We start from the raw sequence: 288,358 nt of genomic DNA on the forward strand, positions 1-288,358 counted from the left end.
GTCAATGTGACACATCCAAAACATCGGGGTTTAGCCACAGTATACAAGTCTACAGTCATATGATGTCTTCTTAATTGTCTGTTTACATTCAGGCTGTTCAGACTTTGGCACCATTATTTAAAGAACTATAAAAATGAGTCAACCGGAGTGTGTGTGGTTTATATGCATGGCTGAGGTTCTTACCTTGAAGCTGTACTTGATGTTGTATCCAGACTGCCGTATGCGTACGGTCTCCAGCATGCCAGTGTAGCGCAGCTGCCTCAGGACCAAGTCGTCGTTGAAGCGCAAAGGCAGCTGGGGAAAATCGTAACCAGAAGAGGAGAGCTTTTGAAGACCAGGGAATGCGGATTGATCAGGGGGCTAAATAAACCAATTAAAAGTTTGACTAATAAAGTCACAAACTGGTCTTCCATATATTTGTACCTTCTCAGCGTTGGAGCGGATACACTTGACAAAGTAGGGCTCGGAGTGGCCCAGGGTTTCCATTAGCTTGTTGAGGGAAGCCTAGAGAGCCCAACACATACGCAATATATCAGAGACAACAATAATATGCCCATCTCTAAGGATATGATTTAAGATTCAAGATTCACAACGAGGTCTGGATTACCTCAACTTCTATTCCATCACTTTTAGTTAGATCTAGATGAGAGACCCTAACCCAAATACGCTCCTATTGGTTAAGTCCGTTAGCAGGAACAAAAAGCAGATGAAGGGAATTTGAAGCGTTTGAAGCGTTTCCTTTAAAGCTGCACAATGGTCGTTTTCCAATTGGCAACCTCTAGGGGCTGACGTTGCAGCTATAGTTAGATACATACATTTTCTGATTAACTGGTGACCCCCTACCTACATTGGTGGAGGGGGTAGTGGGCCACACTAAAAAGATTTATATGGAACAATTCCCTTGACGGATTTATTTATGGATGGGCGCGTTATATTCTTGAGGAACTTTCTAGACAAGATATTTCTTTACGTCATAAGTTAAAGATTTAAGGGCAGATTTAACATGCCAGCATATTTAGAGAATAGCGATTATTTTAAGGTATTCTTAGGAGTGGGAGGTTAACCAGTTGGGCTTTTTTTGGCACGCACAGCAATACAACACTATAATCGGAGAAGAACCTGGCTGATGCGCTGTGCCCGCTCAAAAGAAACAGCTCATGCTGTTAAGTGATATTTTTGTATAAATAAAGTTTTGAAGTGCATGAAGCACATTGCTGGTGAACATGGAGGGCTGCAGTGTGATAATCCCCAGGCCCCAGGCTCATTCAATTAACTTATAATTATCTTAGGCCAATAAATGTAAGTTGTGTCTTTCTGTGTGCATGGTTTCATTTTTGTGTGTTTGCGTGTATCAGCATGTATTTGTGTGTACATGCATGTGTGTGTGGATCGGCATGTTTGTGTGTGTGTGTGTGTGTGTACGTGTGTGTGTGTGGATCAGCATATGTGTCTCTGTGTGTGTGTGTGCATGGGTGTGTATATGAGCACGTGTGCGTGTCGGAATGCTGCATCCAACCTGGAACTGCGCGCTAATGCTGGGCGGCTTCTTCTTCTTGTGCAGGTGGAGCAGGGACTTGGTGATGCGGTCGTGTAGCGTCAGCTTGCTCAGGTACTTGAGGGACTTGACGTCCAACAAGTGCTGCAGGAGAGGACACGGTCGCCTCAGCAACATGGCTAGCAACAGGACTGGCAGTGTGCAAGTCCCAGAAAACACTCTAGCAGGGTGGGGTAGGGGGGGTGTAGTGTGGGAATTACCTTTGGGAGGAGAGGCTTGGGTTTGTAGTTTTTGTTCCTCCTATTGAAACGCAATGGAAGCATGCAACAAGAAAGGAAGGGTTAGTATTGCCAATGAAATTCTCTCCACATGGCACCAGAAAAATAGAATAGCATTAACCAAATGCTGAGACTTTTCCCCAAGACATAGAAATAAATACTAAAAATACTATTATTATATTCTCATGTTATGAAGTAACAGAGCACATTTGACATCATATGAAAGCCCTTCTCTGGATCAGAGAGTCTGGGGTTGAGGGAGGTGAGGTGTGAGTAAAGTGACTGACATGAGGATGCCCTGAGCTCTCTCCAGCAGCTTGCTGCTGGTGGAGTTGATGAAGATGCCGTCCCCTTCCGTGGTGGAGATGCCGGACGATAGGCGACTCTGCTGGCCCACACGCCCGTTCAAGCCAGGAATAGGAGAACCCCTGTGGTACACACGCACACACAGGATGTAACAGATTTACCTAGTTTCCTACGATTCAAGCCCTAAAACATTCTGGAAGAAATTGCCTTTCTTGAAGATGAGGATTCTTTGAAGATTTCCATTTAGTTTTCTTTTGCAGCACTTTTGGCAGTAAGTGTTATTTCTTCCAGCGATACAACTCATGTCATCACTGACGCCCAGTTCATTACATTCATAATTCTATATGCACGCAAATGTTAGGGCTTTCGTCTGTGGGCCAGAGGCTCATTCACCATTGTGATAACTGATTCGGTGATAGACAGGGACTTAACAGACATTTACAGGAACATCTTTGAGATTGACATGTGAACCAAATGTGTGTGATAAAACAATGTTGTTTATCCACATTGAGCCACAATTTCAACGAGACATAATCCTGTTCAACTCCACGTCACACCACCGGCCATAACCAACATTGCGGACTCTTAACATTGTTGCAATCATTTCTTCAATGTAACATTGTACTGTATCTGCTGGGTTGATTTTTTTCTATGGTCAGAAGTTCATGTAAAGCCTCAAGCCTCAAGGTGAAAACCAACCCAGTGGACCTGAAAGCAAACACTGGTCTTCTTTCTACATAGTGGTCAGGGCTGAGTGGTGAGGCCGGTCAGGCACTAGCTACAACCACTTGGTTTGTAAAGTCCTGGAGCGACGGGATGGGAGAGAGGAGGGGAGCGGGGAGGGCAGGAAGAGAGATGAGAGCTGAGAAGAAAGGATTTGATGAAAGGAGAAGAGATGAGAAGAAAATCCGCTGGATCAGGCCCTTCCTCACGAGGGAAGCAGCTCAGCTCCTGGTCCAAGCACTCGTCATCTCCCACCTCGACTCCTGTAACTCGCTCCAGGCTGGACTCCCTGCCTGCGCAATTAAACCTCTGCAGCGTATCCAGAACGCTGCAGCGCGCCTTGTATTTAACCAACCTCAATTCCATCACCTAGACTCTACATAGCCGAGGAGGCTATGCACAGAGGTCTTAAGTCCCTCCCCTCCTACTGGTTGTATGTTGTACGTCCTGGCACTTAATGTACGCAGTTATTGTGTGTCGTATTTTTTTAGTTATAGTGCTTAGTTATGTTGCATCTTATCATAGCTATCTAAGTTGAACACGGGGAATGGTTTAACCTAGCGATTGTTAGTGCTTTGTTCTTGGTTCTATGAACATCCTTTTTGTACCGACAGATATATATTGTGTCACTTTCTTATGACAAATGTACTTGTACATGTAAGTCGCTTTGGATAAAAGTGTCTGCTAAGTGCCCTAAATGTAAATGTAAATGTAAGAAAATAACAGTGAAGAGAGAAAGAGGGAAAAGGTAGAGGACAAAATGGTAATATAAAACAGAGTAAACTGAACCAGAGAATGAGCATTACAAAAACTAGGTTAACTAAAACGAACAAATATTCTGTGGCGGAAAAAATGCATGTTGTGCAACTAGATGAAACCAAACACTGAGCTCTTGTGGCTATTAGAAATAAGGAAATGGCTACAACAGCAACCATCCGTCATGAATTGGGTCAGAGCAGAGGAGTTTATTTTGACTTCTACAATTTACAGGAATCCACCCTGCTGTTGCCAGCCCACACACAGAGTTACTTTAAGGTCAGAAGTAAAATAAACTGTCGGAACCGAATCAATTGGGAATGCCTCTGGGCGTTCTGGATAGAGAGAGACAGCAACAGGAGATTGAGCGGGAACTTGTATTTAACGTCTCTCAAAAATGGCACGACACAAAAACCCATTGGTCCAAATTTGAGTAGTCAATTCCAATGTGGATTTGATCATTGTGATTCAATTATGACAAAAGTACTTTAACAGATAACATTGTCCAATGCTGTGCACAGAGCCCATCACCATGTCAACTTATAAAGTATCTACAGTAACCAGAATCCATTCTGATCCTTGTGGATTGCATTTGCCACCCAAAAGAGGCTCAGATGGAAACGAGTGATCCAGCTCAGGGTAAGATTGTTTGAGCTCTATCCCTCACGCTCCCTCCTCTACCCTCTATACCTGCCACCTACCATAACGTTACCCTCCAGTGTCTAGTCTCCATCTCCAACTCTATCCTATACCTCAAACACTATTCTCCGTCCTCAAGTGGCGTAACACCATGCACTATAGTGGACAATAAGCTCAGCTACAACCATCACACCATTGATGCTCACAAACGCTGCCAACAGACACATCAGGAAACTTAAACACAAGTCTGTGCAACCACACCCCCTTCTCCTCCTTTATTACAGCATTGTTGAACTAATGCATCTGTATGCATTAATCTGCTTTTACAACATATTCACAGTAGTACATCGATACAGGCTTTTAAAAATCCCTCACAAGAATCACCATTCCCAACCTATCGGACCGCATAACCTCCGCCCTGACCCGTTAAGAACACATCATCTCACATGACCCAGAGCGCCCGCTCCACCAGCCCTGCAACCTCCCAATCCCCGCAGATGCCGAAGGGTCCGTCTTAGCAAAAGCATGGTCCCATCTCGCTCCGTCCTCCACCCTACCCTCTCTATCCTCGTTCCTCTAACCTGGCCCTTGAAGAGGGCCCTGGGAAGTTTCCAGAACGCCAGCCTTCTTCACAGTCCCACGGGTGGAGTATATAGCACATAAAGCACAGGGCATAGAGCAATAAAGGGATCTGGGGTCACAGTAAACATATATAAGGTTTCCTCCAAGCTTGAATCATCCCCCCACACTGCATCCTTCCGCAGTATAGAGAACGCTGCCGTTTAGGGCCTTGCAAGATTGATTTAATGCTCAGCAAAGAACCAGACCAACAGTCCGCAGTAACAAACGTCTCTCCCATTGTCCACTCCATCTGTTGAAGCAGAGATCACTGTGGTTCCACGGTGATGGAACCACATCTGCTGCTGGATCCCTGGGAGTCAGTAAAGCTGTGTTATGTCCACTCTGGATATCCGTTTGCGGAAAAAAAACAGACACACGGGTGCGCACACACACACACACATGCACACCCCAAGAGGCTCCTTAATGAGAAGAGGTATTTATCCCCACCACCACCGACATCCTGCAGCACATGTCACTGGAAGGACATCACTAAGCCACCACCTGCATGGGGGGGAGCCGACTCTAGTGAACACTTAGGAAGCAGCGATGGATGAGAGGGAAGAGGCTAGCCTGGCTATTGCCAGATCCAGCTCAATCGTAGATTGCACGTTGGTTTGGGGAGGCTGCTGTCATTTTCGCCGTCGCTTCCTTTCGTCATTGTGTTAAACCAGCCAATAGCGGCCCAGGGGGAAAAGCCAGCTTGGGGAATGGCTCCCACAAAAACGTATCGGAAGCAGAAAGAAATGTATTGCTCTTCTCCAGACCCTTCTGCAGGGGGAATTCAAATCGCCGGCAGAATGGGTTGGGGGTACCCAGTCTAGGAAGAGGCAGGAAGTGATGGGAGGCTACAAGCTACGGGTGTGCAGATCACATGGGGCAAAGGTCACGAGTGGGATGCCGTTCAACTGTCTTACAAAATGAATGGCTGCGTTGTGCAATTGGTGTCCGCAGGGCTGAAGTAGGGCTCAAACGGTGGGAACCTTTATGACCAGTCCTTCTGCTTTCAGTGAATCATGGACATTCTGTGCAAAAGTCATCCCTTGTAACAACAGGGGCGCTTCCACACAGAAATACTCCCATCTCCAGTAACTGTTTAACACTGAACTAACCAACAGACCAGTACGACCAGAGGGTTAGAAAATATGTTTTTTAAGATTGGGGATTGGTTATCAAGGACATCAGAGGCTCTCACCGTGGCGATCTCTCGTTGAGTGTGTTGCTGCCCTGCAGGTCTGAGAGGGGGGTCCTGGGACTCCGCCTCGCCCCGCCTGATAAAAAACACACACAGGATGGTGATACGTTAAGCAACACACACACACACACACACACACACACACACACACACACACACACACACACACACACACACACACACACACACACACACACACACACACACACACACACACACACACACACACGATTTATGGTGTAGAAAAAAACAAACCAACCAGTAATTAAACTGATGACCAGTTTAGATTAAAAGTCAATATTTCTAAATTAGTGAAAGTTATGGTTTCAGTTTATCCAGAAGAGGAATTGATTGCAGGTCTGCATGGAAATGGGATTAGTTAAGCCTAGTATTATTTGAAAAGAATAAAGAGAAGAATGATAGATTTATTGGCCGTGTTGCCTAGTGTTGGAGGAAATCAAAGGCATTGTCTCATCATGTAAGATGCTGCTGATCAGGCCCGGTGCAGCGAGGGGGAGTTAAGGGGCATCGCCTCCTCAGACGACCATCCTCACCCACTCAGTGAAAATTAATATGTTTAAAATAATTTGTTTTACTTGCAAAATAATATTTCATCTTATTTTGCCCCACAAAACTACTTAGTTCCAAAGTAACAGTTTAGTCTATATTTGCAAATCAATTTCATTGGTTATTGGGGTAGCTAGAAGTTCAAAAAGTCAGAATTAACAGTCACACAATCATACTGTCATTGTGATCAAGCAAGCAGTTGCACTAGTTTAGCAATCCGGTTTTAAAATGGATATCCAAAAATGGATCACATAGGGGGTTTCAAAAGGATATTCTACTGAATTAAGGTAAGGGATATATACTTTTTTACTTTTGTGCTGGCGAGGACTGCCGTCACTTTTAATGTACTTAGCTTCGGTCTATTTAAGCGATATCTTTACCATTGCCATAGCTGATTAACCCTTGGTGTGTCGCATTGTATTGCAACTATGATAAAGTTATTATAGAGGTTCATATAGCATCGGGTTTTGACGGTTTTTGTGCGTATTGGCGGAGCACTGTGTGCGTTTGTTTGATAGCACTACGTCTGTGATTGTTTGTCGGCGTACAACAATACGCGTTTGGTTTTTGGAAACGCCCCCTCTCCATATTTCGTTGCTCCCTTACTGTTTTAAAGCTAACGAAATTGCCAGCAATAAAGCCACATAATACTGTTCCATTGATTTCAGCCAGAAGCCTAGATACCATGAAATCTCAAGGAAACATACGATCTGTTCTTTGGTGAAAGTAGGATACCCCCCAAGTCTTTGCAGCATTCCACTTGCATTAATGACTATTCTGCTTGTATGTTTCATAACAAAGTGACTAGCATGAGGCACTTCTTTTTTTTACATCAAATTCTGTACGTACATAGTATTTTATTCACACTGTGATTTAAGTAGGTGATATAACAAACCACATCTGTATACAAAGTAGGTGACACACACTTTGCTTAAGAGTTTATTAAAACCAAAACCACTTGAGTGTAGTTGGGGTCACCTCAAGGTCAAGAGACGGTCAGTGCAGTGAGTTGATTTTTTTAATTTCTGTGCACAGCATCACCCATGACCAAAACTATTCCACAACAGAGAGGACATGGTGGAAATCCAATCAACACACACACCCCCTCAGCGAAATGTACAAGTGCATCTCAATGAATTAAAATATTGTCGAAAGTAAAAAATGTGAAACTCATTTTATATAGATTAATTCCACCAAAAGTGAAAATATGAAATATTTCAAGCCTTTATTTGTCTTGATGATCTTGATGATTATGGCTAACAGCTCAGGAAAACCAAAAATTGAGTATCTTCGAAAATTTGAATATCACATAAGACCAGTAAAAAAATGATTATTAATACGGAAATTCCAGCCTTCTGAAAAGTATGGTCTTGATTATGCAGTACTTGGTTGGGGCTCCTTTCGAAAGAAATTACTGCATCAATGCGAAGCGGCATGGAATCGATCAGCCTATGGCCCTGTTGAGGTGCTATGGAAGCCCAGGTTGCTTGGATAGCGGCTTCCAGCTCGTCTGCATTGTTGGGTCTCATCTTACCCTTGACAATAACCCATACATTTTCTGGGATTCCAATCAGGCAAGTTCGCTGGCTGATCAAGCACTGTGTTCCTATGGTCAGCAAACCAGGTATCAGTACTTTGGCAGTGTGGGCAGGTGCCAAGCCCTGCTGGAAAATGAAATCAGCATCTCCATAAATTTTGCCAGCAGAAGGAAGCATTAAGTGCTCTAAAACGTCCTAGTACTTAGACCAGGATTTTTCCGCTCAGTGGCGCGCTTGCAAAATCGATCAGTAAGATAGCACCATGTATCATTTGCGCTGGAACACGCCTCCGCTTTTTCGCCGACACGCCTCTTAGGAAGCAAGTGCATTGGCGCGAGTTTGCTGCGGGCGAAAATCTGCTTTGCGCCGGGTGCAAATTAGCAACGATACATAGAAAGTAAATTGTTGAAAGTGTAGAAAGTAAATTGTGCTGGGTGCAAGATAGGGCCCATAGCCTCCTTGTCGAGGGTGTCAACGACTTCTGCACAACGGTCAAGTAGGAAGTCTTCCCCATGATTTTGAAGCCATATGAACCAGACAGAGAGCATTAAAAGCTTCAGGAAACCTTTTCAGGTATTTTGAGAAAACCTTGAGTCTACATTATTCAACTTGTTCACCATATAAAAATGTTCTGAGATACAGAATTTTGGGTTTTCATCATCAATCATTTCTTCAATCATAAATATTAATACAAATAAAGGCTTGAAATATTTCACTTCGGTTGCAATTAAGTAACAGTCTTAATTGCTGACTGTTACAGAGTTTTACTTTAAAAATCGAATTACTGAACTTAATTAACTTTTCCACAATTTTCTAATTGATTGAGATGCACATGAGCCCATATCCGGAGACCAGAGTTCGTTAACCCAAGGTTAAAAGGTCTTAGCCATGCCCAAGAAGCATGCAACAAACAAACCCGGTGTTAGTGAAGGAATGGCAGACCCCTGCCACCATACAGCATGTGACATGCTTGGTCGTAAGAAAGGATGGGATAAGCTTGGCGCAGAAAGAGCTGTGACCAACAAGCATCATTACTCGTCATCATTCAATCAACTCTATTATTAAATGATAGTTTTATGTGGGCCCAATCGCAAAAAATAAAAACATTTACAATCTGGTGATGGTATGATGTTGCAAGCATTCTAGATATGAAGCTTTTGAACTCCTGTGTTGGGAAAACACTTCGAACACTGGAGAAGGCATACTTGCACAAGGCATGGCTGTGCAGACACAACTACAAGATGACAATGTTGGTCTACCATCTCCCTTTAGTTTCCCCCCACCGACACCCTGGGGCTCTAGCTTGAAAATGGGGAGGATAGAGTTATTATGGGATGGCAGCCTTACTGTACTTCTCGTCCTTGCACCTCTGCAGGATCTCTAAGCTCCTCTGATGCACAGGGTGCTGCAGAAAGCTAAAGCTATCCGCAACGCTCAAAACGGCACAGGGAGCAGCGCCATCATGCCCTTGGAGAAGCAAAACAACATCACATGAAGAGAGAACAAACAAAATGAACAGAGGAGGAGAAGATCAACAAACAAAGGGGAGGAAAAATGAGAGGGAAGGAATGGAGAGAAAAAGAAAAGACAAAGATCAATTAGACAGTGAAGTTGAGAAAAAAACAAGAGATGCAATCGTCTACGAGAGAGAAACCTGTGCAAGACTACGGTTTTCACATAGACCGAGAGACATTCAGAACTGAAGGAGGAGGCGACAGTAAGGTTATTAATTCAACTATAAAAAGGTGTGTGAAGGAAGCTGGCAGTCTATTCAACACTCCTTTAGGTCTGGATAAACCATTGGTTCTACTAATGGGGATTTTGCATGACGCGTAATTAGTTACTGAGGTGCTATGATTTTATGTAGGTGGGCAAAGAGCAATCTAGTCACATCTACCACATCTAGCGAGAAAAAACTCTTTTGCATTTCCATTGACCGGCTAAGAAAGAATGCTGAAATAGACTGATTTGACTGAACAGGTCGAAAAAACTAACTATTACTACATTCATGGCAGCACTTTAGTATTGGTTTTCTACTTGTTCTCTACTTCTGAACATTTCTGATACACTACTGTGCAGTAGCGCACTAGAGCTGGCTCAATACACAAGCCATCTTTGTCGAGGAACAATTAAGGAAATTACAGATCCATCATCCTTCACAATAAGTAATGCATTACAAATTTTTCTGAGAATATGTGACGAGCCTTCTTGTGTTTCTACATTATGTAGCTATGAATATAATCCTAAGGACCATGGTAAACTAGGAATTGGGGACCCTGCCTCATGGAGTCCCCAACGCCCTCCTCTGCGGTTCGTCACCTGTGCTTTTTTTGCGCTGGTGTCTCTTCCCAGCCTCCCTGAAGGCAACCAGGGCCCTGAAGTAAGCCCGCAGCACCGCCCAGCGGAACGTGGCCGATGGGTCGATGCCAATCAGCCCACCGATGAAGGCGTTCTTGCTGCTCTTCAGCAATGCCACGATGTCCGGACGCATGTGATCCGTGTTCTTCTCCCTGAAGTCCTGCGAAACAGCGAGAGTGAGAGATTAGAGTATTACATATCACATTCACAAATAGCACAGTTTGAGTCATACATGAGGGCTCTCCGGAAGACTGTTACCAAATTCCAGTAGCATTTGTTTTACATTTCATTCATAAAACATTTATTTTGATATGACAGACAAAGTTCAAGTGGTTGCCTAACAAGACATACTGTACATGGTTGTTTATATAATTATTCCCTACTGCAATAATCAAGGGCGATAAACCACCATGATGGAAAACGGATAGTGTTTTTTTTACTTTGAGGTTTACTACCAATAATTTGAGTACCCCTAGCCTGCCAATGGTATCCCAGGTATCCCGCTACACCTTTGAAAAAACAAACCTCAGATGCACTGATTTGGAATTTGGCCCCCTATGTCGTCATATGGGGCCAGGTAACCTCCCCTTTGAATTTGGAATTTGGCCCGGCACTGAGCTACGACCGGGTGAGTGCCACATGTGTGTGTGAATACACACACTGTAACGCAAGTACTGTACGCTTCTTTGTTATTTGGATAACCGTTCTGCTGTTGGTGTTGTTGCGCATAACATGCAACATTATAACGTAAAGCGTTGGTGAAAGACTAGACTGTTTAGGGTTCTCTAAGTCTCTGGTAGCCACTTCGACAACAGAACTCGTAGTGGGACTTATCTCGGCCTTGGTTGAGAAGCAATTGGGGGAAAGGAACGTTGGTTTTTGACCCCCTGAAATCCAGATTGAACCGAGACATGGAGAAGAAAGGGATTGTTCACCACGATTGTTGCCCGGGCTAGATTGTTGCCCTTCTCAACCATGGCCCGAGATAACCCCCATTATGAGTCTCGTTTTGGAAGTACCAGGAGTCAGCAAATGGCAACAATTCCTTTCACCTCCATGCCCTGGTTCAGTCTGTACTTCAGATTGAAATGGAAGTGGAAGAACCAGAGAAGTCGTTTGAGATTCATAATATCATCCGGAGACGGACACAGCTTTTGGCCCTGATAATATATATAATATTATATAGATACTATATAAAATTATATTATTTAGATATTGAGCTCCAAGGCTCCCGCCGGAGCAACCAGAGTGTTCTGGAATATTTACAGAACACGTCCAAAAGCTGTGTGCGCCTCCGGATGATATTATGAATCCGAACCATTGCGATTCATCCACTGTAAGGGCCACAAGCTGCTCAGGGCCACAACCCCCACCCTCCTCCTTGACCCACCTCTAATAGCAGCACGTTTGTGGAAAGCTCATTGTGGGACTGGCTCGTAGCGGCTATAATTCTGCACCAAGGCGGATATCTTGAACATCCTCAAATACTGTTTTAGGGGCCTACTAACGCCTATATAAAACCATCCATAAAGTAGCATGCCATGGGACCTTTAAGCATTAACAATTTTTTTCATCTTTTCTCTGCTGAGCCAGTCAAGGAAAAAGCGATAAAGATTTCGCAATTTGATCAAAAATCCACCACGGTGCTCATGACCAGTACATTTAACATTCAAGAATTTGAACTGCTAGTCTCCATCTATGTCTGTGAGCATGCCCATTGGTGTCTTAACATAGAGTTATTTGTCTGCGTTCCAAACCAAAACCACCCAACCTACACATACCCACAGGACGTAGTGTAATGTTGCTCTGCAATTATCAACAAATCCTTTAAACTTTACTTAAACGGTTGTTTGTCATTATACAAGTTTGTCAGGCATCCATCTTTCCTCTTTCATCTCTAGGTTTCTTCCTTGATAACCAAGACCATTTTTCGTGGCCTTAGGGCTAGGGGTGTCTCACCTTGATGCCGTATTTGACCTTGCCGGCGTAGTGTCGGATGATGAAGGCAGGCTCCATGACAGCGGGAAACTCCATGTAGCTGTTCCCTTCATGCTGCCGCTTGAACTTGTCCAACAAGGTTTGGTTGCTGGCTTGGGGAAAGCTGAACCATGGGCAACAAAATGGAAATACTGCAAGATGCTGTAGGTAAGATTTAAGAGCTATAAGAGCTGTAAAATGTGAGGAGTGCCACAGCCATCCATCAGCCATAAGTGAGTGAAATGCAGTGTAAGAATATCTGTTTTGAGTTAGGCCCGTCTGCCTCTGTATTCGAATATTCTGAGGATCCATCTTGACGTCAATCACAGGTTTGTGAAATGCAACACATCTCAATTTCAGGAAAGAAACGTGGGGAGGGAGAGAGCTGAGTGATTTTTTCTCGAAAAGCGGTAAGTTCTGAGAGTGGAACTTTCAAACAGCAGCTTTAATGGGGAGAAGATGTTTGGTAGCACTAATCACATCTCATCAATAAGCTGTCAGATGGCACCAGTTTAATTAGTCATCTAAAATGTGATTAGCCTAACACAAAATAACATCAGTTGTCTGCTACTGTCCACTGTTTAACCTTGGTCTATAGTAAAACAAAAAGAGATGAATAATGATTTTAGTCCGGTTAAAGGCATGGCTAGGTCAGGAACGGAACCGAGCTACAGAAACCATCATTCAATTAAGATATCTTCTTTGCTGGATGCCTGAGGTTATGAAGACCCAGATGGGAGAAGAGCCGAGACGGATATCGAAAGCAAAACGGGGCTGACAAACACTACGAACCTTGATACTGTGGCGGTTAAAAGGCTAAAATAATGACTATTGTCATGTCAGCTCTGGATAAGGAGCATCACCATGAGTCGTGCAGGCAGTCAACTCACTTGCACTCTTCATCCAGCAGATGGAGCAGTGCAGTGGGCTTCTTGCTGATCAGGTTGATGCATCCGCTGTTGTCGATGTAGTCGATGTTGTGCCAGGTGATGCCCTCTGCTCTGTACTCCTCCTGGGAGGAGACACAAGGAACACAAAGTAAGGTCCAGGACACCATGACAGTGAGCCATCATCTGCATCATGATTGAGATTTTACTTTAAACGCTCCATTGAGATATTGAATCGAGATTAAGAAACCTAGAAACAAGATAAGGATTGTTGGGGGCCGTGAAGAACGAGAGTCAGTGAACAGGCTTGGAGTAACAAGGGAGCAGGATGTTTTACATTCCCCTAAGTAAACAAAATTATTGGTGGCTGAGTTGCATGCTTTTCACACAGAGCTAGAAAACTCCTTGTGGTGCCCGTCTGGCTTCAAAGCGGTTTTATAATAAGTAAAATAAGTAAATAAGTAAAAAAACATCAAAAAGCATTCTCAGTGTGAAGCGGTATCATTGCTGTTTCACCGGTTCATGGGAACACAAATTAACCAAGAGAGACATAATCCGAGAGAGGCTTATGAGAAATGAAGTGGAAGTGCTTCTCTGTACCATTTTCTCATAGTCCAAAAGAAAGATAAATTCCTGTTGTATAATACACTTTTCTGCAAGAGGACAATAAGATAGTTGTCTAAATTAATTTAATTTTAGAAGGACCATCCTGAAATGAATCCAACAATATTTACTCCAACCACTCCTATCGTTTGCATGCACATATACTTGAACAGTAGATGTGTATGTTCTAAGAATACATGAGTTGACACTTCATCTGGGATGACTCGCATTTGATTTACGAGCAATGGCCTATATGCTCTCATCAACTTTGTTGACATAATTGCTTGCCTCAGCTGCATCATCTAGAGTCAATGGGAAATGATAAAAAAAATGGAGTGAAAGGAAATTTCACCAAAAAGTGTAAATTAATTAATGTCGGAAAGCTCTTATTTATTATGCTGGCATTGGGGTGTATTTGGAGGTACAGCCGTAATGTCAGCCTAAGCTGAACTATGCTCGTCATTTGCATAGCAAGCACAGCACGGTGGGAAATACTTAGAAGCAACAATTTGGTTTACACATGCGATTTTGAGTGACAAAATAAGGGGGGGAAGCAATCACTGAACGTGTATGCTGTAAAAACACATGTTTCTCTAATAGATAAGGGTTGGAGCCAGATGATACAGGAGCACTTATCACCGGCCACTATCATTATCTAAAAGGTGGGCAGATTGCTCAGCTGCAGCGCCTGTTGCAGCCCGCCGTGCAGTTAAAGAGCACAAGGTCTTTTCTTTGGTCATTTTGTCCGTCAAATCCTTTTTAAAACCTGTCAGAGCATAATTTAAAAAAAGTCCCAAGGTACATTCACATATTTTGGCACGCTTTGAAGGTGTAATTCCCTCATGTACTACATAAATCTACTTCTCATGGGAGGATCAGGTCCTCCTCTGCAATTTGTGACAGGAGTATAATTCACAGTCCATTGACTATTTGTTATACCAGAAATGTAAAGGGATACAAGCTGAACGCACTCAAAATTAATATGAACATAACCCTTAGTCTAGCATTATAACTTAAAGAAAAATCTTTCTTCAACCAATTACTGACCATATAGATTCCTGTAAGTAACTACCAGCCACGAGGAAGCTGTGAAGAAGGCGGTGCCAAGTACATATTAAGCTCAACTGTAAGTCTATAAAAAAGAGGAAACAGAAACCTTGCATTGGGTTGGTCAAAGGAGGGTGCTGAGGTGAGTCATACGGTAACATTGCATAATCGTCTTAAGCATTTCTAGATTGCTCAAAATCCACTGTGATGTATGCATGTTGGGAAATTTGAGAGGTGTGAAGAAGCTTTAAAATGAAACCTGTCTGGGTTCTGCCAAGTGAATGCAAGGCAGTGTACTGTACCGTGAGCGCGTGGGCTGTACCTGCTCAAGCTTGAAGATGTGCTGGTTGAAGTAGTGCTGGAGTCGCTCGTTGGCGAAGTTGATGCAGAACTGTTCAAAGCTGTTGTTCTCGTAGTCCTCGAAGCCAAAGATGTCCAGCACACCAATGGACAATATCTGGGAAAACATAACAGTCGTGTTCAACTTATGGTTCGTGCAGGATAGATTTGCTGTTTAACAAATGGAGCGCTTTGTTAAATACCTTACGTGCAAGTCTCTTAATTTAAACAAAATTAAATGAAAGGAAGATAACCCAAATATAATATTTTGGAAAGGGGAAATGCTGTTTGAGGCCCCAAGGATCAGTTAGATCGATAGATAGATAGATGTAGTTCATGCTATCTTATCTCATGGAAACGTCTGCTCAGACTCCGCCGTATTCCACACCTTGTTGTTGTCCTCCAGGTCTTTGTTGTTGAGCAAGGCATGGTTGATCCTGAACACGATCCAGTCAAACAGAGCACTGTACAGCGACTTTGCCATGGAATCCCTTACGGTGCCAGCCTGCAAACAAATAATAAAGCATGCATTATTATTGCAGAATATAGTCAACAATATGTTCTAAATGTTCAGTGGTTGATGATAGGAACCAATGATGTTGTTAATGTACTAAACACTAAACAATTTAAAACAATTTACAAATGCGCTTGACATGACCATCTCCAAAGGAGATGGTCATGTCAAGCGCATTTGTAAATTGTTTTAAATTGGCTCAGAGAAAACAAGCGAGAAAAAAGAACCAATCTTTTAGCATCATAACCAGTGGAGACGTTGAGGGCACCTACTAAACCCTGGGCATGAGCAGACAGTGTTAGCATGACTGTAGTGCCGAGTCCTGCGGTGTAGAACCCAGAATGTGTGGCTGGATGCTAGTCTGACCTCCGCCAACTTGTAGGGGACGATCAGCCTCTCTCCCACAGTCACCGTCTTTCGTGTGGTCAGGGCCTCGAGCAGCGTCCCTTCCTTCACCTTTCAGACGAAAAGGGATGAAAAATAAACGTCCAAAACGGCCCGGTCAAAGTGCTTTCTTTTCCATCGTAGCCGCAGCAATATATCAAGTAGAAACAGTATAGTTTGTCTGCCGAAATTAAACTCCCGATATCCTCCCATGTGACTCCTCCTTTTCCGTGACCTCCATTGGCTCCCTGTAGTAAGTCGCATCAGATTTAAGATGATTGTACTAGCCTACAAGGCGGTCAATGGAACTGCCCATGCCTGCCTCCAAGCATAGAACACACAGCCCAGCTGCCCTCGACTACCTCAGCTGGACGCCTGGTACCGCCGTCGCTAAGAGCAAGCAAAGGTCGATCATCAAAGTCACAGCTCTTCCCTGTTTTGGCACTGCAGTGTGGAACAAGCTCCCTGCTGATGTCATGATAGCAGAGTTGCTCACCAGCTTCCGCAAAAGACTCAAGACTCACTTCAGAGTTCACCTAGACTCTGCATAGCTTCCCCCCTTACACCCACACCCCTCTTACGCACTAATTGTATCTTGTACGTCCTGTCACCTTATGTACGTGCTAAATGTGTGTTGTACGTCCTTGCACAAAAAATTGTCCTTAGCATTGTGCAGCATCTTATCCTAGCTAGCTTTGTTGTATCCGGGAAGGGGTTAACCTAACAACACTTGGTTCTATGAACATCCTTTCTGTACAGACAGCGATATATTGTTTATCTTTCTTCTGACATATGTGCTTCGTTTTTGATAAAAGCATCTGCTAAATGCCCTAAACGTAAATGTATGCAAAAAAACGGATTCTGCATTCAAACTGTTGGCACTGAGAACCTTCAAGAAGCATTTTGTATATCGTTAGAGGTGAGGACCAATGGTTCTGTTGGCCTCATGGTTGATAGAACGCCCTCATCCCAACTATTGACAGAGAAGACTGCACTGTTCTATAAACATCCTGCTGCTTTAGAAATAAGATAGAATAGATATGTTTATTCTGTTCAAATTGCACGCAAAAGTAAAACCAAGAGAGGCTAGGAATTTACAATCCACTGCACATACATTCATTTCATTCATTTTATCGAGTCTCCTCGGGAGTAACTCGGGAGTACCGATGGGTCACCATCGTCATTCCTTTCGATAGCTTATACAGACAGGGGACGCCAAACCTCTCTGCCCAGAGCAGTCCTTTATGCTTTCAATCTGATTTGTGGTGATTGTGTGTGTACGTGTTTGTGCATTATCTTTTATGGTGTGCGTTCACCTTGGTTGCATGCCTGCATATCTGCCTTTCGTGCTTTTGTGTGTGATGGTTACTGTGTCTACATGTGCATGACCATTTGCATTCCTGTGCGTTTTTTCTCTGTTGCGCAACAAGTACCCAGCAAACGTCTATTATGACGCCTATGACAAGTTACAGCTCTGCTGCGCCACACTCACTGCATGAGCAACAGACGGAAGAAGCTTTAAAGGGGACCTATCATACCATCAGGTGTGAGTGTGATTAGCCATTACAAGCCGTTTTCAAAATGTGCAGCATTGTGACATGACAGGTGGGCGTGTCCACCTAGATGTGTGACCCACAGATGAGCAACGTTTACTTCAGTCCACTGGGTAGGCTGGTAGACTGATCTATCCAGCACACATCTAGGTGGACACGCCCACCTGTGATGTCACAATGCTGCACATTTTCAAACCTGCTTGTAATGGCTAATCACACTCACACCTGGTGGTATGATATGCCCCCTTTAACCTCTCACCCTCAAAGCAGGGTCACATGGTTATAGATGAGGTCATTAAAATGCCTGCTGTAAAATTGTATCTTGATTTATTTGACAAGAATGGCTGAGAAACCATCCCGAATTCATCAAGTAAGCAGACCATCTGGTCTGCGTGGTTAAAGGCATTTTAGACGGAGGACTTTAGAACAACTGCAAAGAGACGCGAAGCGTCTTTAGAAACACGCTCCAGTTGTCCCCCTATTTATATAAACAGGTGCATCTCAAATTTAGAATATTGTGGAAAGGTTAATTAAGGTTAAGAGATTTTTTACTGTGGGTGCATTGAATCGACATAATACACGAGTTTCCCTTTTTAAATAGAATTATTGAAGTTAATAATTTTTTCCACAATATTCACATTTATTGAGATGCACCTGTATGAATAGAAACACAAACCAACATGAAGAAAGACAACATGACACCAATGACCAACTGATGGTAACTCACCTCCAACAGCTCCGAGACGATGGGCAGCACCTCCGGGTTGCAGATGTCGATGGCTTCATCCCGGTAGGCCTTCCTCTTATAGCGGATGTTCCCCAGGTGGAGGATGGCAGACAGCAGGGAGAAAATCCTGAAACAACGGACAGAGACAGGTGAGCCAGTGATACTGGTAAATTCTTTGCTCTGTAACATGTGCAATGACAATAAAGATCTATCCATCTATCTATACTAGAACACAACGAGGATTTTAGATGTACAATGACTGCACACTCTCCGTCTGTATGACACAGATCCACCTGGAGAAACTGCCTGCAAGAAGGTGCAACTTTCCACGAGGACCAACTCTGACAGAGTGTGTGTGTGTGTGTGTGTGTGTGTGTGTGTGTGTGTGTGTGTGTGTGTGTGTGTGTGTGTGTGTGTGTGTGTGTGTGTGTGTGTGTGTGTGTGTGTGTGTGTGTGTGTGTGTGTGTGTCTCTTTCTGTGTTGGTGTCTGTGTGTGTCTTTGTATGCATGTCTCTTTGAATGCGTGTGTCTCTCTGTGTCTGTGCGTCTTACTGTTTGCGTGTGGCCGGCAGGAAGCCCACCATCTCCATGGCCAACTGTAGCCTCTCAAAGTCATGCTTCAGGTCCTCCCCCTCCACTGTGAAGCAGTCCTGCGACCACAAGAAGGACACTGCATGTCACCAGGTTAGTTACCAAGACAACGCACTCCCCCACGTGGGACAGGCTACAGGCTATGGTTGGCTACTGCAGCATATTATTCATAAGCTAGACATCTGCTGAACATCTTGGCTGGGCTTCATTGTGAGGTATTGGGTGTAGGGGCATCTGCTAAATTTGGACATCCCCAATACACAAACCCTTTGACATTTATACGGTTGTGTCAAACAGGGTGGGGGCAAAATTTTTCTCGATACATAAATGAGGGTCTCATTCTGTTTACTGTTTTAAAATCGTAGAATCGGACAAGACAAGAAACTGTGGCAAAGCGCAGACAGAGGAAGCAAGTCCTTCTGAAGGGAGGGTTATCATTATGAGGCATGGTTTTGTGCTGGTGGGGGGTGAGGAGGGGGGAGTACTCTGCTTTTTTTGGAAAACGGCGCCCGGCTTTTCCGGCAACGCAAACCATGGAAAACTGGCAAGCCGCAGAAAAAGGCTACATTTGTGAGTGAAGTTTTATATTACTGAGACGCAGGACAAACCAAACTGATGGAAAAGAAAAGGCAGATGAGGGGAGACTACCTCTGCTTAAGACAAGCCAGAGCCACACACACACACACACACACACACACACACACACACACACACACACACACACACACACACACACACACACACACACACACACACACACACACACACACACACACACACACACACACACACACACACACACACACACACACACACGTTTAGCCTTCCAAGGCCTCCTACCTAGGATATCTGGTTACCGTTAAAAGCTGCTCCCAGATCACAGAGTTCTGTCTTAGTCACTGAAAACAAATGATCATCACCCGACGCATATTCGTGATTAATGGTGCATCTAGAAAGATCCTCATTCTATTTTCATACATTTTCGGATCAATATGTGAAGTGCATGTTGATCATCACAAAGGGATATCTCAAGCCAACAACTGTAATCTACAAAGACAGAACTATGTACTATCCATCCATTGTTTATGCAAGTATAACAGGACAATCCTCAGAAAGAGAAAACCTTGTATTCCACACATCCACATGTGTCTGACATTTGTTTCCACATGTCGGACATAAGCAGTTGTTCCTAACTTCACTGTGGATGCAATACTGATGCAACCCTTCAACCATCCTGTTGCAAGATGGTAGAGGATTTCAGACAAAACACCATTCATATTTCCTTTAAGAACCAAGAAAATCCAATTCACAGCTGACGTATATGGACAATAACATGCACCGTATACATTGGCTGTTTACTAGATTTAGAAATAGTAATATATCACGGATTATAACCTATCCTCAACAATATTATTGACACGTCAAACTACCACCAGCCAAAGAAAAAACCCAAATAAGATTCTCTTTGGTAATTGATTATCATTCAATGTAATTTCCCTGAAATGGAAAAAATCTTTTCTAGTTCCCTTTTTCATTTATTATATATGCCTCACAAGTCAGGAGTGCTCTCTACAACATTGTCTTGTTTTAGGATATTGAATTGTCAATGACTAATGACAACCTTATTGAACACAAACGCACTGCGCAGGGTAGAAACGTAGAACACACTGAGTGAACATCAGCATAAAACAGGGGGAAAATCAACAAAAACAAAGCAATCAACCACCAAAACCAACAAGGAAGTGCCCCGAAAGAAACCCACAAAGAACCACAACACAAATATTTAGGCACAGGCAGCTAGGCTTGTTTGTGTTGCTTTGCGCAGAACGTGCAAGTGCTCATGGGAAGTGTTGGAGCACCGGGGAAGGGCACTGTGACTATGGGGGTGAAACTAAGGTGTTCTTCAAACACACTGAAGCCCACGCGCGGTGGGGGGAGGCTGAGGATACTGACCGGCTCGCTCTCACTGTAACTGTCCCAGTGCCGGTGGACTTTCTTTTTCATCTGGAAAGGTTGAGGTAGAGTGGATTGCAGGGTTAGTGTTAAGACAGCAGCATTCTAATGGACACACCAAGGCCGGGATGTGTAGCAGATGGAAAGTCAGACGGAGAGATAAGACTGACAGTAATAAGTATGTGCATTTGAATACAAGAGTGTTTGGCACACACGCACACGCACTAAATTGTACTTATCCTGCAAGCATTTATTTTAGAGTTTGTTCATGAGATGATTCTGTTAGTGTATTATGATAGATGACAATGGCTTGTTTGTGTTGAACTATGAATGAATGTATGCGTGTATATATTTACTATTCAGCCAATTAGCAGGTATGTGTGTGTGAGCCTATAGAGGAGAAACAAAAGTTCCCTGCAGTGTGGAGGGGAGACGGTCTATCGTCCAATCACAGTTGGAGCTCCGTACCAGGCAGAAGTTTCACACAACATTCACATTCCACACATGTAATTGTCTTCTATAAGAGTGTGTTGTTTTTGTGAAACAGCTTTTTGTTTTGACCCACAATGACGATACAAAAGACAGTGTTTTACATATTTCAGAGAATGCATGCGTGTGGGTTTACTAGCCTCATCGCTATGGAGCCAGTCAACCAGTTTTGAGTTTTATTTAGGAATGTGTGTGTGTGCATGTTTTCTCCCCGTCTGCAGTGAATCAGTCCAAGTGAGCCACCCTGAGCTGTATTTAAGAGCAGTACATGGGTTTAACAGTGCTGTGGTGATGAATGTGGTCCATGTACACACAGGTCTTTAAATATGACATCTAAAAAGGAATGAGACCTTTTACACGACCAGAGTGAAAAACAAAACAAACAAACAAACGGAGAAAGAGACCAGGATCAGACGTATGCATCCAGACACACTGATGCTTGATCCAATTTTCTCTCTGTTTGACTCACTCCAAAAGTGAGCATTTTGTTACACACAGAGCAAACACACGTCCTCCAGTCAATGTGAAAGGGACTTGCACATACATCCCAGGTGTGTGGCTGCAAGAGGTGGCGACCCACCTGGTTGAGGTAATGGTATTCTTCAGGCTTCCGGAGGTGGAAGGCTGTGCGCTCCTCCTCGCTCACCCCCGCCAGCAGGTAATAGAACACATGGTAGTTCCTGGAAGGTAGACAGGAAGTGGGTGGCCCCATGGTTAGTCCGGGCCTTACAAGGTTCAAGTGGTTCAACACACAGGATATAGATTATGAGTGATTCTTCTCTCAAGCCATTGAGAAAATACTGGCCACAAATTTTAGGCAAGACCAAATTAATATTTTTTGCAGTTTCATCAGATGCCATTCAACAATAAACCTATTTTGACAAAAAGCAAATTTCAAAACAGCCCCGAGCCATTGGCTGAGATGATTCCCACAAAAAATTACTTCAAACATGGGTCATCGTCATTGATTTTTGCATCCATAGCTTTACGTGCATTTGTATTCTTTGCTGCAAATCTACACAGAAACCTTTAATTCGGTTTGATTGCTTTCCGTTTTAGGCTCCGAGGCTCATGAATCTACATTGTTTTGAACGAAAGTGATGGCTCTGATGAAATAGTGAAATTATTGCACCTAAAGTGGCAAAGTCCTTGGCCACTTGGGAAAAGAGGAGAAGAACAAAGGGTAGACACCACCGCTCATCTCTTACCGTTCGTTGTGCTCCTGATAGACGAGTCTCGACTTCTCCAGGAGATACTTTTCAACGTAAGCTCTGGTGGGGGATCAAATATAGTTTATCATTAAAAGCAACTTGACACAGAACAAATGTTCCATTTGTAACTGTAACAACTGTTTACGTGTGAGAGAGAAACTATGCATGCATGTACGCATCTGTCTATGGAACACAATGCTGATAGACATGACAGTGGAAACCCCCCGTCCATTAGAAGAATAGCCTCACCCCCTCACGGTGCCACTCTCCTGGTAGTTGACCTGGATGAACTTGCCGAAGCGGCTGGAGTTGTTGTTGTGGGCTGTCTTTGCGTTTCCAAAAGCCTGCAAGGTGACAGTTAGGAGGAGGGGAATAAAGGTTTAGGATGAGTCCTGCACAACATGAACTTTGAGACTCTCTCTCTCTCTCTGTCTGTGTGGTTGTGTGTGTCAAATTGGACAGAACATTCAACACATGCATAACATTTCCAATCCAATAAACTTCTGAAGAGACTGATAAGGGAGAATGATAGCCACTACCAGATTCTCTCAGGCCTTTCGGGAAGACGTCCAGTAATGTAGACAGGAATGAGGTCATTTGTAAACATATCAAGAAACAGTATTTGTGTATTTCAATAAGGTCCTTTCATCTGGCATTCAGTATTTTCAGTTCAATACACATTAGCTCTCAAAAGTCACAGAGATCAGAGAAATATAACTAACTGTACGGATGGAATACAGATTTAATCGACGCCTCTCTAACAAACCTTACATTGTACATGAACAATGTTCGATGTAAGCATCAGTGAAAGCCATTCCTACTGAAACAAATGTTTCAAGCCCCATATCAATATTGTTGCTCTGAATATTAAGCAGCAGGTTAAGACATAAAAACCAGATAGTCAACATTTTAATCCAGATAAGAGAAATCTGTTAGTTTCTTCTCATTGGCTGTTACCACAGAAATGACAGATTTCAGTACAAAAAAACGCTACGCGGGCGATAACATTAGACGGGTTTAAAAAACAAAAACAATACTAATGGAGGGGCTTATAAGATATGACTTCCCCCCCTTCTCCCATACTGAGTTGTGACTCATTATCGGCTTGTAGCCTAGTGGGAAGGACCCTTTAATTCAAGGCTTCATGGTGTGCATTCTTTTTATAACATTAAACTCCTCCTCTATTCAGTTTTAAAAAGCACCCAGTCGAGGCGGTCAGTGGCCCGGGCCTGGGGTCTAGGACAGAGCGAAGCGAGTGCAGCCCTGATTGAAACATTTCCCCTCTCCGGGCCGTGGGCTCCATGTGGCCAGCGAGAACATGTGTAGCGGTGGAGGTTGTATAAGGAGCTGCAGCACTGCCTGTCCCTCGGCTCTGTTTATGTTGTACGGGTGCCTGGAGGGGAAGTCGTTCTTAGGCCTGCATAAAGTTGAAACCCTGCAGTTATTTGTAGCTCTGCTGCTCCAAGTCAACACAAATTCCTGTGCACATTGCGCTGACATGCCCTAGTCGACATAGCGGTGGCGATGGGATGCTAATAGTATTTCAGGGATTCCTATCCAGGTCTACTCTCTTGGGTGACCTCGTTGCACTAGGTACTGTGAGAGGACGTTAAAGGGACACTGCAGCATTTTAAGTAATAGCTCAAATCAATGTCTTCATTCATTAATATTTTCTCATTGGTGTTAAATCACCTCGGCCAATAATCAGACTTAACCTCCTGCGTGAAGACTTTCTTATTTTTATATTATAGTACTTACCATACTACTTCTTATATTACTACGTTTTGTGTAATTTCTTTCATAGGCAGCATAACAGTGAAACACGTTTAGTTAAAAGCCTAAACAGCCTCGTTGGTGGATAGCAGCATAGGCTACCTCCCGCCGATCCGCTGCCTCTCTGACCTCGCCCTCTCGGTGAATCTCCTAATGATGATCACTGACAATGCATGCACATCGAAAAATAAAATAAAGAATGTATCACTACTAAATAATTACAACAATATAATGAATTATTAAACATGGCAACATAATTTACTATCATTATTTAACTAGTTCGGAGTAATTCCTACACAGTGTACCTTTAATACTAAGCGAATGCCAATGCTGCTTACCTCTAATCGGGGGGGTTCATAATTGTCAAAAGACTGTAGCCGTAATATGAAAGATCGTGCCCTGAACAAATCAAGAGTATTTCCTTGATTTGTTCATTTATTCTTTGAGTCCCCCAAAGTCACACTAAACTGTATTGATCGGAAATCGCAATTTTACCACATGTAGTCTATGCGGCCTTTGCAATTGTATTGATCATAGCTCCTGGCAAAAAGTTGTTTGCGTGCAAGTTGTGTTAATGTTGGGGATGTGGGCACGCCGTCACACAGCGAAACCACCAAAGCTGACCTGTTTATTCAGCGATGTCTTCCAAGGTTGGAAATCTACAGTGGAATGACTAGTTACCAATATTCCCACATTCAGAGGACACAAGAAAGCTCTAATTTTTAGCTCCGAGAGAGCAACAACTCTGTGATGGGGGATTACAGGTCCCTCAAGGACAACCAATCACAAGCAGCTTCGCTAAGCAGTGAGCACTTCCTGGGTTTCCAGGAAATAAAAAAGGAAGCCTCAGAAATTAAACACACCTCAGTGGAAAGAAAGTCGGGTTTGACTGGGCGGGATATTTCTTGCAGTATGGCCCAGTGATCATAACTCTGTGGACTCATCCACCTGCCCCGCGTGAAAACAGGTCTGCGTTTTTCTCAACCATCTGGATTCCTCTCAAATATGTTGCATGCCTTTAAATAGACCACATTACAGAGTTTCGAGATCACTGGGATACAGCATAAAATGCCTCCGAACATAGAGGCAACACATGTTATTCTATGTTTGTTGGATTGAGACCAAATGTGCAAATTACAGACCCACAGAGGTAGAATTAAATAGGCTAAGAGGAATCAATGTTCGGCGACCTGACTGCAATTTAAATAGTAGGCCTATATGTTGTTTATTTATAGACCTGACACCAGCTCACAGGTATGTCGCCAAAACTACCTCATATTTACAGAATGGCTATAGCTAACTTCACATTACACAGTCATCTGCAGGGTTTGGAAACCAGCTCTACCAGAGCACAGAGGTATAAATAAACCTTTGTACGCACTGGGGAGAAAAAAACTGAATAACACACGCTGAAAATGATACTCAATCATAGCAGAATGACTATTAGTGGTTCCTCGGAAAGAGGACGGGAAAGAAGAGACAAGATTGTAGAAGACGATAGGAAAGAAGAAGAAAAAAAGAGAACAAAATAATAGAAGAGGAGGGGGGGATAGGATAAAATATCATTGTAAAAATAAACTGCTCTAGTCCAGACGGTAGCCTGTATCACTGTTGGGGCTAGCACGCAATAGTCATCTATACAATTATATTAATGGCTTACAAATGAATTTGTTTCTGTTGTGGTCGTTTTAAGCTTCTTTGTCGGGTGAGGTTTACAAGTTTATTATAAATAATAATGTCCAATAGTGAAGGGAAGGCAAGGTGAACTTTTTATGATGATGCAGCACACCTTCTAGTCAGAAGCTGGTAGAATGAAAGGTTGTCGTTCATTAGTCATGCCAATTTCAAACCGGAGCCATCAAACTGGGAGTGAAAAAAAGTTCAGATGTTGCCTGATATAGCCTGGATTCTGTGTATCTGTTTCCTCCACAAACACAACAGAGAATACAATCTATATCCAGCCACCTTTGTCATATCATTACTACTTTCGATTCAACACAGTACGTTTTTCAGAAACAATTCTATGATTTCAAAACAATGTCAGAAAAAAAACAGAAAGAGTGGGAACAGTCTGAGCCCATTAGGAAAATATTCTATAGTAGTCAAGTAATTTATTTGTCATACCAGGGATTTGTCATAAAGGGATTTGAGTTCATTCAAGAAACGACATGTGGTTGCAATTCCCACACCTTACCCAGGGTGTTGGCTTTAGTATGTGACCAAATTATGTTATTTGTAACAGAGCTAAAATAGATTGATTATGATAGTGCTTGGCCTGTGCATGCGAGCATGAGTCAGTAAGTGTGTGTGTATGGAAGAGGACGATGGGTTTAGAATTTCACCTGTATTTTGTTAAAATGACTCACCAACTGAACAAACAATACAAATAGAGCAAATAGAGCTTTCGTACATTGTGCCTCTAGAAGACAAATCACAACAGATTAAGTACCAAGTGATACGCACAATTGAAATGATACATTGATTTGATTAAGATTGGGAAAACCTTCTGAGAGATTTACATGAAAAAAAGTATTTTTATAGTGACAGGTCTGAAATACCACTTCATCTTGTAAGGAACTCCATATTGTGTGCTCCTGAAAAGAGCCTTAAAACAAACAGGGCAAGTATTTGACATAGCTGGCAAAATGCTAAACGCGTACATTGTTCACAGTGTAAGTGTACCGTGTCATCAGTAGCCCTGCAGCCGTATTACAGGTTTTCCATCAAACATTGTTAAGATGCCTTTGATGCAATGTCATCTCCTGCCCATGGCCACTTCCTTCCCTTCTATTCATAGTTAACCTTCCTTTCTCAACACTCTTGTTGTCGTTGATGCCGTTACTCTAGACCATTCATTCTCAGTGTGGTCCACCAGTGGTCCGTGACGGTACTGCAGGTGGTCCGTGGAAAAACATTAATTTTAGCCGGAATTAACCATAACAATTTAAATGTGTATATTGATATAAAAATTTAAATTAAATTGAAGTTATTTTGTGATTACTAAAATAGGCTGGGGCAAAGATTAAAGCGTTGTAGAATCTTTGGACTAGTGGTGCTAGGCGGGAACGTTGAAGCCCAGTGCCGTCAGAACCAAAAGCTAGATCGGTGTCAAGGGGCAGAGTCAGAGGCATCTATGAGCCAGATTCCTCATAAAGAAACAAAGAAAAGGAGGGTGAAAAGAAAATACTGTTAAAGCTACTTAGCATTAGGATTCCCTGGCCCCGGTGACAAGCATTTGCCCGTTTACGTTTGTTGTTACGAGGCACTGGCTAACGAGAGAAATCTTCGCCAGCATTTCGGAACCAAACATGGGACACTAAGTCCAAGCCAGTTGAGTTTTACAAAAGCAAGCTCCAGGTATACTGCACAAGCAAGAAAGTAATGCAATCGACATCTGCTGGTGGCGCTACTGCTAAAGCAGTGGAAGTCTCGTACAGGGTGTCCCGACTCTCAGTGAAAAAAGGTATGCCAAATACACTCAAGGAAGTGAATTGAAATGGACTTGATTCCATTATCATACAACACTGTGCAGTGCAGAATGGAGGAGATGGCCAGGGATCAGCTAATATCGCGGATAAAAGCCAGTACATTTTTGCCCTTCAGTTGGACGAATCAACCGATATAGCTAACCTTGCCAACCTGCTCGCCTACGTATGGTATGAATACAAGAGAGAAATAGAGGAGGACTTTCTCTTTTGTAAACTTTTGCAGACATGCACAACCACAGAGGCACTTTTTGACATGTTGAACTGTTCCATCACAGAACATGGGATTTATTGGGCAAGATGTGTGGGAATAGGCACAGACGGGCCAGCAGCCATTGTAGGCTGACACAGCGGCCTTCCTAAACGTGTGCAAGAAGTTGCTCCGCAAGTGAAATCTATACACTGCAGCATCCACAGAGAGTCCCTTGCAGCCAAAATAATGCGTCCCGATCTCAAAACCGTTGTGGATGAAGCAGTGAAAACTGTCAATTTCATCAAGGCCCGTCCACTGAATTCAAGACTGTTTTCAGTTTTATGCGACGAGATGGGCACTGAGAACCGACAATTGCTGCTCCATACCAAGGTGCGGTGGCTGTAAGAGGGAAGGTGCTTGCACGGCTTTACGAGCTGTGAGATGAGGTGAGACTGTTTCTACTTAACACCAAGTTCAACCTTTCTGGACGATTCAATGATGCAGACAGGTTTGGCAAGTTTGCATATCTGGCTGACATTTTTGAGGCCCTGAATGGACTAAAAAGGAGCCTACAGGGGAAGTTGGTTACTCTTTTTGATACGCAAGACAAAGTTGAAGCAGCAATCAAGATGATGGGGATATGGGCCAGGCGGGTGGAGGACTTTTCTCCGCATTTGTGTATCAGGAGGTTCGACCGTGAGGGTCATTCACACTTGATGCCCGATATGCAGACATTGGTGTCGCTCAGACATCAATACAATCAACAGGGGGTTTAGGGGGGTGGGCTTGCAAGGGGTGGGATATGACGTAGGATCGAGGTTCACAAGAGGTGGGATAAGGACGGCCGCTGTCACTCCGGTTTGTTTTGGTTGGAGGCAGAACGGGCAAAACTCATCGCGATCATCTTAAATGTTGCTGCAGCGATGCATCATATGTTCGAGACCAATAGAAGAAATTACGAAGAAGAAAGGCGTCATCAACCACTGGGTTACCGAAGAAAGATATCGCCTTATTTTGCATCATCTCACATCTAACAAACACTGGACCAATTTAGTTGATTTCTGTGTTTAACTGAGAAGACAGGGAGTGGAAGGACGGGACACTAGAATGTTCAGCTAACTGGTAAATAATAATTGTTACGAGAGTAGCGTATGTGTGTGAGCGAGAATGGCAGTGTGTGTGTGAGGGACGTCAGCGAGTGAGTGGACGAGCGAGGAGAGCAAGCGGTAGCGTGTGTCAGTTTAGTGAAGTAATGAACGAAACAGGTTGTTTAAAAAAAAAAAGAGCAATTTCTATATACGCGTGCAGCTGTGAACCCATGTGATGTTATTTATTGTATGATGTGTACTTTTAGGGTTAAGATAAGACCTATCATTTAGCGTTCACCACAAATGACTCTAAATTAGTGCCACATTTAAATATTTTTGAACCATTCAGTGAACAAAAGGCAACAGGCTGTCATTTAGGGTGAAACTTAATGACATTCCACTCCTCATTCACATATAAGGTAATTAACATTTCCGCCGGCTAAAATACTACCTCAATCAGGGCCAGGGGTAGTATTTTTTCGGGAGGTTTTCAAGACACCAATGTCAGGATATGTCGTTCACATATACGGCACGTCTGGAGAATAACTGGCTAATAGCAGGCATTACGTGTATGTGTAAAAGCAGCTTAACAATAATTTCCAAATCGTTCTGATATTTTAGGCAGCTCAGACACGCATCTTTCAAGTGCTGTGCATGATGACATCATACAGCACTGTGCTGAAAACTCAGCTACGGAATTATATCCCAACCCCCGACACAACAGCAAACTGGATAAGAAATCGGTTTGCCACCCTGGACGACTCAACCATGACAAACCTCACCTCCCGCGAGCAAGACAGCCTGGCAAAACTGTCCAGTGACAGTGCTTTGAAAATAGACTTTTCTGAGAGATGCCTGCCTGCTTTTTGGCTGAAAGTTGACAGGGAATACCCCGAACTGTCCGTCAAAGCCCTGAAGCTGCTTTGCCTTTTCCAACCACTTACCCCATAATCCCGATTTTCAACCATGGTCATGTTGAAGACAAAATATCGGAACGGACTCAGAACAGATCGTAAATCAGATTGAGGATATTTTTGTAAATTAATATTATGAAATAAATGTGACTTATTTTATTATTCTTTTTTAACCAGGAGTAGGCCTACTGTGTTTTTAAATTTGTATAGGGCCAGAGTCAAAGAATGTTCGTGATCACATCACATGCATAGCCTTTATAGGCAGTTTATATAAAAAAAAACAGTTTTAAATTATAAATGAAATGGAAAGGAATAAGGCCTATTGTTAGTGTTTTCCAGTTAGTTGCTTGACCTCCTACTCTTTGAGGACTTGTATAAAGAAAAATCTCCAAAGGTTTTGATATTTTGACTATATATCCAAGTGTTCTTATTACTGGAAATAAGCCTGTTGATCAAATGAACCGGATTATGTCCTCGGGTGCTTGAGTAAATAAATTAAATATGGGTCAGCCGTTGTTGGCAGTTGAACTGATGCTTTGACTGATGATGAGTTATTTTAAGTGCTAGAAGGCCTATTAAGAGGTGCGGGTAATTTTGGTAGGATTATATTTGTATATTGTGTATATTTAGGTAGTCCGCGAAAATCCTTGATTACAAATAGTGGTCCCCACACACACCACACCCACACCCCATCACTTCGGTTTAGTGTGGACATTTCTTATTATTGAAGCATCACTCCAGCATAGAATTCTCATAAATTGAAGGTCCCTTTAACATGCCCGGTTCAGTGTACAATCACGAGTATGCTATGCAAATAAAACATTTCTGAGAGCTCGCCCTCAGTATCTGAAGGACTGAGAAGAGGCGTGTGCCGTGTGCGTGTTGCACTCTGGACTACTTAGCTTGACTACTTAGCTACTTAGTCTTATTGGCCTAGAACAAATGATAATGGGGGGTCAGAGAGGTACTCCTCTCAAAGAGAGCACCCGGAATACAAATTGAGAACCTGAATGATTTTATAGCATAGTGATCCTGATGGATTGGGTTCAATGGATTCACACAAATATGACACAGAAACCCAGCCACTGATCCAACATCATATGAAAGATTCTAATATAACTAATGTGTAAATTGTAGAAGGAACCCTTTAACCTGGTGCATTTCAAAAGTAATAAGGGTTACACTAAGAATTAAACCCAAAGCAGTTCCATAAGCAGTTCCAATGTACTTTCTAGTTAATAAGGCCAACACAATACAGCTTTCAACACAATATAGTGCAAGTTGTGTCCAAAGGCTGGCCAGGAAAGACCAACAGGGTTAAAGCCTCAATCATCCAAAGGAAAAAGGCATATGTTTAGAGATCAACCTCTGGGGCTGATCAGTGGTTCAACACGCCTGCTCACAATGTTAGACATGTAGTTCCCTCTCTTCTCCAACTGCTTCCTTTCCTTTCCCTGTCCATAAAAGACACATCTCTTGTAACAAAATTGATGTGTAGGGATCGTTTTTTATACCACCAATCAATGTAGCATGAATGCATATTTGTAGACATGCATGATCAGAAGCAGTACAAAAAACAGTCATTGTGTGGCTACCGGAGAGGAGTTGTACACGCGGTTCCCCTCATTCTTTCCACTGGCCCACACCACGTTGGGAGGGACCACAGGTGTGGTTCAGCTCATTTCAGATCCGTCCAACAAAGGGACAAACAAGACCTGATTTGTTGCACCAAGCATCTAGCCCACCATTCACAACGCCTGCTACTGGCCGTCACGGAAACGCAAAAAGTCTGAACGTTTCCCAGAATCTTGCTCCTACACTGAAAACTGTAGTTACCCTCAGTTCGCCCAAAGGTAGACCGCCTCATCTTCTAGGTGGAAATAAAAACGTTGGTACTACACTCATTTCTTTAAAGAGGAAGCTTTTATCAAGTCAAGATATACATTTCGACAACATAAGCAAGAGTCTTTTCCTGACCACACATCCTGGGTTACAACTTGTTTTAAATGGAATGCTGGTGCACAGAGCAGCCAAACAGCTACTCACTGAGCATAACACCCAACAGGTATGGCACTCAAGTTTGCAGTGAGGGGTTTTGCCTTAATGTGACATAAATGGAATTTCCCTATAAACAATGCTAAATCTGCTTCAGAAAAAAGACTACTATTATAGTCAATGGGAATAACCTTGAGCTCTGCCAAGATCCAAGTGTGCACCATTTGGCCCATTAAATACATGGAAAAATGTACTTCAAACGAGAACAACACTTTCATCGTTTTTAACATCTCCACCCCTCGACTCATTCCAGCAGCTGACACTGAACAAGTCAACAAAATTATTTCATAGAAGCACCTTCTTGTTGCCAGTTGTTTCACCTGTCATATTTATCCAAATGTAAAAGCCCAAATGCACTTGCACAATCACAGTCACTACCGACTACAGAGGGCCTACACAATGCACTTAGCTGCAGGGCCAGATGGATGCAGCGCTTTCTGTTGAGGAACGTTGCAACCTAGCTGGCTCCAGTGTGGCAACACAAATTTCAGGCTTCTGTGGACACACACTGTCCTGCGGTCATGGAAAACCTAAAATGTTAAAACTTTTCCCAAGATTCCATGTTCAACGGAACTTAAGGATATCAGACCCATAGCCCTTACCTCAGTAATTATGGAATCTCTAGAGAGAATTCTGCTCCGACATATCATCGGTACAACAGACAATCGACCCATATCAATTTGCCTATGAACAGGGCTGTGGCACTGAAGACTGTTGCCTACTTAGTTCATATTATTTCGAAACATTTAGACAAACCCAAGACCTATGCAAGAGCCCTCTTTCTAGATTTTTCATCAGCCTTCAATACCATACAAGCAGACATTCTGGTGGCAAAAATGGTCCAGCAGAAACTGAATCCATACCTGATACATTGGTATGCTTTATTTCTCACCAATAGAGTTGTTTGTAAAGGAAATCAAAACCCCTACATCGGCCATTACAACCAATATTATCTCTGTTGAGTAACTCCGAAAAAAACAGTTTCACCAACTTGGCGTGAACAAACTGGTCGAGTGGACTGACAATAACGCACTTCTTATAAACACCAAGAAAACAGAGGCGATTGTATTTGGCTCACCACCAGTCATTGGTTTCTATTGTCATACATCAAGAAAAGAAAAATCCAAAAGTGTCCTCAATTAGATACTTGGAGGTAACCATAGACCATCAGCAATCATGGAAACACCACATTGACAACATTTGCAATAAGACTAAACTTTGTTGGCTTACAACATTTCCTCCGACCCTAACCACGTCCTGAACACAGTGTACAATCTACTAACATCAAACTATAGGGTTCCAAGTCAACATTAAAAAAGGTTAGACTGAAGCACTCTTTTGTTCACCAGTCAATCCTAGAACTGAACCAGGCACTTAATCCCACACCGAATGCATGCTGATGGGCCTTAGATCGTGTTGTCTACTGCTGTAATGTTATAATGAATGTATGTACTTTTACTTTAATTGTGGGTCTTGTCTCGATTTCCTGTTTTTGATGTCCTGTCCTAATGTCTTGTCTGTGATGTTTGTAAATATAGGTGCAAGACAAATTTCAGACTTGCTCTGACTATTATCGTATCGTAGCACTGCAGCCATGTTGGGCGTAGCTAGATTTTGCAGTCGGTATCATAACCTTGTTTTGCGATTTATGTGCCAAATCGACAGGACTATATGCTCCAAGCTAATGGTTGTTTGTGCAGAATGGAGGCAGTAAATGAATTATAGCCTATAGAAGACCTTGAACTTGACTTGACACACCCTTAACAAAAGGGCAGGGGTGGTATAGCTAGAGGCAATAACCAGGAACAAGTGACAAAAAAGAAAATACCCACCGTCATATGAAACGGAAAAACATACTAAAACTATAATCATTGTCCAAGATAATTCATTGCCAAGGATCCTGAGCCGGGAATGTAAGGGTGAGGTTTTCAGGGTGGATATAACACGATCTGGAAAACCTTTTCGACGTGGATTTTACACTGAAATTTTTTCAGTCAAAATGTCAACTTGATCTGTTGTGGTCAGTTGGACCACACCAAGAGTGGTCTTTGATGTAGATAGAGAGTTCAGGCAATTTGGCCCCTTTGTTTAGGAAGTGTTTGACCAGCACTGAGCAAATGTGCTCCACTACTAGGAAAACAAGGCTATCTTTTAGTTCAAACACCAATCCCACTCACTCTAGTAGCTTGTGTCAATATGGAATCACTATGCTGCTTGTATGACTTGGGTTGAAATTTGGCATAGGGTGAAAATAATAATCTCCTTATCCAAAAGCAAGAGAATTGTCATGAAACAAGCAGTCCAACACTTCAAAATAGCAGCCTGAGGTATCTTTGGTGAGGAGAACACCTGGTCGCAGGGCCTGCTTAACGCTAAGCGAGGAGAGGAGGGAGATCCTTCTCCATAAGAACTCCCACACACACACACACACACACACACACACACACACACACACACACACACACACACACACACACACACACACACACACACACACACACACACACACACACACACACACACACACACACACACACACACACCACCAGAACAACAACTCAACATGATCCAGGGAGTAGGGCTTCGGTTGAATTCGCCGCTAACAAAACCCAACCCAAACAACCACAAAGGGAGGAGGGGAGGGGCTTCCGTGTTTTCATGGAAAAGGGAGAACCAGCCCAGACACCAGCGGAAGGAGAGGAAATGCAGGAGGTGCAGAAAGGAGCTTCCCAAATCTGGACGCCGTACAGTGTGATGGAATGTTAGGGTGAGGGGTTGAGATGCAGAGCTCTGTACAACATGAAGCCAGGGCCCAACCGACGGCTCTTACGAGCGGAAAAAAATAAGCCTGAACCAAATAACTCGAATAGACTTTGCACTCAACGCTTCCATGTTGAATTCAGAGAGAGAATAACGAATAATTTATAGTTTAGGCATTTCATTCTTTTAAAGGAGACATATTATGGTGTTTTCCCAACAAGTAAACATAGTATTTGAGTTTGAGAAAACATGTTTTTGGAGTAATTTGCTGGAAATAGCTTTTAGAAAAAAAATATCTCGCCTACCGCTGTCTCAGTCCCTTCAGAATGCGCTGTTTCTGGAGTCTGTAGCTTTAATGCAAATGAGCTGCTGCCCATTGACCAATGAGCTGTCAGACTGAAACACAGCATGGAGGAGAAGGGATTGTTGCCGTTTGCGGACTCCTGGAGCTCTATATCTATATCATATAATATAATAATAATAATATTAGATATGGGTATTTGTATAATATTATATCTATCACGGCCAAAAGCTATGTGCGCCTCGGATGATATTATGAATCATAAAGACTGCGTCTGACGTCTCTGGCACTTTCACAAAACGTAAAGACTTGTAGTGGGGGATATCTCGGCAATGGTTGAGAGGTATTGGGGGAAAGGAACTTTGGCCTTGACTCTCTGAAGTCCATGAACCGCGACATGGAGGAGAAAGGGATTGTACTACGTAAGCTGAGCTGCCGGACATGCCGCAGAGCTCCCCGCGCCGGATCTGCCAGACTGCCAACGAGACCTACCCCCGCCGGACCTGCCAGCTTCAGCGGCAGTTCAGCTCCCGGAGTACACCCGCCGGAACAGCCGGAAAGCTTTGGCCGCAGTTCAGCTCCTGGAGTACACTGCTGGAGCTACCCCCGAATCATCGGCGGCGGCCAGACGGCTTCGACGGCGGCCGGACGGCTTCGACGGCGGCCAGACTGCCGTGGCAGTCCGGCGGAGAAAGGGATTGTCCTCCTGGAGCTGAGCTTAACTCTGCTCTGATTGGAGGGGAGTGGGGAAGTGGGAGGTAATATTCAACTCTGCCCCCTTCCTACGAAGGAGGGGGTGCCAAAAGTGACTCGCTCGTTTGGTAACTGTAGGCGGGGTACTTTCGGAAATGCATATCTCACTCAAATAATCATGTACAGACTTTTTTCAAATGCGTGTGGTATGCGTGTGGGAGCACCAGAGACCCAAAACAACACCCCAAATCCCAGGAAAAGTTATGTTTTCATAATATTTCCCCTTTAACTCTCTTGGGTTATAAGAATGCCACACATCAGTGCATGGCAGTTAGAAGACCCTGGTGTCTCTTACAGTGAGACAGGGTCTATATGAGCGACAGAAATATAAGGCACTCATGCAGAAGAAAGAAGCAGACCAACAGACAGAAATGTTTAACTGTTCCGATGGGGAGTGTCGGACCAACGGTGAGAGTCAAGCAGTGTGGGACAGAGAGGGTTAGAGAGGATTATTCAGACTGAGAAATGTAAACATCGCTCACTTCAAGTGTTTAGAAAGTCAAAAGTCCCCAATATGCTAACAGTGCAAAGCTATTTGTTAATTGTTATTATAGATCACTCACTGTTGGTCAAGGCAGAGCTTGGCTAGGGCCCCCCAGCATTCCTCATTGCTCAACTTAAAATAGAGGGACAGTAGCCCACGCTCAACGACAAGTGTGCAGCACAACACTGTGGCCCAACTATGTGGCTGTAGAGGCCTGTTGTGGAAATTAAGGTTTTTAATTATTTTTTATATTTACAGTAATTAAATAAACATTTTAGTCATATGAAAGAGAAAAGAAAAAAGAAAGTGACTTAAGGCTTTCCATATTATAAAGTAATATTAGGGATTAACCTGCATACGCCTCAATGCAATATTGATGATCATACAAAAAAAATACAAAATTCGCTAATCTTGCAGAAACACTCCAAAGACTGCAGCTGGTGCTTCAATCATATTGATATGTTTTTAAAAGCCTAACCTATCTGTCAAAAAGAGCCCAGCCGGAAAATGAATGAGTAGCGCCTTTTGGCCCAATCTCCCACTCCCTAAATTCAAATCATAATCTGAACCTATCCTCCATTCTCCACTGTGTACTGCACAATGAAGTTGTGGTTGTAGTTGTGTTTGAGTAGCAGCTACAGCTGGGAAAGCAATCAGCGGTTTAAACAAATCAGTGCAGGGACAAATAAATTGCCATCATCGTTGATGCTCCCGGGATTTCGACAGGATTTAGTTTAAGGGTGGCCTGGATCCTTTATATAGTGGTTGGCACGCCCAAGTCCTGTAGGACACAGAGGAAGATTGACGGCTTTGGCAGTCGCTGTCACCGTTCACGTCAACAATACATTTCCTTCCCTCCGCTTTTCCAAGTGTGACTCCATGAAATGTCTTACCTTCCTCTCCTACACATGGGCCAAGTTTACTTTGGACCGCTTCCCATTCTCCTAATCTGAGCCCAGTGTTTACCCAGCTAACAGCCTTCAACAGCCTCACACCACTGTTCTAACTGGAGCTCCTGACTGGATGGAACTCCACAAACACAGGGATGCAACCAAACCCACATTGCTCTTAACACAGATGAATGATTAAAGCACCATGGAACAAACATTTATTAAAATGAAAACCGTTGGTATTCAAATGTAGTATGCATGAATTACTAATCATAAGGTCAATTATTGTCAGATAATTAATTTTTTCTTTTCAGGAATAATTAAAAGAAGGACTCGGAAAATGAAGCAAAGATATAAACTGAACATTGAAGTTAACTGAACCCAGTGGGCTAATGATTTTGAAGTGTAATGCAGTATAACTTTCATAGGCTTCTGCGTGCGTGCTGCGTGCGTGCGTCGTGTCCTCTTCTTGTCATTAGGTGTATTGGAAAAGCTCTCTCGATTTAGCGATTTATGCCGAGGCAAAGCCGAGACAGGTGGTCTTATCAGCTACCCGCCCATATCTAGGCCACATGGCAAGCATTAGCTTGCCGATACTAGGCTAACTCCAAATTGACGCTTGCCTAGACTAGGGCATTGTGCCTAGAGGCAAGGTGAGAGATGTGATTTAGCACAACTGCTAAGCTAAAGGCTAACAGCACGTGTTCAATGCAGAATACGAGGTCAATCCAATTAGTGGAATCTCAGAGACGCAAACCGCGGGACACCACCGCCCACTCCTAGAACACCCGTCTCCTCAGTCTCTGCAGCCACCAGCAGGCTTTTCTTAATTGCATCAAGTTACAACCACTCTTAATAAAAAAAACGTAGATTTTGAAGGTCAAATTACATCATAAGACATGACAAAGATAATTTATCTGTAAACTCAAAAGGTTAATTTTTCATAATTAGACGCATGACAATTGTGATTGTTAGCTTTGTGGAGATGGGCTTTGAACTTTCACTAGGTACTTTTGTGCCTAGTACTTTTGTAACAAGGTGTACAAGTCTTGATTGGAATGAGGAACAGCAACATTACTGACTTTGCTAAGCTGCCCTGCTGTGGCCTCACAGAAGAGAACGGCATCAAGTCCTCAAAAACACACGTTCTGAATTAGTGTGCATGTCTTAAAAGACCTGGAATGGATGGGCAAAGTTAGGGTCATTCCCCTGTGGACTTGAGCGAACAAGGGCTACTACCTCAAGCCGGCAGGGAACCGTTAAACCTGTGTGCAGAGGAGATTACGCTTTCCAAGTTTATGTAACACTTTAGCTAGATGGTTCAAGACGAAGGAACACGAGTCACAGGGAAGTGGAGACCTTGGAGTTCAAAGTGAGAGAAGCTGGAGATGGCAGGGGGAGTTATTTGCAGTGGGAACGGGTTGTTTCTTTCAACTTTGTTTGCTATTTATCTTGAACATTGTAGGAGGAAGAAAAATAACCAAACAAAAGACACGGTTTCACTCAGCAAAATACTACTCGAAGTACTACTCGACTCCAAGTCTGAGTGTCCAATAGAGTCACGAATGTTATCACTGTGGAAGATAAGAGTTATGTTGAGGAAAGGTGGGTAGCCTAATGGAAGACTCTGGAGCACAGGACTTGCTGGATTTGCTTTATCCTCTGCCCTACCCCAGCAGGAGGATCAGGAGTGGGGGAGGGCTCCTCTTGCCATGGAGGACGGGGGAGAGATAGTTCCTGTGAAGGGAATGGCAACATCTAGCCAGCTGTAGACAGACATGGTCAAGGCCAGGAAAAAAGTATCTGTCTGTCTGTTGGCAGGTTTTGGGTTTCAGCAGAGGGAAAGCATAGTCCCTGAACAGATAATTACCTTTAATAAGCTTGCTGTCTTTCAGACTGAAAAAGAAACGCAACTCAGTGGAGAGTGGTAACCTTTCAATCCAAGCTAAAAACTAGCAACAAAAATGAACATCTGTTGTTATTTGGAGTACATGAAGTCTTAAATAGCAAAGACGGCACAAAAGAGCAGCAACTGCGTCTCATTTTGTCTATCAAAGAAGGCGTCTCACACCACCTGTTTTGACCCTGGTAGATCATCAAGACATCAAGAGCTCACTGCATCGTGCACGAGTGTGTACATTTCCATCTGTGCATGTGTGTTCTGGCAAGCCCCCTACACACTGTGGCATAAATAAATCGTACAAGAGTGGATAATAACACAGGGACGTTGTAAGGGCCACAGCATCTGTTACTGGACATGGAATGAAGCTGGGACTTCCGTGTGAAAGGGGGTGAACGAAACAGTGTGAAGGGTGCGCAAGCCTGCTACGTGATTCAATAAATGCCTTGACCTCAACAACAACCCAGCCGCTGTTCATGTTATGCACTGTCAAATTAAGTTTCATCTTCTCACCTAATGTTCAACAATTTGCTACATGCCGCAAAAGTACCAATGGCATTGTGTAAACCAAGTCTATTAAATTGAATCATTGAATAGTTTACTTTGTTGGCCTGAACTCAAGTGTAAGGAGCGGTCTACTGTGGCTTACTAAACAGGAAGAGCGTGTACTGTTTTCTGTGTACCGCCTTTGTCTAAACAGTGTCTCCAAAAAGGTCAGTGGCGTATAGAGGAAAGAAATGTACAGCTAATATAGTAGTATCTTTCTATATTCCATGATCTCAAATAATGGTTTGCTCTACCCGTCATCCCAAAAAATTTGTGACAGTCATCTTGATTGAAAACAAATGTTGATTCAGAATTAACTTTACGATAAACTGGTAAACTGATGTAAGCACTGCTGACCATGTCCATTGTGTGTTGGGTAAACACAGTCCCTGCACTGGACTGTGTGCAGGGACGAACCATAAAAGACTACTTGTAGCTAGAACCTTTTCAAGGCTTATTGCTCTGTGAAGAGCGGTTTCTTAGCCATTGTTAACCTTAAGATTCAAAACATTGGTAATCAAGAGGGAATATCCTGTGAGATTTCACTTTGAAGCACAGAACCAGGAAGATCAAGTCCACTGAAAAAAAAAAAAACAGACACTCAGTGTCTGTTTTTTCCAGAGAATCCCCTACAATCGTTGGACATGTAAGCCTGTGATTCTGGGCAGTGATTGGCCAATTTGTCTATTTGTCTGTGTCCGCCCATCTCTCTCCTTTTCTTCTCAACTGAGAAAATAAAAACACATGCATCTTCCAAACAGAGTTCATCTCAGCTGACCCAACCCTGTTGGGGGGACTTTGGCAATACAAACTAATCCCGCTCAATATTAGGAAGGCTCTGGGGAGGATGTCTGTATGTCTGTGTACTGCTGATCTGTGTTGAGTCACAATGGGCGTGTTTGGAGAACTCAGAAGGCTAGCAGGCTGTTCAACACACAGCTGCTCTACAGGTTCTTAAGACCTGATGTATGGTCAGTGCGCATGTGCCAAACAGCCTGCAGCTCTCACACACACACACACAGCACGAGCGAGCGCAGACAAACACTGCACACACGCACATGGACCGCATACACACACACGCGTACACGCGCTTGCTGACGCAGACCTCTGTTTTAACAGCCCTGCCATCGACAAACTCCCAGTTCTGTCTAGAGACTGTAGAAACTGCGATAAAAGACGTGATGAGACAATTTCTCACGACGACAACGCAACGGCAGGTCGTACATTTTATCATACAAAAAAGTTAAATTCAAACATCACGCCGACCGGCATATCAACAGACAAGTCGCATGATCTTAAAAGAGACAGCGTCCCTAAAACACAGAACGAAAACATGTCAATAACACAGTATGGTAAATTATGTCTATAGAGACCACCACAAGGCTAGTTTGTTGCTAAAATGTAATGTAACTCTCCTTCTTGAGCCTCCCGAAATGTCTTTACACTTTGAGCCTCCTGAAATGTCTTGCGATATTGATATCCCTCCCTCCTCCCTGCCTACCGTTTTAGTTGTTCTATGTACAGTGTGACTGTAGGCTACTGCTGCCTGTCTTGGCCAGGTCAATTGAAGAGATGTTTATCACTTCAACCTTTTGTTTCTATATATATATATATATATATATATATACACACACACATATAAAGGAAATGTAAGCATCACCAACAAAACAACTGTTGGTGAAAATACAGATTTTTCTAATCTCGGTAACATGCAGATCAAACCTACAGATCAACAGCTTCTTCAAGGAAAAAACATCTGGAATGACGCTCTGAGTGGTAGTTAAATCAGCTATCTTTTGCCTCAATAGCCAGCACACTCAAATAAAGGGATACTTTCTTCCCCTTATCCTTAAACCTCTCCTGGTTTTTCTGAGAAGATAAGGGCACAGGAAACATTTCTTGCACCTATCAATCTGTCAAGAACATTGCCTTCCTGTGTGTAGACTAAAAGTAACATTCGACTAAAAATAGGGGATGAGACAAACTGTGGGATAGTGTTAGTCAAACATGGCAGTTATCTCTCAAAGACGAGAGGATTCTTAGTTTCCTGTCCTAAGCCATCATTACCTGGTATAATGGTTGAGCAAGTAGACACACAGACAAGGACCAACACAGTACAACACAGATAACAAAATACACATTACAGTGGATGTATTGCAATGGCGAGGCGCATACAGCCTTTAGCCGTTTTCTATAAATATTCTAGAACACACGGGAGTCCTGGAGCTCTATATCTAAATAATATCATATAATACATAGATATCTATATCATATATAATACATATTATCACGGCTAAAATCTGTGTGCGCCTCCAGACGATATTTTGAATCACAAACGACTTTGCAAGGGTTCTCCGAAGTCCCTGGTTCTTCCACATCAATCAGCGCGCTTGTGCCTCCGTTTTTTCAAAGGTGAGCAGAACACCTAGTGCTCGTTTTACACCGAACGCAAGTTTTAGCCACTGGGGGACCATAGGCTGGCTAGGGGAACTCATATTTATGTTAGAAAACCTCATAAAGTGAAGAGAAAAAAAAATGGTTGGAGAGCTAAATTCAGGGGAGATTTGGATGATGTGTTGACAACCACAGTAAGGGTTCTGAAGCATGTCAAAGAAGTAAAATATCACAGGGTCATTCCTTTGTTTCCAGTGTCCTATGTTCCCAGGAACATATGTACTTCCTATTGTCCTATGTTCCCCAGATTGTCCCCCTGTAAGATAACGTTTCTCAGTTGTTCCTGGTGGTGGAAAAAGTGTAGATAGGAATTATCTATAAACACAGTGAAGTAAAACCAGTCAACCAAAAGTATAAAGTGCTTGATATATAATGGACGCAAGAATCAAAAGAACAATTACCATCCCATACCCTGTGAACTTAAGTACAAATGGCAAGCAGAGTTTTGGAGAAACAATTGTTTAATATTAATATATTGTATTAATTGTATTAATATATTAATGCTGCTAATTGAACGTCTTTTTACAAGAAGAGGAGCAATAGCAGGCTCTTGGCTGTACATAATGGACTCACGTTACACTAGAAAAGTATATTAGTACGAATCAGATAACTTCATTTAGTTTATGCTACACGTGAACCTCCTAAGATGGCGCAATTTGATCGGTTCGCTATCTCAGGATATTGGGCAATATCCCATGTTTGAGATCTCAAACTCGGGATATTGTTTTCATGCACGTGACGGTCGTCTCGTCAAGATAATAAAAAAAAATAAAGCCCGGCAAAAAGTGTCATCTTGTTTATTTTTGGAGTGTTCACGTGTAGTATATACTAAAACAATAATTCACCTCAAGCTCCGTGAATAATGGGGAATAGCCCATTATTCCCCACTATTCACTTCGCCTTCTGCGAATAATTGTTAATTATCAAACGACCTGTCTCCAAATCCATTTTCTGCATCTGTTTTGAAAACCAAACAAAAACAACCTTGCGAAAAAAATTAAAAAGTCTCAAAAATACGCATCTTACTGTGCAAACGAATAGTTGCCGTCACTACGCATAAAAAAAAAAATCTGTATAACCAGGAGAGCATAATCCACTGTGTTCAAACAGCAACCGTGTCCTTATTATATATCAAATGAAGTAAAAATCTTCAGGAAAATGACCTTCCGTCGTTTTATTGAACTTGTATGTATGTATGCCAGTTCCTCTAGGCCTCTTCTCGGCTCAATGGAGCTATTAAAGGTTGTGGTCATGTGACGTGACAGCAAGCCATAAAGCCCTTGTAAAATGTGACAATGTTGTCAACAATTCTCATCCGGTATCTGCCTTTATGACTGGCTGCTTTGTCCCTATAGTCGAAGGGTGTTACGAAACTTTCAGGAATTCAGTTGATCTCAAGATAAACGAGAACAGAGTGTGTGGCTCTGAACTTCTCAAGGCCCCCAAACGCTGTTTTCCAGACACACATCCCAGAACCTTCAGAAGTGACTGGAATGTTCCAAGGGAAGAGAGGACGGCATGCTCCAAAAAAATAGCAGATTTTTGTCACATTTGACTCAGGTTATGAGTGCTTCCTCCTTCCACCTCGGAAACACTCAACAGATGCAGTACAATAAAGCTGTACAGCTGGTCAGACTGAAATAATGCACAACTCTCACTTCTGATCAGCGGTCAGCTCCAAGAAAAGTCTCTGGTGTAAGTTGTGCTCACCACACATCTGGAATAAAGCTGAAGCAACCGTTGAGAGGTCAGGGCCAAACTCAGGGAGAGCTGTTGTCAAGCCATGCTTATCCACAGCTCTCAGAATCAAGTCTTTGGCTCTTATCAAACAGTGTCCAACTAACCGTTCAAAGTGAACGCCACGACAAACACAGCGCTGATCAATCTGCACCAGAGTTGGTCCATTATTAACCATCAAATCTGTTAAAGACTTGACACACATCAGCCATCACTGCATACTGTACACCCATTTGTCTACACTCTCGGCAATGGTAGCAAGGTTGATATTGCAGGGCTCGTCTAGGCAGGGTAGTCACACACACATATATATTCAAAGAACGTTTCTTTGTAGGATTGCTCATGGTCTTATCCTTATACCTCACCTCCAGTACTGGCCCTGCCCCCAGGATGATCTGTTCCACTCCGCTGGCGAATCCCTTTTGGCTTAGGGCGGTCAGGTGATGAATGAGAAAGTTGGTGCTCTGGGTCTTCCCCGAGCCGCTCTCCCCAGAGATGACCACGCATTGGTTCCGGCGCCTCTGCAGCATGGCGTGGTACGCCACGTCCGCCACTGCGTAGATGTGCGGCTCCATCTCCCCCAGCGTGTGGTTGTCGTACATCTTGACGTGCTTGGGGTTGTAGATGGGCAGGAACTTGAAGGGGTTGATGACGATGAGGATGGTGCCGACGTAGGTGTAGATCCACTCCTGGCGGAAACGTGAGCGCAAGTTGTCCAGCAGCGTGCGTTCGTTGAGCTCGGGCAGCCGACACAAGTCGGCGTGGTCCCCCCGGGGCTCGGGCTGGGGGAGGAGGCCACGCTCCACCATGCAGCGCCGCTCCTCCGTCACCCGCAGCCACATCTGGAGGCTCCCGCCGTAGTGGATGGAGCCGTCCAAGTTCTTTTGCCTCAGCAGGAAGCGGTAGTCGTCGCCGCCGGACAGCGCACGCTGCTCCAATGCCACGCGGGGCCAGAGTAGCATGCGCTGCACAGGGCAGTCGCTGGGGTTGAGGATCCATTCCTCGCCGCCAAACTCCTTGACCTCGGCCAGCACGTAGCATTGGCGCCGATCCAGGCGGAGACGCTCGATGATGCGCTCGATGGCCTCGGCGGCCGTGGTGTTCTTGCGGGCGCTAACGGGGCAATAGATGGTGCCCTCGGCTAGGGCGCCCGGGTAGATGCGCACGGTGAACTCTGAGTTCTCGAACCGCCGCCGGCGACCCAGGGTGCCCTCGCCACCCCCGCCGTCACGAGCGTTCATGGCGGCGCAGCCGTTCCCATCAGCAGCACCCGCCACTGGCACGCTCTCCTCTGGGCTGGACGGGGGGCAACATCAAGACATCATCCCTGCAGAAACAAGAATACAAGGCGCCGTGAGTGGAACATCACGCTGTTTCTCATAGTATGCTTCCCAGTATGCAAGAGGGTTTCAAACAGACAAACTTTTAAAATGTCTTCATATCAAAATATGAATCTGCATTTTAGCAGCAGATCTACCATCCAAGACAGCATTCTTTATGTCGTCCAATTATGGCTAGCATGCGATTAGGTCATCTTTAATGGGTCATTAAATATTAGAAGCCTAATCCCACATGATAAGAATGGATGAAGGTCTAATCATATGGATCTAATGGATAGTCATCGACATGCATGCACATGTGCTCACAATCACACACTTTCTACAAGTTCTCTCCAATATACAGCAGAGATCCAGGGTGGTGTTGGAATCACACAAAACAGTAGAGATAGACGAATGAGAGATTGAGAAGACAAAATATCTCCTCACTAAAACAAAACTGACAACTGTGGAGGACAATGGATTTAGAAGCTGTAGGGAGAGAGATTAAGTTATATTTTAGACATACTCTATCTGTGTAGACTCCAGCTGGGAAGTGATGTAATGCCACACCCATGCCTGGCTACTTCCTGTTGTCATATACTACTCACCCTGCCCTGTTAATGCACAGCCATGTGTTTCCTTGGTAACCTTCATTCACATGTGTTCCATAAAATCAGACCAATAAAAACTAACGGCACAGACATCAGTCCTCTCTGCGTAAGAACACGCGTGTTTAACAGTCTATAAAGCTTGACACACAAGAATATTATCTCATCTGCTATGATGGAGCCCTGTGACAAATGTTTGTTGGCCGTGTGCGTGTCTGACCATGAGCGAGTGTGTGCGTGTGTTTTAGGTGTTTGTGTGCGTTTTTGTATACGTGTTGGTTGTTGCTTTGTGTTTTTTGGGGATTTTGTGTGCTTGCTTCTGTGCACGTGTGTGTATTTGTCTTGCTCTGGGTGGGCATGGGACAGATGGCCAGCTCACTGCTGAAGGATTAGTAGGGGGATTTAGGGTGGTAGTGGTAATGAGCCCGCTGCCACATTGCTTAGCCTCTCTGTTCATCTTCCTCATCTTCATAATAATATGGAGGCAGGTCGGACAATCAACTAATGGAGTGGATGCTTCTCAGCCAGTAAGACATTTCCAATTTATCGCGTTCCACTTCCAATGACATCCCAACAAACAATCGTCTACATGGCTGAAAGCTCATTGGCCAGACTTGGGGGAAACCAGCTCTGCAACAGTCTGAACTCGAAATAATCACAGCATCAATATGGCCGTACTGAGCACAGTATGATGGAAGGACAGGGGGGCCAGAAATCAGGGTGGATGAGAAAAAGTAAATCAATCTCCTGTAGAAGAGGTTGCATATCTGTGTGAACAACAACGTGAGATATTTGTGAAAAAAAAAGATGGATTACCTCTAGCTTCATAGACGTGAAAGCGACTTTATGCAGCCAAAAGTAAAAGAAAGACATAATCCTCAATGACCACAACCCCTAAATACACTGATGTGGTCTGTAGACACTTAAATGTAATGACCCAGAATTATTCCACCTATTAGAAAAGAGAATTACAATTACAATTTAAACTACATTAAGGTGTCCTACAAAGATGTGAGAAGGAGATGGAAGAGAAAAAAAATAAGGTACAGACGGAGGTCAAAAGAGTGACAGAAAAGTTGAATCGCTAAAGCATGATGTCATTACACCTCAAGCCAGAGAGTGAGTGAGTGAGGGAGGGAGTGAGTTTTAACCTGTAGAGCTTTGATGGAGAAGATAAGCAGAGTACAGGCGTCCATTAACTTTTTTCTTGTTTCTGCACTAGTAGGTTTGTAGATAGTATAGCTGCCCAACTGAGAAATGTGCATTTTAGAATGAGGAAGTTATGTGCTTCTATAAAGGTGAATGCTGCAGTGCCGACCCTGGAAAGACCACAGGCTAGCTATTATCTTGGAATCAAAGCCTCCAGGAGTCACAGGTCATTTGTGCTCACTTCAATAGCAGCATGGACAAAAGAAAATGTGTCAATGTGAATGAATGAATATTCAGAGAATATCACCAAGAATAATGCAATATTAACATTGTTTTCTTAGCATACAGCAGTACTAGAGGGATTAGAAAAACCATACAAAAGAGGTAGATATAATCATTGTAAACAAGGAACTTCTACTCACCAGATCAAATGGAGACATTTACCACACCTTCTGAAGGCTGCTGAGATGGCATGGTAGGGATTACATAATTAATCCAATAACTGCCAGAAAATGACTTGCTTTGTGCTCCCTCTGAGTGACTCCTCCTGACAGAAGAGTCACCTGAGAGTGACCTTCTAAAAGTGACACCCAGAAGCTGTACAGCCATTTGACTCAGCCCAGTCTATCGTTGCCATTGTTGGGGAAGAGTAAAATATCAAGTTTTGTCAGCTCTCCAGTACATGAAGTCATCATTTTTTCCTGGGCGCAGTCACAATAAAGCTCGTTGGCTGAAGCTAGGCTGCCTCATCTGGGTGTGTAGGTGGAGGAATCTGTGCTCTTGTTCCCGAGATTGACCGCCTCTTCTTCATTTACATGACACGCCTGACACTTTTAGAGTATTCAACTGAAACCCCACTGACTAAGTGCTACGACTACAATACAATTGTATTTGCTTTCGCCATTAGCCTTCGCCAGTTGGACATTGTCATGGAGGGACCTATTCTTTGCTTATGAATCACATGCAAGTCAGAGTGCAGCCTGAGCCCTGCGGGGCTGGAGGCAGGTATCTGACCACTCTGGAGCCTAGGCTCAAGACTAAAGACAAGTTAACCTGCCCTGTCTGAGCCCTTGAGGCAGGCTGGAGCACCCTGACGGATGTTCTCAACCAGTCACATTTTACTGGCCTGACTTCGTTTCCGTGGGATTCCAACCTGCCTACCACTTATTAGTTGATGAAGTGGTTGATTAAATGCAAGTTAGCATGTTGTGGCACTTCTACCAGGTAGACACATCAAACAAATATATTATGTATAAAGGATGTCATTAATAGGAATTAAGGAGGGCTATGACCAAAATGGGAATAAAAAAGGTAACGTATTACCATAGACCTTTACATTCCTTCATTTGAAGAAACTCATTTCCCGTTGCCTTTAATAGAGCTGAACATGGACGACTTCAAAACAGCCACTCTCCACCCCCCCATCCCCCCCAGACGTTCTCAAGCCGAGGAAATTGCCCTTTAGACATAAACCCCATACAGCACTGCCGGTCGTAAAATTAACTCCAAACAGAGCGGTTGACGTAAACAAACAACTGTTTGGGATATGTCAAGATTTAGAATCCCAAAGTTCATCTGCATTGGTAGCGGCCTGGTGGTAGAGTTTATAGAGAAAGCTAAACAATATATACAATGGGTTTCTAAATCAGTAAGTGTCTCCAAGAGATAACAAAACTTCAGCGGAGGAATGCTTCAAAGAGCGATTCAAACACCCTGTTATTGTATGTATTGTATCATATAGGACTCAACAACAACACTTAATTGTATTGACCACAAAAGTATTTTTTTGGTTCATTTATCACAAATCAAATCTCCCCTAAGAAATAGCCTTGCAGGAGGGAGGTTCAAATGAGAACTTCTCCCACTTCCGAAAGGTCTATCATCCCTTTGTCTATTAGAGACACGGCCTATTTTCATCAGTGAGGATGCTAGGTCGGTTGCTGGTGGAAATACCCTGACATTGAGAGCAGAGAAGCTGGTGCAATGTCCTCAGAAGATAAATAAATATAAAGCTGCCCTGGAGTAACACTTCACCAGCAGCGAGAGGAGACTGCAGCGGTATTTAGACCAGACCCCAAACAATGACACAAATTCCCTGAACAAATCAAAGAGCTTTGTTTTGCTCAGATAGTTGATCAATAACCCAACATCACCATAAAAATGTGTCGACTTAACCTGGTACACAAAGAGGGGATATAAAATGCATGGCCTGGTTTATTAAGTGGTTTAATAACATGGCTGTTTAATTAAACCATCATTTAAATAAAAGGAACGGTCTTCCTTTATTTGCCTCACTTTTATGAATGAGTGCAAACTGGGGTGAATGGAAATGTAAAGTGCTGTGGGCTGACATTGCAAGTCAACATTTCTGTAACATTTAAGCTCTGGCGTCATATTAAGCCACATGAATGCAACTTCAGTACCACAGCATGTAATTAGCCTCAGTTTCCCTATTTCCAATAGAAAAAACGACTGCCTCAATGGCTAAACGTCGGAACAACGAATGACACAAAGGAGGCACACCCATAGAAGGTAAAAGATGCTAAATGATAGTATCTAAAAACAAAAATTTGTTTGAAAATCCATTTCATCTACATCTGAAGAATTGACTATCGGATGTATTATCCCACGAAGGAGATTAGTAACAATACCTTGGAAAGGTATCGTTGCTATATCTTGCCATATGTTCAACCTCTTGGCCTTTCACCAGATTAAGCTGAGGAAAAGAAGAGTTGAGAAGACAAGGCTGAATTATTGAGAAATATTTTTTGTAATAAATGTAATTTCAAAACCGGAATATCGGGTCTGTCTAGCGGAATATCTCTCTGTGCTTCTTGCTTTGATGAAGAAGCACAGAGGGATGAAGGCAGCTTAAGCCTAATTCCGAAGGGGTGGAGTCGTATTGGAGCTTCTCATCAAGTAGTATGTACAAGAACAGAGGAAAATGTTTTGGATTAGCTCAATGCTCCGCAGCTTTCAAATGTGGAAATTAAATTGTGGTTTCATAGGTAGGTTAATGGTAATCCGGCAATTATTGTGTTGTTTGTCAAGTATCAGAAAATGCCTGCGCTAAAAATCTAGGTCAGATATTAACTAGGTGCTGGATTTGAACATCGAAGCAGTGCAATAGGTAACATCTGTGTTTTTCAAGGGTGTTAAAGGGTCATAGTTCCAAAAGTATCTCATTGGTTGAGTCAGAATTCATAACTATGTGAGGCCAGCTAGTTGGCCATCTCCCTGATAAGGATAGGAAAGCTGAAGAATGCATCTGTAGTGTCTGTCCGCTATGGGAGACAACAAATATCATAACAAAATAACAAACTACATAACAAATAAATTAGCAAACTATATGGGTAGACATATTTGTCGAATATTCCTCTCTATTAACTGTATGAGTATCAGATAAATGCATCTTGGACTGAACAACAGGAAGAAGCGGAGGGGGAGGAGAAGGAGCAGGTGGGGAGAGCAGTTGCAGAAAACAAACAGAATCAGATTGAACTTGAACTGGAATAGAAAAATAACAAGAGAAAAAGAAAGACAGAGAGAAGGGGGTGGTTATTGGTTTCCTGAAATCTGAGCTGTGGGAAAGTGATTGAGAGCCAAAGTAATACGAAAGGAAAGAAGTAGCAAGAAATGTAATTGTATAAAAAAGCATGAGTGTATTTGTCCAGCCTTGAACAGACCATGCATACCCTAGAGTCCAATAGTACTGATGGCTCAACATACAGTTAATTGTCACCTCTTACTCACTACTTTCACCATAGTATCCCGACTAGAGGCACAGGTTGGTCAACTTATTCTCTACTCATCTACTCAATTAAAAAAGCTCCATAGAAAAAAAATGAAGGTAGAAAATAGGGTCTTTAACCCGAGAAATATTGCAGCATTATGTTTCCAGAAAGTACACAATTTGTTAGAGAAAGTGGTGGTTTTGGAGTCACTATTGGGAAAAACATGAAAGATTTGACTTGATGAATTTCAGAGAAGCAAACTTAACAAAGAGCTAAACTTTTCATTGATGATTAGGAGAATGACTGTCAATAACATTTCGTGTCCCATATTTATACAGTCTCCATCACACAGCCTTCGGTGAGGCTTTCAACCCCAGTAGCCAAGCCTTGTTCTTCCTTCATGACTTTATCCAGCACTCTAGGTGTCCAACAGAAGTAAAAATGTTGTAATATGTAGCAGAGTTGATGACATGGTATGAAGCATGGTATGGAAACCTCCCCATAACAGTACTGCGCTAAACACCCCCTCCCCCACAAAATTCAGCAGGAGAAAGATTGAGAGAGGGAGGAAGGGGTGGAGGGAGAGAGAGATTAGGGAGATAGGACAAAACAATAGGAGGTTTTGTGTGTTTGCTTCACTGAAAGGCAAACTACAGCATGCATGCAGACACAAGGGGTAGTCCTATTCCTACTAGGGAGAAGAAAACACCTGGACATCACTGAAGACGGGCTGAAACAGGTCTGTACTCGAGCCAATGTCCACACTGTAATTAACAAATAAAAACAAAATAAAACCCATCCACCTAGATGGGTCTCTCTCTCTGTGTTTACACATTGAGGCAGCAGAGAATTCCGGCTGGTCATTCCTCGGTCAAGAGTAGGCCTAAGATTACCACTGCATAAAAGACTCAACACCGACGATGGCAGTGCTTCCAGACTGGACGGAAAAACATGGTGCCGCAAGCCTGTGGACGTGAGCACATCAAAACGAAATATGTGGGCGCAGTTTAGCCCTGTGAGGGTGGCAGAAAACAAGGGAAGGGAAGGAATAAGGAAGAAGGAGGAAGAGGAATTCCTACAACCAACTGCACCAGCGCCAAGGAAATAAGGAATTACCAGAAAGTCATAAAAGCCTGCATTAGCCAACAGCTGGTTTTTATGCTTAACGTGTCCCCATTGCACCCCTTGTATCCTTCTGTAATTAAAACCTATCCGACTTTTCAGTTAGTAAATAGGATATACTCGAATACCTTCATCATCATAAATAATAATACATTTTAAGCTAAGTTGTTACACTGTGAATAGGGATCAAGATTTGCTAAGACAATATTGGTCAGCAATGTCCTGGCACACTGATTAGAGGTCAACTTCTTGGGAAGTTATTAATAAACTAATACCAAATGTTTATATGAAAAGAACACTGAGACGGTTAAGGTAAACAGGACTACTCCTCTATGTTCGCAATGAAGAAATATACTTCCTGTGTCAACTCTCTTGACAATGGCCGCGCCAAAGGGTGAAACAGGAAGTTTGTCAAAGGGGGGCTTCTCCATCACAACACTGCCATTGTTTTTTTTTTCTATGTCTATTATTTCATCACCAAAATAGGCCAATAGAAAAAATGTCTAAAAGTATGCGACCTCAATAAAAAGCGATGCGTGCCAGCTTGAAATAAACATGTTGAAAAACAATGCCCACGTTGTACGTGCAAAACTTCTATGATAAATTGATCACGCAACTCACACGAGCAAAACCCCAAAATGGGTTTGTTACTTACATCATTTTCAACACACCACTAAAACAAACAGCATGCAGAACTTTTCACACGGCTCTTACATTTTTTTAAACTGCAGTTAAAAGGATAAACTGCAGTAAGTTATTTTGACAACCTGTTTGAACCAAACATGTTGAATTGGTAGAATTGCTTCTGGATTTCAGGCTTCTTAAAGGGCTATTGTTCCAATATCCGTTATAAGAAATCCATTAGACTAAGAAGAAATTCAATTAATAAGCAAGATCTGTATAATGAGCGTACAGACATTCCGCATGGGAGCAGCTAAAACTCCAAGTATCACAGTCGCAGTCTGTGTGTCTGTGTGTGTGGGGAGGGAGGGCGGACAGATGAAAGACGAAGACAGGCGATAGTCTAGGCAGAACTTCTGAAAATGTGCTACATTCCATACGACTTTCTGAATAAAATAGAAAGATTACAACCAGTACAAGTACAGGTACATCGGAATACATGTTAGTTATCCTTACAATTATTTTGTTCCTTCACTATTTTTTCACCTCAGTTATGTAAGGGATAATGGACGACACACCGTTGGACTATCCAAAGTTAAGACAAGTCCATTATCCCGCTTATTCTACTGTTGCCACATATTAAATGTTGACTAGCCTACTGATGCAAATGTGACAGAACATGGCTATTCCTTTCCGAATTTCCCTAAACTCATAGCAAACTGTTTCTAGTTCGGCATGCCAAACTAGATTGCTATGGTTGCTATGTCGGAACATTAAAGCAAAATTGCTTTCAGAACCCCTTAATACCCCTAGAAATGTTCTATATTATTCACAATATGCCTTAGGGGTTCTGATTTTGAGAAAATTGACCCTGTCTACGTGAGGAGCCAGGCGGGAATCCCTAGAAGCCATCAGTGCCCCGGATTATCACACAGACACCATCTCCTTCCCAGAATGGACAACTCTCTGGGGGCCGATGGGGCCTCGGCCCTCGGAGTGTGGTGGTTGTTCAGTCAGAAAGTACAGGAGGTGGTGGAGCCTAGAGACTTCTTGTACATGGGCTCAATAACAGACAAACACGCTGAATTAACAAGGAGGACTCATCTCTGCTTTGACAGCTGAGTGGAGATGAGTGTTAATGACTGTAACTAGCTAGGTACGCAACCTGGTGCCAAGATCAAGATGCTGCCAAACCCCTGCTGGTCCGACCTGCTGGGCGATCATCGATGAAAACACTGGTCTTGTTTTTTAGCCTGGGGCTATTCACTCATCTTTATGGTCGATTTGACTTTGTAAAGTTTAATCAAATTAGACTGCTAGGGTGTTAATTTCATGGATATCTTGATGCCCTGAGGGCAAAGAATGAGGACAACGAGTTGTGTCAGACATTTTCTACTAGTGCCCTTTGCATTTCCCCAAAACAGCTATCTTTACATGCAATTAAGGGAGGAACTAAACCAATGTAATATATTTATAATTATTTACATTATAAACCTGATTAATAATGGAAACAAAATAAATAGGCATAATAAAAGGTAGAGGAAAAAACGATGTACAATATCTGACAATATGAAGCAGATAGAAAGCATGCAAACATCAGAGCAAATCAGTCTATAAAATAATTTCAGAACAATAGAGAAAGGGGGCTGCAGTACTTCACCCTATGGGAGGTTACATCCGGAGTGCTACTAGCAGAACCCCTCTGAGCCTGATCAATAGGAAATCGGATTTGAGTGGATTGTCGGATTTCCACTAGCTCAGAGAACACTGAGGTAGGCACTAGGCAGTGAACCCAAAGAAAGGTAGCAGCAAAGTGCACGTGAAGTGACTCAGACATTTTTTTAATCACCCAAATTGTTGGTGTTTTCTTTCATATTTGTTTTCTTGATGTTTCTTTCTTTTGATCAACAAAAAAATACAAGTTAATGCTAAGACACACAAACACACACACAATGTTAAGACACGATGTCATGCACATCTGCTTAACGCATTAGTAGGAAAAGAAACACAGGCGGTAATTACAGGGCAGTGTTACCAAGACTCATGCTCTCGTTCCCTTTTCAACATAGGGGGGTCAGGGGACATTCGTTTGCACATGTTTGAAATTCGAACCTGGTTGAGAGGAGCAGGATAGTGTAGAGGCAGCAGGAGGTGGTGCAGAATGTACGGTGGGGGGCATCATGAGGTAAACTGTATGGAAAGCACGGTGTATGAACTTCATCTTTCTTTTAAAGTGAGTGTTCGTTAACTCTCTAACAGTACACACTGCACTCAGCAGTGTGTACTGAATCAACAGGGGACTCTCCTTGAATGACTGGATTGTCAATGGTTTCAATGAAAATGCTCCAGTGAAGCATCTCGGGTTATAAATAGGAAGGCAGAGTGAAAGCAAACAATCAGACATGGCTGACAAACATGAAAAGGGTTTCTGATTCGAGTTGGAATAAGATCATTAGCATAGTGAAACCATCCAGACTTTCAAGTTTCATGATAAATCTGGTCGGAACATCGTTCCCAGCTGTTCTCATCTCATGACGAAACACCTGGAACGGGATGCACCGAATCTGCATTATTGCGTATAAAGGCCCTGCACACCAACCAGATAAACCGTCGTAGGACAGTCTGGTGAGATCGGTGACCTGAGTCTTTTCGGTGTGTGCTGTGCGATTGGCCGTCCTCAAGCCCGGCATCTGGGTTCTTTTCCGCCGATTGCACACGTTGAATTGGCCATGACACAAACGGTCCGACTGCCTTTCCTGCCGACGATCGGCAGTCGGAATGGAGTGTAAGAGCCATAAGGCTCATAAGGAGGCTATAGGAGGATGGATATTGCATTGAGGTACAGTAGATAGGCATACCACTCCATTCATGACGGTCTCTCAGTCTAGGCAGGAAGTAAAGCAAAGCACAGTCTTTTAAATATCCAATGTGGTTATGTAAAATTAAATGCATGATAGTTCTAAGAATGCAGTCATGTAGAGAAAGTAAAATTTGCCAGACCCTTCTACATGCCTCAAGAGCAACAAAATTATCTTCTTCGGTGTGCAGAGTTCATGCTCTAGAAGGTAACATCCAGGAATATCTTGAGCTAAAATCTTGTAAAACCGCTTTTAGAGAGAAACAATGACTCTCAATACAGTCAGTACTACTTACTATACAGATCAAAAGAGCTTACTCTACTTAGTCAAACAATGTTGTATTCAACCAGTTGAGAAAATAAACCAAGGGTACTTTTGGTCTTCAGTTAGGTGAGCCAAGATTCTTAAGTTATTTAGAAATCTGAAAGAGCTACTTCACCTAGGTGATATAATGCTTAAGTATACAATCAGTTACGATTATTATTGTCATTCTCACAAACTCATTGTACTACTAGGCCTATTCCTTGGTTTCTTGAAACAAGAAACAATAGCCCAATATCTGCATGTGGGATTAAGTTTTCTATTTATTATTCATTCGTTTTTGTTTATTTAACTCCGGAAAACACATTGAGGGAAAAATACCTCCTTTACAATGGTGCCGAGGTTACAGTGAAGGTTAATACATCTGGTAAAAATAAATAAATAAAGTAAATAATGCAATTTCAACGTCGTAAGCAACCATGACGGAGTCCTACTGTATGACTGACCTTATGACATTATGACCGACAGTAAGACCGTATGACCGACACCATGAACCAGTGGCGGCTGGTGGTTTTTAAAGTGAGGGAGGAAGGACTGCGCGCTTGGTTGCCATTGGCCTGCTTGCACTGTGGGTGTATGGTGGCATAAGAATGTGAGACTCAAGTTGTTTCAGGGTGTTTTGGTGAACTACAAAATAGCAGGGAGGGAGTTATGTGAACAAAATGTATACAAAGCCACCAGTGGCATCACTGTAATTTGAGAAGGAAAGGATGCAAAGCATATTAGTCAAATCAGGCCTACTATTGATTTGTAAAAGTAAATCAAAAAATCTGGGCCTACCATTGGGCCTATTTTTGCCCTCACTGTTATTTAGCTATGTTTATTTTCAGTTACAATTGCTTGTAATGCTACCAGTAAGTCATGCGTACCTAGCAAACCATGTAGCACTCACAACACTGACGTTGCCATTACTTCTGGTGACCTTGATTTTGGGAAGTGGTCTACCTCTTTCTTTGGTCGCTAACTTAGCACTGTAACTGAATGAATGGAATGCTTTTTGTAATAAGACGTTAACAATGTCCTCCGTTTCCAATGTTTCCATTGTGCATTTAGGATCGCGCTATCGCAGATTTCACTTGCTCTGCGTCTTTCAGAGTGAACACCGCGGCAATGCAGACCGGGTTTGCTATCGACAGCGTTGCCAGATTGGGCAGAATTCCAGCCCAATGATAATTCTTCCAGACTAACATGGTTAAAAGTAGCCCAATTGGGTGGGAAATCGGACCAATCTGGCAACACTGCTCAACATCCAGGGATCCTGCTTATTGGTTCATAGCGCAGACGGATAGATTTTTGCGCGAATCAGACCCCTTAAGGTCCCACCCACTCAGAGGAGGATTTTCCTCCTCTCTCCCATTGAAACCCATGTTATCCACCGGCCGCCAGTACTTTCGGGAAAATGAATGGGAGTGGACGGCGGCTTCCGGAGGACGTTCCTCCCTGAAGTAATTGTCAATAGGCGATAGGGGGTGCTAATGTCCCTTTACCCAGGGAAACGAACATTATATATTCAAAGGCAATAAAGTAGTCATATTTAAGGGCATTAATTCATTACAATAGTCTGGGCAATCTACATTTTTTATTCTCAACAATGTTAGGGAGGATCTTCCTCCCTCTCCTCAATGGAGAAGCCTCCACTGCCATGAACATATGACCAACAGTAAGACCGTATGACCGACAGTATGACCGAATGACCGTAGACTCCCAGGGCAGATTAGAGTATATTTTGAGAAATAGAAGTCTTCCGTACATGGTGGTATGGTAGTATGGTGAGCTTGGTCGGTATGTTAATATGGCATTTGTATGCCTTAAAAACTGGTTTACTGGAAGTTAACATATCAAAACAATCACCAACCATGTTTCTAAAGCATACTGTGTCAAAATCCACTGTCAAAAAAATGATGCAAAATTACGTATGTACCGCTTTAAGACCCAGCCTGCATCGAATAGAGGCCGCGGTTTAGAAGGGCAACTTCAAACAAATGCATCCAATTTTTTTTTTCAGATATCGACTTGAAATTTGGCATGGGTATACTATGGAATCTACCCTTTATATCCGAACCTATGTGTTCTTGACGCAATGTTAGAGCCGTTTAAACATCGGAGATATGCATGTATTTCACCTTAAAATGTATATCTCTGCCATCTTTAGCCTTATTGCTATGAATTTCACACAATATAGTCCAACATTCACCTCGAACATGTGTGCCGAGTATGCAGCTTTTGATCTGACCATATGGTTCAGACTCTGAAAATTGTTCATCATGAAGAATGGTATAACAAGTTTCATGCATATTGCACTTTCCTAGTGGAATTGGCAGCCTGTTGAGTATGTTGCACTTCAAAGGCTTGTTATAGCACCACCAATATTTAATTCTGGCCCATCCCTTTTTATCCCCAACTCACGAGTTCTACAAGCCTGCCAAATAACTTTGACTTTGACAGATTTTGTCAGGAAAATAAATAAATAATAATAATACTAACGATTACAATAGGGTTCCTACGGATTTAGTCAGACCTCTAATTACAGTCGCTGACGGAGAATTGTGTTGGAAGGGAGATGAGGTTAATAAATTCTCTCAGTGAAACAAAACCACACAACTTCCAAGGATTTTTGGAGCATGTTCCAAATGGAAGGTGCTTTATAACTGAAGGCAGTCTTCCCTAATTCGGGGCAGATATAGGGAAAGGTAGCTCTGGGAACGGGTACTGAGGGTATTGCATTTCCAGCTAATTAGAGGAGAGATACAGTGGTAATAAGGCAATGAAAGAAAAATCTTCCAACTACCATCTCTTTTCACAGATAAAGCTGGCCAGCCATCCAGTACAGTGGTATGTACCACAATTGTCCCCAGTGATAAAAACGGAGGGCAGAATAATACACAGCATCCAGGGGTTTCAGTGTACTGTGAGATGCATTCACATAAATAACATCACCATAGTCTAAAACAGATACGAAAAATTATATTTTCTTATGCATAAAGATTATTGAACATTTGACTATAATACATGAACTTCCTCACAGAAAACTAAAGCCATTTCTATCAGAAAATGATTCTGGTACCTGGGCTTGACCACACCTACTGCAGATGATGGAAGCTCAGCTTTGCCCACTATCCATGGTAGCCAGCTGTCTAATTATTATGGAAATCAATCACCTGAAAGATCCCGGCGCAGAAACTTTGACTTGAATGAGCACCATTGAATCAAACTTTGGAAACATACGTTATCTTGAGAATATTGTGAATGCATATGAACACCATTACCCAAAATTACCTCACCCATGCATTTAGCTTGGCTGAGTCGCAGAGGCCTATTAACTCCCATGATTGTTTCAATGGAAGTTGCCTCCCAAAGATGACCTACCAGGTCCTACCTAATCTATCCTTTCTCATGTTGGGGAGCAGCCGGCAGTGTTTTAGCCCACCGTATCAGATAATGTCTGTCTGTCTATTGTCAGCCTACCTGGTACATCCACTCTGTTCATCCCCTCTTGCTTCATTCTGACACAACACAGGTTACGACAAAATCCAAAATAAGTCCTTAAGATATGAGCAAACCTATATAGGATATAGGCTTGTTTTAAGTTAGTAGTTTATATCTGGTTTGGTATAAAGCTACCATGAAGAAAAGTCTGATATATCCTATATTGGGGACGCCGCAGTCAAGTTCAATAGAAGCACCCACATGAAAACAACCAGTATTGTCCTATTACACAAGAGCACATGCCTTGGGATTAGTGGCCCTACACTACATGTACCATATGGCAATCAGAGGTCAAAGTAGCTAGTCACCTATGTCACACCCAAAAATACACTCAATCAACAGTGTTAGATGCAACCAATTCAAAGACATGGCTAACAATACAGACCTTGAATGCATCTGTATGCTTAATACTATTTGGGATGCGAGACAATAGTTTTTGTGCTTCGGCCACCTTACCAACATCCTTAAAGTCAAATGGGGGTATACATCAAGTTTCCAGGCCTGTATCTACCTCAGTGATTGCCAACCGCAGATCATTTAAAGTTTTATTTATTAATATTTTATTTTTTTACAGAAAACTTTATCAAGAAAACCGTACCTTTCAGTCAAAATGAGAAGCATATAATTCAAAGGCAAACCCATGCGTCTAGTTAGCTTAGAAACTATATAGGTCATGAAAGATTTCAACTTTCGTCGCCACTACACTCCAACAGCACTGAATATAATGCAGTTGGTATATAATGCTAGTTGTTGACCTTAATGTTGGGCCACTGTTTTTCAGTTCTGTGTCATCATTGAATGATTATGTATTTGAGCCCTTTGACTGAAAGAAATACTTATCACTCCTGTTTCTTTTAAAACAAACTTGCTGTCAATTTGTCATTTACGAAGGTATAGACATGTTAAAAAAGCATTTCAGCATGGAAAATATGAAATTAATATATGTAACACACACACACACACACACACACACACACACACACACACACACACACACACACACACACACACACACACACACACACACACACACACACACACACACACACACACACACACACCTTATTTTTTTATTATTTAGTAGCTTCTCTCATATCCGATTAGTTGATGTGTGCGGTCATGTGACCCTCTGATGGTGATCATGAAAAATTGTGGCCCTCTTAATCATGAAAGTTGCCCATCCCTTATCTAACTCAACCGTTACATATTTTTTGTCTGTTGGCTTTATAAAAGTGTTTGGACCATTCAATTATTCAGAGCTTATTTGACTGTTTAAGCAGCAAGTTATGATTACCATTTTATTTCTTGAGAACCACTTTTACTACATGCCCTTTCGGTTTCCTGAGATTGTTACAGCACAAGCTAAATCCCTGTGAGGGTCTCGCAAAAAAGGGGATTGAAAAACAAGACTTAAACCTGCTGCACTTTCCCAAGCACAAGATTGGGATGTGGAATTCACTGTAGTGCTGAAACAATGGCGAACTTTAAAAAAAGGCTTAATCTTTAAAAGCCTTTAACCCAATCCGTTGTTACTTGTCTGCAATTAGGCTCAATCAGGTTCAACTTAAAAAGGGATAAGAAGAAATACTCCCATTCTATGTCATAAGATAACAACATAAAGCAACACAAGCTATTGCCTCCTCCCCATCTCGTCTTCTCTTGGCAGCACAGAGTTAATGAGGGGAAATGCAAAGCACAGGGAAGCTGAGCCTTTGAGGCGAAAGCCTCCCTCATAATGGCACACCAAAAGAAAGGGGGGCTTTGTTTGGTGCAGCACAAGCAGGTTCCTCTTTAATGACTTCATGTGCATGCCAATCAATTACCCCACACAAGCCCATCATGCGCTCACGTCGCTGGTGTGTGTGTGTGTGTGTGGGGGGGGGGAGGCCGCACTGCACGTGATGTGTTCTCTCCTGCCCCCTGAGGCTCTGCTTGGTGGTACTGGAGTACAAGGAAGCAAGAGATTCGGATGCTGACACCATCCATGTTCTTTTGAAATTATGTCAGATGTATGTTCAAACAGCACTGATTATTTTTGGAGCTTGGTTGCTTGCTCAGGCCACCGAAGGTAGTTAGAATTATTAATGATGTCAACATGTCAAAGAGGTTTGTATATTTTTGACCCACAAATCACTTTCAGCAATAAATGTAGAAAACAAAACGATTACGATGCTCAAGTTCTCTTGAAATAACAACTTCAGGCGGTAAAGGCGTATCAAATAAGTGTAATTCAACACGGTTCTGGAGAAAGACCTATTTTAGGATGCGCTTTGTGTAACAATTTCTGTTCACAGGGTTAGGGTTAGTCAAAGAAGACTGTAGTAAAAAGTAAGGGGTCATGTCAATCCACAGAAAGACATTACTGTCCTAGAGAAGGGAACGCTAAATATAAACCAAGGGCTACTTTAAAGTGCTGATGAATTTTTCATGGTCAAGGAGTATAAAACTGCAGCATGACGTGGCTGTTATCTTCTTACAGTGAGTTAGAGAAATAGACAGAAAAAAGGTCCACCGGTACTTTACACACAAACAGCCCCGCCCCCCAAAAAAAAAAATATATATATATATTTTAGACACACACACACACACACACACACACACACACACACACACACACACACACACACACACACACACACACACACACACACACACACACACACACACACACACACACACACACACAAACGAAGCCCTGTGGCTCAGAAATAGAGGGCGAGTCTGGGGGGTTATCGAATGTCAAAAGGGAGCAGTTGGCAGTCGTCTTGACTTGGGCCGTCTCCTTCTCTAGGTCTGCGCTGGCAGCTGGGTCTCCTCAGAGCTCGCATTCCAGCAGGACAGGCCCACCTCACCTGTGCAAATGTGAGGGGGAACCGGTCTCTCCGAGGAGCCATGCCACCAGCCATTTTTGAAACAGTAACAAAGTGAGAGAGAATAGCCTGTTGTTTTGTGGTCCCATTCTGAGCAATAATTACCGCACAGTGAGTAGCAGGCCCCCCATGATTCAGCAGGTTCCTCGCCTCATCAGAGCCAGTTCTTCGAGTACAGCTGCATGCATTATTGACTCTCCTTTTCTACGTTATTACTAGGCTAGATATCGTTGCTGAACTCCACTCAATGATAGATGGAGGCACTACCCTGCCTCGACAAAGCCATAATATTAGGACAGCCCACTCCTCCAATGCCAGTAGCCAAAATCGTGGGAGAGAAAAAAAACAGGATAAAATATATTCTAGTTTGATGAAGAGCACCGCAGCTACCTTATCAGCACAGCACAAGTCAAGAAACCGTTTCTAATTCAGACAAAGAATGAAGATAGATATTAAACTGTGAAATGAAACGACAGCAGCTGCAACTTTTCCAAGTTCTCGTAGCATTCACATCCCAACACACGCCAATGGCCCGTAACGGATAATTCAGGATAGCCTCCCTTCTACCCTTTAGCGTTGCCAGCTATAGCAGCAGTGAGTGTGCAGTTTTCAAGGATGAAGAAAATGAATAATGTGCAAGAAAAAACAAGTGATTCAATTCATCGGCCGCTAGTTACTATAGACTAAAAAGATCATTGGCGGTCCAGTGAGGACGGCTGAGCTGATAAGTGACTACTTAAAATCGTTCTTACCTCCAGACAGCGCTGAACGGAATGTTGTAAAATAACAATCTCGTCAGTCTTCTCTCAAGAGTGGTCAGGGTACTTTTGGTAACACTGATGAAAAGTATCTTTAATGTCCTGTAATCCAAAAAGAACAAATTGTTTAGTTGGCTCTTTTATCTCAGCATACTGTCCAGGTCACTGGAAGTATATATATAGTACGGAGGAGGAGTTCACGCATTTTGTAGTCCAAGATAAATTATATTTTAAAATACTTAAAAGCAGTCCTATCCTCTTCGGTAGGATTCGTAGCAAACTCATCGGTCTCTTTGCCCGAGCAGCTAATCAGTGTGGCGACGCGCGTTCACGTAATGCGCATACATGCCTCCCATGGGCGGAGCCTGGGCGGAGAAATAATTCCAATAACAGGAAGTAGCAGGGAAGTAACTATACCCGGCGGCAAGGGCTCCCATTTTCAACGATAAAGGTAAAGCATTGAGGTTTATTAACTATGTGTTGTTGCCTTTGCCCGTAGCTTTTTCTGTACATTTTTATATTGTAGTGGTGTGCTAAAGATCGTATACGCATGACATGAATGCGTTGGTGGTCTTCACTGAAGTGATGTGATTGGTTTACAATTTGCAAACAGATGATCCAAGTGAAGTTGGGACGTCCCACTTTGTCCATGCACTACTGACGTAAAGTCACATAAAGTCACATGGACCTCTTTACGTATAATACTGCAATGGGTGACACTGTTCCCTCTTGTTGTGTTTTCCATTCGAATTAATGTATAAGGTACGTGATATTAAACGTAGGCCTATCATTTCGAATTAATTTTCTTCGTGACGGAGGGTGGGAGTGAATGTACTATGTGATACGATTCAATGAATACAGGCAGTGGCGCTTAGCTAGTATCGCTTTTGGTTTAGAATAAACTACTTCGATCAAACTTATTGTAAAAAATTACATACTAACATAGTCTAAACGCGTTGCGACAACTTTGCCTTAAGCTACAAGCTTGCTATTCGATCTATTTTGCGATGTCACTGGCGTTTATTTATAGCTGACGTTTTATCTATTCGTCCCGCTAGGTAGGCCATTATCTCTTCATACAAATCTTACTGAAGGTAATTCTGTGTCATTTTCAGAAGCCAACACCTTGTTGTTGAGAATGGACCCCGTTGTGCTGAGCTACCAGGACAGCCTCCTGCGACGCTCGGATGTGACATTATTAGAAGGTCCTCATTGGCTCAATGACCAAGTCATTGGTTTTGCCTTTGAGTACTTTGCCGCGGATCGCTTTAAAAGCCTGGGTGAAACCATTGTATTTATTAGCCCAGAGGTCACACAGTTTATAAAGTGTGCTTCCTGTCCAGAGGAGCTGGCCGTTTTCCTGGAACCCCTGGATCTGGCGTCCCGCCGTCTGGTGTTCCTGGCTGTCAACGACAACTCCAACCAGACCGCTGGGGGCTCCCACTGGAGCTTGCTCGTCTACCATCATGGCGCCGCTCACTTTGCCCACTATGACTCTCAGAATGGGGGCAACTCCCTCCACGCGAGGCGCATCGCTGGAAAGCTGGAGCCTTTCTTTGGTACCGGGGGAAAGGTTCGATTTGTGGAGGAGCCATGCCCCTTGCAACAGAACAGCTATGATTGTGGAATGTACGTTATCTGTAACGCAGAGGTCCTGTGTGAGGGGGCTGAAGAGAATAGCTCCCCAGTTCGCCTCCCCGTGCAGAGCATTACCCCAGCTTTCATAACCCAGCGGAGACGGGACTTGTGCAGGTTGATCGACCGACTGGCTAAAGATTGACCCTTTTCGGGCTGTTCCCAATAGCAGAATCATTGAATGCATTCTTATCAAATGCAGAATGGATACCCTACCCCTATTATACACACACTCTCTCTACCTACACATCGTACAGTATCCAAACAATGCACCGGCATGCCTTTACAGCTTTTACTTTAAGGAGAATGAAAAAAGTATGTGGTTTCCAAGTGGAGAAGAAGCCTTTCTTGTCTTGATGTTATGCATTTAAAGGGAATGTGGAAATGTTTACATATATTATTGCTCAGGGTCATTTTAAATGAACTAGGTTGACATTACGAATTTTCAACAGGGTGGTACTTATGTTTGGCAGCTCAGATTTCCCTTTTTAAAGGATTTTTGACAAAAATAGTGTCTTATTTTAATCAGTTTCATATTTGGTATTCCGATGTCTGATATTTGATGATCGATTTTATCATCACATCATGTTATTTTCTTTGGTTTGTGCATGACATCGTTATAACATTGCATGAAGGCTCAACAAGCTGCAGGAAATCAAAATATGGATCAGAGGTCCCTTTTTTTTGAAGCCCCAATACATTTTCATTATATATATATAAAGTCGGCGCAGTGTAGTGAAATACCTTCTTTGAGGTACATGTAAATGGAGAGTATTCTTGAGTCAATGGTACAATATAACCAAAAACTCAATTCGGCGGGCTTGGAGACTATGCATACATCTTGCTAAGTGTCTATATAGCTTTCCAAATGTGTGTGTATCCATACAAAGACATTAGGTAAGATAACGCTTTATTCAGCGCTGGACTGGAGGTCGACTGCAGGGCTTTGGATTAGGAGCCTTCCCAAAGAAAATGGAGCTAAGCCCTTAACCTTTATCATTTTTCTGTTCTGTCGTGGATGTGTAGAAGGAAGGATTATATTTATGCACAAGAATGTGGTCCCATGATGGTAACCACTACCCTAATAAAACGGATACACCCGAAATCTTGGACTGGATTTTTTGTAACTATAAATAGAAAGGTAAACTACTCAAGTAGAAAAATGTTTGGCCTTCCATGTCCAAATAGTCAATTTAACTGTTTAAATAAGTTGATGAAAAGTGAGAGACAAAGTTAGGAGCCAAAGATAATTTTCAGAGAATTTCCATCAAACCATTTTGCCCAGTTCTATTTAAGGTTGCAGGAGAAAGCTGAATGAAGCAAAGCTATTTTAAATTCAAAACTTCTGTCAGTGTGTGAGTGAGGTGATCCTGACATTCCCAAGACGTTAACACTGCTTCAATCTGCAACATGGTTTAAGAGAGACTGGAACATAAAAAGAAAACACCCTTAAGGGTGTAAATAAAAAAAAATGGGACATGTAGGAATGTGAACATTTGTCTTTGGTTCCTCGAGACTATTATTATGACACACACTGTGGTGTCATCTTCAAAGCCTTGAAGACTATTAATTTGCCATCCTAGTTAAAAAAAAACTGAACACAGCGCATGGTTACTTTTTAACACATTTATTGTGCCAGGATGCACACTTGAGCTAGGCCGTGTTTGTGTGTCTGTGCACGATATGTGTGCGCACATCAGACCTGTGTGTCTGAGAGCCTTAGCTGCTCTTAAATCTTCCCAGGCTGGACTGATTCCATTCTCCACACGGCTACCCTTGGCTCACGGTGCTCATCTACATCCCCTGGTCATATTTCACCTGTATCAATCAGACTGGGGAGTTTTATTTACTGGTGTCCTCGTAAAAAAAACACAAAGCCGGGGCACTCGCCACTCTGGCAGCCTGGTTTATTAGCGATACTGAGCTCAGAGGGAAAGGATACACAGGGGCAATTTGCACAGGGGAGAGCAACAATTAAGATGAATGTAAAAAAAAACGCTACGCATGACACTTACCATAAACCTTGTCTTGGCTTGATTACTACTGATCAAAGTCCAAGTCATGGGGTGGGGGCTGCGCCGTGAGGAATAGTGTTGTGTGGCCTATTGGATCACGACAAAACACAAAAGACCCTTCTTCGATAATAATAAACATATAGATTTATTAAAGAGGGGCAGGCCTTCTTGACGAGTACTTTGCAAAATTGTTTGGATGAATAGATACTGTATGTTCTAATAATACTTGTTTCCAGAGCAGGGAGGATATGCAACTATGCACAGCTCTAAGGATTCCAGACTATCATCAGACCTTTAACGTAAAACTTCTAATTTATAACTTGATATGTACGTTTTTAAACACAGGCATACGCACACACACTGGTTTTTACCAATCAGTGTTGTGTAATGGATACCAGCCAGAGCAGTCAAAGTTTCCTTCACAGTTTTTCCAGGTGTTTTATATTTACTCCTCACAGTGATCCTGCTTTACAGTCTGTAATGCATACATGCATGTGCACAAACACACACTACCTGTATCCTGTTAGACCTACACGAACATCCCACTCCCTTTTCTCAAACCCCCACACACATGCACGCATGCATGCGTCTATCTCCAGCCTCCTAATTCCCGCCCAGAGCACTGGAACAGCACGACTCATCCCTTCTTGGCACATCTGAAAAAAAATACAACAAACCCCCCCTCCCCCCCCCCAAAAAAATATTCTTAACTTTTACTCCTTCTGCTCGCATGCAAATGAGTCCGATTAAAAATCTGTTAGTATACGTGAAAACAACATGGAACAAAAACCCACGAGAAGAAGAAGATTGTGTTTCCCCTTCTCCTCCTCATTGATCCTAACTGGTTTGAGAAGCCATGGTTTGGACAGTTCCTAAAGGGCAGGCTGTACCATCAGGTTATATGGGTCAAAGCCAACATTAAAGCCCCTTCTGGATAAGTACTCAGTCTCAAATCGTTGACACCTCCAGACATGCAAAACCTTTCCTGGAGAGTGGAGGAACTAGCGACGTACACGTAGGATGTTACCCACATATTATTCCTACTAAACGCACAACCATTCTCATGATTTAATCCATACCTAGCTTCTGACACGTGTAGAAAGAGTGTAGAAAAAGGGGGTGTCTGAACAGGTCCCAGGAGGCTTATGAAGAACAGATGGCAACAGAGATAAGTGACTAGCACTAGAAAAATGAAAAGGAGAAGTAGTGAAAAAAAAAAACCACAGGAACACACTACCCAAATAGGTGCTTAAACATATTATCAAGTGGTCGAAAACCCACAAACTTTTGCTTTCCCTCATGTTTTGCATGTGCGCATGTGTTTAGATCTTATCAGACTCATTGCAATCGTTCACAAGTAAATTTAGCATTCAAATAAATCCAGGGAAAGCAACCCTGCATTCAGGTCAAGGATAACGGGTCCCCTGCATTGTCCTATCTGGGAGGCAATAGCAAACCTGAAAGACGAATATGGCAAATCAACGAATACAGAATAAGTATCAGATACCTCAAATGACAATATACTAAATAGACTGTTGCTAAAGTTTATAAATCTTTCTTTTGGTTGAAAGAATCAAATTTTGAGTGAACAAACTTTTTGAGTGAACAAAAAACGTGCAGGCAAGACCGCTTGAATTTAACAAAGTGCCTTCCTCTGTGGCCACTCCTTTAATGTAGGAACAGTCGATCCAGCGCTCATTGTGATTTTAGAATGGTGACAACTATACTGGTGGTATAAACATCACAGTAATGCCATGCATAGTAATTCAACTATCACGAATAACGTCTATGCAACATTTGACAGATAACAGTCATCTTTCAAGGAGCTTTTTTCATTAACTAGCCCAATGCCCATTAGGCGGGCAGTAAAGTAGGCTACCTTGAGCTAATGTAGTGGATCCCACAAAAACTCATAAGAATTTCTCTGGTACAAAAATGAGTAACTTGAACTTGACCCTTGAATTCAGCACAGACAAATATTTTTCCAAAAGTTTTGATTTATTTTACTAGAAACAACACTCAGTCAGTTTAATAAGTTAGACTAATTGCACTGTGTATCCATGAAGCCTTTTGAAATAGCAAAACAGCTGTAGTCTGTAACCAGGTGACTTCTTTCCAATTCCATTCAATACCTACAACATTCTTGAACATTGATTAGAAACAAAGTAATAACTAACTTATAATTAACCCTGATGTGCATTAATACATATTGTCCATATAGCATCCACTCTAAAAAGGTACTTGCACACTAACCGCACAAACGCCGAAAACATCATGCCAGAGGGCCATTTTGGTTGGCTGTTGGCGAACAACTCAAACAGAGTTGGCCAACATTCTAGGGTTTGTTGTTATTTGTTGTTTGCGGGGGCACTGAGCAAGCACCATGACTAGTTCTGTTGTGAGAAAGATAATATACATCTAATAAATAAGCCTCATCGAAATTGGCACAACATTGACTCAAAACACAAAAAAAACAGTTAAGAAGAAAGAAAATACATTGTTTTGAATTTCTGTATTCTTTGCAAACAAAATATGAAATTGAAATGGACGAGGACAGTTTCCTAGATTAGTCTTCTGTGCAACCTTTGAAATACCAAGTGACACAAATTACAGTGATACTACATTAGCATGATAAAAATAGACATCTCATAATAAAATATATTTATCTGTTGACAAGCATCGCCACGTCATTCACATCAAGAAACACAAACGCCAGTGGTGTTGATTGTGTCACAGTTCAATGAAATGTCACCAATCATTGTCAAGTATCTGTGGCCTAACCACAACCTTTCATAATTACCTTTGACCTTTCATAATAGCCTTTGTTAGGACCAAACAGTACCTAGAATCAAGCAAAAAAAATTATAGATAAATGTAGTCTCATAAACTAACAACATGAACATACATTTGAAAACAACGGACATCCCCTCCAAAAGTGCATTGATGTTGGTGTCTTCAACCGTTACATAATTTAAAAACTAACACAAACTTGCATCTACAACGAATGTTACAAAGAACATCACTTCTGGACAAAATAAGCTAACAAAGACTATACACGGTTATTCCTCCATCACTGCCCCCTAGCGTCTCCCAATTCAGCCTTAATGTAACAATCTTGAAAAATGGGCAAAAGAGAATGTTGAAATGAATGTCCCTTTAAACTCTTCCCACCCTGCAATGCATCTGCAGTGTCCATCAGTCACAAGTATCCAGCATTGACTCATGGATGAATCAAAGCTAGTGAGATCCTCCTTTTGCATTGTGAAATTACATTAATTCACATCTCATACAGGTGTCCAGTTTCCTGTGTTTCCATTTTCAAAAAAAATAAGACAAACAGAAATGAGAAGACCGGATTTATAACAAATTACTGTACACATACAGTATTCCAAAAAAAATAAAAAATAGGCAGTTTGCATAGAGAGGAAATAATGATGGGAGAGTAGGATCCATTGTCCAGTGTAGAATTAGAGGATATATCTACCAATGCCTTTTCCAGGGTTAGTAATGTTATTGGGCTACATTTACTTTGCACTGTGCTGAGCAGTAGTAAATTGTTCTTGGTCCCGTTAGGATAGACATCCCCCTGACAGCGGGCAAGTGTCCCAGGCTGAAGCAGCAGTTACCTTGAAAAACCAACAACTCCGTTAAGGCTTGATAAGGTTATGTTATTTTTCAGCTCAGTTTTCTCATCTCTGAAAATGCTGTACAAAGCACACAGTTTCATAAAAGACGAATTGATGCTAAAATTGCATCAGCCGGGATGCAGGATCCACTCTATTGAGAAGGGCTGTTGCTAACAGGGCTTTGACTCCGAACTTCGTCATTCGAATATAATTCGAATATCAAAAAATATATCAAATTCAAACGAATATTAGGCAGCCCTTAATATTCGAACCTGTTATGGGCAGACCAAGAGGGAGAGACGTCGGAGAACCCGACGCAGTCTATTTGTAATATTGTAATGACCACGGAAGAGGCAGTGAATGAAGTATTGATTAGACAGCGATTTATTAGAAACTTAATAAACCGTTGGAACACGCAAGACCGGTAACCATAGCAACGCCGGTAAACTATCCCTCGCGAAGCCCAATCCAGGTCTTACTGAAGGCATTTAATGGTCAAAATATTAATAATAAATATTCGAATATTAATAAACAAACAAACTTCGAATAGGATTTTTGGGCAAAAGTCAAAGCCCTAGTTGCTAATGACGATGACCAAAATAGGAATGAAAAGGCAAGGAGAGGTGGGTCCGTACTGGCCACTAAACGAGGGAGGAGAACAGCATGCTTGAGAGACCGATGCGTGAGATAGAAGAAGCAGTAGCTTTCTCAATATTCTCGGGGTAGGGCATTCAATTCCCTGCTAAAAAAAGTTCCAGGTTTGATCCCCGATCCCCAAAGCCTACCTGTAGGCACAAGTGACCATGTGAGTGTTTGCTTCAAAAAAGCGTACTGTAAGGGAGGACAAGTATGTTTCATTTGAGCGGTTCGGGCAAATTGAAATATAGTACGACAAGGACCAAAAGATTCCTAATTTTGGCCCATTTTGCCATCACAACCATATAATTATTATAAACAGTGATACTTTATATTTGCGAGACTTGCTTATATAGAAAACCAGCAACAATGACGACTATCAATAATGTCAGTGAATGCAGAGAACAGCCTTTCCTCAAAAATGCAAGGTCACACATTTTGGGCATTCGACGACACGTGTGTCATGTGACACGTGGATGCAGAAAATATGAATCCGGCTTTACAACCAGCATAAGCAAGCAGCAAGCAGTCTAAGTCCTAGTGGCTCACTAGTAACCTTGTATCCGTATTTACTGTAGTTTTAGATCCAAAGACCAGACATCTGGTGTCGAATAATAACAATAATAAAAGCTGGTGAATACTAATAACGTTCCTGATGGTCTGTGCGAGTGTGGATTCTTTCTCACCACTCTCGGAGCGGTATCGTGGGGTTGCTGAGGAAGGACAACTGCTGTTCCAGACTACACACACGGAACGCCAGGTAGCAGGAAGACAGGATGAGCAGGATGATGCTGATGGAGGAGAGATACAATGCGTCACAAAGAAATTCACAAAGAAACTTTCATCCCATTCAATTAAGACAAATAAAAAATAAATGGGAGGTAGGTAGGTAGGTAATGCACACACACACAATGTATAAAACCAAGGGGTGGGGGATCATTATTATTTCTACTGTTTCAAGTTTGATGGGTGACAAGGAGAAAGCGTAATTTCTGCTTGTGAACACCAGGTGGCAACATTTGACACTCGTTTGTAGGGATGAAATCTGACTCATTGCTTTAAAAGGTCCAATGGCTTGAAAATGTCCCTTTATGAGGTTTCTAACATTAATAAGAGTTCCCCTGGCCGTCCCCTAGTTCCCCTAGACGCTCCGATTTCTAAATCGGAGCGTCTGAACCGTTGTGCCTCGGCAGCGGGGGCGGGGCCAGCGCGAGCTCCGCTACATCGTCTGGAGGCGCACACAGCTTTTGGCCGTGATAATATATATATTATATGATATATGTATAAAATGATATTATTTAGATATAGAGCTCCAGGACGCCCACCGGAGCACCCGGGGTGTTCTAGAATATTTACAGAACACGGCCAAAAGCTGTGTGCGCCTCGCCATTGCGATTCATCCAATGTAAACAGAGCGCATGGTACCGTGGCCACAAGCTGCTCAGGGCCACAACCCCACCCTCCTCCTTGACCCACCTCTAATAACAGCACGTTTGTGGAAAGCTCATTGTGGGACTGGCTCGTAGCGGCTGTAATTCTGCACCAAGGATGAATTTCTTGAAAGTCTTCAAGTACTGTATGAGGGACCCACTAACAGCTATATAAAAGCATTCATAAAGTAGCATGCCATGGGATCTTTAAGAGAGAACTGTAGCAGTCAACTACAATCTAAGGTCTCAAAGAGCATTCAAAATATTAACTTGGCTTCAGCTTTTTTCTATTTCGGTAAAGCTATTCAATGTTTATCATTCTCCCTGCAGCAGTAGAGGGTCGGCTGTTAGAGAAAGCTCCCTTTGGCATCACCTTGTAGAGTATCACGATATCAGAACCAAGACAAGACACTCCCATCAGAAGAATTGAGTACTGTTGGAACGGTCAGACTAGGCAAAACCTAGGGAAATTACAATTATAATGACCTTACGTTCATAACACCATTATGAAATACATTTCAATTGAGTTGATGTTTAAATCGGCATGTGAGGACACTGAGAATAGTAAGCCATCTATTGATTACTTGAGAGAGATCCATACACGTTTCCATGGTGCCATTTTAAGATTAAGTGATCCGAGGTCAAAGCCCTTGGAAAAGGGCTTGCCCAGAACAAAAGGACCACATGGATTCATTCAGTTTCCTCATAATCAAAACAGCAGGCCAAATAGGGGTGACTGAACTAGGAAGCTTGAGGATGCTTGAGGTTTTAAAAAATGCCTTCTCAATGACATCAGTTTCCTGCTTCTCCTATAGACTCAGAGGGGAAAAATGACTCAATAAGCAGGGGATGATGTAGTGGGTAGGGTTTGTACTCCCCTTACTCCAGCATTACTGATACACCTCCCACCTTAGCTTATCTGTAGGTGTACTCCTACAGTAGTATCCCCTATAGTAAATATACATGACTAATAGGCTTTGTTATCTGTCAATCCGCTGAATCTATGAGGCAATCTGAGTGTGTGTTTTGTGTGTCTGCTCACAGCAGGGTGAAGAACTTGAGCAGCTGGTATTCCATCTGGCCCAACTCGCCCGTTGGCTCAGATAGAAGACCTCTCTCCGTCTGCAGGGCTCCTTCTGGGACACACACACACACACACACACACACACGCACACACACACACACACACACACACACACACACACACACACACACACACACACACACACACACACACACACACACACACACACACACACACACACACACACACACACACACACTTAAAAAAAGTAGTGTAGCTCTAGAAACTATAAACACGTAAAAAAAATAATAATGTGGCGTTAAAATGAGGATGGAATAGCTGTGTGAGCAGAGTGCTCTGTTTAAATTGCATGAGGCAGTGGCTGTTTAACTCCACCCCCCCATCCGCACTGTTCAGTCACCACTCAGAGATTAAAGTGTTGTTGTGCTGTTGCATAAGAGAGACACTGGCAGCAATGAAAGCAACCACACTGTTCGGATGAGTGTGGGAGGACGGAAATTTGGGCACACACACCATCCTGGTACTCTAGAACACACACACACCAATCAAAAAACCTAAAATTGGCGCATGCAGACAGATTAAGTACAGTTATGCGCTTGACATCTTTTTTGTGCTAGGTCAGACCTATCAATAGAACAAAGCCAAAAACAAATGACGTCACTTATAAATCGGTGTCGTTGATGAGTGACGGATCCACAGTGTTAAATGGCCACAAATGAATTGCTCCGTAGATGCTTGCCAGTGACAATGGGAAAATGATGGCTCTTATTCAGGGTCTAAATATAAATATTATGAACCCAATGGTGCATTATGGTGCAGTACATTATGTTACATCCTATCTTTTCACAGACGCCATCACGCAAAGCATTCGTGCCAATAGTAGACAAGCCTGCGGTAAATAGCGGATCAGCAGGTAACATAATTTACTTTTGAAGAGCAATTGAGAGGGTAAGGGGTCATTTGACATGCAAAAAGCTCCTATGCAGGTAGCGACCAGTTGCAAAAGGACTAACAAGTGATAAAGGCTGAGGAAAAGCTGGGCAGGGACTAGCTCCGACAGGCGGTTGGCGTTTCCTTGTAAAGGCACCTGGTGGTTGCTCACCGTCCAGCGGCACAGCCTTCTGGAAGGCTGGGTCCCCGGTGCTCAGGCTGCTGGTGGAGTTCCCCAGGAGGTCCGGCAGGGTGGAGGTCACGGACACCACCGAGGGCTTCCGGCGCCACTTCAAAACTGCCGGGAACTCATCCACTGCCGGGAACTCATCCTGCCGCCACGACATCATCGGGGGTTTAGTTAGCTATTATGATGACGGACAGATTGATTGATCACACCGATTTTATGTTTGGCCAACTGTGTGAAATTACGTTCACACAGCACATCTAGACGGCAGTCTTCCAGAGCAGCTTACCAGAGACAGAACAGGTTCCTCCATGTATTGCTTCAGGCTCAGACTCTTTCCATTCACCTGGGGGAAAAGGACACGGTGCCCACTTGTTACTTGCGATGTACGTACATCTCACTATCAAACAATAACGTATACATCAGTGTATATGTGTGTGCTATCCCACCTGCAGATGGGTGCATATCCGCCGTAGCACGTCGTAGACGCTGTCTCTGGACAGCAGCGAGACAAACACGTACTGAGAGAACGAAGCAGAGAGCAGCCGTTTAAACACAGAGCCCGACAGCTTGGATTGTCAAGTGTTTGTCGTCTAACTTAACCGGTGCTATAAATTGTTATCACTAGCCCACATTCAGAAGTCCACTGCTAAACCCAAACTAGTGGAAAATGCACTTGCACTTTGTAATCACGACAGACTTCCTACACAAAATATTGCTGAAGCCATGCTTAGATTGTCGGAAATAGATCACATCATTATGTGAAAACATTATTACAGGAAGATTTGGTCGAAACAGTTGAACTGGTTGATCAGTCAAGCATTCATCGGATATTTGAGCTCTATGACATTCATTTTTCACTGATCAAATAGCTCAAGGAAAGACATATGATATATTGTTTTTCTGCCAATCCTTACACACTCTAGTTACGTACGTGAACAATTGCTGGTTAAAATGGAACAAACACATAAACAACACTTTATGAGTCTTCTTCCTTAATGTACCAGGTGCAGGGCTGATAGGGAGTGAAATTATCTGTGCCTGAAATTATTAAATACATTCGATGACACCATAGAGAATTGCCTTCCTTGACAACAATAAAAGGAGCGGAACTCGCACACCATGTAGCCGATGCAACAATACGTTTTTATTGCATAAAAGTGCTACCCAAAGTGCGTGCAAAACGTTTTCAGTCCCATTCAGACCATCCTCAGTGCAAACATACAAAGGTAAAAGATTTCCTTATATAGACTAGTTGGCAGACATGCCCATCAAAAGGTCAGGTAGGTTGACGTGTTGACTAGACATTTTAAATGGCACCGCTCACCTATTTTCACTTTTCTTGACAACATACATGGCCGAGCTCAAGCCTGAATTCAGGCACCGAGCATGAACCCTATCAGGCCTGACCAGGGGAAGGGTTAGTAGACTTGTGTTTAAGGTCTACTTCCCGTGACCTGGTACATAAGAGAGCAGACCCTTAACCCACAGTTATGAGCGACACCTGTCTTTGTTCTATGATGACTCCTCTGTGAAAAGGGTCCATTACAATGATGGATGCTTGGGAGTATTAATACAATCCACCTCCGGGAGACAGTTCTAGCGGTTGGCTACCTTCTGGCTGGTGTCTGTGGTGATGGCCAGACCGTTGGGAACCAGACCAGCTGTCCTGTGCTTCTTCACCAGTCTCACAGAGACCACAGGGATGGCTACCTGGAGGGGAACCGAGAGAAACAGAGGGAGTCGGTATGCATACCGGAAAACTGTTGTTGCGTTACGGGTAATGCCGGGATTTTTTTTAAACCTTTGCAATCACTTCCTTTTTTTTTAAAATTTATTTTATGTCATGCTGTTCAAGTTCTGAGCTCTTCCATTCCACACTGAAGTCACAATCACAAAGACTAGAGACAGGAGAGATACATTAAGCATGCTCATGAGTTGCTATTAAAATGCTGCACAGGGAAAATTAAGTGTGCGTGTTCTCCCAATAGAATTTTTATAAATGATACACAGACTATTATTATTCATGGAATAATAAAGACATAATTACAACTGAACCTTCACATTAACCTAAAGTGAACGCTAAAAATACTTTCCTTTTGTTTTACAGAACTACGTACAATATTGGTCTGCATATGGTAACTGTAGATGCCCTGGAGCCGTTTCCGTGTGGATAGTATATGGACGGTCATACTATGTTTTGATGGAAAGCTTTGCAGAGACTGGGTCTACAGCTTGGGATGCTGTTGTAGGCAAACTGGTAAGTCTCTAGCTGAAATGTAATACTGCCTAGTATCTATACATAATATTAAAAAACAAACTTTTCAACTTTGCAAAAATTAGCTTAAGGCACTACAGTATATATAAGTAGCTTAAACTAGTACTATACTATTTAAGTTGCTTTAGTTACTACAGGAAATGAGCATCAGCCCTAAGGCCAATCCTGCAGACCACATTTGCCAGTTCAAGTAGCCTGAAGAGCTTACATTTTGAAACCTTTCGCCACAATGTACAGCAAGCCGAGCAGGTGTTGGAGCCCCTGGACACTGCACGTGCACGTGCACACGTCACACACACAGCTAGGTAATTTATTTATTTTAGCCTAGCAGAACAGCTAGTTACCTAGACAGTTAGTTATCTAACCCTTGAGAACGCTTACATTTTCTTTTTATTATTTTATGCCAGAGCCCCTTTTGTCTTTCATTTTTTGGAATTTCCGTCGTAAATGATCTGGTGCCTAGCAACCCAATAAGGGAGCCAGCTAACAAAGAGAAGCTGGAGGAGCCAGGTTGCATTACAGGATGCCCAGACACCAGAGAAAGAGGAGCAGATCCTGGAAGACAGAGAGACAGGTGTCTTGTTTCTGCCAGAATGCCTGGAATGCTGAGCTGAACAAGACGCTTATTGTCAGGCTTGCTGGGATTTGATGGGGAATTGGAAGCAGGGCAGAGCATCAAAGGCAGAACATGTATTCCCTAGCTCACGTGCAGGGATTATTTTTAGCCCTTCAGGCTTTCCCTGGCTGTCATTACGATCTGGGTCTCACCTGCCACTGTCAAACGTCTGCCAGTATGTTGGTGTTGGTGTGTCAGTGTTTGTGGTGTGTCAGCGTGTGGACCCTAAGTGGGCTACTGTGGTCGTGTCAGTCAAACATTATGCGCCGTCGTGCCTCACCTTGATGTCCTTGCCGAAGAGGTTGGCATAGAAACACAGCCAGTTCCTGGATATGTACAGTCTGCCTTGCAGCAGGATGTCTCTGAGGAGAGCACAGGAGTACACTGAGAGAGTGAGAATGAGAGAGAGTGTGAGTGGGAGAGAGATTGTAGTAAGGAACAGGTAGACACAATAAAAACACAAACTGTGGTAAAATGCAACATTTTTAACATAGTTACAAAACATAGGGTGAGGTTTTAAGCAGAAAGACCAAGCGTTGCAACATGTTCAACGATAAATTATTAGTAAGGAGGAAAAGCTAGTTAGTTGGAGATCGGACAAGGTTCTCGATTTCCCTTGATTAGAAACAGGAGATATGCAAGTTGGTTAACAGCAACGTTCCCGTGATGTCGATCAATTAATGATACACCCAAGCATCAAACAAATGGTCTGATCTGCAAGCATTAATCTATCAACTGTACATGAGGTCCATCTAGCATGCGCAACCATTGAATGCTTTCAAACTGTTTGTTCATATGAGTTGGTTAAAATACATACAGACCTCATATTATGTAAGAGGGGAGAGGAGAGATGAGGGACAGAGAGAGCGAGCGACAGAGCGAGAGCCAAAGCGAGAGAGAGACAGCGAGAGAGAAGGAAGAGACTGAGTGCACGAGCAGGCTGCCGGTACCTTTCATGAGGATCTCGTCCTTGGGCACGCACTGGAACAGCTTGTGGTACTGGGAGTTGTACTTGCTGACAGTCTGTGCAGAGGGACAGGGCAGAGTCATGAGCAGCTCCTTGGCTGTGCCGCCGGCCTGCACCGCACCAGCCCCAACAACACCACCACCACCACCACCACCACCACCACCACCACCACCAGTATCTCCACCAGCGCCGGAACCTCTGCTGCTCCCGCCAGCCACAGCCGCTACCCTGTCCCGCAGCGGCCGCGAGCTCTGCACCAGGCTCAGCACGTTGGCCCCGTACACGTGGGCACACTCGCGCACATCGAAGGCCTGGAGCACCCCGCTGCAAGACACACACTGCACCCCGCGCCCGCCGCCACCACCCCCCCCAGGCCACGGTGAGAAGGGGGATGGGGGGGGGACTAGCCTACATGCGCACTCGAACCTGCAGGACACGGCTAGGATGGCACTAATGCATAAGCTACCGTTAGCACGGGGGAAAAGTCTTTGTCGTCTATGAGGGAGACTATGCACAACAAGCACAGACACCACACTAGGAAAACTCAGCTAACTTCCCTCACCTGCTCCCCCATCCCTCACCTGCACAGCCCCCTCGGAATGCCCTCTTACTCTTTATCTCTCACAAGAAGAAGTGTATAAGTCTTTCTTTGCATGACATGTTTCACATATAATTCAAACTCCCCTCTTTCATAAGTTAGTAAGGCGATTCTACACAACCAGGCAAACCAGGCCGTTTAATGAAAAACAAATGGTCTCGCCTTCTCACTTTGATTAGCTCCGGCGCTTATTTCTCACTTCCATGTCTAGCCTTTGGTGAATAGCTGTTGTGTTGTATCTACGTATGCATCGTTTCCCAGGCCAACAGCAGTGGCGCTGCAGTACCGGTAGTGTGTTACAGCTACCCACACAGCCTCCTCAGCAGGCTGAGGGACAACCATCCATGGGACAGCCGTCCCTCTTGGTCATAAATTGCCAATAATTGTATTTATAGAAATTTCGGCTACAAATATCCTTTGCTCATTTTCAAGTTAAAATAGCCTCACCGGTGCCCCACGAAAAGGCAAAAAAAAATAAAGTACATCCCCGTCGGATGTAATGGTCGCTTTATGTAGTTATTGACTATGTATGATTCCCTATTCAACAGCCCCCATTCCCTTCCATTCCTTATAGTCACTCAAAAGCTGCACAGAACCACATGTTTAACTTAAAGGAGTACACACTTTTCATCACTCACTAATACATTGAAACGGGTATACATGCCAATTATATTTTTGAAAAACATTTGAATAATTGACAATCAGAGATTGAAATTGCTTTACAGATTTATTTTAAATTTATTTACAAATGCTTGATGTAGGTTCTGAACTTAAAACGCTAACTTGAGGAGGGAACTTTCAAAGAACAGCCGTCTAAATAGAGAAGGTTTAAGATTCATAGTCCTCCTTTAGTGTAAATTACATGAACAATAAGTTCTGACAGGTGTAATGCTTGGATCCTGCCTTGACCTATAACATGGAGCAACAATTTTAGCCCAATGTGAAATTGTTCAAAACTCAAGGATTTTGAGAGTCAATTCATTTGAACCCAAGCATTTGCCGTTTCAAAAAGTGTTCACATGAACCGCAGTTACTAAACAAGGGCAAAGCACAGAAAGCGACTATATTTTGCAATTCTGTTGCGACACCACACTGACACAGTGCTATCTCTGAGTGTGTTCTGCAACCAGCTAGAGTTCTCAGTGTTCCATTCATGACTAAGATTTTAGTATGACATGTGATGTTGCTTTTCATTTCGTCAAATCATGGTTGCAGACATCCTGGCAGAGGAAACACTGCGTGAATGTAAGCCAGTGCACTTACCGAGCCCCGGTAGCATTTCTTCACATCTTCATAGGATAGGTCTTCAATCAGCTGAAACCTACAACCAAATGACAGTTATACCATTAAACAGTTATGCTATTGTTATTTGCTATCAATTGTGTTTCAATTAAATTGTTTTGCGAATGAATGCATGTACCTTCCATGATAGGATTGGTTTTAAGACTGCAATGGCAACATGGGTGGATATTGAATGACGTCACCCAACAATGTTTTTCACTTAAGCTCAGAGTCATAATCCTCTGATGTTCTCCAGCCGGCCAGTTGTTTAAGACTAAGAGTAATGCATTGAGCGGGTCAACGCAATGCGTGGCCACAGAGGCCATCAACACAAGCTCCACTCCAAAATTATAACTAGCGATGGCGTGTGTATGTGTGAATATGAATGTGTTATTGTGAGTGAGTGAGTGAGTGAGTGAGTGAGTGAGTGAGTGAGTGAGTGAGTGAGTGAGTGAGTGAGTGAGTGAGTGAGTGAGTGAGTGAGTGAGTGAGTGAGTGAGTGAGTGAGTGAGTGAGTGAGTGAGTGAGTGAGTGAGTGAGTGAGTATGCTGCTGACTATGTACATTTGTGCACAGCGTGTTTTGGCGCCATACTCCCAGTATGTGGAGTCGGGGTTATAAGGAGTATACATAGACAGGTTAAATGTAGCTGACGAAATATAAAAACCCACAAACGCATTAGACCTTCACACCTTTTTAGACTCCTAACCACCTCGTCTGCTTCAGGGGCACCCACAAGCGCTGCTTTTGTTTTCTCTCTCTTACTCAAATAAATACTCACACTCATATAATTTGATACAAACATAATGCTGAGAAACCCCATCTTCATTGTTCTGATATATATATACACATGTGCCTTGTGCCTGTCGTTTCGACGGACAGAAAAGTGTGTACTTCACAGATGTACCCACGATCAAAGTCAATGTGATTGTATTGCCGGCGTGTAAATGATCGTTCTTATCCTGCGGGGTTGGGTGTCAGTGTCCAGTAATATGGGTTTTTGCAACAGTCAAATGCAACACAAACAAAGCAGTGTTTGTGTACTCCCTGCGAGATGTTTCTCTTCACACAAGGTGCCATTATGCTAAACCTGCCAATGTTCTGTTAAGTGGTTGGCTTTTAAGTGTTGGTACTGAGCCAAGTCAGGGTGAAGGGGACATTGTTGACGTCAGGGGCATCGCCTCACCGGTGCCTCTGTTGCGTGGGATACAGGGAAGCAGGGAGTGGGTAGGGGGGGTAGAGGGAGATAGAGAAACAGACAGAGAGAGTGTTGTGCCATATCCTCGCCACTAATCTTTGGTCTCTCAGGGAGGGGCACGGGGGTGGTCTCCTGACAGTTGGAGGAGTGACCCTGGGGAAGCTAGGGCCCAATGTGCAACGGTGCACTGCTGGTGGCGAGCTGGCAATGGGTTGGTGGAAGGCCAACAACTTGTCCCAGAGTGCAGGAACACTGAGATTGGAGAACTGGCTCATGACTCTGATTCAGACAACTGTGGAGGGGTGTGCGCGCGTGCGTGCGTGCGTGCGTGCGTGCGTGCGTGCGCGTGTGTGTGTGTGTGTGTGTGTGTAGGAAGATCAGAAGCTAAACTTCACAAAAATGTATAAAGTATAAATAGACACACAATGTATTAGATGATTAATGTATGGTGACCAAGAAATGTATTACAATGACAAAACCAAAGAAGAGTGGAACGATGCAAAGAGATGGAGAGAAAGTAACATAATCAAAAGCAGACTTTTGATGTCCACGGGGAAAATGGGGACCTGCTGTGAAGGCCACGCAGCGTTGCGGGAGAGGGACCTGGCCTGTTGTTTACTGCCACAGCTGTGGAGAGGGGCGCGCGGCCAGGTGCTGCGACCCCCTGATGAAAGGCCCGGCTGTTAGACAAACACGTCGGCCCATTGTTCTGCTCAGTGCACAATGGCCAGGATAGCAGTGCTGGCCGTGGCCAAGCATTGTGCGTCAGCTCCATGTTGCTTTTAGTCTGCGCCCCGACCCGCAACATGGCCTGCTTTCCCCCAAAAGGGCCCGTTGTTCAGATACCCCTACTACAGATATTCTACATGAGGTTACAACACACAAAGCACTGCGGCTGCTTCTTTAGTCTATATGCAATTGACCATGTAACAATATAACTGTGATGGAAGATAAAGCACAAAGCCCTTATGGCCTTTGCCGTTTGTTGTGCTTGATAGGACCACATTAACTCAAGGAACGATGGCTCACCCTGCCACGACATGTACACACAACCAGCAAACTCTGCATCTGAAGCCACTGATGTAAAGTATTTGTCTGTAATGAAAGTATTTGTTTAGCGGTATAATGTGGTGCATAATATGTATTTATTAAATGTATAAACTCTGCCCATGCAAGGATAAAACCCAAACTTCCAGTCTAGTCGTGATCCACAATCTAAGAAGATCATCGATCTATTCTCAGGCAAGTCTGTGCCCCTTCCCCTTGAACAACTAGAACAAATTCAACAGCCGCCAAAACACATTCTAAAGAATGTTTTTTTTGTGACTTGAGATGCTAGCACACGCTGTGGTCCTGGACCCGGCGCAGCCCACCAGGAGAACATGCTACCTCCGCCGCCTTGTCTGCCACGCCGGGGACAACAATGGGCCGGCTTGTCTCCGTGTTCTTCCTGCCTGCTGCACGGCGCCTATTAATAGGCTCCGCGGTGGGCCGGCGCTCCCAGGTGAGGGAGAACGCTGCGCTTATTGAATACACAGGCTGCTCTGTTGAGCCGACTCTCCCGTATGCACCTCCCCCACACCCCAAGAGTGTGGGGTGTGTAAACAACATCTAGACTGTCCCGCTTCGTCTCTCAATTCATTCCGTTGTTCAGTCCACAAGAGTCAGAGGTTGACAAAGCAAACATGGCTTTAGTGAGAGTGAGTAGGAAGCTGTGGTTAGAGAATAAACGTATCTTCTGACAACGCCTAAAATTAAGCCGCATCTTGCAGAAGACTTGGCATAAATGGAATATGATATTCATAACTAGAAAATGCATTTCCTACAGAAAATTTGGTGAGTGCTGTAGTGCAAAGTGAGGTTGAAAATAGGTTTTAGTAAAGCCACATCGTTTAAGACGTAAAGAAATGTGAAGTGGCTTAAATCAGCTGAAGGGATTTTAACAGATTCTAAATGGGAGTAAACAATGTAAATATGCAGACCATTCAAAAAAATCATAATGGTTTGAAACAAATAAAGTGAAGAGTTAAACAAATAGCTAAGGTGATCAAGTTTGAATTCATTTTAGATAAAATATAGAAAAGCTGAGCTGGTGTGTGTGTGCGTGTGGTAACTTGGAAAGGTATGTTATTGACCTCATTTCTTGACTAGTTCATCAAAATAAACTCACAAAATGATGAGGCTTATACCGTTGCACTCCTTTGAGACTTAGCTTTCATATGGCATATCGTTTGAGTAGATAGCATGGGGTACCAACTACAGAATAAAAGCTCAATCAACCAACCCGCCCAAAACTAACTTACTACTATATGGGGTACACAAGGAACCCAGTGTTTCCCCCAGTAGTGTATAGCTAAGGCCTTAACAACAATAGGGCCCCGCCTTGACTACCAATGTATAATAAAAATAATAAAAAAGTATGCATTAACATAGTACAAAACTCTCGTAACCCCCGCTGCAGGACCACCTTAACTAAGACATTTTCTGGGGGAAACACTGGAACCTCTCATCTATCTCTCCGCCCGAAAAAGCCCAATCTGGCAACACCGAGCATGATGATAAAAGATAGTTTAAGCATTGTTGTTAGCATGGGTCTTCTACCGCATATGTAGCAAGCTAGCCACTAGCCATATAAATGGGGGTCCCCACAGATTTTTTAATTAAAAGCCTTAATGTCGTAACCATCCAAATGATACGTACCACGCTCCGTTATATTGTTAATTGATGGCAGTTGCTCCTGTAGAAGCCACACGTTAATCGGGGGAACATCTGGTTTTTTAAACGTTTACTGCACCAGAGCCCGTCTACGGAGACTATTTCTATTAGACACTCTGCTGCTACTGAACTCGATCGCTTACTACAGCAACCATGATTTAAATCAATGGAAAGTGAGAGTTGTGGTTAGAGCTGTAGAGGAAATGAGCCATAAAGGTTGAAACATATGTTGATATTGAATAAATGATAAAAAGTACAAAGTACCAAAACACTAGCAGTGCTTTTTAGTATTATGGGCAGTATAAAAGCTAAGGAATAAATAATGTTCAATGACTACATAACTGGAATCCGAGACTGAATTCACATGTATTAAAAACGAGTAACGTTATTACTTGGTGACCGCAGACAGCAAAGGGACGTACCATGTCAATGATAACGCTATACACAATATGAAACACTAACATACACACACAAATAAGCTAACACACACACATATAATATACGACACAACTTCTATTAACAATATAAACAATATAATCATGACATAAGATGTAAGAATGGCACAAAACTATTGGGTTGTAACCATTGCGAAAAGGTCCGCAATGGTTCATGGGATGAGGAGTTCCTCACTCGTTCACAAAAAGAATGTACATGGTCTTGTAACTTTTCTTTTCCTTCCATTATCCAAATTCTTTTTTGGGTCGAATCAAAGATTTGCTGGGCATGACCACTTTGGCGAACGATTGGGTTGGTTCCAGGCTTAAAACTCTTTATATAAGGACTTTACGAAAAGTCGACGGTAAAAATTGCATGGGAAATTAACTTCCGGAATCAGAGCTGTTGAAAAAGGGGATGGTCACTGTTACGCTCTATGAGGCCGACATTTAAAAGTCTGGTGCAACTGCACATATGACAGTACTTCATTTGTTGTTGCACCCATTGATCAACTGTCAATCGTTTAAGCTGGACATTGTGTTTCTAGGTTAAATATTGACGTTGTTTATGCTCTGCAACGTCCGCATTGGTTAGCTTTTGTGATAGCCACTCTTGGTGGATATCACGTGATCCGCTCTAGCTCAAGCTAGAGTGTGACGTCACACGCTCTAGCCTCAACAGAAGACAACTTAAAATATAAAAAGCGGGTATGAAATTAAACTAATTCTGAAAAAAGTAGAAATGATTGATGCAATTCTGTGTGTGTTGATTTTTTAACAGCAGACAGCTTTGCAGTCCTTCCAAGCTAATCTGAACAATTGAAAAGAAAAGAAAGAAAGAAAGAAAGAAAGAAAGAAAGAAAGAAAGAAAGAAAGAAAGAAAGAAAGAAAGAAAGAAAGAAAGAAAGAAAGAAAGAAAGAAAGAAAGAAAGAAAGAAAGAAAGAAAGAAAGAAAGAAAGAAAGAAAGTACGATAGAAAGAATAAAACTTAAGAACAATAGTGGAGTGCTGCATGCTCACCTTATTAGTTTGAATGTTATTCTATAATCCTTTGAAAATAAGAATTGTTGTTTTGCACCCGCCATGTTTCTATAGAAGCCCAGAACGGACAAACGGCTCTAGAAAAAGGTTGCCATTTTTATTAACAATCATAAATCGGTATCTGAATTTTAAGCTATGACATATAGTTTTACAGACTAAATAACTAAATGAAATGTATACATCTATCAGGAACCTCATCACTAGACACTTGGCTACCTGATGCTGTCACAGACGATGACATCATTTTGATGGTACCGATTGGCAGCTTACAAGACAATAAATGCAACCGTAGAGTCTCAAACGTTTAGAAGGGAGCTGTGTGTTTGTACGTGTATGCGTGTGTGTGTTCAGTTGGTAGTAGGGCTGGGCGATATGGACCAAAAGTCATATCTCGATATCTTCAAGCAGAATTTGTTGCGGGGGGGGGGGGTGGGGGCAAATCTACGTGCTCCGCGAGTAGATTTGATATAACTACCGTTCGGAATTGAATACAGTTTGATGGTTGAATAAACCGTGGACTAGACACTGCCTCCGCCTCATATTTGAGAACATTATAATATGCAACATCACGGCCAAAAGCTTTGTGCGCCTCCGAAATATTATGAACGTAACGACTGCGTGGGGGGGCGTTGCATGTCATGTCCCATGACATGCTATTTTATGCATTATTTTTGCCCAGGTATTAGTGGGCAACTAACCCAGTATTCAAAGACGTTCCCGAAATTCAGCCGTGGTGCAGAGTTACAGCCACTCCGAGCCAGTCGCACATTGAGCTTCCCCCAAATGCGCTGTTTTGGTGTCTGTAGCTATAATGCAAATGAGGAGGAGCGAGGCGGGTCAAGGAGGAGGGTGGGGGTGTGGCCCTGAGCAGCTTGCAGCCACGGTACCATGCGCTCTGTTTACAGTGGATGTATCGCAATGGCGAGGCGCACACAGCCTTTAGCCGTGTTCTGTAAATATTCTAGAACACACGGGAGGCATGTCGCAGTTCATGTACTTCAGCGAGTCAAAGCCAAAGTTCCTTTCCCCCAATTCCTTCTCAACCATGGCTCAGATAACCCCCACTACAGTCTCGTTGTGGAAATACAAGAGACGTCAAAGAACCGACAAGAAACACTTGCGTTACAGTGTGTGTATTCACACACACACATGTGGCGCTCGCACGGTCGTGTCTCATTGGCGGGCCAACGTCTCTGGGCGGGCCAGGCAGGGTAAGGGGAGGAGCTTAGATGTTTTGTGACAGACCTAAAGACATTCCAAATCAGCACGCTTGAGCATCCGTTTTTTCAAAGGCGAGCAGAACAGCTAGTGCTCGTTTTACACAAAACGCAAGTTTTAGCCACTGGGGGACCATAGGCAGGCTAGGGGTACTCATAAAGTGAGATTTTCATGTCATGGGACCTTTAATGTTTTATGTTTGGGTCTCGCGGAGTGAGAAACCTTGAAGTAACTGTGGAGTTACCGTTATTATTATACCTACCGTTTCGATTTACAAATACTATTCCTACCGTTCAGAATTGAATACAGTTTGATGGTTGAATAAACCGTGGACTAGACACTGCCTCCGCCTCGTATTTGAGAACATTATAATATATAATATCACGGCCAAAAGCTGTGTGCACCTCCGGAATATTATGCACAGAATTGCAACCCTTTGGTTGCGACAGTTTTTAAGCACTCTCTACAAATTACGTGATTTTGTAATTCGTCAGACACCTTATATCCAAACCATTTCCATACTATGGAGCCGTTGGTCTTTCGCTTGCAAACAAGCTCCTCGGAGCTGCTTGTGCAGGCGGACTCCATAGCTGTGTTCGAAATCGTTCCCTATCACGGATATAGTGCACCATATAGGGTGCTCGCCATTTTGTAGTGGTGTTCGGATTCTCAGTGGTTAAATTCATGCACAATATAGTGCACTTAAAATACCCAATGAATAGTGAACAATTTCGAACACAGCTCATGTTTCGTGATATCAAAAAGTGACGCGAGTCACTTTTCGATATATCGATATATCACCCAGTCCTAGTTGGTAGTCATTTATAACGTCACCCTTGTATGCCACTAAATCCTACTTATATATTATAGAAGTAAAATAATATCAAGTGTAAGGTAAGGTCATGTTAAGTAATAGGGGGAAAATGGTGGGCCAATTCCATTATCAAGACTGTGCTAAATTTTGTCAAACACAGACAACTTAAGGACTTAAGTAAACAATGTAGCACTTTCACTAAACAAAATGTGCCACAAACTGTTCTGTGCTTTGAGACTGTAATGGGACCTCCTAAACAGTCGCGCTGATAACACACATGCACCTCACTGCATAATCTCCTCCCGTTTCACAGGATTACAATGCCCCAAACTCCAATCACCCTTATAAAACCCACGCATGCAAATTACATTTCCCAGACCCAGTTTAATTTAAGCCCCCTTTGGTGATCTGGATACCGTGAACACACAATTCTCTGTGTGTGTGTGTGTGTGTGTGTGTGTGTGTGTGTGTGTGTGTGTGTGTGTGTGTGTGTGTGTGTGTGTGTGTGTGTGTGTGTGTGTGTGTGTGTGTGTGTGTGAGAGAACATTGTTTGACATCAAACAGAGGAACTAGTTCACGCACAGGATGCAAGGGGTGTGTGTGGTTGAGGCAGTGAGGCTGACATTTAAAAGTATCTGGTTTACCCGTCTGATGTTCTGCACACATGAAAATACTTTTTTATTTGTTGTACCAATTGGTTGACTGTCGACTGTGAAACCCACTACAGCTTTAATGGTTCTGATAGATCTGACCACCAAGGTACCACTAAACAGGGGAGCTTGAACGGACATTCAAAATGTGTAGATGAACCTGAAGGGCAGCTCCAGTTAATAATCTTTTCTTCAGGGAGCGTTTACCACAATGAAATACCATCAAATATAAAACATCTCATTCAGACGTTATGTGGCTCAATGCAGTTCAAAATGTACATTTGAATATGTCGTTGGTAGGAACAATATATATGTTATGCAGTAATTCGCTCAAAATGCATAGACCCAAAAGTATCGTCCAAATCCTAATTCTCTCCTTATCTTCCTTGATTGTTCCCAAACAAAATGTAACTATATGGTCACGAATCAATGAATAATATTATATAATTGTCTATCATGTTGGCCTTTCTAACAAAGACAATGGCAAGTAAAAAGCTGTGAAGTACATGATGGCATTAGAGGTTACGAAGTAAAAATAAAGTCATGACTTCACAACAATTTGAGATGATGATCGCGGTTAGATCATCTGATTACAACATCAAGTTGGTGAAGGAAAACAACACTTTAAGGCCTGATCGAGCCCTCAGGCTTTTAAGTGTGAGCGTATGCATGTGTGTTTGGGACTTGCCTGAAGTTCCCATGCGTGTCTTCCTCCTTTGCAGGGTCAGGATCATGGGTTGCGAGCGTGCCTGTCTCCTCTGCCTGCTCCTGCTCCGTCATGCTTCTGGACACACACACACACACACACACACACACACACTTAGCCTTCTACTATTCTCTTTAATTGGTTAGAGGTAGCACAGCTGAAGCACAGACACTCCCCGCCCAGCAATAAGCTCTTCCTGTTTGTAGACTTGTCACTTGATTGGGAAGCTGGGAGGGGACTCGAGGAGTTAGATAAAAGAGATAGAGATAGATTGCTCCTTGTATGCTCTACAATTATTTTATTATGACTTTTACAGCATCTGTGTTCTTCAGAGGAAGATTCTGCTGCTTTCTTTCTTATTTGAACACTATAAAAATTATTAATACACTATCAGAATTCAGAAAGGCCACAAAAATATATGCCCCTATGAGTCATTCCCACAAAAAGTAAAAATGCTGTTATTTATTGTAAACATGATCCAGGAGTGCACCCTATGAAAGATGCAAGTCTGGAATTATGTTTATCTCCCATATAAACCTCTATCAAGTGGTTTGTTGAAGTAATCAGAAGCTTCTCTTTCAGATTGTGAATTAATACAGACCAAGTCATTATGACAATGATTTAAATAAAATGCAATAATCTTGACACTAAGAACACAGAGATGGAAACAGATAGCGTGCGTCCAGACCTGGCATGAAAACAATCGCTGTATTTGTGTTCTATTCTTAAAACCAAAAAGTCACAAAGTCCCGGGGCTTGTCTGAAAATCGTTGTCTGAAAAAAACAAGAAATTGGGAAAGTGGTGAGTTGACGCTAGTGTTCACAATCGAGAATTGAAGCTCTGCAATTTTTGTGTGGACAAAGCCGCAGGATGCAGTCCAGTTGTGGAGCACCGTGGATGACTTACAATGGCGGCGTGTCCGAGATGAATTAAATGTTGACTGAGGTGGAGCTGAGCGGTTAGACGGATCACATAGTTGTGAGAAAAAGATTGTGTGAGCTTAGCTGTAGAGGAGTATAGCTCACAATCTGCTCACATTATGCCACTGCAATGGTTATCCACACACTTTGGGATCCGATGTGTGGTTAGGGGCAACTGTATTACATGCCCCTAACCAGCTTCGGATACGGTTGTGGCTCATTGTGGTTCAGCCTGCGGCCACCTGTCTGAGTCTGCCCTGTGCGGAAATAATATTTAAATAATACGGTGTCCTTATGAATGACGTCTTTATGGAACATCATTTCATCCAAAGGTCATATCTTCTCAAAGCAAACAGGAAAATCTTAGGGGGAGAGGCATTAAGTGAGTGTACGCTAAGCCTTTCCCGCCAGCGACTCACCTTCAGCTATAATCCCATTCATTTGCATAAAGTGTGAATCAGCGTTTATGTGCTTTGAGTGCTTGTGAATTGCTTTAAGCGTTATTTTTAACTATTCCCATCTCATAGTCACGACCGCTTCCATTTGACTTATGCAGGGCTGGTGTCCCATTTGCCAACTAGATTAACCCAGAAATCCAACCAACATTAGATTGATATCTTGAAAGGGCAACGGGTAAACACAGACACAGACGCACACAGACTTTAGACTCAATAACTAACAGAGTTCAGAGAGCAAGAACAACACAGAAAAATGTCAACATCAGGTCTCTTCATTTAATGACCAATGGTTTGAAAGGTGACAAAGAAGTTATCTTTATAGATGCAGGAAATTGTCATTTGATGAAACACTGCTGGGCAGCTGTCCTGCAACCTTGTGTCCTAACAAATCAGCTGATGTTGAAAAATGCTAACATAGATAAAATGTGAATAAATGTATATTATATAACTAATATTCTATATGTTGCAGCAATTGCAGATCATTCCTATAAGTGGTACCTTGAATTAACATATTGGCAGGAGAGTGAGAGAAAAAAAGAGATCACCCTCTAAATTGACTGTGCATCATACTAATGCTAATAGGACACCATCTTATCCTCCCCTCTCCCCCTCTGAGGACGTGTTCTGCAGTGTCACAAGGTGTGGCCAAATCCAATTAACTGTAATCTGGGTAGGCCTCAATAGCAGTGCTGTTAAAGAAACAACGCAAAATGTGTTTCTATTTGTTCTATCTTCTTGTTTGTATGCTCTACAATAACTTTTTTATGACATTTACGGCATCTACTTTACATGCAATATGTTCAATTTATTTATTTTCTTACAACTAGCTCAATGCAATCGTATCTATAGCCAGTTCACAACAGGTGTCACCTGATATCACTCTCCCTAGAGCTTTCCTTCGGCATATACTCAATTGGTTTTGAAGTCTGGTTTCTTGATCATCTGTGCACTTAATTTTAAGACCAATAATGGATAAACTGAGGATGTCCTATACCTGATCATATATGCATCAATGCCTATTAGGCTAAATACAATGACAGCTAATTGTCATCATTCTTTTTTAAAGTTTAAATTGACTTGTGTTCAACAACTGAACACATCCTACAAGTGACATTTACTCAATGTGGAAGCCAACAGGTTCAGCCACAATGGAAGTGTTTGGTGAGTTTAGTGGAGGACATGCGGTACATTTTAATTGGGTTTGGACTGGAAAGCTACCAAGGGAGTAGCAGCACTAATTTGCGTAGAGGATACAGGATGCGTCTCGATGCCGACGACTTAAATACACTTGGTCTAAAGCTGACCAATATCAGGAGTAACAAGATAATTAAAACATACATGTCTGGTGAGCTTCTACTACAACACCGCCCGTCTCGCTCGCCATCGACCTACACATAACAGTATTTGTAAAATATAGTTATGCAACCCAATGTCAGACATTATGCTACCTCAAGTGCTAGATACACGTACGTACGCCAGTACGTTTACAGACAATATACGCGGTTAGAACTACATTAAATTTAATGTTACATAGGTACAATTTAGAGTCCTTACTGCTTGGTCCATTTGCAAAATAGACGTCGTTTATTACTAAAGGTACGTGCCCAATGACTAGCAAGGGAAGGCTGAGATAACGCTTATCGAAGTTAAATGGAACATAATATTGTTATTTTAATCAACACGTAACAAATCATCAACTGCTTAAAACACTACTACGTAAGTAAGTCTAGGCTCCTACAAGCTATGTTGTAATACAAGTATCGACGGCAGCGGAGATAATACAACTGTTCTTCTTCAGACGAATTGGAGTTGAGAGCTACAACTTAGTTTCAGTACGAGCGGCAGTGTATCTCTTACCTGCTCTTTCCCCCCGGACTATATCACATTCACGTCGTTGTATTTTCGCGATTTAACTCATTATACTTGATTTGTCGGACAGCACATTTCCCACGGCGAAGCGGGACACTGCAGCGAGCTTGTAGAACTGAGCTCCAAACGAGCAGCGGGTTATTAACCCATTAACCTCTCGACCACAGGGACTGCCTTTAGCAGACAGAAGCGGTGGATTGAGCTTGCATTAGCTACACGCGATCATTGGTTTCTTGCCTCAGTGTTGCGGTAACGATCAGACATGGCATTTATTCCATCATGTCAATAGTAGCCTACTCAAGAGGCTGCAGTCAGTCTATTTTACTTATTTTGCATGGCCAACCCAAATATCATTGAGAGACTACGTAGGCTAAACAATGTTGCCCAGTGTGTTGTCACTGGTTAATTTTGAAGCCTATTAAAGATCACATGACATGGAAATTTCACTTTGAGGTTTTCTAACATATATGAGTTCCCCTATCCTACCTATGCTCCCCCAGTAGCTAGAAATGTTGTTGGGTGTAAAACGAGCACTAGGCATTCTGCTCCGGCTTTGAAAAAACGAAGCACCGTTTTGGAATTTTCCCCGTACATCATCATAAGGGGAGACCGTGTGAGTGCCACGTGTGTGTGTGTGTGTGTGATTACACACACTGAAACGCAAGTGTTGTACACTTTGTTATTTGGATAACCGTTCTGGTGTTAATGGTGTTGCATATAACACGTCGGTTCTTTGACGTCTGGTAAAGGAACTTTGGCTTTGACTACCTGAAGGACATGAACCACGACATGGAGGAGAAAGGGATTGTGGCCCGCAATTGTCTCCCGCTTGAGCCCCGTTTCCCGCTGCCGAGGGACAACCGCCTCGGCGCTGCCCGCTGCCGAGGCGGTGACCCCTCGGCAGCGAGGCTCCGGCGGGAGACAATCTTCAGATTGATGTGGATGTGGAAGAATCCGAGACGTCGGAGAACATGACGCAGTCGTTTGAGATTCATAATATCGTCTGGAGGCGCACACAGATTTTGGCCGTGATAATATATATTATATGATATAGATATTATCTATGTATAATATGATATTATTTAGATATAGAGCTCCAGGATTCCCGCCGGAGCACCCGGAGTGTTCTAGAATATATACAGAACACAGCCAAAGGCTGTGTGAGCCTCGCCATTGCGATACATCCACTGTAAACAGAGTGCATGGTACCGTGGCTGCAAGCTGCTCAGGGCCACACCCCCACCCTCCTCCTTGACCCGCCTCTCTCCTCCTCATTTGCATTAAAGCTACAGACACCGAAACGGCGCGTTTTGGGAAAGCTCTATGTGCAAATGGCTCATAGTGGCTGTAATTCTGCATCACGGCTGAATTTCGGAAACGTCTTCAAATACTGTGTTAGGGGCCCACTAATATCTATATGAAAGCATCCATAAAGTAGCATGCCATGGGACCTTTAACGCCAATATTTAGGACGCTTGCCTCGATTGGCCTGTATAATGGACAGTATATATATTTTTTGCAAGATAAGGCCTACTCCTGTAGTCGCTGTAGTCACATTTTTCACAAGGAAAAGACTTAAAGACTACAGCGGCTGTCGTGGCTGGACTAAAATGTGCCTGCAAAGGCAACATGGCATCTCAATACTAGGTTCATGTTCGGTTCAGGCCTTTGCCTTTTCAGGGTATTCGAAAAATCCTACAAAGGGAAAATCAAATATTTTCCTTGAGGTTGAATAGAAAGACCATAAACGGAGTACACCCCTTACAAATGTGACTATGCCATTGAATAATTATTTATTTATTTTATTTTAATTCTTAGCACACCCCTCTACACTATCGTAAAAACGATATACATTATGGTTCTACCTACCATCACACAAACATATTGAAAAACATGGTACTTACCATGATATATCATGGTACGTTAGTCATTTTCATGGTGTTCAATTATGCACTATGGTACAGACTGTGGCACACAATATAAGAATTGGGTTCCTAACAGGGAGTACTCGCATGGCATTCAAACCAAAAAGTTTGATCACGCAGATTTACTTGCGCGAGTGTACGAGGGGAATACTCCGGGAGCTCCAGCTTTGTAGTGGGGATTGGGGGTGCGCCAACCCGGCTGGGACGTAGAAGGGGGTGCGCAGGAAAAAAAGTTTGGGAACCGCTGCCTTAGACGGTAAAATAAGGTACTCTTTAAACAATAAGTACAGTAGCCTATTTATCATGATAAAGCTATTAGTACAGCGCAGTTATTTTACATTGTGGTACCAGTGTTGCAGGTGACCGTTGCTTCACACTTCAGACTGTTGGTTAAAGCTGTAGACAGTGTATTGAATTTGGGGGCATCTAGCGGAATGGATTTGGCAGTCTGTATCATCCCATAAAAATATAAATTGTTTTGTTTTCGTTACCTTACAATGGACCCTTCAGATCTACATAGGGAGCGGGTCCTCTTTCAGAAAGTAGACCATGTTTCATCGCCAGCGCTTTAATAAGAGATGTTGTGTATGAAATGCATCAATAATATACATTTGCTTGAAGTGGCGACTGCCACCGAGATAAATATTGATTACGAATCTGGTCGGGTATATCGAATCTTGTTTTCAGTTGCACTTACTGGTACATTTTGGTAATTTACCTTGGTATAATACTGTGGTACATTATTGTACATGGCTGAACATTTGATTGTATTGCTAGATTTTTCCCGTTTGAATGTTGCACTAATTGTTAAACTTTGTACTGGCTCTTAATAGAACTGAACTCGAAATGTACTTTTGTGATAGCGCCAAAACTTTATGAACGTGTTACTTATCTTCTTTTTGAATGATTATGTTAATAGGTTAATATTTTTGGGGGGAATTCTGAGTTTAAAGTCAGAATTATTGGTAGGCTACCTGTAAGGATTAGGGCCACATGTGAATTTGAATTGAGTTTGTCAGAATTCATACTTTTAAACTCAGGACTAAAAGAAACTCACATGCAGCAGAAATCCTCTTCCGCAAATATGTGTATCATGTTTTTTTATTTCACTGTAACATTTTCTGTATTTGTTATGCCGTGTTCACACCAAAAAAAAGGGGCAGCGCAAATCCATTCAAAGTCAATGCAAAGGCATGTTTAGAGTCAAATTATTCACAAGAAAAACCCTGGCGCAATTTGATGAATGACGCGGATTACTTGCGTGTGATTATTGGTCGGGACAGCCAATCAGCGTTCACTCCCTGCAGTGCAGAGTGAACTAGAGCTTGGAGGAGAAAGTGATTGTTGCCATTTGCGGACTCCTGGTCCATCTACAATATAATATATTAATAATATAAAGATATCTATGTAATATAATATATAATAACACGGCCAAAAGCTGTTTGCGCCTCTGGATGATATTATGAATCCTAAACGAGTGCGTCGAGTTCTCCGACATCTCTGGTACTTCCACAACATGTAAAGACTGGCCATGGTTGTGAATGAATTGGCAGAAAGAAACATGGCGGTCACAAAAGGAAGCCTCTCTCCTCTTGCACTCGTGCGAGTAAATTTGCGTGATAAAACGTTCACAAATCAATCCCGCAAGTGATTTGTGACAAGTGGCAGAGTGTTAATCGGGAGAGTCAGGAGAATTCCCGCTGGGTCATTAACGTTTCGGGGCCACCGGGCTGATAACTGCAGGATGACAATATTGCGTTTATAAAATATATTCTGCGCCATTCGGCCAGCCAGAGCTGTGCGCCCGCAGCCTGAGCTGTCCCACATACGAACCACGCAGGCACTCACAAACTGTTAACTAGGGGTGGGAATCTCTTGGCACCTCACGATTTGATTCAATTCAGAGGTCAATGATTCGATTCTAAAACGATTATCGAAAAAATATTTTGTCACATATGACTTTACATGAACAATGCAGCTTGCATTACAACACAATGGAAGTATGTAAAAAGTATACTGATTATTTTTTTTCTTTCTTTTCTTTAAAGAAAAAGCTACTTTTAGTCAATTATAAGAATAAGAACTTGTACGTCATTCTTGTGTTTGGCTGTGACTTTGCGTGCATGCTACGCGTAGGCTGAATCGCAATTGTGTCAAAACAAATCAGATTGGCAAATAAAAGTTGAAGATAAATGAAATCATTTAAAAATTCCTAAAATTATCCCTCTCTGGCGAACAGAATATTGCAGCAGGTGACATTTTTTAATCAAAACAAATATATATATAAATAACAAGAAAATCAGTTTTTTTTTTACAGAAATTCAGATTATTAACTCATCTGCATCGAGGCGGAATCTTTCTTGGAAGAATCGCGATGCATCGAATAATCTATTTTTTTCCCCCACCCCTGCTGTTACAGTTTTTCTCAGTTGCTTTGGTTCATTTCTCAGATCAGAATTGAAATTCTCAAAACTACCTGTTCAATCTTCACATCAGTGTGTCACTTGTGCACATGAAAAAAACAGTTTCTCATTTACTTGAACACGTTGCAAATGCTTTGGTACATCCATGCACATGATTATGTACCATTCTCTGCTCTTTCCTACATTATCAATTGCTTATGTCATGTTGATCAATGTATTGTAATGGTCTCTATGGAATAGTCTCACCCCCACAACATTTAGGTATTAGTTCATTGCATAAGTCTTTACATGCAAAATGGTTGAACAAGTTGTCATAATATGTCAAGCATATTTTCTATACATTTCTATACACTGGCATTAGAATCTTTTTTTTGTTCTTTTTTTATAAATATGTCCTGAATTGGTCAATTGCTACCAGGTGAATCTTGACTTTCTCTAAAGAAGGGAAATGTGTGAAGTGTTAGATCAACCAACGATCAACCAGTACTGGAATAGCTCAAAGTTGCATCTCCTGAACCATGAACTGGCAAGTATATATATATAGCTGGAGCACAACACAATGTTACATTGTCTGAGAATTTGTGGCCCAACAGACAGGAACTGCATCCTTCAGGAGTTGTAGGATGACTGCACTGTAATTCCTACATCAATGCATGTACAGTTTACCCTAAGGAGATTTTCCTATGTACACATTTCTAGCAATCACATGGCCTGTCAAAAAATTACAGTACAGTCAAAGCTCTCTTGCAATCAATCTCCCACATACACTAAGGTGTAACTTACAATTTACAATAATTGTCTTCAAAACTTTTGCCATAGTTTACATCAGAACATCCCTACAGAGTACACTGTTATATTGACAACATGACTAAGCAATTTGACTGTCTTATCCGTAGACAATGACACAAGGACTTGTCATTCTGATGGCACTGACATGTTCATTGAAACAGATATTTACTTTTGAGAGATGAACTAAGGACTTTGAGCAAGAGACTGGCTTTTGCAGGTAATCCATGGTGTTTTGCTATTTGAACGCATTGTTTTGAGAAATGCACCTACTGCTTTGCAAATTTCAATTCTGATCTGAGAAATGTACCAAAGCGACTGAGGAAAAACTGTAACGTCGCAACCAAGTTGATAGGTGCCAAGGGGAATAATTAAGCGGCCCCTCCCCAAGTGGCACAGCCCAGGTGGGCCTTGAATTGCAATTGGATAGAAAGCTAAAGACGTATCAGCTATGACGACATTGAGCTCTATACGCTATAACAAATAAATGGGAGTAGGCAATAGAGAAGATGAAAATGGGCAGGTTTCAGAAAAGGTAGCATGATTTATCAGTACAAATGTTGTATAGTAGCATAGCCACAGAATGTTTATATTTCTGCAGCCAAAGAACTGAGTCAGCCCAGCGATGCTGATGAGACAGGGCTAGGAGTTGGCAGAGAAAACACAGCTACAGGTGTGCACAGCACAATGCTATTAGTGCAACAAAGGATAGGATGCAGTTTGTAACATTGCAGGAAATTACAGGACAAATTTTATGATTGCAACATATGGAGTAATATAAGAAAATATATGCTATAATATGTAGGCCTCAGATTCCACTTCCATTTTTTCTGAAACTAGAATGGGTTCTTTAGTTGATTTTTCACTTGTGTGTCAATTGGTTTGTAGACACGACAGCTGTGTCAAGTAGTCTACAGGGTTTCATTGTTCAGTGGCTCGTACAAAGTAAAGCACCCTCGTCCGCTCCACCCAATTTGGGTGGGCCTGTCTGCATCATGTAACTCCCGGGCTGAAAGGGAGGTCCACTCCGGCCCTGTTTGTGACTACTCGTGCGAGCAAACTCAGGCGACCACGCGAACAGGAGACCAAATTCGCTTTTGGTGTGAACGCACGGTTAGGCCTACTGTTTGCTGTACACGGAAATAGATTGGTGTAAAGAGAGATGGCAAACATTGCAACAATGTCAGAATAACATTTTCAGAAAGAACGAATGCGAAGTCAAGAGAGAATGAGACTGAGACCAAATATATCAATACCGATGAATGCACTATATGCGGCACATTTACTTTTAACATTATGACTTTTGATGTAGCAGAATTTAATCAGTCTTTAATTTATTAAATGTAATAAAACATTGATTCGTCTGTAGCCTATAATCGACTGTATTTGACTGTATGCAAGAGCAGTCGACCTACAGTGATTTCCATATGTTGACCAAAATAGACAATTTGGCCTATTTGAAAATGTTAATTCTAATCTATTAATTTCACCAGTGCTCTTCAAATTAGAATTAAAAAGGACGTAGCTGGTAGGCTATTCTTTTTGGCAGGCACTGCGTGGCTTTATGATAAAGGTAGAGCAAACCAAATTCCAAATCAACATGAATCTCCTACAAATAACTCATAGACACGACGAATAGCCTACAGGAACAAAAATTAACTCTCATTATAGCTACTACGAGTGTGCTTCCCAGAAGCGTTGATTTATTTTCCAATGTAAAGATGTCCTTTGGTAATTTATGCCATGCTATTTTCCCCTTATATTGTCTCATGTCTTTTATTCTGATCCTGCAAAACATGCAATACTAACGTGAGCCATGTTCTACTCGACATGTCCATGATAATATTAATTCGGGCACCTGACAAACGGTGAGTGGCCGGATGCGGCAAGGCGATGACAACTGTACTGACCTGACTCTATCGGCGGTTATCCTCTGGCTGCAGTGACCATGGGGGTGGCGGTGATGCATGTAGTATCTGTCCCGACCAGGGGCCTGGTCGGATGGCAGGCCCTGGGGGCTAGCTGCGTAGATAGTGCATCCCATGTACACCTTCTGGAAAACTGTCCCCCGGTTCAACCTCTTCTTCCGAATGCGAGCGGAAGGTGGTACACGAATAAACGATGGCTTCCTGCAGGATCCTTCCACCAATCTCACTGCCCTGATGCCAACCAGCTGTCCTTTGGAAAAACCATTGGCTCAGCACATTGCTGTCGGTAGCCGGCTGCCCAGCCCACAGCCACTCTCTATCCCCCCCTTCCGTGGATCTGTGGTCCAGCCCTTCCCCTCCCGACCAGAGGTTTATCACATTTAAGATGTACTCGGGATTATCATCCCTAACAAATCATCATCGCCCTATTTCACAACTGCAGCATTATTTAAATGCATCCGTACACAGAATCTGATGATGGAAGATTTGAGTGCAAAAACAGTATCATGGAAGGAGGCTTACACATCGAGGCTTGCTGATACACCTCGATATATCACAGGTATGACAAACGGCATAAAATAAACCATTACGTGTCTATTCCTCAACAATGCTTTCAGATTTTCTACACAATCGTAATAGTCTACTGCGTCGTGTGACGTCTAGTCTGCTACCTGAAGTGAAAAAATATTTACCTACCCTACTACATATTTAAATGGATCCGTAGGCGAGAAAGGAGATGGAGTTTATCGACCTCGAAAATATTAGTGTTTTTGTTTGACACATTGTTCATGCTAACGTTGACGCGCGCACACAGTGCCTATTTTAAGGTAGACTACTGCTCTCATGTGGCCAAATGGCCAAATTACACTCGGAGCGTCGGACCCCATAACCAAGTTGTACATACAATATTGAAATAATACAATTATTTCACAAACATTGAAACATAGTCACTGCAGTTTGTATTGGTTCTGTTAATCCCTTTAAGCATGCTCACAAGGACAGACTATCTCATAAAAAGATTTATTTTTTTTTCAGCCCAAATTTACAAAGGCAAGTTACAGAGTATTGTATAAAAGAAGAACCATGGTAATGTACACTTTACACAAACTCCTGACATGGGGGTTGGGGGGTGGGGGGGGGTTCTGAATTTTGTCACATGGAAAGAAATTAACACATTGTAAACATCCTTGCAAGTACCGGTTGAGTGACAGGTACTCTGAGGTTTAGAGTGACAGTAGGTGGGTCAGGAAAGGACAAACAAGCAGTTGTCTCTGTTTTTCACAGGAGAGGGTTCAGCTAGGCACCAATTGAGACAACCGCCTGCCAATAAATATGCTCTTCACCAAAGCAAAAAGAAAAAAAAGAAATACACTCCTGCAAAATACAGAGCCAAGCACTTTCCATTAGGATGATAGCAAACATAACTGTTTCTGGCTTTTCATACATTTTAAGTATATATGATTCTTCACTGTGTTTTGTTTTAACTACCGAGATAACATTACTACTCTCAGAGAGAGAACAAATGCACTTTTCACAACCATTGTCTGATAAAACTATAGGTATGCAGCTTTCTGGTACTAAACCCCACTGACTTTAAAGACAACATCACAGCTGCCTAGATTACCCTACCAGATTAAGTACAAAGACAGTCACATTCTTCCGATTCATATCACACCACCGTTCTGCTTTGCAATGCACACACTTCAGAGGCTGTGGCTGACCCCTGCAGAGTGACAATGTCCTGGAACCCTTTGAATTCAGATTGGTGCTTCCTGCATGAGAGTGGTGCTCCGGACACCTTATGGGGGCGATGTGACTTCAGAGGGTATCAAAGTGGAGACGAGTTGGTGGCTTGACATAAATCTCGGATCACGTCAACCATGAAACTATCATATATGCAAGCTAGAAACGTACCCCCACCCCCCCACAAAAAAAAGAACACATTTAGGAGCAAGGAGAGGTTGAGAGAATAAAACTTGCTGACCACGTGACCACTCTTTACTGATAATTCGGATGCCTCAAACAAACAGAATTCCGTCAACAGATCATAAAAAAAAAAGGAAATGAATGTTGCCGGGCCCATCATACCTGCATTTTTCACAACATAGAAATCACGACTAACTAATGCATGTGCCATTTCCAATTCCCATGAACATGCCTACAACTAAGACATAAAATCCATGTGAATGGCACGTGAATCAGATGTTACATGAAACCCCCAGAGGATTACAGGGAGTAAAGTGAATCGTAATGTTCACAGAGCCTACAATCTTGTTCTTTCTAGGCCCCATTGAAAAATGCATTTGTTGCTTGGTGTGCAAAATTTGTTGAATGGCTTATGTGGGACTTATTTTAAGGGGTAAAAGTATTTTAAGGGGTTGACATCAACAGGCAGTCCATTTGACATAGTCTGTTCCAAGCTAATCTTTATGCTGTCTATTTTTATTTCTATCTATTTTAAATTGGTTCCTTCTTCGCCTAAGAGGCTTATATTGGTATTAGCAGCTGTTGGGTGTCATCACACCTTAAAGTGAAGCTTCATGTAGCATCAGTGTTTCTTACAATGCATTGATAATGTTTGAATGAAGCCTAACTATCCAAGTGAGTAGCAATGAGCGTTAGTAAAGAAAGAACTAATTATGTGGCCATTTCAATGTGAGGGAAAGATAAACACACACATCTAGGAAAGCAACAATGTTTAAGAAAAAAACAATAATTAATAGTGTTTATTCTCCAATGAGGTGTTTGCGGCCTTTTTGCAAGACATGACATCATCCCTGAAACACAGCGGCGGGGGGGGGGGATTAATCAATAACAATGGAATGGAAACTTCAATCTCAGGCTCTCGAGTCTCTGCAGAAAGTATTCCCTCTTCCCGTCTAATATAGCCAACACATCTGTCAAGTTAAGGATATACTGTTGTTTCTCGACATATAGTTCAATCATTTCAACATGATTCACTTTATTTTGTCATTTGTTTATTGAGTTCGACTCCCCTTTCCTCTCAGCCAACCCCCCAGAAAAGAATCCCTTGCCAATTTCATTATGCGCATGACAAAACAACAACAATGCAGTCAAAACAACAATAATAAAAAAAAATATATATCTGCTGTCAGTTCTCTTTTTGCATTGTATTTGTTGACAGTGCAAAGACTAGATTATCAGCGGGTTGATGTTTCCTCTGCACTTCGGGCAGAGAGCGATGGCTTTGAACCTGGGTTATATCAGTCCTACTACTGTCCGAGGTTTGGAGAAGTCGGGGGGGTCTCATCCTCTTGTGTGGGGGGCGCGCATTCACCAGAAGGTAACAGGTTGAAGGGGTTGCAGGAGGCGGCGAGTGGGGGGGGGGCAACATTCTGTCAGGCATTGGGACAGAAGAACAAAAAAATCTAGACAGGAACACCATTCAACTGATGTCCAAAAGGGAACCCCCCGGGCGAGCCTCTTCCCATGTGATCCAGTCACATGAATCTCTGCAGGGTGGAGCTGTGTCGGTCAGGTTTACCTGTCGGCATGAGAGAAGGAGACAGCAATTGAATGCACCGTTTAGTAAAATCTAAAACATAGGCAAATATGAAAAAAAATAAAACTGAAATAAAAAAAATGGATAAACATATTGTAGGCATGGATCACTCTGTTCATCGATGGGAAACCCCGCCAACCCCTCAATTATAGTCAACAAGCTGTGGTATGTTGCACGAGCCGCCACTAGAGGTGGATGTAGCTCCTGGTAGCTGGGATTGGCAGCCGGTTCCATTTCCCCTGTGCGTCTCTCTATTTTCAACGCAGTGATCCACTTGTCCTCAGAAGACCTGCTTAGAACAGATGAGCCGAGTGGCTAAGTGCTGCACTGCACATGGTGTTTGCTTGATGCGTCGCAGTGAGGGCTTTGTTTGGCTAAGCCTCTTTACAGGTTACGTCTAACAAAAATCTACAACTACCACTCTACCATCAGGATAGAGTATCAGAGGCATTTGACTTTGGTTCAAATTCAATTAAAAACTAACAGGAGAGAAAAGCATTCCCCTGTGTCAGGGGGCGGGACAAAAAATGGTCTGCTCAATAACGCTGCTCAGATTTATACGCCTCGGTGCTCTGTAATGGACTTCCCTTGCAGCATTGTTAATGCACGTGACTGTCTGCTTTGTGCCCTCCTCTTGTTTGGCCGTTTAGCTGACGGCACTGTTGTCCATCTCAGTAGTTTCATCTTATCGTCCACATCAGTCTCTGAGGCGGTGTCACCATTTTTCTTAGACGGGCAGTTATACATTCCTTTGCAAAAAGCCCCATCATCATGCACTGTTTAAAAGGATCTTCTTGTGCAATACATAAAACAATGTCCCATTCGATGTGCACAATATAACAAAAAGATCTGTATGCATAGAATGGTTATCCTATAATAAATGAGCATAGACACTTTGGGCCAACAAACGTCAGAACATAATTCCATGTAGGCGATCCAACATCTAAGCAGGTGTGTGTGGGTGTAGCACTCACCGGTGGCGTAAGACAGGTCATATTGTCCCGAGAGAAGCGGGTAGGCCAGGTGGTGGTGGGAGGGCATGATGCGTTGGGAGGGCGAGGAGCGCGGGCGATCTGCGTCTCTCTCCCGCTCTGTCCCCATCCCTCGCTCCTGATCCCGCTCCCCCCTCTCGTGGGAGGCTTTGTCGCCCACCGTGGGCGACTTGCTCTTGTACTGGCTGGCATGCTGATGCAGGATGTCCAGGGCTTTAGAGTCCGTGGCTGACTTGGTGACGGTGGGGCTGGCACGCAACTTGTCGCCGCCCTCCTCGCCTCCCGCTATTTTGACCCCATATGGGGAAAACGGGTAACCTGCAGGTATGTAAGAACCTGGCAATGGAAATAATTATAATTAATCATTACAAACATATCAAATAAAATAATTGAAAACAAGCTGTAGAGTTGTAGAGATTGTTTTTCTTATTGTATTTTCAATACCTGGGTAATTCTGCATCATGACGGGTGGAATGCCCCGGTACCCTGGGTGACTGGGGTCGTAGCCCTGCCCGTATGGGTAGCCATGCATGTAAGGCATGTAGCCCTGGTGCTGTGCAAGTGGGGATGAGAACTGCATGTGGGCATTGGTGCGCATTGGTGGGTCTTTGCCCATGGCCCGGTGGTCCTCAGAGGAGATGCGGGGGTCACCTCCCCCCTCTTTGCCCTCCTCTTTGGGGCCACCACTAGGGTCCTTGGGCCTTGGGCGGTCGTCCTTAATTTTGCGATCACGGTCCCGCTCTCTGTCCCTCTCGTCCTTCCACCGGGGCTGCTGCTGCTGTTGTTGCTGTTGTTGTTGTTGTTGTTGTTGTTGTTGCTGCTGCTGCTGCTGTTGCTGCTGCTGCTGTTGCTGCTGCTGCTGCTGCTGTTGCTGCTGCTGCTGCTGCTGTTGCTGCTGTTGCTGCTGCTGCTGTTGCTGCTGCTGCTGCTGCTGTTGCTGCTGCTGTTGCTGCTGCTGTTGCTGCTGCTGTTGCTGTTGCTGTTGTTGCTGCTGCTCCTCTTCAGAGTGGGGCTTCTGGCTGTCAGGGTACTGAATCATGGAGAAGATCAACACCCAATGTTAAGCCAAATGATGTATGTGATCCCTGTATAAATATAAGCTCAATTTATAACCATTTATAACCAAATGACTAAGACTAAGACAATTTTACAGTTAAGTGCCATTTTGTGTATTGCACCAGTTTAACAAAGGCCGTCTCAACAAGTAATTAGAGATATGAGAGACAACCGCTTAAAATACCATTGCGCCTTCAGGACTCTTGAAGATGTTGCCAAGCAACAGATAAAATGTCTCCTGACTATAGGCTAGTTAGCCACTTTATATCCTCACTGCAGTGGAGCTGGTTACCTTGCATTCCGTCGAAAGGATGTATATCTACTCGATATTTCATATTTGTTACTTCCTCAAAAGGTCTGTCACCCACCTGTCTGTACCACATGGACTGCTCCATCCCTGGCTGTCCCCTCGGTTCGAGGCCCTGCTTGGTGTCCTCCTTCCCGTGGTGGCTGCCCTCACTCAGCTTCATCTTCAGCCCTTCAACCTGCTGGGACTTTGAGTCCTCTCCCTTCATCGCCGACATGGATTTTGATGAAAGTTCAGAGGGAGAGTCCCGGGACTTGCCGGGGGGCTGTGGTAGCTTGACCTGGTCTGATTGACTGGGGGCTTTGGAAAGGCTTGGAGGCACGGGGCCCTTTTGCTTCCATTCGTCCTTCATGGAGGCCTCTCGCTCTTTTATAGCGGCATCTGACTTCTTCTCTGCAGCACGGTGCTGCTCTGCCATTTGCCGCTGCCGTTCCTCGTACTGCTGTCGGTAGGCGGGGTTAGTGTTGAGTAAGTGGTTATGATAAGCCTGGTCGGGATGGTATGCGTACGGGGGGACGTAGGCATACTGGTTGTAGTACAGTGGTTGCATGTACATGTTGGAGCGCTGCTGGATGACAGAGGGTTGCTGCTGCTGCTGTTGCTGCTGCTGTTGTTGCTGCTGCTGCTGCTGCTGCTGCTGCTGTTGAAGTTGTTGGTGTTGCTGCTGCTGCTGCTGTAGTTGTTGTTGTTGTTGTTGTTGTTGTTGCTGCTGCTGTTGCCCAGAGATGCTGTCAGCCTTGCGCTCTTCAAGAGCTTCAACCTTCACCTTCTCATCCCCTTGGTCTTGGTCTTCCTCCCTTTTGATTTTTATGTGTTCCTCGCCCAACTGGAGGACGGGATTTGGTCCACTGGGATTAGGATTTACATAGTTTGGTGAGTAATAATTATCATAGCCAGCATAGTAAGGTGAATCTTTGTTGGGTGTCTGGTTGGGAAACAGGGCTTTTTTGGCACCCTCCCGAACACTCTGTTCTTCTGTCTTGACTTTGGCGCCTTCAACCTTTCCCTCACCGTCCTCGCCAGCATCGGAGATATCCGAATATGCCGGACTGTTTGTTTTGACTGAGGAATTGTCAGCGCCATTTTGTGTTGCCACATGGAGTGGTGTGAGAGGCTGTGGCATCCCACTGCCATCGTTCCGACTGGCTACACCAATAGAGGGACTGGGGGCATTGTCGGAGAAACTGTATATCTTGTCGGCCTCCGCCTTTATGCTAGCAAGGCGACTTTGATGGGGATCTGAGGAGCCATTGAGGAGTCCCTCGCCCTTATTCCCCTGGTCAGGGCAGTCAAGCTTGCCTTCCTCCATTTTGCCACTCTTTCCCGGAGGCTTAGGGCTGTCAGCCTCCTTTCCCCCTTCTTTCTTCTTCTTCTCTTTCTTCTTCTTGGTGGTGCTGGAGGCTGGATCTCCAATGGCAGGGGGCTTGGGCTGTGTACCTTTCATTTGGGGGCTCTTGGGGACGCCCTGCATCATGGGGGTCAGGCCAGGGGGGGTGTTTGGGTTTCCAGGAGGAAAGGAATATATCTGCTGTGTTGCCATGGCTACGGGGCCAAGAGGTCGGGGTGACTTCATATTTTTCTGAGCCATTTTTTCAGCCTTAGAGCCACTGCCAGTCTTCTTTGACCTGTCTACGCCTCTTTTGTCATCCGAGCCATCATTACTGGCTTCATCAGTAAGGCAGGTTCCATCTTCGCACCCATCCATTGGTGTGCCAGCAGCTTCTGGATCCGTTTCAGCCATTTTCTTTTTACTCTGCTTTGAGCCAAACTTCCCAGGGGATGGGGAGGGACTCTGAGCATCAAACCCCCTTCCCTTTGGGGTGACTGAACGTGCTGGAGACAAGCAGGCTTTCTGGGAGATAGAGGCCCCGTTGCAGTTCCCTGGCTCCGGATGGAGGGTGGAGTCCTCTCCATATTCACTGTCCCCATCCATGTCCAACTTGATGTCGTCATCGTTGTGGGCCCGTGCTTGGTGGTACTTGAGACCATTAATGTGCTTGTACTTCTTGTTGCAGTTTGGATGTGGGCAGTCGATAAGAACGGGAGAAGGACAACTGCGGTCCAGGGGAGGGGGCAGGGGCTCAGTCTTAATGGAAGGGATGGGGAGACCGCTGGGCCCTATTGCCCCGCTGTTAGAGTTAGTCCGCATACGCTTGTTGCCTTTCGTGTCCTCAGAGCTGGAGTTGGGCTCCATATCAGAGGTGGGTTTGGTCTTGCGTTTCCCAGCTGAGGAGGGACTAGCCTTGATGTCCTCTGTGTTGGGGTTGGGTGGCGTGCGGCGATCTGACGGTGTCTGGCTGCCCCTCCTGCCCTTACTGTTAGAGGCTGCGCGTGTTTTGTTGTTGGTGCCTTTGTTGTCGGAGGAGTTGCTGTTCTCATTAATGGGGGTGTTGCTATTGGGTCTCATCCTCTTGCCCCGACCTCGGCCGTTTCTCATCTCCAGGTCACTTGTGGGAGATTCACAGAACCTAGGCGAGGAAGAAAAAGACATCAGTCAGCTATATAACCAAAAACATTTAAACATTTTCCTATATTGATTCAGAAATGTTGGATATTTTTAACAAAATTATTTCCAAAGATTTTATGTCAAGTATTGGGTTGGCTTTACCACTACAGAAGGTAGAATGCGGTTTCGCCATAATTATTATTTTTGGCCATGATAGATAACACTGTTTAGGTTTCCTGTTTTCTTTCATGTACTCTTTTCTTATTTTTGCCCACCTACGTAGTATCTGTTCTTTATCCAAATGCAGCTTAAAGCATTGACAAACTTACTTTGTCTCTTTCGAAAATCCTCCCAGAGATGACAATCTGACATTTAGTGCACTCTCAACTGTATCCATCACCGTACACCACAATACCTCCCTCGACAAAAAAAAAAAAAAAAAACCGACCAAGCAGCACTAAAAAAAACCTCTTCATTTCCCAATAAATACTGACATTAGCTAGACCACACAACACAACGTTGTGAGAAATCAATGTGCTTTCTGATCACTAGATAATTACAATTCTTAAAAATAGCAGTCAGGCCCCATGTTTCTTTAATTGTAATGTTATTATCTTGCCAAACAGCAGTGAAGGTTAGCAATCTGTAACAAGGATGAGTCACAGACTCCCCTACATGCCTCTCCAAACAATTTGAGCCCTAGCAGGGGAATGGGAATACATCCATAGTCTGACAGTGGTGCAGGAATTTAGACTCATTACTCATTGCAAGCCAGAGTTTATATTCAGTCTGCTGAAAGCTTTCTGAATTATTCATATTGTGTCCCTAATGTAGTCATGCTGCAAACTGTATCTTGGTGCAAATAAAGCCTCACAAACCTCACTCAGAGAAGCAGTGATTGCTAAAATCGTCCGGGTACTGCTTGTGCCTGCCATTAGCTCTGCTGTAATATTGATTATTGTTTGTACTGCATTCAGCAATTGTTTTTTAGTACAAGCGTTTACACAGACACTGAACAGGCATTATTTTCTATATTCCAGGGTTTGGAAAATGGATCCAATCCATTCTGCACAATCTGCAGTCTTAGCATTAAAATAAAAGACGCATGCAGGAATTATAAAAAATGTAAGCCCCCACCCAGATGATCTAAAAACATCTCTATGAGATGGGGAATCTGATAGCATGTTGAGGAAAAGCTATTAGCACAATAATTGGATTTCAGAATCTGGCTTGTTAGGGGAGTTTTCTATTTCTATCACTTCCTCCGGGGACGTCAGCAGTTTGCCAGCAAGCAGTGTGTGCCGTTTCCCCTGAATGGAGATAAAGACTAGCATGGACAAAGGTAAGCCCCACTACACATGGGCAGAGAGCAACTGGAGGCTACATCCACAAGCTGTGAACGCTTCTCTGATTCATATCATGGGATGCTCTTTTTTATGAGGTTGGAGACCAAGTGACAGCTTGGATAAAGAAAATAGAATTGATGATTGATGGCAGCCATGTAGCAATACTCTTTTTCACACCCTGACATTTGAAACTACTCTGCGTGACAGTAAATTCTTTCTAAGGCGCAGAAGCTGTGAAAATCCCTGAAGGTAGCTCCATTTTCCAACCAGCAGCAATGTGAAGTGGCACCCCAACACATATTGAGAGGCACAAGTAGGTGCTGCATCATCGTGTGTATCACATATTTATGATGAAATGTCCAGCTAATTTACAAAGAACGAATTATAAAACATAACCGTCGGTAGATCTTTACCTGGGGGGAGCCCAATCATGTCGTGTGCAGTCCAACAAAGTGCCCACATACGTCTTGTTCCTCCAAGTCACGTTGACAACCAGCATCCCTGTGAAGAAAATAGTCTCTTATGAATACAAATACAAAAGGCAAGTCATACACCCGGCAGACTCACAGTGCTCCACATTAGGGCTGCTCGGTTATGGAAAAAATCATAATCACGATTATTTTGGTCAATATTGTAATCACGATTATTCAAACGATTATTTTTGAGTTTGAAAACATGATGTATTTATTCAGCATGTCTCTCCTAAAAACACTTGGTAACTGAGAACTTAAAAAAATACAAAAAATGGTCAAACATAAAATGTTCAAACCTAAAATAATGTACAGTTTTGTGATCGTTTGACGCTAAAATCTCCTAAAATCTCGAGATCAAAATTCGATTAATCGCCCAGCCCTACTCCACAAGCCCCTACTCCTCAAAAGTTTGTTGAATAACATACTATTGTTTTTGTTGGTCAGAGATGGCAGAAACGTATACATTTTTTACAATGACAATTGGGTGGATAATGATGTCATCAGCAACTGCACACTTCTTCCCCAAAATATACATTTAGGTGATTAACCACAAACACGGCAACAAGCCATGTTTTTTAAACCTATTCCTGAAGCAAATCGACTCATGCTCTATGCGCACTGAATATGTGGGGACACCATGGACTTATACAGGAAGTGGAGACCTTGCTTAGAATTTCTCCAGACATATCAGACACTGGCAGCAGGTCCTACTCAGACTGATCACAGCAAGGTTACAGGAGAATATTCACAGAGCCTCCTAGCCATTTAAATAAAACAAAGCCTGGAGAACCAATCTCTGAAGGAAAGCGATGTAAGGAGAAATTGTTTTTCCTTTGTTACCGTCCTCTATATGACATAAGAAAGCATGGAAAGGGTGAAGACAAGAAGAATGCCACACATAGCAATCAGTTCAACCATACATAAAAAACAAAATAAAAACATATTGAACCATAAATGCCAAAGTCATGGAGAATAAAAATCCATTGAATTGAGTGCCCATGCAAAGAGCAGCTTAAGTGTTTTTGCTTAAGGCACCGCCTTGAAGCGCTGAACCTGACGCAGTACATGACCTTGCCTGGACTGCGGAAATAATAATAATAATAATAATAATTGATCAGTTGAAATGTGTGATGGGTATTGTGGCTGGTGTGAATTTGCAAGTAGTCATTGAGAATGAGTATATCTCTGCATGCATGGTCTATCCTTGCATTCTTATTGAAGAGCGACTTCAACAGACTGTGCCACGTGCAGTGTAGCTTTTACCAAGTGGTCAGACAAATACAAATGGCTCTTTTGTGACATAAAGGTATTACATTTAATTTAAAGAAGGGTAGAGGCACCTACACTTTTGACCTTCTAAATGTATTAAAACCCCCACTCTCCCAGAGGTGACCTCTAGATGCTACTCAGGCACTGCAGAGAAAACCAGAGGCTGCAGTCAGCCGACTTATCTAATGGCACAGGAATGCTTGCTGGCAGCCCTTGTTCCTCCAAGCATTTTATTAGCTCAGGAAATCTTCCTGGCTCACCACATATTCTCTCTCTCTCTCTCTCTCTCTCCCCTTCTCTCCCTCTCCTCTTTTCAACAGCAGAACATACCATCTAATTCCCCCCACAGATGAAGTCACTTTTCAGCCATGGCATACACAGGGCATTTATAAAGCTTTAACCAGAACAACTGACACTAGGCGACAAGCCCAGTCACTGCATCCATGTCCCTTGTGCAAACTATCAACCAGATCAAAAGGGGAAGGATCTCTGTGTGTGTGTGTGTGTGTGTGTGTGTGTGTGTGTGTGTGTGTGTGTGTGTGTGTGTGTGTGTGTGTGTGTGTGTGTGTGTGTGTGTGTGTGTGTGTGTGTGTGTGTGTGTGTGTGTGTGTGGAGGGTACACGAGAGGCCAAGAAGTCAAGCTTTCTGTAATGGCGCCAAAGTGGGCGGGGTCCGGACTGAGCCGTACTCGTCTCGCAGTACTCCTCCGTTGGGGTACTGAGACGTCTGAAAGGGTGCCAACAAGTTCAAGCTACACACGGCGTCTGTTGAATCGTCGGCTGAATCGTTCCTTCCGTGCGACAGGGGGATAATGGCAAACAAACAAACACAGTACCCGGAAAGTATTTCTGGACAACGGCGAACGCTTACTTTATTGAAGATAATGTCACGCAAAAGTTTGACATCCTTCTTGGACGTCCTACATTGTGGTTCTTTGTTCATTGTGTCACGTTCTTCTCTATCCTTGGATTTATTAGCAGACTACACTGTGTGGGGCTGCTATGAGGTCACGATGTTTACGTAGCTGCCGCTGCTATCGCCATCCGGCTCAAACCCTGCCCTACCATAAGGGTTCTGTCGGCGGTGGAAGCACGGGCCGTAACTGAGCTGGGCCAAACCGCACCTTCCCTTCTGGGCCAAGGCGTGCTGGGCCGAAGCGCAACCACCGGTGGAAACGCAGCATAACATTTAAAGGACCCTAGCCTGTTTCTGAAATGCCTTTCCCGGCTAAGCCCCCCTCCCTCCTTTACTCTCCAGTCACACTAAGACAAAATGGCTCTGGCAGCTGGTAGTGCTGAGATGAAAATCAAGGCATTAATGACTAGCCTGTCATGTTGCTCAGGATCTTACCTGTATTGCTTCCCCTTGCCACAAGTGGAGCAAATCCCAGGGCATTTTACAAGATAGCATTCCGTTATTTCATGTCCAACCTTGAAATAGCTTTTTGGTAAAAAAAGAACGAAAATAAACCTTGTTTTCCCCCTACCCCATCCTAATTTATATTCAACATTCTCACCATATGGTGTTAACCAGGGATCAGCCTTTGATCTGAGTAGCCAATACACACACATGTTTTCTATTCAGAAATGTAGAACTGTCAGAATAATATATTCTGATTCACATAGACTCGTGAAAAATAAATGTACGGTATCCCTTTTCAGCAAAAAGTGAGCTTGAAGATAATGATGGGTCAAAGGTATAGCTTTAACATCACGGTAAAGTCTTTGATATTAATTGGATTACACTTTGCCCAATGCAAGCTCCATGAAATTGGACTGGAACATTTCCACAACATAGCCTTTAGCAGATGTCCTCATTAGGCCATTATAGGTTTGGGTTTCGTTGAATAGTGAAAGACTTTTAGATGCCATAACTGGCACAACTGTACAATTAGAAAATTTATATTTTACTTCTGTGCTTCAATGTCAGTATGTTTAATCTCAATTAACTTGCACTGATACATTTAATACTAGTATCCTAAAACAAACCAACCAATAGTACCTGGATGGAAATTATATCGAGAATATCTGACCCTATTTATGAGAAATATGTCAAAAAACCAGCTGCCTAAATTATGGTGTTCCTTAATTGCTCAACCCCGTTCACTAGAGACCTATCATACCCTAAGTAATAGGTGTCGACCTGCATGTCATCATTTGGGGAGTGGAGGCTTCATTAAATGTTTAGGCCTTACAATTATCACCCGTGTGTATAAAATATTAAAGGTAATGATATCATTTCATAATATTTTGTGGAGATTTTCTCAATGTGATATAAGTCCTTAGTATCTTCATGGCAGATGTTTTTTCTACAACAATCCAAAAAAGAAAAAAAGCACTTTACAGATTTGACCACTAGGCAGCTCTGGAGACTGTCATATGGTTATGAGCTGCATACGTTTGAAAATGTGGGTGGTGACTTGCTCCCTATATACATAAAAAAAATACTAATATTTTGCAGCAGGCAACATTGTCTTTTTATTAATCAAGGATGGGAGGTCTCTGCTTAGGCTGGTGCTTTCTTTGTATTTTTCATCATTAAATCCTCATAGTTTAATCAACTCAGTAGGTGATATTTTATACGCCATAAAGATTTTGTTGAAGGTTTTCAGGTTACTGAGGTTCTAGACAGGAGAAAGATGTTAATGTCAAAACTGCAGGACGCACCAAACTGATTTCCCTGTGTGAGATTGAGGTGGAGTAAAACTTAGCACTGAGCAGTTATCCCATAGATTATCTGTTTAAACGCAGGGACGATAAGTGCCCCTGTGATCCGTCTCCGCTTGGCATCTGTTTGTTTGAACAGTTGGCACAGACTAGGTCAGAAAAAAAAAAAACACAAAAAAGCGGAAAGAAAAAAAAGTTTCCACCAAGTTCAGTTAGGGTTTGTTTACAGTGGGTGGGCTCGTGGGTGGTGGCAACAAGGTTGCCTTGGGTGGGGGGGATTGGGTATGAAAAATAAAGCCCTGTTCCCAGCTCCGATCAACCCCTGCCCCCCACCTCAATTTTCTTTCACCTCAAGCTCATTAGGGTTACTCTGGCTGGTTGAGTGAAGCCCACGTTAATGAGGAATTGGCCTGTAATTTCACCTCATTTCCTTTCAGTGCTGCTGCAAACAAACGGCACCCCCACCAATCTGCACACTATACTCCGCATTGCACTTGTGCACCATTATTGAATAAAGAGCCTAATAGCAGGGGGAAATCCACTGCTGGGAGGGCTGGTGAGGGGGCTGCTGCATGGGTCAGCGGCTACGGCATCGCTCCAACGCCGGCGTGTTCCATTACGTCTGTTGCGGGGGCCACATTATCAGAGGCCCCCTGCTGCTGGTCAACTCTGTTGGGGCCAAGGGTTCACTGACTGAACTCTGCTCCGCTCCAAAGCGCCTTCGCCAAGGGGTTAATAACATTTTCCCTGACTGACCCTTGTAAAAGGGTCTTTGTTGTCTTCCATGTGATGTGACAAGATCAGTTAAGGCTGGTGAGTGAATAACAAAATTATTCCTGCAAACGAGAGTTTACCATCATTTTGCAAAGGATTTACTATGAACAGTCTAGGTGAAATCCCTTTGAATCAAAGCAAACTACAGAATAGTGCTTTTAGCTACTGGTAATTATGACCTTTTGCACAGAGTGAGATGTTGATTTAAATGTTGCTGCTAATGAGGTTTGCTATCTCCCAGTAAACAGTTTATACATTACAGTTGGATTTTGCATAGTGCTGCAGCCTGAAACAGATTTTAGTCAATGCTTGTGGAGGGAACGCGCGACAGTAACAATGAGAAAAATAAGATCGGGTAGGCCTAACAGGCTGGAAACAAAGAGTAGCTGGGCGCTGCCGTAGGCAATCATAGCGCCGCTGACAAATGAAAGGTTTGAGCAATCAAGTGTGAGCACATTTCCAAGCAGTCCATCTTAAAGGGCTTCTCTGCATTCGTGACACGTGACGAGAGTGGGAGCTTGTCCAAAGAATGCAGTGTAAATATTAAGACTGTTTTAAAACCATGGAGTAAAGTATTGAGGTTCTGTGCAGTGACTTGATGCATATAGTCAATTCACATAGAGCCTAGTGTATGTTTGTTAATTATCAAGTTGATTTAATTGTATCACTTAATGCATTTGTATAGAAGAACATCAACAGTGAAATATAAAATAAAACACCAAAATGTCTAAAAACCCTCACGCTTGTCTATGGATGAATGTCATATGCCTTATATGAATGTATGTCTAATAAAATACACATCAGTGAATGGTGGAAAATACATACACAAAGGCTTTTCCCTTATTGGCCTTAAAAAAAAAGGGATTTCCAAATGTTGAGAATTCTTCCACGCTTCATTTCAGCCTCAAATGTGTGAAAATTCCAAGTCATTCCCATGGAAAAGAGTAACATCCTTTGTAAAATGTCAAATCCCTTACAGTACTTGGAGGCGGTTTTAAGAGCATTAGTATGCTTCCCACATGTTTGCAGCGTTAGTAGTCACCAGGGGCGTAGCACGAAATTCTGGGCCCCATATACAAGAGGTCCTGATGGGGCCTCCCCCCCCGCCCCCAGGGCCATACCCCAACATATCACAAAGCTTACCATTATGACTTAACCATAATTCAACAGCCTACTTAAGCTACTATTAAAGAAAACAGAACCTCACAAGACTGTCCATTTAATACTATAAGGCATAAATCGGCTAAGTATTAATTAAATATTTGTTTGCTTCAAATCAGTAGCCTGCTGTTGCAATATTACCATACAATTTACTTAATAACCAAGGCCTCATCATTTGAATGAGTGTAGCCTATTGTCTTCTCTTGCTTTGGGTTGTCTGTTTGTTTTAGCAACGATAAAGGAGGTAGTTAAATGGGGTTTCATCTTGTGTGTTTAAGCGTTTGTGCTCACCTTTCTTAGAAAAGAAGTTGGTCAGAACCTGACTTCCTTCTTTTTGTCTTCTCTCCCTGTCTTTCTTCACCTTTCTCTTCTGAGAGCCTGACTTCAATTTCTTTAACTGTGGCTGTGAGTGATATATTGCCGCATCTCCATCCAGTTAAAAAAGACTCAGCGTAAGCAAGGTGCGATTCGCGTTGAAATCAGCTGTGTGAACTGAACCATTTGACGCTTTTTGCAAGGGGTGTTCACAGAGTAGTCACAGCAGTCTTCACGTTTAACAATGATATACCAATTGATTAAACTAATATGCTAAGCTTTTATTTAGATCATTATTCATCATGACATTTAATAATGTTATTAAACTATTTCAACAACAATCAAAAAAAAAAATAATAATCAAAACTTCCCTTGGGGCCCCCTCTACCTTAGGCCCCCCAAGCCTGTCCACCTTAGACCCCCAGTCCGTCCTTTTTATCGCTCTCCATAACTTTCATATAATGTGAATGATTTTTGAACAAGAATAATGGGGCGTTCCAGGCAACCCGTAACCCATGTTTTCACAACCTTCTACCCGTGAAAATGCCCTGGAACGGCAGACAAACCCGCAACTCACAACCCGTGAACTCGTACCAGACCGATTCACTCCCAGTTCCAGCTCGTAACTTACAGGCTAAATAGTGTTCCTGGAACGTAGCATGAGGTGTAGAGAAATGCTTGTCTTTATTTGAAGCACAATTATATATAAAAATAAAAATCAAGTGTTTCAAGTTTTTCACTGAGCTGAAATGGAACATTTCAAGCTAAAAAATTAAGCAAAATAAAACATTTCCAAATAAAAGGGCTTGTGCGGGTAATTCAGTCTCTCTGAATAACTACTCTCAGTAGTAGGGTAGGTTGGAACAGTAGGGATGGGGATCATTAATATTTATTGATATCGATACCATTTTTGATACTCCTTAACGATCCGAGTCTTTATCGATACCACTATCGATACTTTTCTATTAATTGGTGGAAATACAAAGCGTTTTTAGTGATGAGGAAAACATTTAGGAAATAAATAGTTGCATTTTAATTTAAATATGCAATTCTTAATAAATATTGACATCAGTAGTTTTTGTTCTAAAAACTAAAATGATTAGAGCACTATACAACTGTATTAGTAATACAGAAACATGAGTAATACAGTATTACTCATGTTTCTCACCAAAAACATGAGTCGCATGTGCGACCAAATTGGTCGCACTCTGGAGCCCTGTATGGCCATTCATACCTCCAAGAGATTTGCTATAGCCAATTCAATGAGCAGGCAGCCCACTCCTGAAGCGGGTAAATGAGACCTTTGATACTTGCTGTTCAAAAGGGCACAGAAGCCTAGCGGCAGAAGGCAGCTCTTTGCTGGTACAGGCGGCACGAATACTCTATTTGGCAAAAAACTATTTTCTCAAGTTTCATGTATTCCTATACCTTTTATCGTGAAAAAAAAAGAAGAAGGAAATCAGTGAGTACAGCTTGAGGAGAAAATACTTGTTTCAAGTCTCAACTAGCTGCAACTCTCTCTCTCTCTGTGTGTGTGTGTGTGTGTGTGTGTGTGTGTGTGTGTGTGTGTGTGTGTGTGTGTGTGTGTGTGTGTGTGTGTGTGTGTGTGTGTGTGTGTGTGTGTGTGTGTGTGTGTGTGTGTGTGTGTGTGTGTGTGTGTGTGTGTGTGTGTGTGTGTGTGTGTGTGTGTGTGTGTGTGTGTGTGTGTGTGTGTGTGTGTGTGTGTGCGCGGTAGGGGCCACTGGCATGGAACTAGAGTATTTTGCCAGAGGGGCAAAATCAGAGCCAGAAGGGTGTGACCCCCAAGCCCTGCAAGTAGGAGCCAAGGCATTCTGGGCAGTGTTTCAACAGCAATAAACATCTCCAGCATTTCAGAGATGACATTTGGAGGTATCAGCATGCTAAAGGCAGGTCTGCCGGCCCTAAGAGCACCTACTGCTATGTCTTAGGATTGGTGGTAGGGAGCTGTTCACTAAATACCATACATTTCCAGCCCCCACCATTGTCCTGATCCTAGACCATCTTCCCCATCCATACATGGCTAAGAATGTAACCAATTTTTTTGATTTTAATTGTCCGATGGCATGCTATTTTATGGATGCTTTAATATAGATATTAGTGGGCTCCTAACACAGGATTTGAAGACGTTCCCTCAATTCAGCCGTGGTGCAGAATTACAGCCACTACGAGCCAGTCGCACATTGGAGCTCTATTATCTAAATAATATCATATTATACATAGATATCTATATCATATAATATATATTATCAGGGCCAAAAGCTGTGTGCACCTCCAGACGATATTATGCACTGCGTTGGGTTCGCCGAAATCTCTGGTTCTTCCACATCCACATCAATCTGAAGTAGACTGAACCACGACATGGGGGAGAAAGGGATTGTTGACCGCGATTGTCTCCGATTGCCGAGGGACTACCGCCACGGCAGCGGGGAGCTCTTAGGGCAGCGCCAAGGCGGTGGTCCCTTGGCAGCGGGCAGTGGGGCTGAAGTCGGAGACGATCGCGGGCAACAATCCCTTTCTCCTCCATGTCGCGGTTCATGTACTTCAGGGAGTCAAAGCCAAATTTCCTTTCCCCCAATTGCTTCTCAACCATGGCTGAAATAACCCCCACTACGAGTCTTGTTGTGGAAATACCAGAGACGAGGATTCAACGTGTTATGCGCCAACAGCAGAATGGTTATCCAAATAACCAAGAAGTGTACAACACCACAGTCCTGGAGCTCTATTTCTAACTAATATCATATAATACATAGATATCTATATCATATCATACATATTATCATGGCCAAAAGCTGTGTGCGCCACCAGACGACATTATGAATCACAATCGACTGCGTCGGGTTCTCCGACATCTCTGTAATCACACACACATGTGGCGCTTCCACGGTCGCAGCTCATTGTCTCATTGGCGGGCCAAATTCTCTGGGCTGGCAAGGCAGAGAAAGGGGAGTTGGCCTCTCCCCTTATGACAACATATGGGGAAAATTCAAAAACAGCGCGTCTGAGCTTCGTTATTTCAAAGGCGGTGCAGAATTTCTAGCTACTTGGGGAGCACAGGTAGGCTAGGGGAACTCATATTAATGTTAGAAAAAAAAAAAAAAAAGACATTTTCATGCCATGGGATCTTTAAACTCTAGTCACCATAGTTGACTGACTGACAAACATTTCCATATCTTATTTAGAGGAAAGACACTATTCAAAAATCATTATTTGCTAGTCCATATATATATACCACAATATAATGTTGGATATTATGCAGGATATTTTTTAGTTACATATTTTCTGTGCAGAATTAAACAAATGTATAGTTAAAAACTGATGCATAATTGCATTGAAGGAATTATTTTTTACATTAAAATCTGTTATGGAAATGGTCAGTATTGCCCTATTGTCCTTATCCATTTCATTGGGTGTCGCCGGGCTAGGCGCAGACAATTATATGGAGCCTGTTCATTTACTTCCACAAGAGCAAAAGGAGTAGGTGGGGAAGCAGCTGTTTAGCATTCTAAGGGAGAAGTGCACACACACACACACACACACACACACACACACACACACACACACTTCTGTATGAGACTTGTCATGCAGAGCGGAGTGGGAGACTGCTCAACATCAGCGCTAATCAGCCCCGTTCTGCTGTGTCTGGCGGGCCTCTGCTTATTGTTTCTTCTCCCCCCCCGCACTGTGCCTGGAGTCGCCTTGATTTCCTCATTTGGTTTTCATTGGTTCAGTTGTGCCCCGCTCAAGAGAAGACCATTTGCTGCGGTCTCTGGGGGAAGAGGACGAGCACACAGGGAAGTGCAGCCTGTCGCAATGAGCAATTGGTCTTCTGCAATATGAAAGCCAGCCCGGTGGGTTGTTAAAGAGGGCATATGGGCATTAGGAAGATGGACGGGGATAACACCTCATCTTGTTGGTCAGTGGACTGTGCTGAATGCCAGGGTAGGTAGTCAGACTGGTAGTGGCCTCTCAGGAAATAAAGCACATTCAGTTCCCGATGTAATTAAAGGCGATGTGTGTACATCATTGAATACAGCTTTCTATCGCACCGCTTCCCACCACTACACCCCCATGCAGACCTTCAACATATGAAAGCAGAGAGTTCCACCACACAGGCTTCAAAGTGAGGGAAGGAGGAGGAGGGGTGTGTGTGTCGGGGGTGTTGTGTACACTCCAGCAGCCCTACTGGGTTTTTACAGCTCTGGAGGCCATAAACCAATCGGGGGCTGACGCCTGCAGGGCTGAGCGCCAACACACCCTCCCTACCCTCCCCCTTCAGAACACTCACTATTCTCCCCCATAACCTCCCCCACACAGCCAAGAGTAGAGTAGAAAGATCAAAAAAACCTGAGCATGTACACGGAGAGTGGGTAGGACAGAGGTCTTAGAGGTGATGTGGGTGACACAGACAGTGTGAGGGGGATGGGAGAGGGAATTGGAAGGGGGAAGGTGCTGTGGTGTTTTGCTGGTGGTGGATGGTTCTAGAATGAGGGGAGATGGAAACGTGCAGAGAATTGGTGTCAGTGTAGCCACACACAGGGAGCCACAAATCACTACTGCATCACCGCCACACATTTTCACATGGGAAACTTGAACACCTCCTGATTCTTGAGCTTAAGTAGGGCCATAAACCGGGGCTGTAATCCTGCAACCCAACTCTGGAATGTGGAAAAGTGACATGCTAAAATAATGGATTTAATAATTGCATTTATTTCTGAATATATTTATATAACAATTATGTAAAAGGATAAATATGACCAGGTGGGTGGTTATCAAAGAAATAAGAGATTATACCTTACACAATTTGTTGTGCTCCTGTAAACACAAATGGTCCTATATAAAACATACATGAGTCTCAGTAATGCCTGGAACGGATTCAGCAAAGTGCCATAGTTAACAGGAGTTTCATATGGAGTAAGAACCTCCCCTCCCCCTTACGACTCCAGTTAATAGAAAAGACCTGGCAACGCAAAAGCATTCTAAACAGTCGCATATGCACAAAAACTTTTTGTTATTTGAATTTGTTTTAACAAAGATAGATTTTCTTCATAAAACATTGAGTAACTGTTTACGCAAATGTACCATGCATGTTTAAGATAGTAGCACCCTAGCAGTTGGCCAGAAGATGATATAGTTTCTTTATTTTGGTTAAATGCTTGTTGCTTGAATGCTTGTTGTGAGTTAAAAGGTTATTTTAGCAAAAAAAAAAACTTGGCTAGCTGATGCGAGTTAAGGAATTGTTGCGCATTGGTGTAGAACACTGATGAGAATCTAGCAGTGTTGGTATCGGAAAATAATACACACCTATCAACACTAAAATGTTCACTGGCCATGGTATAAATAATGGATAATAATCCATAAGGAAGTGTGAGGATATACCATGGTCATATGTGAATCATTAAAATATTAGGGTGGTGATTAAATTCTGTCTGAAAATTTAAACTTTAGCTCACACAATTTAATCCCTGTGCCAGTAGACCAGAAGATCTCAGAACTACTAGCCCTTAATCGGTTAACAGGGTTGTTTTAGCTCATAGAACACTGGCCAGCTGGCGTGAGGTTTAGGAAATGTTTTAAACTATTTTAAAGAGGCGGGCTGTGCTGTAATGTTACGACTACGTCATAGCCCTGTGGTTATAGAAAGTTTTTCAACACCCATCCAGCTTATCAAAATCCAGTTTTCACCCAGGTCAATGTGCAGTGCAAAATACTAAATAACAAAAATTACAGTCTACTGAAGTGTTTTATTAACTTGATTAAATATTAGCATTTCTAACACCAGCATGCCAGATAATCGTTGATGACTCTTTGGAAAGTTGACAGCCATCTCATCAGCGACCATATCAACACCAAGCAACTGTAAGAAACCGTCTGGTACTGAAATTGTTTAGTGTGCTTTAGATTAGGTTAAAATAATTGCCCTAATCAGGTGGCGATAACCTTGCTTACATTTTCCGTACTCACATGAACCCTTCTGCAACGCAGCTGTTGTCTGTCTGCCAACTTTTCATTTAAAGGTTTTACCAGATGTTATATTGTGTTTTTGTTTGTTAAGATGAGTCTGTGAAATTCTGACAATTATACTAGAGTTATACTATATACTATACTATAGTTGATGTCTACAGTCGTAATTTGCCATCAAATTACAGCTTTGACCAGCTGTTTTTACATCCAATGTACCAAAAGTCAGTTTCAGTTCAATGGTTTGAGCAAACATTGACTTAATTAATAGCATCAGTTAAATATAAAACATTTTACACCTCATTTTGGGTAAAAACATTATTTTCCCTCTATTAATTCGAAGTATCAAAATGGCACAATAGTGAAATATCTAATGCCGCTTTTCCACCGCACATGTAGCTCGACTCGACTCGACACGACTCGACACGGCAGCAGCACGGGTCGTTTTCCACCGCAAATAGTACCTCCTGGACGTGGGCGGGGTCGGCTGCGCGAAAGGGCCGTGACGTATTTTTGTACGCGACGCAAACAACACCTACGCAACCCACACATGGAGAGAACCCACATAACAACAATGGAGGACATCGATAACATTACTATTATTAGCTGGCATGTTGAAGAAGTTGAAGAAGTGGAATATGTTGGCTGCGGCGCTGCTATGGCTATTACCAGCATGGTTGCCATGTCGCTCTCGTGACTTCGTCACACTCTCTAGCCAATCAGTGGCCGGCCGTCTGCCGACGTCACCTTTTAGCATCGGCTCAGCCGCTTGGAACCTAGAGCGAGGCGGTACTAGAAACAGCAGCCACTTCAGGTACCAGATACCATGTTTTCGCGGTGGAAACGCAAAAAATGCGAGCTGAGTCGAGTCGTGTCGAGCTGGTACCATGCAGTGGAAAAGCGGCATAAGCCAACTGGTTTAAATAGCAGTGTTTCCCCTACATGCACCTAGCAGCTGCTGAAATATGACCGCCGCTGCTGAATTATTATTATTTATATTTTAAGAGGAGAGGACAGCTTCAGCTTATCTCTTTAAAATACGAATGTTGTATTATTTTGTGCTACGCAAAATAAAGCATATAAAAGGAGAGGAGACCTCCGTCTTATCTCTTTAAAAAACGAATGTTATATTATTTTGTGCTACCGACGCTTCATATCGAGGTCAATTCACACACCTGTGAGTAAAGCAAAGCTATAAACGGAGAGGAACTTCTGCAAAGTCGGAAATAAATAGGCAGATTCAGAGTTTGCGGTTCAATAGATCAGTGAAATATCGTTGCGACACAATTGACACCTCTAGCTAAATGTAGTAACCTAGAGAACCAGCTACAACATTGTTTTCATCCAAACGAGCCGTCTTTAGCGAACTGTGAAATAAATTGGCTTCTATGAGCTGTCGGCTTTCAGCCGCGAGTTTAGGGACCATCTGCAAAGCGCAAAACTGAAAAGAACCACAATTGAAAACTTCAATAGCGTCGCCATTATTGACTCTAGAGCCCCACAATTTCTTCCATAGAGGTATGGTCTCTTTATGGTCCTCCTACAACCTTTAGTTTTGAAAAAATATATCTCTTCTTATTTTTGAGGATTTTCTATCCAGCAACAACTTCAATAGCGACATCATTATTGACTAGAGCCCCAAAACTCGTTCCATAGAGGCATGGCCTCTTTATCGTCCTACTACAACCTTCAATTTTGAAAAATATATCTCATCTCATTTTTGAGGATTTTTTATATTAGGAACAATTTCAATAGCGTTGCCATTATTGACTCTAGAGCCCCAAAACGTTTTCCATATAGGCATGGGCTCTTTATGGTCTTACTGCAACCTTTAGTTTTGAAAAAAATATCGCTACTTAATTTTAAGGAATTTATTTTTAGCAAAAATGTCAATATACATTGTTTTTAAGCAACAATTTCAGTAGTGTTGCCATTATCGACTCTAGAGTCCCAAAACTTGTTCAATAGAGGCATGGCCACTTATGGTCCTACTACAACCTTTGTGATGGGGAGAGGGGAGGGAGTGGAAAGATGCATTGATTGGAGGCACAGACCTTTTCGATTTTTTAGTATTTGTGTCTATCTATATATTTTTTAAATAAATGTAAACAATTGTTTTCAAGATTATACTTGTATTATGTTCAATCTCTCCAAATTTCCCCTGCTCATTATTGGGCACAAATGTACTGTATGTACACCCTTCTGATGCTGGCAGACACATAGAAACCTCTCTGCAGGGTGCGCTTTGCGAGCACAAAAAATAAACGTTTCACCTCCGCTGCCTCAACTCCATCCTAGGGGAAACACTGAATAGACAGATATTTACAGCTTCATGTAAACCCTGTCTCGTTGTTTGATTGCAAAATAAGTGTTTGTATTTAATGGCAGCATGGAAACATCGCCCGGCACAAGAGCACTACTGTAAACGCTGTAAGCAGTGTGATCGTTATGCTTTTTGAATAACAAACTTTGCAATTCATTGAAGTTAAGGACAAGCAACACGCCTGTCTCAGGGATAGTTGTGTCAGACTGGGTGAGCCGTGTCACGTTTAAGTTCACGGGGTTTGAAAGAAAGGGCATTGTGTCACCAACAGAACAGGCCTTGTCCATCTAAACCCCTGTCACTCCGCCTATCCTTACCCTCCCTCTGGTCCCCCAACCCCCTGCTAGCATCCTAGCCCCTGTGTTGCCATCTCTTAGCCTTGCTTGTCGAGGGATGGAGGATGAGTGGCTGGCTGTCAGGGAACGGAGAGGAGCAGCCGTGTAGAAAAGGACCGGTCTAAATCAGACACTGCCTGAGGCAGGGAACAAAATCAAAGAGGGGAAGGAGAAAAAAACCAACAACAGCAAAAAGGCCACACCAATAGCAAGGATGGTGCACTTTGGGAATGCCAATGAGGCAAGGGTCTTTTTTCTATTCACTTCCTGTGAACCGCCAAGTGCTGCCGTGGATGTGTGGGCGGTTTGTGCTCTGTACGCCTACCGGGCGATTGAATGCAAGCTGCTTTGTAGATTAGCAGTGTGCATCATTTCACATTCATGGTGGAAAACAAGGGCGCTGACTGAAGGCCTAGGAAAACAAAATGGTAGCGTGGTGGTAATGGTAGCAATACATCCTATTTCTATCGAATTTTTCGGTCAAAGGTAGGAATGGCCAGAGCGTCTATCAACTTTCAATTGGACTGTGCTACAGAAGGAACTGCCAGAAGGATTTAAAAGCCGTCCTACTCTGTATCCTGAGTGACAAAGTGCTGCTATCTGGGTGCAACAAGCTCCTGTCTGTGTATGCCTAAGGAAAACAGACATAGGGCCACCTAAGAAATTACTGCCAGATACTACTAGAGCATGCTGCATGCATTCTGTGTAAATGAGGGCTCCACACCATTCCCAGAGGCAGCTAAGCATATTCACATTCAACAGTGGAAATGCTTCATTAAGAAAGACTGAGAAATAGCAATTCATTCACAGAGTTTGTTGTAGCCTACCTTATGGCTTCATTTAGAATACCGAGTACTTCATTTATCAATACAAAAATACCATGAAAAAAAACTAAATAAAAAGTTATTTGGTCAGAGCTGTTTTAACTTATGCTCCAAGAGTGGCCCAGATGGTGTGCTCTGGTATCTGTAGCAGGAATGGCTCAGAAGTGTAAACAGCACATGGGGTGAGACCACATCACTTACCGTCTTCAGTTTCCTGCCACACAATGCCTTCCAGATTAACGCTGGTACCTGGCTCGCATGGGCCCAGGCACTCGGGCTCTGTGGCCAGCGCCACGTCAGACGTGTTCACTGCCACAGAGCGCGTGCGGACCATTATTTGCTCACACGGCGAGGATATCTCGCTGTTACCCACTGCGGGTAGGAGATGAAGTGGGGGAGGGGCTGGCGTGGACACCGGAGACTCCATCTGTAGAGCAGAGAGCAGAGGGGGAAAGACAAGAGACACTTCAGAAACCACTAGATAAACAGAGCAGCAGAGCAGATGTCGGCAGATACAGAGGAAGCGGATGCCGCGGGTATAGGAAGTGACTACATTTTCTGTTGAGCTGCATGAGATACAGTGTGGAATTCCGCCGGCCATTAAGGGTAAACCGATGCGGCTCGGTCAGCATAGTGCTGCAGCGGCTGCCATGTAGATAACTCTTTCTTTAACCTTCCACAGAGGGATGTGATGCAGAAGGTTGGGGTCAACTGGTCTCGGCAAGCTCTGCGGTTTATTCAAACCCGCCCCCCCCACCCCTTTTCTTTGCTCTCCCAAAGCCTTGGCAGATAAACCCGTTATTAAGGGCGTATTCACACCAGGAAAGTCCTTTAGTTGGCTCTCTTTCCGGTCCGGACCAAAATACAATGTTTATTATTTGGTTTGGTGCGGTTCTTTTTCACATTGCAATTTTCGCAACAGTCCCTGAATATGACAACAAACCCACATGTGTGCAAAGAACGTTCAATCATTGGACAAAAAGGTCTGGGGGGGGAAAGCGCCGGTGAAAGTAATCAATCATGGATATCCAGCATGATACACATTGATCTGTCTGCAGACCAGTCGGATTCCTTCTCCCTAATCCAGATGCAGAATGTGTAAATGCGTCGGCATTTTTATGCGTGTTCTCCACCTCCAGCATACTTTTTACGTGCTTTTGTCGGACAGTCGTGTGAAAATTAGTCGTGGCACAACGTGGCACAAAGAGGAGAGGGCGCCACAACAAGCTACATTGTAAACAAGGTAGTGCACGGTCAGTATTGACTGTCTAGTTGTACTAATTTATTCTAGAACAGTTGTCCTCAACCTTTGACTTTAGGTGTACCACTAAATTGTCATCAAGTTTTTATAAATAGGCATGTGGTGTCTGAGCTTTTTTGTGTGTGGGTTTTACTTTTTTCATCAAGTGAGTCTTGAACCCGAATTGGGATTTGAATGCCTACTTAACAAACGAAAAATACAAAGAATCTGGTTCATCATATGTCAGGTTGATGGTGGTATTGTGATTAGGGGTGCAACAGATCACAAAACTCATGGTTCGGATTGCGTCACGGGTCGGATAATTTTCGGATCACCAACAACAAAAAATACAAATGTGACTTTAAATAAAATCTTCAAATGTCTAAAAACAAAATAAGTGAACAATTAGGTAATAATCCTGCTTCCTTTAAGCAAGCTAAATATAAAAAAAAAACTTAAAGGTCCCATGACATGCTATTTTATGTATTCTTTAATATAGGTATTAGTGGGCAACTAACACAGTATTCAAAGACGTTCCCTAAATTCAGCCGTGGTGCAGAGTTACAGCCACTCCGAGCCAGTCGCACATTGAGCTTCCCCCAAATGCGCTGTTTCGGTGGGCGTGTCAAGGAGGAGGGTGGGGGTGTGGCCCTGAGCAGCTTGCAGCCACCATGCGCTCTGTTTACAGTGGATGTATCGCAATGGCGAGACGCACACCCTTTAGCCGTGTTCTGTAAATATTCTAGAACACACGGGAGTCCTGGAGCTCTGTATCTAAATATTATCATATAGCCTACACAGATATCTATATCATATAATATATATTATCACGGCCAAAAGCTGTGTGAGCCGATATTATTATATTATACTCAAACGACCGCGTTGGGTTCTCCGACGTTCCTGGTTCTTCAACGTCCACATCAATGTGAATACACACACTGTAACGCAAGTGTTTCTTGTCGGTTCTTTGACGTGTCTTGTATTTCCACAACGAGACTGTCGTGGGGGTTATCTGAGCCATGGTTGAGAAGGAATTGGGGGAAAGGAACTTTGGTTTGACTCGCTGAAGTACATGAACTGCGACATGCCGCCGGTTGCCGCGAGGCACCATCACCCGGCAGCGGGCAGCCGGCAGCGCGCGGTTCAGTCGACTTCAGGTTGATGTGAAAGTGGAAGAAGCAGAGACGTCGCAGAACCCGACAAAGTCGTTTGTGATTCATAATATCGTCTGGAGGCGCACACAATATGTTATATGATATAGATATCTATGTATTATATGATATTATTTAGATATAGAGCTCCAGGACTATAACGCAAGTGTTGTACACTTCCTTGTTATTTGGATAACCGTTCTGCTGTTGGTGTGATGGCGCATTCTCCTCCTTGTCGTGGTTCATGGTCTTGAGGGAGTCAAAGCCAAAGTTCCTTCCCCCCAATTCATTCTCAACCTTGGCTGAGATAACCCCCAATACGAGTCTCGTTGTAGAAATACCAGAGACGAGAGTCTGACGCGTTATGCGCCATCACACCAACAGCAGAACGGTTATCCAAATAACAAGGAAGTGTACAACACTTGCGTTACAGTCCTGGAGCTCTATATCTAAATAATATCATATAATACATAGATATCTATATCATATAACATATTGTGTGCGCCTCCAGACGATATTATGAATCACAAACGACTTTGTCGGGTTCTGCGACGTCTCTGGTTCTTCCACTTTCACATCAACCTGAAGTCGACTGAACCGCGCGCTGCCTGCTGCCGGGCGATGGTGCCTCGCGGCAACCGGCGGCATGTCGCAGTTCATGTACTTCAGCGAGTCAAACCAAAGTTCCTTTCCCCCAATTCCTTCTCAACCATGGCTCAGATAACCCCCACGACAGTCTCGTTGTGGAAATACAAGACACGTCAAAGAACCGACAAGAAACACTTGCGTTACAGTGTGTGTATTCACACACACACATGTGGCGCTCGCACGGTCGAGTCTCATTGGCGGGCCAACGTCTCTGGGCGGGCCAGGCAGAGTAAGGGGAGGAGCTGAGATTCCTGATGACGTCATGAGCACAGAATTCCAAATCAGTGCGCTTGAGCCTCCGTTTTTTCGAAGGCGAGCAGAACAGCTAGTGCTAGTTTTACACCAAACGCAAGTTTTAGCCACTGGGGGACCATAGGCAGGCTAGGGGAACTCATATTTATATTAGAAAACCTCCCAAAGTGAGATTTTCATGTCATGGGACCTTTAACACAATATGTCCTTCCAAAGTATAAATTAAAATCTTAAAATATTTTAAAACAAAATAAAGTGCAGTCCGAGACATTATTCCTTCTTTTTAACATGGATAGTAAATAAAAAACCTGTGTCCAAAGGAAGCACAGCAGACCTTGATATACAACTTTAAATTTAGGATGTCTGCATTGCCTGGGGAGAGTTTAGACTAGTCTACACTCGCCCCAGGCAATGCAGATATCCTCATCTTTTTTTTTTTTGTAGTATCGTAGCGAAATACATTTTCTGTCGTGTTTTATTTAGCATTTTGTAAATCCATTGATTTCTGTTGGAAGACTCGTTGCTCGTTGACCGGAAACGGAAAGGGGGGCTGGTTGTAGTCTTTTCGCTCGGTTCTAGCCCTACTGTTGATACGGAGAACCGAGCGAAAAGACTACAACCAAACATAAACCGCCCCCATTGTGTTTCCATATTAGTTTCAATGGGATTTACAAAATGCCAAATAAAGCACGACAGAAACTGTATTTCGCTACAATACTTGATTAGGAACATCAACGAACACCACTAACCACTCGGTGAGTTGCACATTTCTGCAAACGATAATTTAGGGTTGTTTTAAGGACAGGTTTGTGAATGCCCGTGGCCAGCCATTCTAAAGCAGGCAGGGGCGATTCGAAATGAGCAAAATACCTGAGACAGGACCAATACTTAACATTTCGGTGTCAACCACTATATTTCATCCTAGACTAACCAGAAAGGGGGCTCAATGTGCTAAATACCGGAATTGCCCTTTAAACATGCGCCGATCACGTGAACGCACAAAAAAATGTTTTGTTGCATAATCAGCCGATACGCGGATCACTTGCATCCCGAAAACCGTTAGGGTTGATCCGTGTGGATCAAAGGTAACTCGTTTGCACTACTAATTCGGATGATATTGGACTCAGAGACAACGTTGTAGTAGACCTTGAAAGCAAATAGACAATGCTCCATATAGGCAGATAAATCAAAAATCAATGATGAAATCCAAGAGATCAGTAGTTAATTACAGTGGGGCAAAAAAGTATTTAGTCAGCCACCAATTGTGCAAGTTCTCCCACTTAAAAAGATGAGGCCTGTAATTTTTTATTTTATTTTTTCATAGGTATACCTCAGCTATGAGAGACAAAATGAAAAAAAAAATCCAGAAAATCTCATTGTCTGATTTTTTTAAGAATTTATTTGCAAATTATGGTGGAAAATAAGTTTTTGGTCACCTACAAACCAGAAAGGTCTCTGGCTGTCACAGACCTGTAACTTCTTCTTTAAGAGGCTCCTCTGTCCTCCACTCGTTACCTGTATTAATGGCACCTGTTTGAACGCCTTATCAGTATAAAAGACACCTGTCCACAACCTCAAACAGTCACACTCCAAACTCCACTATGGCCAAGACCAAAGAGCTGTCAAAGGACACCAGAAACACAATTGTAGACCTGCACCAGGCTGGGAAGTCTGAATCTGCAATAGGTAAGCAGCTTGGTGTGAAGAAATCAACTGTGGGAGCAATTATTAGGAAATGGAAGGCATACAAGACCACTGATAAACTCCCTCGATCTGGGGCTCCACGCAAGATCTCACCCCGTGGGGTCAAAATGATCACAAGAACGGTGAACAAAAATCCCAGAACCACACGGGGGGACCTAGTGAATGACCTCCAGAGGGCTGGGACCAAAGTAACAAAGGCTACCATCACTAACGCACTACGCCGCCAGGGACTCAAATCCTGCAGTGCCAGACGTGTCCCCCTGCTAAAGCCAGTGCATGTCCGGGCCCGTTTGAAGTTTGCTAGAGAGCATTTGGATGATCCAGAACAGGATTGGGAGAATGTCATATGGTCAGATGAAACCAAAATATAACTTTTTGGTAAAAACTCAACTCGTCGTGTTTGGAGGAGAAAGAATGCTGAGTTGCATATAAAGAACACCATACCTACAGTGAAGCATGGGGGTGGAAACATCATGCTTTGGGGCTGTTTTTCTGCCAAGGGACCAGGACGTCTGATCCGTGTGAGGGAAAGAATGAATGGGGCCGTGTATCGTGAGATTTTGAGTGAAAACCTCCTTCGATCAGCAAGGGCACTGAAGATGAAACGTGGCTGGGTCTTTCAGCATGACAATGACCCCAAACACACCGCCCGGGCAACGAAGGAGTGGCTTCGTAAGAAGCATTTCAAGGTCCTGGAGTGGCCTAGCCATTCTCCAGATCTCAACCCCATAGAAAATCTTTGGAGGGAGTTGAAAGTCTGTGTTGCCCAGTGAAGGTCCAAAAACATCAATGCTCTAGAGGAGATCTGCATGGAGGAATGGGCCAAAATACCAGCAGCAGTGTGTGAAAACCTTGTAAAGACTTACAGAAAACGTTTGACCTCTGTCATTGCCAACAAAGGACATGTAACAAAGTATTGAGATGACCTTTTGTTATTGACCAAATACTTATTTTCCGCCATAATTTGCAAATAAATTCTTAAAAAAATCAGACAATGTGATTTTCTGGATTTTTTTTTCATTTTGTCTCTCATAGCTGAGGTATACCTATGGGAAAAAAATAATAATTACAGGCCTCTCATCTTTTTAAGTGGGAGAACTTGCACAATTGGTGGCTGACTAAATACTTTTTTGCCCCACTGTATATTGATAAATAATGTCTACAAAAAAATGGGCAGTGTATTATATTTCAATTTGTAACAACATTTCACAGTTGAAAACGATGATCTGCAGAACTGGTAATGCTGCTTTAACAAAATCATCATTACCCACGACAATGCATTTCACCACCATTGAGGCACGGTGAGCATATTATGACAATGAGGGTATCCAGTAGTAGTACCACTGCTGAGGGTATCCTCAACAGCTGCTTATGAGGTACAGTGAACATTTTTATATCTTCCACCCTTCAAATGGGCATATTTCATGGTTAACTAAAGAATGCCTACTGCTCTTGATCCTATGTCGATGAACAAATTAAAGTGGCAGTGGCAGGAGCTGCAGTGAGCCGGGCCTAATGACATTGTGACCGTTCTTTCACCTTCTGATGCATGATGTGGACAACCTGCAGGCGGGGCTCAGTCAATGGGACAGCGCAGGTAATCACCTGGGCTGTCAAAACTGCTGCGATGCCGCTGGCCACCGACACTTCCAACGTGACAAGAGGCTGGCGAAAATTGCAAACAACCGCATGCAAGGGTTTCCTTTACTTGTCAAACATTTTGTGCTTCTATGCGTGTGCAAGAGTGCGTGGACAACTATGAAACATTGAAACCAATCATTCAAAACCCCAAAAAACAATATGCCAAAGCATGAACTCGCATAGCAAGATCTTATTTTTTATTATTATTATTCCAAAAAAGATTTTTTAAAGGGTCACATGATGTGAGGCCTGGCAATTCAAAAGTCAGACACAAGAAGCAAATTGTTATGACTTTTGGGATATGGGGAGGAGGTAGGTTAAAAGTCACCCAAGTGTTGAGTTCAACTATTCCCAGGAGTCATCAACTCTGGCCTCTGGGGGAGGGGTATTGTAACATCAACTCTCCAAAGACTAAACATTAAGCTTTGGACACACGCTGGGTCCTAAACAGCCACAGCCACTTCCAGCAAACACATGCTCATATTGATGATCAATGATTTGGAGCGTCAATGTTCTTTGTAAGGAATTTCTCAATTTCTCTAAGATCAAACTAGTAACCACAATAATTACTAGGGGCCAAGCACAAAATGCTAGGGAACCAATTGTAATCGTTAGTTTTATTATTATTCTGCCAGATTGACATACACAACAAAAACTGCTGTGTCGCTTTATAGGAAACTTTCTACAGCTGTAAAGGCTGACAAAATATTAATGACAAGAAGAGAAGAACAATTTACACTGATTGGGCGATAGGGGGGGGCTATATCAATCGTCCAAAAGTGCAAACTTTGAACAAGCATAACTCACCTCTGTGACTTAGACATGAAACTTTACACACATGTGCATATTCCCATGGCGAACAAATGACCCATGAACTTATGACTTCAGCCTGGATACATTTTCAGTTAAATCGGTTAAAAACACTAAATTCTCTAAGGATCCTAGTTTTTTTTAACTTAAAACAAAATCCTTTAGCACATATATTTTAAGAACCAATTTCTTCGATCGGACAATAAGGGAAGTCTTTAAATACAACAAAATAAAGCCCTTAGGAGCTATTATCTTCTAAAAAGAGGGTTATCTTCTAAAAACACATAAAAACGTATGCTTAAATCAACATCAAGATGGACTACTATGATCATGTGTCCAAATCAAAAGTTATTCAGGATGAAATTCTGAACAAGATGATATCCAACAATTTTCAATTAGGACATGGCATCAAAATGGGGTGGCCTTTGACTAAGATTACCACAGTTCATAGGCCGAATGTTTGATTTCAGCGAGACCAACTTGGTGACTGTTCAAGTAAGACAAACTCAATTTGCAAAACAACATGGCCAGAGGCTATAAATGGTCCACATTTTACTTAACAGCAATAGGCGGGGTAAACTTAACCAAATCTAGATCAAAGTCCAAAATGTATCCAGATCGGAGCCATAGGGTCTGCTGGGTTTAAGGGTTTCCTTCAAGCCAATATGTACTGTTCATTGTTTTCAACCAATGGTAAGCTAGCCTGGCTCTGCCCGCCTAAGTACTTCCGCTCAATTTGAATTTCCCTTCAGTACTAGGTATGGACCTGCTGTATGTAATTTGGTTTTCTGCGCTACCAGAAAACCTGCGCTCCCAATCAGCGAACATAGGGCGTGTCTGAGAACAATGACGATAAAGTCGTGCGCCGAAAGCGGCGTGTTGTCAACGATTAGACCCAGCTTCGAAAGTTGACTGCATACATCATCTCTGGCCTTACTATAAAATATTGATTTACAATGTGCAATATTTCCCAGATAAATTAAATTCGACGAACAAAACCTGCAGCTGTCGTTGACGGACATTTTCGTGCAGACGCGCAAGGTGTTTGGTTTGTGTACAAACTGCGCATGATTCCCGGCGCATGACATACGTCACAACCAAACGTTAGCGATTGGTTATGGCAGATCCAGAGTGGCACTGGGCAGATCCAATCATTTTAAACTTCAACAGACACCCGCCTTCAAGTGAGTTAACGTTTGTCAATTGATTAGGTCCAGACTCTCTGTACAAATGAAATGAAGTGAAGTACGAGAGTCTGGCTAATGGTAAGCACTTGTAGCATATAAAGCAGGAAGAATATTAAAAAGGATAAATTCCTAACAATACAGTAGGGGATGTCCGATACCATTTTTTCACTTCCGATACCGATACTGCAGCTTTGGCAAATTGCGATATCAGTCTGATACGGTACTTTGTTTTACCCTTGAACAAATAATTATAAAATATTTGAAAGCACTTGCTCATGATGGCCAATTACCACCCTAAAAACATGTCACTCAAATGAAAAAGCGTTGAAACCCAACATTTTCTACCCCCGAAAGGGGTTGGTCCATGATAATAAAATAAACGGAACTATAAAATGCATTTCCTGCAGAAAATGCGGTGAGTGCTGTAATGCAAAGCGAGGTTGAAATATTTTCTAAAGCTGCATAGTTTAAAACGTAAAGAAAAGTTGAAAAAAATAAAAAAAGTAGCTTAAATCAAGTGAAAAGATTTAAACAGAGTTCAAAAGTCTAAATGGAGTAAAAAATGGAAAATTACAAATAGTTTAAGTAATAAAGTTTGAATATATTTGAGATAAAATATAGTATAGCTGAGCTGAGCTGTGTGTCTACCGTAAGTACATCGGATATGTAAGAAGCAGCTAGCCTCTAGCCATATAAAAGGGGTCCCCACACAGAAACGCTCGATATATAATAATCATACAGTGACACAAAGAAACACACACAGATCCCTGCACTCCGCTGTCACTTGGAAGTCATGACAGACACTGCAGGTGCGGTCCGTAGTACAGCGCCGACTTTAATACGGTCTCAAATAAAACCGGAGATATACAAGACGACTGATGGCAGGATAATTGAGGAGGATGAACTGCTTAATTTCCTAGCTAACTAGATTAAGACTAAGCCAGGGTGAGATTGTGTTAATGGCAGCAAACACGTTTCACTCCGAGTCTATCGAAGCCTCCAAGAAAGTTTTGTTTGAGTTATGCACCGCTACTACACAGCGGTGCGTTGGTTATAAAGGACAGCACAAAGATTCCAACAATATAAAACTCTGCCTTAAAGTGCTGTATGAATGCGGAGAGAACATTCCTCCTTTCACTCTGACGATGAACTGCCACCAATGACATACTCCAGCTTGGATGTCACATGCCTGCTACGGAGGGTGGATCAGCTGTGGGCTGAGGTGGGTGCACTGAGACACGTAACTCAGCTCCAGGCGGGTGTCTGCGAGCAGGTTCGGACCGTAGCTGAGGAAATCAACCACTGAGTAGGGCCATATGAAATCCGTTTTATTTTTTTCCAAATTCCGTTTTATTTTTTTCCAAATTCCGTTTTTTCCGTTTTAATTTTCATTAATTCCGTTTTTACACTGAAAATCATCAGAACGAGTGTCAAATAAGTGCGAACGAATACAATTTAATCAGATAGAAGACTACATTTATTAAAACAACACAACATTGCACTGTTTTTAGTGCTTCAAATAAAAACATGACAAATATTAAAGTGCTTATAAACTCTTTTTTTATAAACTCAAATTGTTGTTTGAAGGGGCGTGCCCTGGCTACGGCGTTCATTGTTTTTCATATGGATTTTGGACTTCAAGTGGTCATCGCACGTATCTTTGCGTTTCCAATCGATAGTATGTTGACATATTCTACAAAACACCTGAGTGATAGAAGTGTTTTGGATATTGTTCGGCTCTGAATTTGGGGTTAGAACCGAATTACGGGCGCTTCAACTTCTTCTTCGGCTTCTTGTTAAGAGCGGGACCTATTGTTTGCGTGGTGGACCGGGGATTTTTTTTTAACATTGTTGTGCGAGTGACTGCTAAACATTCAGTGACGTTAATGTCACCTGTGTTGTTTCCCTTTTCCCTCGAAACTGAATTTCACCAATATAATGGCGAATTCCGCTGCATATTGTAAATGTGACGTCTGATGTGCCTTGTCCCTGTTGCATGTTATATGTGCAAGAACAGGAACCTGCTGGAAATCAGTTATTTTACTAAGACAGGCCCGTTTTAAATTGTAACTTTGTTACTTTTAATACTTTCCTGCTTAATAAAAAAAAAAAATATATATATATATATATATATATATATATATATATATATATATATATATATATATATATATATATATCAGTTGATTCCGTTTTTATTGTCCAATTCCGTGATTCCGTCCGCGTTTTCGTTATCGCGGATTTCATAGGGCCCTAACTGAGTGACTGCACTGGAGTGCCGGCCTGACGAGCCGTTCGGGGGCTGCCTCATTGAGCACTCAAGGGCCCAGAACCGCTTCATGCCTGGCCCGGGTTAACCTCCTTGAGGAGCAGGGAGTGGGAGGTGATAACTGCGGCCTGGATGGAGCTGCTGGCATGGCTGGCTCGGGATCTACCCCGGACCTGAGCACCCGGTTGAGATGTGAGGAGACTGGAGTGACAGTCGTTGGCCTCAACGTTGGGAAAATATCCAGCTGGGACAGTGTTCACCACTGGCTCTCCGCGATTCGAGTAAATTTGTAAAACATGGGCGGCCTCGTCAGAAACTATGGCTGAATATCGCTGCAGATTCTGGGGTGCGTGCTACTGTCAGCGTGCGAAAGAGGTCTGGTCCTGTATCTATCGTCGGGACTTGTGATACGAGTACTATAAAGACGGTGAAGACTAAGCTATTGAGTGTGTTTGGTACTAGGTTTTCCCCAGACCTCGATGCAGAGACGCTTTCTGTGTAAGGAAAACTTAACAGGGTAGTCACCTGGTAGTCAAAATGTCCAATATACATATAAAGATAATAGTTTTGTTATCCTAAATGTCTTTACGCCCTTGTGAAAGGTCTCGTGAAAATTACGATGAATATCTTAAAGATGAACTGAACTGAAATTTGAAGTTTAGTTGATATAACAGATGTATTGTCTGCCTTCTCATTGGTACAATAACTAAAAAGGGCTGAACTTGCTATAAGGGATTAAATTGTACGGTGAAAGTGTTACAGGGCGCCACCATATTGGATTTCAACAATCAGCTACGTCACTGGCATGGTAACCTACTCCTACTCTGTGGCTCTAGCAACCATAGCAGATAATGAGTCAGGCTCTGAGGCTCGCTGAAATGGCTACGCAAAAGCAAACAACCAGGTCTACAGGAGGATCATCTTGTTGCATTGCCCCTGGCTGCAGTGATGAATTGTATAGGGCCAAGGCAGCTGGGGTAATCATACATTTCCAAAGGCTACCTTTGAATAGGAAACCAGCTAGTCAACTGACTAACCCTCCGATGTCAATCAGCCCCTGTCATGTCAATCTCCACAAGCTAGCACCACGACCAGTGTATATAACTATTACTCAGACGATATCACAGATCTAGGTTTCCAAGATGCTAATTATACCACGACGGGTCTGTAAACAGAAGTTCCACAAATGTCCCTTTCTACTCACCCTGATGTTCGCCGACTAGCCGATTGCTGATGCAGCGGGAGTTAAACTCGAAGAAGTAGTTTCATAGTAAGATGTATCTATGCAATATCCATCAACATCCACCAGAAAGTAAACCTCCAACATCCACCTAAAGTAAATGCGACACTCGTGAATCCGCCTCGCATTTATGCTCATCCACGGGTGTATCTCCCAAAGTACATCTAACCAGTCTTTCAGGTCCCGTCCACCCGGAGCCGATTTTTTTGTGAAACCATGTTCTTTACTAGTTCCATGGTCCCAGGGTGGTTTCAAAGGACGTCGGAACGCCTGGCTGACAGATGGGGGAGCTTTCCAGGGTCGTCAGAGGCCGAGTAGCCTGATTGGATGACGGATCCGTCGCCGAAAAAGTTGAAAATGTTTCAACTTTTTGACGGAGCGCACGGTTCCACAATGCATTGCGCATCCGTCCCCATTCAAAGTCAATGGGGATCAGTCAACGGACGGAGGCAGTGGGCACGAGGCGTTAGAGAGAGCATGGCCACTTCCAAAACCTCTCTCTCGCCGCACAGCATCCGAAATGCCCTATGCATGGTTATGCAACCTAATCCCACCATTAGATGGTCAAGGTTGACCGCGACCTCTCGGCAGCAGACTGATTCAATGGCAGTGTCCATGCTCCGGCAGCACCCACACCAGTTACACCCACACGATCTGAAGGTGGAGCTGGACCCTGAAATTGATCCCTCTCCACCGGGTGGCAGTCGGGCACTACAGGCATGTCCCTCAAATGCTCAAACGCGTAACCAGCCATATTAAAATCATTGTTTTCCTGGCAGAGTGTAGAAGATGTTTGCGTGTCTCCAGCAACTACCTAATCCTACCATGCCAGTGACGTCATCGGCGCTCTAATACTAAAAGACGCATTTTCTTTTGTTGCTAAAAGAAAAGCTATATATTGATTTTTAGTGTAATTTTTTTTTATAATGGTCATAACTAACACGTTATCGATGTTGATTATTTCAGTTCAGTTCATCTTTAACAGACCGGCTTTTATCAATACTTTTAAAACAATGCTTTTTTTGTGAGGCCTGGCACACTACATCATTGCTTGACCATTGTGTTAGTACAGCTTATGTGCATGTAGCATTGGGGAATATGAGTGTTTAATATGGGGTAGCAGTGAAAGACCATATATCCCTTGCCTTTACTGTTAATAATAACAAACTAACCAAAGATTGTTGGCTTATTATAACACTGACAAAATCTAAGTAACATGCATCTGCCTAAAGTGGCTATATTGTGTAAGGAAGCCAATTGTAAGAGCATTGAGCATAAGCGAGAAACCTCTGTCCCTTGTATGATGATGTCGTTGCGGCCCCTTTATGATGGTGGGAAACCTTTTTATAATCTTTATAAGCAAAACAAAAAATCTAACATTAGACCTGCTTGGAATGAGCATGTAGCAATGTATCATACTGAGGCTCCGAAGGCCTATAAACTTTGGGTCATTGCTGGAAAACCATGCAAGGCCCTGAGCTTCAGCATAAAAAACTTTCCAAAGCCAGATTTAAGTATGCTGTCCGTTTTATATCCAGAAACGAGCAAGCTATGGAGGGGTGACTCTATCGCCAACAATTTGATGTGCAACAATGTCACTGATTTTTGGAAAGCAGCAACAGCTCTTAACAGTTGTAAACCATCCCTCCCATGTACTGTTGAAGGCGTCTCTGGTGCAGACAGTACTGCAGAATTATGGAGAGAGCATTATAATTCCTGTTAAACTGCATAAAAAGTGATCCGTATCGGGGGCGTCAGCCCACCCACTACCATACCGGGGCACAATGTGGCACCAAATTACAATGCGAGCGCGCAAAGCGCGTGAGCAAAAAAATTTTTGGCATACACATTTGTTAGACATACACATTTGTTAGACATTCTATGCTTCCAGAGGATAAAAATGTAACGCTTACTGTTTACTTCACTTCACGCCGGCCAGAGTGAATGGTCGCTGACGCTGTGCTGGACAGGTTCAAAAAGTCGATATCAAGGAGAATGATTCTCTCCTCAGTGTGTGCATTCGTCACGTACATTTCATTGCAGCGGCCGGCCAATGAGGGGAGCACCATGCATTCTATTGACGTAATTCAAATAGTAAATTTCTTCAGGGTGTCAAATTTTGTACAATCAATGTTTTGTGTCTTTACTAGGAGGACTAGTAGTACCGTGTTTCTTAAAGATAGCCTAAGATATGACGAACTCCTGGCTCTGTGTTACAGGCAACTCTCCGGCTGCAACATGCTCCGAGTGGCCGCAAGTGGATTCTAATTACTCTGTCTGTATGTCGGACTTAAATTCTTACGAAAGTGGTAGTCTATAGGCCTATTTTAAGAAAAAAAAATGCAAGCATGCATTCTGTAGATTGCCAGATGAGTCAGACTTAAATAAAAAAAAATTAAAGGTATAAATAAATAAATTAATTAAAAAATCAGTGCCCCAGGCATACCCAGGCACCGCAGATCCACAACGGGGCACGTGCCCCGGTGAAAAGGGTCTGCCGACGCCGATGATCCGTATGTGGATGAATCTGATATGTGTGTGGAAGCAATAATTATTAAAACGCAGGATTATAACATATGATGTTATGCATTTGCCTAACAATAAAGCATGTGGTTTGGACCTAATCTCGGCTGAGATTAGGCACTTCAAAAATTGGGTAGAGGTGTTGCTGCGCTGTCTCCACAGAGACAACACAGTGATATCATCATAAGCAGTTCTAACTGGAGAGAAAGTGAAATCCGCGAGTTGCTGATCATGTGAGAGAAGTTGATGAAGCATTAAACAAAGACATTGAAAGATGGTGTGATCTAGGAGATGCAGAGGATCTGTCTGCGCCCTAAATCACAGGAAACTATATATCTATATATTGTGAGGGTTCTGGTCTACTGGTATGCACACCAGAAGATGCAGATCAAATGGGGAGGCGGTATATCACCCCCCTTTGGAGTTTGCAATGGCTTCAGGCAGAGAGGGATCTTTTACCCAATTTAATTTAATTTGTATATGGATGAATTGTCTCTGCAACTGAGAGCCTGTAACACTGGGTGTGTGATTGGTGAAAGGCTGGGGAACCACCTTATGTATGCTGCTGATGACCTTGTTCTTAATCCAAATAGTGCAGGCCTTCAGGAACTAATAGTGTGATTTGAGTGCCGTTTTAAAATGTAGAACCAAACAGGGCAAATGGCTACATGTTCCTGTGTCCAAATCTGGATACAATCTTGAGGTCTGTAAAAAGATTAAATAGCTTGGCCATGTTATAACTGATCAAATGAAGGAAGATGAGAAAATATATACAGACTAGGGATGGGCATTTGAAGAAATTTCCTTGATCGAGCATCGCTAGAGTTATCGATCAATTATCGATTAATCATTAACTTTTTTCTAGGCTATATTGAAATTCCCGTTGGTAGAAAATGCAGCATGTTTTTATCAATGAAATCTTTATTCCAACAATAATGTATGGGCCAACATTAATACAATACAGTTAACTTGAAGACCTACAACTGTTTAACAGTTTTAAAATAATAAATACAGGCATTATAGGTTATAGGCCTATGCAGCGCTCGTAAAGTCCGAACAATGCGCCTACAGGCGCTCTTAAAGGTTTGGAAACGATTCAACAAGACTATCTGTAGCCTATTCCAATTACAATAAGTAGCCAAGTTATCGGACAACAATAATCAAACAAAGGCAGTTGGCTAAAAGTGGGCATTAAACGGTATAACTGTTTTGAAAAAACGGGGGGAAAAAGGCCGACATATAATGACTATAGGCTGCAGCCGGCGCGCGGAAAAGGCTCGCAACAAAAAGATGAGCCACCCATTTACAAACAATTGCATGAACTAGTCTATCTAAAAGCAATACCTTATTGAACATATATAAGGCTGAACTTGTTGCTAAAATATCACAGTTTTGGCAAAATGTAGCGACTCCAAGAGGCACCAAGCCGAAAGAAAAGCGGAGCGAGAGACAACACATTAAGAAAAAAAAGAGCGACTCACATACGGTGGTGACTGTCCCTACTGTCCATAGCATAACTCCAGCCTACATATTTTTATTTAGGAATATAAGCATGTTAACATGCTCGCGGGTCAGACGCGAACGCAGCCTTGTAACTGTCAGTCCAGCAGCAGAAAACACCCGCTCTGACGGGACCGAAGTTGCGGGGATGCAGAGGTATTGTCGCGCTAACTTTGACAGGAACCTTCTTCCATTCACTTTCCACCAGTCGGCAGGGTGGTATTTCTCCCACATAGTGATATTCAATTAAATGCTTCAAGACTCACAGTATGCAACACAACGTCCTTTTGATCGATAACAATATAAATTGATCGACGCATTTCTTAACGATCGATTATCGAGCATCGATTAATTATGCCCATCCCTAATACAGACAATGCTGTAAATTATATGGTCAGGCAAACACCATTGCACGCAAGTTCAGTTTTTCTTGAACTTGCGTGCTGGCTTTTTTTAGAGCGTGTTGCACACCACTTTACACAGCCCCCTTGTGGGTAAGCTATAAGAAATCTAGCATGCAGAAGCTACAGGTTGCGTACAATGATGCGATGAGAATCCTCCTAAAAATTCCCAGAGGGGGAAGTGCCAGCCAGATGGTTGTCACTGCAGGAGTAAGAACATTTAAAGCACTTTTAAGAAACCTAATGTTTCATTTTATGCTAGGTCTGGAAGAATCTGGGAATTGTATCATGGTGGCACTATCAAAACCCACTGTGAGCTGTTCCCGCTACGTCTCCAGGCTGAGGATGCACTGCCTAAATTGTATATGTTCACTGATCTATTGATCTATATTTTTTCTGTTGTATTGGGCTTGACGGTTCTTATACGTGTATTTTACGGACCCGAGTCTGATAATAAAGCGTAAATTCAATTCAATAAATCTGGAATGAGGTTTTCCGAAAATATAAACTGGAGACTTTTGAATTGGCCTTCTCAAACTCCAATTTGTGCAAGAAAAAATGCAATATGTGAGGCAAACATTTAGTTTTACTGGCTGTCCGAAAAACTGGAGAGCAATCATTGCAGTGCTGACAGGTGAGCCAGAATCTCTGCTTGTATTTCAGGGGATCTGCTAGCAATTCCTCTTCCACCCAACAAGGTAGAGATGCTCACTTTCTTTTATGCCGGAACCATTTACCTCCATTTGAACTTCTTTATTTGAGTTGGTATTAAGAAATCATACCAAGAGATCTGTCCCAGGTATACTTATGTGGATGATATGTTATATGATATATGACCCTCTTTGCATGACTGAAAATAAAGTTTGAAGCATAACCTGAAGTGGGATAACCTTGATACACTATTTGAAAGCGCCAAACCATCATATGGTAACTAATTTCTAAACAACAAAAAAAATTTAATAAACAACCTCAAACTAGTCCGGTGGTCATATATAATTTTATTTAAACAATCCAAACTTTAAATTAACTCCTTAAACCAGTTTAAAACCTTTAACCGTTAATGCCCTGTTTACACCTACCCGATAGTTGGCCCCGATGGTGCCCGATGGCTAGATCAGCAGCTTTCGTTATAACATCGGCAAATAGTGTGGTTGCATCGGGAAACACCGTTACTCTTCCCGGGAACATCGTTAGACAACGGGAAGAAACGGGAAGAAATGCTCAATGATCGGGCAACATCGGGCAACATCGGCAAAGAACGAACATGTTTGTTAATTTTGGGTCTATCGGGGTAGAATCGGTTACCAGGTGTTGCTATGGGCTAATCGGCTATAATCGGGAATAGAACGGGAGTATAACGTAAGACATCGCAAATCGTTCGGGCTTTATCGTGTTTTATCGTCTTTATATCGGCAACCTCAACACACGAAAGACCCTCGAGAACCCATTTGACGAAATGACGTCAAATGACGCCAAACGCACTTCGGGTGTCTTCCCTGGCATAAATCGTTATGTTATCGTTATAACATCGGGTATGTGTAAATGCTACCCCGATAAATTGACCCGATCATACATTTTTAGCCCGATGTCACCCGAATCACCCCGACTTCCACATCGGTGGTCCATCGGCCATTATCGGCCATTAGCGGGATGGTGTAAACGGGGCATAACCTAGAAACTTTTTGCTTGCAAGGTCGATTTAGGCAATGTCCATGCTTTGCTGTGTCAAACATGTTCTGTCCAAAGAAGTGAATCTGAACAGAAGGGCAAAACAGAGAATGCCAGCTAAATGTAAAAAAGGTAGTGTGGCATGGCCTTAATCACATTCATACAAACCACAAAACAAAGTCTTAACCCAGGTCTCATTAATACTTCATAGACTCAAAGGCCGGATTCACTTAAGTAAGCCAAACCGGCAGTCTCAATGTGACCCAAACAGAGTTAGTGTATCCACCCACATTTTAATAATATCTACATTATGACCTCCAATTCTGTTTTAGAAAACAAAGCTGAAACAACTATTGAGATTGTCTATATTACAAGAAGGGCCAACGGTATGCACCGCCATCACTGAAGTATGTAAGACAATTTCATGTGGGTACCTTTTGGTTTTGACTACTCACAATGAGCATTTAAAGCAAAGAATAGTCTTGTAACAATCTCAGGCTTTGTAAGGCTTTGGGAATTCAACATTTTAAAGTGCTAAAGGAAAAACCTGCCAAATTAAAGGGATGAAACTAAATTCATGCGCCCATCAACCATTGGCGCATGATCAAGTCGAAAGGAATCGCAAAGTATTATGAATTAACTGAACCACCATACAACCTCTCTTATTTGCAAGTTTATTTGTGAAAGTTAGGGAAAAATTATGATCCAATAAGGCATACACTTAAGGGGTCTGGCCAATGGTTTTCCCCAAATCACAAATCAATGGCCAGAGTGATCTACCATTAGTACAAATATAGGAGTTTCCACACCTAGCTAATTTGGATTTTTTATTAACCAGGTGCGTAACCAGGAAACCCCTCCCCCCGTTACATACTTCACCCTGAAGGTGAAGGACATCAGCTCTTTTTTTACCCCTGCCACCATCCTCTATCCCCAACTCTGCTTTTACTCACTTTATACCTCTCTGCTCCAAAGATGTCAACAGAATAGTTACGTCTAACCACGCCCCCAACTGCCCCCTTGACCCGATCCCCTCCTCAATCCTCCAGGCCCTATCGAGCACTTTCTCACCATCCTTATCCACCCGTTCTCCCTCCCCTCAGCCCTTATTCCAGTGTCCTTCAGACTGCCAGAATAAGGCCACTCCTTAAGAAACCGACCCTTGACACCACCAACATCCAGAACTACAGACGATATATCTTTTCTCATTACTTTCTAAAACACTGGAACGTGCCATCTCTAACCAACTATCTTTCACAAAACAATCTGCTTGACCCTCATCACTCAGGCTTTAAGACTGCACATTCCACGGAGACAGCTCTCCTTGAAGTGAATGAGTCACTCCATACTGCCAGAGCCTCATCCCTCTCATCGGTTCTAATTCTCCTCGACCTGTCCGCGATCTGACACCGTGAACCACGAGATCCTCCAAGCTACGCGCGCCGAACTGACACTGCGCTATCCTGGTTCACATCCTCAACAACGAATCGCACCTATCAGGTCACATGGAATGTCTCCTTGTCCAAACCGCACACTTTCAACACTGGTGTCCCTCAAGGCTCTGTACTGGGACCCCTTCTGTTCTCCCTATATACTAGATCATTGGGCTCTGTAATAACAAACAGTTTTTCCTATCACTGCTACGCTGACGACACTCAACTATTCCTCTTTCCCCTCCTCTGACAGCACGCAGATTTGGTGATGCTCTTGATGTGGGACCAGAATGAGAGGGTGGAGTCCAGGATGACGCCCAGGTTCCGCACTTCTGGTGATGGGGAGGTGGAAGAGCCATATATGACCAGGGCAAGATCTCAAACCTTCTTGAGAAGTGGTGCTGGGGCAACCACCATGAGCTCTGTTTTGCTTCTGTTGAGTTTCAGGGGGTTAGAGGTCATCCAAGTTTTAATTTCCTGTAGGAAGTTGTTGAGTTGTATGGGTGAGAGCTGAGAAGAGGGGTTGGCGCTGATGTACATTTGAGTGTCATCAGCATAGCAGTGAAGCCGAGTCCATGGCTACGGATGATTTGGCAAAGGGGGAGCATAAAGATGGTGAAGAGCCAGGTCCATGCAATGGAGATGAAAGGAGGTTGTGCCAGCACAGCACACCAGGTCCAAGGTGTGCCCTTTGGCATGCGTTGGGCGCTGTACATGTTGTTAAATTTTGAAGCAGTCGAGCAGTGATAGGAAATCAACAGCAAGGGAACCCCTGCTAGCGTCCACATGGATGGTAAAATCCACAAGTATGATAGCAGCTTGGGGATGTCTAACATGTTAGAGTTGATATTCCTGAGTACCACTGCAGTGTATTTGAAGAGGGTTATGGAGCAGTGTTCTGTTATTAGCATCCTAGCTCAACTTACTGCGCAACAATGCAGATGATATAACGTCTTGTTGGATAATTTTTACTTATTAACTTATTAAACTTAATTATTTTTAATTTGTTTTTTTTAGCTGTATGTATTAGCTTGTTTTTATATAGCCTGTTATGAAGTGTAATTTTAGCATTATAGTGTCAATTGTGGTGTACTTTGTTTGTGTGTGTGTGTGGCCTTGTGCAAATTCTGTAACTTCTTTTCTGCTGCCTGTCTTGGCCAGGACTCCCTGTGAGAAGAGTTACTGTAACTCAATGGGACCTTCCTGGTGAAATAAAGGTTAAATAAAAATAAATAAAAATAAATAAACAGGTTTAATTAGATAAACACGTTTAGGCAGCCAGTAAAGTCTGCAAAGTTGGACGTGAGAAGCGGCATCATACGCGCCAGCGTCCTCTCAACATGTCACACAGATGAGGACTTTTGCATCACCTCCTTAAAGAGACGTAACTGGTTTCCTCTAAACATATCACTAGAGCTCTAATTCAATTAGTGCTGTAAACAGATTATTCTCTGTAATTTAAGTATGGCGCGCGTGTCAAAATGCTCATTGTCTGCTTGAAAAGAGACCTCATTTAAATTAGATTACAAACTAGTCAGATAATCTCAGCATTTGAAAAACAGAATACAATCCTATCCCCAGTCACAATTTGTTAACTGCATCCTATTCATTAGAACTTTGAAGTCAAAAGACCATGACTAGCATCAAATCAATGTCCAATAACTCAGACACAACTGGAGGCTGCAGCTTCTTTGAAGTCAGTCAAATGCTATTCGAAAACAAAAGAGTCACAAATGTTCCTAATAATAATATACTGTTTATATCAGTCTGTTTGTGTTGTAATTTTATAAATAACAAGTGAACCGTTTTGAAAGCAAAATACTACTCCCTTTACAAAAATGTTTTCAATCAAAGCCCAACACTTCTTTTTCTCTTTTAAGCTTATTGTCATCACAAAACTAGAATGCATCAACAGGATAATCCTTACAGCTCAGTTTCTAGGCAACTCTTTCAGTTTCAAGTGTGAATTGTAGGCTTTGAGGAAAGCAAAACCACATGAATAATGAAGGGAGGAAAGAAAGCCGTGATGAAATCATTCAGCAATCATTACCAACAACCTCTTTAGAGCAGAAATAATTAAGCCAGACTTCTTATTTTACACAGTAAATGTCCAAGAAAAACGCTATAGGCATATTATATATAGCGTTCTACCTGTTCTATACAGAACAGGTTCTACCTGTTCTATACAGAAACAGTTCTACCTGTTATATACAGAACAGGTAGAACTGTTTCACATAGTCTCATAATATCCATATAAAAAACAAAGGACCTATAAGGACCAAAACCGTTTGTTATAAAACTGCTATTTCTCAAACTTACTGATGCAACTGTCTTTTGAAGAATAACTTAAATCTGAGATTACAAACATCAATGTGTGCAACAACAGCTGCAAATGACGACTTAACGTTACCAAGACAAGCAATGCCATCACATTTGCTCTACATCTGAACCAGGAAAAACCTTTTGGATAAGCATGTCATAGTGACAATGGCAACGAGAAGTGCAAAAAGCCTATGATTTGAAAAGGAAATCCGGTAAAAGGATTAAAAGAAGGGTAAACAAAGGAAACGGGCTCCCCACCAGCCCAGGATGAAGCGGTGAGAGGAGGTAGAGGTGTCTGCTGTTACCTATGAGGATAACAGGTGTTGTGAGGGGTCTGTTCCCATGCTACCAATGACATCATAGGCAGTTGTGTGAGGCAGTTCACAAGTCATTGTGAAGCAGTTCAAATCAGAACTAGAAAATGCATTTCCTGCAGAAAATTCGGTGAGTGCTGTAATGCAAAGTGAGGTTGAAAATATGTTTTAGTAAAGCCACATTCTTTGACATAAAGAAATTTAATTTTAATTAAAATTGTAATGGCTTAAATCAAGTGAAGGATTTAAACAGAGTTCAAAAGTCTAAATGGAGTAAACAATGCAAAATGCAAACCATTAAAAAAATGTAAAATGGTTGATAAGAAATAAAGTTAAGTTGAACAAATAATTAAGGAGATAAAGTTTTGTAGTATACCAGATACGTAGCAATCACCTAGCCTATAGCCATATAAAAAGGGGTCCCCACACACAAACACCCGAAATATAACAATCATATTTCGATGCGATTAATCCTTTTAGCACCAGTGTAACAAGAAATAACAACCGTTTAAGCTTGACATTGTGTTTTCTAGGTTAAATATTGACGTTGTTACGCACTGCAATGCCCGCAAAAAGTATAAATGATTTCAAAATTCTGTTTCGACATATTTGACGATATAAGTGTATGGATTTGTTAAATGTTTGAACAAAGTTTAATGGTTAAAAATGTATCAAGTTGCTAAGTCTGAAGTAATTAAAGTGTCAGAGAATGGGCAGACGGCTTCACTCCCATTGACTTCCATTATAAAATGTAAGGTCTTAAAAGTTGGATATTAAAAAAAACGACAAATTATTTTACTTAGAAAAATAGAAGCATGTGATTCCAAGTCAATATGAAGCATTATATAATGAAGCTATTTTAGAAGTGGAATTGAGTTTCTAGGTGACAGATTGTGGAAGGAATTGGGACCCAACATTTGTAGAGAATAATAAAGAAAGAAAGAAAAAAAACCTAAGAAGAATAGTTAGGTGAGTGACCTAATTAGCAATTACAGAAAATGAAGACAAAAAAGTATCCTATTTGCAAGATCAACTTAAACCAAGACGCTACTGTCAAAGAAGCTTGTTGTTAGATTTTGTTTTGTTGTTAGAAATTAAATATACTTTATCATCATGCATCAAGTATGTTTGATTCCTTAACTTGAGAAATTCCTCCTCCCCTCGCCATTTAATTTCAATCGAAAAACATTATCCTCCTACTTACATTTAGGGCATTTAGCAGACGCTTTTATCCAAAGCGACTTACATCAGTTAATACACTTATTGACACACCGGCGGCAGAGTCAACCATGCAAGGCCAGCTCGTCAGGAGCAGTTAGGGTTAAGTGTCTTGCTCAGGGACACATCAACTCTCAGCTAGGAGGAGCTGGGGATCGAACTAGCAACAATTCCTGCAGCTAAATTTATTCAAAACCGGACCTAACCGATTCTGTGTATTATTAACACAGAATATAATATAATATAATATATACTAGAATATTGGAGGAGGAGGGGCTTTCTTGTGAACACTAGCGTTACTTTCCGCCCATTCATTCGCAACCCTGGCCGCAATTAACACAGTTGCGATTCTTTACTTTTTGTGGAAGAAAAAAGAGAGACGTTAGATAACCAAACGCCGTCATTTATAGGTTCATTAAAATAATCCGACGCTAACTGTACTTCAGTGAGTGATCGTTGAAAAGCTGTCAAGACAAAGTGTCATGCGAAATTTGCGGGAAAAGGTCAAATATTTCAGTGTTCGAACGAGTAGAATTATGCGAAAGCCGCACCATTCATCCATTCACGCAGCCTGATTGGCCGAGAGACGCAAGTCTCTTCCACTTGGAAGGGCATACATTAAAAGATCGATCATTGGATTTTATTAATTGATATTAGAAAATTTCCGATTTTTTGATCGGAAAACGATTATTTGAACCCAGCCCTATCCAGCACATTCATTATCTCTCCGCAGTTAATATAAGCAAACGTAGGGCTGAACGATTTTAAGAAAAAATTGAAATTGCGATTTTTCTGGTAGAGATTGCGGTTTCGATTTCAACCACGATTTATTTTCTTTAAATCAAGTTTCAGTATAAATTAATATAACCAATGAATTCCATTAAGGTAATGCAATAATGAAATTGCTGGCAACAGATTTCAAATGCAAGACTGTTTATTCAAGTACCTAAGAAACAACCAAAAAAGTCAAATAAAAAGGGAGCCCTCTTTCTTAAGTAAACTTGCTTCAATGGCTCATCAGCATCAAAATAATTGCACTTTTGTAAAAAAAAAAAAAAAAAAAAAAAAAAAAAAAAAAAAAATTATAAAAAAATAATAAAAATAAACCGCAGCTTTGACGATCCCAAAATCGTAATGCTTGAGATCGCGATTTTCGGTCGAAAACGATAGATCGAATCGATCGATCGATAAAAATTTGCACCCTAAAATCCTGTTTGCTATTGCTGCTACTAGCACTTTCTGTCCGATTAGAGAGAGGATGCTCAGGAGAGCTACAATGCATTGCTTAATTGCATCAAAGTAATGGCTTGCCTTTAGGAGAATAATTTGTCTTACAATAATTTGCACTTAACACGAGAAACAAGAGGCGGGTAACAATATCCACACACAATAATGATAAAATGCTGATAACAGCTTGCGGGCCAGTTTCAATCAGAATTTCTAGCTGGTGAGAAGATTGAAAATATTAAATTGGACAAAAAAAGATTGAACAATGAATGCTATAAATGAACCTGTATCAGTAGAAACTCAACGATAATATGTTGGAAGGTCACACATATTTCAAGGCATCCACTCAAAAATGGATACCAAGTAAAACTAACAAGCATATCAAACCATCGAAGCAGAACGGTTCCTCTGATGTGGTAAAGCCTGCCTCTCCATATAAGTAATTAATGATGAAATTACCAAAACCAGGACGAAACCAACAAATAAAAAGGTGGCAAAGACTGTAAAATAAGGCTATATTTCTGATTTATCACCATAGCGGTCCAATGATTGCTTGCAATTTATGTTTTCAGTTGCAAAATACAAAAGTAACATTACACAACATAGTCGGATACATGAATCAGGGATTTTTCATGCAAAAAAAATGAGTCGAAGGCATTACCTAACCCATAGAGGAATCTCAGTCCTGTGAAAGTGTTCTGTGAAAACTGCCCTTTGCCACTAGCACAGGAAAGTAATGTCCCCATATTTTATGACCATGCCAACAGAGCAAACAGGAGAGAGCGATAGGACACGTTGAAAGGAACAATGGGGAGGGGGGGGGTCAGGGTGTAGTGTGTAGGGATGAATGATTAATCAACTTCAAACAGACATCACAATGGAATGTAAACCACATTTTCAAATCGCAAAGGCTGCAATAAAAATATAGAGTGTTTGTATTAATGTTACACAATCTAACCAATCAGAGGGTCAGAATCTGAAACAAATGGCAACTTGGGGTTCACGTGTACGCGACGCTGCCCTCTGCTCTTATTACATGTGAATGAGAGCAGTAGATTAACAAACCAACTTGCCTCGCTACGCTTTGACTTGTAAATGTTGACGTAAATAAATAAATCTAAAACCGACCGCCAGGGTGTCACTTAAGCCAAATACCACCCGGCCGCGATCACCGACCAAAAAGATCGAGAGCATAACTCAATATGAACAGCGATAGCAGAGTTCATAGGGAAATACAGTATATGCCCCTCAACACGGTGACCATGGCTGGGTTTATGTCTTTGGTAAAGACACTGGATAAACAGTACCGCATGCCAACCCGCACATGTTTGGGTTAGGCTGCCATACCACAGCTATTGAAAACATGCAGTCAGAGTTTTTCGCTACCACCGCTGAGATCTGGTCAAGTCGATCATTTTACATTTTTACATATTACAATGACTTTTATCGACATATTTCAAGAGTGGTAGAGCGGCATATTTATTCTTTTAGATATTTCTGCACTTTAGTATGTGTGATTGACAGACTTACTGGAGAACAGTAAGATTGGTATTTATTTACTGTATCTATTAAAGAGGACATAATATCAATTCATGCATCAATTCATCTCAACACATAAGCTTGGCCGACACGAAAGAAACATTTATATGTTGACTGCCTCCAATGTTTTGTTGGTCCTACTATAGAATGATTTATTACTTGTGTTTAGTGAATGATAAAGAAGCTAAGGAACTTTAAAATAAAAATCTGATACTAAATCGCAATCGCAAATTTTGTCTTAATAATCACAATTAGATTATTTCCCCAAATTGTTCAGCCCTAGTGGTGTGCAGGGTTCGGAAACATCAATCAGAGACTACGATGCCAAAGTTATCGAAACATCTATTTGCCAAATGAAAGATAAACACTTAATATTCTGACTTTTTTGTAAAAATATGTGCATTATACTCTGCTTTAGGCTAACAAATCTGAACAAAAAAATATGCTATGGCTGTTAAAGAACTAAATCACACAATTTGTTGCGATTAATCGAGACTAATCACTTTTTTAATTCTTACGACTAAAGCTTGTAATAATGGATATGAAAATGTAGAATTAACACAAAGGCGTATATTAATATATATTTATTTTAAATCTGATTGTTTAATAGCATCTCGTTAACTATGAACTAAAACCATAAAGGCTATTCAAATAGACTATCAGCTTGATGGGCTTATTCCTTAATGCAATAACAGAAATAACAAAACCTAGGCATAGGTCAAAGTGCCAGTTGAATTTCAAAACATCAAGGCCTTTCAAATTAGATTTCAGCTTAAAAGGCAATCATTTCTTATGATGATAATATAAAAATGTTAATGAACAAAAAATGTGTTCCATGTTCATTGCCAGCTGAATTCAGAAAGTTCCACGATAGTCCCTGCAAATAAGCAAAACAGAACAAGGACTGATTCTTCTCTCGACAGACCAACCACAACAATTAAGCCTAGCCGTCCTTTACATTCATCAAGGACCTGGCACACACTGGGCAATTTTTCAAATTAATAAACGTATTTATAAATGAGAGACCACACACCCAACGATAGGTGAAGGTACATTTAAAAAAAGTGTGTGCTGCGCTGTTATTGCAAAATCGTAGGATTCCAAACACTTCATGCCCAAAACTGTTGAAAGTAACCGTTTCCATTCCCGAACAATCTAGTCCTGATTCTTCAGTCCGGAGCTCTTGCAAATCGTAATAGCAATTTCACGATTTACCCCATGACACTTGCGTTAACAAACATTGCGGACGGCGGCCATGCTGTGTGGCTTGCTTGCCTTTGCACATGTTTTTTTTTCATCTTAAACAAAACAAAATGTACTGTACATTATACAGTACAGTTATACTCCATTTCGGAATTCCATCTCAGTATAATTTTTGCTAAAGTGCTTTGGCTTCTGTTATGATTACTGGTGAGAGTAGCTCCCAATTGACCATCATCTTTCCCACGGGGGAAGCCCTCTATTGAGTACTGGGCTGTCATTGGGGTTCCCCTAGACAGGGTTTCCCCCACACTTAGAGGATATCAGAAGTGGAAAGTTCAACTTTTTGATTCCATCCATGTCCTTATCCATCTTAAGCCAGGACGGTTTATGGCTTTCCCAAAGGTCAGCTGCTAAAGAAAGTAAACTAAACACAACTGCAACAGGAAGTCAGAATTAACGCAAAAAAAAATTGACCCCATTAAAAAGAACATTGAAGAACTACAAAGCCAATACAATTAGCCAAATAAAAGGCCTCAAGTTGGAAGTAAAATCTAGGCTGTGTTTTTTCTCTCATCGCTTCAATAGGTAAATCTTGCCTTTCACCAAGGCTGGGTACTATATTGTGCAGCCTTGATCCAAAGGTTTAAATATACTGGTGACTGTGATGCCTGCCTCTGGGCTCCCTTTGCTCAGACTCCCACTCAGACCATAGGTCAGTTGACAACAGCGGTATCTATTGCAATAATGAGCTACATTCTTGTCAAGGTCACCCACTTGGTCTCAGTCAGGGACAGAGGCTGCTCTGGGAGCAGAAATCCAGATAAGCTGAGCTGAGCCTCGAAGGATTTCTCTGTCGCCAGCCCTCTCCATAGTAATAAATCTTATCTTACACCAAAGGCAAAAGCTGACAACAATCTGTGAGGTAGCCATAAAAAGCTCAGCCACCTATATTTCCATCCAAATACGCATGATTCACTCTGCCCCTCATTACATGTCTTGGGCTTTGACCAGTAAAAGTGCTTGCAAGATCAGTACAAGATAGAAGGTGTCCTTTGTGTAATGCTCAGCATTTTCTATGAACCAACTAACTACTGAATGCAGAGATACATACACTATGGAATTCGAGCAAGCATTCAAAAGCCTTGTATCTCAAAAGCCACAAATTCATTTGTATATTAACATCACACATAAATAAAAACTCTTGAATGTACAGTGAGGACTATCAGATTAGACCAAAAGTCCAGCCTTGCATATTACAGAAGGAAAACAAGTTGTTATTCAGGCTTTGCGATTTCCCCAGAGACCCTAACCACAATCTATTTATGGATGTTCTCCGTTCAACCGTTTCCCTGTTGTTGAGGCTCCTTTGTGGGTGGTGCTTTTCCAAACACTTGATATGTTGCTCTGGACCATCTATCAACACATAGTTTGATATTTGAACGTTGACATTTTGACCAAAAAAAGAGGCGAGTAAACCTGTGCTTGCTGCAATCCTTCATGCAATACTGACAACACTACATTGACAAACATCAACATCGAATCTTTCAATGTATATTAATTGAAGCTGTTGGAAGAAAAGCATTTGAGGAGCAGTTGCAGGGAAGACAATAGCATTTCATCTTGAGGTGGAAATGGGGGTTGGGTTGAAGAACCATGTGTATAACAGTGAGAGTGAGGATGTGCGTGGGTGTCCATGCCTGAGAGCACTCTTGTCTGCAAAATAGGGCTGGGCAAATGGCTGCTCTCACTAACACACGCTGCCCTGTTCCATCCTGCTGCCACTGCTGCTGCTTCAACACGGCTTAGTACCATGATTGACCTCTACCGCTGGCTGTCTCACAGAACTCCTATTGAACCATGTCTAGCTTAATGGAGGGTGATGGGCACTATTACTGGCTGCCAGTAGTTTCTACACTACACTTTCAAAGGCCTATGTATTTATACACCGGAGTGAAATGATTTCTGTGGTTAATAAAATATGTGACGAAAATCTAAAACATACAAAATTGATAGAGAAAAAGGCTAGTATAAATGTCACAATATTTGCCAACATATTTTCTCATGTTGTAACATCACTGTTATTGCAAGATTGATTGTCACATTGGAGGGGAAATTACAATTTAATGGTCAAAACCGCCTTATTATTTATTCCCCAAGTGGGCTTTGTATTAACTTCAATATGACAACAGCAGTTGAATAAAACCAAACACATAAACCAACAAGACAATTCTATCAGTGATAGCAGATGGAGCCCTCAACTGTCCCCAAGATGCTTCCCTAATCAGGACTTGTGGTGACGTGTCGGCACGATACGGTTAGGTGGCACACAGTTGCCGTTAGTGCTTCTCTAAATAGATTACAACCGTGAGCTCTCCAGTTAATTTAAATCACTAATAAGTCAGCTAGGAGAGGTTATATATATTTAAAGAAAAAGGAAATAAAATAACAAACCCCTCTGACTCCATTTGGCCCTTTGTCTGCCGCTAAGCTGAGGTCTGCCACTCACAGCCACCACAGTTTGATGACCTTGTTAGTTTGAGTGCCTAATCTGCTAATGCCCAGATAAAAATAAACAGTCATGGCTGCCATTGAGGACCTTCTTCCCTCTTTAGTGACTACAGCTGCTGCCCACTAGCACAGACGATACCCTTGCTTTTATACTATGGAGTTCTGGCAGCCCACCGCCCAGGAGCAGAGGGGTGGTCGGTCGTGCTACCATTTGTTGTGGTTCCCATTAGGCAGATGCTAATCACCTTTCAAATTCTTTCTAGTGATCATTTTGAAGACTTAAATCTATCCAAAAGCCATCGACAGAAGTAAAAGATTATATAAGAGCACCGTTGATGTCAGGGTGTAACAGCAGCATGAGATTAAATGCAGGTATCTAGTAGGGCTGAACGATTGATCTAATTCAAATCGACATCGCAATGTCATAGAACGTGATTTTCAAATCGCAAAGGCTGTGATAAAAATGAATAAAGTGTTTGTTTTAATGTTACAGAATCTAGCCAATCAGAAGGTCGGAATCAGATTAAAAAAAAAACTGACAAAGAACAGGGCACCAGGTTGTCAAGCAGGCCGAATACCACCCGGCAGTGATCACTGACCAAAATAATCAAGAGTATAACTCCATAAGAAAGAGATTCAAAACCGCAAAATTACTCTGGCAATAGCGGAGTTCATAGGGAAAGATTTAATCAACACGGGGACCATGGCCGGGTTTACAGCTTTGGTAATGACGCTGGATTAATGGACCGGGCTCAAGACAAAAAACCTGACCACCGGACCGAATATCAACTGGCAGGGATCACTGACGAAATTATATTTATATATGTCGGACAAAAAGACCGGCTAATCTGATATTTATTTTGCGAGTACGTATCAGTGTACAACACCCATTCCCAGGGACGCAAAAGGAATTTCAGCGCCCTACTGACAAATAAAGAAGTATCGTATCGTATGAAGCAGACAGTTCCCCTTTAACATAACACCATTTATTTAGGCGAGTGAGTGGCCTGGCTTGGAACGAGTGTATGCTAATTAGTCACCCGCTTTGCTAAATAGCCAGGAGGGCTAAATAGACTCTGAACATTAAATCAGCCTGGACGAATAGTATTAAATCCATAGACTGAAATAATTTGAGATTGCAATGGGTTTCATAAAATATCATTTTCTGATATAGTTTACAATCTTAACCATTTATAACTTAATTGGACATAAGTTAGGGTTAGAAGTTCATCGGTTGTTTAGTCTCAAAATCTTTCTCTCTTTGACTTTCCTCTGCTCTCTCTTTACAACTCCAAGATTGGACCTACAGCACCTCTAAAGAACAGGCCGCAACTTAAACTTTCTTATAATGCTTTTCATTTGAATAATATAATTTTCCAGATTGAACGAAGCGGCTCCACTTACAGGACTAAACTCCCAAGCTCATCTACTGTACATGTTAACTTCCCCCTCATCAATCGCCTTGCAAAAAAAGGAGGCCTTGTCAGAAATGTCCTTTCCCCCCTGCAGTGAAACAAATAGGATATAGCAAATTACTTTGTAACACAGAGCTTTTTAAAACATTGAATATGGATGTACACATTTTTACACTTTACATTATTTGATCGCATTTCGTTGAATGTGTGCTCAGACCAAAAGATTGGTGAAATTAAGGATTTCTAGCGACTCTCTTTACCGAGGACAAAAAAGACATGTTGATATGACAGTGTTTCAATCACACACACCTTTTGCATGTTACCGACTAGGGATGTCCCACAACACTTTTTCACATCCGATACAGATACGGCAGCTTTGGATATCTGACACTTTGTTTTACTCTTGAACAAATAATAATTATACTAATAAAATATATGGAAGCACTTGCATTTGCATTCACTGCTCATGAATGCAAATAAGCTTCCTTAAAACATCTCACTAAAGGAAAGTGAAATTGCTTAAATCAAGTAAAAAGATTCAAATAGAATGCAAAAGTCTCAATGGAGTAAAATGTACAAATGGTTGGAAAAATAAAGTGAAGAGTTAAACAAATAGCGAAAAGTGATCAAGTTTGAATACATACATAGCTGAGCTATAACAGCTGATAGTTTGAAATGGTTGAATCAAGTGTGTGCGTGTGTCTGTCATCACCTTTAGTAACCAGGAAGTGTTATTGACGTTATTCTTTCACATCTAGTTATCGAGATAAGCTCACAAAATGATTAGGCTTATACCGTCGGATTCCTTGAAGTCTCTCTTTCATATGGCATGACATGAAAAAGATCGTTTACGTTAGCTTCTTCCGGGAGTACATCAGACATTTAAGAAGCAGCTAGCCTCTAGCCAAATAAACGGGGGTCCCGACACAGAAACGCCCGATATATAATAATTGTATTTCCAATTGTTTAATTTTAATTGATTGGACATCCGAAAATGGTTAGCTTTTGTGATCGCCACAAGCAAAGCAGCGATCGGCTCTAGCCCAAGCAGGTGCTTTTGATGTGTCCGCCAGTTTTAGCAACGTAACCTGGGAGATCTGTAGTTGAGCAAAACATTTAGTGACTGACTAGTTAGTATTATTCAACACTGATAATCAAAACAAACATAATTCCCCTGTTGCTAAGCCACGCCGTTACCATGATTAAATTCAGTTGGTATTCTGGCCTGCGACACAGTCTGATCCGCATTATACACTTTTTCTTGTCCCATTGTGTCTTGGGAAAAGCGATGAAATATACCCCATTCTGCAGCCTCTCGGGATACCGCTGTCCGTGTTACATGTAACCGAAGCACATCATTTTACCATGTTTTTTAATGAAAGATAAATCCACCGTTATATTATGCCTCCTCCCTGTTGTTTTCAATGGAGTTGTCCGAGCTGATGTCAGAGTATAGTTGAGGCTGGAATGTCATTGTCTCATCTCCGTTCTAAGGGCGGAGGCAAATTAATGTCTTTCTTCATGGACATAGTCAAAGATTTTTGTTTAGCTAGCTGTAGCTGTATCGTTCATGCTAGATCCTATCCATTGCATCCAACCATTAGTCCTGCTAGCCTAGAAAAAAAACGGATGGTTTCTTTCTACTCTTGGCATTTGGAACCCAATTATAGATGCCCACTAATAAAGCCCTATAGCTTCCATCTTTTCTGTTCCTATTATGGAGACTGGAATGATGTCGGCCAGAATGTCTCATTCTCGTCCAACCAATATCTATGGTAAGTATGAAAAATCCCAGCTGACTGGAATGCTGACTAAATGGGTAAGGCCCAGCCATGGGTGAAAATACTGTATGAAGGGATGGAAAAATTAATGGGATAAGCATTGTTGTTTTTTGTATTACATATATTGCAGGGTTGGTGTATTGAAGGACACTCCGATGCACATCAGCATTCATAGGAGAACACTATACTGGCAGGGGTGACTTTGACGCATGGAGCACTCTTGTCTGAAGAAATACAACAGCATTGAATTAACAGCAGGGCCTGTAAAGCCCTCTGGCATAAGACAATATCTTTACTAGAGGTGCAGGCTCAATACATGACCTATGGCATTAAATGCTGTTAATGTGGTAAATAATGCAAACAGAGCAATATTTATAGAAGGTCAATGCTCTGGATTAACAAAACGATGTAACCAAGTGTTTATAGTCCAAAGACTAAACACAAATGAGCACAACCTGAATCTCAATTAGTCGTCTGAAATGTATCCATATTTACCTTCAAAGTCCTTTGTTATGGGTAAAAAGACGGCTTTCGCTTAACACTATGGACCTTCGTTAGATTAACCCCATTTAGATGGTCTTCCTGCTGCCCAACAAAAGCTTACAAATAAAGAAACAATTAATGCATTCCGTTGATAACTATATGGCGTTTCCGGGAATGTCCCGGCAAATTATTTTGTTTATTGTCATACATAAAGTAACATGTCAAATGCGACGGGAGCCGCTTTAGCAACCTTATAATCTGTACAACAAAGCAATAAAAATAATTAATAATCAGCAAGATATTATCTCCACAGGTCTAATATTAAATACGAAAGTAAACAAAAGTAGCCCAGTTTATATCTGCTTAACGGAACACTCTTCAACCCAACACTTTATCTCATCACCGGATGAGATAAAGTTCCAATAATGTCCGGCTGGACCAAGGCTTACGAGCAATGCACCATGGACGTAATAATGTCATAAAATTACATTATGATACAACTTCGCAATCCTTGCATATTCTGAGTGTTATGATTTGGTTTTGGGGTACATTTCAACAGCTTGAGACCCTGATCACAATATGATGATTAGAAAAACCTGGTGTGCACTGCCGATGGAACATCTCTAACACTTTCCCCAAATAGCTTTTTCAAGCTATAGGCACTCCACAAAACTGACAAACATTACTCTCTGCACGGTGCCAAAGAGAAGCTGCTGTTCAGCTGGTTTCAGTAAGGGATGGCTCTCGCTTGGCAGTAAATATCTCCCGACATACCTTGCAGTCTGAACACTGTGTCTGGCAGGGTCATTTAAAGTAAAGACCCAACAACTCCTACAACTGCAAGCTGGTAAGACATTTATGTTATTTTCCCAAAGTAAGGCATTTAGGCAAACGGAAACCAGAGTTTGTCAGGTAGCTTTTTATTAGGGTTAAGACACACACACACACACACACACACACACACACACACACACACACACACACACACACACACACACACACACACACACACACACACACACACACACACACACACACACACACACACACACACACACACACACCCCTTCTATCAAATATAGTTCTTTAGAATTGTAGGTAATTTGTACATCTTGTACATCTGCAGATCCCCAAGCAACATGATAGGTCTAAATAAAGACATTTAAACGCCATGGATTTGAACTAGTCTCGGATCATATTTAACATGTTAATCTACGGTATGATATACAAAGCAAGGTAATTCCTAAAAAAAGTCTTGATGGTTTTTACACTATATACATTTTAACCACATGATTGCACTACTCAAATGCATTCTCGGGGTTGGCATGAAAAAAGTATTATTTTTAAATAAACGTTGAATGACAGACATTTCAATAAAACTCAAACTGTGTTAAGGAATATTGATTCATGTTAGCGACATCCAATTTAAACCAATGCCAAGTGAACCACTTCACTTTTATTCAAACCTTTCTAATTATTTGTGTATTTCAGGGAAACGGCAAATAAGATTGTCAATTACAATTAGGAGCATCCGTTAAACCACTGAATGTCAGACATTTTTGGTCCCATAAGATGGAAAAATTCTCCCTTTAATTTCTATCAGTGGCATAATCCTCTTCAGAAACCCTTTTTAGGGTGAATTAGAAAGGCCCTGCATTCAGTGGATGAATAACAAAAAGGGGACGGGAAAAACGACAAGGGTCTAGCTGTCTGCGTGGATTAGAATGGCAAAGAAAATCCTTTCAGCTCAAATCTATACTTCTAAACTTGGAAGCAGACATAAACGCACACAGAACCAAGAATGCAAATGCTCAGAGAAAGAAAAATAAGTAGATGGGCATGAATAATTCCAATTTTAACAAAAAGGGAGAGTTATTTCTGTCAACTGGCTCATAATTAATTATGTTTAAAAACAGGTTTACAATCTGGATTAGAGATCTACAGTACTTCTAGCCTTGGAAAGCTTCTCTTTCTGAGCCGACCTCTCATATTGGCTTTAAGGAGATAGAGCACGCACAGTATCTTACTTCTCCAGTTTCTCTTTCTGAAATGCAGGCTGCTGCACTATTCTTGGCAGATAGCCTTTTGACATTGAGCAAAATGTAACACGAGGGAAAAGCACAGACAACCTCTTCAGTCAAAATACAACAACTTCGATCCCCATCATACCACCCACTGGAAAATGGATTAGCTAGTCTGTCAGAATTCATCGGCTATAATATCATGCCAAGCACCAGAAAGGCTGGTTAACTGGTTTGCAATATGAAAAGTTGGCAGTTTTCCATTGTATATGCTCGAACAAGTAAAAACATAGATGGCCGAGGGAAAGAAATTCACATGATATTAACAGCAATACCTCAATTAAATAACAGTTGCTTTCAGCAGAACTGAAAGCATTATTAGATAAAAGTAAGAAAGAAAATCTGTCAACAAAACATTGACTAAGTATATACTAATAAAACATTTTAAAATTATAAATTAGGTTAATAATGAACAGTATTACATCACAATATATATAAGTCTTCAGATGGCCTATATCCTGTCCCCGGGATAGCAGCCACATTTTAAAGCAACGTTCTTGTGTATGAAAACACTCCTCAGTCTGGAATTAACCTCAAAGCAGATGTGGTATTACGAAGAACAATTATAAATCTAATGCTTGATGCTGCTAACAGAAAAGTCAGAATTGCAATTCCAGAATTTTACGGTACATTTACCATCGGATGATTTCAGAACATGAGACAAGATAATATCCGTTTGCTTAAGAGTAGAAAGACAATTAAGGAGGTTCTTTTTCTGGCAACAAACTAGGTGTTTACTGACAATAAAATGGCCCAGTGTCTTCTTACAGTAGATATTAGTATTTACATACTCAGCAAAAGGGACAAAGGAGAAGGAAGAAAACGGTTTAACACACAGCTCTGCATTAAAACAAACATGTTGCACAAACTGTGCCAGCTCTTTCTCAGTTAGTCCAAAATTCCAGGCGGGTAAGAGAAAGGGGGGGAGAAGACTACTCCTCCTACTGTGTGGGTTTTGCCCGCTAATCAGACCACATGCCTCAAGGATTCAGGAATCCTGGAACTTTCAGGCAGCCCTCTCATTCCAAACACAACCTCAGCAGCCTGTGAAAAACTCTGTGTGCGTGTGTGTTGGGGGAAGGGTGGTCTAAAGACAACCCATTCATAATACAGTTCTACCCTCCCCCATTCCTTTCCTTAAGCCTCCCCTCCTCCTCTTACCCCTTATATGCCCTCTCTTGCCTAGCATAAAAGCACAGCCCTTTTTTCCCTTTCAACTCTTCTGCTCGATGCAGACTTGGTTAGAATGGAATCAGTTTATTATTAGAACCTGGTCCAACCACATACCCACAATGTTTCAAACAGCGGCAAGACCAAATAAAACATTGACGTGTACTCCTGCCAATGGAAGTCTTGTTATATTGTGCCTTCTCTTACCTCCTCGCTTTATTTATCATTGTCCCTTCTCCCTTTCCCTCCTCCCAGCATTCTCACTAACCATGAAGGGCTCCATGAAAATGTTCAGTCTGACAATGGAGGACAGCTGCTCTCACTGCGCAAGTCTTTAATGAGCTGAATTAGTTGTACAAGCCTCCCAGCTCGCACCACCACCCTCAACCCTCCTTACCCTAGTTCCCCAACATACGCCCCTCTCGTAGCACATCGACTCAGATCCACATTACCAAGGCACAGGAAGAGCTCAGGGGGGAGAAAAACATTGAGGGCTGGGACGGGGAGTTTCGGGGAAAGACAAAGCATGACAGGGCTTTGTCTGCGAGATCTATGATTGCTTTTGCAGGAGTGACCTGAAATCCCCCAGAGTGAACCATCATAATCATGATTCTTTGTGTTCTGTTTTCCACAGCATGTTGAAATATTGGAAGCCTTTATTGGCAGTGTAATGGCATTTCTTTGGATTCTCAGCTAGTACTTAAATGGGCAGTGAACCCAAAATCATGTCTTATATGTTCTTCAACATAACCATTTTATCGCCGTTACTGAATGAAAATGTCGAGAAACCCGAGTAAAAAAATAAATAAATTGCTAGTCTCAGTCTTTGCCAGTTTGTGAAAATTCCACACTGCTCTGAACACATGTAGCATTATTTTCGTGACTTTCGAAGTTCCTTTTAGTTTACCCTTCATCGCCACCACCAGCAGTTGAATTTGATGTCCTTGCCAAGAGTGTTTTTTTTTTAAATATAATAAAATTATCCATGGCTCCCAACAGGGTTATTAAAATCAATAACCTACCTGAAATATTTTAGTAAAAAAAGGAATCTGTTTGGAGATACAGAAAATAAACTACCATGTCACCTAGCTTGATCATCAATATTAGCACCATTAGTCTGCCATTCCTAGAAGCCAACCTCCCGAGTTTAAAGGAAAAAGCAAGAAAAGGTCAGATCTGAATGCAATTGGTTTCCCCAAAGCACTTTCCCCAAAAATAACCATAAAAACGAATCAAAGTCCGCCCTACATCACAGTAGCTACTAGGGATGTGAATATCTCAAATTTTTCATGGTTGAATAATCAGTGGGTGGTATGAACGAATAATCGATTATTCGATGTGTGCTAACATTCAAAAAGGCTGCCATGGATCATCGGCAAGTAATCACTTAATAACTTAAACTGAAAAAAACAAACTAACAGTAAATAATCAAATTTATTCTGGTATTAATAAATTAATATTTATTCTTGTAAATACTTAAATAAGGCTAACATAATAATGCAGAACATAAAAAAAAATTACACCCATAGTAGAGCGGTGCCCGCATTTTTGGCTAAAGCATTGCGAACGGACTCTTGAGCATTCAGCATTCATCTTTTCGAGACGCGAGGTGATGGTTCTTCGACACTGAACCGTGTATGTACTCTAGCTCTATGTATGCCATTAATTCTGGAAACCCCCTCCCCTCCACTGTACTAATAGGCAGCATATCTTTAGCCACCATGCTGGCAATTAAGGCAGACGTTTTTTCGCTGCGGCTTCTGTCACACTTGCGAGCGTGAATAAATGTTGCCATACTTGATTGGGTGGGTCCCTCATCTTCGTTTACTTTGACAGTTGGATGCAACTTGAGATGCGATATCATCGTTGACATGGAGTCATGGTATGATAATTTAGTTCCACATATCCCACACGGGACATGATTGTCTTCTATTTTCTTGAAGTGTGCCCAGGCGGAGCTCTTGCGGGACTTCGACATTGTTAGCCTCCTATACCAACAGAATAGGCCTACACACTCTGTAAACTAACTACGTTAATAACACAATGCGCTTTTGAATGACGTCAGACTCCCTCCCCGTTCCACACTCAGTAGCGTACCTGGTGTCGTTTGTTTGTGTTGTATGCATTAATGCAAATATTAATATTCATGCTTGTGTATATTGTTTTTCTGTACATTATTTAATAATAATAAAAAAAACTAATAGTGCTACAGAACCAACATAAGTTTCGTCCGTTAATTCTTGTTTATTGGAATGGGAAAAATGTTAACGGTCCAAATGTTAAATATCGGCTTCGACGCTCGGGAACGAATAATCGAATAATTGAATATTCTGACCCATCCATAGTAGCTACGAGCACAGCGGTCTGAGTGGGCGAGAGATGGTTCTAACATAAAAAATGTCAACATAACCTTTGGTGACTCTAAACAAAGATTTCACGTGCAGCAGGACTACAGCCAAATAAGTTCCCAAGTAGGCCATATACCACCCGGCAGTGATGACTGACCGAAATGACCGAGAGTATAACTCCATATAAACGAGAATCAAAACCCAAAATATTTTGGGAATTAAGTTTGTGTGATTTGTTACCGTTACTGACTGGAGATCAGTAAGATTCATATTTATTTCTCTTTTACAATTCAATAGTTAAATAAAGATATAATATCAATTCATGCATCAATTAATATCAACAGATCGGCTTGGCCTACAGGAAAGAGCAGTTTATATGTTGACTGCTTTCAATGTTGTGTTGGTAATAGTATAGAAGTATTTATTACTTATGTTTAGCGAATAATAGGGAAGATAAAGAACTTCTCAAAAAAAATCTCAATATTAGTCCAAAAAAGAAAATACGCAATTAGATTATTTCCCCACATCGTTCAGCCCTAATATTCAGTAAGTGACCTTTGTTCTCCCCAAATTAAACATTGATCCAAAACCTATTAAACCTAACAACTACAGCATTTTATGTATTTATTATGTACATTTCAATGAAGACTAAGTTTCTTTAGGAAAGAAACTAAAGATTGAATATTACTTCTGCCACGCTTCAATTCATTCCCCATCAAATGAGCTACTTTATGATGAAATAATCCAATCCATTGCATTGTAGTGTGGGTGGGGTTGGTTAAAACACCCTTAATTATACAGGCAAAATACATTTTTAACGAACATTTAAAAAGGTTTATGAGTTACTGGACTAAACAAGTTTGTACACTTACACCACAAGATGTGTCCCGCACACGCAATATATCCAAGATACCAAAACTTCAGAAATGTTCTGCACTTGTATGCCCAGAATAATATTTCTCTTGCAGCCTCTCTTATTAACAAGCCCACACATTTTGACATGTCTAACATGACCACCATTTTATGACTCAACCATAAAATCTGTGAGAGCTTTTTAACAGCCACATGCTTCACTGACAAATATTGACTCAATCTCATGTCTGTTTCCATAAGGAGCAAGCTGCACAACTTCGTCTTTCTACTAAAGGAGTCATTCATGATGATTTGTATAACAAATGTGTATTGTTAGTTTTACTTTGTTTGAAGTGGGGCTCAGCAATACGTTGACATTTCTTAAAATGTCAAATTAACACAGGATTCAACCGTTTGGTCTTAGACACTAAAGGATTTGGGTTTGGATATCGTCCTCAAAAATATTTGATTGCATATTATGATACATATTGAACATAAAATGCATCGTTGGCAGTCTATCAGGTAGGGGTGTACGGTAAACGGCATAGAAAGTACACCGGTATGAATTTGCGCTACGGTATGGATTTTGACGTTACCGGTGTGACCGGTAGACAGTGTTGTGTGCATCACGTTAATACAGCGACGCAAGTACTTTTTCATGTCAAATGTAAAGTTACGTGCAACTAATGAAAATATGGTAACGAAACGTAGTTCCTTTTTTCAATTCGGCATTCAACATTACTTTTCCCAGGAACAGATTTGACAGCGATACTGCCTTCTCAGGCAGTATGGTATTGTGCAAGCACTCAGGCGCGCTTGCGCAATAGTCCCTACACAAGTACTCATTCCATACCGTACGTGAAAGACGCTGATCTCTGCATCTCTTCCACAGACATCGCTTCTGCAGGCATTTTCCAAAGCCAGTCCTTACGACGAAAAAAAGCTTGCGGTGGAACGAGATAACAAACGGCATCACTGTTTACCTGTGTAAGGACATGGTCAAAACACTCGATCCCAGGTACACGTTACCTTCCCGCACACACTTCAGCCAAATTGAGATGCCTATGCCGTAACTATACGGCAAGGTCAGTGATCAAGTGGAGAAAGAAATCCAGATCATTAAACATTAGTGTTTTTCAGAGATGGAAGTAACTTGGGAAAAGATTATGCATTATTCATGCAGATTTGCTGCCAAACCAACTATTTTACCCCTTCGGAAGCATTTATATCGAAATTAGATGAAATCATGAAATCATACCGTGATATACATTTTAGTCCATACCGTACAACTCTACTATCAGGGAAGACTCATTGCTCGTTGACTGGAAAAGTAAAAGGGGGGCTAGTTGTAGTTTTTTCGCTCGGTTCTAGCCCTACTGTTGATACGAAGAACCAAGCGAAAAGCCTTCAATCAAACATAAACAGCCCCCTTTCCGTTTCCGGTCCCCGTTTCAATGGGATTTACAAAATGCCAAATAAAACACGACATAAACTGTACTTCACTACGATACTTGATTAGGAACATCAACGAACACCACTATCCACTCGGTGAGTTGCACATTTCTGAAAACAAACATTTAGGATAGTTTTAAGGACAGGTTTGTGAATAACCATAGCCATTTCTTCTGACGCAGGCAGGGGCGATTCAAAATGAGCCGAATACCAGAGACCAGACCAATAGTCAACATTTCGTTGGCAACCATTATATTTCATCCTAGACAAACCAGAAAGGGGGCTCAATGTGCTAAATACCGGAATTGTCGTACAATTCATTTTTTTGTCAGCCGATCCACGGATCACTTGTGTCCCGAACCGTGAGGGTTGAATCGTCCGGATAATGGGTAACCAGTGAATCCGTTGCACCACTGCAAGACATCAATATGTATATTGCATGCATAATATTCTAGTACAATGCATTTTGTTTACACGTTAGTTTTGTATATTACTCAATTAACACAGGTTAAAGCTCAAAGGGAACAATTTGGTTTATACCACAACTTCTAAATTGTTACATACTCCAAATTATAACATAGAATAATTTTTTTGTGGCCCTCTGTTGCCTATAAGCGGACATCAGTTTGACAGGGACAGAGGCTAATGGCAAACACGTGGAACACATTTCTGTGACAATAGTCTCTTCTTCTGCATGGTTAAGTGAGGCTGGGTATTTTAAACCAGGCAGCTATACAATAATCAGAGCAGCCATGAACACAGTGGAAAATATTTCATTTTGATTTCCTTGAAAACCATTCTACTGACTATACAAACAGAGCTACTTGATTCAACTGGGTCTCCTAAGAATGAGTTTTAAAAATGGATGCATAAACACAGGTAAATACTGTTTATGGAGGGTGAAACACATGACAGGAAAGCCTATGAGGCAAAATGTGTCTGCCGTTTACTTTTCTTTATGAATTCTAGTGCTTCTGATATTTATGAAATACTGTCATATGGGGATATGTATTGTAGAGAAAGTCTTCATTAAAAGTGCTCTACATTTTCCCCATAAATAGAGTAGTGTGTACGAAGATATTTTACGCCATTCTGCCAATATCTGGTGGCACTACATTCAAATAGCATTACATTTAATTCAATAATTCTCCTTAAATAACCTCTCCCCATTTCAGAACAAGGTGACACTACCTTTACTATACCTAGTAGTACTTTAAAAAGCCTGGACCTATTAAAAATGGAATGAGCTGTAAAACAAGAACAATAATTATTTGGCCCAGGAAAGTGAAAGAAGCCAAGCCATCCCTCAAAGCACCCTTTCAGCCTGCAAGCGGAGTATCAGGACCTGAGCCGAATATCAGGAACTGAGCTGAGTGGCAGCCATGCTCTTAGACTGGTGTCCACTGCAGACCCCCTTCCTTCTAACATGTGACACTGCCAATGTATTTTTCAATGAGAGCTGCTCCATTCTTTAAGGCCAGCAGTACACCTGCACAGCAGCCTCACTCCCCGAGGCTTGAATAATTAGAAGAGTGAGCGGAGCCTCCAGTCAGTGGGAGTAAGTGCATGCAGTGAGGAGGCAGGGGTGATTTATTTATCAACAAGAGATAAGCTTTGAGGAGTATTAGTAGGAATGCACTATAACTTTTTTATCAAACCAATACCGATAACTTTCAGCTCATCAAGGCCGATACCAATATCGATAACACACACACATATATACATATACTGAAAAATAGGGATGCACGATATATCGGCAGTGATATCGTTATCGGCCGATGTTAGTCATTTTTTTAACATATCGGCATCGGCCTGATAAGTAAAACTGGTCCGATATTAACAGCCGATATTTATTTCCGTCTAGTTGCCGTTGTGTGTGTTTTTTGCCCATGTGCAGCTTTTTTGGTCATGTGACAGTGTCAGTGACGCAGCCAGAGAAGCAAGGAGAGGCAGTACAGGAGTGTTTGTCCCCTTAACGGTTTGGGCGTTTTTTACGGTCTCAAACGATGATACTCGAATTGCAATATGCAATACTTGCAAAGCCGAAGTAATGCGCGGAGGATGCCGTGTCAAATCATTCAACGCCACCAATTTAATGAGTCATTTGAAAAACCGCCATCCAGAAGTTCACAAACAATGTCAGGAAGCTAACGTTGCTAGCAAGCAGCCCAAAACGAAAACATCAGCAGCCGCAGTTGGGAGCTCAATACAGCAAGCACTCGACCAATCAAAGAAATTTGCCAAGGACAGCTCAAAGGCCAAGTCAATCACGAACAAGGTAATGGAAATGATAGCTCTTGACGACCAGCCATTTTCCATAGTGGAGGACCGAGGCTTTCGTCAGCTGATAGAGCACATTGAACCCCGCTACAGCCTTCCAAGTCGCCGTTACTTTTCTGACGTTTCCCTCCCTGCTTTGTACGAAGTGTTAGCCACACACATTCACAAGATATTGGACAGCAGTGTGAATGACATTAGCTTCACGACAGATATATGGAGCTCCAACATCAGTCAGATGAGTACGTTAAGCCTTACTGCTCAATGGATTGATGACAACTTTGAAATGAGAAGAGCTGGTTTACATGCACAAGAATTTGCTGGGTCGCATACAGGGACTGCCATAGCTAGTTCATTTGACGGCATGTTTGCTCAGTGGAAAATACCGAAAGAAAATGTGCATGTTGTGCTTTGTGACAACACACGAAATATGCAGAAGGCAATGGACGAGTGCGGTCTTAAAAGCCTGGGCTTCATGGCTCATACACTGCAGCTGGCAGTGCATGACGGAGTGCTGAGCCAGCAAAGCATCTCCGATTGTGTGGTTATTGGAAGGAAAATAGTTGGACAGATGCGAGTTGACATGAGTTGTATTGTTTTGCACTGTGCAAAAAAACACTAGTATACAAGTGTTTTTTATGGTTGCTTGGAGGAAACATTGTTTGGACATTTACTTGAACATTACATGTAAATTGGAAATTGTGCACTGACTACAGTGTCTGTTATAAATATTCTCAAGTTTGATTAGTGAGAATGTAGTCAGAACATGTCTTGATATATTTGATTTAGCCTATTTCACAGTTTTGGGTTGAAATTGACTTAAACTTGAAACACTTTTTGTAATTTATTAGACAAGTGTGTGGTTGCCATGAATATTGGCAAATTTGATTGAAGTTATAAAACCTTGTCAAGATATTTTGATTTGTGATCGTTATTGTGATTTATGATCCAAACCTTTTCATAGATGCAAGTTAAACTGTACATTCAAAAGGTACTTGCTACAAGTTGTAAGTAGCCTAAAACTAACTGTTTGTAACTTGTGTTTGTTATGGATGCCCTGTAACTTGTTGAAGAAACAATGTATTTCGAAGTTCTGGAAAATAAAGAAAGAAAATACTTCAGTGTTTACATGTTCATCGGTATACAAAATCATCATAGAAACTTGTTTTTATACCAATATCGATATCGGTAAATATTGGTTATCGGCCATAACAGCAATATTAATATCGGAATCTGTCAATTTTCATATCGGTGCATCCCTACTGAAAAAGAACATTCCTCAATAACAATAAATAATATGTGCATAATCTACTGACATAAGTTAGACTTGTCTATAGCCATTTTCCCACATGTGCTCCATCTTCTCTATATCAAGAGGTTCGACCGTGAGGGTCATTCACACCTATTTCACACATGATGCCCGATATGCAGACATCAGTGTCGCTCAGACATCAGTAGAATCAAGAGGTTCGCCCGTGAGGGTCATTCACACATATTCACACTTGATGCACGATATGCGGACATCGGTGTAACTCAGACATCAGTAGAATCAACGGGGGGTTTAGAGGGGGTGGGCTTGACAGGGGAGGGCTTGACAGGGGCGGGATATGACGTAGGGTCGAGGTTCGCAATAGGCGGGATAAGGACGGCCCCTGTCACTCAGGTTTGTTTTGGTCTGACAACAGACAGCACGGAGGCAGAATGGGCAGAACTCATCGCGATCATCTTAAATGTTGCTGCAGCAATGCATCATATATTCCGTTGCATCCACAACATCCGCATTGATTGATGAAAGATTGGAGCATGAGTTACAGACAAATAGAAGAAACGACGACGAAGAAAGGCGTCGAGAACGACTGTGTTACCGGAGAAGAGAGCGTATTTTTTCGACAGCAGGAAAGGTGTAGCATAACAATAAAAAAAACATTTTCTATACGCGTGCAGTTGTGAACTCATGGGTTGTACTATGATGTGTACTTTTAGAGTTACGATAAGACCTATCATTAAGCGTTATCATAGTGGGAGCGGGGCACTGAAATTATATAGGCTAGGTTTTCAGGGCTATTCGTCATGATATCGGATTTATCGGAATGACGTAATAATTTCTGTTAACGGCCCGATAATTATCATGCACCCAATTATTATGGTAGTTGAGAAACAATACAGGAGTAACATTTCTCACACATACGCAAAGCACTTGTGTGTAAGTGAATGATCCTCAAAGACAAGTTGATTGCTGCCCTTTGAGAAGGGGAATCGCCCTGGCTCAATTAAGATATTGTTATTGAAACTAACAAGACCAACATGGAGGCAAACAATTCTCTGCATTGATTTAAAGTACTACTTGTTAGGTAAATAAAAGCCACCACTATATTGAATCCAAGATAGGCACAGTATGTAAATCACCCAACAAGAGAATATTATTATTTATTCTTACTACCCTCTCTCACATGTCAAACTCAAAATGTCAACCAGTCATTTGATGTAATGTTCATTAATTCTGGGTGGTCTGGTGGTCTGGTGGTGGCCATTTATCAACACAGATTTCAAAGGCCATCTCTGGGGTCGCAGTTGTGGCCCTTTTGCTTTATTACGCGTATACCCAATCCAGGGTTTTCATTCTAAATAGATTGTGATGGCTAAGCCTCTTTTCCTTAAATTTCCCTCCACATTCAGGCTGTCTAGAGAGACTCTGTATCTTGCCTTCCCGTCAGGGTGTCCAGGACTTAAGGAATCATACAGGCTTCTTTGGCGGCCCATCCCCCAGCCCATTTTCAAAGCAGCAGGGGAAAAACAGCAGAGGCTGGTTTTGCACTCGTAGGCTCCCTCCCCCTACCGCACCAGGCGTTGCTGGGGCTTGTGGGATTAAGAATGGAGCACGATGACAAACAAAACAGTCCCGGGCAACACCCCGCACTGCCGTCTTTTTTACACTGGGAGTGCCTGAAAGGGCTGCTCGGAGGCATTCAACACACAAAGATAGATCAACTCTGTGAGTGGACAAGATAAGTGTGGGTGAATAGCTAAGCAGTCCACCCATGACTCTCTTTTATGTGGTGACTGTGGGTAGCATAAACGCTTTAAATAGGGTGGGAAAAAGCAGCTACAAAATTTAGAGTTATGTCTACTATACCTAGCTTTATTAAACACAGGTTTGAATTAACCAGGTTATTTGATAGTTATTTACAGAATAAGGTAGGGATGCATAACAAATATGGTCCAATGGAAATTGGAAATTTGTATTATGTATTCTTTCAATTATAAAATTATCGCAGATAATTCAATATTGCTTACATTGGCTTTACCATAGGGTTTACCAAGCGCTGCACCCAGTTGTTGCACTCATTACTTCGAACTCTTGCACCTAAGTAAATCCACATGGCATGGGCGTGGTGGATTAGGGAGCAGACATGTCATCGCCGGTTGGGATGCTTTTCAAAGCTGCAGAGGCCAATCATCAATACATGTTCAACTACGATTCCAGAGGAGGGGGGAAATTAGCTAGTTTATGCATGGGATGCATAAAGCCCCAAATTAAAAAATTAAGAATTCAAGAAATACAAACAACTAAATATATGTCCCATAAGTGGACAAATACTCGGTGTCAGTTTCACTAATGTGAAAATCGAAAGCCAGTGTAACCTGTATTTTGTAGTCTATGTGCTTAACAAACACACCGTAGCTCCAAAGGCCACACAGTTCTTTACCCGCCTTTAACAGTTCCTAGAGCTATTGGGATACACTTCTATAGAGCAGATTTAATTATGTATCTATTGGGGACATTTAGAAACCTATCCTGGTTTATATGTTTTAGTTAAACAATTGTTTTGGACATGGTAATTCGACTGCCGGGTAGAAATATTGAACAAATTATGGTTCTTTAGAGACATCATCCTACCTGGGTAAGCCGGAAGCAGGTAATTATACGTTATCGTATCGGTGGAAGAAAATCATCATCCTTAGTAGCATCCCCGTTCTAAAATCTATGGGTTGCCAAACCACCACCTTGTTTTCTCATATACACACACACACACACACACACACACACACACACACACACACACACACACACACACACACACACACACACACACACACACACACACACACACACACACACACACACACACACACACACACACACACACACACCTTTTCCACCCAGAGTGAAATTATAATGTTAATGACAATTTAACTTCTCTAGAATACATCCTCTAAATTGTATTTTTTGCACACAACATTTTTAAGTAGTCACTAGATGTGCCATATTATTGACCTCATCTTAACGAAAGACTGGAATTGTTATCACAAATTGAAATACTGCAAAACAGAACCACATGGAAGGTAACCAGACACAGCAAATAGTAAAAATTGATAGAAACTCACCTTTTCGTTTTTCACCTTTTTCAGCGTTCTGCATTCATTAGTACTATTTTCTAGTTCATCCGGTTCAGTTTTTGTGGTTAATGCTGGTACAATCCCAACCGGTTCAAGTGCAATATTCCCCATTTGTTCAGCCCCCGGCAGGTCTGATTGTGTGTTCTCAAAGGATGTGTTGCGACTACTCCCCATAGCCCCTTGGGCCGGGGCCACAACATCTTTCTCTGCAGCAGCTATGGCCACCACTGGGCCTCCATCTACTTTGTCCTTCTTACTTTTTGCATTAGCCCCTTCTTTCTCTTTCTTTCCACTGAGAGCCCCTCGGGAGGTCTTGCCCCCCTTTTCCAGGATTTTCCCAGAAGTAGAATTGTTGCCTGTGGCTCCTGCCCCAGCTGCTGCTCCCGTAGGCTCCCCCTGAGTCCTCCCCGTGGTGTCCTTTTTGGCCCCATCTCCAGCTGAGGCTTTGCTACTATTGTCTTTAGAGTTCTTGTTGCGCTTGGATTTCGATTTGCTTTCTTTGCCTTGAGAGCCAGCCACTGGACTGACAAACCTGATGTTGTCCGGCAATGCCGCCACTGCACTCGGTGGTGCCGTCATTCCATCCTTGGTGCCCGACATCTCAAGTTTGTCCTTTTCTAAATCGGCGTCAAGGTCAATGATCAGATTTCCAACACCAATATCCCACTCATCCCCGCTGTCGTAAGTGTCCACCGCATTAGAGTCCACACCTTTCCCGCCTGCAGTGCCACCACTTAGGGACATTTTAGTGCCAACGGCCCAGGTTTTTCTTGGTCAGGTCTGACGACCTCTCAGACGGCTGTGGTGCTGGAGCAGGGATAAGAGAATCCTCACGGTCTATGCGTTCGTTTTCCATTTAACCACATTGTGCCCTAGGAAGAACAAAAAACAGGTGTTGAAGGTGGGCCCAACTGAGATGTTCTATTTATATACATTTTTGATACTGGCTGTAAAAAGACCCCCCCCACACACACACACACACTACATCTTTATGGGAGTAAAGGTGTTCCGACACAGATTGTTAATAAGCATGACGTTTTGTTTTGGATTATTTCATGTCCAAAATATCGTTTTTATGCATGCCTACATACAATCAAAGTTACAACATCCAACTATTTTGAAGTGGGGTAAAAAATTACAGTCAGACATCTGTGTACAATTCAAAAGTATATACCTCCCTAAAAAATACATTGAGCTGCAGCTGCTCAATTAACACTCGCCTGTTAGTTATTGTCGCAATGCGATGATGGAACAGCCGTGCGGTTTCGGCACCATCCCCAGAAAAGTGCAACTTAATGGTTGTCTAGTAAATATCTGTTATTCTAATAAACGTCTGTATGAAAATAAAGCAATCAATTGGGTACTTCACTATGCCTTTATAACGTCAAGTACATTTCATGTCCAGACAGAGGAAATGTAGGGATAGCAATATGTTTATTTCTGAAAGACAAAGCTGTAACTTTCACCAATGCCAACCCATTGCCTCTTGTTGTATTGTAATCCACTTTTAGGAGTAACATTTTATGCTTTCAACTATGGAGTGCCGTATGGACAAAATCTTGTATCACGATATGGGTCATTTCAAATCACGATAGCGATATATATCACGATATAGGACATTTTCTGTAAATTCTATGAAAGAAATTTCCCAGAATAACGACATGCCTCATACTACTTTTTTTAATAATCCTATCAACTAAAAACAAATGTAGGCACTTTCTCTTTTCTCCTTATGTTTGGAAGTGACATTGAGCAGAACTGTGACAAATTAGAGTAATCTCAAAAAGTGCAGCAATAAACGTAAGTTGATGAAAATACAAAATGTAAACATCACTCCGTTTAAAAAAAACAGTACTGCAACCAGTAAACAGAATTAGTACAATACCGTATAAAATATCAAAAACAATTATACATGTCGCTGCATCTGTATTTTCTGAAGACAATGTGTGTGGTTCCGGCACACACATTCCGTGACACCATTTAGTTAGCTATAAAAACAAAACTTTCCACATTACCTAAGGGAGTGGTCCTGCATGGGCACAACACATTTTAGGCCTCTGGGGTTATTTGAAGCATACTTGGGACTGGTTAATAATGGCCGCTCAATTGCCCATCATATTTTCTCATAAATTAGCTGTACTTCTAACATTTATGATGGAATCAAAACCACAAATTGTGGGTCATTAGGGCTTACAGGTGGGTTTATACGATTAAGTTTTTCCAGAACTTTCAAGGTACAGCAAAATCCATCCAAACAGACTTTATGTGTCCCAATTGTAAAAAGATACAGCATGTCAAATAAGTTCAAGATACAGAGTCCTTCCAATTTTTTTTTACAAAAAGGAGCGCAGCTCTCAGCTGTATACGTTTGACCAATAGTTCTATATATTTTTGCCCCAATCACTTTACATATTAATTATTAGTATTACAATTATTAATAAATAAATAAAAAGTCTGCATTAGTTGGTCTCTTAAAGTAGGAGTAGATAATAATGCAAAATAGGGAGAGAGAGAAAGAAAATAATAAGACACACAGATAACAAGTCTGGCTTGCTCTGTAACCCAGAGGTCTGACCGTTCTCCGAAGCCGGGGTGTTTTACGAGATTTCACACTGTTGCCGGACATTCGTTCTGTTTCACTTACCTCCATATTGGTTTCTGTATATGACGCACATGTGAAGTGAACATAAAGCAGGTTCAGAACGACGTAAAGTACTTCCATGAAGTAAAAAATAGGAAAGACAGGAAAATATCTATTGATACATTTCTCTTGTCCCCCGATATACATCTTTGTTTCGTTCAGCCCTACGTTCAACTACTCGAAAGCTCCAATGTTTTGATTAAAAAAACATGCAGTTGCATGCTGTTACATAACTTTTGTAATATATCACACGGTACAGTGTGTCCCACGGGCCAGGTAGCATTAATCGCCTAGCCCTAACCTGTATGCTTATCTATTGTCACCTGCTGACACTATTTTAAAGCTGCAAGAAGCATTTGTAAACATTCAGCTCAATTTTAATTCATTAAAGTAAGTGAATTAAGAGAAGACAACAAAAAACATTTTTACAAGAACCATGCCTGGTTTCATTCCTTGCCCCAAATCCATACATTACAGGGCATGCCAGTAGAATGAGTTTGCTCAAACAAATACCTGGACTTTATGTTGGAGGACGACCTGTCTTTTAAGTTTCATGTTGAGAATTACATAACAAAATTGATTTTAAAGTTTACATATTTTGGTGGCAATCTTTAGATTCTGTGACATTCAAGGAATGAAATGAAGACCTACCTCAACCAATATGAACCTTTTCTTGTATTTAACTTTCTTGGTAAAACAAAATAAATAGTATAATGTAACAATATAAACATAATAACAATAATAATAATAATAATAATAATAATAATAATAAGGAAAACCCGCTGCTTCGAGTTCCTTTGATGGGCCTCAAGCATTGTGCGTGGAGAGGAGGAGCGGGCAAATCAGCTGTCAGTGGGCGTACGTATCAGTGATACTAAATATTTCAATGATATTTGGGTAGGATTGATTAAAATAAAAATGCCGAATACACTTTTGTAATTTATAGAGCAGGCTATAACATATAAAAGGTAACTGTCTGATTTAGGTCACCGTTTTATTTCAAATAGGTAGCCTATGATAAGCGTATTGGCTGTTTGTTGACCTGGTGAACAAAGTTCTCGATTAGCAGAATGTTAAGAGTGTCTTCTAATAGACATTTCTTAAAATATTCTGATTTATGCTCGGGAGATACCATCAATTAGGCATCCCCGTGAGTAACATTTTATGTAGGCTAGCGGGAAATCCTTATTTATTGTGAATGTTAAAGGTCCAGTGGCATGAAAATGTCACTTCATGAGGTTTTCTATCAATAATATGGTCGGAGCACCTGGAGTATTCTAGAATATTTACAGAACACGGCCCAAAGCCGTGTGCGCCTTCGGATGATATTATGAATCCGAGCCATTGCGATACATCCACTGTAAACACTAGCGCATGGTGCCGAAGCCGAAAGCTGCTCATGGCCACACCCCCACCCCCACCTTGACCTGCCTCTAAAAAAATGCATGTTTGTGGAAAGCTCATTGTGGGACTGTCTCGTAGTGGCTGTAATTCTCCGCCAAGGCTGAATGTCTTGAACGTCTTCAAATACTGTGTGAGGGGCCGACTTACACCTATATAAGGGCGCACTCACAGAAGGCCAGCTGTACCGTGCCCAAGTCTAGATCGTTTGGCTAGTGTGAGCACGCCAACCGTACTCAAGCCCATTTCAATTCTGTGGCCTGCGCACACTTCGGAGAGGTGTGCTCAGGCCACGGTACAGATGCTAATGAGCCGACACGCGCACACGCACGGCTAAGCAACCTGAGCTGGATGACGTATAGTCCATGCGACCCTTCTTTCCCATTAAACAATAAACTTGAAGGCAAGCAGTTCACGTTGGTGCGATAGTCGGCGACAGCCCTTCGTCACGGCGCAGGCTTTCTTGATTCACTGGAGAAGGCAGGGCTGCGCACGGAGTTTACACCTCTTTAGAATAGTTTGCACACTCCCGAATGTTTTTATTTTTTTTATGAATGATGACAACCGCATGAAGAATAAGTTCACGTCTTAGTGTAGGCTACAAACGCGACTAACTATTTACAAGTGCAAAAACGCCAACATATTCTTTATTTTGCTGACCACTTGTTTTTTATTCCGACAAAAGCCTCATATGGACAGATCCTCTGCGTCTCTCTCGTAGATCGCACCACCTTTCAACGTCTTTGTTTAATACGACTACATAACCTTCTCTCACTTGATCTGCAGCTTGCAGATTTCACTTTCTCTCCAGTTAGAAGTTAACTGCTCATAATCATATCGCTGCGTTTTCTCTGTGGAGACAGCGCAGCAACACCACTACCCAAGCCCCCCCCCACCCCCCCTGGAACCGGCGCAATAGTACTTGAGCAAGGTACAGGTGTGAAACAGACTTGAGCGAGGTACAGGTGTGAAACGGACTTGAGCGAGGTACAGGTGTGAAACGGACTTGAGCGAGGTACAGGTGTGAAACGGACTGGGGCACGGTAAAGATGTGAAACGGACTGGGGCACGGTACAGATGGCCTGGTGTGAGTGCGCCCTTAGAGCATCCATAAAGTAGCATGCCATGGGACCTTTAAGCTATTATCATAAACTTTTACATTAATGCTGAAGTGGGATAAAATAGGCTAATGCAATAATGCAGGTTCCTCACGTTAAACTGCTATTTATTAACAAAGTAATACTTTGTTTTAAATGCATATGACTCAGGGATGTGGGTCGGGAAGCAGGCCGGGTAAATTATTTTAATATTATTACTTGCGGTCCGAGTTGCGGTTGGATTGGTTGAAAACATAGGGGGTGTGTGTGTGTGTGTGTGTGTGTGCGTGTGTGTGTTAATGACCGGGAGAAAGAGTGCTATGCGGAGATGAATGATATTTATATTTCAAAAAAACTATCAATTTGTGGCGCTCGGTGTTCATTCTGTGGAGCTGCGCCACAAATTGGTCTATGTATGGGACACATTGCTGTAACAGGAAATTAATGTACATTCGAACCACAAATAAGGCAATTCATAACAAATCTTTTAGAACTGTCATGACAGTAATCCAAAGTATTATCTTCATAATAATTTTGTGAGTAAAACCACAGAAGAAACGGCTTCATTCCCTCACAAGCCAACACCATTTTTCTGAAGGATTGGTCCTCATGAAGTGTTTCTGATCATAGGGTAAACTTCAACCCAGTATTTATGCCATGGCCATTCCAAAGGACTATGTCAGCGGCTCATCAACAGAACAGTTTGAAACCAGTGGATGGATGAGGAAAGGCTTCCTCTTAAGTGCTCAGCAGTGCGTGGCAATATCCAAAAAGAAACATGTCAGTCATTCATTTTGTTACCTTTTTTCCTTTGTCATCAGGCCTTTGGCAGTTTTTGTTAAGACAGTTTAATAAAATACAAAGTATCAGAAATTTCAATCAGTCTTTTCAGGAAGGCTTTTAGCCAATTCTTTCCAAAAATTCACAGTCAATCCTTTTCATTATTTGGAAATGTTATAAATGGAATCAGTATAGATTTTTGTCTTTTAGCACCATCAACGTTAATTCACATTCAAGAAAAACATATCCTACAGGCCTCCTAGAATATGGAACCTTGGTCAATTTCATCCATGCCTCTTTGAGAGATGAACATATATGAGGGAATTAACGCAAAAAGACACGCACACAAATAATTTACAAGGATTCTTATATTATAATTTGCTCTAGGGCTGTGTCAAATGTGATGTGTTCAGGTCGGCTCAGTAATATGATTGATGTGTTCAAAGGCAACAGAAAAAAATAATAATAATTGAGATTTTGGTGAAAACTTGTTTTCCCAGTAATATAAAATAGATAGTAAAGATAGAATTATGACCTGTTTAATGTCTATCTATCGTGAACTATCATCATCTTATCAGCCATTAAAGCAATATAACAAGTTCTATTTCAAGGAGTCTCGAAAATGGGTGGCTTAAATCCAGCGATCTGATTGGTTCCTAACTGTTGTATAATGAGCGTATACATAACTGCTATGACGCCCAATCATTTTGTGAAAGTTTGCATATCACTCCGCGCCTGGAAGTAGAAACAGTTACAAAGTAAAAAATATGTTGAATGATGGAGAGGGTGTAAATGTTGTTACTCCGGGAGTGAGCAAGGCGATGGAGAGACTAATGGCGCGTTTCCACTGCAGGGTGCGGAACGGATCGGATCGCAAAGGTGCGGATCGGGTCGCGTTTCCACCGCCAAAAGTGGGCGTGACCCGGACTTAGCCATACCCGTTTTGGCCTCGTTTTCAGGACTCCTCCGTTGGGGTACTGAAAACGAGACGAGACGCCTGAAAGAGTCCCGGGAAATTCTAGCTACACATCCCCTCCGTTGATTGGTCGACAGAATCGTCACTTCCGGGTGACGCGGGGATAACAAACAAACAAACAAACAGTAGCCTCGAGGTATTATTCTTTACAATTAACATGTTGCGTAAAACGCTTGTTTGGGCGAACAAGGAGGTGGAGACGTTCGTCTGCATTCTTGGGGAGGAAGACGACGTTTACGATGTTTACCTAGCTGCCGCGGCGATCGACATCCGGCCTACCACAAAGGGTACTGTCGGCAGTGGAAACACGACCTCGGAACTGAGCTGGGCTATACCGTTCCGCACCCTGCAGTGGCATGGAAACGCGGCATAACGAAAGCTTATGTCGCGCTTCCACTGCAGGGTGCGGAACGGATCGGAGGATCGCAAAGGTGCGGTAGGGAGGGGGCGGTATAGCCCAGCTCAGTTCCGAGGTCGCGTTAACATTTTTTTCCCATTCAAATATAAAGTTTTTCACAAGGCATAACTTTGTTTCCCTGGTAACGCCTGAGGGTATGACTAATACCTGGAACAATCATTACCTTCCCGTAAGGTTCTTATGCAACATAAAAGTTGTTCACTCCTCCAGTAAATAGGACGGACCTTAGCTACGACTTGGCAACGGGAGGTACTCTAGTCCGCTCAGCTATAAGCCAGAGATCTAACGTTATGCATTGTGCATATTATTTATAATTCGTCCCAGCCTTTATAAAACAGATACTCTAGGTCTATAGCATATAACCGTCTTGTCTGATTACAGTTTAATTAATTTTCCACAATTTACCAGCTCTCGTTTTGAAGACCGAATCACCGCGCCATTCGTTTCAATGGGATTCGCGAAGGTCTATACTTTCAACATAAAGTGTACATATTTATAATTTGAAATTCGTCCCAGCCTTTATACCACAGATACTATAGGTTTTATGGTAGGGCTGGGCGATACATCGATAATTGAAATATGTAGATATTTTTTCAAACAAGATATGGAACGAGATGACATCGTCAACATCGATAGTTTAATTTGCGTTGAAAGTACAGCATATTTTATCCAAATAACAGCAGTTTCGAACCGCGACTGCCGCCTGCTATTTCGTAACTCTGCTACTCTCTCTCCCGCTCTGCCTCCGACTCACACACACACAGCCCCCATTCCACTCACGTCACTTTTTTAAATCCCCTACGGCACGAAACATGGAGTCCGCTGGCAAATGCAGCGCAGAGGAGCTTGTATGCAAGTAGAAAACAAATGGCTCTATAGTTTGGAATTGTTTTGGGTACAAGGTGTGACGAATGACAGAATCAGGTTATTTGTAGAGTGCTTCAAATCTGTCGCAATTAAAGGGTTGAGTAGGCGACGACCAACCTCTTCCATCACTTGCAGCAGCACAACGTGCTCACAAATGCGTGCAGCGACCCAAAATCTTAAGCTGTCTCGACATTAATTATTTTTTATTCAGAAAAAGGCAGTACAGCAATTGTCCCAAAATGATTTCGGACTCCCGGAGTGTCCTGCGGGTGTCCGCTCCGGCGGAGCTCAGCTCCGGCGGGTGTCGCTCCATGTCGCGATTAGTCAATAGCATATAACCGCGTTTTCTGATTACAGTTTAATGCATTTTTCACAACAGACAATTTGACTGGAACTACTTAGCAGATAGTTGTTTTTTTGCGTTTAAGATATTAAGTGATTTCTGGCCGATGATCCATGGCTGCCTTTGTGAATGTCGGCACACATCGAATAATCGATTATTCGTTCATACCACCCACTGATTATTCGACCATGAAAATGTTGAGTTATCTACATCCCTAGTTCAAACCAGCATTAACAGTACAGGGATTGTCATACCAACGAGAATCCCCGACAACCCAAAATCAAATATATAAAAAGAAAATGCAATAAATAAAAATTATTAAAAAAACATAAGCAATATCAATTACAGCGTTATCTTAATCTCATTTTATGCTAGTGCCATTGCTAATAAAATCCCTTTAAATTCCGAGAGTACCAAAGACAATCTACGATTTTTTGCTAATTTCATTAGAGATACTTTTGTGAATTAATAAAATGTTGACAAAGATATAAAACAGTATTTTTTTAATGATGCACACAAGATTGCTCTTATCGGAACTATTGAACGATGGTAAGCAAGATGGAGATGCAGACAGCTGCTGACAGCATCGCGTTATTTCACCACGATAGCTCGCAGTTTTAGAATAATAATATATATGCGGACAGCTCAGAAATTATGATGTTTAGAAAGATCTTAAGTAGAAAAATTATCTGTTGGTCGATCACAGGGGGCAGGTGAGGTGATGGAGGCTGCTCTCATTTTCGTGCAACGCTCTCCCTGTTTGCAATGCTTCACTAAAAACAAGCTTCGTTTTTTTTAAGGGGATGTCACACTCTGCACCACAAAGTCCTGAATAGATTCTCGTCTTGAACCTAGGGATCGCTTGCACTAGTTATGGTGGTTTGATGCATTCTCTTAACACGGAGCTGTTCCTTGTTCTTCACATTGCTTTAGACTTTAAGTGGTCATCATGCGTATTTTTACCGGTCCAATCAGTATTTTGACAGAATTTGATAGCTTTTAAGAGGACGTGGCCGTCTCAGACGGCATCATCTTCGACATGTTTCTCTAAGCAGTGACAAGTTGTGAGTTGACGATCCTCCACCCACCTCTCAAAACAAGGCGATCAAAAACTGAATTATGTACTTATGCCTACTTGCCTGTAATTATACAAACATTAAATAATTTAGGTTACTAAAATAATCAGGCCAAAATAGTAATAGTAATTTCAGCCAAATTACGGAAAATTTGGCAGATTCTGTTTTTAGTACTAGATTCCAGAATCGTGGAAATCCTAGGGCCCTAGATAACCTTAGCTAAAAGCTGTGTCATTGTGTGTGCGTGTATACGAGGTGCGTGCGTTGGGGGGTTCTTGATTGACCGATTTTTGAATATTATTCGAATACTTCTCAGCGAATAACGAATAGTATTTTTGCCAGAAATGCACATCCCTAATTTGAATCTAAATGTTGTATCCAAAAACAAAATACAACTGTACACCTTCATGTAATCAAAAGCAAACTATATTCACATACCGCAATGCAATGCTTCGTTAATATAATATCCTTTTTTCTCTATTATTTACTTGCCGAGAAATAATTGTTTATTGGTAGAATGCCCTTTAGTCGACAGAACGTTTATTAGTGGCATTGCCAAGGCATAGCAGGGCTGTGTATATAGTGTATAGGTACGGTAAAGTATAGCAGTAAAGATTTAATGATTTTTTAAAGAATTATTTTTGGATTTTTATCTTTATGATAGAGTGAGATCGACAGGAAGGTATTGGAGATAGAGGGGAGGACCTGCAGCAAAAAACCACAGGCAGGAATCGAACCCGGGTCGCTGCGATCCGGACTATGCCTTAATGGTAAGCTCTCTACCCGGTGAGGGTAGAGATTGTAATTTGAATATTAAAAATAAGGCATGAAATTCAAAGGGGATTATAAAAGGAAGATTGACAGCCATAGTGTTCAGCATTTTCTATTTTTTGCAAAGTTCATATGTATTTTTATGCAATAAATGCACTTGATTTCTTGTGACGACATTGTTTTACGCCTTAATATAACAAGTAAACAAACATTTGAACGCAAATATAAATGCAGAACGCCTGCTTCGCCATATTGGTGCAGACCGCACCAATATTCCATCCCCGCGCCTCGTCTGTTACTGTTGTTTTTTTCCAGTGTGCCTGAAAACAATTCCAGGGGAAAAACTGAAGATGTATCATTTTTCATTTTCTGAAAAAACGACCTCGACTAATCTGCATCTTTGAGCGACGAATAAAATTGTAGGATTATAATTTATTTCTGAATTACTTTCCAGTCCTACAGTCTGTGAGCTTCCTAGTTGACAATGAAGAAAACCACAGAACAAAATGAGTCTGTGCTATATGTCATTACTCAGCACCTATAAGGAGAACAGTGTAAAATGGCATCTGGATACAGGGATGGCCTCAGCTTTGAGGGATTCAGAGAAGGGGCAATTCATATCAAGATCTCAGCAGCAACAGAGGTAAAGCTAGCCATCTGATCACCCTGCTCACCGACTTCTCACAGATGGCCCCCCCAAAGGACTCACATTCAGTTGTGGGGATTGGGCGGCGAGAGACGCAGCTGTCCCTGCTTGACTGGGTAAACAGTTGTGAGGTCTAATTTGTACGACACCTTCACAAAGGAGAAGTAACTCTATCGGTGTACTGCTCTGAGATGGAGCTGCAGTGCAAGCCCTTTAGGACTGAGGAAATATCCTAGGGAGCGCCCCGTTGACTGAAAGGCATGCAGGCTGTGCACCTCCCCGAGTGCTTGTCCTTTTTACACAGATCCAATTTCATTCAGCTATCTATCAAAGAGGCCATGTCAGGGGGGCATCTGGCCCCAGTAGCGAGAACCCTTCAGGGAAAGGAAATGTCAGATTTATTTTCTATGTATGAAGCACATCACTATCCAATGTTACCGTTATAAGGTCTGTTGAAACTAGGGATGTCCCGATCCGATATTTGGATCGGATCGGCCGCCGATATCAGCAAAAAAATGCATATCAATATCGGATCGGCCTTCACGGGAAAATCCCGATCCGGACTCCCGATCCAGTTTGTTTTCAAAACTCCGGTCCGTGTTGTCGAGCGCACCAATGTAGGTAATCCATTCCAGTTTTTTCAGCTTTTCCCCCCAAATCCGGTCCGCGTTGTTCAGCACACCTAGCGCACACTGTGTGTGTGGTAATTTGACTATTTTCTACTCAGGTTTTGTGTGTGTTGCTTTTATATATAATGTTATATTGTTTACAATATTGTTTACACTCTTGTTGTTCAAGAACAGAGGACTGATGCCAATTCAGTGTGTGTGTGGTAATTTGACTATTTATTATTTTGTCTATTTTGTGTTTATTTAACCCTGAATAAACGGGTCAGCTTCTCATTACCAACTATTGTGGATTATTCAAACTAACCTAATTAAGTTGGCTAGTTGTTCTTAAGAGTCAAACCCTTTTCAACATGAGTAGTACAACAAAATAAGTAAATATCTTTAATCTTTAATACATGCTTGGATCGGCCGGTATCGGTATCGGCCGATGCTAAAAGCTACAATATCTGTATCGGATCGGAAGTGCAAAAAGCTGGATCGGGACATCCCTAGTTGAAACCTTAATAAGATGATTATGATCAAGGATTATTTTTATTTTTACTATTTTACTATTTATTTATTTTAATTTATTGATCATTTTGGTCGATGACCTTGCAGCCAAAAGGACTGGACACTAGCAGGACACGATGCGTGCAGGACAGGACACACATCGTGGGTTGAGAAGTCTTATTATCCTATTTTTTTGTAATGCCTTTACATAATATGGGGGACATGAATCACAATATACTACTAATACACCATCATTGAGTGAACAAAGCTCATAACGCACCCAACACTCGGTTGGTTAATTTGTTGGTCAAAATGCTTTTGTCCAGGCAATCGCTTCTGTTATTTTATTAAGGAGAAGAGCAAGAGGTACATATGCAGACCAATGTATTTTATTTTTGATTGATATGCTACATTGTGTTAACTATAATAATGACTGTTACTGGCTATTAAAGGTTGTACCAGTGATGTTGGGTGACGTCACTTCTATTGGTATTTGAAGCGAGATCCCAAACAAACAGAGCCAGCTTGTTCCTCCCTTCCGTGTTTCGTGCATCCAGAAAAAAATATCATGAACGCAGCGCAAAACCCCACAACACCCATCCTTTGTCTGTGATTGGTTGGACTTGGAATACTATTTATTTTGGTTTTGAGTGGTTGGTAGTACCATTTGTTTTTGTGTACGATCTCGGAGCATAGGCTGCCTACAGAGACGCGCTTTTTTGACGGCCTGCTTATGGGGGGGACAGCAGATCGTGAGGAAAGATCAGATTTGTGTGATCGATTATGTTTCGGCCTAGAATCGCTGATAAAACCTTTAATAAAACTTTATTGCTTTGATTAGACAAGGTACACAATGGCCCTTTAAGGCTATATTCAGGGTTTTTGACATCATATAAAACTGAAAGGTGCAAACCTATAATATAACAAATGCATGCAGATTATTGCAGTGAAAGCCACAAACTTTAAAGGTAGTGCTGTATCGAAAATGACATAGTAAGTGGAATGCTAGTGCCTGAAAATAGTGAGCGTGACTGATTGGAGGCAATCTCATAAAGTCATGCAGGTGGGAAAATTGGGTGGATAAATAGCGCCCAAGCATATTTCCATAAAGCTAAAACTACATCGATGTAGTTTTTCAATGACTTCCAGTAAATACAGATGATAAAAGGGTAAGTTTGCAGGGCAAATGACTAAATATAAAATCTACCATGCACAGAAATTTTAGCTGCAAAAGGTTATAGAGCATGAAATAAACAAGCATTCTCGAAGATTGTCTGACAACATTGGTTGTTTGTGAATGATTCACATGAGAAGTGTGCTTTTTGCTGTCATTTCCAAATGAATGATTTACTAATATAGGATTTATTTGAAACTGAAAAGCAAGGTAGTGGGTACATTATTTCAAGTGTACTCACTTTCAAGTACAAAGGGGTAAAACCCTCAATATTAGGCAATATACATTTTCAGGTCATCTGTGTATAATTCCAACAATATGTTAAACAAAACCAGATGTTAATAGAGAGAAATATCTGCATGTTCACAAACGTTTCTAATATCCATTAATCCAATATTAGGCAACCTTCCCCTAATTTTCACCCAGGAAAACCTTGTTCACTGATTCTACCACTCTGGACTTGAGCTGTGAGTGCCAAACCAATTGTATGTGTATAAGGCTTGCACTCGGGCACAAACATAAGCTGGCCAATCCTTTGACTGCTGCAGAGTAATAAACCACATGAAAAAACTCAATAATAAAGTTCAACTGAATGTGCACTGCCTGGAACAGAGTCCCCTTTCCTCTCGAGGCTGTTTCAACACAGCCATCTAAAGAGCCACAAAGTAACCTCTATGTAATTGGATTACCAAGATAGAAATGCTACGGGCAAATCCAGGTAATGGGAATCCGCGGTCTGTGGGTCGGCCAACATCTCTCGCTCAGCAAACATCTCATGCAGTTCAACATGATTTCCAGTGTGCAGTAATCCTCCAGCCTTCATACTGGAGCTCATGTGTTTTGCTGGTGTAGTACAACTTGCGTTTAGCTTCCCTAGATATGCCAAACAAACCGACTGCTACACGGCCATGGCATGAACCATGGCAAAAACGTACAAGTCAATGTCCAGAATAAAAAAAAACTTGATTGGAATTACACCTCAGTCTGGAGCCATAAACAACTGGGCCGAACTAGAACTAGATTACTGTTGAGAATCAGTCCAAACAAACCATTGCTTGGCATCATCACATTGAGAAATACATTCCCATTGAAATAAATAATCTCTGGCAAATCACAGTTGAAAATTTAATACAATTCTAGATACAAACTCTTATATTTCACTTTGGTCTGTGATTTGAATAATGCATCAGGGTTGTAAGTAACAAGATTGCAGTGTATTCAAGTTGTAAAGCATCATTAATTAGGGAGTCAAATTCCTTTGTTTCATTTCCACCTCAGAAACAAACTATGGTCATGGGTGATAACTGCTAGTGGCTAAATTTGACTGAATATAAAAACCATCTACAGTCTGCCAGGTTGTATTCATTAAATGGTTAAGCAATAAACACTACCCAAGACACTAGGGGTGTAACTAACGATACACGTATTTGTACCGAACCGTCACGGTACAGGCACTTCTGGGTGTTTACAGAGGTGGACCGCGGTGCGTAAATGTGGCGTACATAGCGTTAATATGGCGAATGTAAAGGCTTGTTTAGAGATGCGGTATTTAAAACTTAAAGTCGGAGGTCCTACGTTGACTACAAAACATGCAAGTACAGTGTTTCCCATATTCATAAGGTTCACGTGACGTCACTGTAGCTTTGCGCTGCCATCTTGACGACCGATCCTACCCACTGATTTCAGTGGTAACTCAGCACCAACAACAACACCTACGACCACAATCAAACTATGAGGATGCGCTCTTTTAATCTCTTTAGTGCAGGTAATGAAAGGTTCTGAAAGATGGCATATCCATGTAGCTTAAATGAATAAAATGCATACAAAAAACATTGACATATGACCCACTATGTTCTACTCCATATATCCAATGTTGACATCGTCCCAGCCAAAGAGTATTGGTATTAATACCTCATTCATTGTCCAAAATATTCCATAATAATTCAAATCGGGTTTTGTTTTGGGTACAAAATGAATCTTGAAGAAAACTCGCGAAATTATCGTCTATGATTTGATGACTGATTTCAACGATCAATGATAGTAACCCACCACAAACTGTTCACAAGAAGTCACAAATATATAGTACTTAACTTTGCAATTATCAGATAAAGATTATTGGTGGCCAAGTGCCTCACTTTAGTGTCCTTCACCCATCCAGCCACAGCATATTGGTAGGCATCAGTGCTCTTGAAAGCTTTCAAGATATCTCCACTGTATGGGGAGGGGTTGTGGACTAAATAAATATATATGTCATGAAGATTGATTTGAGGCAAGCATACTAATGGACAACTAGGGATAACAAATAAGGATCGGAGCCTAAAATCGATAATATCTCTGTCTCTCTCTAACATTCAGATGAGCGGTGTGGGCGGCCATACTTGGCGAGATCGGTCGTGCAAATGGTGGCGTTCCAGAAAACGTGACGTAGATGAACCGTATGAATATAGACCAATGTGTGGCGCAGCGCCACAGAATCAACACCAATCGCCCCAAATTGATTCTGCTATTTTTTTTTTCTTTTGGCGATTTTAAAAATAAATATCGTTCCGTTCATTCATCTCCGCATAGCACTCTTTCTCCCTGTCATTGTCGTTCACACATGCACACAGAGACAAGCGCGCATACATGCCAATGGTGCGCGGGTACACTACCACTTATTGGATAAACCCGCGTATCGCTGATACATGCACACGCACTGACAGCGGATTCGCCCGCTCCTCCTCTCAACGCGCCTACAAAAGGCAAACCCGAACCAGCGGGACATTTGCGATTAATGTGAAATGCGGTTATCGTTTATATATATTACGGTGTTAGACCATGGACATATTATAGAATAGACACCGGATTCCAAAATGGCGCCCATTCATTCCTATGTAAACTGCTCAATGGCGCAGGGCAACATCAAGGAGAGATATGCTTCCGCATCTCGGGAGCCTAGCCACGCCCTAGTTCATGACGTACAGGATGCAGAAATATTCTTGTTTTTTAGCACCCCTCCCCCGTCAACAACTTCAAGAGACCCCCACAAAGATGGAATCATAACTCGAACACTGCATGGATGTATAAGTTAACTTCATAAATATGAAAGATTGCTCCATATAACATATAACACCAACAACATAGGTAATCTATGTAGGCCTAGAAAAAATTACAGTTCAATGTTATTGCTTCAGAAACAGATTCCTTCCAACTATTTACTAAAAATGCAATCAATAATTTATATACAAATAAATGGTAACATATCGATCAGCAATGAGGTTGGAGTAGCCTACCCACATAAATAATTGTAATACACCAACATTGTTAACTGCCATACACAGCAAAACAAGCAAATGAAAAATGAAATACTAACGCAACTGAAATGTTTAGGCTATTAACAAATGTTATAAAAATGATACCGTAATGCACCCGTTCTTTGTCTTACGATCTTTTGAATAAATGGATCAATAAATGGTGAATCGCAATGATCACAAGCAGAGGAACGTGAAAGTCATTGAGCAGCAGCTGAACCAGTCTAAAAATCCCTTTATCACTAAAACACTTTTAATGATTCAAAGTCACCACAGTGCCTAAAACCATCAACGTCATTCATGTTAAGTAAAAGGAAAAACCTCGGACACTAGAAGTTAACAGAGCCGTGCACTAGGCCCTCGTGAATGCTAATGGCTAAAATGGCTAATAAAACGCTTGAGGTGGCGTTTTGAAAAGAGAAAACTTATATTTTTTAGGACATGGCTCATAATTATAAAGATAATTATGAGCCTTTGATTGATATCCAGTCATTTTTTGCGGAGACACATTCCTGTTCCCCACTTGTATTGGAGTGAACGGAGATATCTACTTTTGGGCCCCTTGAATCGAGGGACCCGTCCACAGCCCGCTTAAACAGCTGCAATACCAGGCTTGGCCGTTGAGCACTGGTGGATTGCGGAAATATGCACTGTTCCCGGGGGCTTGTGTTAGACCCCCAGGCCGTTCTGCCGGCAATTTTAATTCGCTCTGCAGCAGAGGCTGGAGATCGGGAAGATCGGGAGGTCTCCCGGTGGGCCGGTGACGTGTTAAACCAAATTCTGTGACCCACTGAAAAGTGTGACCCCAGGGGGCGCGTCTTTCTTTTCTTGAAACGTTCATTCTAAACAGCATTTTACACAGTAGCCTACAATAGGAAATGCTCAAAAGGTAGATCACCTAATTAAACACTTTGTAGCTTTTTATGGGGAAAGAAGCAACGGTGATGGACCGTATTCTCCGTCAGCAGTCCACGTCCCAACTTGGTGGCACTTTTCAAAAATACAATTTTCTGCCTTTTCTTTGCAGGCGGCGAACGCCGAAGTAGCTGCTCTATATATTTTTCTTCGATCTCCTGTTAGTTAAGCAACAGCGTTCACATGCGTTCTTACTACCAGTTATGTGCACCCCTGCTTATATGAACCAAAGAAAGCTTTGGTTCACGAACCAGGCTCAAAAATACTAAATGATTTATATATAATTAATTTACGAGTAATAATAGCAAGTTGTTGCATGACTCGCCGTAAACAGAATGAGAGATCGTTCATACAGGAGGGGACGCCTTGAAATAGGATTCACAACTGCAGATGCTGCCACATTTGCGGACATCGACTCAGACATAAACATCTCACACTCCCCATCTGCTAAATCTGTGCAGCTCGCTCTGTTTTTTTCTCTAGCAAAAAGCACCCTGGAGGAATGTGATTCAAACAAGGCTTTAATGCTGGATCACCTACATTTTTATTTAAAAGAAATGTGGCAATTTAATGCCGTAGACCAGTGGTTCTCAAACTTTTTATACCGCGTACCACCACAGAAAATATTATATAAAGTACCAGCATTATGACAGATGTTATAAATATAATCCATACAGTAGCGTAGGCCAGCGGCCTTATTCCTTCATCTCATGAAGGAGGCACATTTATTCTTAAAAATAATATTATTATTATTAGCTGTTGTCAGCTGTACAAAGTGGTAGCACTAGAATAGACACGGAAACACATACACACACAGCAAGTGAGAACATGATCTCATGGTAAATGTATTTCCATGTGTACAGTGGCGGCTGGTGGTTTTAAAGTGAGGGAGGAAGGACTGCGTGCTTGGTGGCCATTGGCCTGCTTGCACTGCTAGTGGCGAATGGTGGCATAAGTATGTGAGACTCAAGTTGTTTCAAGGTGTTTATGGGAACTACTAAATAGCAGGGAGGGATAATTATGTGAATTGATACAAATCCACCAGTGGCAGCATTGTACTTTAAAAGCTGGTGGGCAGCATGTCTTGGACTACAAGGGCAGAAGGAAAAGATGCAAAACCTTGATTTGTAAAACTAAATTAAGAAATCTGGGCCTAGCATTGGGTCTATTTTTGCCCTCAATGACTGAAGCTATTAGTTGTTATTTTGCTATGTTTATTTTCAGCTACAATTGTTTTAAGAAAAATGACCAAAAAAGTGACAAGACCAAAAAGGATGCCATTTAAAATGCATCATGCTCTGCATTATTCACTAACATAACAACCTTTCCACAATATCAAACAGAATCAGAGCAACAAACAATTAAAAGAACAACAAGAACATTATTTCACAAATATTTGCATGAGCTGTAAGCCTAACATTGTTTGAGGCAAATGTGGATGTTAATGGTTGTCTCAGAATGTTGGCCATGGAGTTAAGACAATTAACCTTGAGGGACTTCATTTATAGAAGTGCTGTTTTACATAGGCAAAATAGTGGAATTACAGGGCGTGCCAACCCGCGACCGTACCAGCTTAGCATTGTGGCAGAATTTCCTACAACTAAATAAAGATAAAACTTAGATAAGCGTTTGAGGCCAAAGATGAGACTCAATGTTAGACCAAGCCTCGAGTCCCACTCCTTGAGAATGTATATTATGGATTCAGATGAAAATTTCAGCAGCCATATCAAGTCAGTGAAAAAGAAAAATCTGCCTACTAGGGGTGAACGATGCATATGTATTCATGTTGAAAGGAATCGGTACAGACGTCACGGTTCGGTGCACAGATTTACACAGAGAATACACAGTATAAAATTAAATAAAACTGGTGGGCGAATTGATTAATGTAATGCCAAACTAATGTTAGATACGCGATCTTCAGGGACAACTGAGTCGCCTCAAAGGGCGCCGGCAAGTTCGAGCTACACACGTCGTCCGTTGATTGGTCGACAGAATCACATTTCCGTGAGACAGGGGAATAATAAACAATCACATTATCCGCAAGGTATTTCTGGACAACGGCGAATGCTTCGTTTATTGAAGAAAATGTCTCACAAAAGTTTACCGTCCTACATTATTGATCTTTGTTCATTGTGCGTGTTCTTCTTTTACCTTGGATTTATTAGCAGGCAACACTGTGTCGGGGTGCTATGAGCTCACAATGCTAACGTAGCTTCCACGGCTATCGCGGATAGCCCCCCCTACCATAAGGGTACCTTCGGTGGTGGAAACGCGAGCCGTAACTGAGCTGCTCCGAAACGCACCTTCATTACTCCACCAAGCCGCACCGAACCGACCCGCACCCTCAAGTGGAAATGTGCCATAAGGGCAGGGCTGTACAGTGCGACAGTTTTGATCGCATTTGCTATTGAAATATTTAGCGTGCGAAGATAAATACATAAATACTTTCAATGGCACCACTAAGCACGAGTGTGTGGGAGCATGATGGGAGCGTTGAATGTTGGGAAATGTATTTTGAGGTATAGGCTCGCCAGTTCCGCTCGACTACTAAAAAACTACATTTCCCGAACATTCACACGTTGAGGAAGAGGCTTTGTAACGGTCGCGGGGAAATTCACTTTTTAAGCAAAACAGAAAAATGAAAAGGTATTTCCCTGTATTCGGAAGTTCTTCTTCATCAAATAAAGATGGAAACTTGTAAAAAGAATACACGTATGGAAGAGATTGACTCGGCGACCACAAGCACGGAACCGGCACCTTCGGACGAAGCCGACTCCACCCATGACTCCGTCTCGGCCCACTGGAAAACGTACAGGTTTAACCCCCAGTGGTTAAAAACGTTCAATTGGCTGTTCTACGACCAAACCAAGAAGTCTATGTTTTGTAAATATTGCCTCGAGGTAGGGGAAAGGACATAAATAAGTGTTTGTTAAATTTGTAATAATTACTTGATTTGGTTGAATGTGTTCACCACTTCTGGCTGCTGATGTGGTGAACACATTCAACATAGTCACTTTACTATTTAATATGTTCATTGTCACTTTACTGTTAAATTTGTTCATATAGTGTTACTTTTGTATATACGTCCTATTCTGTTCATATAGTATTTTTATTTTTTTGACTAATATACGTGCTACCAAAATTATTTTTGTGCTACAGATTTTTTTCACTTGCTAGCACCAGTGCTACCATTTTAAAAAGTAAGCGTACAGCCCTGCATAAGGGTACTGTCGGCGGTAGTAATGCGAGCCGTAACCGAGCTGCGCCGAACCGCACCTTCACTACTCCACCAAGCCGCACCCAACCGACTCGCACCCTCCGGTGGAAATGCGCAAATTCTGTGTGATTTGCACTTTCATAAATAAGACATGCTGAATTTTCCGTTTCACAACTTATTGTGTTATTTTGTTTACAAGTTACGGATGGAGTCTTGAGATGATGTGGGATGTTTACATCTTAGATTACACAGTTCAGGCTGCTGCAGATAGCTCAGGAGAGAGACTGTATGACAATAGGTGGTACAACCTGAAACATAAAAACGAATTGCCTTCTGCATTTTTTTTTTTTTTTTTTCTTCTTCATTGTACTGTACTTGTACCGAACCGTGATGTCTGAACCGAGGTATGAACCGAACCGTGACTTCAGTGTACCGTTACACCCCTACTGCCTAACATCATCTAAAATGATGAATAAGAGGCCTCATGTCAAACAAGACGGAAAAAAACTTTGCCATGCATTTATTCTAGCAGGTTTGATTATTGTTACGGTCCCTTTGCAGGCCTTAAAAAAAATCCTAGGCAGTTACAGCTTGTTCAGAATTCAGCTGCTTGAGTTCTTACAAAGACCAAAAACTAAAACTCAACAGTCACAGCAGGATTCAGCTCTATGCGACAGATTGCTGGAATAAACTTCCTTCAGATCTGAGACTTGCTCCAACCCAGACCATTGTATTAAATCAAGGTTAAAATAACAACAATAGCCTTTGCTTTCTGCTAAACTATTTCTTAAATTTGACCTCGTTTTATTCAAATGTTATTTCATGCATTCTTTGAAATGTGTTTATTTGCAAATTAGACCTCTTGCTGATTTGTTTAAAAGGTATAATTTTTGCTATTTACTTTTTAACTGTTAACCGGATATTCAAATATCAGTTTTGTAATCAAACATAATAACTACTTAATAATACTCTAAAGGAATTGGGAGTAGTGGAGCATGCAGTCCTCTGCCGTTACCTTTATCAGCGAGGTCTTCAATGATGATGTACTCCTAAGTTGTTTTTAGCAACTAGCAGCTTCTGCTTTTTCCCTCTAAACTGAGATAGTATTTCTCGAGTGGTTATCCCAACACACTTTCGTACATTGTTAAGATTTGATGTCACTGAGAGCACTTTAAACTTACCTATAGCCTGTTATTCAACTACATGCTAATGGTAAGCAAGTAATTTCATAGCAGATATCATGAGTTGCTACGTAAATATGGAGGTCTCCAACAGGATATCCGGCTACAGAGAGGGCTCTCTGTGTCTACGTACAGCACTTTAGCATGCACATGCATTTGAAAAGGCACCATCAGGTGTTACTCTCACCATTTCTGTGAAAAAAAATGAGCTGTGCAAACCCAGCTCACAACACTATTTCAACAACCGCTGTCTGGGAATTCAGAACGGGCAAAAGCCATAACCAAGTCTATTGGTGTTTTCATGCTGCTGATCAACGGCCTTTTCCCGTTGTTGACAAACAAGCAGTTTTTTTAATTTTCCCAATAACTATGAACCGTACCGTCCTGTACCGTACCATGACTTCAAAACCAAGGTATGTACCGAACCGGGACTTTTGTGTACCGTTACACCCCTAGTATTTAGATACGTAATATGTTACATTTTAACAAGCTTGTAGCTTAAACTTACCTGGGACATATCTGTAGTCGTTGCTGATCAAAAGTGATTTCAATAATATCAATAAAATCACATCCAATAAATTATGTATTAATCTAAACACTCAAACACTACCAAAACCTCCCAACTCACGCCACGCATCGCTAATTTGCGTCACACAATTGCCAGTTAGAGTGGACAGAACACGTATATTGTCTTTTTATTCTCAAAGTCTCCCGCCTGCCAACTGGGATGGGCTCAATCTTGCATATTGCGATTTAAAATTAAGTAAAGACCAACTTATTGCGGACGGCAGCACGCCTGACTGCAGTTCCCTACCAGGGTGAACAACGCTGTGGAGAATCTTGAACAAGATATGAAATAACTCATTTCCATAAATAATTGGATGTTTTGGGTCAATTATTATGTAAATTCTATAAATAAAAGCATGGTTAAGGATTAGATTATGCTTTGCTATTCATATCACGGCAGAAATGCTTTCTCACAAAACAATGCATTAAACACTAGTATTTCTAGTGCTGACGACTAGCCACTTCGGCATTGACTAGTCAAAACATCCCTTCTGTACTATTCATGCATCGTTTTCCCTTTGAAGCAGTATGAGTATCTTGCACAGCTGTCCATGAAGGTACTGTATGATTATAATGAAATATCTCATCACTGCCTGTTTTGTAGTCATCTACTGCTACCTACTCAAACACTAAAATATGACTGCTATTGGAAGTATGACAAATGCCTTGGCAAATGTACTTTCAATTTGTGCTGTATGCTTCCCAGTTGTGTATTTCCCCTGTTAATACTGCCTTACATCATGAAAGGAGGTCCGTTTTCTGCCTCATGTGCTATGCATTTTATATGGGTCATCATTACTATAAAAACAATTTCAATAAATCCATAAATGCTCCCTCACTCCATTATAGCAAATGCCTTCTTAGCCCTTCGTAAAACCGTATAAGCCGTGTCTGAACTTGTCCACGAATCCCTACTCATTTGCTAGCAACTTTGTTCTTTAATCAAGCAATCTTTTATCAGGGAAAATTTACTCAACAGCCAGTACAAATTCAAAACTTTAACTGGGATTTTCGTCCAGGTCCGTTTTCATAAAATGGACTCAATGAGACCTGTATCTAATTACTTTGCTGGCTAAACTTCATACGATTGCTGCACCTCAGACAATAGACACTACATCTTTGACAGTCAGAGATGTAGTGTGCTATTGTTTCCATTGGACCACGTGACATATTAGTCTTGCGCAGTTGCCTTGTTTGTAACAATGGAAAGACATTTCTAGTAATGTGCCACATCCTACTTTGTAATTAATAAGTCATAATTAATAATTATTAAATTGATTAGACAAAATATTACTAAGGCATTACAAATAGTAAAAAGTGTTGGACTTAATTTTAATGTTGCCAGATTCTGAACAAAACATTGTATAATATTTTCTGTTAGGGTGTTTAAGGGATGTGGAAAGAAATTAAAATTATATACCTGGCAAACAGCTATCAAAGCTAAAAATGAAATTGTCAGGAATATATAGCTACATATTTACAACCAGCCTTAACTTGCAGCCTACCCTTAATAATAATAATAATTCATTCATTTTCTATAGTGCTTTTCAGTGACCCAAAGAAGCTAAACATAAAACACGAAGAAGAGGGAGATGAGAATCAGGGGGGACAAGCGGACGACAGCGCAACAGAAGCAAGGTGGAGTGTGATAGTAGATAGGGATAAGGGTGGTTATGGGTAGGGGAGGTCATAGGCTTGGGAAAAGAGGTAGGTTTTTAAACGGGATTTGAATATGGGAAGCGAGGGAGTCGCAGACAGGTTGGGGGAGAGAGTTCCAGAGTCGTGGTGCTGTTCTTGAGATGGCTCTGTCACCGAATGCAATTACAGCCTTCCACTGTTACCGCCACTGGCCTTGCAGGTCAAGATTGTTGCACAATAGACACTTTGATTGAAGTTGCTGAGAGCAGGGAGGATGCAGCTCGCTGACTTTACACACCTAGGGCAAACCTGTCTTTTCCAGTTGATGCTACTTATAACAAAACGTATTCATTGGACGTTACCACTCACTCAGAGGTGACAACAATAATGAGGACATATCTTATATTTTCCATTTTATATAACAGGTTTGTGTCCAATAAAATGTGTGACAATGAGGGGAAGGAAATGGCTTAACGGGAGAACATGAAAACCTATGAAACAATACTCTCGCTGGAACAACAATGCAGCTCTTGTATTGACTGTCTTGAAATAATTTTTTGGCCAACTGCAGGGAATGGACTGCATTCAAACACACAATTATTTTGTACTTTGATTTTTGATTTGTTTATATTTTCTTCATGAACACAATCCTGCAATATGATGAATAAAATTATCATAGGCCGTGTGTACAACATACTACAAATTACTCAACATACCCTTCTACAGTATTTTAGGGTATCCATAGCCCAGCAGCTGTCAAAAGAGCATTCATTCAATTGAAGATATCAGATCAGATAAGCCTATGCTCCCTAATCGCAAAATAGGAGTACAATTCAAGGCCAAGGCAAACAAGAAAGCATTTCAGCAGCACTGCAACCCAAGCACTGACAATATTTGGCTTGCATGGGAGATGAGTGGAACATGGGCTGAAATCCCACAACAAGATGGATAACAAAGCTCTGCCAAAGTAATAACACTTTAGCAGGCATAGAGGCTGTGTTCTAGTCCATTTAGATATTTCATTAAAAAACAAACTTGTATTATAAATACAACCAGGTTTTCTTGGAAAGACCAAGAATCATACAGAATTCATTAAACTAAAGAGTTCCTTGTCAACATTTAGTACTATACGTGAAAAAAGAAAGCCAATATCAAGATGAAGACCTAGAAACAAATGCTAAATGATATAAATCTTGTGCTTTTAGATGGAACACTAGTGTATTGGATAATTGTAGGGCAAAATTAGAGCAGCTTAGGCCAAAGGAGAAGGATGAAGGTGGATCCTGTGATAACAAACCTGCACTTCACATTCACACGACCTATATGGAATCATCCAACTGGTTCACAGCCCCCAGCCCCTCTCCCCCCAGAGATGCTACAGATTGCCAGCTAGCTTTCAGCAGGTATGCTAAAAGGTTTCCTTTTTTTTTTTTTTCATCAACTGATGTTTTGCCTTGGAGCATTGTATAGCCCACGTAATTCCCCTGGCATGAAGCAATCTCATGTTTGGGCCTCTTAGCAAACATTGTAAAACCTGCATTCTTTCCACACGGTTTCTTAGTTACCCGGTTTTGTGTTGGAGCAAACTTATTACAAGGTATATAATGGATCAAATCCTCATTAAAATAATTTGGCCATAGATATATATCCAGACCTTTAACTGATATTAAAGTTTTCTCAACACAATACACTACAAAACGATTAAACATGAACCTTTATTCCTTTCAATGAGTGACGTTATGAAAAACAAACATTCTATTGGACCAGCGATTTCACAAAGTCCTAAATAACAATAATACTGTGAGTGAAACAAATGACATATACTTGGCATGATACAGCTTTTGCCTGCGTGATGAAGTGGGAATTACAGCAATTGTTCACTTGCAAAAAAAGTTATTACCGGTAACTTAGTATTCAGTAGAGGAAAGGAGAATTGTGGTGAACCACTTTTCAGGTAGGATTCAGCTTCAAATCTGTTAAAACTGTTATTGTGTGGTTTTTCAGTTTCAACAACTTGGCACCGACTTGTGAGGCGTCACCCAAGCAAACTGTTGTTGTACACTACACCACTTTCCTTGAAAACCTCAGGCATTTATATATATTTATTCTCAGGCAGCGTACGCAAAGATTTAAAAATGTAGGAATTGATTTTCAACACAAGAGATAAAGAAATGTTTCCAAGAAAGGCTAAGGCGGCTTTAGTGAACCTTTCATTCTTACAAAATTGCAGGGGTGGTAACACAAGAAAACACTGAATGTATGTTTCCCAAGTAAATGAGGTCAATTTTCTAGGTGAGGTTCAGCATATTGTTGAAACTATTACATTTGTATCCAATAGTTTGTTGCATCAACTTGCATGGGTCATCAAATTTAGCGTATACTGCAAACGGTTGTATCCTATACTTCTATCATAGTTGGGGCATGCATATTTTCAACCTTATCACCATTTATTCAAAGTACAGTTAAATTCAAACTAAATATTCCTACAGTAGAAAGTGTTAACAGCATGATTTATTTGTACTTAACATTATAGCCTCAAACTGGCTTTGCCAAATTTGTTTGTGCGACCTCGACCTTGCACCTTCAGCAAGCCAGTTAATTCATCAGTTCACCAACCATAATCAGTTAAAGATCCAATGGCATGCGACTTTATGGATGCTTTTATATAGGTGTTATTGGGCCCCTAATACAGTACTTGAAGTTGTTCAAGAAATTCAGCTTTGGTGCAGAATTACAGCCACTGCGAGCCAGTCCCACAATGAGCTTTCCACAAACATGTCGTTTTTTAGAGGTGGGTCAAAGTGGAGGGGTTGTGGCCCTGAGCAGCTGGCGGCCACGGTACCATGCGCTCGTGGTTACAGTTGATGTATCGCAATGGCGAGGCGCCACAATGGCGACACCGTTTTTTGGCCTTGTTCTTTAAATATTCTAGAACAGTCCGGGTGCTCCGGAGTGTTATTCAACTGTTATTCAAGTAATTTCATAGCAGATATCATGAGTTGCTACTACAAATCATCCTATGACTTCTTGGGGAGCACTATAGGCCTACCACTCAAGGCGAGGTTAGCATCGAAGCAGAAATAAAGAACTTTCTGAGCCCCTGGATTGTGGAAAGTTGTTCCCCCGCCTTGCCAAGTTAGCACGGAGGTATTTGTGCATCACTGCAACGTCGGTTCCCTCAGAGCGGGTGTTTTCGGCGGCTGGACTGACGGTCACCAGGCTGCGGTCGCGTCTGACCCCAGAGCATGTCAACATGCTCATCTTTCTGAACAAAAATCCGTAGACTGGTTGGTTAAGTTATAACATGATTGTTTTGTATTATTATTGTTATTATTTTTTTGGTAAGAAACTGGGGTTGTGTTTATTTTTTGTTATGTTTATGAGCACCGGCTCATAAGAGCAGAGTAGTGCATAACTATTGAACGGATCTGGTTTAACTGAGTTGTTCATCTAATAATAAAGGTCCCAATGAGGAAAACCCGCTGCATTTGTATTTTCATTTCATATTGATTATAATTTATTTATTTTAATTTAATGTAAAATATTAACGATTAATCGACTAATTGATCGTTAATTCTCCCGACGATCGACTAAGACAACTTAATCGAATGCCCATCCCTACCAGAGACGTCAAAGAACCCGACGTGTTATGCGCCATAACACCAACAGCAGAACAGTTATCCAAATAACAAAGAATGCTAATGCTCGTTTAACACCTAACGCCATTTTTAGCTACTGGGGGACCATAGGCAGGCTAGAGGAACTCATTAATGTTAGAAAACCTCATGAAGTCAAAAAAAAATTTCACGGCATCATGGGATCGTTAACTAAAGGAACAAGTTTGACAATGTGCCCCTGTTAGACACCCAACTGCCCATCAATCATTCAATTTTGTCTTGTTGGAGATATATTATGGCAGAGAGAACTTTTAAGAAGTAGGATTATGCTACAGAGATAACATGATAGCTTCTCCATATGGGTGTCTGACTGTGTCCTTTCAGCGGTCTACACAAGCAAAACCATTTTACTCTTTCTTAAATTGTGGGATCATGTTTAATCTATATCTATTCATGACAATTTAAATGGATGTCAATATAAGCAAACAGAGCAGCTCTGCTTATCCCTGTATTCAACTGAAATGAACTTTCTGCCAAATATTTGCTAGAGCCGGGCATTTAATCAGTTAATCTAGCAAATAATATATAGATGATAGTGTACATTAGTAGCCTGCACTAAGCGGAATATACCAATACTGTAATATTTTTACCTCCACTGGTAAAATATGTACAATCTTGCAGATAACAGAAAAACCTGGCTGGTATCCAATTTTACAGACTTACCAAGATAGGCATCTTGTCTGAAATACAGTAGAAGGACCGTTTGCGTAATATATTCATTATGAAAGCATTGGGGAAATGGCAGTACCCGGCATTTACACAAACGATAAAAACAACAATGACAACCTGGACAGACCCTTGAGGTAGTCATTCTCTAATTCAGGTTACAAACTGCCATGAGAGGTACGGTTAACATGTGTGAAAATATAAGAGAGCACCATATTACGAGAGGAGCAAAACAGCTGGACAAAATAAGCAGCTGGTACTGTACAATGCAGTATTTTGACATTATAGGAAGAAATTACATTTTGATAGTGGAATGAAATGTGTAGGCTATAATGTTCCAGGAGCTTTTGCTCAAACACTTGATTGTTTATTGTTAAGCATTGGACACATAAATACGGTATTATTGTTTGTGGAGTATAATATAATGCATCTATAAAACGGCTGATTAGTACATCTAGAGCAATATATCAAACATATTCAGTGATGTCTGCTAGAAATGGGCAGGTGTTACAGAAGACATCCCCAGTTGGAAAAGAAGACCATGTTGGAATAGTATTCAGGACACTTGATTTTTCCACCTACAGTGAGTCCCCATGAGAAAGTAGCATTGCCATTTTCATTAGCCCCTTGGGAATTATCAATGTGGAGTGGAGATAATTACAATGACTTTGTTAACATCGTGTAAGAGGTGAAAAAAAGGCTGCTGGATATCTATCACAGTGAACAATTAGAGGCTATTTGGCAGACTGATCCGGGGGATTATAATAAACAAACAATCAATCATTTCTCAGCGAATGTAGTTCTAACTTGATTATTTGGCATGGTCAAACATTGGCACAGGTATATGTCATTGTATATTGTACAACCATATTGGTGTCTATATAATTGTAACCTTTAATATATAGGCTCTTCCTGGTGTGTTTACTGTGATGACTGATCAACTATAATGGAGTTTTCGGTAGGATAACATTAATTAACTTACTTAGTATTTGTAGTGGTTGATCAATGTCATTGACTCCCCAACTATGTGACAACAACAAAACTAACAAGTTTGATCAAAGATTGACTGTTATAAAGACATAACCCTAACTGCCAACCGTCAGTTATATGACCCTGCAATGGTACGTGTTACATGTATGCATGCCAATTGTTCACTGATAACGTTTTGACATCTATTATAAACGTTTATAATAGACGAACACTGTATAGCTGCAGACAAGTTGTTTTGTTCAATGGGGTTATCGATTCGACTGCCTTACTGTTAAGTGTGGTTTAAACCAAGCGTTGCAAATATGCCAGAGTTGATTACGTTCACAAATTCACATAACCATCTTTGGTTAAACTTCAAGTATTCATTAGCTACTGTGGCTAACTTAGCATGAGAGGCGCTAGCTAGCTAGTATATCAGACAATGAGCTCCCAGTGCAGGCACGCTAGCTCGCTGCTCCATGCTGTGACGGTTAGAGTTTGTTACAGCTAGCCAGCTCGCTTTGCACGCAACGTTAGTAGCTTGCTAGCGACTTTTAGCATTATCAATAATAAGAATACGTTAAGAAACTTACCGATTTACCAAGCCACTTCTAATCCAAGCCCACGTTGGCCCATGATGGTGAATATTCCATACAATAACTAGTCGGTGTATTGCACTAAATCTACAGCAACCAAAAATGAAAAACAAGGCACCAGAAACCAGTGGCAATGCACTCCCCAAGACATCCAACACAAGAGAGGAGGGGAGGCCAGCGATTCACTGGACTTCTGCCATCACACTTCGAGATACCGTTCCAAATTGAAAACAACGACTCGAGAGGGCATTTTACCAAAACGCGTTTAAATCATACAGATTTTAAGCTTCGCGTGTTATCTCCTCGAAATTAATCCAATAGGGAATAGCTTTCCATCCAGGTTAATTCCTTGGTAATTTGTGTTTCTGGATGTACGCCGCGGCGGTTCTTCGTATCCCCCCCAAAGCTGGAGACTGATACAATGTAACCAACAAGCAGCTCGAGCTGCTGGTGGGAAATCCAGGACCGTTGCTCCACTCGGAATGAACTGTCACTCGAAAGCATCGTGCTAAAGATATGGAACTGGATTCGTAATAATAAAGGATTGAGCTTTCTGATCAACGTGCAAACATTATTTGCATGCAGTTCAACAACCCGCGCAAATTGTAAAATGTAAGATGTAATATAAATATAAGAGTACAATTGTTGCCATTTTAAGGGACATTTACATCAAAATAATTAGAAATCCGGAAATGGAATACCCCTACAAGGTCTTCCGATAAACTATGAATAAATCTCTCTATTTCTATTGTGGATATAATTTATTTGAATTATTACCTGTCGTAGCAGGAATATTCTAACATTTTCGGCACATGTTTTAAATCCATAACGATATTCCATGTCTGACAATCAGTAGTGTAATATGTATATTTCTCATGTACATGGTTAATTAACTGAAATGGCTCTTTTGAGAATACCAGGGCCCATGAATTAACAACTTGAATACACCCTTGTACTTTCTATTCACCACTTCCCTTTTGAGGTTAGTGGGCCCAGTAATTTGCATATCATTGCATACTGACAAGAGATGTGTTCTGTGAGCAACATCACAGATTGTACTCCTATGTGTACATCGCCGAATTCAATGTCAGGGGAGAATGGGTTCTTGAGGTCCCTGGCTTTATGGCAGGTTCACAAGAAAATCTGAGAAATCAAACAAAACCTATAACTGTGATAAATCATCATGATAACAGCCATATCCAATAAAACAACGACATGAGAGACTTTTGAATCCATGGGTTTGCCTCCAAATTCTGCTAAAGATTTATTAAACTGAAGAACATGTTGACAAACAACAAATCCCCTTCTACTGTTTTCTCAGGAAAACAGATAAATAAAGGAAGCCAGAGATGAATAAGGGGAGCCAGAGATGTGTCAGGATTCCATTTCACAGGCAGCTACAGTGAACCTTTCATGTTTACCAGCTTCAAACACCGTGGAGGCTTTAAGTCCTTGTCTCTCTCTGTGCGCTGGTTTCCCCGGCAACAAGAATATGATAATGTTGCCTTTGACATGACAGAAGGAATCATCTCGCTAACAAACAGAGACAACAGGCAGAGAGGGCTGCAGGAGAGAGAGAGAGAGAGAGAGAGAGAGAGAGAGAGAGAGAGAGAGAGAGAGAGAGAGAGAGAGAAAAATGAAGGATGGGGGGGGGGGGGGGGGGGGGGGATTAATGGACTGATTTTCACACAGAGGGAAAGCAGCAGCCAGTCAGCATCCAACGGCCTCCATTTTCCTCCGGTGTCTCTCTATGCATTCCTGCTGGCAGGCATACTCACGCCTCCTCCCCAGGGATGGAACAGTCTTCATTGGCAGGCTAAGTAACCGTCAGTAGGCAGTTGGAAACGGAGAGGAGAGATTCTTCTGATGTCTACTGTCCTCCAAGGCAAAGGCACTGAACCGAACAGGCTGTGGCTGTGTGCCACTGCCAGTCCCGCCTAAAATGAAGGGCATGTGCATCGACAGCATGCGTTTCCCCAGCACGTATAAAAGTAATAATAATCATTCGGCCACGCGCAGCCACACAGGGGCTGGCAGGATGTATGTGTGTATGTGTGATGCACGTATTACCATATTAAAGGCGCTACATTAAAGAATTTGTACTGAAAGGATTGCAGCCCTTGGCTCCCCAGAAGGAAGTAAGGTTATATTGGTTCATGTTTGAACAGAAGTGTTTCCTTTAACCCACAGAACAATAAATTATGACCGGTGATGCATCATGAGATACATGTGAAACCCCTCTAAAGAGGTGTGAAAGGTGAATTCATTATTAATACAGTAACATATGGGGCGTCTATGGTATGTGGAAGTGTCAATCAGTTATATCCCAGCTGAAAACTGTTAAGCCAAAGAACTGCGACAGTCAATTGCAATATTACACGGCACTGTTTACCAGGATATGCATTATTCTATTTAAATGTAGGATTTTAGTGGATTCAAACCAGTTTAAACAGAATGTAAGAGTAATGCTAATGTTTCAAATATGAATGACTCTTTTATAACTATATACTGTATATATACACAGGTGCATATCTATAAATTATAATGTTGTGGAAAAGTTCATTAATTTCAATAATTCATTAAAAAAAAGTGAAACTCCTGTATTATATAGATTTAGAAATATTTCAAGCCTTTATCTGTATTAATCTTGACGATTTTTTTTAACTGCTTAGGTGTTATGGAAGCCCAGGTTGCTTTGATAGCGGCCTTCAGCTCATCTGTATTGTTGGGTATCGTGTCTCTCATCTTACTCTTGACCCACTCACACACACCACACATAATACAGTTTCTAGGGGGTTCAGTTCAGGTGAGATTGCTTGCAATTCGAGCTCAGTTATCCCATGGTCATTGAACCAGATATTGGTACTTTAGGTAGTGTAGGAAAGTCCTACTGGAAACAAAATCAGCATCTCCATAAACCTGCAGAAGGAAGCATGAAGTGCTCTAAAACCATCTGGTAGATGGCTGTGTTGACTTTGGACCTGATAGCACAATGGACCAACACCAGAAGATGACATGGCTCCCCAAATCATCAATGACTCTGGATAACTTCACACTAGACCTCGAGCCACTTGGATTCTGTACATCTCCATTCTTCCTCCAGACTCTGGGACCTTGATTTCCTAATGAAATGAGCGAAAGACCAGTTATTTGTCTCCTTAGCCCAGGTAAGACGCTTCTCATTGTCTCTTGTTCAGGAGTGGCTTGAAAGGAGGAATGCGACAGTTGTAGTAGCCCATGTCCTGAATACGTCTGTGCATGGTGGCTCTTGATGCACTTTCTCCTGCCTCAGTCCACTCCTTTTGAAGCTCCCAGACATTTTTAATAGCCTTTGCCTGACAAATGAGTTTCAGTGTTTAGATTGAATTATTGGCATTCATTAACTTTGCCACAATATTCTAATTCAATGAGATGCACCTGTATATATATATATATATATATATATATATATGTATACTAAATATATTAATATATATAATATTTATATATATATATATTATATATATATATTATATATATTATAATGTGTGTATATATATATGTGTGTTATATATAGTGTGTAATATATATATATATATATATATATATATATATAATATATTATATATATATATATATATATATATTATATATATATATATATATATATATGTTTATATATATATGTTTGTTGATGTTCTTTTCATTCTATTGTACACTCCCATTTTGGCCAGGTCCAATTATTCCCCCTTGTAAAATAAACCTTCAATAAAACTTTTCCCCCGATATCAGTATTGCTTAGAATGAGACTATGTGAACTGGCCAATAACAAAGATCTTTGGTTTGATACGCAAGTCACGAGGCACTAGCACATCCTTGAAATTGTATGGGTTTTATGGTGCATTACAAGTGTCATATACTAAAACCTACCCTTTTAATGATACATCACAATAATATTGCAGGCTACACACCAGGGGAAAGTATCAGTTGGATAACCAGTTGGAAAAAAACATCTATCCTTTGTGATCAACAATGTTGCATCATTCTGTTAAAAAACAGGCTGCCATCATGTGATATATTTGTTGCTGTCTGCGAAACCTCAGATTTTATGTCAGAGAATGCTAGAGCCTCTAAGCTTGACAAATCACCAGGTTTCAGATAAGGCATGAAGTAAAATATTTACAGGACTGTCTCCTTGATGTTTGCCAAAAGGCAACATAAAGTGTACCGACAGGGAGCCTGCTTTGGTTTCAGTTTAATGGGAGGGAATGGGAGTTGATAAAATAGGGGAGTTCCATAACTCGACTGGATGTTAATGCAGCATTCCCATGTGGAAAATGAATACCATGAGGATACTTTTCTTAACCTCCCCCATTTACTGCTTTGGATACGCTGCATCAACCAACATCTGATTGAGTTAGGTCAAAGGATAACAGAACACATTGTAATGTCATTGTCAACACTTTCTCATGACACTTCACAAATGCCTGCAAATGATAGCTATTTGTTACAACAAATAAAAAAAGTATTGAAGTGCTCTCAAATGTTAAACAAGTTTGTAACCTTTTGTCACAAAACATCACAAACATTTTGTAAAAGGTAGTCTAAACATTTTGAGACCACTTGGCTGACACAAAGAAAAACAGGTCCTCTTACGGCAGCCTTCATCCTGTAGAGAGGGTGAGCCAGATATAAATATTTTCGCTTTCTAGTACACCCCACTTGGACATGCAAGGTACAGCCATACAAAGATCAGATTGTTCAAAGGCAGGCAGGCGGGTGGGGGGTGGGCACGTCTGACACACAAGCCATCATTGGTTTCATAAGGAAATAATGTCTCCCATGCACTAAATCTAAGCCTCCAGGGATCAGATGGATGACAAAAAATGACATACACATTAATGTTGAGAATTAACCAATGATTCACGTGTCGAGTTGGAGATTGACAATATCAGTACGATTTTAATAGCCATCACACTTGGGGACAAATTGCTTTTGATGAGGCAACCCCTGCATTGCCTTTTTTTTCTTTCAATATTGCCATCAATATTATTTCTTCCTTTGAGCATGCAGCATTGAGTGGAATCCTCCCCTTTGAAGGATGGCAGTGTTTTGTGAGACAGTGAGACGGATGAGCCACAAGCTGTTCCTCGCCTGTATTGTTCCCCAGCAAACCACCACCTCCCTCCGCCAAGTGTTCCACAGACTAATTCCTCATCCAATCCTCTGGGGAAGGAGAGGAGGGGGGCGACCAGGGGAGCTCTGTCATCCCCCCACCCTCCAGCCCCAATCAGTCTCCCCTTGCAAGTGTACAAAGAGCCCGCTGCTCTTCAAACCAGAGACCCGACTAGCGAATGGAGCAGGGAACACTGCTGTTGCGCTGCCGGAATTGTTAGTCTATCGCATTTCAAAGCAGGACCACCTCTGTGGGCTCCAGAGAGGACATCAACCCTCGGGCCTTCGTGACTGAGACTCCTCTGGACGCTAAGTTGAGAAGCTGGAAGTCCAGTCCGTTCCTCAGAGCAGTTGGTGATTATGAGAAGCTAATTCCAGTCAGGATCGGATGATGACCCTTATGTTGCAAAATCCCCAGCCGCCTCCCCTTTCCCCTCCCCCCGCTCTCCGAACCTTTAGTGTGGTTAGCGGCAGGGCGCGGAGTCAAGGCGGCGGCAGGCCCTTGGCGGCCGGAGTAGGGAGGAAGGACAGGGCTGCTGAAGGTTGCGTGTTATGATTCAGTAACAGGAAGAGCTGAGGCTCACATTCCATCTACAACAGCTCATTCTTGCAATGGGTGTGTGTGCAACAAAACAAGGCCAGTTTCACACTCACAATCTCTCTCATGCACACACAGATGCACATGCCTTTATGCCCATGCACGCACGCCGCACGTGCACACACCTCTCCATCTTTTGTTTATGAAAAAATACATTAAACATACCTTGCACTTATTCACACAGGCTTGATGATAACACACCAGGTGGGCCGGTTGGTGAGACGACTGCCCCTGCTTGTGTGAACTTATATTTTTCTCAAAAGAACCCCTTCTGGATGGCTGGGAGGGCTATTGCAATTAGGTGGTCTTGTGCTGAATAGAGTGAAGCAGAGGCTTTTGGCTAATCCACGACTCAAGCTTGGGTAAATCTCGGCTAATCAACATGAATAACAATGCTAAGCATGGATACACAAAAACAACAACCTGGGAATCGGTGTATGTGTTGATGAGTCATGCAATGAATTTATTTCCCTTCTCACACTGTGGCAAACATATACCCCGGCCTAGGCAATAAATGGGCCAAATAACTCCTGAAAACAGAGAAGGAAAAATGCGTACAGTCCGAGGCTATTTTCAACATTTCAATAAAAAATGAAGCAGAAGGAATGACATTAAATAATTCATTAAAATAATAACATAGTCTAAGAAACCTGAGTGTTCTTTAGCACTCTAGACTTCAGGTGAATGATTACACAGTTCACCTCGATATGGAGACCAGACTCTGGTGTCCGCGTGTGCAGATACAGCACCTTTGTTCATGTCCCACCCGCATGGTTAAGATGCCAACGCCACTACGAGGACTCTCCATCACACTGGGGCCAGCCTGCCATGAATCCAGGAGGCCTGCATGTGACAACTATTGTTGCCTCAATAATGAAGAGAAAAGAAAGGGAACGCCATTGCTCTTGTGGCAAATAGGTTCTTGAGTTACAATGGAGCTCAAATGTTTTCGTCTACAGCTGCTTCCCTGAGCCTGAAAAGTGCATTCAGAGTAATATTAAAAGATTGAAGGGTCCCGATACATATAAGCAATGGATTTGTTTTCTTACAATTTTGGTTATGTTTTAAATGTACAAATTCAAAGTCCACCCTTTCTTAAATGAACAAGGAAAGACGCAAAAGTAAATAAGTAAGCAGTAAGTAAGTGATTTGCAAAAGACAAATTTTATTTGAGCAAATTGATAGATTGGTGAAATACATCACATTTATACAAAACTTAGGGCACATTAATTTGAATATTGGAACATATTATCTTTTACTTGCAATGTCCAATTTACATTTCATTGTATTTTTCCCAGTTGAACAAACCAAAAATAGCTTTTGCCAGTTCTGTTTTCAGGCAGTATGTAGATAGCAAACCAACTAAAACCCAAAATGTTTTCCCTGTGGGCCAGAGAACAGGGCTATTATTGGAACATAATCATTTCCCACATTTCCACGAAGTGTACCCCGTCCCACCGTGCCTTTGTCTTGCTCTTGTGTTTCCTCTCTGTGACGTCAGTCTGCAGCTGATGGGACCAGCCCCTTCTTGGCACCCTGGTGGCACTGACTCTCCAGCTTCCCTGGGGGGAGGGAGAGAGGGAGAGTTGTTGACGTTCTCACTTGTTTGTATTCACATTTATTATTTTTCATTGAAGTTATCTCTACTGATCTGTGTTAATGTTTATTACAGCCGAAGCACAAGTCTTAGTAGTATATTTTTCCATATTCTTATTTCTATATTAAATTGCAATGCTTCAATATGAGAGCTGTGTTTCTTAATTCTAGTATTTATTTCGTTATAAGTGTATTTTGTTTTTTATTTCACACTTGCTTTGGTATTGTAAACGTATGTTTCCCATTCCATAAAGCTCCTAAGAATTGAATTTCACATTGAGAGGGAGTGAAAGTGAGCGAGATGGGGATGGGTGGGCAGGGAGAGAGATGAATCAAAACACCATCACAGGGACAGAGTGACCTTTCTAAGAGCTCAAGGCCTGCTGATTAGAGGGAGCCCCAACAGACAGATAGGGGGGGGGGGGGGGGGGGGGGAAGAGAGAGAGAGAGAGAGAGAGAGAGAGAGAGAGAGAGAGAGAGAGAGAGAGAGAGAGAGAGAGAGAGAGAGAGAGAGAGAGAGAGAGAGAGAGAGAGAGAGAGAGAGAGAGAGAGAGAGAGAGAGAGAGAGAGAGAGAGAGAGAGAGAGAGAGAGAGAGAGAGAGAGAGAGAGAGAGAGAGAGAGAGAGATGGCCCAGAGGGAGCAAGAGAGACAGAGAGGGATTTGATGTGGGGGTAAAAGGCCAGAGTGGATGTTTACTTCACTGCCGGGCGAGATTAGACCACAACTATGCTTTCGGAACACTAAGACACTCCTAATCTGGTCATTAAGATGTATGTGCTACATTGCTAAGAGGGGCCGCTGCCCTGAAGAAATATCCAGTGATAAGGGCAAGAGAAACCGTGTGAAAGGAAAAATAAGAACAAAAGGCAAACATGCAAATATATTTGAATAACCAAAATAGAAGGTTTATCATTCCTGGGATTTAAGAGAAGTTTTACAGCATTGCATGCAACAAATTACCCTACAATTCCTTCACAGGCATGACACACAACTACAAAGGACAACAATTCAGTGAAAACAACGTAGAAAATGTTGTACCATTAAAGAGGCGATTGTGAGTCATAAAAATGTAAAGCATCAATGGACAACGCTACGATTGCATGGGAGTGCATGTGTCATGTATGAATCGGCGGCCACACGCCACGCATTCTGCTTTACTTGCAGGGAACATTACACAAGCCAGATGGCTTTTTCTTTTTTTTCATATTTACATAATCTTTATCCAAACCAAATGGTAGCATCTGCAGGCACTGCATGATTGCAACATTGCACCAACACTTACAAGCCACAATGCAGCATGATTCACTGCTCACCCATTTCAAAGGGCTCCCAAGAAACAAACGCCCGTTTTAAATCACAATTCGAATGTTCAAGCAGGATTCTTTGTTCCGTGTTCTACTTTGGGTTGAATAATAATTAGTGTTTCCTGAAAGGAGACACACACAGTAATCTCAGTAGAACCTGTTCCTTGTCCCATGTTGCCGTGAGATAGCTTCCTCTTGGCTGGGGATGGGGAGGGGATCCATGTGTGACAAGCATGGCTGGTAGTTGTCACTTGCGCTTTCTCTTCATGGTGTCACATTATGGCTGAGCGCCATGGGTAGCAAGCAGTGTAAACACGGTGTAGAACAAACAGGGTGACCAACCCTATCTACAAAGGTTGTCAGTGTCTGTTTTGCCTGAAGGAAGTGAGCGAAGGCTGGGTGAGTGCCTCTGGAATTTTCAGGTGGCTATACTGCCAAAGGGTATCTATTACTGATAAGACTAGGTTACCATTGTCAGTAGGAGAGCAAGGGTTGTTCTTTAACCAGTATATCTAAATGATTAAGACTAGGTGACCAATGTCAGTAGGAGAGCAAGGGTTGTTCTTTAACCAGTATATCTAAATGATTAAGACTAGGTGACCAATGTCAGTTGGAGAGTGAGGGTTGTTCTTTAACCAGTATATCTAAATGATTAAGACTAGGTGACCGATGTCAGTTGGAGAGTGAGGGTTGTTCTTTAACCAGTATATCTAAATGATTAAGACTAGGTGACCGATGTCAGCTGAAGAGTGAGGGTTGTTCTTTAACCAGTATATCTAAATGATTAAGACTAGGTGACCGATGTCAGTTGAAGAGTGAGGGTTGTTCTTTAACCAGTATATCTAAATGATTAAGACTAGGTGACCGATGTCAGTTGGAGAGTGAGGGTTGTTCTTTAACCAGTATATCTAAATGATTAAGACTAGGTGACCGATGTCAGTTGAAGAGCGAGGGTTGTTCTTGAAAAGTAATATGGTCCAGATGGTGTTTTATTTAAAGACCCAATTAGGTTGAACTTGAGGGATGGAAGATCACCTCCAGAGAGTATGTCAGAGTTACTGTGCTAAGTAAGGGCGGCTCAGACTGGTTTAATCCGTCTCTGCCTTGCTTTATAATAATGTGTTGAGAGACGGAGAAAAAGGGCTCTGGCATTTTGACAGAGCAACATTTCCGAAAATAATTCCCTGAGTGAGGTGTAAGAAAAGCTTGTCGAAGAGGCACGAAGAACATTTGGAAACTCAAGGATTCTCAACAATGTCAGCTTTTTTACGCTTATTGTGTGAAGGCTTGTGAACGGTTTGAACATAAAGTAAAAGAAGAACACACAATGAGACCATATTTTCACTGTCCCCAAACAACCGGCATTGGGCGGTATGAGGAGGTGAGGAGGAAGAGAGTCAAGCTGCCAGCGTTGCATACACCATATGAGAACGTGACTACGGCTAATGGCTTTGGAGCTGCTGAGCTGTCGCATTTCAGAGTAGATGCTGAGGAGCGCAGGGAGATTCAGGAAGCACTAGTAAAGCGGGGGATGTTGGGGGAGGTGGAGGTGGTGGTGGTGAAAAGCAGGGAGACAGCAGAAAAAAGAAAGAGGTAGAGAGAGGATGGCTGAGGAGAGGGAGAGGAGCAGGCGGGTGAGAGACAGATTGATAAAGAAGGGGGAGAAAGGGATACAGATAGAGGGGGGGGGGGGGGGGGGCACATGCGGGGGAGGAGCGGGTGCCATAGAAAGGCTGGCCCATCGATTGGCTGAGATAATTTCCCATTGATTGCTGCCCTGTTTGGAGATTGCTGGAGAAAGGTTTATTGCCCACATGCTGCAGCTGGGGAGGAGGAGGCCATAAAAATAAAAATAGGACCAGGCTGTCTGCAGAGAGGTTGGTTCTCCATCATCAAGACTGTAAAAAACACTGTGCAGTACGGGCTCACACCCACAAGAGCACGGCTGCTAGTGCACGCAGACACACAAATGCACCCGACACACACGCACAGCACAGCACCATCGACATTTTCACAATGTTGTCCACACTATGCATTCCATTAGGACTAATGGGAGAAGATGGCCCCATCGCCTATGGTGCAATGGTATAATCACTGTGTGGATCCAGGAGCAGGAGGGTACAGAGCTCTATATTTATTGAAATTACATAGAGGTCCATTGACTGGCTCTTTCACGTCAATAATACTGAGAGAGACCGCCCTCATGGAGAGTGCCCTTAAGAATCACAAGAATGAATGGCAGACAGCTTATCTGCAAAAAAAGGACCGGTATCATCTTGTTTTGCCTTCTCATATACACAGAATGACTGGTTTGTAAGAAAACGTTCATGCAATTCATAGAAACAAACTAGGACATCAAGACATTTAGCCTGTATGTTGTCAATAGAAGAGGGAGAAACTGGGAGAGAGAGGAGGGTGCAATCACCGCTGATATTGAGTGTAATAGCCCCAAACTTTATCAGTTAAACATTTTCTCCAGAGGTAGCAGTCTAAAATATCCAAATAAGTCTTTCTGAAGCATAATAGCCAGAGAGTGAAATGGAGGAAAGACGAGAGCAGAGAATAATAAGGCCATTGCAATCTTATATTTAATGGTAAAGAAGGTAAATGTAAATTGTACACCCGACTCCACCAGGTGTTTCCATTCAATCAAATTCAATTGTGTTTATACAGCGCTTAATCATAGAAAATAATTCACAATTGACAACATTGAGTGAGAATGGACCTGGTAACAGTGGGAAACAGTGTATTCACACAATTTATATTGTGTGAATACACGTGACAATGTGAAGAGAAGCACTTTGATGCATAGGATATTTCATGATCTAAATAATAATAATAATGTGTTATTCTGTACTCTATGGCAAGAGCTCTTCCTATAGGTTGGGTTGTTGAAACTCCTAACCCTAACCCTACAGGAACCCACTTTAGGTTGCCATGAAAGGAACACTAATTATTTCTTCCATGTTAGATTTGCATAAGCCTTAAAGGGATACGTAGAGATATCTGTAAATTGGTGATGGCCGGTCCCGGATTCAGATGAGTTGTTTACAAAAACTTGTTAATACTTCCAAAAGATTTCCAATGTGTTCCTAACAGTCGCTTATTCAAAGTTTATCTACACACACTGCAATGTGATTTAACTTGTGATGCGCATTGAACACATTGGTTATCTTTGGGAAGTCATTTTAAGTGTATTCCCCTCACATGAACAGGAGCTAGGCTGCTTGTAACTCTACAAGTCAATGGAAGCGGCTTACGAAAAGCAAATGCTACACAGCAAACTCCCCTTTTGGATACACAATGATGAATTTGGAATTAAACAACTCTGCTCAAGCTGGATAAGAGAGGCACATGCCAATGTAAGGAAACCTCGGTGCATCCTTTAAAGCCCAAAGCACATATAGCACAAATATTCTGGCCTATTTGTAGTGCGATGAAAGAAATAATGGCCAAAGTCTGAGTCTAGCAGAGCAGATTTTGCGTACGATTTTTGCTTAAGAAAGGATTCCTCTAGATGGAATCTGAAAAACAAAAGCATTATTCTGCTTCCGTCTTGACATTGTCACATGCTCAGGGCTCTAAAATCTAGAATCGATCCAATATTTCCTTTCAGCTCCAATTCAACAAACCTATCCGTCCCTCTGGCATTGCCTGCCTCGTCCTGTTAAACCCTTTCATTCTACACACACCCAGAGAGCTGTCCCTGCACTCCACTGCAGTAAAGTGGCTGTGTACAAAGCTCTTTAGAGCCAGTAGGGTGAGCACACACAGAAAGAGGGAGAGAGAGAGAGAGAGAGAGAGAGAGAGAGAGAGAGAGAGAGAGAGAGAGAGAGAGAGAGAGAGAGAGAGAGAGAGAGAGAGAGAGAGAGAGAGAGAGAGAGAGAGGGAGAGGGAGAGAGAGAGAGGTTAGTCACACCTAATTTGCATTGCCTTCCTGCGTTGGCTGGCTGGCTGCTGCATTTACAAGTGGATAGAGAGAAGGTGCTGCTGAGCTCGATGCTTGTGCTGGCACGCTGTCCCCGGGATGGTTCCCCCCACAGGAGGAAACAGACCCCCCCCCCCCCCCCCCCGCTCCCCATGCTCTCTCCAACAGCCAGTGGCCTAGAGCTGTTTTCACAGCCTCCGAGGGGCTGCGATGGCTCAGTGATTTCTCCGGCCCGGCAGCCTGGCTTAGTCACGCACACCACAGCTCACCAGGATTTGCCAGAGAACCAGTGTCTGGTGACGTTGGTGGTGAGGGTGGCGTGGGTTGCGGGATATTTCAGAAAAACAAGCTAACGCAATGTAAAGGCTCGGTTACAGCCTCCGACAAAAATGGAGGTGTGAAAAATCCCCCCAATAAAAACCTTACTGCACCTGCTACTGTTGTCTCACGCACAATAATGGAACTGGCCAAACTGTTATTACAGCCATGGATTTGAACAATATGGCTATGATTTCAATATAATATGTACTGAAGTTATAAGGAAAAGAGAAAACAAATTTTTATGTTACAAATACATTTCTAAACATGTGAATTGTATGTGAGTATTTTGGCAAACCTATTAATACCACTATTATCAGTGACACGACTTGCCCAATGCACTGTGGTGTCTCTGAAGCTATAATGAGAGGAATTGGGGCTGGTTGGTTGCCAGTCTGCCTAACTAGCCAGGAATATTTGGGTGGGGAAACAGAATTAGAAACACCAGCCCCTCCTTTAAGAACCACCACACAAGTGCCCTTGAGAGAAGCACTTAGCTCCCAGCTGCTCTGATGGAGCCACTCATTGGCCAACATGAAGTCTGTCTGGGTAGGTTTCACATGTGAATGTATTACTGTATACATTAAAAGCAGGGATAGAAAATACTTGAAAATAGCAACACTAGCACAGTGTGTTGGTTGCGAGTATAGGGGACAATGTGAAACAACAATGGATACATTGTAATGGTTTGGATGAAAATAATCGTATTTTGATCCATCGATCTGACTTAGTTCTGGAACTTGGGGCTACGCGCTAGTGTTATATTATGGCGCATTTCCTGCGGCTGGACAGTTCGATGGGGCTTGTTGGAGTGGTGAAGGTGCGGTTCGGCGCAGCTCAGTTACGGCTCGCGTTTCCACCGCCGACAGTACCATTGTGGTAGGGCGGGGTTTAAGCATCGTGACCTCATAGCCGCCCGACACAGTTTAGCCTGATTATAAATCCAAGGAAAAAGAGGAACGCGACACAATGAACAAAGAGAAACAATATAGGGCGTCCAAGAAGGATGTCAAACTTTTGCGCAACTTTTTAATCAACGGACGACGTGTGTAGCTCCATCTTGCCGGAACCCTTTCAGGCGTCTCAGTACCCCAACGGAGGAGTACTGCAAGTCTACGGCTCAGTCTGGATCATGGCCACTTTTGGCAGTGGAAATGCGAACCGTGCCGCACCTTTGAACACTGAACCGACCCGCACGTGTTACATGTCATTGAGTGGCCTCCTAAATGATAATCAGCCTGTTGCCTTTTGTTCACTGAATGGTTGAAAAATATTTAAATGTTTAACTGCTTTTCAGAGTAATTTGTGGTGAACGCTAAAAGATAGATCTTATCATAACCCAAAAAGTAGGGTAAGGGTTTATCATACAATAAATTACAATACACAAGTTCATAGCTGCACGCATATATAGAAAATGTTTTTACAGTTAGCTGAACATTATAGGGTCCCGGCCTTCCACTCCCTGTTTTGTCAGTTAAACACAGAACTACATTTGTCCCGGTGTTTGCTATATGGGAAATTAAGCAAAAAGAAACGCTCTCTTTCTCCGGTAACGCAGTCGTTTGCGACGCCTTTCTTCTTCATCGTTTCTTGCATTTTTCTCCAACTAATGCTCCAATCTTTCATAGGTCGATGCGGATGTTGTGGATGCAAAAGAATATATGATGCATCGTTGCAGCATAATTTAAGATGATCGCAATGAGTTCTGCCTCCGTGCTGTTTGCGGTCAAACCAAAACAAACTAGAGTGAGGGCGGCTTCACTTTCCCACCACCTATGACTGAACGTCATATCCCACCCCTTGCAAGCCCACCCCCATAAACCCCCTGTTGATTCTACTAATGTGTCGGAATGATATCGATATCCGCAGATAAAGCATCAGGTGTCAATAAGTGTGAATCACCCTCAGGGTCGAATGTCCTGAGGAAAAGGCGGAGGACGTGTGAAAACAATTTTTGATTCTGTGCTGTAGGCTAACCTGCACTTTAACTCTCCATTACTCTACATTAGCACCCTGCTTCTTCCCACATTCAGTACGTTTACATGCACCGCCTAATCCGATTACAGCAATAGTTTGACTGTGTTCCTCAATTGGACAACTGCAATTGTCAGAGTATACATGGCGGAGAGAAAATCTATTCATTGGCCGAAGCATGTAATACCATGGTACGATAAGTGGCGCTGTACCCATTTCAACTAGTGGTAATAGAGCCACTGGCTAACCTCTTTACCTCACCAGCAACAACAAACTCAGGTGGCATTCAAGAAAGATGGCGTAAGAAGACGAAGCTACATCCCTCTACATTTTGTATATGATGTACATGATAATTAGACAAAATAGATGCATAATGACGCTCTTGGTTTTGGTGATTTCGGAGAAAAGATGTGCCGCAGAATGCCACAGGACGGTAGCATTCGACAACAACACGACTATCGTCTCCTTAAACTTTCGGCTCACGGCACTGGGAAAAATTCTCGAGCATGCGCAGAACGCAAAATCCGATTCCAATCCGATTTACGGTAATGAATTATGTATTGTCATGCACGATTAATGCGACTATCAATCAAATAATCTAGGGGTCTTAATCCGACTATGAGAAACCCAGTTCGGTCCGACTTTAGTCCGACTAAGGTCAGGGCTCCAGACTAACTTTTTCCTTGGGTGCACTGGTGCGCCTACATTTTTAATTTGGGTGCACCAGCACGTATTTATGGTGCACCCAAGTTTTGAGTTGTTGAGTTGAGGGATGGATCGCGTTGGACCGTGCCTGCCTTGCGCTGAGTTGTTGACGGGGGGGGGGGGGGGGGGGGGGCAACCGGGCAGCTGCACCGGTTGCACCGTCGATATTTACGCCATTGATTAATAATATTTTGACCATTAAATAAATGCAGAATCTGTATCTCTCATAAAGAATATCGTCAGACAATGCCAAGGGATCGGTTCTGTCCCGAAAAACCCTCTGTCTCCGGAGAGACGCCTGTACGATAAGTGCGCCGGGGTCCATGGGAACACCCACAAATGGTGACGCCATTATCGGAGGAGGGGCTAGGAAGCTGCGCACGCCGATATAAGTAGCCGATCTCCGGGTAGACTCGCTGGAAAGCTGCTCCCGACCAGGTTTGGTTGCGAGCGTAAGTCACCAATGGTGATACAGCGACGCTTAAAGAGATCGACTTTCATGGTACAGCTAACCCATGCTTTCAGCTCAACATACCTCGCTAACCCTCTAATCGAGCTTCGTAGTACAGGCCCCTGGATTGGGCTTTGCGGGTTTGTTTACCGGCGTTGCTATTGTTACCGGTCTTGCGTGTTCCAACGGTTTATTAGGTATCTAATAAATCGCTGTCTAATCAATACTTCATTCACTGCCTCTTCCGTGGTTATTACAATATTATGAATAGACTGCTCTGTAAAAAAAATTAAAAATAATAATTGTGCGCCCAAATAAAATATTTGGTCGCACTACCCCGAATTCTAGGCGCATGTGCGCCCAAATTAGGCGCACTCTGGAGCCCTGAAGGTGTATACATGCATTTTAAAAATCCAATCATACTCGGACTAACCAAATATTTTGTTTTTCTCGAGTCATGTAAAAGGACTGATTGTTTGAAAAACAAATAATAAAAAGTGTAATCAGGGCTCCAGACTAACTTTTTTCACTAGGAGCACTGTGGCCCCTAACAGAAAATGCTAGGGGCGTAACCATAAATCTTAGGGGCACACCATAAATCAACATGCCAATGGGATTTTTTTCACTGTATTACTAATAAATATTTTGAATATAGATGCATGCGTTCAAAAAGCACAGAGCAACAGGCTTGACAGGACGCTGTGCCTCCCTGCCCGCTCGCCTCTCCATTGAGAATGCAGCAGGTGCAACAAACGCCTCTCGTGTGTAAAGCTCTTTATTGCACAAAGTCCTGACCGGGTTGGTGACCCGTACTATTTGGGTGAAACAGATGAAAAATAATGTAGGTCTACTGTGTCGGACGTGGGCGGAGGAGTCAACTAAAACCGTCAACAGTGGATGATGTGCTTTTTTTGCACAGCAATCTAAAGCACCAGGCCAAACAACACATAGTGTAATTCGCCGGCGTTCCATCTAATGTGTCTAATTTTCCTTCGGGTTCGGGTCGGAAGTCGATACCAATTTATAGCGGGTCAGGTTGGGTGCGGAATGTAATTTGCGCTACTGTCGGAACACGGGTCGGATGCGGTTTTAAGTATTTTGGGTGTGGGTTTGCAAAATAAGACCCGTGCAGGACACTAGCCGCAGGTCAGAAGAACGAGTCAATAGTATGCCCACAGAGACGATTACACACGCTCAATATTTAATCTCTAGGACCCTCCCCCTCCACACATTAGCCACGAACGGTGGCCATTCCCTGTCCTTCTCACACTCATTGGCCTGCTAGATTCCAGATTCGTTGATGCGCCCCTTCCCCGTTTAACGTGTAAAACGCACATGTGCGACCAGATGAAAAATGAAGTCGCACACTCTCACATTTTGGTCGCAAAATGCCACCATTTCGACGCAGTCTGGAGCCTTGGTAATGGATTTATATTGTATTTAGAGTATAAATATCAAAAAAACTGTACAGAGTGTGAAAGTACTCTCTGATTGAATGTCACAGACCAAAACCAGCACTATGTTTAAAGATATCAATACAAATAGTATAATTTTGGTCATTCAGTACTTCCATGCCTCAACTTCTACAACTACTGTCATACCTAGTCCTATGGTATTTGATATACAATGTTGAAGCCTATCTTTCAGGAATTTATACAGAGCATGGCTGAATGAAGAATATTCAGTATAGATGATGAAAGTTTATTATTGGTAACATTATGATTTGAAAAGCATTGAATTGTAACGAGTGAGAAGTTGGAACTATCAAAAGGGCCAAACCTGTTTGAGGTTACGTTATATCCTCTTGAAACACCTCTTTTTATCACCTCTTTGTATCCCGGTTTATGATGATTTTGAAGCATTCCAGTCGTAAAATATGTCAACTTCAATAAAAAGCAGGAACAGGCTTTGCAGGCGCAGAGGGTGGGGAACTGGCAACAATCTAGGGAATAGCCTATTTGTTTCTAGGAGTGCCCCATCCTAATGCGTCCCTGCAGGGAGCAGATTCCCCTGTGGCTGTGAGTAATTCTAGGAAGGCATCCTCTAGGAGAGGCTGGCATCTTGTTAGTCATCAATCACTCGCTAACATGATCCTAAGCTGAGAGTACACTTTGTCTGAATCTGCTTCTCACGTGTTCACATGGTCCAACATGCCCCACGTTGCGATGAAAACAAAGTGTTAGGTTAATGGCGGCTCTGTGTGCAGGCTAGTAAATCACAACTATCGGCCACTCATCACTACGGTCAACCTTTGCTTGTATGTCCACTATCTTGCATGTTTGATCAATAGTGTAATTGCTCTGCCTGGTCTGGTGATATTTAAAACAACGGACAAAGCCATGCTAAAAAAATGCTATTAATTCAAAAAAGTAAAACAACTACGTTGCTTGCTTACCCACTGCTGAATAAAAAAGATTTTTCTGAGAATTATGGTTAAGACTTTTTAGCCCATGAATTTATGCGGGCGTATTTCTTACCCAAACCTTATTGCAAATTCAGATTACACATTTGTTTTGTTTTCTAAAATCACTTCCCAAATCACCCTTGTGTCGACTGCTTGGAGAAACGGCAGTTGAAATGTATGATGGGACAATCAATTTGAATGCAAATCTATTCGTCCCTCTTTTTCAACACATAATTAACAAGCTGTGCATTGACGGCCCTGCGGAAACATGGGCCCAATCCCATTTCTACCCCTTACCCCTTCCCCTTACCCCTTCAAGACAAGGGGGAGGGGTAAGGGGAAGGGGTAGGGGGTAGAAATGGGATTGGGCCATGGAGTCACCGACAATTGCTACAATTCTCAGTAGCTTTGAGAAAAGTAGTAGTTGATTACCAAAACAGGTATGCAAAATTTGAGGTTGGTGAGTACATGTGGAAACTCCAGCTTGGAGGAAACCTTGGAAAGGATTATAGGGAGGGAAGTGGGAATTCTTCCCTGCCTTCAGGGACCCGTTTCAGGAAGGGAAATTAGGGCAGTCATCCAGAAGATGTTTCATTCCCTTCACATTAGCTCTGCCTCCCACTCTCTTGTCAGAGTAAAGTGCTACCATTAAAAAAGTGTGTGGGTATCTAGTTAAAATCTTATCTTGAAGGTTAGAAGGCTGCACCTTGAGAAAATAGTTGAACAAAATCAAAAGGATGAGGTAGAACTGAAACCTGTCATACGACAGCATCAAGCTGCTGCCTACAAAAAATCCCCCCTAAAAAAATCAATCCAACACAGATGGCCTTACTTTCTATTTTGCAGGGGAAAAAAACGTAGATTTGGATATAAGGCATTAAGTCCCGCTTTGACACTTGTCTAATAAATCCATGTGCATTTCATCCTCTTCTGAAGAGGTAGGGCCCTTGTTGAGCTCCACGAATCCGGATGCTGGGGGGGGGGCTTTAGAACACTGCTTAAATCCTCAGTCGCCATAATAGAGTGCAACAGTGACCGCCCCCCTTTTTGAACTACTCTGGTTCTGGTAGTCAATTTCCCATTCCTTTTGTCCATTGACTTTTCAGAAAATCATTATATAAATAGTTTTAAACCTGGAACCAAGCCAATCATCAGTCTTTTTTTTTTTATAACTCAAAATTAATATTTATGGGATCGCTTTTCCTATGATTATCGTAGGCCAAAAGAAAACCATACATTATCAATTTGACAATAAATGTGGCTTGTATATGGCATGAATCATCTGTCAGGTTAGTCGTGACCATAAATATTTGATAAGAAAAAAAAGAAGATATTTGAAAACGAAAGAAAAGGCTATAATGTACAAGACTTTGTACATTATTTTTATGAACCTAGTGAAGAAAACTACTCATCCCGTAAACCATTGTGAACTTGTTTACAACCACATGGGTAAGCGCGTTTCAAGCATCTTATAACCTTTTTCATTATTAGTGTTTTATTTTGTTAATATAATTTGTGTCATATACTGTGTCTGTGTGTGTGCCTGCATGCATAGTACTTCATATAGTCTATAGCCTTGTCAGCGACATGGAACGTTCCTTCTTTCCTAACTGCAGTCAACTCTCACGCGTCCATCAATGCTGGTTCTACTGGTTCCCAATGAGTGCGGTTCAAGGGGGAGTTTTAATACATGTGAATTAAGTATCGTATTCCAGTTACGTATTCATTCAACTTTATGTATTCCTAGCTTTTATATCACGCAAATAACTAAATAGCACTGCTAGTGCTTTATCATATATTTTTACTTTTTTTATCATATATATCAACATATTTATCAACATGTAGAGCTAATTTCCTCTAAAATCCTCTAACTTTCCATTTATCTAAGGGAAACATGTTACTCTAAAAAACTAAAAGAGAACTTCTTTAATGTGTGGCTTCTACACAAGCATAGACAATCGTTTTTCCAATATAACGGCACGTTTTGTAAGTATAACTTGGATGGTTACGACATAATGGCTTTTAATCAAAGCCTGTATGGGATTTTTACTTCCGAAACTACTTTGTGTGAAAGGGACATTTCAAAAGGGACAGAATATCATGAATCCTTCTTCTCTCCATTCGCCTTTACAGCCGCCCCGGGAGTGTGAAAGGTGATACAGCCGTGTTATTCAAAAGGGCCCTCATGAAGTGGGCTTGGCCACATCTAATCAGAATGTAAATGCAGTGTTGGCTGGGGATAGACATTGGCATTTAGATTATGCTGAGACTAGATTACTGATCAAACTGTGTGTGTGGGTGAGATAGCCTTTTTAACAGCAGCTTGGCACAGACTCATTCTATTCCACCAACAGCAGTGAAGACCGTCGTCACCGTGCCATCAATTGTAATTAAACCAGAAGGAAGGGGGAGGCAAATAGTGTGAGTGTGTGTGTGCGTGCAATTCAAACACCAACAATAACAACAAGACTGGTTGAAATGCACTTACTCAAACAAACAGACACCCATCCCATACAGTGCACTCCCCCTAGCAACTGCTGGATGCTAGAGGAAAAAAGAGTTGTGAACCACTTCCCTGATAAATGCCTACACCTTTTAACCTTCTCCGTCGACACCCCAGCCTTGTAGCCACGCATACACACACACACCCTAGATTTCCTCGTCAGGGGCAAAGGCAGCAGGGAGAGGAGGGGGAGGAGAACGAGAGCGAGAGAGAGAATAATAAGTGGAGGCTGATCTAGTGCTCCGCATCCTGAGGAGGCCAGATTTGCATATCTGTGCAGCGGTGCAGAGGGAGAAACGTCTGCACTGACAGCCCCACTGAATATCTTAAACCACTGCTGACTTCCCTGCAGGCATACTCCCCTGAACACTTGCACACACACAAACACACATACGTGCCAAGTCCCACGGAAATAGATGCACGCAGAGATGAGGGTGCATAAATATGTTAACGTGTGTGTGTGTGCGAACAAGCACACGCACGTACACACAGGCAAAGGACTTAAGGTCAGGCAATGTGGATGCTGAGCGTTGCTTTGTTCATGCAAGGTGATGTACAGTAGTGCTTGTTTGACAGCACAAGTATAAGAGTCCTCTCTAGGGAAACAGCCCACAAAGGCAGCCTCATGCACTGCTGGCGTTAAGGAACATATGTGTGTGTGTGTGTGTGTGCCTCCATATGTGCATCTGAAGCTCTATAATACACACAGTACAGACAAAGAAATGCAATTAAGCAAGGTAAGCAATATGAATTCAGCATACAAATTCCCAATCCTGTGTTTTTGTTGGAATTTGCATTTCACGTTTGGAGACACTAAATTAAAGAATTAGGCAAATAGATAAGACGACAAAACAGACACCATATGTGCACTGCTAATGTTTCTAGCCAGCAGTTTAACGTGCAAAGCTAAACCTCCAGAATGCTATTGGTAAGATTTAAATAGATTTGTAACATCTAATAATAAACTATAAATATTAAATTATATATTTTGTAAATCTGAGTTGAACCGTAGTGTCAATATTTACACCATAGAAACTGTATGACAAATTGGAAAATGAGCACATCAACAAAGCTAATGTTTGTTTTGTAGGAGACATCAATTTGGAGAAGTAGAAACCATTGCAAACAGAGACTTGGGGTGCATCCGATTACTAAGTATATACTACTTCTGTTCAGTGTCTACTACTTGACCGTTAATGAAGTATGTTCTACAGCTATGGGTAGAACGCCTCCGAACGCTTCCGAACACCACCGGATGTTTGGAGAATACGTATTTCCCCTCTGTGCACTGCACATCAGATGCCGGCAAAATTAAAGTCACCTGCGATAATTGACCTGAGCTGGAGCCGCTGCTGGGGTGCCGGGTCAGCCATCGAGATTTATAAAAAAAAAATCACCGCAGCGTTCTTCTTCTTCGGTTACCAGACTCCAGCTGAATTGTGGGATAGCGTAGTGACATACCGTTGTATACTGTGGCGGTAGTACGCATTCGGAAACTTTTTGCCTACTACATAATGCGAACTGAGCATTCGGACACACTATATTTGTGATGTACTACAAAATGCCTACTATATAGCAGTCAAATTAGTATGAGTATTCGGATGCAGCCTTGGAATTCCTCAATGTGTCTGTCAACACCTTTTATATCCATGTATTTATTCAAGTAAAACACGATCGGTGGGATTGGCTGAGCGGTTGGGGTGGCTTGTTTGCAACCACTGTAACATAACCATTTAAACAATATATGTTCCTTCATGTGACCTTTTAACCTTTGGCCCCTGGTGAGAATAATCAGGATCTCATTATTCCCCTGCTGCTCAGCCAGAAAAAATAACACGTTCCAAGTCATGTCACAGGTAAATATAGCATGTTAAGTGTAGCATGTGCTCTATTACCGTCAGACTTTTTCAGTATCCATTGAAATGTCTTTAGTCTTGCTCGTCACTTGACATCCATACATTACTCATTTTGATTAGTGCATTAACTTGTACATTATGCTTGTATTATACTTTTTAAAAGTTAAAATGTTCTGATATATGTATCCCATCAGAAAATATTGCACACAGAATATTATTCCGATTTATATGGAGTTTCTATTTTTACCCAACAGCTTAAGCTTTTCCAATATAATTTCTACTTTTCTCATGAGAATAGTCCCCAATTGAATTGCAGCATGCATCTGCCGACTGTTGGTATTGAAAGCAATTTTTCTGTACTTCATTTATTTAATGATTCTGAAAGAAATGAGTAATAGGTCTCTTTTTTGGACTCCATATTGGATGAGGTGAGCTGCATTATACTCCCTTGCTCGGTTTGTCAAAACAGGCCCCAAGCTACTTGTGTTTCAACACAGCCGTCAAGGGATAATTGTGGTGAAATATGTTCCCAAGGCATCCTCTTACAGACTGTTAAACCACCTGAAAGGTCTTTCAGTGGATTGTTTATTTCAATGCATTAATATGATTTCTTAAGCTCTGGTGAAGATGCGTCTAAGTGGAAGATACAGTCGGATTGCGGATTGTGAATAAATATCATGTTGTTTTTTATATAGCGTAGGTTAGGTTTATGTGCTCATACATGTAGGGTAATAGGTGTTTGTCTACGTTTGATTAAGTACCAACATAGCGTGTTTATGTTAATGTAACCGTTTATACAGAACTTATTTTGACAACATTACAATTATGTCCTTCAAAAGGGCAGCGGACGTTCAGAAAGAAAAACACATATATATATATATATATATATATATATATATATATATATATATATATATATATATATATATATATATATAGTACATATAATATCTATTCAGCCTTCTTGTTCCTTCTTATATGTTGCGAGTTTAAAGCAGCTCATTTAGACCAAGGTTACGCTGGCTGAAGGTTATTGTTTGGGTCTCTGAAGGCAATGAGCAACGCTGTTCACAGACAGAAGAAAGACAAGTGCTGAATGACCCGTCACTCTCCATCCGTCTGACTGATAGGTAAGAAACGGCTAGAAAAGAACCGGTAAGGCAAGGCAGGCAAGAGAGGGATAGAGAGAGATAGATAGATAGATATAGATGTATACACATTCAATATCTATACATACACATCCATAGATACATATCAATAAAGAGAGATACATACACAAATAAACACATATCTATAGATTTTCATTCATAAAAAGATCGAATGATATACATCCATATATAAATATAGATACACATCCATATATAGAAATATACACATCCATACTGCATATAATGATAAAGCTACAAATCCATGTATAGAGATAAAGCTACACGTCCATCTATAGATAGATGGATATACATATACATGGAGGAGGCACAGTGACTTTGATGGTGCAGGGCTCTCTCCATCAGTCTCTTTGACAGAGGTAACTGGATTGTTCATCAAAATGGAAATTGAGCCATGCTACCCTCCTGCATTCAGGCACACACAGGTCTCGGCATTGGAACCACACAATAACCGACCCACTCTAACAATTTTGAATTTAAAGGAGAAAGAAAAAGGACAGATACAATATATATCAACAACACAGATGCTAAAATATTCTCTATCCTCCCATCAAATGAATAAATCCAACCGACATAGAGGGATAGGGTGTAGACAAGTGCGAGAGGCAGAAACATAGGCGGAAAGTAAATAACTAACAGCACAATGAGCATCTTGGGCGGGGTTGATAACCACTCCAGAAAGTCAAATGACTTGCATGGATTGCTAGCCTAGCAGCAGTCTGCGTCACATGCGGATGCTAATTAGCAACTAATTTTAACGACTAAGCATACGACAGCTTCTGACTACTGGAGCTTTTAAAAGTTAAAGGGCTGTAAAATTCCTTTAATAATGAACTTACATGTCAAAAGCTAAGGCTGACTAGCCTTCCCTTTTTAAGAATGTATTTTAATACTTCGGAAAAGACAGGATACGATGGCTTTTCACTATTTTGAAACAGTCTTTAGAAATAGATGCACACATTGCAATTAGGTTTTTGCACATACATTAAGCAGTTCTATATGTCCCACCAAACAGTCCACCCAGAAGATCATCATCTTAAGAAATTATTTCAACTGGTAATCCATTTAGCGACATTCCTCTATCAATTCTGCACCATAGAAATTAAATGGAGCTCATTGTAGGGAGGGAAAGGTGTTTTTTATGGCAAAGAAGCATGGTGTTATGACTTCTGATTAAAATGTACTGAATGGCTTCATGTTTCTGCTCATTTTTTTTGGGGAAGGAGCACTGTGTGAATGGCAGGCTGGGTACCAGAGATAAATGAGCAACCTGTGTTGGACAGAGTGTAACCTTCAAAGAGAAAGTGGATCTGAGACAGCTCTTCAGGCAGAATTGGCAGCGGTGGGTATACAAGCAGGGCTATAATTGGTGCTAGAGTTTCCAATCTGGTCTGTGTCAAATCTGGCTGAGGGGAGGGGGGCGGCGATGCATTAGGAGCTATGGCACGGCTGGTATGAAATGCTAATAGGATTTTGCCATCTTTTGTTTACAGCATGTAGATATCGATGTAGTTGGTTGTGGTTGGTTGTTTTTGTAATCAAAAGCATTTTTGCAATGAAAAGGTATAGAGTGACGCTGTTTACATGTGTGTTGAATCGCTCTTCACATTGCGAATTTAAAATTGTATCAAGATCGCAATGCAAACACAGATGTGTTCCCGAATCTCGATACTATTTAGTTATAAACCATCTATACATTTGTCTTGGGTCAACAGGGCCAGTGCGTCGTGTCAATATAAATAAGTTAAAATGAGACAAAAACACGTCCAAACAAACAAACAAAAAAAACGGTCACATTTCATAGAGTTGCATGGGTTTAAATCTCTGAATTGTGACCTGGAATATCCCTACAATCAGAGTGCTGAATCATCTCCCGGGAAAGGAACTGTGCAGCATCAAATTTGATTATTTCATAAGGCAGCAACCCTGTTTGCCATAACTGAGCCTGTTATCATGTAGCACAGTATTTACATTTAACTGGAAGCCCAATTGGCGCATAAATGATGCATGTGAAACCTGTGTACCACTACTTCAGGGCTTAGTAGCCAGCCATGGGACTTCTGGCAACCCACATCAAAAACATTCTCATAGTCCTGTAGTATTTTCTTTAAACCTAGAAATGTTCAGTAAGTAACTAGATAAAAGTGCATAATAAATGTATGTACTTCAGGAAAGTCAATTTGTGTACATTAACATACTCCTTCACATCGGCAGTAGTAATGTGATAATGCACACTCAGTGATAAAACTGTACGACTTCCTGTATTAAATGTCTCACACAATGACACATATCACACATAGGGAGGCGAGATGTATTCATCTAAACTGCTCATGACTCACACACTCAAACATCAACATGCTGTGCATGGTTGGCTGACAACACCGCTATAGTTAGCTACCATGTTCAGTGCATAGTTCAGTGTGCAGTTTATATTCTTTGACCCACTATGTGCTTTTAGGTAGCTACATAGAGGGAGACTCTGCAGTCTATTGGGCCATCAGCATGTTAAACTAGTCAAGCAGGATGCAAAACTAATGGAGCTCAGTGGGGGAAAGCAAGGTAGTTGGCATGACACACTCAGATCATAAACATAGCTTTGAGACACACCATAGTTCCCATGGTGTTCTGTTCCCATCTCATGAGCTGAATATAAAACGAGTTTTAAGAAACGGATGAAGGATGAAAAGGATGAAGCCTAATTGAACATAGATTCAACACTAAGGTTTATTTTACGACTTGACTCAGACAGACAGGAAGTAAACAACAGTGACCATAAAGACGAGCCCTTTGAAATATAGTGTCGATACTTGTGTGTTGAGAATCTAAATTAATAAAAAAATGTGTTCAGGATTAATTCATGAATGCATTAGTCCTCCTCATGCATTGAATATGAAGGCGTTTAGCGCATTCAAACCTTGTGTACAGTATTGATGTGATAAGGAGCTGGCTCAGGAAGGGTACACCATGTTGTGTCTGAGTTCCCATTTGGAAGTTGCCAAGCTTTGTCTGAAAACTACTGCACAAGAACAGACATCAGTTCAGGTCCAAACTGCAATCCACCAATGTTTAACCAACTAAAGAACAAGCCGTTCTCACAGGGGCACCAGAAAGCCATTTTTCCAACCTACTCCAGAAGTTTAAAGGCTTGTGTAAAACGTGGAAGGGTGTCGACACACCGGGGACTGGAACGCAAATCGCAGTTACATTTAAATTCAAATCAATGCTCAGCGGTCAGTCCTGGAGGTATAGAGAGGTAGGGGACTTTGCACGTGTTCTGTGTTAACATTGTGCTGTGTGTCCCTCCCTTTTGCTGTGTGGAGAGCTGGAGCAGATACAAAGGACAGGTTAAGAGACCAATAGAAAGAGAAAGAGCCACAGAGTGAGAGAGAGAAAGAGCCAGAGAGTGAGAGAGAGAAAGAGCCACAGAGTGAGAGAGAGAAAGAGCCACAGAGTGAGAGTGAGTGAGTGAGTGAGTCAGAGTGAGAGACACAGAGAGAGCGAGAGAGAGAGCTTGCACCAGCAAAGTGGGTCAACGGCAGCCTTCTGGAGAGCTTAACGAGCTGCAGGAGGAGTGAGGCGGTGCGGTGGATAATTAGCAAGAGGAGATGGAAAAGAGGAGGAGGAAATGTGGGGGGAAGCCAAGATCCTGGATATCAGAGTGTCAGGTTTCTTGGACTAGGCAGCTCCAGTCCTTTGAAGGCGTATTAACCAGAAAGCACTGCAGTCTTTTCACTGTTTGTATGTAGTACAATACTAATACTAGTGTCTTTTATGGTGTGGGACAGAACAACTGCCTGTTTCGAGCAGATTTCCAAGAGGTACATATGGGAATGCTGTGCTGAATGTAGTTCTTTCTCATCCAAGTAATGTAACCATGCATTGAAAAAGATCAATGTGAGTTGTATTGTTCCAAAACTGGGTTGAAGTTTCCAATGTGCGGGATTGTTTTTTGCATTAAAAATTATTAAAAAGAAGATAAGTGTAAGATATGGGCCTTTTATCATTGAAAGATGAAAAAACAAAAATAAAACATTCCCCTGTAACAATGACACCAGGAAAGGCTCTCCGACCAACTCCTAAAAGAGCTTTAATAAGAGTGCAACGTTCAACCTGAAGATAACAAAATACCTAAGAAAGATACAATAATCCCTTTTCTGTAGTCCACGACATACCTCCTCCCAGTTATATTGGTTCCTATTTCCTCTTGGCCTCGTAGTTTTTCGTTGCAAATGCATTTCTAATGCTGATTCCTTTGTTTTCTTGCTTGTGCCAACAAATCCGCCCAATAGACAGAATCTAATTTCTCTTAGCTAGTGAAACGTGAACCTCTACAGAAACAAACGATCAAGCAGTCAGTGAGACGAAAAAGACAAGGCTTGCTAAAAAAAAAAACAAGTTGGGGGTTGAATTTGCCCGGCATTTACCTGGGCTTTGAGGTGGTGGACCAGTGCTTTATGTGTCAGTCCACTTGCCCACAGCTTCTCCCATCAGCCATCAGTATCCAGGCTGTTTCTACGCCTCAGGGGCAGGGATACAGGTCTAACACCACTGGAAGCAGGCGGGATCAGCTGGAGCTGCAGAAGAGTGTTTATATGTGTGTAGTGTGGGCGTGTAGTGGTGTGTGTTTGTGTAGTGCATTTACGTGGGCAGGGTGTGAGTGTGTCTGTTGCTTATGCTCTTTTTTTAAAATGAGGCTAAGATGAAGAGATAAAGACTAGCAATAGAAAGAGCTGAGAAGAGAGCGAGAGAGTGAGTAAGCAAGAGAGTGACAGAGAGATAGCGCGAGCGAGAGAGAGGTTCCATTAGCCTCCGCCTTCACTCCGAGGGCCTTTATGAAGACCAGACCGTTGCGGTTTTAGCAGAGTCAATTGGTGTGTCAGAGCTGTGGTGAGATCAATTTCTCCTTGTTGCAGACAAAGAAGAAGAGAGAAAAAAGCATCAACCCAAACACCATTTCACAGTTGCAGTATTATTTGCACTCGTCTTAAACTAATGCATGGCTAACCGCTACTAAAGTAAACAACTATGGCCACTGCAGTGGCGGCTGCTGGACTTTCAAAGAGGGGAAGCTCATTTTCGGCCTACATCATATCAATTGTCAATTTATTTATATGTAAATTCTGCTCTCTGTTCCTTTTTAAGGAAATGCTCTGTGACCCTGTCATACCAACTAGCTGTCTTTTCCAGTGAATTGACCAGTATCCTCTCAATGGCCAGCAGAGCTAGGATTCTTAAACGGCCATGGCCCATTGTGTTACGGATGTAGGACTAGAGCCGCTTTAAACAGGAGAAACTCCTTTCTTAACCTGCAGATGTAGCTCAAATTGTTGCCACTAATGAGAACAGTTTGTGAAGCTGAGGCATTGCACTGTCCAACTGCATGTCTTTAAGGAACACCAAAGAAATCATGAAGTTCAGACCTCAGTCTCCCTGAATCAAAGTGATGGCCAACTACCAACGATATTAAACTCGAACAAGGAAATGTGTGAATTCTGTTAAACTGAAACAAGGAATTGTCTGTATTGTGTGTACGAAAGTGTACGAAATGTACGGTGAAAATTGTTTAGCAATTTCGCCAAGCAAATATCAAGAAATAAGTTCCCTTTCGACTCGATTGCAAAATCCGGGATAGGACTGAGGACTAAAGACTAAAGAGACTTTTTATAGTTCAAAATCGCTTTCAATCAAATGGCCACTCAGTCTTTCGCAAACCCTTCAATCATCACGAAGAAGCCCAGCGTCCAGGCCAGGCCAGCCGACTCCTCCATTCACCCCCAGAGACATTGAGCGTCCGTGGGGGGGACATAACCGCAGCATTATCCAATGACCGTCGCCCTTCGGCGCACTAAAAAAAGCTGTTCTATGCAGCCCCATTGAAGTCGATGGACGCTGAGCTTCAACAGGTAAATGCACTGTGACGCTATGCGAATGAAGGAGAAGGAAATCGATTCAGTCAACCTGCGAAAAGCGGCTGATTCTGAACAAACCCGTCTTCGAGATGGGTGTTATAACGCATTTTTTGTCAATGAAATGTTAACACAACAGTATATATTTGACCATTCAATTTTATTAATTTTAGGGGAAGACGAGCTTCCCTTGCAGTCCTAGAGAAATCGCCACTGGTCCGCTGCATTCACAAATATCCACACACTGTACTTCTCCTTTCAAGCCAAGATGCAACAATCCACTGATAAATATTCTCTGTGAGTCGCATGTGTAAACACACTGGGGGATTCAACTTGATATTTCTTTCAAATGAAAATGAGTGACGAGCTTGAAGGGGGCCTGTAAGCGCGAAGATGCTATGTAGTAGGACGTTGAGGCTCGTACCAGACAGCCTCTCCATGGACTGCATCTCCTTAGTGCTCTCCACTGTGATGTGTGCACTGATGTCTGCTTCGGCTCCAGTATTCTCCCAGGGGGAGGACCAATCATACGGCAGAAGCTTTGTTGGGCAACACACACACACACACACACACACAAATATGTGGCTCATTGCTCAACTGCAAGCAATTTGCTTCTATTAGAGGCGAAGAAGAGCGGTAGGTAACAATGACAATGTGTGAATTACATCCCCTGTTAAATTATGACCATCCATTATAGCTTATTATCCCTTTATAAAGCAGGTCAGATGGATGGATTTAACAAAAGAACAGTTCTAGAATGGCAACCCCGACCCTGCCTTAAACTTTACAACGCGACTTGATAATTAATCTTTTGTGTAAAATCATCTGTTCAATAGTGCCCACAATATAAGCAAGAACTTAAAAAGACTGAATTCACAAGAAGGATAAGAGTCAGTTAATGCTGTAAGAGGATAAGCGCCACTGAGTGCTGATGAGTCAGTGGAGAATGTTCAGAGGAAATACAGAACAGCTAAAAAATAACGTATCTCATTCACTGAAATATTAGACACAGGATTAATATAATCCTTTTACAGAGCTTCCTGGGTGACCAAATATGGGGGAAAATTTGGAAAGAAAGTGCTACAAAGATCTCTCCATTTCTATTTAAATACCCCATACAAAAATCAATAAGAGTCCATAGGAGTGCAATTAACGCACTCAACACACTTATTTCTGGTGAAAAAACCTAACTGTTATTATTAGAGTGAATAATATGAAGAGTGACTTCAAACTAAATCGTTTTTGCAGCCCTATTGTCTGCTCTCTGGTAGTAAGATAGAACAAGCTTTTATTGATCCGTCAGGGGGGGGTCACAATGCGGAAGAGACGATGCAAAAGAGGGAAGATATCGAGTACAGACAGACACCCAAGAACAAGGAAGCAATATAAAAAACACTACACTAGCAATAGAAAAAAAACACAATGCCAGTGAGCCCATTCATTATGCCCAGCATTTTAGAGTTAAATTCAGAGTGAAATCTATAAATGTTCAATAGCAGAACAAGTAGCATGAAAATCAAGCTATTTTGCATTTCCACTTCCTTTGGAAAGGTCAAAGGACATGGTGGCCTTTCCTAAGCAATGGGGGAAAGCCATGGTTAAAGCTTCCAACTGACCATAACCTTAACATTTTTAGAACACCATATATTTTGCTTCAAAGGGGGTTTACATGAGTTGCTAACCCTCTGCCCAGGGTTTAGGCACATAACATTTTGCTAACGCAACATGGCCAGGAGTAGTAGGGTGAGTCAAGGTTGGCCATGTGATTAACCTGCTTTAGCTTCTGATCCTGGGTTTAGGAGGTGAGCTCAGGGGGAAAAAAAAATAAATAATAATAATAAAAATTCTACTGCACACAACAAACCCTGACATAACTCTATCCCTCTCATAGTCCATGTTCTCTGAACAGGCATATGAGGGCTATACATACTGTGAATAGAGAAGGCTGCACATTATATAGGTACTGGGTTCCTTCCTATGACATTGTTCGGTCAATAATAAATTAATAATTTATTATTGACCGAAAATAAATTATTAAATAAATAATTTATTATTTATTTAATAATAAATTCCAGAGTGAAATGACAGCGCAGTATTTTGAGCGTCAGAAGCTACCGCCTCTTCTGTCAGTCAATCAGGAACTGAGGAATCAAACTCACTTCCGTTTCATTCAAACTCTCTCACACACACTACTATACTCTCTCAGACACACTACTATATACTCTTGCATAAACAACTATACTCTACACACACTACTATACTCTCTCACATAGACTACTAATCTCTTTCACACCCACTACTATATTCTCTTGCATAAACAACTACTCTCTCAAATACACTACTATACTGTCTCACATATCCAACCATATGCTCTACTATACTCTCTCACATACACTACTAGAATCTCTCACATACCCAACTACTGTATATACTTTCTCACACACTACTAATCTCTTACATACACTACTAAATACTCTTGCATAAACCACTATACTCTCACACACACTACTATTCTCTCTCAAATACCCAACTATATACTCTCTCACACACTACTATACACTCTCATACAAACATGTAAAAGAAGTATAATAGCGTGTGTGTATGAGTATAATGGTGTATATGCGAGATTATAATAGTGTTAGACCAAGTATGAATTCTGTCCCAGGCGGCCCCTTATAGAGACCAAATGTCTAGAAGGTGGTTACACGCTAATGCACACAAGTATATATAGAGAGTATTTATAAATAGTATTGGTAGCAGTAGAATTGTGCATTATCCCTCTGTGCTTTTGTACAGTGCATATCTTTGATAGCACACATTTGCAGCTGGTTTTTCAGCCTCTTTTGTACATTTAGCAAACATAACTAATTCATCAGGGTTGAGATTCGGACCAATATTGAATTCAGAAATGCTGATATGTACCCTAAATAGTCCTTAAATTAACTGATTTTCTACTTCCAGTTTTGGTGTCTTTAATACGAGTGTCAGGGCTTTCTCTTTGAATGTCTTCATCTCATGGAAGCTGAATTTTTCTTTGTGATGTTCCTGCGGTAATGCAAAAGTATTAGCCTGTAACCTGATGTATGGTGGGCTACCACTATAACATTATCAGAATGGTAGCAAGCAAGCCTTCAACCCCCTCCACCAACTATCACTTTGAGCTTTGCTTCATTAGCATTGCAGATAGCACCTGGCGTAGCGTATGCAGGGAGAACTCCAGGGGAAATAGGAGAGAATTAACTAATTAGGTAGGCAGCCTCGACACAACAGAAATAACTAGCTTCAGTAAAGGGGGAGGATGGCGGTTACTAGGTGGAATCGAGAGTGTATTTCTCCAGCTTAAAACTCTTTAAACTTGTCCTTCCTGGGAGATTATGTTGAATACAAAGTGCGAGTTTATGTGGAGGGCACAATAGCGGTCGTGGTGGTGGCGGTGTGGTTAATAATGTCTCTGTCGAGAAGAGATGGCCGTGTTGCTGGTTGACGGTTGGTAGAGGGGGAGGGGAGGAGGAAGACAGAAGGCTGTCATGATGCAAGACCCCTTGTTCATCACCTGCTGGAGTCAAGGTCAGCACGCTGCCAGGTCAGGACCTAAAGGTGCATGTGTTTAAGTTCTTCAAAGCAATGGTCACGAGATCCAGTTGACGGTTGTGTGTTGTGTGGAAACTACTCAACGTTTATTGGGTAGTTTATGTTTTACTGTCCCACACACCTCTTTCAAGGAGATGCTCATTAACAAAAAAAAAGGCTTTGAACCTCAACGAGAAATATGCAAGTTAATGAGTATGCCGAAAATGTTATCGCTTTAGTAGTGTGTAATAAAAGCTGCCCCTAGAAACACTATTTGGCCTCTAATGGAGCACAACAAATATTGCAGGTCAGATATTGAAGGAGTGCATCTTGGATCTGCCCGGGGGGACTATGGGTTGTTAAATTGGTCTGGATATCTTGCGTGTCTGCCTGAATGTGGAAGGTCTCTGGGCAGGAGGGGGACGGGGTGAGGTATACTGGCCTGCCTCATAGCTTCAGCACAAATAGCTGCTGCTCTGCTCTGAGTGGGGCTAACACAAGGGGCCCTATAGTGCTCTAATGCAATATTCATGCAGGGGATGCTAGCATAGCAGTTAAACACAGTGGAGTTGTGAGAAGACCTTCCAGCCCACTATCAGCCAGCAGCTGCTGCCTGCGCCCCCGCCACCCCTTTCTTGCCTCTTCCTCGCAAACGTGGCCCATCCTCCCAGCACGGCATTGTGTTCTCCATTCTCTCACCTCCTCCCCCCAGATTCCACTCTGCTGCCTCTTACTCTCGGCCATTAATTTTTAATCACAACTTAAATGGGTGCCTTAGCGGTGGCCGTGGGGCGAGCGAGTCAAGGGCCCTTGCCTCTGGTTACAAAGTAGGAAATAAATTTAAAGAGATCAAGCTAAACATACATGGGAGGGAGGGGGCCGTGTGTGAGAACAGGGGTGGGGTTGGGGGGTAGGGGGGAGCGCGCTGAATGGGAAGAAATGTGCAGAGAACGAGAAACCAGCTACCGTCGCTATTTCAACTTAATTAAAATTGCACTGCTTTCATCATGGTCCAGGAGTGCTTGAGGAAACTCTGATCAAATTAAGATTAAGGCTTATTTTTTTCCCGCAAGTTTGTCCTTTTTATTTTTTACTTTTATTGACCAGAGCAGCAGCTTTTTATTTCATATTTTCCATACTCTTGTCGGAAGGCCCCACAGGGCAGCGAAGCATAATAAACAGCGACTACATAAATGATCTGTATCTGTTGCTTATGGATTATGATTATATTGCAAAGAATTGAGCTAAATGCATATGGGTGCTACAAAGAACAAAGTGTGCATTCATTAACAGACCGCACGACTATATAATTTTGTTGGACTACAGTGGAATTTATAATCTCTTTATGTATGTCCCCAAATGGTTATGTATTTTAATCATTGTACTTTTATCTATGTTCTTGTGATTCATTTTGGTTTGATTATCCTTGTCCCTGTGTGAAGAACACCACTATATAAATAGAAAAAACAAGCTAATCAATCATCCATGATAGGCAGCTGAGACATTTTTTGGTCAGGTGGCCAAGCCTCTTCGTGTTTGACACCGCCTTAATTGTTTTCCGCATTGGGGTGGTCGGACAAATCCCATAATGAGCAGTGAGAAACGGTCTGCTCGCAGTCCAAGGGCAACAGTGGCCGAGCGCGGCCCTGGATCACTGCTGACCTAAACGGGGCTCCACCACACAACCGCCGCCTGCTCAGACCTACATGGGACTGTACACGCCAGTGCTTGTTGACACATCTGTGGCGTCTTTCCCCCCAGGCTTATGGCTATTACATTTGTCCGTTTCTCCTCAAGGAAAAAAGAGACAAATGGGCGGGGCCTTGTGTACCGAACACCAATTCAATAGAAAACAACCAACTGATTAAATGTTAGGGAGGGACCACTGGTAAGATGGTTTTAGGGACAACTCTTTCACCACCACCCGTTCGACTGGGACGTTCCAGATTGACTTGTGCTTCATGTTAGCATTGGCAACAAAAACACAATATGTGCTTGATATTAGTCCATATAACATGAGCCAATCAAAGATCATACTGGGTGGTTCTTTCATCAAACCATTTGCAAAAGTGTGTGCACATTTTCTCCCCTGTGGAGTTAAGGATAATATAAAGGATCAGCCCAGCACTACACTAGTCACCCCTAGCGAGCTACTTGAACAGAGCAAATAGACCACCCATCGATCCTCAACTCCTAACCTGACAAATGAACAAAAACAAGGCAGCAGGCTAAGTACAATCAATGCTGGCTGGGGCACCCCCCTCCCTGTCAATGACAAACGCACGCGCACGCACGCACGCACGCACACGCACGCACACGCACACACACACACACACACACACACACGCACACACACACAAAGAAGTAATCTCTCACTAATCAAGGGCATCGATCATTCTCCAAACCACATCTGTCTACACCCCCACTGCTACCCCTGGCCCGCAACGTGCCGAAGCAGATTGATTACTGTGACAGTGTAGGGAAGAAGGGGAGAGATGGACAAGGAGGGAGAGAGGGAGTTAAAGCTGTGGAAATCTGTGGGAAAGCTAAACAGGTTAGGGGAAACAAAGACATAGAGAGGTGAAATCCTAAACAAACAAAGAGCCATTAATCCTGTAGTATTGGCACAGTGGTGCCTGTGAGGGGGGGAGGGAGAATGGAAGAGAACCAAGAAGGAAGGAAGGGGTGGAGGGAAGGTTGTGTATATGCAACAAACTTGGATTGAATTACAAGATGTCTAAAATAATCTTATGTCATATTAGGTTGCGTACTCTTCACATATCGTCTTACACACAATCATGTAGAGAATGGAAGGAGAACATGGCCCGACTGTTCTCATTAGCATATCAAAAGCCAAGTCTAGTCTTTGATTCACTTTGGTACTGTGGCCGATGAAAGCATTCGGGTGTGCATCGCAAAGCGCATTCATCTCTTCACATTTACTATTCCCTATGAATTAGGTGAACGCAGCTGAATCTAACGGGTGAAGCATGCGATTTGAGGTTTGGATGAGATACAGCTGAGAATAATTCATTAGCAGATTTGAACTGATTTGAATCAGTTCAAATCTTGGAGAAGAGTGGATAAATGCAAGTTCGCTTGGAAGATGAAGGATTTGTACATTACACAAATAGACGACAATTGGAACATTTCAAGAGGGCAAAGTTAAGACACAGATGGTATCAAACACACTGGCAGAACACCCTCCCTATTATCCTGATAACCGTTTGTTCCTCCTTATCAAACCAATTTAATCAATCGCAACATCCACAATGATGCATTAATAAAAGGCTCATCTGTTGCAGCACCTTTTGCTTTTTTGTAAACATTTCAGCCTGCTGAGATTTGCTCTTGTTCCCTTGCTCTCAGGGTCATGGCAGTTTCCCTGTCTCCCTCCCATCTTATTATTGCTGTATGTTAGTCATGTTAGTCTTGCTGTTGTCATGTTCGTCTTAAGTAGTCATTTTAATCTTGATTGAGTCTTGCTAGCCTTGCTGGAGTCATGCAAGTATTGCTGCATTCATGCTACGTAGCATTACTTTGGTCATTTTAGTCTTGCTTAAGTGATATTATTCTTGCTTTACTTATTTTAGTCTCATGATGCAGTTATCCTAACCTTGCTATCGTCATGTTAGTATTGCAGTAGTCATGTTAGTCTCCCTTTGTTGGTATTTCTCAGTCATGCTCTTGTTTTGTTGTAATAACCAAGTCCTGCTGTAGCCATGCTAGTCCTACCACGCGATATAATTGTATATCAACCAGGTTCCATCTAAGCTCATTGGAGGCTTTTCTTGCTCAAGATAAAAGCAGAATGAAAGACGTCAAGATCTTGAATGGAAGGTATTCTTGGAATGGACAGTGTATTTCATAATTGTAAGTGTATAATTAGTGTATGATTATAATGTTGAATGCAGTAGCGAAATTAGAATGTAGTTTTAATATGAAGTTATATATTTATTACAAACTATAATCCAAGTACCCTTTACTGATACACTTGCAAACCAATACATACACAATCAATGTCAATATTAACAACCCCCAGTCCATTGTTTCATGAGACTTTTTGTATTGTTCTATGTATAGATTTCAGGAAACACAGCACATGCCCCTCTTAGTGACGCTAATGATAAGGCTGGCGACCAGTGGCTATTTGGTCCTAAGATGGTATGGAAAACAAGCAGTTAAATGATGGCTTGCTGTTGGGGAAACATCATGCATATACTCTAATTTCTAATGGAAAATTACAGTGTCTTTTAGCCAACCTCATTGTGTATGTTTCTGTAGGTATGTGCCTTTTGTCAAGTATGTGAATTGCTGCTGCAATACTTACATCTCCCTTTGAGGATAAATAAAAGAACTATATCCATCTATCTTAGCAGCAAAGTTCATTTGGCTACCAGTTGACGGGAGCAATTGAAATGTAGGGTAGGGTTTTAAAGCTCAATGCTCATATTCTATGCTTGTTAGCCTAGCCACATCAAATCCAAGACCATTATGTTATTTATACTTCAAATGGTTGAACACTGGTCTCCAGGACGTGGAATATTCAAATGGTGCCATGCTGCCTTTCGTTGGTGTGACCCCAGCACCAAATAGTCCAACCTAGATCACAATGACCAACATTAGAGCAGGTAGGCATCAGTTATGGTCTCTTCTTCCCCGTTGCTTTGATGCATTTCTGACCCTGATGGTTTGGAAATGCACTGTGTGACCACATAGGGTAAATAGGACATCTTTACATGTGTACATCTGTAGGTATTATCCTTATTTCACTTCTGATGTGAAGATGGAATTTCCCTGTTGTGGAAATTGAGATCTTTATCTCATAGTGGTAACCCAAGTCCACAACTGTGTATTCTAACTCACAGTGGGGAGACGGTGAAGTACGGGTCTAGTATGTGTGTGCGTGTGTGTGATCGGACTTCCAAATGGGTCATGCCGGTATTGATTTCTACTTTCCACCTTCCGCTGTAGCAGAAGAGAAACAATATGTATCCACAGTTTCCCTGTGAATAACCTACCTAAACAGAAAGAGAAGGTCACCCAGAATGATGAAAGCATAAAGGTTAATTTGGCGCAAGGAGCATTGCAGCCATAATGGAACAGTGCTGTCATCGAGTCCACCTTGGTGTCATTTATACATTGAACAAGGTGGCGATGGACCATGTTCATCCTACAGCTGGGTTCCCAATTTTAATCCCAAAGTGCTTGTGTAAATAAAACAATTATTTGGCTTTACATTTATATAAACTGAAAATAGTTGAACAAGACAGACCAGGGGACCATTTTGAAAAAATGTTTAATTAGTATAACAATAAGTAAGGGACTCTTATTCATATCACGGTTTTTGAATGCGTTAACTGGAGTACAACCAAAGATGAGCATATTGACACACTCCAATGATTCTGTGAATGGCTGCAGTTTGATGTACCAGAGTGCTGTCCCTGATTCAGTGAGGTCTAAAGGAATTGGTATGCCTAACTTCCTGGCTTGGTGCTTTTGCTTGCTTATTCCCCTGCCTGTACGGCTCGGTCCGTTCTACACTGCCTATGCCTAGCTCTCCATTAACCGCTTGACAGATCAGTAATAAACACAGCCTGTCACCTTCAAGGTCTCTCTCTCTCTCTCTCTCTCTCTCTCCCTCCCTCCCCCTCCCCCTCTCTCTCTCCCTCCCTCTCTCTCTCCCTCTCCCCTTCTACCAAGATAGCCCAGGAAAAAGGCATGAATATTAAATGGAAACCCATGAATAAATAACCAAGTAAAAAGGACTTCCTTCTCTAACCTCATCCTGTATCCCAGTGGAGGATGGGAGGAGAGAAAACTGAGGGAGGGAATTGAAAAAGGAGAAGAAACCTTGATACATCTCAGTAGAGAGTATGCACATTTGTTAGGTAATTGGCTTTACTCTACTCCCAATCCTGTGGTGTCGTGTTTGCGAACATATTACAAAGAAGGGGGGGAACAGAGATGGGCAGGGGGGAGAAGCTTCCATACTCCATCCCCCTTTCAATGGGAATATATCCATACGTGTGCAACCTGGGGGATGAAAGTCCTCCATATTGCAGTTGCGTGATAATGTATGCATGAGAAATGCTAATGACGCTGGGAAGAAAGCTGGAAGGGCAACGCGTACATGAGGATGTGACGCTACATGTGCAGTAAACAAACAAGCACATCACTTATTGGTGAGGTGTACACAGGACTACACTAGCCAGCCCCCTTGGCATGTAACACTTACAACTGAACAAGGAGAACAGACGTTAATTTGCTCCGGGACAATCCGTGTTCATTTGTGACTCACCGTTTCCTAATTATCATTCCATCGTGGTAATAATTAATGCCAAGGTTGCATTCAGTGGAATAAAACAATAGGATGACCCCGAGTACAGTTTTAATGTGCCATCAGGACAAAATGGAAGTCAGCGGCACTAAATACAAGCGACTATGTCTACCCGTCATTTGCAGACAATCCTCAAAGACAACAAATATAAACAATACAGGCCAAAAGGTAGTGACTTAATTCAGCTTAATTTGTGGAAAAAATTGCTTCTTGCAATACACAATTGTCTTGCGTAAGCTAACTTTATCTTTATGTGTTCATTATTCACAGAGGTAGAGGGAGGATTGGTTTTCCTTGCCAGACTAAATGATGTAGAGATAAAACAAGAATCTCAGACTGCCAAATAAAGAGAGGCGGCTTGGCAGCTACCTGTGCTACAGCAGTCACAATGTATTCCCTTCAAATCTCTTGTGCAGATTCATGAAAGTAAATCCTTTGAACTGTCTAAAGAGTGACGTGAAATGTGGCTAGCAATGCAGAACTGAAAGAATTATTTTAATAATTTTCTTTTTTTACCACAGACACATGGCTAACTAAAAGTGACAACACTGTTTGAATGAAGTGTGATTCAGGAGATACAAACTGACAGGTTGAGTAATGTGACCTGACTGCTCTCAATTCAGTTTGCATACCTGACAGTTTTCAACAAGGTACCCAGTTATAAGCTATAAGAAATGGAGTCATTGGTACAATCAGCTTGATAAAAGAGAAAGCAGTAAATAACACATTTTAATACAATACTCTTGACTATATGTATTGATAATTCATCCTGGTTGCATTGGATGTATAGATGAACGATTTGGGGAAATAATCTAATTGCGATTATTTTCACCAATATCACGATTGCGATTTAATGAACGATTTTTACAATTAATGTTGTTTTCCTTATGTTGTGTATTATTCACAAAAAAATAAATAAATCATTCTTTAGTATGACCAACACAACATTGGAGGCAGTCAACATAAAAACTGCTCTTTCCTTTAGGCCAGGCCGATGTGTTGAGATTCATTTATATTATAAACTTCTTTTTTAAAATTGCGATTTGCATACCGCGTTCTTTTACATCGCGATTTCCATTTGAATTCAATTAATCGTTCAGCCCTAATTGGATGTGTGGAGCTTCGTCTGTGCAGCAGTTGATGTCAACGGCCGAGAGAGGAGCTTCAAGGACACATATCGTAGAACTCCACTGTGTGTACGTGAAGATCTGTGACGCTCATTCTGGACAGCCGTAGATTTGATGTCCACGTCCAAGAGGATTAAGCTTCTTGGATACATAGTTTATAACGCCACGCGTGTGGCGCATTTTAAATACAAAATCGTGCATTATAAAACGCCTACACAATGACTGTACTAAAAAATAATCACAAATGGGTCGTAGCCATGGGGACTGCATCCCAAACAACTAGTTATAGGCTATAACTATATTGCATTTATTTATAGCAATATTATTCACAATTATTCATTCAAATTTACATTTACAGAAGCAGCATTACGCAGGTTGTTCAGCCCATCGTGAAGTCATTAGACAGCAGCAGATGGATGTTGCAGAGCTATTTTTACACGTTTATTAGTTTACAGTGGTTGTGCTACACATCACTGCCCATTCCACTTCATATTCCCTCCAATTGTTCTCTTGTTATGGTTACGGTAAAGCGCTTGTAGCATACCTTGCATAATATAAAAACATGTCAAACATGAAGGGGTTATGATTTGACTGATTTGAGGTTATGACTTTGTAAAGTGCCCCTCTTAAAAAGTGCACCACCTTGCAAATTACTTATCATTTGGAGTAAGTGTTGGCATTGGGCCATTCTTAATGGCATAAGACTCTCCCCATGTCAAAGACTGGTAAAGCTTGATTTGCACTGTACCAAAAGCAGCACATTGCTAAATCCAATCGTAATGCAAGGACCTTCCATGTCAAACCATCCATTCATTTAGAATGATTCTTATCATCTATATCGCTCACCTAGATTCCAATTCTCATGGAAAATTCTTATTTCAACATTACGAGAATGATCAGGTATGAACTGCAATAATTAGGTACGATAATAACATCCTCGTTATTATCCTGTCATATTACATCATAATGGTTTGCGTTTGATAAATGAAATGCCCAGACACACACGCACACAAACAGAGTATCCCCAAAGCGGCATTCGGGAGAGATCATTTGTGCGTGTTTAAATTCCATTGGCAGAGGGGTTGTTGTTCCCTGTTCGCTCACGGTTTGCTAGCACCTATTGCTGTTGATCCATCAACGGCCTCATGTGAACACACAGCAGCTGCTCTGAACCCGAGCCCCTAACTGCCTCCTGCCCGCTGTTTCTGGGAGAGGAGTAGGTGTGTGTGTGGCAGGGGAGGGCAGGGGATTGCACATCCATTTTGCTGCTTGTTCCCAGTGATAAGGCATGAGATGGTGAGCGGCAGGGGCCACTGAGAAGCAGATCTTGTCAATGTAAGCCACTGGGGAAGACGAAAACACTTGTGCTGAGCCTCCCTAAGCATCCATGCACTGACCCTCAAGACACACACACGAGAGAGAGAGAGAGTGAGAGTGAGAGAGAGAGAGACCGTGGGATCAGAAGTCTGTTGCATTGGGTGTGGCTGCAAAAATAGCATAGCAAAGGATTTAATGACAATATATAACAACTAACATACAAACAGTAGGTCATGGGATATACAGGTCATCATTATATGATTTGTTAAAAGATCTAATGAAGACCATTAACTTGATGATGTCAGTTAGATGGCCAAATCAAAAATGAATTGCTGCTTTTGCGGGCAATAAAAAGAAAGAAATTTCACCCAGTTTGCAGATTTTAGCAGACTATGCCCCATTCAGTAAGTCCCTGGCATAATGACACACTGAGGATTAAAGTCTTCGTAGAGCTTGGCAGTCAGCAGCCATTTCATTTCTAATGGTGCTTGTGCTCCAGCCAATGGGTGGTGTTTATAAAGATGATGATTAAATGGATTTACAATTAAGGCCCATGAGCTTGTCAAAAGGAAAACAGCACAACAGTATTTAGCCATGTTATACTACATGTCTTCATTGCCGGGGGACAGGTCATTTAACACTGTAGTACTGTATTTCAGTCTTCAACCTAGCAAACAAGTATTCAAGATCATCTGTGAGGTTTGAAGGCTGATGTTGAGTAAATAACCAACACAATTTTAAACAGAAATTTCCCAAGGGAAAAAACACTACGAGTTGGGAGAATTGAATTAGGGCTTTAGGTGCAAGAAAGGCAGTGGATTACAAACAGAAACAAATGGCGTCTGACTGCATGCATCCATCATTCAACAATGTCATGAAATAAATTAATCGTCAGACAATATCGCATTCCTTGGATTATTCTTTCCAGGACCGACTGAAAGCCTCACGCTTCTTTTCAAATACCTCTTGAATTTGCAGGGAGGGATAAAAACAAAAAACAAATATGAAGCCATTTCCTCCTCTGCACTAATAAAGGGCAGGGCTCCTGCAGCATTCTACCTTGAGACTTTCAGAGCCCTTTATCGATCTGCTCCCCCTTTCCTGAGACACGCAGCTGCATAAACAATCCTTTCAAGTCTTTAGAGAGGCTGGGAATATTAACAAAAGAGCTTGCAGGTATAACATTCTGCAAGCAAGACTCTGGCAGCAGAGGGAAGAAAACTGTTGAGGGCCCATTATAAATCACACACTATACAGCGACAACACTGCACAGCCATCCTCGGCCGGTCCCCCAGGCAACAGAAACTCTCTCTGTAGAGATGGCTCTTGCAGTTTTTTTATACATGCTAATGGGAGAGTGTTTTCAATGGTCGTGTTTATGCACCATTTCTTTGCATTAAACGTAATTGAGTTACTGGAATCAGTGCTTGGAATTATCCACCAATCCCCTGTTCACGGGAGTCTATTTGTCTTATAGCACACAAAACACACAGGAGCAACACAAAATACATTAAATGGGCTCAGTCTAGTTTGATCAGCTGCATTTTGACGGCAGGACTTACAGATCTTGTGCTTCCCTTTCATTGGGAATTTCACCACCAGCTCCTGGGGGTTGGTGCAGATGAATACGAAGGGCGAGGCAGACTCCTCACAGGTATCTGGAAACTGCAGGTGGGAGATAGGGAACACATTACGGACAGAGTGTTATTCTCACAGAGGGAATAGCGGTGATAGCTCAGCGCGCACTTGGTCGCCATCTATGTGAACCCTTCAGCGCATGTGTTTTGGTGAGCGCACACTATGATATAAAACCACCATCACTCAGTTCCCACACCTCATCTGTCGTGCTACAGCGCTCTGCTGTCATGAAACATCCTCTACACCACATAGCTGTGGTTATCACAGGAAATATTACTATTTGGTGTGAGAGAGAAAAACATATAATTTGGGTTACAGCTGGTAAAGCATTTATTGGTCCACGAGTAGAAGATAATTACACATAATAAATTATACGATTAATCATATCCCTGTTGAGGGGATAGCGTGTTTCTGAAACCACCCGCCCCTTCCCCCCCGCTCTGTGCGTTATTGATTGGTCTCTTAGGTGAGAGTGGGGAATTGACTGACACTTCATGACAAAGGAGTCATCTTTCCCATCACTGGCAGGGGCCAGCTCTTCTCGTCTCATCCAATTTCCTCTGGCGCTATCACATAGTGCTCGTGATGACATCTAGCCAGCCAGGAAGCACAGGCTTTCACTACAACCTTTTCAACATGAAAAAAACAAAACAAACCACAGTGCTCCCAACAACCCACTGGTATACACAACCTTCCAATCTCAAAGGATCACCAAATATTGTGACACATTTCAGACAGTCAGCACACACACACAAAAACCCCATCTGTGCGGTAACCAGGCAAACTGCAGAAGTGATGTTTATTTCTGGGGTTAGACACTCGATGTGGAACTCCGCACACACACCTGTGAGCGATGGACGATATAAACTCTCAAGAGTCATTAAAAGCCCCGGCTGCTACGACATGAAAAGTGCAGCTCGATGCCTCCTCCTGACGCCAACCAACTGCGGCGGCGTAATCATGGTTCTTGTGTCGCAAGTCATCACTCTCTATATTAAAGACTCCCAGACAGCCCTTGAATTAAGCAGCCAGCCCAGCACACTGGAAAAATGAAGAGCAGCGGCGATGAAAAAAAAGGGGCCAAGGGGACTAGTAGCTGGAAAGGAACCGTTAGCAAAAAGGACAGAGCACATTTTTAGTGTGAAGGACTAGTCATGTCCCGGTAGAGCTGAAATAGGAATTAAACAGGCAGTGTCAGGCAGAGTCCACATCTGAATTTCAAGAGTTGGAATGAATTTCCACATTTACAGTTTGCAGTTTACCTGGTCAAAATGCAAATGTTGTCAACTTGAAGCTCAATCAATGGTTGTTAAAAGTATGTGTACAGAAGACGCAAGCAGTCTAGTTTGCCTGTACATATATGCCTAATTTCCTCTGAAATCGAAAGTCACAACAGCATTGTTTAGTTATATTGGGATTAAAAAATCATAATGATCTAAACCAGACTTAATATGATGGGATTTAAAGCAAACTCCTATGAAGAAGGAAAAGAAAAAAAGAAAAGGAGATTGTGCAAAGAGTTAATTCGAGTGTGAGGGGATAATATTGGTGACTCTACACAAAATCCCTAATTTCAAGAAGATGGCTGTTTTTCCCGTTGACTTCTTGGGAACAAAATGGTGGTGGTCGCAACAAGATGCGCAGAAACAAGCGGAACTGCAGCCAGGGGCTTCAGCATGTTCTACTGAGACCCTCCTAGTTCCCTGCTCATTCATCCTCCATTAGCTAATTAGCATTTGGAGCCGTTGAATGTCCTGGCTTCGCCTCCCCCCATCCCCCACCTAATTCTTTCCATACCATGTTAATCAAAAGGGCATGAAACACTCTGGCTGTGTGACAAGAGGGGTCTCTCAAGCGCTTCAAATGCATCAGAGGAGGATCCAGACACCCCTGTCCAACAATACAATTAGAAGGCTAAGCCTTCTCCCGAATCACATAGCTATTTTTAACTAATCCATTCTGGAGTATATGATGAAACATAATTTAATTTCAGTTGGTTCACTCTAGGCAGTTTCTTTGCTGTTGTTTTCTACACGTTGGTCAGAGGGTGGGTGCTAGATGGCAGGTTTACCACAGTGTTTTGGTATGGGTCTCGTTAGCATCAACCTACTTCTTTGACACAAAATAACACTGCAATATATCACAGCAGTGCATAATGTTTGGGGATATGTTGCCTGGGTGGACGCTGAAGTTCATGAATGCAGTTGTATGCACATTTTCTAAACTCTAACTGGCCATTGTGAATGGTTACTTTTGCCCTCCGAGTTCCTGATGCATACAATTTAGACAAAGATAGTTGTCTTGAAGAATTATGAGATTGATTAAAAGAATAGGATCCAAGAGTTTTAAAACCATTCATTAGTTGCATTGCAAAACAGAGCATACATCCAGAATAACTCACTAGAATCAGTAGGAACAAATTACTAACTAGAGCCGTTTTCTCATTTGAACTAAGCACAATGTCCTGAAAATCAGGCCTGGACATTGTCCAGAGCCCTTTCACACTTGAAGTCCTCAAAAGGAGACAATAAGTGTTCTCAGATGCCACCCCTTGGTTTAGGCAAGGGGTGGCATCTTGGTAGAGCGAGCAGGGGGCAGGACATGAGCCAAAAAAAAGCTGGGGAAATGGCAGTGTTTTGCTTTTGATTACAGCACATGAGGTTGTTCCCGAGTCTCATCATCAACCCAGTTAGTCGACATTTTTGTTGCATTACCAGTCACCCTCGGATGTAATCTTCCAATCTGGCGCCAGCCGCATGAAGGAAACTACATCAACGTTTGCTGTGAATTCCACTTCTTCATTCACCTACTCTCCGGAGTTCGTAAAACCGGACCTTGTCGCTGTGAACTCTGCAGACAACGACTTTCTCTTTTCACACATGGACTCAATCGGATATTACACCGATTTTGAAATAGGGAGATGGAAGGGGAAATCTGTTTAATGTCTGGTCCAACTGATTCAGACGTTTGCATTCTCACATAGAGCAACTCGTTAATGTCTGGATAAGTTCAGGGTTGCAGTGCAAGTTTGAAAGGGGCTAATGTTTACCATCCAATGAGAGCTCTCAGAAGAACATGATAATGGCTCAACTTTAACTTTGATGGGAAGATTAGTTAAATTAAATGGAAAATATTAGAGAAATGCACCTGGAAAGGATTTTCTTTGTGGTGAGATTTTAATACAAACTCAGCATGTTGACATTTCATCATTCTCTTAAAAAGTATTGGATCTTGAAAGTTACCAACCAAAACATAACAACAAATCAAATAGCACAACCGAGCATAACGAGTCTACGAAACGACATAAAAGAAAAAAGCATCCTACTGTTTTAACAATTTGCCTCCAAGACTGCCAACTCAATAAAGTTTCCATTATTTTCAATTTGCTGGGATGCAGCCAGAGGGGCTGCAACAATATTAGACCGTAATAACAGGAGATCCACAGGAAGAGGGGCAAGGCGGTCGACCAGAGGAAAGCTTCTGGCGGTAATGAATAATAGCGACATGGAGGACAGCGAGAGGGCACAGCGACCCCGCGCCCTGCTTCTCCGAGGTTCACAGCCAGTGTGAATATTGCATCAGCCCCCTCTGGTTCTTCCTGTACTGATCTCTTTTCAGCGAGACCAATAGTAGCACCGTGGGGGGTGCAGACCGGCCATTGATGAGGTAGAGAGGAGGAAAAAAATAAAAAACTTTTAATTGGTCACAAACCTAACCGATGCAGTGTAGAGGTTTTGACAGGCTCCAACCATTTGGAGCCTGTCAAGTAAGAGCTCAACAAGCCAACTCTGTTCCGTCATCCGTCTCCGTTTCTCTGTCCCTCTCCCTCCCTCTCTATTCCTACTCCATCTCTCTCTCTCTATCTATCCCTCCCTCTCTGGTTCTTTTCAGCTGCTGCCGGCAATTAAGGGCAGCAGAGACAAGTAATCTCCTTGTAGGCGACAGGGCCAGACCAGAGCAGGCATGTGGAGTGGGGTGTGCAGTCAGAGTTGGGGAGGAAGGGGAGCCGAGGGCAGGGGGTGGGTGGTGGGGTGTGGTTGGCCCCAGTCTCAGCCCTATCCAGTCCTCGCTTGGCTGCACTCAATCTCAGCCCAATAAAAAGGCCTTCATTGGCAGGGTGCAACTGAGCCAGACGGGCTGGGGAGCATGTGGCTTTTAAAAATGAGGAGGCCAGGTTATAGTGTTGGTGGGAAAGAGGGAGAGGAAAGGAACAGGAAAGATAGAGACAAAGGGAAACTGGATCAGAGGGATGGGCAGGAGGAGCACAGGCATAGGTAGAGAACAAGAGGGAGAGATTTTGAGAGATAAGGAGACGTGCATAGTAAAACGTCAGAGAGAGACAGAAAAACGACAGAAAATACTACTTAGTTAGCTATGTCATGGCTGGTTTACCCTGGGAATGGATCAATAGATGATTCTGTCTGAATAGTAGATTACATGAGGGAGGTGAAAGGGGGCACTGTAAACTATGGGCAACTTGTATAAGCTATATTCTCCCCCCCACTCACAAAAACACCAGATTTCCTGGTTGTAAATGTGTAACTCTAAAGGAATACATTGTGCCTGGGGCAGACGCTGCCTTTTTAAGCTTCTCATGCTGTTATTTGTCTTTACATCTCACAACATCTCTGTTTTTCTGTCTAATCTGAGAAAAACAATGGTGTTGTTGCACAATGTGTTTGGTGCAAACATTTGGCAATGCAAGTATAATATTCAAGATTCAATATCCTTAAAAAATTATGTTATTGATTTTTTATCAAATTCTTTTGTCCTGCTTCTCATTCTTAATTGAAAACAGGATGCTCTACCATTTTTATTTAAGCAACAATCTTATCATAAATAAGTGACCACTCTATACTAGCAATCTTTGCCCTAATTAATCTGTAACATTGATCGCATATTAAAATAATATTTGCCTTGGGGTTAGGAGAGTATTGATTTTTTTCCATATCACTAGTACATGAATGATTATATTATACAAAATACAAAAATGTCATTAAACAGCATGAATTATTGAAAAGAGCATTCTCAAGCTCTTAAATCTCCGCTTTCCTTCATGCAACATTATAGTATGACCTTGTTGGTTTGGTTTCTCTGCCAGGTTTCTCTTAAAAATGTACTGCAAACATACACATTTGCAGTTTCCACGACTTAGAAATGTCGGCCAAATAAACATTTAGATGGATTTTGGATCTGATTTGAAGGGCTTGCACAGTTCAATTAAATAGCTGGAGAACATTTCTATGGACACGGTTAGTGTTGGTGATTACAGCCACGCCATGTACGACGGATCCAATTCATTTTCCAACCTGTTCCGCCTAAACAGGCCGCCATTGAGGATCACTGTCACGTTCAATCTGGTTAAAGCATATTGGACCTGTGCAATGAGTTAATGAAAAATTCAGCACACTTCTTCACCTGCAGAATCAACTGGTGTCAAGTTTGACAGCGAACATTAATTAATAAGTGTGTCCAAAATGAGACACTGAATTTTTCCATTATTAATATCCTCAAAGTTAGCGGGAGAATGTTTTATGATGAGACTCCGAGTACAGAACATTCTTTTCTAATACAACCTACTGTGTTACACTACTCAACCCTTACTAATAGATAATAGAGATACATTTTACGGTAAGAATGCAATTGCTACTGTGAGTCACCAAGTCATTTGAGAAAAAAAGGATCCGCAATTTAGTGTGGTTTGGCTGCCAAACAAAGCCAATGCAAGGTTTGAATGAACAGCTAGTTTCCTTGCAGTAATGATACCAAACCTAATTCTATCACTGTTCATTTGTATTCATTGATGTATGCTTTGATGTGCATCAAGTCAGTGGGTCAATAAGTCACCAGTCAACATCTTGAAGGAATACCTTATAAAAGATGTAGGACTTAAAAGTCCTACCGCAGACAAAGGGGCGAGTTTTTTATGATTATTTTCCACCTCGATGACTTGGTAAACATAATGATTCACTTCAAGAGCTTCGTTAGTTAAGGGCTGGCCAGGCGTTAACCCTTTAGCTAGCATTAGCGATGACAGGTGTAGTGAAGTCATGTGTTTTCACAGAGAGATTTACACATGCTACTACCCTTAACCCAGTTCCACTTTCCCAGCCAGGTTTATGACTTCACCTCCTGGGGTTGGCCCCAGGGCAAAGGAAAAACAAGACAGCCACACAACAGTCGCAGACTTTAAATTTCAGCAAAATAACTGCTGTAACTTAAGTCTGCAACGTGTTGGCCCCTCAGTTAACACTCCGTTTGCCGAGAGGCAGGAACCCTAGAAACCTTTTAAATAGCAGTTTAAAAGGAATAGGATTGATATTTTGATCAGGGAGTTAAGGTCTTACCATCTGAGGAAGAATTGACATGTTGCTCACAAAAGTGATCCTTAAAGAAATCATCGGCATGCTACATTTCCATTCAACAACAAGTTCAAACAACTGCAACGTATTATTTGTGAATCACATTGACAAAGCCTTGGACCACAGCGCACTCAAGAGCACGCACACACACAAACAAAGAAAAAATAATCTCTTCTTTTAAACTTCCACTTCAAAGAACACCAGCGAATGTGGAGTATTAAAAGTTGTTATTCCCACCGCAGCCTTGTTTTATTTGCTCCATAAGGCCATGTTCTTTCTAGCACAAGTGCTGTTGGCAGAAAGGATCCAACTTTAAGTCGGGAGTAACAAACCAGTTTTCAGTGGGCACCTGATTTCATAATATGGAAACGGTGTGGGGAATTTACAAACCCATCTGTCCCCTTAGGTGAATGTAAGCTTTGATTTTGGTGCGGGAGTACAACCCTGTCCATCTGTGTTCACTCAGTCGCAGTGGGAAATGACTGCAACCCCCCCGTCCCCCCCCAAACCTCCTCCTCACCCCACCAGTCCTCCTCCTCACTCAAGGCTTGCAGACATAAGCCATTTAGGAAAAGGGCCACAGAAGGAAGTGCCTTGATGGCTGTTAAGAAAAGTCTTAGGTTTCCCCAACACCCAAAGGTTAACACTTATACTTCAGGCTTTCAAAGTACCAAAGTAAAGCAATCTTTTAAGGTTAGGCACCGCATTCTTTGCCATTCCATTTTGCTCGTTAATATAGTCTGAAAGTGGTACACAAGTAAAACACATTCAAGAGAAGAAGGTTGTATGCAGCAACACTGACAACAGTGTTGTCTTACACCAGTGTCCACTATGAATTGGTATACTCGACCGTGGTTGGTGTGATCATTACGAACATTATATGCATCTATCAAGATGAAGCACAGTTCAATATGCTAATTAGCATCCAAATACATCTAGCATAAACAAAATGATTGTTTCATTGGTTTGTTATAATATTTTCTCCATATACAGCTGTAAACAATTGTTCCAACCTTTGAGGAAATAAAATTAAACTATTGCCCCCGATTAATGATGATTAGGTTAAATACTTACAACATACAATGTTTCAGAACAGCACCAATGGCAGGACATTGTGAGCACTGTAATAAAGACAAATATTAACAATACCACATTGGTACTGCGATCCTTAGCAACAGCCTGAACGCCATTTCAAAGTTGACAGTAAATTATTGACAGTTACTGGAGCAGGTCGCTGTCCGCGCAACGGCAAGGGAGGCTTCCATTTTATGTAGCTAGCTACTGGGAGAATAACGTAATAAGGAAGAAGCTACATGCAACCATTTAATTACCAATGAATATTTACGGCAACATCCGATTCGTTTAGCTGTAAAACACATTGGATCTCTTGGATTGGACCAATTAAGTAATGAGGTCTTTAAAAAGGAAAGGCTTTAAAAGAAGATGCAAGGGGGAGCGTGCTCCGATATCATCTTCATGCTCTCTTTTCCCCACCCGATTGCATTACCAAGGAGCTGCTGAGCAGATATGTAAGCCAGCACAGTACAATATCATTTGTAATCTCTGACCCGGCATTGCCAGAAAACCTCTATCTCCCTCGCTTCTTCTTCCGTCTTCAGTCTGCCTCTCTCACCGTCTTTTGCTCCATCTGACGGACGCTTATGGTGGATCCAGTTAAGGCAAGGCTTGACTGGGAGACAACCTCTTCTCCCACTCAAACACACACACACCGACACCCAGCCTTGTGTATGCCAACGCATACAGAGATAGCAAAACCGAGCCCCCATGAAGGCTGACGGGTACAGTAAAAATATGGCAAGAAATGGAAATTATGAAGTAATCATAAGTTGCTGATAGAAAAATGGAAACCGTGGCAACACGTATATTTACGTGTAATCAGTCACTCAACAACAAAACGGCTACTGTTGAAGTCTGTTATAGTTAACTCTGTATGTATGGCCATATACAGCTGAGGAGACTTGTTGGTTCGTGCTCAAACTACTTCCCACAAACAAGCACCTATACCTCTGGAACAAACATTGCAAAGTTCTCTGGGGAAATATGGTGGGCAAGAGGACAACAAGCAGAACAAATCCTTAAATTATGGACAGTTTTTTCAGTCAGGCAGAAAAAGGGCAGCAGCTATGTTTTTCATGTCTCCTGAAGCTCCAGTGGCGGAGGTTTCAGCTGGTGGTGTGCCAACGCCTGGGGACCGAGCACTCAATGCTTTCCAAACACTGCCATCACATGACGTCTGGCTGCTGCCATGGAATAAGGCCCAGCATGGAGAAGGGAGAAATGTGCGTGTGTGTGTGCGTGTGCAAAGATACAAGAAAAAAATGGGAGGAAAGGGCAGACGAATTCAAAACCAAGAGGTCGAGAAAAAGAAGCACAGAAAAATAACGGAACGGATGCGCTTAATACTTGAAAACAAAACCTGTTCCAGGAGAAACATGCAACCCCCATGACCACAATCACCAGCAGGTACGAACAATGTGGCCTGCTAAGGAAATACCCGGGGGGAGGGGTGGTTGGCTGCTGAAAAAGTAGAGCAGCTTCTACAGAGAACTCAGATGGAGCTGTAAGTTAGGATCCAGGAAGGAAAAAAATAGACTTGCATGACTTCCTTTGCCTTGGAACGAGTCCAACATATCCTGACTCATATCCATTTCTCTTATTGTGTGCGTGTGCGCGTGCATGTGTGTTCACATAACTATCACATTACCACAGAAGGAAGCGCAGGCCTCAGTAGGAGCTTCCAGTTGGGACTCCCTAACGAGGGCAGCGGCCTGGCTCTGTTAAGGCTGCCACACACCGGCCCAACCGTTGGCCATCTGAAACGTTTGGGGGACTCGGACGATTTCGTGAACAATTTTTTTTCTGCGTTTTCAGCTGTCTTTGAAGCTTTTGGAACCGCTCGGACGGTGTCTTGTCCGATTCAACATTCAAAGTCTGAGAGCGTTGCCGTCTGAGGAATAGAGCCACCAATTGGTTGTGTGGTTCTAGCACACAACCTTCGAATCAGCAAGGGGCGGACTAGAGACTAGCGTCTGCATCATGCACAAGCGCAGAACGTACACGCTACTGTGTAGTTGCCAGTGTCGCGTTTCATTGCAACTTTTCTACAGAACGGGTCAGATGAGAGACAACGGAGTGGTTTGATAAAGGTAGTTGGCCGTTAGTTTGAGTCTGGGCTGTATGTAGGCCCCTTTAGCCTGAGCAAGAGGGCAAAGCAGGGTTGGGTCTCTTTACCAGAGCTGCACTTCTACTATGCAGTTTGGTATTGTGCAATGCACGCACACGCACGCACGCACACGCACGCACACGCACACGCACACACGCACACGCACACACAGTAGGGATTTGAACACTGTGGGATTTAGAGTAAAGCATGGTATAGTTTATTTAAGCCTCCCAACAGCCACTAGCCTTAATGTATTAGAATACACCAGGCAAAATGATTTGATGTCAAGTATTTTATAATGGACAAATGGATATAATTTCCATTGAACTATATAGGAGGCATACATACTAGGGCAGCTCACACTACACCACTTAATATAGAATAAGAGTGTCAGATATGTCTTTCCTTTGCGGAGGTGTTATCCTATAAAATAGATACTAAACAATGTAATTATTTTCCCAATACACAGGTTTCAGAAGGGGATTGTTTGTTATCTTGTTCCATCAGGGCTTAAAGCAGCACCTCTTCATAGACCAACACAGAGATCCTTTATTTTGCCATCTTTGCCCTCCATACCAAAAAGCCACAGTGAAAAAATAATTTCAACTCTCTGCAGAAAATGTTTGAAAGAATATAGCCCAAACAGCGATTGGAGACAGCGATGGAGACAGCGATTGGAGGCAGCGATTCATATCATCAGCAGGAAATAATTATTTTCTTAATGAATGAAGAGTGCTCACTTCTCAGCCTACCTAAGGCAACTATGATAACCACATTTCATATTGAGATGAACGATTACCATCAATTCAAAGAAAATGACCAAAACATAGATAAAAAGAGCCTTTCCCACATGTAAACTCCTACTTTGACAGCCAAATAATGGCTACATTGTGTATGTTCAAGAGTAGTTAGTGAAATATTTTAACACAAGAGCATCACATTTCCAATGACGTGTCGTTTGTTAAGGTAACGTTAAAAAGGGGCTTATCTGCTTAGTTCCAACTCGGTAAAGAAGACCTATTTTATGGCAAGCTTCTGCCTTTGTGTGTCAGCACCACTCATTGGACGATTCAGAGGTCTTTCTGATAGCACCAGGGCACATACCGACCACAAACACTAACACACAAACGAGCACACATCACCTAACACGCGTCCCTGTGGACTTTCAGAACTCGGTCAATACACCACTCCACTCCATTAAAAGGCAAACAGTAGCAGCATCTTTCTTCGCCCCCCCCTCCAGCTATGTTATGTTACAGTTATGTCTTCTGCAGAGTGGTGGACTCTGACCCGTGGCAACAAAACAACAGCGAGCCGTGCCGGAGTATATACTTGGTAGCACCATCAGTAGGAGAACAATTGCAGCAACAATGCCCTTATTATTACGGTGTGGTTTGACACAATCAATGTGAGGGTCATTCAGCAAGGGATAATGTATAGAACACCGGTCATTATTGGGAAAATAAGCCCCGACAGGACGAACAGGACACTGACGCGAAGTGGAGGGGTCTTGTTTCGCCCTTCGATGATGACCGGAGAAGTTCTATACATTATCCCGCTTATTGGACGGCTACTTTCCAAAATGAAAAAATAACTTCACACAGTCTCTTTTTACAATTGCGATTCGTACACTTGATCAGCAGAGAAATAGTCTGCCAAAGACGTTAACGTCGCTTAGCAACCGAATTCGCTGGGGTTGATAAGTTACCGGACTACTTGAGGAGTAATACCAAAGACGTAAATCAGAGGCAAAAAATTCACTTTCTTTGACAGTGTCATTAAACTATTGTCAGTCATTATACGCTTAGCAACGGTCAATTTTCGAAAAATACTTCATCGCCGGCAGTCAGGAAGGCCCATGCAAGTGAACGGAGCGTCCACGGCATTGAGAAGAGCCGTGTATGGGTCTCTTTGGGCCCAGTTCCAACGTTACATGGATTTATGAACCTGCCGGATAACTCAATCTTTTTAACCTATGTTTTAGGATCTCGGCTCGTCCCTTTAACGAGGCAGAAGGGCCGAGATTCAGTGGAGGATAGTGTGTGGGGTTGGAAAGCAAATTCTGCAAGTCGTATATACATTGGCCGCCGACGTGTGACGCGTGTCTGATGTGATCCATTTTACCTTGATGAGATCAAAAAGATGAACGCATATGTCTATGCGTACATCTGGACCCTTTGTTGAGTGAGCACCGGGGAAGTGAAGGGGGTTGGTTTGGTGTTAGCACACGCACGTATCATAATGGCTGGCCAATTATTAGTATAGCATGGGACACTGGGGATGGGGGAGGAGAGAGAGAGAGACTAGGGGGAGAATGGATCAATACACCAGTCAGTTTCTAATGAGGGGAAGGATCGGCCGGAGCAGATGGATATCCTGCCATGCCTGGGGTGGTCTCTCTGCACTATCTGTCAGCAGGGTTATCAGCTCTCTGTTGCACACTCAAGAGTGCATCGCTGCCTCTAAAGGGCTGTTGCTGTTACAGCACCTAATGCCCACTACTTCCGACATTCACATACACTACTGAATCCGAATCACGTCCCTTCGCCCACTTCATCTGCAAACAGTGGGGAATTTCATATGGCATACAGAGAGAGCAGATTAATTAAAAGACACACACACACACACACACACACACGTTAACTAGGTGTGTGTTAACACGTTTAAACGTGTATGGACTTTCCCAGGCTCCCATCCATAAATAATACCCTAATCGCTATTCCAATGTGATTTTCGGGGCTCTGAAGATGATGGCCGACCGTATCTTTCAGTGGACCCCTTTAACCAGCCACAGCTGCCAGCAGGACAGTAAATCCACAGCCTTAAACTCCCGCCCAGCCATGCCAAACGCCTGCTTTCTCCCCAGCATTAGCACAGCACACATGTCTCTGTCCCCAACCCCCACACACCGACATGCACGGAGAGCTTGAGCCACTAAACGCTAAACGGCCGTGGCCATAGCGCCTGCTGCAGTGAGCTGCCATTACGCTCTGTGGTGTAGTCTAGATCTGCGCCTGCATTTTCTTCGATGACCTCTTTCTCTTTGTTTTTCTATGGTGCCTTTTATCTTCTTTTGTAGTGCCTTGTGTGGGTAGGGGGTGTTATTTATGACTGTTCCGTGCTAGTACACACACACACACACACACACACACACACACACACACACACACACACACACACACACACACACACACACACACACACACACACACACACACACACACACACACACACACACACACACACACAAATGTGATTTTACAGCCCTGGGTGGAATGAGTGGTTGAGGGGAGATTGATGGCTGGGTACAAAAGGGGGAAACCCCAGTCGTTCAGAAAGCCAAAGCAGCAACGGTACAATTACACCCCGCAGCAAGTGAAGGAGATCTAATGCACGAAGCCCATGTCGCAACGTCCAGAGACATTGGGAGATTTAGTCGATAATCTGCATACACACTCTCCAGGAACTATTAAACAGCTGACTGCAGTTAGTCTTTCTCCATGGTTTGGCATGTCCCTACTCTAACCATGCAGATTGAGAGGAGTGATGTGCAATGCTGTATTTTGTCTCCGAGCAGACACAGCGGGCAGGAGATTGGAAGCGGGCAGAAAGCAGCGGCACACTATTGTTCTGCTATTAATCAGCATGAGGTCTCAAGTCTGTCTCAGACACCCGGCGTTTCCCGGCATCCGCACCACCGATTGCATAACAACAGCAACAGCCTCTGTATTTGATGGATGTGGACGTAATTAAAAGGAGATTGGCAGTAGCTGCACCATTTTGGGGGAAGAAGGGATGCAGAAGCAGGAATGGAAAATGAATTTCAGTTGCAGCCTAGCTGGGTCTTTGGGAGGCTAATTGCCTCCACTGTGGAATGCTTACAATGGGAGGTGCTTGTGAAAGGTGCAGAGTGGCCTCTGCTGATGGAGAGCTGTACTGCAACCATATTTATTCACGCTACACGCATATTCAGTCTTATCTTTCTGTCTTGAGCAGAGCGATTCTGACAAATTATTTTGTTATAGATGAATAAAGTACTCTGAATCGGATTGTTTTGTGGGCATACAAGTAAACAGAAGGAGGTTGTGATTCGGGAAAATAAAATGTCACATGAGTAACGTGGGTGGGGGGGAAGTTGAAATAAACTTCAACTGATAAACATCAAAGTCTTTCTATTGAAGACTGATACGGGTTCGATCATTCCTCCATGCAAACAGAGGTTGATTGGGATTTTGCATTGACATATGTATAATAGATATGATAACCCCAACAGAGAACTACATACCTGTTCCCTGAGCTGGTCCTGGGTCAGGCAGTCGGAGACGTTGACACAGCCCAGCAGGCAGCCAGTAGGGTAGTCTTTGGGAAACCTGGGCTCTGCAGTGATGACAAACAGACAGTGGTCAACACCTTTACACAGCATCACCTCTGGAGAAATGGTCCCAGTAGCCACACATTGACACCCAAATCCTCAGGGCGCTTAAGATTGAGCTAGCTCAAAGTAAAAACGCTAGAACTAGACCGTCTGTAGTGAGCACGAGCCAGCGTACCTTTCTTGTAGAGCTGGCAGTACATGGACTCCACCTCAGCTATTTCCTGAGGAGTTGGCTTCTTGGCCGCAGCGGAAATCCATAGGCGGCCCCTGTGGGACGTGTACCAAGTTCGCCCCTCCATTCTAAAATGAAAAATGTGTCACATTTGGTACCCATAAGCACATGTGACTGTCCTATGGCATGTGTTGGTATTTGGATAGGTTGCGGTTCCGCTCACCTCTTGATGCCCTTGACCAGCAGCGAAGCCCACGGCTGGTGCATGCTTAGGCACCAGCCTCCATCAGAGATCTCCTGCAGCTCTCGGTCCTGGAGCCTCAGCCTGGATCGCTCTGGCCCAGCCTTGTCTTCCGGTAAAGCCACACCTTTCTCTGGTTGCCGCATGGAGCTGCCCCCTACGTCCACCCACTGGGAAAACACAAACTTTGTTTCAGTGGAAATATCGCTTGTGAAAGCTTATCATAATGATGAAAGTAAATACAAATTGTGGAGGGTCAAGTGCATCAATTTGGTTGGTTTGCATTAAAACATCTCTTTAAAGGGCTCATGTCATGGCTCCAGGTGTGTCTAGGTGGACACACCCACTTGTGATGTCACTATGAAAACCATTCCTTCCCTGTGCCAAACGGCGTGTACCAGCTAATCACACCCACACCTGGAGCCATGACATGAGCCCTTTAAGCGAAGGCAATACGAAGCATTGGTGGATGTATTTAGAAAAGTAAGGACTTTTTTCCCAAATGTCTTCCACGGTTCAAAAACATTTTAAAGTAAATGCAACAGATAATGAATCCAACCCTGTAACCAAGGTGACTGGACACTCACTCGGGGAGCCGCCTGTACAATGTTAGGGTTGACCAACCCTCCGAGGGGCTGCTGCCCGCCGTGGTCCCCAGAGCGCCGTGGGGACTTCAAGAAAGAGTCAGTGCTTATTGCCTTTACAGCCTCATCCAGCCTGCAACCATTACACTTTGTCAGAGGAGAGTCTACCTGTCTTTCTTAACAATTGTATTTGTCCAGAAAAGCACATAAATAATATAAATAAATCATGATCACGAAATCAAAAGAAAGATGGATGTCTGTACTCACTTATTGTAGTACTGGCCAAAGTTCTCTCCCTCATCAAGAACTTGTCTGCCAGCAAAGTCCAGGGTGATCTTCCTGTCTTTTCGCGAAGCATGGCGCAGTTCCCGTAGCTCCTCGTCCTGCTTCCTCAGCTTCTCCCGTTCACTTGGTGACAACCACTGGTTGGAATCGGTGGCAAAGTAGTCCGACTCATCGTCCAGGACCTGGGTTCTCCTCACACTGTAAACACATGAAAAACACATCAAGACCATGATGATGAACGAATGAACATAAACAATTTGATTCTTTGTAAAAGGTTTAACACCACCGTATCTTTACGATCCCCTACATGTTCCGTTTTAAATGTATGACAAAGGCATTGTAGCCAAGCCATTCTTCTGATTCTATAACCCCCACAATTGTTGCTATTACAGAAGAAATATGGTGGTGATATTAATAGCACTACGGATTCCATAATACCTGTTCTTATCATACTCCAGAAGTTTGTCTTTATGTTGGAGCGCCTTTTCTAAGCCTGCGTTCATCCGAGCTTCCTGGTGTGGGAGATAATCTCTGTCTGAGGACTCTAAAAGACACAGCCCAGCACCATGAGACAAACATAAAGGAAAACATCAGCCCTTTAAAGTGTAATTCCGGCAAATATTTAACCCAGGGTATTTTTCAGCATGAAAACACTTAAAATAAGCCCTCCAGACCCTTTTTTCATTGATTAATGGAAAAAAGGGTAATGGATTCCAGGTTAAAAACAACAAAGTTGTTGAAGCTTTGTTTTATGTGTAGGGACCATAGTCATGCTACTGCAGTGGTCTTTTGCTATTTTGAGCAATATTTGTGGTTAAAAAAAATGCAGTTTTGAAGCGTTCGCTGTGCCCCTAGCCAATAGCATGGAGCCATTTGGGCTGTTAGCGTCGCTCCGGGCAAGCTCTATACTCATTGGTCAACCAAAAAAGTGTCAGGAGGGCTTATTTGACGTGTTTTCATGCCGAAAAGGACCCTGGGTACAATTTTTGCTGGAATTACAATTTAAACTTTTTAGGTTCGTCCTCCTCAATTGAGCTCCTGCTTGTGTTTTCACCCACCCATGAGTTTCTTTCGCAATTTGAGGCTTTTGTTGGAGTCCCGCTGAAGAATCTCTTGCTCGTCTCTGGTGCACACCTTTATTTGTGGGTGAGTGAAGGTGTAATCAAATCAACTGTATTTAAATAAACAGAATAACATTCACAATAATACCATTACAATATAATATTGATATATAAATTTGGTGAAGTACATTTTGGGTACAAAAACAACAACAATACAATCATGTTGCTAATAAAAACAATGCATGGTGACTAGATTACTGTTGTTATTACTTATCTTTGCACTCTCTCTCGTTCTCCACTACTTTTCTCTAATTTTCTCTCTGCCTACCCCCGGGCCTCTCACTCACCAGGTTTCCGCAGAAGAGACAAGGGCCTGAGCCCTCCTGCTCACACACGATGCGCCCGCAGCTGAGGCAGTTGTTGATGAGGTTGTGCTTCTGAGCAAGGCACTCGCAGCCATGGCGCCCCGGGAGCATGACGGTCAGCTTGCCCTCACCCTCTTTAGCGTAGAGATTGACAAACTTGTTCTTCTTCTTGGAGGAGGTGGTTAGGCTGCCTTCTTGGGCCTGTGGATGGAAGCAATGGCGGAGAGGAGAAGTGTCAGCAAGTGTTTGTATGTATTGAAGCTGGCAGCCTCCTTAAAACCATTTGCAGATAGATTGATATCTCTCTCCTCTGGAGCAGGCCAGGTCTAACACACACACACACACACACACACACACACACACACACACACACACACACACACACACACACACACACACACACACACACACACACACACACACACACACACACACACACACACCTTTTTATTTCAGTTAAGGAAAATACTTTGGAGCAGACGTTGTACTTGAGTGTTGATAACTACAAAATAAGAAGAACTATTTCATTATAAAACTAGCACTTCATATATAATAGGGCCCTCAGGAGCACGCCAAAACGTGACTTGGTTGAATTGATGGATTAAAACGTCAGTGACTGGGTTTTACTAGTTGTACTTTCCTTGAACAGTGAACTATATAGTCCTTGCCATGTCAAATCTCTTTCAACACATATTTACCATAACTGACAGTGAAAAGGGCTTCTTAAGTAAGGATCAAAGCTACGACAACATTTTATGCAGCTATGCATGCAAACATTGTGAATGGACAATTCTTTCATTGTTGTGCCCGTTGTTGTAATCCATTATTAATGTAGGTGAAACAATATCGTAATTTTTCAAGGAAGGATGATTTATATATGTGAGCTGTACTTACCTTTATGAGGTCAATTGGGGTCCTGACAGCCTCTGGTTCAGGTTCCGCTGGGCTCAAAGTTATGACCTCTTGCTTGTTCCGGCCCTTTCTCTTCTTTTTCTGAGAGTCTTTGGTTAGGTCAAAAGCATCTGGGCAAAAATAACTCGTGTCAGCACTAGTGTGTAGAACATAAAACGTGTCAGTGAATGTTAAATTGCCTTAATGTGAATAATCATTAAAACATTTAAATGTCAACGTTAAGTTAGTATTCATGGAAACTACTAACCATCTCCTATTCCTGACTCTTTTGGAAGAAAATGAGCAGGGTTGTCCGTGACGAGCCTCTGGGTCCTCTGCCATCGGATCAGGAGCTCATCAATAAAATGTCTCTTTCTCCCGTCTGTTCCTTGGAGCAGGTCTCCCACATATTCCTCTATCTCTTCCGCAGTCTCAATGTCTAAAATATATCTGAAAAGCACAATGATACGATTTATGGACGGTTGTAAACAATCAAAGTATTGCCAATGAGCTACACTGTATACATCAGTTCTGACAGCTAACACAATTAATCTCAAGTAGTATAAACATTTATAGTATGCAAGAATACTTTAAATAGTGGGTAAGCTATTTACCTGACAGACAATACAGCTGTTTAAACTGAAGCGATACCATTGCATATTTATAAAAACACGTTACTGCTGCTAACTAGCTAGCAGACAACAAGCAGCCAGCTTCTTATATTTCACTTACCGGACAATGTCGTCACATGCCTCAAGCCCGAACTTGTGGTGCAACTGGTCGACACACCAGCTAAGCAAAGCATCGGACATTTCAATAATCAGAAGAACCAAATGTAAAATATAAATATATTTCTTCACAACCGGCAAATGATACAACGTCGCAACACAAAAAGTCTTCCTGTCTAATCAGAGTAGTCATCGAAAGTTCCGCCCCGAACAGACACTCTCCCAAAATAAAACTGTAATAATAAAATTAAATATTCTGGAAAATATAAGATAATATATATGTATAGAATAAATATTAGACTTAATATTAAAACGTCCAATAAATACAAAAAATGTGCTAGTAATGTACGTTGGGGAATGCCTATTCCGTATGGTCACTGGGTGGCAGTTTACTAACACATTCTTAAGAAAGTTAGTTTCAGGTTTTTCTAGAATTTTCAGATATCCTGAATATGGGGAATATTGCTTTTGCCAGGCTATTGAATATAATGCTCAGTATTACTGAACAAATTTTGTTATCTCACTATTCACAGAAAATGGCGACGGTATTTTATTTTACATAATAAAAACGGAAACATTAAATGGGACATTTGTTTGCTAAAAAAAATTAAATCATACAAAGAAAGTCTTTACGAAGTTTAAAACGCATTATGTTAATTACCATATTGGTAAAGCGATACATTCTTTATAGAGGCTATGTGAAGATATGCTCATTTGCTCACACAAACAAACACATTAATTAAATGTGCAACATATGACTCACTAAATTCAACATGAGCATTAAAAGGTTAGTACAGGACGATGGGTAATAATGGATGATGAAAACAACAACAACCAAATGTCTGCAATTCATTCTCCATGCACAAAAACGTAATTGATAAGCAGTTTGTGTTCTGTATCTCTGTCTATAATACATAACTGGATTGTGTTTTGTATTTCTGGATATAGGTAATGCAAAACTGAAATTTCATTCCATAGTATATCATCGAGGATGTAGTTCTTCATAGTAAATGATGCAATACAGAATTATACTTTATAGCATCATATTGTGGGCCTGGATACATGTTATACAGTTGACCCGTCTAAGACATACACTAGATTGCTGGTAATCCATGTATACATAATGATTATTAGACTGACTGGTATCCTACATCAAAAAAGGAAAGTTATCCATAACAATTAAAACATTTGATTGGTTTCACGATTGAATGTCTTGACCAGAAATCCCATTTTTAGAAACAGCCACTTCAGTTGAAGAACTCCTTAGAAATGGCCTCCACAAAAGTTAGGCGCTGGCATGAGGAGGTCGAGGGTGCAGAGGATGGTAAATAGTAAGACGGTGGCGGTCTATGACAGACGCAGCAAACATCCACTCGTTGCACAAAGGAAAAACCACTCGTTGCTCAGCATCTCCTCCTCGTCTTGGTCTCGGAAGCGCTTGCCGACGTAGTGCCCCCCCCTTCCAGGATCTTTCCCCAAATCTTGCTCCAGGCTGCCCAGGAGGGACCTCTTGCCGTCGGGGAGGAGCACCTCCTCCTCCCCGACCTGGCTGGCGCCGCGTTCACAGCCCACCCCCGAGTCGGGGGGCATGGTGGTGGTGGAGAGAGGCATGGTCTCCAGGCCCCTGAAGCCGATGTAGAGCGGGTTGCTGGTGGCCAGGTGGGAGGATGAGGAGCTGGCATTGAGGTCCACACTGGACGGACTACTGCACGTGGTCTTGTTGTGGCAGGCAGGGCGCACCCTGGCCTCCCGGGGCGCTTCATACGCAGGAACCAGGCACACCAATTCAGCAGGACCACACAGGTCTGGGGAGGATCAGAATAAGTGTGTCTGTATGCTGATCTAAGTTTGTCTGCATGCTGACCTCAATCTATGCTGAAGAGTTTACACTTTACAGCATAGAATAACCTCTAGGTTAACTTTTACAAATGATTCAATTCTAAGTTTAAACTTTTCAAATTTCCACTTGCGTAATGTCACTTTCCTTCTGCAGCCAATTACTCCATTAAAAGAAAATGAATATCTGAACTACGAAATTCTCAAGTATTAAACGTGAAATAGCCACCAGTCCATCCATCCATGGAATAATTGTAATGGGGAAATTAACATAGTGCAGGTATAAGTGCTCTCAAGGACTTTAATCTCAAATGTATATGTCTGTACATGTGCAACCTTGGTGCGGGATACTGGCAGCTAGCATCAGCATCTTTAGTAATGGCCTTGAGCTGTGTGGAAGAGGAGCATTACAAATGTGTGTTAACCTTGGGTTATGCTTCAAGTTTGCTCCAAGCCACTTAACCATTTTGGCCTCTTGCCTCCATCTGGGTCATGATGGTGGGCACTTTTGCTGTTACTGAAAGCCCAACGATGACCATGGTTGTGGCAAAATACTCAATATAATACAAAATGGAGAGAGATAAGAAGGGTATATTAGCTCTGTATGTCACTTGCCACCATGTCTGTCAACATAAAACATACTTGTTGTATGTTGTAAGTCTTGGCACTTAATGTATGCACTTATTGTATGTCGTATTTCTGTATAGTACTTAGTTATGTAGAATCTTATCCTAGCTATCTTTGTTGTATACAGGGAATGGGTTAAACTAGCGATTGTTGGTGCTTTTCACTTGGTTCTACGAACATCCTTACTGTACCGACAGCGATATATTTTTTCACCTTCTTATGACAAATGTACTTATTGTAAGTTGCTTTGGATGAAAGCGTCTGCTTAATGCCCTAAATGTAAATGTAAGTCATACAGTACATACCACTACGTCTTATGCATGAACACAAGTTGCTGAAGGGTGGTTGTCAGAAAGTAACTCACAAAAGACTGCCAGTAAGAACATTCATTATGTCTTATGTATTTAAACATCGAATTTAATAAATGGAATAAGGGCTTTTTATTCTGTCTATTCTCTAGCATTTAGTTTCCATCACATTCATCTACCAGACATTATGGCATCTTTCTATTGCACAATAGGAGTGAACTTTACCTATTAAAGGGACTGAGTCGGAGGTGGCAGGTAGATCTCTGCCATGAGCAGCATGAAGACGGTGAGGGAGAGAAGAACCGTGATCCCTGAGAAAGAGTGATCAAGAAGCAGTCATGCTCTCATAGTCCTTTGATGGCTGTTGAACTCATCACCATTGCCATGGAAACTGGTGTCGGGGAAAAGGCTTGAGCTGTTATGACTGGAGCAAATTAGTGGAACATAGACCACAGTGCTTGAAACAACACAACGCAAAGTTTCGAAATAGAAACTTCTCCTGCTCCTGATCAATCAGGAGCAGAATAATAAACATTACACAGCCCTACCTAAAAGACAAGATAAAATAACAACATGCTGCTGCATACAGAAGAAACTTGTCGTTCCTGGGGATTTTTACCAATTTGTACTGTGCTACCTTGGTCTATGAATATAAATATGTCTTGTATATTTATATATATATATAAATAAATAAATCAACCACTGTGCTCTATCAAGGAGGAGTAAGAGGAGGGGTTTGTTAAACGATTGCCAGTGGGGTGTACATCCTCCAAGGCCATGTTTATTATTCACCCGGCAGCTGGCTGACAATGTCTCTGTGGGGTCTGTTGGATTACAAATTTGGTTTAACCTTGGGTGATGCTTCAAATTTGCTCCAAGCCACTTACCCATTTTGGCATCTTGCCTCCAGGCATTGTTGCTAATACTGAAAGCCCAACGATGACCATGGTGGTGGCAAAAATACTCAGCTACAAAATGGAGAGAGATAAGAGTATGAGAGTATGTTAGACCTCCGTAGGGTCTGACAGACACAGACAGACGTGCACACAACACACACAAATGACATACAGACACAGGTGTGCACACACGTACACAGACAGACAGACAGACAGACAGACAGACAGACAGACAGACAGACAGATGCATGCACACACACACGTGCACACACACTGACACACTAATATGTGCACACAAACACACACACAGACAGACAGACAGACAGACAGACAGACAGACAGACAGACAGACAGACAGACAGACAGACAGACAGACAGACAGACAGACAGACAGACAGACAGATGCGTGCACATATACACACACAGAGATGCATGCACCCAAACCCACACATGGTGTTTACCCAGGGAGATCTTCTCGCCGGAGTCTGCGGGCACCAGGACGACCAGCGATGCCAGCGTGGAGATGGGCACGCAGGGGATGAGCAGGTTCAAGCTGTAGTAGAGCGTGCTCCTCCCCATCACCACAGCGGAGGTTATGTCCGGGTAGGGCTCCTTGCATCAGCCATAGAAACGCTCACTCTTACGGCCCAAAATCTCTGGGGGGGTGGGGTGGTGGTGGTGCGACCAATGAACGACCAGTCAAGAGATATGTACGATATAATGTGCTGCTGACCCAGTTACAGCCAAACTGCCCCTGTGTCTAAAATACATTATGTTGCATGATTATTAGCATATACTAATTATTCATTAATAATTCTACTCTATTAAAAGATATACATATTTACTAGTTTGTATATTTTTCTTATCTGTTTATTATCTGAAATTTTGAAAATACTGGATGGACTGGACTATGGCCTTATGCCACCAAAGAAATGTAGAGGTAGAAATCACCAGGTGGGGTGTGGTTGGAGTTCTTTGTGTATGTTATGTAAGGATTTCTCCATTAGCTGGACTCCCTCATAACAAGATGGTTCCTCTAAAGGGGCTCTCCTTTTAATAATCTTGTTTCTTATAAGTTGTACATAATGGATGAATATTGATGTGGTCTAGGGCCTTTCCCTTTGATGTGGTATGGTGTTCTTGGTTCTGGGTGGGGAGTGGGAGGTGGATCCACCTGAGCCTCACAACCTGGGCTGCTTGCCTGTGCTACATACTCTATTTACTGACCCATCAATGTTTCATCACCAACGATATTGGTATTAAATATCAGTAAAACCAATTACAAAATGTATGTGTTTTTATGTGGCGAGTGGTGGATTTTTGATTATTTTTGTAGCCTGTGAATCTTTTTTATCATGTTTATCTTTTATATGAAATTGTGGGAAAAGTATACATTTTCGGCCTTTTTTAAATGCGTCTGATTCTAGGGATGACCCTAGAATGGGTGGTTCCCAGTCCAGACTGTTTGTGTCTGTTTGCAAACGTTCGCAGTGAACGCAAAGCAAATGGAAAACGATTTGAAAATGTTTTCCCTTTGTTTGGTAATTTGACCGCACCTCTGATTGGAATAAATGAGACGTCTGCGTCTTTGGCATAGGCTCATTGTCTGGATTTTCCCAACATCTCCCAATCCCTCCTATTTTAACTGAATATGTTATCCAAAGCATCAGACTCCAGCCATTCAGGTGGGCCACTTCCCACCCACTCTCCATTGGAAATGTAGCCTGTGTCCGCGTCCATCATTTGCAGGTCCAGAAACCAGCCCCATAGGTCCAGGAGCCAAACTTCGGATCACATCTCTTGACATCGAAAGGGAAACAGCGAAAATCAATATAGCACGTGCTCTAGAAGATATCCAGCCTCAAAGGAGGCGCATAACAAATGAGTTCCTCTCTTGGATCCAAACATCCAGCTCCCTACTGAGCTCAACACAAGTATATTACCATGCATGATGGGTTAAATAATGTATAATGTGGTACAGGTGGCGCCCTGTTTTCTTCCAACTCTTCCCTGACATTTGTGACATTTGTGTTTGAGAAGAAACAGAGAGAGAGAGAGAGAGAGAGAGAGAGAGAGAGAGAGAGAGAGAGAGAGAGAGAGAGAGAGAGAGAGAGAGAGAGAGAGAGAGTAAAGCTTAAGAGTATTCAAGCCCAAGTATCAGGGGGGCAGATTGCACACACGCACACACACTCACTCACACACACAAAAAGAAAATACAGTGCAGAATCCAATATACCAATAAGATGAAAGTGGGGAAAGAAATCCTTTGGGAGAGACAATAAAAAATTATGCTTTGAGATATAGCCAGAAGGAGTATGTTTGCTAATCTCTGTCACTCTTTATCGGTCTTGTTCTACATCTCCACCACTCTCACACTCTCCTCTCCGTCTTCAAAAAATGACAAATTAAGGTCTATTCTATCCCCGACCCCAACCCCCCCAAAGCCAATCTATTGGACACATTCACAACATTCAACTCATGTAAAACCACCAATCTGGTCTGGTAACATGGTGGGGAGCCCAATTACTGGTGGCTTCATGCTGCCAGTAGCTTCAATTGACTCTGCAATCTTTCATTGAAACAAAGGCAATCGATAGAGAAGGAATCTAGTGATGAAGCAGTTTAGCCCTTTATCGATTGAGATGGCGAGCAAGGGAAGGGAATGCAAGAGAAGAAGCAAATGGAAGGTAAGTCATTCAAAAGAATAAGAGGCACAGTGTTCACTACTGGTGTCTGGATTACTGCTTCATTCATTGTATTCTTCATTCTTGTGTTTATTTAAATAACTACATCAAAAGCAAAGCAGCGTGTATCCCGGCCTCTAGTTGGTGAGTTTGCGTGTATTGTGTGCATGCATGCGTGTGTATGTCTGTGTGCGCACATGCCTGTTTACATGTGTGTTCATGTAAAGTTATGTGGGTGAAGGAGAGGTCAGTTCTCCTGTAGATGAGTTGCCATTAAAAAGACGAAGGATGCAATTGCCTTTGCTACACTGAAAAAGACAGCTGAGGAATATGAGCAGGAAGGGCATAGGAGGATTGATCTCCTCCTATGGTTTTCATGCAACATACACAAATGGCAATTTGTGCTTTAATTTTTACTGTCTAAAATGGAATTCGACCCAATTTGAATAAATAAATCTTTAACCTTGAATAACTTATACGATTCATTGGGGGATTTAGTTCCATTCATGGTGAATCAAAAATATGTGTTATGGTAATCGTGGAGGAGAAGTGAACGTGCCAGGTAGACAAAGCAAAGTACAACAACAATAACAAAGCTGAAGGAAAATGATGTACAACTTTTGGAAACACAATTTGTGTGTTCCCCAGTGACCTGACACCTGGCGAGTGATCTGGAAGTCCAGAGTTTATTGATTAGAATGTCCAGGATTATTGTGTTGAAGGCTGAGCTGAAATCTATGAAGAGTAGTCTTACATAGTTACCTGGGTGTTCGAGGTGGCTCAGTGTTGAGTGGTGGGTGATGGCAATAGCATCCTCAGTGGAGCGGTTTGCCCTGTAGGCAAACTGGTGAGGGTCGAATGATTGTGGGAGGCAGGGCTTGATGTGCATGGCGACTAGCCTCTCTCGGGCTATAGACTACCTCCGTCCGTTGACGGATCTCATTTAATTGGCATGGGGCGCTCACGAAATGCATTGTGGGTCTGTCCGTCCATTCGGCTCGGTGACCTGCATCAAAAACTTGAGAAAATGTCAACTTTTCAGGCAGCGACAGATCCGTCAGGCAATCAGATCGCAGTTATACAAATATACTCCACGCGACTACTGATTTTTCTAAAGAAATGTGGAATCAATAGGATTGTTTTTAGCCACCTGTTTGCGTCATCTTTTGTATTTCTATCCACAAATCGGCTTTGTAGCAGGAAGCGATTTGATTGGCTAGGCTGCGTCTACAAAGACTAGTCCCCTATACGTCAGACATGCCCTCGGTCAAACCGTCGACGGACGCATTTAGTGCGAAAGAGGCGTATCACAAAGCCGCATAGGTCAGTTATATTTGAATCCACCCTGGGACCTGGTTTAAGAAAAGTGTTTTTTTTTGTTTTTTTTCTCGCTTTATAACGTATTACAGCTGACAAAAGAGACTGGATTTGTTCTTATCTACCCCACATAGCCCACATGAATGTTATAGTGTCAGTTTGAACCCTAATCTATTTAATGTGATAGGTCCTACTCATGAATGTTTTCAATTCATTTTGAGAAGAAAAAAAATTCTTCTTCAAAAATCTATAATCTGGGAAAACAATGCATAGTAAGAAAATACATGTTTTATTGTATAAAATAGACACACAGAAATAATTACGATTACAGTGGTTTAGAAACATAAAGAAGGATGAGTAACTCACGGACAATAGTCCTGTAGTGCTATTGATTATAGTAGCCTATGACTGATCACACGTCGATCCCCGTACAATGTCGATGACTTGTCACCTTAAAATACATATCTGTGTTAATACAGTGGACAATAGTCCTGTAGTGCTATTGACTAGTATGATTGATCTGACTTTGCTGCCGCACACACGTTTCAAGGCGATATAGCCTGGCTTTAAGGCCTAAATACACCGGCGCTGCTGCGGCGCGTCAAACACTCTGCCCCCATTATTCCGGATGTACTAGCCCACACCGGCGCCGACTAGCTGCGCGGCAGCGTTCCGCTCCGCGCCGCCCAACTAGTCTTCGAGCCAATGTTCTATTCCCTAGCGTCGCCGCCCCTGAAAAAGCGCTTTTTAAAAGCTGGTTTGTACATCCCGGGTCCCGTAGGCACCTCTATATCTACTCCTCACCACTGGATGTCGCCCTCTTTCGTTTGTGAGAAAACTATTCTGAGAGAATGGACGATGAGAGACTGGTCGTCGAGGTGGAAAAGTATGTCGAATTATATGACCAAAGTTCCCGTCATTATAAAGACAACACCAAAAAGGACATTACCTGGCGAGCCATAGCTCTGGAGATTGGCTCTTCAGGTGAGAAATCAACAATGGTGGACTAAGTACCCAAACCATTAACCATAATGGGAAATAGACTAAATCAAGTCACATATAATCACACCATGTAGGTAGAAACCAGATTACTTGTAATATATATATTTTTATTTAAGGCAAGGCAACTTCATTTATATAGCACTTTTCATGCATGAAGCAGACAGATGAAGTGCTTCACATAGAAACATTCTCATACAATAAAATAGATAAGTAAAAGAAAACACAGGCAAAGCTAAAAAATGCATTTTCATGTATTAACTGTCTCTCTGGTATCAGATCATGTATTAACTGTCTCTCTGGATTTAAGGAAAAATAACATTAAGTGTCTCGAGCACTCAAATAAAATACACTGGCTACTGAATCCAGCACAGCAATAACATCACTGTATTTATCCCGAGGGATCAAAAAAAAGTATATATATATATATGCAAAAGAGTATACCAGAGAGGGATAATAACTAGATTATAGGTCATCATATAGGCTGCACCGGTTCTGCCATTGCACACTTAGTGGCGAATTAAAATATTGGCGTGCCTCTCAGGATCTGCACGGAGCTCCTGGACCAGATTGTGGCATACCCCCTGTTCTTGTCTCCGTTCATTGATGGGGTGCACCCAAACCCTTCGTCTTCTCCTTGCCCGCCTACAGCGCAGGAGAAGAAGGGCAGCCCCCCTCTGTCTGGCAACAGTTATTTGTTCTGTTGAAATAAAAAAACCTCAATAAAATGTAAAAGAGCTTGCTCAATTAAAATGGATAACTACTGGCTGCATACATGTAAATGTGTGGCTATGTTAAGGCTACATAGATGGATAGATAGATAGATACTGTATTGGTCCCAATGGGGATCAATAAAGCCATCCAGGAGCTCAATACAATAAATACACACAATAACAATTGGCCTTAAAAGGTGACTGCACTATATACTAAAAAGGCTTAATAGAAGGTCCTGCAGTTATTGAGATTGTTGATGCAGTAGATGAATAATTGCAAAATATAAAATAAATAAGAAATGACAGTAAATAAAACGATAAAGTGCCCTACAAACTAAGTTGTTCTGATGCTTGAAAACATACTTTCACTGCGTAGATTATACATTTTTCTAATTATTCAGCCAAAAAGATGGAAAATAAATAAACTAGGCTACAATAGGCTACTCACCCATTGCGTTCCGTCTATATGCTGCGGTTGATTGACAGGTGACTTTATACTGCAGCGCGGCCGTCGCGCCGCCTCCTGTTGGTGCTAGGGGCGTGCTTTTGACGCGCGTAAAATGCGCGCCGCTGCGCTGCGGCGCCGGTGTATTTAGGCCTTTAACAGGCTGTGCGCGCTCCCGCGGCTGAAATCACTTTCTGGCAGCTGATCACTTTTCGGCACAACAACGGCACTCATGGCTTAAATGTTCGACTGCTGCCGCTAGCGCAAAAAGAGATCCCGTGATTGGATGCACGTGATTGTAGGGGGCGGTGCCGGTACTGCAACACGGAAGTGAAAGATAACAACATTTAATGGTTCATATTTAATCGTCTACAAGGATAATACGTAAGCAAAGGTAGAATACGGTTACAACAATGCAAGCTACTCGAAAACGCCAAACCAATAATATCCAGACTTCAACGCAAAATAGGTATGTGCTTGCAGATAGTTTTTCCGAACAAACCATGTAGTAGGGGAAGTTAGTAAGTCTTATTATCCGTGTATCTCTATTTCTAAAATGTGTCAATTAAATTGATGATCAATAGACGAACCCTTTACGGGTCCACCATCACCCTCCTTAAACTAGCCCCTAACTGTCCTACCCATGTATTCAACATTGACATCAATAACAATGAACGTAAACTTCATGAATTTGTAGGTTGAACTCAATTAGGTTATTTAATTCAATAAATAACCTAATAATACTGTGCGCGTCTATTTCAACATCTGGCAAGGGCACCATACCCGTTATGTTGGTCGTTGTCAATCCAGATGTTCTGTTTGCCAACCATACCATAGCAGCAGAATGCATGCATCACACAGTGGAATTGCATTGCACCCCCTTTTGGTTGGTTATCTGACCTACAGCAGCAAAGAGGGTCTACTACCCCACAGGAATCCCCCTGCAAAAGTTGTAGAGTCCAGAAACAAACCCTGGGATATTTCTTGAACCGGAAAGCTCACTAGTCTGTGCTATGCACACATATAAATATTGTAATTAAAAATTTCAGGTTGCGAATAAAAATGAATAACTTGACCACCACGGGTAAAAGAAAAACACAATATTGAAACATGTGCGTTACTGTATTGGAAATACATGTTGAAAATAAATTCAGTTGATAGGTGTTAGGACCCAGAACAACCATTCAAAAGACAATTTATGTTTATGTTGGTTCGTATTATTGTCGCCAATGTTATTTATTTGAAAACGTTCAAATAGTGTAGTGTTTTTCTAGGTATTCAAAGTCACCTCACATTAAACACACAGGATAAAATCATATAATGGGTACCTGTAAGAATAAAAGACATGTAGGTCGTTTAACGAGTTGAATTTTGAAACGGAGGGAGGGGAGTGAAGGGAACGGTGCACGCAAGCTTGAAAAGCTGGGTTCTGATGGTCAGTTTGAATGATGGCAGGTTTCGAGCCTGTCGGATGAGGTAGGGGAGGGCATGCAGAAAGAGGGTGCGGTCGCTGCAAAGGAACTGTCGCCCGAGGTCCGGTGCTTTGTCCTGATCATTTGTAGTGTAGTAGCGTCCAGATTTGAGGAATCGGTTAGGGGTTTGGTGGGGGAGAGGAGGAGAGGAGAGGGGCTAGTTTATTAATGGCTTTGTTGGTGGTGTATAGTATTTTAAAGGGAATCCTGTATTTAACCATTGGGCCAGTGCAGGTTTTGAAGAACGGGTGATGTGATCTCAGCAGCCAGTCGAGGTGAGTATGTGAGCAGCGTGGATCTGGACGTATTGAAATTGAGGTTTGTATTTGGTGAACCGCAGAGGATGCCGTCGCAATAATCAAGCCTGGGAAGTTATGCAGGCATGGATGAATGTTTCTGCAGCGGCAAAGGACCGGGGACATTAGAGGCAGGCAGTGATCCTAAGGTGGAAGAATGGTTCCTGGTTGACGAGAGGACGGAACAAGAGGCTGGGGTTCATGATTCCAAGGTTGCGGACCTGGGTTGAAGGGATCTCATTTAATATTGAGTGAGTAGGCCTGGCAAGTGTTTGTTAGGGAATTTGGGCAGAAGATGAGGATTCCATGTATTGTAGTTCGGTGGCATCATGATTGTACGTCTGTAAGGTAGACGGTGAAGTTAGTGGCTGAGCTTATGGTCTTGGAGGGGAGGTAAAGGTGACGGTCCTCTGCATAGCAGTTGAAACTGAGGATCTGTCCAAGAGGATAGATATACAAGATGAAGAGAAGGGGACCAAGCACTGAACCAACGGGCGAAACCATGGGGAGGAGTGGAGGATTCGTAGTTGTTTATGGGGGTGTATTGTCTGTCAGAGATAAGAGTTACACCAGAGGACGATGGCGAAGAATGCAACGTTGACAGATGTTTGAATTACTTGACACCGACGTGGAGAGGCACTTAGTCCAGGGTATAATGTGCATTTCACGATTACACCTGTTCCAAGAATTTCTAGGAGGGAAAAGTAATGGCTATACTTCCATTTAAGGAAGACTATTTTTAGTTTATTTGGGTTCGCCATTCCTTTTTCTTGTTGACTCACTTGTGTCGTTGTGTGTCCGACACCTCACCCATTCCTAATCATTAATGCGATTGTCAAGACCTCTGAAGAATAAGTCCCGCCTCCGAGGCTCCTGGTTCCCTCTTTCAAATGTCTATGGGAAATAACACCTACACTCTGTAGGTGGCGAAGAAGTAAAAGCTGCGTCACGTTTTTGAACTACACACTTTTTCCATCTAGTTTCCACTCTAGTTTTGGATGGTCTGTGCCATTAAAGTAGCATTAATAATCGTTTACTACTTAAACGGCACCTACAATCCAAAAACCCAGTCGAAAGAAACAAGACGGAAAAAGTTCTTCAGAGGAAGATCTGTAAAGAGAGATTGAGAGAGAGATCAGTTCTTCTGATGAAAAAACTGCTACAACTATAGTAACGTGCAGCATTTTTTGGAAGTAACAGTAACGGCGTTATAATGATGGAGGAATAATCTATTAGAATACTCGTTACTGATAAAAGTAACACCGTTATTTCCATCACTGATCAAGAGAGAGAGAGAGTGAGAGAAGCGAGTGAGAGAAGCTTGCAAAACTGAACATTAATCAGGCATATTTTATTTGTGTATGCCTATGTAGTTTTCTATTATTCGTGGGAGCTACAGGGAAAGTCTCGAGGATCTACCAGTCGTACGCGATCGACGGTTTGGCGACCACAGAGGATAAAAATGTATGATTCACAAAAGTTTACAATATAGAAAACGACAACACAGAATGCTACTCAAACATTGGGACTTTTCTTTTCAGGTCAATTTAAACCTCTCGAAGCAATTTCACAGTGGCTGACACTGTCAAATGAACTGCATTATTCAAGTCAACTGAACTACACAGAGTTGTGGTCAATGGGATGCAGAATAATATTGCCTGTTGCATTTTTGTTCACCACAGAAAATAATACTAATGCTAATAATAAAATATTTTGACAGAAAAATTGTTTCCAGAGAAAATGCGTCATCAGAAAAGAGTCCAAAGTTCCATTTGGACCTATGGCTATGGCTTACCCTGGAGAACTGGATCTTAGACTTCGGAAGGCCTATTATCATGGTAAAATATAAAACATACTGCCATGTCTTATCGCCATGATAACGCTTTTGTGTTTCTTCCCCTTATATTACTTCGTTAACATAAATGTTACATCGTAGATTGTCCTTCCACTAGAATGGTTTCCCCTGAACAAGCCCAGTGCTGGAGACTACTTCCACATGGCCTACAATGTAATCACTCCCATCCTCTTGCTTAAGGTATGTCCTTTCACTATTATACGCAGTCCTTCTACACAACATATAACAAACCATAAATAAAACATCCAACATTCATCCAGTGATTTACAGATTTGAAACCCTGCCAGCACGGCTTTGGATCTCTTGTTAAACTGGACCACAATAATATACTGGTGTTTGTTCAGCTGGTGGAGCGCAGTCCTAAGGTGCTGTCTCGTTCGGCGGTCTACCTCTGCATCATCACACTCGTCATGGGGGCCAGCATCCACCTTGTGGGGGACTCCATCAACCACAGGCTGCTCCTGAGTGGGTATCAGCTCCACCTGTCCGTCAGGGAGAACCCAATCATCAAAGACCTGAAGCCTGCATCACTGGTATGCCGCCTCTCCTTTTCATGAAACTGTTGATTGCTCTGCTCAGTCTGAAACGATGCAGCTTTTATTTGTACAGTGATGGAACCCAGAACCAAAGAGTGAAAAAATAAAATTATAGGAATGAAGAAGGAAGCAAGGAAAACATAGATGTACTAAGAGTAAATTATGCTGCCGAAAAAAGTTTTTGCCAGTTCATGAGTTTATGGGATACAGCCAGGCACATGATAGATTGAAATCCTTGCCAGTGCATGAGGAGCCCAGATGTAGTACGAGTACATATCCCATAATCTCTTGAAAAGCTTGATTGTCAAGTGATTTACGCTTGTTACAAGGTGGAGAGATGATTCAAAACATTGAGAAGAGTGCCATTGCAACCATAGGTGGCACTATTGGATAAGACAGAGAAAATGGGCGATACCTAATTGACAACAGAAAATCTTCAGCTACTTACAGCTTATTGATTATTATTGTATTTGTTTTCGAATTGATTGTCACTTGGCTGTCCATGCCGTTATGATTCAATCTAATTATTATAATTTTTCCCTAGATTGATTCATTTGAGCTACTGTACTACTATGACGAGCAGCTGGGACATTTAATGTGGTAGGTGATGCTGTCTGACCAAGATTCCATTGAAGAACACCACTGTCAGATGAAATTAGATGATTCATTCTGTAGAAATGGTACGGCTTTCCTTTCCAGTAATCCTAAATAAATACTCTGCTGTGGGCCGTTCATTTTAGACTCTGAAATAAGGCAGCAAATCAAAGACCATTATTTCAATCCGTTGTATAATTTCATCAAAGTACATACACATGCGTGTTCACGATGAGGAGAATCCTGCTATTACGGAGGTCTTAGTAGCAGTGACCGCATACCCCACCACATACATATACCATTCAAGCCTAACCTCCATTCATTACGCTGATGAGAAGAACGTCTCTATAAACAACTTTGAATCTGTAATGATGAAACAAAGGATTGCAAAATCTAAAAGATTACACTTTAATATTTTGTTGCCCGAATGAAAGTCTCTGAGTTATAAAAGGGCTGTCACAATCCATTGTTCCATTTATTTTATAAGCAGCTTACAGTGCTTGAGGGCAGCTCAGACAATGCAGTGAATACCTTGTGGGAGCAGCCCTGCTAGGCTGTGATTCCCTTTTGTTACCATTGTCTCAATTAGCATGTTGGATATGCAAATTCGAGAATGTGTGCATAACCCGCTAAGGATATGATTTGTCTTGTTTCAAGCCAGTTAACACTACAAACTAATTACGGGTAATTGTTCTTTTGTTCTAAATTGGCATTTTTTCAACCTGAGACATTGGTTATAATATATAACTGTGAAATGCAACAACCAAGAATATTTTATATCAGAGCTAGAGGCTGAAGTTAAGGCTAGATCAAGCCTCATTGTGATTTAGTTTAAGTTTGGCCAGTATTAAAACGCTTTCCAGATGATGGCCTTAAATGTGAACTCCATAAGTTGTAAATACTTCTAAAAAGTAAGAGCCAGGCTTTGTATAAGTCAAGTCTAGAGAGCAGAGTTAATCTTACATGTGTGCTTAGCGGGGGAGATTTTGTCATGTGTTAGGCAGCTTTGCCTTTTGAAATAGCTGTGCGAATTAAAAAAAACAACAGAAGTTTAACACTGATGAACGACCAACTGAACATCCTAAGATCATATTATGTTCACCTTAAATACATTGGCCGATCATAAAAAGAGGAGGAAGTGACATTTGAAAGATAAAGTAATAAAAAGGCTTTGCCGAGAAGGCTGGACATTCTGTATTGGACTTTGCTCTACTGTAGCTACAGAAGATAGTGTTATACTGTGGTCGACATTGGTTTCTTTGAATCTGGTGACAATTTTATAGAACAATATGAAAAAGATTTATAGGAATAAAGAAATGTATTCAATTTGGTGTTTTATAAAGGGGCATAAACAGCTATACTATATATATCATCGTTCAACAATGTAGTCTCTAATCAATCCAATATGTTTTCTAGGTATATTCCCTACTTTCTTATTTTCTTCCTCTATTTCACTGGATGTTTTACGAAAACCAAAGAACAAAACGTCATCCCCCTCTCTGGTTGGCTGTTACTGGGACCCAGTGCTCTGTACTATTGGTCAGTCTGATAATGTTTCATGCTCTCCACACTGTTATTTTTCAAGTTGAGTTTAGAAATAAATCTTCACCTGACAAAAGGACAGATATTGTGTTCATGACGAACGGTATTGGCTGCAGGTCTTAGTTGAATAATCGAGTTCATGGCCTCATGTCTAATCCCCCTCCTTTTTATTGGTATGGGCTTGTTTGGATATCATCCTCCTATGAAATGGAATGGCCTTGATGTTTTGATATTGGCCTACACTGCGTATACACCCCTAATTTCCCCCGTTATTTTAAAGTTAAATACACAAAAACCTTATGGACATATCTTTACCGACGGGAATCAGCAGGTTCCTGATAATATAATGAAATATTGCCTATTCTATAAATATTGTGATACAATATGACGATTTGTTTTGAGAGATTCCATGTTTTGAGTGAACTGTCCTGACGATGCAAGTGCTGTGGAAACAAAGAATTGTGATACTTCCATGAATCGATAATGAATTATTTTTCACCATCCCTAATACAATACGTTTCTCTTTACCCACAACAGGTACTTGGTGACTGAAGGGCAGATCTTTGAACTCTTTCTGCTCACATTCGTGGCCATGGTCGCCATGGTAATGCTGCAACAGCGTAAAGGCTTAAGGCCAGACATCAATGGGCTGTTTTTGTTAGGGAGTTTTACTGGTACCATGGTACTGGTTGTTGTCTGGGTGACCTATCTGTGGAACGACCCAGATTTACGAAAAAAGTATCCAGGACTCCTTTACGTCCCAGAACCCTGGTCTTACTACTCATTGCATGTCAAAGATAGCCACTGATGGTCAGTTTTACAGTTTAATTACTGGTGAAACTTTTAATCTCACCAATGTTTGGATAGGCATCCACACATTGAAGTGGTTACTGTACCCGCTTTGTGCTGTTCTTCCTTAACATTTTTAATGGACTCTAAATGGTCTTCTGTGCAGGCTTTTTATTGGTGTCAATCTCAATCAAAGTCGTGAAGCATAATGCTTGACAGGAAGATATTCTTTGAAGGGAGTGGCAAAGATAATGATTCCACCAGGATATTGCTGCCCCCCCATTTGGTTTGAGATGTCTGGGGTTTTGAGAAGAGGTTGTGAAATTGAAAGTTCAGGGCTTCTCACCTGGATTTTTTTAAATCTTGTTAGATAAATAAATGTTGTCTCTTAAAATCAATTGACTGTTTTAATATTTGTAATACTAACATTTAACAAAGCAACGTCATCAGACACTGGAAATTTAGGCTAAAAATGTAATCATAGTTGGTTTTTTGGTTTGAAAACAGTGAATATTGGGACAAGTTTGTTTGCCTATAAAGCTGTTGAACGATTTTTGTAACCGTTGTAAATAAATTCACGTTTCAGAATTCATTTATTTTCTTATTCTTTGCAGAGTGGTGGTGATTTTACGGTGGTAATTAGATTATATAAAGTAGAAGCAAGTAGTTCTTATCGTGTTAATACAGCTTTAAGGGCAGAACGGAGAAGGGCTGTAAACTTTGGGTAGATCTCCGTTACCACAGCAACGGCTATTGAATTACACAACGGCATACAGCTAGTGGACTTTGGAGCACAGGTGGAGACAGGTGAGTCACGGTTCACTGTAAGGAAACGCAGCCTTCGGCAGCAAAAATGGTAAGAGGAATAGGTTGTTTCTATCAAAAGTTAATTGTTTTTATGCTCATGCAATTTAAATGAACACTTTCAATTTAAAACACTTACCGGTGAAATGATTAGGTCATCTTTACCCCCCCTCCTAGGCAAAATTTTTCACTCCAGCTCAAATCAATGGTAAGCCAGATATATTATTTTGCTCTAAATGTCCGACATCTGTGCTTTGAATGTCATTGTTTTTTGTTTCCTATCGGGACAATCATTTGGATGACTTTCATTCAAGGCTAGAAATTCATCCGTCATTCTTTCTCATCTGTAGAGTTCAAGGAATGTTTCTCGTTGTATGACAAGAAACAGAAGGGCAAGATTGAGGCCGGGGACCTTATCACAGTGATGCGCAGCCTCGGGACAAGCCCTACTTTCAGTGAAATCGACAGACATCTCCAAGTTCACAAAATTGGTAAAGGATTGGTGCCAAACTTTACACAAGCGATAATTACTCATGTACTCCCTATATGACGAGGCAGACGTCCAAGCATAGAAGTGTTCAAAGTGGTTCATAAAAAACTTCAGTTCTGCTTCGTCCTGAATTAATCTAATGTAATACTGTAAATTCCTGCCAGAAATAAAAACCCATACATTGATTGAATGAATAAATAATATCATTCAACAATGATAAATTGTTGGTGTCAGCAGCATGGAAATGTATGACCTGGACCTTATAATGTATCTAACCTATGCAATGGCGCAGACTTTAATACTGAATCAAAGATTTTTAGACTGTGTATTGTGTTGTGTCCTTGCTTAGCTAAGCAGGGCGAGGTGGACTTCTCTACGTTCCTGACCATGATGCACAGACAGATGCAGCAGGAGGACCCTAAGACAGAGATCCTGGAGGCCTTGAAGATGGCCGACAAGCAGAATAAAGGCTACATCCAGGCGGCTGAGTTGCGGGCCAAACTCACCAAACTAGGAGAGAAACTCACAAACAAAGAAGGTGGGTGCCCCAGTATTGTTTAGCTTTAATTGTGTTCATTGTTTCGAGACTTGGGTAAAACAAACCCATGGAAAACCATCGATAATAGAGATGGGACAATTTTTTTTCTGTCTGCAGTAGCGCTGAATTGGTCATCAGCAAAATAAAAATCTCCCCCAATAGAAAGTTACAACGAAAGTCAACTTACTGATTGAACTCACACACTCATTGCCAAAAAGTTAGGACTTGTCTACACAATGAATGGGGCCATGTGGAGAATTTTGTTTGTGAAAGAGCTTTGGAAGTGAACTTAATGAATTGTATTCAAGATCAGATATTCATTTGGGGTTCTTCTATGCTCAGAGATAACCGTTTGATTGTGGGAAATTGACGTTTAGAAGCAAGCCATTGCCGTGTTTTTAATGAAAGTATGCCATCCATGTTTATAGGCACAATCAGTTGTACTTAATTCATTTTATGTTTTATTTATCTTGCTTTTAGTGGATGATTTGTTCAAGGAAGCAAATGTCAAATCAAATGGAACGGTCAACTATGAAGAGTTCACCCGGATGATGACTCTTCCACCTGTTGACTACTGAGTTGAGTTCTGTTCTTGTGGAGCACAGGCTCCATGTTCCAGCTGTGAGTTTTACCATGTAACACAACTTGTATTAGATATCATGTGTAATATGATTTACTTCATGACTTGTACCATGTAACAGAGGGATCCAAACATCCAAAAGTTGCAATTATTTATAATCGAAAAAAATTGATAGTGGCACGTTAAAACAAGTTATTATGTGAATAAATGAAAAGTTCAATAAAAGTGAAATTGAGAGACAAGTAAAACTGCTGTATAATAATATGCATATGATTGTCGTTTTAATAAAACATTGAAATTATTCCATGCTTTATTACCAAACATTTCATTTTGCTTTATTAAGAGTGGTATAAACATGGCTAGTGCAATGCTGAAAAAACAATTAAACATAACTGATAAAGAAACATTAACGTCACCCATTACTGCATGGCTTACTGCATGGCTTACCACACGGTAAGCCCTTTGTCTCACAGTATACTTCACCTGTTAATAAGCACTGTACAAGCCTTTTACATTGTCTTTACACCTCAGTGCAAGCCAAATAACTAGCTTCTATTAGAAAAAGTACAATAGAGAAAACGAAAAAAACATTAGAAGAGGCTATAGGTTACAGGCAAATTCAGGTTGAGTGAATGTGAATCTGCTTTGTAATGTTCTCTATTGTTTACTTTGGTAGAATCACCACAACTGTGAATTAAGACGAACCTGTACAAAATCTGGAAGCTCATTAGGACTATTTCTACTTAAAGGTCCCATGGCATGAACATTTCACTTTATGAGGTTTTCTAACATTAATATGAGTTCCCCTAGCCTGCCTATGGTTCCCCAGTATAGAAATGGCGTTAGGTGTAAAACGAGCACTAGGTATCCTGCTCCCACCGATTTGGACATTTCCCTGAATGTCGTTATCCGGGGACATGTTAACTCCCCTTTCTCTGCTTTGGCCGCCCAGAGAATTTGGCCTGCCAATGAGACAATGAGCTACGACCGTGCGAGCGCCACATGTGTGTGTGCGTGGGGGAACACTGTAATGCAACACTTCTTTGTTATATGGATTACTGTTCTGCTGTTGGTGTTGGAGCATAACATGTCGGGTTCAGTGACGTATCTTGTATTTCCACAACGAGACTCGTAGTGGGGGTTATCTCAGCCATGGTTGAGAAGGAATTGGGGGAAAGGAACTTTGGCTTTGTCTCCCTGAAGTAGCCTACATGAACCGCGACATGGAGGAGAAAGGGTTTGTTGCCCGCGATTGTCTCCCGCCGGAGCCTCACTGCCCTCTGCCGAGGCGGTGACGCCTCGGCAACAATGCCTTCCTCCATTGTCAATGGTGAGATACAGATCTTGTTGTAGCGATTTTATAAAGGCTACATGTTCTACTTATATTATAACTAAATAATTTTATATTTATATAAATATTTATAACACGGTATGGAGGAATGCTCGATTCTGATTGGCTGCAGGGTGTGCATTAACTCCTGATATACGGACACCTGCTAAGTAGTTCCAGTCAAATTGTCTGTTCACCGTTAATTAATAACCCTCAATTAATGTGCAAGCTGGCGTATCGTATCAGCCCGTCTCAAAAATGACTAACCGTAGCAACAAGAACGCAGTCAAAGCCGACGGACTAGAATACCTCCCGTTGCCAAGTCGTAGCTAATGTCCGTCCTAATTAGTGGAGTAGTGAACCACGATCAGTTGCATATGATCCTTACGTGAGGGTAATGGTTGTTGCAGGAATTAGTCAAACCCTCAGGCGTTGCCAGGGAAACAAAGTTATGGCTTGTGAAAAACGTTATATTTGGATTGTATTGTAGTCTTAATTTATTTTCTTTGGCAAGTGACCGTGGTATAAGGGGGTAATGCCCTTCGAGGTGTCCATTATCAGGAATTAATGGACTTCGCGCTGCGCGTCGGACGGTTCATGCCTCCGCGGCGTCCATAATTCCTGATAATGGACACCTCGTCGGGCAATATCCCATACATATATAATAGATATTCCAATATCTAACTAATTCAATATTAAACCAATGCATTTCAATCTGGAGATTTCTTTCGACTTAAGACGGGGGGGCGGGCTGCACAATGCAGTAGTAGTGGATTTGTCAAAACAATAATCAGAATGATCAGATCTTTGCAGCAGACCCCCTCACAAACTCAAACTAAACACGTCCCTTAAACCCAGTGTCACACCAGAATGTAGTATAACTACGTAATATGATATCCGCCGGTACTCCAGCAGAGGGGCCCAGACAGAGGGGCCCCGACGGAGGGGCCTCTGCAGAGGAGCCCCTGCAGAGGAGCCCCGGCGGGAGACAATCCGGGCAACTATCCCTTTCTCGGCCATGTTGCGGTTCAATGTGGACTTCAGGGAGTCAAAGCCAACGTTCCTTTCCCCCCATTCCTTCTCAACAATGGCCGAGATAACCCCCACTACGAGCCTCGTTGTGGAAGTACCGGGAGTCCACACACGGCAACAATCCCTTTCTCTTCCACGTCGCGGTTCAGACTGTACTTCAGATTGATGGGGAAGAACCAGACCCAGTCGTTTGCGTCGTTTTGGCTGTGATGATAATATATATTCTATGATATAGATATCTATGTATAAAATGATATTATTTAGATATAGAGCTCCAGGACACCTGCCGGAGCACCCAGAGTGTTCTAGAATATTTACAGAACAAGGCCAAAAGCTGTGTGCGCCTCGCCATTGCGATTCATCCACTGTAAACAGAGCGCATGGTACCGTGGCCACAAGCTGCACAGGGCCACACCCCCACCCTCCTCCTTGACCCGCATCTAAAAAACGGTACGTTTGAAGGAAAGCTCAATGTGGGACTGGCTCGTAGAGGCTGTAATTTTGCACCAAGGCTGAAATTCTTGAATGTCTTCAAGTACTGTATTAGGAGCCCACTAATAGCTATATAAAAGCATTCATAAAATAGCATGCCATGGAATTTTTAAGGAAAAAATAAAGTTAGTTAGATCCACTAAAGGTGATTTATTTTGAGTTTTTGAAGACAGTTTTGAGAAATGTAAATTTGTGCAGAGAGAACCCTTTAATGTGTTTATAAAAGATCTGTGGCAAGTATATGGCAAAAGGCCTCACTCTCTCCATATTAGGCATGACATAAAATAACCACAAAAAAGTGTGTTTTTTGTCCAAATACCTGAGAAAAGATTTTGCATTATCTGTTAAAAAAAATGTTTTCATAATACTAAACTACTGATTGTCCATATTTTTACCAAATGTAAAAGTCTGTCAGATTTGTAGTGTATTTTCTACAAACTTCATCCTTTTCCCTAGTGGCTTCAAGGTCACAACAAATGCAGCTGCATACAAAAAAAAAATCATTCGGGTTCCAATCCTCAAATAGGCAGATATTGAACTCTAAGGTTATTGATGCTGTTTTTTTTAAGTGCTCTTGTCATCATAGAAGCAGATTAATATTAAGTGTGAATTAACCACTGGCAACCACATGCATAATTGACCCATTTAGATGAATGTCAACAAGTTAAATTAACATGTTGCTATTAAATATCAATCTCCAGTTGTTTCTAAGTTGGTAAATATTAATAACTCAGTAACACAAATCAACAACACAA

At 42.0% G+C, this 288,358-nt stretch overlaps 9 protein-coding genes across 26 annotated transcripts in view; 3 read left to right on the forward strand and 6 right to left on the reverse strand.

Moving 5' to 3' along the window:
- LOC130403871 (unconventional myosin-IXAa-like) overlaps nucleotides 1-63,268 on the reverse strand; it is a 72,216-nt gene extending 8,948 nt beyond the window's left edge. For 2 of the 5 annotated variants that reach the window (XM_056608389.1, XM_056608385.1), the window contains exons 1-21: nucleotides 62,922-63,268; nucleotides 44,447-45,408; nucleotides 22,998-23,092; nucleotides 22,746-22,808; nucleotides 22,118-22,217; nucleotides 21,049-21,099; nucleotides 19,057-19,154; nucleotides 18,505-18,631; nucleotides 16,207-16,296; nucleotides 15,715-15,831; nucleotides 15,310-15,444; nucleotides 13,341-13,462; nucleotides 12,433-12,574; nucleotides 10,435-10,633; nucleotides 9,463-9,582; nucleotides 6,011-6,086; nucleotides 2,061-2,201; nucleotides 1,756-1,795; nucleotides 1,517-1,639; nucleotides 424-504; nucleotides 184-294 (exon numbers count right to left, since the gene is read on the reverse strand). In XM_056608389.1, coding sequence (XP_056464364.1) covers nucleotides 184-294; nucleotides 424-504; nucleotides 1,517-1,639; nucleotides 1,756-1,795; nucleotides 2,061-2,201; nucleotides 6,011-6,086; nucleotides 9,463-9,582; nucleotides 10,435-10,633; nucleotides 12,433-12,574; nucleotides 13,341-13,462; nucleotides 15,310-15,444; nucleotides 15,715-15,831; nucleotides 16,207-16,296; nucleotides 18,505-18,631; nucleotides 19,057-19,154; nucleotides 21,049-21,099; nucleotides 22,118-22,217; nucleotides 22,746-22,808; nucleotides 22,998-23,092; nucleotides 44,447-45,322 — 2,907 coding nt within the window. In that variant the 5' untranslated portion in view covers nucleotides 45,323-45,408; nucleotides 62,922-63,268. The remainder of the gene's footprint in view (nucleotides 1-183; nucleotides 295-423; nucleotides 505-1,516; nucleotides 1,640-1,755; nucleotides 1,796-2,060; nucleotides 2,202-6,010; nucleotides 6,087-9,462; nucleotides 9,583-10,434; nucleotides 10,634-12,432; nucleotides 12,575-13,340; nucleotides 13,463-15,309; nucleotides 15,445-15,714; nucleotides 15,832-16,206; nucleotides 16,297-18,504; nucleotides 18,632-19,056; nucleotides 19,155-21,048; nucleotides 21,100-22,117; nucleotides 22,218-22,745; nucleotides 22,809-22,997; nucleotides 23,093-44,446; nucleotides 45,409-62,921) is intronic. The other 3 variants (XM_056608386.1, XM_056608387.1, XM_056608388.1) reach the window with 3 other exon arrangements.
- Nucleotides 63,269-63,278: 10 nt separating this feature from the next.
- Nucleotides 63,279-66,148, forward strand: senp8 (SUMO peptidase family member, NEDD8 specific). Of its 2 annotated transcripts, none has more exons than XM_056608392.1 (2): nucleotides 63,279-63,378; nucleotides 64,043-66,148. In XM_056608392.1, exon 2 carries the CDS (start codon nucleotides 64,066-64,068, stop codon nucleotides 64,705-64,707), a length of 642 nt encoding a protein of 213 aa, XP_056464367.1. In that variant the 5' UTR covers nucleotides 63,279-63,378; nucleotides 64,043-64,065; the 3' UTR covers nucleotides 64,708-66,148. The 2 variants fall into 2 exon arrangements, with proteins under 2 accessions (XP_056464367.1, XP_056464366.1); XM_056608391.1 differs by lacking the exon at nucleotides 63,279-63,378 and adding an exon at nucleotides 63,438-63,689 and having other exon boundaries at nucleotides 64,043-66,147.
- Nucleotides 66,149-67,406: 1,258 nt separating this feature from the next.
- On the reverse strand, nucleotides 67,407-99,534 carry gramd2aa (GRAM domain containing 2Aa). 10 transcript variants are annotated; one of them, XM_056607488.1, is made up of 14 exons: nucleotides 92,183-92,465; nucleotides 91,664-91,713; nucleotides 89,635-89,720; nucleotides 88,929-89,024; nucleotides 80,154-80,211; nucleotides 78,276-78,348; nucleotides 77,606-77,709; nucleotides 76,046-76,144; nucleotides 74,881-74,952; nucleotides 74,721-74,777; nucleotides 74,402-74,609; nucleotides 73,312-73,405; nucleotides 71,526-71,630; nucleotides 67,409-70,203 (listed from the first exon to the last, which is right to left on the reverse strand). In XM_056607488.1, exons 4-14 carry the CDS (start codon nucleotides 89,018-89,020, stop codon nucleotides 70,200-70,202), a joined length of 966 nt encoding a protein of 321 aa, XP_056463463.1. In that variant the 5' UTR covers nucleotides 89,021-89,024; nucleotides 89,635-89,720; nucleotides 91,664-91,713; nucleotides 92,183-92,465; the 3' UTR covers nucleotides 67,409-70,199. The 10 variants fall into 10 exon arrangements, with proteins under 10 accessions (XP_056463456.1, XP_056463458.1, XP_056463463.1 ...); XM_056607490.1 differs by lacking the exon at nucleotides 91,664-91,713; XM_056607489.1 differs by lacking the exon at nucleotides 89,635-89,720.
- A 717-nt stretch (nucleotides 99,535-100,251) lies between these two features.
- Nucleotides 100,252-203,784, reverse strand: LOC130403229 (zinc finger protein 609-like). The gene is made up of 8 exons (XM_056607480.1): nucleotides 203,322-203,784; nucleotides 173,289-174,172; nucleotides 125,247-125,472; nucleotides 109,340-109,427; nucleotides 105,196-107,602; nucleotides 104,216-104,801; nucleotides 103,754-104,107; nucleotides 100,252-102,761 (listed from the first exon to the last, which is right to left on the reverse strand). Exons 2-8 carry the CDS (start codon nucleotides 174,042-174,044, stop codon nucleotides 102,718-102,720), a joined length of 4,461 nt encoding a protein of 1,486 aa, XP_056463455.1. The 5' UTR covers nucleotides 174,045-174,172; nucleotides 203,322-203,784; the 3' UTR covers nucleotides 100,252-102,717.
- Nucleotides 203,785-210,215: 6,431 nt separating this feature from the next.
- trip4 (thyroid hormone receptor interactor 4) lies at nucleotides 210,216-265,619 on the reverse strand. 2 transcript variants are annotated; one of them, XM_056607462.1, is made up of 13 exons: nucleotides 265,433-265,619; nucleotides 264,969-265,150; nucleotides 264,704-264,831; nucleotides 263,792-264,010; nucleotides 263,442-263,517; nucleotides 262,822-262,927; nucleotides 262,366-262,581; nucleotides 262,102-262,231; nucleotides 261,497-261,684; nucleotides 261,277-261,401; nucleotides 261,012-261,103; nucleotides 247,105-247,207; nucleotides 210,216-210,638 (listed from the first exon to the last, which is right to left on the reverse strand). In XM_056607462.1, the coding sequence occupies exons 1-13, from the start codon at nucleotides 265,510-265,512 to the stop codon at nucleotides 210,574-210,576; spliced, it is 1,710 nt and encodes a 569-aa protein (XP_056463437.1). In that variant the 5' UTR covers nucleotides 265,513-265,619; the 3' UTR covers nucleotides 210,216-210,573. The 2 variants fall into 2 exon arrangements, with proteins under 2 accessions (XP_056463437.1, XP_056463438.1); XM_056607463.1 differs by lacking the exon at nucleotides 210,216-210,638 and adding an exon at nucleotides 232,233-233,727.
- A 1,056-nt stretch (nucleotides 265,620-266,675) lies between these two features.
- Nucleotides 266,676-272,668, reverse strand: chrna7a (cholinergic receptor, nicotinic, alpha 7a (neuronal)). Its single transcript, XM_056608101.1, is given in 11 exon segments — nucleotides 266,676-266,711; nucleotides 266,713-267,173; nucleotides 267,176-267,234; nucleotides 267,728-267,767; nucleotides 267,770-267,818; nucleotides 268,420-268,457; nucleotides 268,460-268,510; nucleotides 269,557-269,751; nucleotides 270,790-270,861; nucleotides 270,864-270,894; nucleotides 272,534-272,668. Coding segments are annotated over 11 exon segments (1,167 nt in total).
- A 2,851-nt stretch (nucleotides 272,669-275,519) lies between these two features.
- LOC130403838 (ceroid-lipofuscinosis neuronal protein 6-like) lies at nucleotides 275,520-282,370 on the forward strand. Its single transcript, XM_056608343.1, has 7 exons — nucleotides 275,520-275,722; nucleotides 278,742-278,859; nucleotides 278,958-279,056; nucleotides 279,221-279,409; nucleotides 279,957-280,012; nucleotides 281,423-281,545; nucleotides 282,086-282,370. Exons 1-7 carry the CDS (start codon nucleotides 275,667-275,669, stop codon nucleotides 282,354-282,356), a joined length of 912 nt encoding a protein of 303 aa, XP_056464318.1. The 5' UTR covers nucleotides 275,520-275,666; the 3' UTR covers nucleotides 282,357-282,370.
- Nucleotides 282,371-283,133: 763 nt separating this feature from the next.
- On the forward strand, nucleotides 283,134-286,741 carry calml4a (calmodulin-like 4a). The gene is made up of 5 exons (XM_056608344.1): nucleotides 283,134-283,193; nucleotides 283,319-283,349; nucleotides 283,492-283,632; nucleotides 283,981-284,169; nucleotides 284,650-286,741. The coding sequence occupies exons 1-5, from the start codon at nucleotides 283,191-283,193 to the stop codon at nucleotides 284,745-284,747; spliced, it is 462 nt and encodes a 153-aa protein (XP_056464319.1). The 5' UTR covers nucleotides 283,134-283,190; the 3' UTR covers nucleotides 284,748-286,741.
- Nucleotides 286,742-287,959: 1,218 nt separating this feature from the next.
- The window catches only part of LOC130403837 (A disintegrin and metalloproteinase with thrombospondin motifs 7), an 86,780-nt gene continuing 86,381 nt past the window's right edge, over nucleotides 287,960-288,358 (reverse strand). For all 3 annotated transcript variants that reach the window (XM_056608340.1, XM_056608342.1, XM_056608341.1), the window contains one exon: nucleotides 287,960-288,358. This exon is cut by the window's right edge and continues 1,260 nt beyond it. The gene's annotated coding sequence lies outside the window, so the exon portion shown is untranslated.

This window comes from Gadus chalcogrammus, chromosome 14, assembly GCF_026213295.1.
Source record: "Gadus chalcogrammus isolate NIFS_2021 chromosome 14, NIFS_Gcha_1.0, whole genome shotgun sequence".
NCBI classification, from domain to species: Eukaryota; Metazoa; Chordata; class Actinopteri; order Gadiformes; family Gadidae; genus Gadus; species Gadus chalcogrammus.

Excerpts from the sequence above, each read along its gene's own strand:
- senp8 (XM_056608392.1), top strand. The coding sequence starts at position 64,066 with ATGGACCCCGTTGTGCTGAGCTACCAGGACAGCCTCCTGCGACGCTCG.
- gramd2aa (XM_056607481.1), bottom strand. The coding sequence starts at position 99,372 with ATGGGATGCACTATCTACGCAGCTAGCCCCCAGGGCCTGCCATCCGAC. Across the intron at positions 74,610-74,720 it reads AGGAACCTGTTCTGTCTCTG|CTAACTAAACCCCCGATGAT; the intron begins GTAAGCTGCTCT and ends TCATCATAATAG. Across the intron at positions 73,406-74,401 it reads GGACGGTGAGCAACCACCAG|AAGGAGCCCTGCAGACGGAG; the intron begins GTGCCTTTACAA and ends TGTGTGTCCCAG.
- LOC130403229 (XM_056607480.1), bottom strand. The coding sequence starts at position 174,044 with ATGTCCCTAAGTGGTGGCACTGCAGGCGGGAAAGGTGTGGACTCTAAT. Across the intron at positions 109,428-125,246 it reads GTGGCAGGAAACTGAAGACG|GGATGCTGGTTGTCAACGTG; the intron begins GTAAGTGATGTG and ends TTTTCTTCACAG. Across the intron at positions 107,603-109,339 it reads CATGATTGGGCTCCCCCCAG|GTTCTGTGAATCTCCCACAA; the intron begins GTAAAGATCTAC and ends TTCCTCGCCTAG.
- trip4 (XM_056607462.1), bottom strand. The coding sequence starts at position 265,512 with ATGTCCGATGCTTTGCTTAGCTGGTGTGTCGACCAGTTGCACCACAAG. Across the intron at positions 265,151-265,432 it reads GCATGTGACGACATTGTCCG|ATATATTTTAGACATTGAGA; the intron begins GTAAGTGAAATA and ends TGTGCTTTTCAG. Across the intron at positions 247,208-261,011 it reads AGGACCAGCTCAGGGAACAG|TTTCCAGATACCTGTGAGGA; the intron begins GTATGTAGTTCT and ends TCCCACCTGCAG.
- LOC130403838 (XM_056608343.1), top strand. The coding sequence starts at position 275,667 with ATGCAAGCTACTCGAAAACGCCAAACCAATAATATCCAGACTTCAACG. Across the intron at positions 279,410-279,956 it reads ACCTGAAGCCTGCATCACTG|ATTGATTCATTTGAGCTACT; the intron begins GTATGCCGCCTC and ends ATTTTTCCCTAG. Across the intron at positions 280,013-281,422 it reads CAGCTGGGACATTTAATGTG|GTATATTCCCTACTTTCTTA; the intron begins GTAGGTGATGCT and ends TATGTTTTCTAG.
- calml4a (XM_056608344.1), top strand. Across the intron at positions 283,350-283,491 it reads CACTCCAGCTCAAATCAATG|AGTTCAAGGAATGTTTCTCG; the intron begins GTAAGCCAGATA and ends TCTCATCTGTAG. Across the intron at positions 283,633-283,980 it reads TCTCCAAGTTCACAAAATTG|CTAAGCAGGGCGAGGTGGAC; the intron begins GTAAAGGATTGG and ends GTCCTTGCTTAG.